General features: G+C 39.5%; 1 protein-coding gene across 7 annotated transcripts; it reads right to left on the bottom strand.

The window, feature by feature from the left end:
- Positions 1-135,442: 135,442 nt before the first annotated feature.
- ADGRG6 (adhesion G protein-coupled receptor G6) lies at positions 135,443-287,648 on the bottom strand. Of its 7 annotated transcripts, none has more exons than XM_088840791.1 (26): positions 286,641-286,881; positions 279,559-279,562; positions 277,882-277,982; positions 218,551-218,892; positions 215,528-216,151; positions 206,111-206,179; positions 203,569-203,652; positions 197,593-197,678; positions 194,834-194,886; positions 193,777-193,839; positions 189,573-189,715; positions 186,165-186,276; positions 184,948-185,012; positions 184,158-184,368; positions 182,639-182,810; positions 180,036-180,176; positions 174,535-174,654; positions 171,957-172,002; positions 170,329-170,438; positions 165,860-165,987; positions 164,720-164,988; positions 163,467-163,563; positions 160,947-161,230; positions 145,664-145,765; positions 144,448-144,600; positions 135,443-138,556 (listed from the first exon to the last, which is right to left on the bottom strand). In XM_088840791.1, exons 1-26 carry the CDS (start codon positions 286,756-286,758, stop codon positions 138,378-138,380), a joined length of 3,876 nt encoding a protein of 1,291 aa, XP_088696917.1. In that variant the 5' UTR covers positions 286,759-286,881; the 3' UTR covers positions 135,443-138,377. The 7 variants fall into 7 exon arrangements, with proteins under 7 accessions (XP_088696917.1, XP_055289536.2, XP_055289537.2 ...); XM_055433568.2 differs by lacking the exons at positions 279,559-279,562; positions 286,641-286,881 and adding exons at positions 141,311-141,356; positions 287,072-287,648 and having other exon boundaries at positions 138,423-138,556; positions 218,551-218,895; XM_055433561.2 differs by lacking the exons at positions 279,559-279,562; positions 286,641-286,881 and adding an exon at positions 287,072-287,648 and having other exon boundaries at positions 218,551-218,895.
- Between the last annotated feature and the right edge of the window lie 710 nt (positions 287,649-288,358).

Below are 288,358 nucleotides of genomic sequence, written 5' to 3'. Positions count from 1 at the left end.
CTGCAAACTTTGTCATTGCTTCAGAATGACACAAAGGGTCAGTGCAGCCACCCCAAATGGCTGTATGCACCTAAATGCACAGCCAGGCCTGGCTTTGGACAATAATTGCCATGCTGAACCATAAGAATCCAGTTTTGCCAACAGTTTTGATTTTTTAAGAGAAAGTATAAACCCAGATTTGAATGTGAACTTTTATGATTTCAAAGATTGACAATGAATTAAGTTGAAAAGAACAATGTTCAAGTGCTAAACAAAGTATGTCTGTGACCAAAGACTTTTAGTTTTTAATCTCTGGTTGGTACATCCCACAGGTTTGGCATTTTTTAAGTGAAATTAACAGAGTACTATCACTTTCTCTTAAGTGTTCATAGAGAAATACATCTTTCAGAGCAATATTAAGATAGAATGTTCTCTAAATATCTTTCCTGTTCCTTGAGAATCTAAAAGAGCAATAAAACCTGCATCAGTTGTCTGCTATGTGAATGACATTTAGAGTCAGACACAACTAAGCAACCAAACAACAGCAATGATAAATTTCTGCCAAATGTTTTTCAGATAAAAGTTTATTAAACTAATAGCTTATTTTTTATTTTGCTCTAAAGAAGAGTCAATTTTGAATTCCCCTTTTCCATTTTTATCTTACTAAAATTATTTCCAATGGGATCAATTGATTTTACTATGGATTTGATTTGATCAATTTTGAAATCCACATTGTTTTATTCAGACTAAGTTCCTCCACTTAGACTTTTCTCTTTTATGATTATCATTTCTCCTTTTCTAAGGTCAAAATTACTGCTATAACTTTTACTGGGATGTCTCATTTTTCTATAAATACTTAGACAATACCAAAATTTATAGACCAGCCTAGCTATTTATATTTTTATTTGTGTTTTTTCATTAAATCTATTTTTGGATTCAATAATATTTATTATGAGTTGGATAAGAGACTATTACTTTATTTCTTAGTAAGTCTATGAGATGATGATAAGTGGTTTTTTACAGACATTTCACAATTTAGTTTTTTTTTTTGAAAAATTAATTTCTGACAAAATTTTATTCATAGCATTAGGAAAATCATACTCAAAACACAGAAATAATCAGACTATATAACAACGCTGCATAGATAGTGGTATACAAGTTCCCTGACGCTAAGTGACTTCTTCCTAACTAGAACTGCTATTTTCAAGTCACAGGTAGAAAATGGTAGAGGCATTATTTCTTCTCTCTGAGGCTGGAAAAAAATGGCTTATGTGGTGAGAAATTACACCATTTAAACAGCAAAGATTAGAGTATCCTCCAGTTTAAATCTATTCCCTTCATGTTATTTCTCAGAGATGAAAACTTAGAATGTTAGGATTATTAGAAAGGAATAGGAGGTAAATTACCTTTTAGGAGATAGCCCGATCCATGCCTGCTTTAATTAGATAAAACACTGAAGTTTTAAAAATTACAAGCACACCATTATGCTTACCTAAAATTGCCAGTATGAATACTTTTTTATATAATACATTACAGGTATACAAGAAAAAAAAAATGACCCTGTTTCCAATCCTTTGACCTCAAGTAGAAAAAAGCGTTACCACTAATGGGGATCTGAAAAACTGTTTTCATGACAGAGCATTAACTCTACAGAGATCAAAATCATTTCTCAATACTGAAAATAGCCTAAATCAATGACAAATGGCTACATTTCTTTCATAAAATTACATTTTGAAAGGGAAGACAATTTATTTGGAAGGAATTTGTAGCTGAAAATATTTTTATTAAGAAAACATTGTTACCCTGAGAAAGACTTTTAAAACTGCCAGTGCTTTCAGAGGCTCCCAGCAAGGCATGAAGGAGCAAGTTGTAGGCTCTAGCTTCTTACAGTTACCTATATGAAGAATGTTTTTACCTAAACAGTGATTTGGGCTTCTCTGCGATACTGGTAACAGGTCATAGCCAAGTGTCTAAATGTGACGGACGATAAGCAAATTTTACATATTCATTTTAAGCAGACTTCTTTCTTTTCCCTTTTATGAGAGTGAGTCTGAAATTCTTCAAATGGTTTTGGACTCAAACCTATTTTCACAAAAATAATCTTCTGTAAGCAAGTTGGTAGTTTTCTTATAACAGTAAACAAATTGTCTGGTTTACATTCTCTAATCTATGCCTAGAAAATAAGGCATTGATAATTCTTCACTGGCCACTGCAGAGCAGAGACAAGTCTTCTTTCTAATCAGAGGCATATGCAAAGATTCCTCAAAGTGCATTGTTATTATTTTTTAATATCTCTTATGCATTGACAAAGTCAACATTTTGTCTGCCTATATACTTTTAGTATAAAATGCTTACTCACAACTCCTTACACATATCATAATTACTTGAGAAAAGACAAAATAAGATCAGCTACAGAAGTAGCAAGATATTCTTTACAAATAAAAATACAATATACAAAAAATGGCAAGTTAGTGATAAGTGGTAGAATAAACTCTCAATAATATTCCACTTTGGGTTCCAGATTAAGATTTGACGAGGTTGAAGCCTTGTCCTGTATCCAGCACAGCAGGAAGAAACCAACTCATTTTTAATCTTTTCAAGCACCTAAAACAAGTCTTGCAGATCCAAAAAAGGTTCAGACCACACAGCCAATTTGCCAAATGCACTAGTGGATATGTTATACGAGGAAAGTATAGCATCCAGTGCTTGGCCACATTGCTTCCTGTTGGCAGGTGTAGTGTGTAGTCACTCCACCGTTTTGACACACCATATACTGCTTTCACTGTGCGTCCCTTTTCAGTCCAGCAGATGTTATTGGTGGTGTTGCAGGTATACTCTCCCCAGACTTTTGTGAAGTCACCCAGCTGAGGTGGGTCAGCTTCTTCGATATCTACTGTCTTTGTCACCTCTGTTCCTTGCACTGCAATATACTGGTCATTGATTTTTCTTACTTCTTTCACCCAAGGAGTTGAATTCTCACTGTCTAATACAATAATAAGTCGGAAACAGAAGGAACCATTCTTTTCTCGCCACCATTCTAAAAGTGTGTCAAGGCGTAGTATGTCGCCACCTGCAAGAGCCCACTCTCCGTACCATGGGTGTGCCCGCTGTATATAAAACATACGTATCATGCCTAGGCCCATCCACAGTCTGAAGTTCAAGGAAAGCTTTCAGTTTGGAATGTAGAATATCAAAAGACAGTCCACTTGTAGAATGGTCACACCCATAGGTCGCAATCATGTGATACGCAAAAAATCTTTGGATAGCATTGAGCATGCCAGTAGACCTCAAATTTAACTCCTCTACATGTTCTGGTGGAAGAAGCGTTGGCTGACCATCGGGACTGCAAAAGTTAGTGGGAATCACAATAGCATATCCAACAGATGTTCCTCCTAAACAGCTACCCAATTCATGGAAGAGGACATGAGCCATAGATTCCAAAGGCAAAACAATTAGAAACATGCTCAAGAAGATTCCATTTGTTGGCTGCCTCTTTTGCCTTCCATTAGAGACTGCCTTCTTTAATGACAGAGGAATTTTTCATTCATCTTGAGATCTTCAGCCTCAGTGTGCGTTGGGATTTTCCAGACAAGAATACTGGAGTGGGTTGCCATTTCCTTCTCCCACAATTTAGTTTTTTTTAAAGGATTTTAAAACTCTGTTAATAATCAGTTTATTCCATGAGCTTCTGATCACACTGTATGCTATGTATTCACTGTTCTTGACATTGGTGGAACAAAAAACAAACAATGGGGTTAATATAATGGCATTGAAAGGTACCCCTTGATGTGCTGTCTTAGACTTCCTGATGACTTTCTAGTTTTATATGATTGTCTTTTATGTTTGGATTCATTTATTCTGCAAGAGCTTACTAAGAATTGACCATGTGTCAGACATACCATTATGTAGTATGTGACTCTACAAAGACTCTATAAAGGATATTGAAACGTGAACAGAAATGGGAAGACATTCAGGAGAAAGAAAGGCCAGGGAAACCAAAGAATGGTGAAAGTGTCAAATTCTGCTGGAAGCTCAAGGAAGCTGGAGGTCTGAAAATGTTCTCAGGAGTTAATAATATGTTGGCAATGGATTTAGGTGGGGCAGGAAACCAGATTAGGGGTAAATGGGAAATGAGGAGGTAAAAACAATGAATTCAACAAGTTTGTGTGCAAAGAAGAAAGAATCACAGTTGGAAAGAAAGCAGAGGAAAAGACATCTGTTATTAAGAGAGACATGAAGGTATTTAATTAATGATGTAAGGAAGTCTTTTCAGATAGAGAGGATGAAGTTAGTTAAGAGAAAAGAATAAAGAGTTGGGGAGATAGGAGTCTGTGAAGCAGAAGCATTGAGAATGAGGGCACAGTGGTGCAGTGACCCTTACATTTAAAAGAAACAGACGTAAATAAATAAATCCATATCACTTTTCATGGACCCCTGAAACACAGCTTGGCATTTTTCTTGACCTCTGTGCTCAGAAATCCCTACCCCTGTCTCTCTTCTATTTTGGAGACGCTGCATTCTAATGGAAACCTCTGCTCTTCCCTTGCATTCATCATTCTCTATCTTAAATTCTTCCTCTTTTCCCCTGATGAATCCATAAAGATGTCATATCTCTATGCTTTTTAATAAAAGAGAAGATAGATGGTGGAGTCAGATGGCAGTGGATTCAACACTGACTCCATCACTCATTTTTGTAGTTTCACTTTCGACAATAACCTAAACTCTCTGAGACCTACTTTCTTATCCATAAAAGCAGATATACCATTCTGAAAATTAAATGAGAGAACATTGTAGGCTCTTAAAGTGTATTCATTTTCCTTCTTTTCCCTTATAAGGAGTTGTCCCCCTCAGTTGGCCATCATATTTTTGATTTACAAAAGCATCACCAAGTTTCTCTTTCAGTCTCATCTCACTTTTATTTTGTCCAAATGCTGCTTTCCTCCTCATCTTCAGTTATCCTAAAAGTCCCAAGCACTTTAGGCCATCTGGTGTCATTCTTTAAATCAAACTTTTTGTGATAGGAGAAAAGAAAGACTGGGAGTTGGATGGGGAAAGAGAAGTTGGAGCAAAGTCACTTCTAAACTTCAACTGGTATCTTATAATATAGCAAAGAATCAGAAAATATCATGGGTTAGACAGAAGCACAAACTCTCAATCCTGGTTTCAATACCAGAGGGCATTACTGACTATCTTAAATGATACTGTTCCATTCTTCCATTAAAATTTTTTTAATAAAACAAACACTGCAGAACTTTTTCAAGGACTGGGGAGACTAGTGAAGTTTTTAAAAATCAAACTTATAAAATAATAACCTTAAACCCAAGGTAAATTCGCTTCTCTGCAAATATGTTGATTTCTGAGATAGAGAGTAAAACTTGGGAGCAGCCAAATCTATCCTCCAGTAGTAATGTATGGATGTGAGAGTTGGACTGTGAAGAAAGCTGATCGCCGAAGAATTGATGCTTTTGAACTGTCGTGCTGGAGAAGACTCTTGAGAGTCCCTTGGACTGCAAGGAGATCCAACCAGTCCACCCTGAAGGAGACCAGTCCTGGATGTTCATTGGAAAACTGACGCTGAGGCTGAAACTCCAATACTTTGGCCACCTCATGCGAAGAGTTGACTCACTGGAAAAGACTCTGATGCTGGGAGGGATTGGGGGCAGGAGGAGAAGAGGACAACAGAGGATGAGATGGCTGGATGGCATCACCGACATGATGCACATGAGTTTGGGTGCACTCCGAGAGTTGGTGATAGACAGGGAGGCCTGGCGTGCTGCAATTCATGGGATTGCAGAGAGTCAGACACAACTGAGTGACTGAACTGAACTGAACTGAACCTAAAGCTATCCTGGCATGAACAAAATGGCTCAGAGACAGCTATTGGTTTTTTAAGAGATCTAAATCAAATCTTTTTTTCAATGAGAGTTCTATCTTGTCATAGGAATTTTGTACATAATGGTGAGACATGAGATGTTAATCAGTTCAGTCGCTCAGTCGTGTCTGACTCTTTGCCACCCCATGAATCACAGCACTCCAGTCCATAACCAACTCCTGGAGTTCACTCAAACTTATGTCCATCGAGTCGGTGATGCCATCCAGCCATCAATCCATCTTTGAAAATTATTTGACAGGGGGATTTCCCTGGCAGTCCAGTGGTTGAGAATTTACCTTTGCATACAGGGAGTACGGGTTTGAACCCTGGTTGGAGAGCTAAGATCCCACATGCCTCACAGTCAAAAAACCAAAACATTAAACAGAAGCAATATTGTAACAAATTCAGTGAAGACTTAAAAAAAATGGTGCACGTCAAAAAAAAAAAAATCCTTAAAAATGTATTTGATGGGAACAAAATTAACCTCTTCATTAATAAAATTCAGGTTCATTTTTGGATGAATCAGATCATATGTCAATACTCATCTCACAGTATGATTCTTTTTGGTCCTTAAACCATATTTCTAAGCAATTTTAAAAAGTGATTTTCAACCGGTGCATATGTAATATTTCACCTCCTGGGCTGTGGGATGGGTACTTGACTGTTCATTAGGAAGTCTAGTAAAATCAAAGCAAAGTACAATGAAGCCTAAACTATTTCTCTGATCATTTTGCTCGTGCCCTTGAGGTGCTTGCACTATGAATACATTTAAGGGGAGTAACTGCTCTGACTCAAGATAAATACAGAGTTGAAGACGAGGGAGAAATTAAATACTGAGAAATCAGACAAGGAAATATAGGAAAAGGCGCTGTCGTACATGACACTAGAGAGTTTTTCAAACTGTTTTTATGTAAAATAAAATAGCACACAAAACGCAACTTATTTTTTTAAAATATGTAGGTGTTGGGAAGCATTTCCTTTTTGGGGTGGGGGCAGTTGGCTTGCGTTCACTCCCTCTAGAGCTGTGAACTCTCTCTAACTTGGAGGCTAGTCTCCTCTCACTACATCTCATTTCCAAACGTCATGAAAAATGAGGTGTCAGACACCAAAGCAATTTCAATTTGGCTAACAGTTCAAGAAACTAAACTACTGATTGCTTTGTAAAAGTCTCTGTCCTGAACAGAGTAATTGAACACCACAGCTATTTCAGAGTAGAAAATTCAACTGATGGCTTTAAAAGTAATTGGAAAATCCTTAAATTGGCCAAAGTCAATGCCTATTACCCTTCATGCTGTCCTGCACATAATGCCCTGCAAGATTATTTCAGAAGAGCCAAGCTCTATTTCCCATTTCAGTTCTGAATTAGTACTTGCGAACACGTGCTCTCTCTTCCTCCTTGATTTTCTCCACACCTATTTGCTCAAAGAGCTATTTCGGATTAAAATAAAGGAAAGGTAATCTTGGTAAGACAAAGAAACTTCAAACAGAAGGAGAGAATTTGAAATGCTACTGAAAACAGGTATCTTTAAAAAAAAATGTTTTTAGGAGAAGAGGGTAGACTTGTAGTCCATACATCAACCTGGTGTTTTCAGGATTTAAGACCTGGGAGGTTTGCCTCAAATGACCGCCCAAGATTCCTATGAATTTCTGAGAGGGTGTTTGTACCATCACATGATGACCTCTGATTTGGACTTTTGCCTCTACTGAATTATTGTTTTCAAATTTGCATCTATAATTCCCATAGATGGCTCCCACCAATGCATGAGGTCACTAGTCTTGATTTTTAGAACAAATCTATTCAGAAAGTCTTTCTCGTGCACTAAAGGCTTTGCTGAAAGTTAGAGGTTTATATTTCAGGAGCAGAAAAAATTTACTTAGACTGTAAAATTTTTATGCCAAACATCTTTATTATTAAAGATCCTACTGCTGATCTCCTGTGTTTCTTGACCATCTTTGGTCCCATCTTGCCATCCTAACATTTCCTTTGGACTCTACTGCTCTCTCTAATGAAAAAACTCAATCCTCCCACTATACAAGTTTCCAGGTTTCATTGCTTTTGCGTATCTAACTATCCAACTAAAATTTCGAAATTTCCAATCAGTTTTTCAATAAGGGATCATCCTTTTCCAGGTAGTTTTGTGAAAAACAGGATGATAAATAGGCTTCGGAGAGTGGGGATCTACACCTCTTCTTGTAGCCTAGTATTATAATATTGTGTTAATGGTGACATGGGGCTTCCCTGGTATCTCAGTTGGTAAAGAATCCACCTGCAGTGCAGGAGACCTCAGTTTGATTCCCGGGTTGGGAAGTTCCTCAGGAGAAGGGATAGGCTACCCATACCAGTATTCTTGGGCTCTCCTCGTGGCTAAGATGGTAAAGAATCCACGTGCAATGCCAGAGACCCTGGTTCGATCCCTGGGTTGGGAAGATCCTCTGGAGGAGGGCATGGCAACCAATCCAGTATTCTTGCTTGGAGAATCCCCATGGACAGAGGAGCTTGGCCGGCTACAGTCCATGGGGTTGCAAAGAATCGGACATGACTAAGCACAGCACAGAGGTGGCATACTCGCAGTGTTTGCCTCTTAATCATGGGCTTTTGTCAAACTTCTCTGTACTCTCTGAACACCAGCCACATTGGCTTTCTTGATGTTCCTTAAACCCACTGCAGTAGGCAGATGTGTACAGGCATGCCAGGTTGCTTCAGTCCCATCCAACTCTGCGTGACCCTATGGACTGTAACTCACCAGGCTCCTCTTTCCATGGAATTCTTCAGGCAAGAATACTGGAGTGGGTTGCCATGCCCTCCTCCAGGGGATCTTCCCGACCCAGGGATTGAATGGGCATTTCTTATGTTTCTTGCATTGGCAAAAAAATGGTCCCCAAATAATGCCTACCTCTTAATCCCTGGCATCTGTGACTATGTTAGGTTACAAGGCAAAAGGGAATGATGGTTGAAGATGGAATTAATCTTTCTAATCAGTTGATTTTAGGAAGATTATCTTGGATTATCCAGGTGGGCTCAGTGTAATCACAAGGATCTTTAAATGGGGCGAGGGAGACAGAACAGGTCACTGTGATGCAGTGTGATAATGTTTGATCTGCCATTTCTGACCTGCGAGATGGGGAAAGAAAACCTTGAGCCAAAAAAGGGGAGCAGCCTCTAGGAACTGGAAAACGCAAGGAAAGGAATTCTCCCCTAGAGCTCCTAGGAAGGAAAACAGTGGTGCTAATACCTCAGTTTTAGCCTGATGAGACCCAGTGTAGCTATCTGACCTCAAGGCTGCTGCTGCTACTAAGTCATCTCAGTCGTGTCTGACTCTGTGTGACCCCACAGACGGCAGCCCACCAGGCTCCCCTGTCCCTGGGATTCTCCAGGCAAGAACACTGGAGTGGGTTGCCATTTTCTTCTCCAATGCATGAAAGTGAAAAGTGAAAATGAAGCCGCTCAGTTGTGTCTGACTCTCAGAGACCCCATGGATTGTAGTCTACCAGGCTCCTCTGCCCATGGGGTTTTCCAGGCACGAGTACTGGAGTGGGGTCAAATTGCCTTCTCCGATTTGACCTCAAGGACCATAAGATAAAAATCTGTGTGGCATTTTTTCTTTTATTCTGCCTCTTCTCGTGCCTTTTATTTTTTTTGGGGTAGGGGGGAGAATAATTATATTTTGTGGAATTCTACTTTATTTTCTCTGTTGGCTTTTAGTGTACGTCTTTGCACTTACATATTTAGACAGGCTGTTGTAAGGATCGTAATGTACATTCCTAACAACATACACAGTTGATATTTCATATGAAATATAAGAACTCTATACTAATGTAGTTTATTTTACCCCCATTATTGGTGTGAGTTTTTCACATACATTTTGCTGTAAATGGTCATATACTTTTTAAAGAAAGTGAGAAAAGTTACAGTCTTTTATATTTACCCATGTATTTGCCAAGACTTTTCATTCTTTCACGTAGATGAAGTTTCCATCTGATGATATTTTCCCTTCCGCTGAAAAACTTCCTTTTGTATTTCTTGTAAGTAAGTTCTGGAAGCAATGAAATCTCTTATTTTTGTGTTACATACAATAGTCTTTATTCTGCATTCATTTTTGAAGACTATTTTCTTTGAATGTAGAATTCTGGGTTAACAATTTTTTTCCTTAGGCACTTTGAAGATGACAATTAATTGTCTTCTGGCCTCCATTATGGCTCATGAGATACAAAACAGGATTCATAATGTGCAATATGCCTTTTTTTTTCTTCTGACTTCCTTCAAAATTGTTTCATTTTTTGTTTTCAGCAGTTTGACTATGATGTGCCAAGGTGTGTGGGTGTGTATTCATGTGTGTGCGTTTGTGTTTATCTTGCTTCAAGTTTACTGAGCTTTTTTGATCTAATTCAATTTTTGACCAAATTTAGAAAAGCTTTTGGTAAATGTTTCTTTAAATTTTTCTCCAGTCTCTCCTTTTATTCTCTTTTTGTGGGGCTCTGCTGCTGCTGCTGCTAAGTCGCTTCAGTCGTGTCCGATTCTGTGCAACCCCATAGACGGCAGCCCACCAGGTTCCCCCATCCTTGGGATTCTCCAGGCAAGAATACTGGAGTGGGTTGCCATTTCCTTCTCCAATGTGTGAAAGTGAAAAGTAAAAGTGAAGTCGCTCAGTCGTGTCCGACCCTTAGCGACCCCACGGACTGCAGCCTACCAGGCTCCTCCGTCCATGGGATTTTCTAGGCAAGAGTACTGGAGTGGGGTGCCATTGCCTTCTCCGTTACTTGTAGACTTTTTATATTGCATTTTGTTGCTGTTGTTGATGATCCTTTATTCTCTTTTCTTGAGATTGAATAATTTTTATGGTTCTTCCCTCAAGTTCACCTTCAGTTTTTTCTACCATCTCAACTCTGCTTTTAAGTCAAATTTTCATTTGACATATTATATTTTCTAGTTCTAGAACTTCCATTGTGTTCTTTATATTTTCAATTTTATTGATGGGATCTGCTGTAAGTTCACTTACTATGGCCCAATTTGTCTTGAATAATTTGTAATACACTAAGGTCTTTGGACGGAGAAGGCAATGGCAACCCACTCCAGTACTCTTGCCTGGAAAATCCCATGGGCGCAGTCCATGGGGTCGCTAAGATTCGGGCGTGACTGAGCGGCTTCACTTCCACTTTTCACTTTCATGCATTGGAAAAGGAAACGGCAACCCACTCCAGTGTTCTTGCCAGGAGAATCCCAGGGACGGCAGAGCCTGGTGGGCTGCCGTCTGTGGGGTGGCACAGAGTTGGACACGACTGAAGCAACTTAGCAACAGCAACAACAAGGTCTTTGGATATTTGTAATTGTTCCCCTAAGGTTCTCATCAGTTATCTAAGAGTTGATTTTATTGACTTCCCTTTCCTCTCTCCTGAGGGTCATGTTTTATTTCTTTAAATGTCTCATAATTTTTATTGAATAATTTTTGCATTAGTTCGCTACGACTGTCATGACAAAACACCACAAACTTGGTAACTTAAACAAGAGAGGTTCATTTGCTTACAATTCTGGAGGCTAGAAGTCCAAGTTCAAGATTTCAGAAAGTTTGAGATCTTCTGACATCTGTCTTGCTAGCTTGCAGGTGGTCACCTTCTTTCTGGGTCCTCACATGGTCTTCCTTCGACCTAATCTCCTCTTCTTATAATAACACCAGTCTTACTGGATTAGGGCCCATCCTCATCAACCAATTTTAAGTTGATTGCCCTTTTAAAGGTCCTATCTCCAAATATAATTGCATTCTGAGGTACACCTGAATTTGGAGCATTCCATAACAATGGATACTTCTCCTTAAGACTTCCTCCCCAAGACAGGTCTCCGTCCCTAACTCTTTTGTCTCTCTTTTTGTCTTTTTTATTTTGTCCTACCTGCTTTCAAAAAGAATGGGCTGCCTTTCTGGGTGCCTGGTGTCCTCTGTCAATGTTCAGAAGTTGTTTTGTGGAAGTTGCTCAGCATTCAAATGATCTTTTGATGAATTTGTGGGGGAGAAAATGGTCTCCCTGTCTTATTCCTCCACCATCTTGAATCTTTCCAATGGAAACAGTGAGAGACTTTATTTTTGGGGGCTCCAAAATCACTGCAGATGGTCACTGCACCCATGAAATTAAAAGACACTTGCTCCTTGGGAGAAAAGCTATGACCAACCTAGACAGCATATTAAAAAGCAGAGACATTACTTTGATGACAAAGGTCCATCTAGTCAAAGCTATGGTTTTTCCAGCAGTCATGTATGGATGTGAGAGTTGGACTATGAAGAAAGCTGAGCACTGAAGAATTGATGCTTTTGAACTGTGTTGTTGGAGAAGACTCTTGAGAGTCCCTTGGACTGCAAGGAGATCCAACCAGTCAATCGTAAAGGAAATCAGTCCTGAATATTCATTGGAAGGACTGATGCTGAAGCTGAAACCCCAATGCTTTGGCCACCTGATGCAAAGAACCGACTCATTGGAAAAGACCCTGATGCTGGGAAAGATTGAAGGCAGGAGGAGAAGGCAAAGACAGAGGATGAGATGACTGGATAGCATCACTGATGCAATGGACACAAGTTGGAGTAAGCTCCAGGAGTTGGTGACAGACAGGGAAGCCTGGCGTGCTGCAGTCCATGGGGTTGCAAAGAGTCAGACACAACTGAGCAACTGAACTGAACTGATAACAACGGGTAACATGAAAAATGTATCTTAGAACTCTTGATTCTGTTATATCTAATTCTTAAAAACAATGTCAATTTTTATTTGTAACAGTCTTTGGGACTCTGTGGGAGAGGGTGAGGGTGGGATGACTTGGGAGAATGGAATTGAAACATGTATATTAGCATATGTGAAACGAATCACCAGTCCAGGTTCGACACATGATACAGGGCTGGGGCATGGGGATGACCTGGAGGGAGGATATAGGGAGGAGGGAGGGGGGAGGGGGGTTCAAGAAGGGGAACACATATACACCCGGGGTGGATTCATGTCAATGTATGGCAAAACCAACCAATATAATATTGTAAAGTAATTCAGTTCAGTTCAGTTCAGTCGCTCAGTCGTGTCCAACTCTCTGCGACCCCCTGAATCACAGCACGCCAGGCCTCCCTGTCCATCACCAACTCCCGGAGTTCACTCAAACTCATGTCCACAGAGTCGGTGATGCCATCCAGCCATCTCATTCTCTGTCATCCCCTTCTCCTCCCGCCCCCAACCTTTCCCAGCATCAGAGTCTTTTCCAGTGAGTCAACTCATCGCATGAGGTGGCCAAAGTATTGCAGTTTCAGCTTCAGCATCAGTCCTTCCAATGAACACCCAGGACTGATCTCCTTTAGAATGGACTGGTTGGATCTCCTTGTAGTCCAAGGGACTCTCAAGAGTCTTCTCCAGCACCACAGTTCAAAAGCATCAATTCTTCGGCAATCAGCTTTCTTCACAGTCCAACTCTCACATCCATACATGACCACGGGAAAAACCATAGCCTTGACTAGACGGACCTTTGTTGGCAAAGTAATGTCTCTGCTTTTTAATATATAATCTAGGTTGGTCATAACTTTCCTTCCAAGGAGTAAGCATCTTTTAATTTCATGGCTGCAATCAGCATCTGCATTGATTTTGGAGCAGAAAAAATAAAGTCTGACACTGTTTCCACTGTGTCTATTCCCATGAAATGATGGGACCAGATTCCATGATCTTTGTTTAGCCTCCAATAAAAAAAAAAAGTAATAATCTTGACTAGAAAAAAATCCATACTCTCTCTGTCTTAAAGGGAGCAGCAGCTGAGAGTTTCAGCTTGTTTTTGTTTTGTCTTCCAGTTGCCGCTTTGAGCCGAACCCCTTGAAGTCTCCCTTACACATGCTTAAGAGTAAGGGTTCAGGCACAGAACTGAAGGGTGTTTATGCTCAGAGCTTGGGGTTCTCTCTCCTGTCATTTTCTTCTTACTGGAATTATCCTCAAAATTTTCACCTGCTTTGGCATCCCTAAACCCTGCACTTGACCCTTTAAACCATCAAAATCAAGGCTTTCTGCTCTAATTTCTAATATCCCTGTACTGTGTAGACTGGAGCCTTTCCTCAAGGTGAAAAGCCACAAAAAGAGAAGTCTTATCCAGTTCAGTTTCCTTCTTTCATGGTTCAACTTTCTTCCAGTTTCAATCTGATTTTATTTCTTCCATAGTACCTTCAATCATTTGTTGCTTTAATGTTCTATCCAGAGCATATAATTTTTTCTTTGAGAAGGTTGATCTGATGCAAGTTGTTAGCTATTACCAGAATTTTTAAATACATTTTTAATTTCTTGAGTTGTTTGTATAGATTTTTGATACAGAGATGATACAAGGTAGGCACAATGGATTTAAAATCCCAAGTTAATCCATATGCCATGTTAGAAATATTGCACTGAAGTGATAGACAGTGTCTTCAGAAAGAAGCAAGAATACATGGTAACTATGATAGAAAAAGAAGGAACAATAAAGAAAAAATGAATTAAGGTTAAAAATGAGATCAAGGCAAGTGTGCAAATACAGGAGGTTCAGATAAGATAAGGAATGCAAGGAAAGCCCAAATGCAGTGGCAACACCCAAGTTCACCCATTTGGGAATACTGCAAAAGGAATCAGTAATTGCCATGGTCTGAATGTGTTCTCTCAAAGTTCATAGGTTGAATCCTACCCCCCAAATTCATGGTATTAGGAGTTGAGGCCTTGGGAGGTAGTTAGGTTATAATGGCAGAACCGTCATGAACGGGAATAGTACGTTTATTAAAGAGAGGTCCCTCACCCCTTCTGCCATGTGAGGATACAGCCAGAACTCTGCAACCCAGAAAAGGCCTTCACTCAACCCTGCTGGCCCCCTGATCTCAGACTTCTAGCCTCCAGAAACATGAGCGATAAATTTCTGTTGCCACTCAGCCTGTAGTATTTTGTTATAGCAGCTTGAGCAGACTAAGACATTAATGTAATTTAGAGGATCAGTTTGAAACATTTCCAGATGGTTGACGATGCTGAAAATAGTGAGAGGAGATAAGAATAATGGTCCATAGTTAGAATTCTATTTGTTCTAAAGGAAGAAAGGTAGATGACTGAAATAAAAGCAATAATCAAAACTACAAGGGAAAGTGCGTAGAATAAGAACTTGGGTTTACAGATTAGAGTTTTTCACTTACATGTAGCAACATTGCAGGCTCAGGGGACACAGTAGTGACCATACAGGGAGGGTCCCTGCAGTGACAGATATTCTGTTTTCACAGAGGTGGAAATACAGTAGTCAATAACTTAGTTAATAACGCATATAATTTTAGATATTGATAACGTCATAAAGAAACATATGTTTTCAAAAGTAGGCTTATGCTTCAGGGCAGTTTTTATAACACACTAGAAAGGGAACTATTGCTATGACACAATTGGGTAAATTTGAGGGAATGTAAGAGTAATCATATATGTTTATATATATGCATACACAAATAAGAGCTTCCCAGGTGGCTCAGTGGTAAAGTATCTGCCTGCCAAGCAGGAGACACGAGTTCAATCCCTGGGTCAGGAAGATTCCTTGGAGAAAGAAATGGCACCAGTATTCTTGCCTGGGAAATCCCATGGACAGGGAAGCCTGGTGGGCTACAGTCCATGGGGTCTAAACAACTACAACATAAACATATATATATATGTATACACACATATATGTGTTCTTATATATAGTTTTCATAAGCAAATATCTATAGAATTCCAAGATTATAAAACAAAATAAGTAATGACTTGGCAAAATACTTCTAAACTTAAAATATTCCCCAAACATTTTTAATGAATGTGACTTACTATTTTTAGTGACTTACTTCTATGAACATAATTTTTTATTCTCTGGTTAAATGTATCTACAACTCCTAGCCATGACTTTTTAAGGATAATTTCATTAGATTGTTTATCATTACCATTGACAATAAACATTGTTTATCCAAATAGATGATAACAAATTTAAATTTTTTAAATTAGCCACCTCAAATATTATAACAAAATGATATTTAAAGAAATGAAGTTATTTTTGTATCTCCCTGACAAAAGCATTCTTGAAATAATTTGTGATAAAGCAAGTGGGTTTATATGTAATTAAAGTTTTTATATCAATACTTAAAAATAACAAAGAAACTCTAATTTGCAGTTTGTGCATGCCTCATTAGACAGCCATTCTGCTGCTGGTTTGAAGGTCATGTTAAAGACAAAGGCATAGGAATATCCAAAATATGTGATAGCAGAGATTTAGGGTTGCTGCCTGGGCAAGTTCTTGCAAATCTCCCTTAACTTTCAGCCTCCATCTTTGCTAAACAACCTGCTCCTTGAACATCAACGTGAACTCCTAAGCAGCTATGAGGCCTTTTGTCTATGACAGGCAGCAGATCACTCTTCAGGTGGCTGATGAATCAAATGCCTAAGTTATAGAAAGTTTCTCTGACCAGGCTCCCTGTACTATGGTACAGAGAAAAGATGTTGCTATTGAATTCTCTGTTGCCAGGGTCATGTTGTCAGACTCTGCTCAGCCTATTCCCTGAACAGTCTCAGAAAAAGCTGCTCAAGATTAGAGGTGGTTAATCTGAAGTTTCTAGCAACCTCAAGCTCCATGAATGACTGAAGGCTTAGAAGATTGTAGGACGTAAGAGCGCTTATTAGTTGGGGAACTGTTTTAAAGTACAGAAGTCAACAGATGGTTATTTGATTGCAGCCATGAAATTAAAAGATGCTTACTCCTTGGAAGGAAAGTTATGACCAGCCTAGATAGTATATTAAAAAGCAGAGACATTACTTTGCCAACAAAGGTCTGTCTAGTCAAGGCTATGGTTTTTCCCGTGGTCACGTATGGATGTGAGAGTTGGACTGTGAAGAAAGCTGATCGCCGAAGAATTGATGCTTTTGAACTGTGGTGCTGGAGAAGACTCTTGAGAGTCCCTTGGACTGCAAGGAGATCCAACCAGTCCATTCTAAAGGAGATCAGTCCTGGGTGTTCATTGGAAGGAGTGATGCTAAAGCTGAAACTCCAATACTTTGGCCACCTTATGCGACGAGTTGACTCACTGGAAAAGACTGATGCTGGGAAAGATTGGGGCGGGAGGAGAAGGGGACAACAGAGAATGAGATGGCTGGATGGTATCACCGACTCGATGGAAATGAGTTTGAGTGAACTCTCGGAGTTGGTGATGGACAGGGAGGCCTGGCATGCTGTGATTCATGGGGTCGCAAAGAGTCGGACACGAATGAGCGACTGAACTGAACCAGTAGCTAAAACTTATGTTTGGTTTTGTTAATCATTCTTTGGTTGTCTAACATTTTTGCTTTCTGAATTTTGATGCTCTGTTTGCATGACTGCATGACTCAGTCACCTGTGATTCTTTGAGACCCCATGGACTGAAGCCCACTAGGCTCCTCTTCCATAGGATTTTTGCAGGCAAGAATATTGGAGTGGGTTGCCATTTCCTCCTCTAGGGGATCTTCCTGACCCAGGGATCAAACCTGTGTCTCCTGCATTGCAGGTGGATTCATTACCACTGAACCAGCTGGGAAGCCAGATGCTATGTCTGAAAGTGAAGTAAAAGTATTAGTCACTCAGTTGCCTTGGACTCTTTGTGACCCCCTGGACTGTAGCCCACCAGGCTCCTCTGTCCGTGGACTTCTCCAGGCAAGAGTACTGCAGTGGGTAGCCATGCCCTTTTCCAGGGTATCTTCCTGATCCAGCGTTTGAACCCAGGCCTTCTGCATTGCAGGCAGATTCTTTACCATCTGAGCTACCAGGGAGCCCTGTGTTATGTTTGGGGACATTTAAATGTCCTTGATTGCTTTCCTTTTGTTATTGATTGTAACTTTTACTAATTTATGAAAATATCCCCTTCCTCACTGCAATTATAACCTTACTTCTTCTGGATAGAAATATCTTAACCCTGATCTCTTTTATGTTTCATGTTTGCCTAATAATTTGTATTCTTTTATATTTAATATTCCTTTGTCATTTTGATGTATATATTAGGAGCCTTGGGCTTCCCTGGTGGCTCAGATGGTAAAGAACCTGAGTGCAATGCAGGAGACCTGGGTTCAATCCCTAGGTCTGGAAGATCCCCTGGAGAAGGAAATGGCTACCCATTCTAGTATTCTTGCCTGGAGAATTCCGTGGACAGAGGAGTCTGGTGGGCAACAGGCCATAGGGTCACAAAGAGTTGAACACAACTGAGCAACTAACACTCATTTTCACAGTTTGGGTAGTTTTATGTTTCTTCAGGGTGTTTGTCCCTTAGAAAGGGATTTTTTTCTTACTAATACCTTTTTATTTTATAAATTTACTTGCTTGCTTTTTCTTCTGTTATTTTGCCTTATGCTTCTTCTTTTTGATCTTTCTTGATATTTATTGAATTTTATTAAATCTTTTATTTCTGTTTTACTCCTGTTAGCCACATAGCTTTCTCTAGAACATCTGTAATTTTATTATTCTCTTTCCATGGATATTTATGTTGATCATAAATTGTCTCCACTCTAAATATTTTAAACTCACTTATTTTTTAGTTGAAACTCTGGGAGACACATAAGTTGATATTTCACAAGACTAATTTATTTTGTGCATTGTTAAGTGTATTCATTAATTAATCCCTCTAATTCAGATATTAATTTTGGTCTGTGTTAGAAGATTTTTTTATTTCAGAGTGCTTTCTTTTTATCTCTGTCTTCATCTTAATGAATTTTCTTGGTAATTTCCTATTCCTCTTTCATAGTTGCCATGTAGTCTGGCTTCTTTTAATGAAATTAAAAAAATACCATCCGTAATTTTTTTCTTTCTGACTTGAAGTTATTTTCCAATGACAAACTTTTTCACTGAAACTTTGAAAACTGTGTTTATATAGTCTTATAATCCAGTGTCATTTCTCTAAAGATTTGTTTACATATTCTTGAATGTGAAGAGTTTTAGTTAAATCTAGAATTTGCTCACAGTCATGACAGTGGATATGTTAAGTCCCATTCAGTGCTCAACTGAAGGTTGACTGTTTACCCATTTTATCTAACCTGAAAGGCAGGTCTTCTCTAAAAATATTTGAAAACACATAGAAAGGCATTAAAGACGCTTGCTCCTTGGAAGGAAAGTTATGACCAACCTAGACAGCATATTAAAAAGCAGAGACATTACTTTGCCAACAAAGGTCCGTCTAGTCAAGGCTATCGTTTTTCCAGTGGTCATGTATGGATGTGAGATTTGGACTATAAAGAAAGCTGAGCACTGAAGAATTGATGCTTTTGAACTGTGGTATTGGAGAAGACTCTTGAGAGTCCCTTGGACTGCAAAGAGATCCAACCAGTCCATCCTGAAGGAAATCAGTCCTGGGTGTTCAATGGAAGGACTGATGTTGAAGCTGAAACTCCAATACTTTGGCCACCTGATGCGGAGAGCTGACCCATTTGAAAAGACCCTGATGCTGGGAAAGATTGAGGGCAGGAGGAGAAGGAGACAACAGAGGATGAGATGGTTGAACAACATTACCGACACAATGGAAATGGGTTTGGGTGGACTCTGGGAGTTGGTGATGGACAGGGAGGCCTGGCATGCTGCGGTTCATGGGATCGCAAGGAGTCGGACATGACTGAGCGACTGAACAGAACTGAACTGAGAAAGGCATTGATCAGGGATGGTTTATCAAGAGAACTGTTTGAAAATAAGGGGATGAATTAGATAATCACTAAAGACAAATTCTTTAACATTCCCACATTGCTATTATTTAATAATGACCTTGTTCACCTCTCATAACACCAACCTGGTAAATTCCAAGAACATAGAACAGTATGTGCTTTTGACAAGCAGCTCTGCGGAAGCCAGTGTTTACTTGAACTGGATGACATCATTTCCTGGAGAATTCAAGGAGTCAACATCTTAAAAAAATGTCTCTAACACTCTCAAAATGAGCATAAATTTTTTTGTATCATTCTTTGCTTGGGGATTAGCAATACTAAGACAGCTGCAATAGCAAGAGAAATTTAAATCCTGGCCAACCGCAAAGTTAAATACCAGGTTTCTACTCTTCAAAACTAGGCAATGAACTGTGAACAAGTCAAAACTTGTCAAGTGCTTTAGTAATTGGAATGTGTGAGATGAATTTTTGGGAAGGAGTGAAACAGGGTTAAATTGTCAGCTTCCATCAGGTGGCTCAGTGTTAAAGAATCTGCCTGCAATGCAGGAGATGTGGGTTTGATCTGTGGGTCAGGAAGATCCCCTGAAATAGGAAGTGGCAACCTGCCCCAGTATTCTTGCCAGGAGAATTCCATGAACAGAGGAGCCTGGTGGGCTATAGTCCATAGGGTTGCAAAGAGTCAGACCTGACAGAGCACAGGGCACAAACACATCAGCATACTTAAAAAGTTGAAAGAAAAACTCAAGGAGACTGGCAACATTTACCACAATATAATTTACTTTGGTTGGCCTTCATGCTGGAAAAGAGCAGACTTGCAAAATAGGCTGCCTTTCAAAAGGTCTTACAATTTCCTTGGGAAAAAAAAAAGAATTTTTCTCCCCAGTTCATTGGTTTTCTATCTGTTGTGTAAAGCTCTAAACTTGCATATTCAAACCCTGCTAGGGAGTAGGTGTTTCTGGGGAGGATGAGATGAAAGAAGTATGGATGGATGTGGTTTGGGAAAAGAATAGGATGTAAATTTCAGAACAGCAAAATGACTGTCTCAAACCACTTCAGAGAGAAGGAAGTGGCTCCGTGACAACATCTCAGGTGTGGGAAGTGAGTTGAGATGCTTTTGATTCCATGGTGCAAAGAGAAGAACAAAGGGTTCTTTGCTTATCACTCAGCTGCTCAGACTCTTCCACCCTTTCCTTCCTGCCTCCCTCTCATGTTCTATGAGTTCAGTTCTTTGGAAAATAAATCTTGCTGTTCCAGCAATTAATATCATGCCATTTGCTCAGTAATGATGAGGATCAGAGAAATATCTCACCAGCAATTTTGATATTAATCATAAGCTTTTGAACTTTAAGTCGATGCTTGAACTCGGTGGCAAACCTTGACTTAAACAAATAAAAATGCACAAGAGAGGTTTCCATTGTAACTCAAATGCTCACAGTGTATTTGGTTTCTGTGCCATCTGCAAGGAGGAAGGAGTTCTTTGGGGCCGCTCTGCATTCGGGTACCACTGGGTAAACACAGACTGTGAAGAATGGAAGGTGATACCTCATTATGCATCTTCTGTGAATTTCAGGAAAGTGTGATGCTTGCTGTTTGAGCTGAGCCTGTTATCTCTTTTTCTCCACAGCTCTGTTTCACACCCATTGATGAGTCAGAAGGAGACTCTCAGGAAAAAAAAAAAAAAAATTAAAAAGTGGCAGCCCAGAAGTTTTTATTTCATGTTACATGTTGTTTTTCAGTTGCTAAGTCGTGTCCAAGTCTTTGCAACCCATGGACTGCAGAAAGCTAGGCTTCCCTGTCCTTCACCATCTCCTGGAGTTTGCTCAAACTCACGTCCATTGAGTCAGTGATGCCATCCAACCATCTCATCTTCTGTCATCCCCTTCTCCTCCTGTCTTCAGTCTTTCCCAACCTCGGGGTCTTTTCCAAGGAGTTGGCTCTTCACATTAGGTGGCCAAAGTATTGGAGCTTCAACATCAGGTCTTCCAATGAATATTTAGAGTTGATTTCCTTTAGGATTAACTAGAAAAGAAGCCATGGAAGGTTTTCTGAATCAAAGAGATACTGAAATACCCCTGGTTAAAAATGGAGTAAAAGGTTTCTCCAGCATACAGAAGGCAGACTCACAGCATTTTCTCACTGATGCTCAGTTATGTAAGAAGAAAGATCATAATCAGAATGTTTCCTTGGTGAATATAGAGATCAATTTAAAGAGGAATTCAGATAATCTCATGAACAGCCTTTCAACTGAGAGAGGACAACCTTGTTCCTGGGATAAGGTCCTTAGAGTCCTGTGACTAACAGTACCCTCACTTGGGTAATTTGGCCCACTCTTGATAAAATTCCAAGGCAGCCCCTTTTTTCTGTGATCCAGGTTATCTGCTAGTGATAACTTTTCTTTTGAATTTATTTTGTATTGAAGTAACATTGGCTTATAACTTTATATATGAATGTTTCATGTGTGCAACATTATATACCATATAGCTTGTACTGTGTGCTCAGTTGCTCAGTCCTGTCCAGCTCTTTCTGGCCCCATGGACTGTCCAGGCTCCTTTGTGGCCCTCCAGGCTACTGTATCCATGGAATTTTTCCGGCAAGAATACTGGAGTGGGTTGCCGTTTCCTACTCCAGGGGATTTGGCTATTCTCTGACCCAGGGATGCATCTCTTGCTTTGGCAGGCAGATTCGTTACCACTTGTGCCACCTGGGATTTAATTTATTCTTACAATCTAGATCTTTTTATGCATGACATAATCCCTCCATTGGCTCTAAAGCTCATTTTCCCTTTATTTTCAACTTCCATCACCCTCCTCTACCTGATGTCAACCCTCTTCAAGTCTCCCGGATGTACAGTGGCAATTGTTTGAATACCCCCTTGTCTATCTATATTTAACCTTCTCTATCAATTGCTGCACTCTACTCTGAAACAGGCATCATCTAGAAATTTTAAAACCTTCCTTCCCCTTCTTGACACTATTCATTATTTGAAGAAAAATCTGGTTTCTTCCTGAAGGAAAACCAAAGTTCTTTCTTTGCTTCAAAGTCTCTTTTTCCAAAACCCTATAACCACTTGACACATTGTCCTACTAGTCATCAGTCTCTCTTTCTCACAGACAAAGAGCCATTTGATAACTTTACTGTCTATTTCCTTCTTCATCTGCAGGTGCCTAGCACAGAGACAGACTGGACGTTGGTGTTGTTCAATGAGTTAAGTGGATAGGGTCGAAATTGAAGAGTTAAGGTAGATGGTATGGTAGTACTAGAAGCTGCCCCACAGGGTGACTGCTTATGTCACTAGATATCCAATCACACTTTTTTTAAAATGCTGTCTTTCTTAAAAAAGATACTTTTATTTACTTAATTTGGCTTCTCTAGGTCTTCGTTGGAGCATGTGGTCATATAGTTCCCTGACCAGGGATCAAACCTAGGCCTCCTGCCCTGGGAGCACAGAGTCTTAACCACTGGACTGCTAGGGACATCTCTGCAATCACACTTTTCTTCTCCTGCCTCACCGGTAAGCCCTTTTTGCCTTCTTTTCCTACCTCACATGTTCTGTACAAATAGAACTTTTGAGTTTTGACTGGGAACTAGAAAAGGTGATTCTGGGCTGAAGTGGGAGGGGAATTTAGAGAAAAGAATTGATTAGGCAGAGGTATTTCACTCTCAATTTTAGAATAAGAAATGATGTACATTGAAATATGGAGCCCTTCTACCAAAGGAGATCAAATCAATCAACTTTTCAGGAAAGAAAGAGGCCTTTTAATATGTGAATAAAATTTACTTTTAGAACACACAGAGCCTAACATTTACAAATAGCAAAGTTTCTAAGTTAATACAGTTAAGTCCCCTACATAAGAACCTTCAAGTTGTGAACTTTCAAAGATGAGAATGTGCCTTCCATCAATGTCAGGCATGAGTGAAATTGCAACTTGCCCTCTGCTTATGTTAGCTGGGTACCAAGGCTAACTTTGTTGACTCATGAACATATTGGAACTCATTCATAAGTAGGGGATTTACTGTACTGGAATATTAGGAGGAGAGATGGGGAAGGGGCAGGATTACAAATTCTCCCCCCTTGTCTCAAATTTGACCTTTTAAAAGACTTCCTCAAGGACAGCTCACTCCAAAATTCTTGCCTGGAGAATTCCATGGACAAATGAGCCTGACAGACTACAGCCCGTGGGGTCAGAAAGAGTCAGACATGACTGAGCAACTATCACTCAGTCAAGGGTGCAGGTCATAAAAGACAGCTTAAGCGATAGTTGAATAAGAAACTAAACCCACATGTTCCTGAAGAGACTCAGCCTCTAAAAATAAAATTTGTAACTGAAGAGTGAAGACATATAGAATCATATTATTCTATTAATAGAACCAAGAAGGACTCAGTCTCCTCATTTGTGACATGAGAAGTTAGAATGAATGATTGCTGTAAATTTTTTCTCAAGGTCCTATGACATTTTGAGTCAATTGAGGACGATTTGATTTGAAAAACAAAACTGAAATCAAAACCAAAAAGCACCTTTTCATAAAATTCTTCAGGAGCACTACAATGATAGATAACTGGATTCATATCAGGTGTTTGAGGAAACAATATGATGTGAGAAGAGGCTGAGAGCAGTGCCAAGTAGCACAGGGAAATTTACACAGAGTGACCACTTGGTGAAAACGTATGGATGTGTATACACTGCTGTGTTTAAAATGGATAACCAACAAGGTCCTACTGTATAGCACATGGAATTCTGTTCAATATTATGTGGGAGCCTGTATGGGAGGGGATTTTGGGAGAGAATGGATACATGCATGTGTGTGGTTGAGTCCTTTTGCTGTCCACCTGAAACTATCACAACATTGTTAATCAGATATTTAGGAGGGATGGTGTGCTCAGTCATGTCCGACTCTTTGTGACCCCATGGAATGTAGCCCGCCAGACTCCTCTGTCCTTGGGATTTCCAGGCAAGAAGACTGCAGTGGGTTGCTATTTCCTTATCCAGAGGATCTTCCCAACCTAGGGACTGAATCTGTGTCTCTTTCATCTCCTACATCAGCAGGAGAGTTTTTTTTACCACTAGCACCACATCTGGTATACCCCAACACAAAACAAAAAGTTAAAAAAAATATATATATATACACATAATATAAAAAGTTGAGAGTGCTTCATTGTTCACAGCAGCACTACACACACACAGTGGAATACTACTCAGCCATAGAAAAGAATGAAATTTTGCCTCTTGCAGCAACACAGATGAACTTGGAGGGCATTATGCTAAATGAAATAAGTCAGACAGAGAAAGATAAATACCATATGATATCATTTGTATTTGGAAATCTAAAAAATACAAGAAACTAGCAAATAGAACATAAAAGAAGCAGACTCACAGATATAGGGAATAAGCTAGTGGTTACAGGTAGGGAAGGAGGGGATGGCAATCTAGGGGTGGGGAGAGTGGGAGGCACGGATTACTGGGTAAAAGATAGGCTCAAGGATGCATTGTACAGCACAGGGAATCTAACCAATATTTTGTAATAATTGTAAATGAAAAGTAATGTTTAAAATTGTATACAAATAAAAATCTTATAAAAAAATAAACAGAAACAATACCAAAAAAAAAAAAAAAAAAGGATTGAGAGCAGTGCTCCATGGCCTCCCCTGTACACACAGTGCTGCACAGATCTGCTTGGCCACCTACTTGGTGCTCTTACTTGTTACAAGCGTCTGTGATCAGGAGAGGATGTTCTCAGCAGTAGAGATGGATTTAATCTCATGCATCAAAACACTCTTACTTTTTCTATCATCCAGTGGATGCTGGCAATTTGATCTCTGCTTCTTCTGCCTTTTCTAAATCTAGCTTGAACAGTTAGAACCAGACATGGAACAACGGACTGGTTCCAAATAGGGAAAGGAGTATGTCAAGGCTGTATATTCTCACCCTGCTTATTTAACTTATATGCAGAGTACATCATGAGGAACGCTGGGCTGGAAGAAGCACAAGCTGGAATCAAGATTGCCGGGAGAAATATCAATAACCTCAGATATGCAGATAACACCACCGTTACGGCAGAAAGTGAAGAGGAACTAAAGAGCCTCTTGATGAAAGTGAAAGAGGAGAGTGAAAAAGTTGGCTTAAAACTCAACATTCAGAAAACTAAGATCATGGCATCTGGTCCCATCACTTCATGGCAAATAAATGGAGAAACAATGGAAACAGTGACAGGCTTTATTTTCTTGCGCTCCAAAATCACTGAGGACAGTGACTGCAGCTCGAACTCCTTGGAAGAAAAGCTATGACAAACCTATACAGCATATTAAAAAGCAGAGACATTACTTTGCTGACAACGGTCCATTTAATCAAAGCGATGGTTTTTCCAGTAGTCGTGTATGGATGTGACAGTTGGACCATAAAGAAAGCTGAGCACCAAAGAATTGATGCTTTGAAGTGTTAGAGAAGACTCTTGAGAGTGGTGTTAGAGAAGCACCTCTCAGCTTGAAACACCTTGCAGCTCAAGGGGTTCAAACCAGTGAAACCTGAAGGAAATCAGTCCTGAATGTTCATTGGAAGGACTGATGCTGTTCGGACATGACTGAGCAACTGAACTGAACTGATCATAATACTCTTTTGCTTGGTCTTCTTTGTGGCCTTTGAAATAGGATTTCTGAATAGTTCAGGCATAGTCTGAGATCATGGAAGAGACTAGCAAGCACCAAAGTCTTGTTTTTGTCCTCCAAGATGAAGAGATCTCTCCAGGTGAGAGAAAGGCCACATCAGGAATGTTCAGTGGGCATGCATCCAGCTTTTAGGGCAGAGGTTCTCAGTGTCAGCTGCATCACTGCCCCTGGGGAGGGTGTTCAAAACGCAGATGTCTAGGCCCTACTCCCAGAGATTTTGATTTTAAAAGTTATACATGGGGCCTGGAACTTTGCATTTCTAACCAGTAGTCCAAGTGATTCTAAAGCAGGTGGTCCTCTTTGAGAAATGCAGTTCTAGAAGTTCAGTTGATCTCTGCCTTTCCTCCTCGGTTCAGGTCCTTTGAATTAGGCCCATTAAAAGCTTTTTTTTTGTTCCTATTTTGATGAAGGCAGTTTTAGAATCATAATTTACTTCTAGAATGCTCTTACCATTATTCAAAATAGTATCACTTGGCAAAATGGAAATGATTTTGAGAAGAGGGAACATAAAGAGCTTTTGAAAAGAAAACCAGATCATAAGATAGCCTATTAAGCAGCGAGAATAGATTAAACTTTGAAGCTATGGAGAATTTTAGCAAATGGTCTCGATGAGGAAATGACTAATGGAGATTTGGGGAGCCAGGGGAAAGAGAGAGAGAGCGTATGATACTTCTGTCAGTAGTTAGACCAAGAATGTCTGCTCTGCTAGAAGACCTTGTGACACAAAGAGAGCCAGGTGACTGGGAGATTAGTGTGCCTGTCACAGACTTTTATTCACTTATCTGGAAGCCATTCCAGCTGAATTCGCGTTTCCAAGACTATGAAGAACATCCAGGGAAAATTTGCCTGGATTTATAGGAAGTCTAAAAACCTTGGCTTCAGTGTGACTATTTGGATCTTAGGCTAGAACAGCTGAGAGATCAATTTTGTGGTCCTCATTATTAGAAGAGGTCAGAGTCCTTAATTATCTAGGAAGGGTCATGGTGGCAAACAGGCTTAGGCAAATACATGAAAAATTTGGCAAAAACATTGGAAAGAGAAACAAACAGGTACAGAGGTTCTTACCCTTCTGTCAGAAGGATCATTTTAGCAAAACAGAAAACAAACAAACACAAAAATGCACGAAAATTGACAGTTGGCCAATGCATGCCAAGAAGCATAATGACTAACAGCAAAAGCAATGGAAAATGCTGATATCTGTTCTCACTGTAGCTGAATTCAGACAATCACCATGGGGAGGAGGACTAATAAATAATAATAATATTGAGAAAAAAAAAATATGAAGCAGGCAATTTGAGCCAGCCCTTTACTCCATGCCCTCCAGCCTACCTTTTTGGTAACTGGGGCCCAGGCCGCCTGTGTCTCTAGACTGCCCTCTGGCTGTCACTGCTGGTACTGCTCTGTCTCTTCTAGGCAGAAAGTTTGCAGATTGTCCCTTGGAAAACAGACTGCCTGCTCCACTCTCTTCAGTGAAATCTGAAAAGTCAATAATGCTTAAATACTTTTAACAATGAAATCCTTTCTTCAAATACAATTTCATGCATAAGCCCAGGACACAAAACAAATAGAATTGCTTATCTTGAAGAGGACAAGACTTGCCGCCATAGGCAAGTAGCCTCCAACTGGAGATAACCTCATTCATACAGCCGTTAGGCAACTTCTGTGACAAACTTGGTGGCAATGGACTTCTGTTAGTTATCTTAAGGGATATATTTGCAGTTAAGAAGAGACATTTTGAAAATAATACACAAACATCAGAACTTTTTCGGTTGGAATGGACAGAAACCCAATCACATTAATTAAAGCAAAAGTGAGAACTTTTGTTTGTGAATCTTGCAATATTGGGTGTGGTCTAAAATAAGACTATATACAGATGTTCAGATGATATCAATGGGAATTGTCCCTTTCCATTTGCCTCCTCTCCCCCTGAATTCTTTACCCACAATGTGAGTGTATCTGGAGACAGGGCTTTAAGGAGGTAATTAAGGTGAACTGAACAGTTTCCCAGGTGGCGCGAGTGGTAAAGAACCCACCTGTCAATGTAGGAGATGCAAGAGATGTGGGTTTGATCCCTGGGTTAGGAAGAACCCCTGGAGGAGGTCATGGCAACCCACTCCAATATTCTTGCCTGGAGAATCCCTTCGACAGAGGAGCCTGTCAGGCTACAGTCCATAAGGTCACAAAGAGTCAGACACGACTTAACGACTTAGCACACAAGGGGAAATGAGGTCATGATTTTGGACTTCTACCCTCCAGAACTATGAAAAAATAAATTTCAGTTGTTTCAAGCACCCAGTCTGTTGTGTGGAAGAGAGATGGGATGATTAGGAGATTGGAACTGAACTACATATATACGACTATGTGCGAGATAGGTAACTAATGAAAACCCGCTATATAACTTAGTAAACTCTACTCAGTGCTCTGTGGTGACTCAAATTGGAAGGAAAACCAAAAAGAAGCCATATATGTTTGTATATAGCTGATTCACTTTGCTGTACAGCAGGAGCTAGCACAACATTATAAAGAAATAATAATAGATTATTACTCCAATAAGTAATAATAAAAAAACACAGTCAATCTGTGATATTTTGTTATGGAAACCTGAGCAGACTAATACAGATTTTGGTACCCGGCAGTGGGACAAATGCCTGAAAATGTGGAAGTGGCACTTGCACCTGAGCAAGGGGTAGAGGCTGTCAGAGATTTTTTGAGGTATGTGCTGGACAACCTCAAGATTGCCTTGAAGGGACTGTTGGTAGAACTATGAACATTAAACACAATTCTGGGTGAGATCTCAGAAGGAAATGAAGCATATGCTGTTGGAAACTGGAGAAAAGGTGATCCTGTGGAGTAGAGAAAGCAAGGACAAACGAGAGTGTGTGAAAATGCTTGGGAGGCCCCAAAGATGCTCTGGAACTTACTGGTCTCTCACTACCTCCAGAACATCAATCTTGATGATGAGGTGACCTGAAAGAGCAGCTGGCACCCTTTGTCAGGGAGTTAACCATGCCCTTGTCCCAGGAATCAGAGAAGCTGGACAAGGTGATATGGCAAAGCAAAGAGACTGTGGGTCTGGCTGCTGCCTGATGCTAAGCAGGTGACCCAACAGATGGTGACAACACGTCTGAAATTAACAGTGCTTCGTGGTCTGCATCAACCATCTAAGAAAAAAAAGAATCATTGATGTTGCTTCATTTCTGTCCAGAGTTCATGCAAAATGTCTCACATGGCTGATACTAATCCAGAATTACAGTGATGGAAATTCTAGAAAACATAGTGCTAGATGAGCTAAACTGACAGTATAAATCCACCACAGGAATTAATGCAAGGTAGAAAGATAGGTAACAGATACCATCTTAACCATTGGTCAAACAGGGTTGTAATCCACAATAGTCTTCCATGGGCACTGGAGAGATGTCTAGGTGTCCATCCTAGAACACCTAGGATCCGTCTCCTAGCAGGGCATGTTTTCCAGGAAGATTCAGGCAAAAGCTAGTTCTGAATGCTTAAATTCTGTTGAGATTATTAAAAACAGCAGTCATCTTACCTTGGAGTCATTCTCTTTTTTTTGCCTAATTTAAGAATTGATTGCTTTCTGGAGTGTTCTAGGGAAATATTTTGTTTCCAAAGCTTTCTCATTTCCTAATGCTTAAATTTATTCACATAGCAATGAGAATGATAAACAGCAGAAGAGAGAAAAAAAATAGATTAAGAGCTAGAAATAGAGAGAAATTGAGAGAGAGAGAGAACCAATCTGGGATTTCCATCACTATCAGGAAAGATGTCATACAAGTGGGTAGGACTTTTTAAAATTGATCTTTGCTGGAGTGGTGAAGCTAAGCGTTGCCCTTTTTAAAGTCAGCAGGGAGAACTGACTATCAGTTATACCTGAGAAAGTGAATTGTTTGTATATATCGGGCTTCCCAGTTATCTCAGTGGTAAAGAATATGCCTGCCAATGCAGAAGATGTAGGAGATGCAGATTCGATCCCTGGGTTGGGAAGATCCCTGGAAAAGGAAATGGCTATTCTTGCTTGAAGAATTCCATGGACAGGGGAGCCTGGTGTGCTACAGTCCGTGGAGTTGAAAAGAGTTGGACACAGCTAAGCGACTAACACTTTCACACTTTTCAGTCAGCATGTTAAGAAACACCAAAGATACTATTTTTAAAAGGTGATCATCTGTTGAGTACCCATTACCTTGTAGCAAGTGCTATGCAAAGTGCTTACCAGTTATTATTTAATTCATATGACAATTCAAGAGGATCGATCTCCTTATTCCCATTTTGTGAATAAGGAAACCAAAGCTCGGAGTTGTGCCTTACCCAAGGTAGTCTAACTTTAAGAAAAGAACAAGGATTTTAACTCAGTTCTATTTGGCTGCAAACTCGTGAGAACTCCATTACGGTTTGGCAAAGCCACACCCTGTAATTCAGCAACAAGGCTGCCCCTAAGGCATACCATTTTATGCACATTTTAAATCAAGCCCCATCTTTCTCTCAATGCCTTGGCAAGATTTAAGACTTCTCTGTTTGGGAGACAATTTTAGACCTTTTTTTTTTTTTTTTTTTTGCATTTGTTGCCCTGACTTTTGAGAGAGTGGATAAATCTAGAAAGCCTTGGGATCCTTAGCTAGTTTGGGGACGAGAGGTTGGAGATAAAGCTATGAACTTTGGGAGCAGATTTTCACCCAGGTTTTGTCCCCAAATCAGAGCAAGCGGTTAGTTATCAAAGGAAAGAAGATGGAGAGGATTGATGGAAAATCTTAGCAAGACCCCGGAGTATCTGAGAGCCTTATTTGGATTAGGTGGGCTTCCCTGGTGGCTCAGAGGTTAAAGCGTCTGCCTCCAATGCGGGAGACCCAGGTTCGATCCCTGGGGCGGGAAGATCCCCTGGAGAAGGAAACGGTAACCCACTCCAGTATTCTTGCCTGGAGAATCCCATGGACAGAGAAGCCTGGTAGGCTACAGTCCACGGGGTCGCAAAGAGTCGGACACGACTGAGCGATGGAAGGGAAGGGAAGATAGCCAGAGGGACCCGCAGTTGAGCAACAGCCTCTAGGTCTGGCAAAGAGCGATGAAAGCGCCCAAGAAGCTAGTTTCCCATTCCCTTCGTGCTGCCTCCGGCTGCTCTGCTTATTCCTCCAAGCTGGACTTGACCTTCAGTTGTTCTCCAGTCTCCTGCGTTTATGGCTGCATGATTACTTGTGACTCAAATTGTAGATTAGAGACCAAGCAGTTCCTTTTTTTTCCTTTCTCATTCATTATCTAATGTATAAATAGTATCAATAGTGATATATGTGTCAATCCCAACTTCCCAACTCTTCGAAAAAGACATTTCTCCAAAGAAGACATACAAGAGACCACAAACACAGGAAAAGATGCTCAACATCACTAATTATTAGAGAAATTCAAATGAAAACCACAGTGAAGTATCAGCTCACATCAGTCAGAATGGCCATCATCAAAAAATCTACAAACAATAAATGCTGGGAGAGGGTGTGAAGAAAAGGGAACCCTTATGCACTGTTGGTGGGAGTATAAATTGATGCAACTGTTACAGAGACCAATACTTTGGCCACTAGATTTGAAGAGTCAACTCATTGGAAAAGATCCTCCTGCTGGGAAAGACTGAGGCCAGGAAGAGAAGGGGCGACAGAGGATGAGATGGTTGAATGGCATCACTGACTCAATGGACATGAGTTTGAGCAAACCTCGGGAGATAGTGAAGGACAGGGAAGCATGGCGTGCTGCAGTCCATGGAGTCACAGAGTTGGACATGACTTAATGATTGAACAACATCGAAGTACAGAGACCAAGCAGTTCTTTCTTTGTCGACATGTTCTGTGTGCTGTCACCAAATACAACAGCATTAAAAAAAAAATAAATAAAACATCTGCAATGGTAGCACCTACTAGAAATTTCAGGGCCGCTACAGTCACGTTGTAAGAAAGATACAGGTTTGTATATAGGAAAGTGTTGCTCTGTTGGTTTGTTTGTCCCCGAAGATCCTTTTTAGTAGGTGTTCTGGGTGTGAAGCTGTTCAGAAGAGCCTGGAGCTTTCCTGACTAAGTGTCTGGTGATGCGCGGAAGTGTGTGTTTGTGCATGTGGGTGCAAGGAGCCACTGCTTTGTGTATCTCACCGCACACCTCCTTCCTTCCTTCATCAGTTCCAGATGACTAAACCCAGAATCAGCACAATGCACATTCCTGACATCGGAGACTTTTCCAAACGGTCCTCGGGTATTTGAGAGGACTCCCTTTGTCATCTGTATCAGCAACTTCATAGTCTCAGGGTAAACATCACTTCTGAGTCCATAAAGAGTCACAGAAAAAATACCTGGATAAAATTAAATAGAAAAAGAGGCTGTGGTTCATTTTTTAAAAATATATATCTTTTTCTCTCCCAAAAGTAGTGTCGATCAAGGTAAGTTGATTCACGGACAGGAAAAGACCTCTCTGTCTAGACAACATCTTATGTGTTCCACCTGGAGACAAAAAGTAATGATTGGTCATAAATGGTTAGCTGATGCTTCTGTATTGACGTGTGGTTTGCTACAGCCTTACTTCCTTCGCTTTGTGACATCATTTTCCTGTTCATTTCCCACAGTTGCATATGTGGGTTTATGTGATACACAGTAATCCAACAAAAGGAAGAAATTATGTACCATGTCAGAGAGCTTTCAGGAATAGAATTTGGAACAAAGTGGTCAATACTTGAAGTGTTCATGAAGTAAAAATGAGTATGTGATAACTGGTAAGGAATGCTTCTCAGCCTACAGTTAAAGAACTCTGCTCACTGAATGTTTTGAGTCAACTATGATGGTTTTCCTGATCACTGATGATCTTCATGCTGGCAGCACTCAGTTCTGGGCTGGAGAGCATGTTGGGCAACTGGACACATATTCATCCCACAAAGCCCAGTGGGGTTGATCAAGATTGAAAAGCCACCTGGGGAAGTCATTTCCATCAGCGGGACAGAAGAGGGCTTCTTTGAAGGAGTGTGGTTTGTGGGAACCATAAGAAATCCAGGAGCCTTAGGTAACTGGTACAACTTTCACAGAGAAAAGAGGTATTGGAGGCTGTTTCACTTAGCCAAAATGCCTTCAAGCTGGAAAATGCTTCCCAAGCGATCTTGGGGTCACTGTAAATTCTCTAATCACTTTAACCCTGACAACCTCATTGCTCCATGACACTCGGAGCATCTTGGACTTTCAGGGAGTGTCAGAGTGCCCCTTTACTGATGATAACTCTCAGTCTGAAGAATGATACCTTGCATGATACTTTTGTTGATGTTTTCTGCTATGAGGAACAACTCTATTAGTTGCTGACTGAGATTCTGTTACCTTGTTGGGGTTTTAGCTTGATAGTCAAGGTGTTCTGCAAGGCTGCACTGCTGTTTGATATCTGTTCATCTTCTATGTTCTCCATGCACCCACTGCTACACCTGTAAGAAGGAGAGACTCTTCCATGTTGAGGTGACCACTTTCATGAAGCCCATTACCCAGACAGCTTTCTCTCAGAACTTATGTGACTGTAGAAGAGGGTAATCTCTTTCAGGAGTCTGACTTGTAGTGTCAAAATGCATCTGAAATAAGCCAGGGCTATTAAAGTATATACAAAGCATCTGTAGAGGCTCCAGGGAATATTGTGGTGGTTTAGAGTTCATGTCAAACTCTTGCGATCCCATAGATTGTAGCCTGCCAGGCTCCTCTGTCCATGGGATTCTCCAGGGAAGAATACTGGAGTAGATTCCCATTTCCTTTTCCAGGGAATCTTCCCGACCCAAGGATTGAACCCTGGTCTCCTGCATTGCAGGCGGATTCTTTACTGACTGAGCTATGAGGGAGATTATCAGCAAAGTCTGGGAGGACAGCAGTAGATATGAGAAAATTAAAAATTTAAGCCTCAAGCTACTGGGTTATCTAAGTATCTTCAGTAGAAGTTTCAGTGTTTAAGATAGAGGAAGTGCTTAATAAATTTCTTTGGATGGATGCCAAAGGAACACTTACTCTGAGCAGAGCCTAGGGAGGGCTCTTTATACCCATGGCTAAAATCATGGCATCTGGTCCCATCACTTCATGCAAATAGAAGGGAGAAAAGTGAAAGCAGTGACAGACTTTATTTTCTAGTGCTCCGAAATAACTGTGGACAGTGACTACAGCCATGAAATTAAAAGACGCTTGTTCCTTAGAAGGAAAGCTGTGACAAACCTAGACCGTGTATTAAAAAGCAGAGATATCATTTTGCTGACAAAGGTTTGTCTAGTCAAAGCTATGGTTTATCCAGTAGTTATGTAGGGATATGAGAGTTGGATCATAAAGAAGGCTGAGTGCCTAAGAATTGATGCTTTCAAACTGTGATGCTGGAGAAGACTCTTGAGGGTCCCTTGGACTGCAAGAAGATCAAACCAGTCAATCCAAAAGGAAATCAGTCCTGAATATTCATCGGAAGGACAGATGCTGAAGCTGAAGCTCCAACACTTTGGCTACCTGATGTGAAGTGTTGACTTATTGGAAAAGATCCTGATGCTAGGAAAGATTGAAGGCAATAGGAGAAGCAGGCAGCAGAGGATGAGATGGTTAGATAGCATCACTGACTCAGTGAACATGAATTTGAGCAAACTCCAAGAGACAGTGGACAGAGGAGCCTGTTATGCTACAGTCCATGGAGTAGCAAAGGGTCGGACATGGCTTAGCAACTAACAACGAAGATACTCCAGCCTGACTGCAGATGCCTTCTGCAACTGTTGGAACAAATGCTGCCATAAGACTGGACTTTCTCTACAACCGAGAGTCAGTGGAGCTTGATATGTGGAAGAAGAAAAAAAAAACATTGTGATTATAGTGACTTAACCTTTAAACTGTGGTGCTGGAGAAGACTCTTGAGAGTCCCTTATACCGCAAGGAGATCCAACCAGTCCATTCTAAAGGAGATCAATCCTGGATGTTCAGTGGAGGGACTGATGCTAAAGCTGAAACTGCAATACTTTGGCCACCTCATGCGACGAGTTGACTCACTGGAAAAGACTCTGATGCTGGGAAAGGTTGAGGGCGGGAGGAGAAGGGGACGACGGAGAATGAGATGGCTGGATGGCATCACCGACTCTGTGGACATGAGTTTGAGTGAACTCCGGGAATTGGTGATGGACAGGGAGGCCTGGCGTGCTGTGATTCATGGGGTCGCAGAGAGTCGGACACGACTGAGCGACTGAACTGAACTGAACTGAACCTTTAAATATGAACTTTCAGAGCTTCAGCTATTCATCTATAAAATGACATAAGGTGACGTATAGGACTGAAGCAAGTACTAAAACTGCATTATATGTTATTGTAATTGAAAATGCATCTAATATATATGTGTGTGTGTGTACACATATATACACTTATATACACACAAGGAAATGTCATGTGTTATCTGCTCCTCACAATAACTCTGTGAGATAATAGTCTGTGGCTTATTTAGATCAGTTGAACCTTAAGTGCTTAACATATCCAGCTAGTAAATGATGAAAATATAATTTCTGTCTATTCTATCTGATTCCCAAACTATCCTCTGTTCTATACCTGACTCTACTTCCCTATGGGTAGTATAAATTGGGTGAGAAAAATTTAGAACTGTCAAGATTTTTTACTTTTGGCTTTAGTTGACGTAACTTAATTTTCTGCTTGTTTTCAAGAGCATCACACGTATGAGATCTGGGCAAATTGTGTACCTAATTGTCTAGTAGTCTGTGCAAATTAATTTGAGATTAATTCTTATCTTTGAGAAGTCAGGTAACAACTAACATTTGTAATTGACTAATGTGATTTTCCTCCAGTTTTAGTAAATTTCTATTTTATCATTTCTTTGAAGTATTGATGCAACTGAATTTCATATTTTTCTTTTTGCATTTTTTTTCCATGTAAGTTTATAGACATCTTTTTCCAGAAGGAAAAGAAATCCCTTTTCATATTTTAGGGGTGCATGAACCACCAACATGGATAAAGATACTATAATACAAACACCCATATACATACCTCCACACAGCTATGTATATATGCATGTAGGATATGTGTGTATGTAGATTATATATAATATATATTTAATGTATAGGCATATATAATGTCAACAGTATAATATTTAGTATATTATAGAATATAAATACTATTTACATTATATATGTATATACTTTAAATATATATATTATATGTATATTCTACATATGTGTATACACTCTATTTATGCATCCCCAACAGGATAAGTGTGAAGCAAATCATTACTCTTAAACCTTTGATTTGTCTCCTGTGCCTACTACTTCTCTCATCCAACATAGTAATTTTCTTTCCACCCTGTTGCAAAATGTACACCAGTGTACACTCAGAAAAAATATTCATGAGCCCTTCCTGAGAAATTGTTTTTAAGAGTCAACTGTCATCACCCAACTTGGACCTTCTAAGCTTTGACACCAGGAAAATCCCTATATGCTGTTGCCTTTCGAGAATCTATGAATATATCCTCCCCATCATTCTAGGGCTATGTAGTGCATGCTTCTCTATCTTTTCCAAAGCATGGGCTCATCCACTTGTTATTACAGCATCTGTCTCCAGGCAATATGCCACCAAGCTGCTGAGCCAGCCTTCCAGGTTGTAGGCTTACTGTGGTGACTGACCCCTTTGTCCTGAGTCAATGACTTCTTGTTTCAGAGGCACAGGCTGAGGAAGAGAACACCCAGCTATTCGTCTGGGTGCACATCCACAGTCTGAAATGAAGGATGCATGTGGGTAAGGTTGACTTAAAAAGGCTGAACTGGGTGGCTTCTGTGTGCCCGCCCTCCAGTTCTCCACACACTAGACTCACTAGCACATAAACGCCTGTTGGCCAGAGTTCCAGTGCAGAGGAGGCGCAACAGAGGTAACATGCCAGCTGCGTGGTCTTTCAGGTTCCATTGCTCAGGGGGTCTTCTATTTTCTGCCACAGTGTCCCAAAGGCTGCCACAGAGCCATCATCACCAACCAGTAACACAAGTCTACATTTCTTTCCCTTATTTATTATCATCTCTGGGAGGATTTTGACGATGGGCTTTCCCATTGGATGATTAAGCCTAAGCTTTGATAATCCATTGGCCTCAGGTTTATATGGACACTCGCCTTTGATATGTCATTGTGTATTTTTCTAAGTCTTTAATTACTCATGAGTCAGAGCAAATCAAAGTTGTCTACCGATGGCGGGGATTTTTTTTTTTTTTCCAATTGCTTCTGTGAGAAAAGGAGCAAATTGAAGTGGGGGTAGTGTTGAGGCAAATGGAAGAGAATGGAGTGAACTGCCTCTGATTCTCTGATCCTTGGCCTCAGATGAGTGAGTGAGTGTGGTGGGTGGAGTTCAGACTTTTCCACCATCACCAAGACAATCACCTGTTTGTTTTTACTGTCATCATCACTAAACACAGTTTGTAAGCACTGTTTGCACCTAGTTGGTATGAATGACCACAATGTTCACATGATTGTTCCTCAGAGTTATTGTGGGACATGGGCCCAGCATCAGCTGGCATCGTGCCCCAGATCCAGCACAATGGGGGGTCAGGTTTATTAGTTAGCAAGCTTAGAGTACAAATTGAGGCTTCCCAGCCTTCCTCCAATCATGCAAAATTAGACAATGATAATGTTTTATGGCATTTAGATAAGTGGATAAAGATGCTCTTGGCCCCAGGCCACTGGTCCAGGAACTTTGGCAATTCTAGGTCCCATGAGGCTGCCAAAAGGTCAAAGAAAGTGGTATGTTAGCAGCAGCCCATCCATGGCAAGAATACTGGAGTGGATTGCCATTTTCTCCTCCAGGAGATCTTCCTGACCTAGGGATCAAACCCACATCTCCTGTGTCTCCTGCCTTACAGGTGGATTCTTTACCTGCTGAGTCATCAAGAAAGCCCATCCGTGAGTCAGCATTGCACTACTACCTGCCAGTAGAAAGGTGCTAATCTACATTACTCATGTTAATAAACCACATGGTACCGACTGGCAAAATTCTGTTTATATAATATTTGAGATATCTGATAAATTAATGAATGCATTTCAATATCCAATGAATGCTAAATTCCAGTGATTGTTCCTCTGTGAATTCTAGCAGCTCAGTTGACCCTAAAGGCTCATAAAGACTGGAGAGAGAGGAGGAGTCTATTATAAAAAATGTCAAGGTTTCATTACTACCAAATATTTCTGAAGCATGGACCCACTGTTTCCGGAATATTCAGGAATTTGGTAGGAATAATTCTATTTGGTTACCTTTGATCCAATCCTGGGTGTTCATTGGAAGGACTGATGCTAAAACTGAAACTCCAATACTTTGGCCACCTCATGCGATGAGTTGACTCACTGGAAAAGACTCTGATGCTGGGAGGGATTGGGGGCGGGAGGAGACGGGGACGACAGAGAATGAGATGGATGGATGGCATCACCAACTCAATGGATATGAGTTTGAGTGAACTCTGGGAGTTGGTGATGGACAGGGAGGCCTGGCGTGCTGTGATTCATGGGGTCGCAAAGAGTCGGACACGACTGAGCGACTGAACTGAACTGAACTGAACTGAATGAGATAAATCGCAGGCAAGTCCAAAAAGTAAATCAAATGCCCCACTGGACATGGTAGCATGGGAGGGAGACCAGATGGTGTTGCCAGGGAACATGGGAGGTATCTAGCTGGTGTTGTCCAAGGGGTTTTCAGATTATAGCAGCACTTGATAGTTGCTCTGTGTGCTAAGTTGCTTCAGTCATGACCAACTTTTCGTGACCCTATGAACTATAGCCCACCAAGCTCCTCTGTCCAGGCGATCTCCAGGCAAGAACACTGGACTGGGTTGCCATGTCCTCTTCCAGAGGATTTTACTGACTCAGGGATCGAACCCGTGTCTCTTATGTCACCTGTATTGACAGGCAGGTTCTTTACCACTAGTTGCCAGTTGGGAAACCTGATAGTCACAAAATAATAGATTCAGGTCACACCTTCTAAAAGAGTATATGATGTGAGGATGATCCTCAGAGGAAATTGAATGTACTTGTCATTCAAGATACAAGCCTGGAGTCACTTCCTCCTAAAGCTTCCTGGCTGTGTGTGAGATCCTTTTTCAGGAAAGCATCTTGTTTCCTCTTCTGTAACATCCCAGCATATACCAAATGGTAACTGCTTCTTAAGAGTAGAAAATCGTAAAGAGCTGGGGCCCTGTGTCCTGCATCTCTGAATCCACAGCCTCTTGTAAGTACTCAAGTTGTCAAATGATAGAGGATGTGAAATAGGAAATTTGGGGAATATTTATCCCCTAGTCAATGAATTTTATTCACTACAGATGATAAGTGAGTGAGTGAGTGAAAGTCGCTCAGTAGTGTCCAGCTCTTTGTGACTATACAGTCCATGGAATTCTCCAAGCCAGAATGCTGGATGGCCTTTCCCTTCTCCAGGGGATCTTCCCAACCCAGGGACTGAACCCAGGTCTCCTGCATTGCAGGCGGATTCTTTACCAGCTGACCCACCAGATGATACTCTGGGATGTTACAGACAGGTTGCCCTCAATTTATGAACATTGGGGCTTTCCCAAAGTTCATTTTATTAAGTCAATTGTGAGAAATTTGGAAAGGGTTTCTTGGAGAAGTGTTTTGATGTGTGGTGGGCTATAAAAATTCAGTGTAATGGAGAAAGTCACCAAAACATCAGACTCATGTAATAAGATGGAAATCTGACTTGGAGGACAGTGGTCTCATAGTACAGAAAGGAAAGGAAAGAATTTCTCTTCTGTTCCGGGTTGGCCCTTGGCAGTGTTTTGGAACAAAGAACATTTAAGAGCCTTTCATTTATTGTAGAACATTATTTTGCCTCCTCCTAGATCTGTCCTATTTCTTAAAATGCTGTACTTTTAAAAATAACCCCTTTAACTCCAATTACAACACCGATTTTCTCACTGGGTAAGCTCTCAAGCTTACGAGCGGATCCAAATGAATCCCACCAGAGTGAATGACTTATCTGGGAGATGCTTGCTCTGTTGAGTGGCAATTGAAGTTAACCCTCTAAACAGTTCTTGATTTTCCCCGATTTTACCTGGCTTGGAGGATCCACGGTTCTCTTAGCGGTCTGTTACTTCATTCCAAATTTCTTGGAGTCAGAAATGCCAGGGCTGCCTTTAGCCTGGGCAGGAATGACCCTCTGTGTCACTCCTGGATCATTTATTTATAAACTGGGAATGTGCAAGGCTGGTACTGTCTGTGCTCGGGATGGCTGACTAATACTCCCCACCCCAAGGCACTGGAATGCCCACTTCTCTAAACCTTCGGAAGGCAGCTCCTGCCACACCCGTGAACAGCCTGGGGAACCTGAGAGCCACCCTGGGGTTTGGAGGCTTGAGTTAATGACACACAACCACCTGGCTGTGGTGACTGGCTATGCTGCCAATGTTGTGCAGCTGGTTGCCTGTGTGTTGGAAGACTCTGATGCCCCTGCTGTATCCTGGCTTGCCAGGGAGAGCAGTTCCAGTGGGTTTAAGGAGAGCACAATTTATCTTTTCTCAGAGGCATCCTTGTTCCTTGGCTCCTGGCAGGTTGAACTCAGCTCAGGCTGTGGTTACGTAAGTATTACACACTGAGCCATCTGCCTTCCCCAGGGGCCAGGCTGATTTACAAGCGAGGCTATAGAGAGTGTTTGATGCTGTCATAGCTTGGATTTTACTTCAGACATGGACCTCCAGAATATTCTATACTGTGTTCCCTTCCTCACATGGATGGAGCAGGCATTCCATGTATTTTTGTTGTTCCTTTCTTTTTTGCCTGGAGTGTTTGTTTACCACAGCATTGTATAATACCACAGGCTTTGCTTCAACTCTAAATCTCCTCAAATGAAGATTGTTTTTTGCCTTCTATTCTGTGGTGCTCTCTACAGCTGCTAGAAGTGTTTCAAATTTATGCTTTTATTAAATATTTAAACATGTGTTTTCAGGGATGGAACATATTCTCTGCTCAGAGCTGCACCAGCAGATTCATTTTGTCTGCTGGTGGGGAGATGAATTCATGAAAGGCTATGAAGTGTCCCCAAGTAGCTAGCCACAGATGGAGATACCAGAAGTTTTATGTTATTTGAAGCTTCAGACTGGCCCTTATTCCTAGAAGACCCTTGGTTTGCAACAGTATTACAGGGCTGTGAAATCCCAGGGTCAGCAGCACAGAATTTAAACTGAAACGAAATGCATGCTAATATGAAGTAAAATGTGTACCCTCTGAAAGAAAATAGTAACATGTAAATTCTTGCAACTGAGGCAAAAATCTTTTATTCAGTGAACAGGGCTCCTGCAAGTAAGCTTTACAAATGAGACATCTTTTCACATTTGTGTGGAGCCAGCCAACCCCTCCGAGTGTTTGCTGAGCACCCATCATGGGCTCAGCCTGGTAGTGGAGAGGGGCTGCTTTCAGAAACAGCTTTTTTTGCCTTAAAGTAAGACAAGGTTTGTTCAAAATTATCATTTGATAGTTGATTTTTAAGGATAAAACTGACAATACCCTAAAATCTTGATGTATCTTTATAATATCCATGAGAAAAGTCATAAACATTACTTGACATGCTGAATAAAAAGACATCTTCTGAGCTACCCAAGAAAAATATTTGAAAATCATTTTAGAAAGTCTCGTAATTAATGCACACCCCAAGTGGTTCAGTGGGTAAAGAATCTGCAACACAGGAGACACAGGAAAACACAGTTCGATCCCTGGGTTGGGACGATCCCCTGGAGGAGGGCATGGCAACCCACTCCAGTATTCTTGCCTGGAGAATCCTATGGACAGAGGAGCCTGGGGCTACAGTACATAGGGTCGCAAAGAGTCGGACACAGCTGAAGTGACTGAACACACAAACACACACACATTTACTAAATGATTAGCCTTCATTTTGTAAATCATAGAAATCACAATTGTCATTATGTCATTTAAACAAAAAATATTTCTGAAAGCCTGTAATCCATATTTTAATCAAGGAACACACAATGAATTGTAAAAGGTTTTATTTTGACTTTGTGTGAAATGAATCAATATTAATAAAACAGAATGGTTTTTAACTGAATGGTTTTAATTTTAAAAAATCTATTTAAAAAATTAAGTTCATCTTTTTATTAAAAAACAACATTTTTTAAAAGCCCCTATAAGTGTGCCAGAACATGAAGACCTGAACCCAATCCTGTCAGGGTATCAAAAGTTTTCTTCTGCACGTTGCCCTTTCCCCATCTACCACCTCCAGGGTAAATGATGCTATCTTCTAAAAGGGAGAATAGACCACAAAAGGGAAGACAAGTGCTTTGGCATCAAATAAGTAAGAACCCCCAGGAAATATCAAGCGAAGGTGACATATAGTGAGAAAAAAATAGTCTTAAAATGTACATAAAATAATTTATTTAGTTTACCTTAAATGCAACAAGCATTATGATCATCATTATCATCAGTTCAGTCACTCTATCATATCCAACTCTGTGTGACCCCATGGACTGCAGCACGCCAGGCCTCCCTGTCCATCACCAACTCCCGGAGTTCACTCAAACTCATGTCCATCAAGTTGGTGATGCCATCCAACCATCTCATCCTCTGTCATCCCCTTCTCCTCCCGCCTTCAATCTTTCCCAGCATTGGGGTGTTTTCCAATGAGTCAGTTCTTCAGATCAGGTGGCCAAAGGATTGGAGTTTCAACTTCAACATCAGTCCTTCCAATGAATATTTAGGACTGATTCCCTTTAGGATAAACTGGTTGGATCTCCTTGCAGTGCAAGGGACTCTCAAGAGTCTTTTCCAACACCACAGTCCAAAAGCATCTATTCTATGGTGTTCAGCTTTCTTTATAGTCCAACTCTCACATCCATACGTGTCTACTGGAAAAACCTTAACTTAGACTAGATGGATCTTTGTTGGCAAAGTAATGTCTCTGCTTTTCAATATGCTGTCTAGGTTGGTCATAGCTTTTCTTCCAAGGAGCAAACATCTTTTAATTTCATGTATTATGATCAGTTCAGTTCAGTTCAGTCGCTCAGTCGTGTCTGACTCTCCGCGACCCCATGAATCACAGCACGCCAGGCCTCCCTGTCCATCACCAACTCCCGGAGTTCACTCAAACTCATGTCCACAGAGTCGGTGATGCCATCCAGCCATCTCATTCTCCGTCGTCCCCTTCTCCTCCCGCCCCCAACCTTTCCCAGAATCAGAGTCTTTTCCAGTGAGTCAACTCGTCGCATGAGGTGGCCAAAGTATTGCAGTTTCAGCTTTAGCATCAGTCCCTCCAATGAACATCCAGGATTGATCTCCTTTATAATGGACTGGTTGGATCTCCTTGCAGTATAAGGAACTCTCAAGAGTCTTCTATAACACCACAGTTCAAAAGCATCGATTCTTCGGCGATCAGCTTTCTTCACAGTCCAACTCTCACATCCATACATGACCACGGGAAAAACCATTGCCTTGACTAGACGGACCTTTGTTGGCAAAGTAATGTCTCTGCTTTTTAATATACTATCAAGGTTGGTCATAACTTTCCTTCCAAGGAGCAAGTGTCTTTTAATTTCATGGCTGCAATCAGCGTCTGCAGTGATTTTGGAGCCCAAAAAAATAAAGTCTGACACTGTTTCCACTGTTTTTCCATCTATTTCCCATGACGTGATGGGACCAGATGCCATGATCTTTGTTTTCTGAATGTTGAGCTTCAAGCCAACCTTTTCACTCTCCTCTTTCACTTTCATCAAGAGGCTTTTGAGTTCCTCTTCACTTTCTGCCATAAGGGTAGTGTCATCTGCATATCTGAGGTTATTGATATTTCTCCCAGCAATCTTGATTCCAGCTTGTGCTTCTTCCAGCCCAGCGTTCCTCATGATGTACTCTGCATAGAAGTTAAATAAGCAAGGTGACAATATACAACCTTGATGTACATCTTTTCCTATTTGGAACCAGTCTGTTGTTCCATGTCCAGTTCTAACTGTTGCTTCCTGACCTGCATACAGGTTTCTCAAGAGGCAGGTCAGGTGGTCTGGGATTCCCATCTCTTTCAGAATGTTCCACAGTTTATTGTGATCCACACAGTCAAAGGCTTTGGCATAGTCAATGAAGCAGAAATAGATGTTTTTCTGGAACTCTCTTGCTTTCTCCATGATCCAGCGGATGTTGGCAATTTGATCTCTGGTGCCTCTGCCTTTTCTAAAACCTGCTTGAACATCTGGGAGTTCACGGTTTACATACTGCTGAAGCCTGCTTGGAGAATTTTGAGCATGACTTTACTAGCGTGTGAGATGAGTGCAATTGTGCGGTAGTTTGAGCATTCTTTGGCATTGCCTTTCTTTGGGATTGGAATGAAGACTGACCTCTTCCAGTCCTATGGCCACTGCTGAGTTTTCCAAATCTGCTGGCATATTGAGTGCAGCACTTTCACAGCATCATCTTTCAAGACTTGAAATAGCTCAACTGGAATTCCATCACCTCCACTAGCTTTGTTAGTAGTGATGCTTTCTAAGGCCCACTTGACTTCACATTCCAAGCTGTCTGGCTCTAGGTCAGTGATCACGTTATTGTGACTATCTTGGTCGTGAAGATCTTTTTTGTACAGTTCTTCTGTGTATTCCTGCCACCTCTTCTTAATATCTTCTGCTTCTGTTAGGTCCATACCATTTCTGTCCTTTATCGAGCCCATCTTTGCATGAAATGTTCCCTTGGAATCTCTAATTTTCTTGAAGAGGTCTCTTGTTTTTCCTATTCTGTTGTTTTCCTCTATTTCTTTGCATTGATCACTGAGGAAGTCTTTCTTATCTCTCCTTGCTATTCTTTGGAACTCTGCATTCAGATGCTTATATCTTTCCTTTTCTCCTTTGCTTTTCGCCTCTCTTCTTTTCACAGCTATTTGTAAGGCCTCCTCAGACAGCCATTTTGCTCTTTTGCATTTCTTTTCCATGGGGATGGTCTTGGTCCCTGTCTCCTGTACAATGTCACGAACCTCTGTCCAGAGTTCATCAGGCACTCTATCAATCAGATCTAGTCCCTTAAATCTATTTCTCACTTCCACTGTATAATCATAAGGGATTTGACTGAGGTCATATCTGAATGGTCTAGTGGTTTTCCCTACTTTCTTCAATTTAAGTCTGAATTTCGCAATAAGGAGTTCATGATCTGAGCCACAGTCAGCTCCTGGTCTTGTTTTCGCTAACTGTATACAGCTTCTCCATCTTTGGTTGCAAAGAATATAATCAATCTGATTTCGGTGTTGACCATCTGGTGATGTCCATGTGTAGAGTCTTCTCTTGTGTTGTTGGAAGAGGGTGTTTACTATGACCACTGCATTCTCTTGACAAAACTCAATTAGCCTTTGCCCTGCTTCATTCCGTGCTCCAAGGCCAAATTTGCCAGTTACTCCAGGTGTTTCTTGACTTCCTACTTTTGCATTCCAGTCCCCTATAATGAAAAGGACATCTTTTTTGGGTGTTAGTTCTAAAAGGTCTTGTAGGTCTTCATAGAACCGATTAACTTCGGCTTCTTCAGCATTACTGGTTGGGGCATAGGCCTGGATTACTGTAATATTGAATGGTTTGCCTTGGAAACGAACAGAAATCATTCTGTCATTTTTAAGATTGCATCCAAGTACTGCATTTCGGACTCTTTTGTTGACCAGAGAGAGACGCAGCCCCGGCGGCGCAGACGCGACGCGAGAGACGCCGGCCCCGGCGCAACGAACCACGCAAAAAGGTGCGGCCGTGAGGAGCTACCCCACGCCTGAGGCCAGGGCCGGCAGCCGAGAGCAGCTACCCCACTTCCAACAGGCGGTGGCTGCCCAGGCGCAGGAGGGCCGAGAGGAGCTACTCCGCGTTCAAGGTCAGGAGGGGCAGCCTTGAGGAGATACCCCTCGTCCAAGGTAAGGTACAGCGGCTGCACTTTGCTGGAGCGGCTGTGAAGAGATTTTCCACGACCAAGGTAAGAGAAACCCAAATAAGACGGTAGGTATTGCTAGGGGGCACCAGAGGGCAGACACACTGAAATCATAATCACAGGAAACTAGCCGATCTGATCACATGGACCACAGCCGAATGTGGTCCCCTGGAGAAGGGAATGGCAAACCACTTCAGTATTGTCGCCTTGAGAACCCCATGAACAGTAACAAAGGGCAAAATGATAGGATACTGAATGAGGAATTCCCCAGGTCGGTAGGTGCCCAGTATGCTACTGGAGCTCAGTGGAGAAATAACTCTAGAAGGAATAAAGGGATGGAGCAAAAGCAAAACCAATACCCAGCTGTGGATGTGACCAGTGATAGAAGCAAGGTCCGGTGCTGTAAAGAGCAATATTGCATAGGAACCTGGAATGTTAGGTCCATGAATCAAGGCAAATTGGAAGTGGTCAAACAGGAGATGGCAAGAGTGAACGTCGACATTCTAGGAATCAGTGAATTAAAATGGACTGGAATGGGTGAGTTTAACTCGGATGACCATTATATCTACTACTGTGGGCAGGAATCCCTTAGAAGAAATGGAGTAGCCATCATGTATTATGATACCTAAAGGCAAATCAGAATAAGTGGTCAGACTAATTGTCTCTGCATCCTTTCAGCTCTGAACACCATAAGCACTCTTATCCCGTGATTGGCCATCATTTCTCTAGTTACTGCACTAAACCTCACTTCATGTTTCAGAAAAGAGTAAGCAGACACTTGCCTCGATTGTTATAACCAAACTTCCCTGGAACTTGCCACCTGCTTCCTCCTTCCAAATTCTTGAGATACTCTGTCTTGCTTCTTCACGCCACTCCTTTCAGTAGGTACCTGGTTGTTGTTATTGTTCAGTTGTTAAGTTGCAGCCCCATGAACTGCAGCATACCAGGCTTCTCTGTCCTTCACTATTTCCTGGAGCTTGCTCAAACTCATGTCCATTGAGTGGGTGATGCTATCCAACCATCTCATCCTCTGTCCTCCTCTTCTCCTCCTGCCTTCAATCTTTCCCAGCATCGGGTAACTGGTGTGTGCTGTCAAACCTTCCTCAAGCTGTTTCCCAGCCTATCTGTCTGCCTCTCACCTGTCATTATACTCTCTGGGACCCTGTCTGCCTCCCTGCCTTCATCTCCTCTCTTTTTCCAGTGCTGGCTTTTCATCCCCAGATCCCTCATTCCAACACACACATACAATTCAAACTGGACCTGTTACATTCTGTTTGTAAAGTATGTTCTAACTTTGACCTAAGTTATCTCTGCCTCTCAATATCTTTAAAAAATATATACTCTCTGTGAAAATCCCAGTGAGAATTAAAAATTAATACGCTTAGAGTTCAAATACCTTCCATCCTTTTGTTTTGGTTATTTCTTGAGGTTGAAACAGTCAATTGTCTCTTTCTGAAAGAACCTGAAAAAAAACTTCCTAGATCAAACTGCCATCTAAAGTTAAGATTTCTCTTCCTAGAGCAGCCTCTCTTGCTCTGAGTTTCTTGCTCTTAAATGTGATCACCCTCCCTGCTCCAAAATTCTGAGATCATGTCAAAGTACCTTTTGTCTGTGCTGACCAGAGTCTGGATAACTTCAGTCTTAATGGATCTTCAGGTTTGACAGTAGGTGAATGATTTAATCACTTAGGATCTTTTGAAAAGGCCAGAGTTATTTCCATGCAAAACATATGTTAAAACAAATTTAGTCTCACACATATATATATAAATAAATAACCTTCCTCACAGCCCCTGATTATAGTCTATTTGAGGAGACAAGGCTAGCACATGTACATTAACTCCGGAACAATATAACGTTGCTAAGCTAAGTGTTAAATCACACGCGGCTGTCAATAAGAAACCAAGGAGTACAAGCAAGTATGGGAAGAATGAATGCTGCAGGTGTGAATTGGCAATGAAACCTGGTCTTTGAGGACCAAAGGATTGAATTAGAAGAAGGAAGAAAGGGAAGCCATGCAGGGATGAAGAACAATCAAATGCAGGCCAAGACACAGGGATATGGTTTTAGAGGGGTGAGGAGAGGGTGTTTAAACATTGGCTGACAAATGAATGGCTGGAAGTGATGGAAAATAAGTTTGAATAAGCAGTTGTTTAGTCAGTAAGTCGCGTCAGACTCTTTTGCGACACTGGGGTGAGTCCTGATCACTGAGGGCTTCAACAACCAGACACCGGGAACTGGATTCTGATGTTCAAGCACCGTTGAAAATGTTTGTGAAAACTGAGTCTAAAGAATCTGAATTCAGGAATTTGGGAACAGTTGGGAGGTAATTTTATTTACAGATTTACAAGACAATGAGGTTCTTGTCCAGAGGTTGCTTTTTTTTTTTCTTTAGTAAAAGATTAAAGAATATTTTTCTTTTTCTGTAGCCCTCTTTATTGATATTAAACAGAGTATAGATATGATTGGAATCAGTTGGGAAAAAACAAGGGTAATAAGTCATCAGTGTCTATCAGTACAAGTGAATATTGCTTCACTTCCACCTCTGCCATTTTTTTAAGTACCCCAGAGGCAAAGGAATTACAGTAAAAGCAGATGGAAGTTACCATTTAGCTTATTGTGGATAATGGATTTGGTCTCATTTGCTTTAAAATTAGCAGCAATATCAGAAAACCCAAGCCAAAGTCACAAGTGCTCAGGAGGTAAGCTTGTGCCCATAGAATGACCGTTTTTGATTTGTGACATGCTTTTCCTGCAAGTGGAAGCATTTCTCTGTCCATGCTACGTTTTCTTATGTAGTAAGTGGTAAACAGTCTATTTACTTAATAAATAAATGTCAAGAGATATTTTTGAACTGGTCACGAACACATCTATTTACATTTATTCATTTATTTTTTATGATGAAATGTACCTGAATTAAACCAACTGGCTAAACGCAGTAGATCTACTTTGCTTATTTGTCAATAATAAGTACAAGTAAAATCAGCTTTTCCAGTGCTGTCTCTGTGAGTCAGCACTAGTTTTCTGATATGTAATCTACAAATCTTGATTCAGTGGGTACTGATTCAGAATCAAAGAAGGGACTTCATGTCCTGAAAACTTTTGTGAGGTATGAAAGTTATACCTAGGAGAGGGCCAGTAGGCAGTGACAGTTCACTGGAATCCCCCAAGGGTCCCCAGATTTTACTGTCATTAATGGTAGAAACAAAAGACCTGAGATAGGTTATTACAAAGAATATTGGAACATTCAGAATTTTGCCAGAGTGGGATGTGGAAGTGCTGAAGAAATCAAAGGTAAAAAGTTTGGGGATCTGTATTTTCAAAACAGTGAGGGAAAGAAGTAGCAAGAAGGATTTAATGTATTTGTGTAAGTCCCTGTCAAGGCGCTTGTGTAAGAAGCAAAAATACCAGAAATCTGAAGACTAGAAAACATTTGATCTGGTGAAGAGGAAATGTCAGATTAAATATCAAATGGGGAGATTGAGGTTTCTATATGTTTGTTTTGAATTTATTTACTGTTTTTATTATTGAAGTATAATTACTTTACAACGTTGTGGTAGTTTCTGCTATACACAAATATGTTTAAAATAAGAAACGCTGAATTTATGAATTTATGTTTGGCATTATGGTCAAGTGGGTTTGGGACTTGTAATTTAGAGGTGACCTTTGTCCATTTAAGAAATAGTTTAGGGACTTAGAATTTAGCTGATTTAGAAAATGTAATCTATTGCCGGGAGAAATAATAACCTCAGATATGCTGATGACACCACTCTTATGGCAAAAAGTGAAGAGGAACTGAAGAGCCTTTTGATGAAAGTGAAAGAGGAGAGTGAAAAAATTGGCTTAAAACTCAACATTCAAAAAAATTAAGATCATGGCATTCAGTCCCATCACTTCATGGCAAATAAAGAAACAATAGAAACAGTGACAGACTTTATTTTCTTGGGCTCCAAAATCACTGCAGATGGTGACTGCAGCCATGAAAGGAAAAGACACTTGCTCCTTGGAAGAAAAACTATGATCAACTTAGACAGCATATTAAAAAGCAGAGACCTTACTTTGCCAACAAATGTCCATCTAGTCAAAGCTATGGTTTTTCCGATAGTCGTGTATGGATGTGAGAGTTGGACTATAAAGAAAGCTGAGCGCTGAAGAATTGTTGCCTCTGAACTGTGGTGTTGGAGAAGACTCTTGAGAGTCCCTTGGACTGTAAGGAGTTCCATCTAGTCCATCCTAAAGGAAATCAGTCCTGAATATTCATTGGAAGGACTGATGTTGAAGCTGAAACTCCAATCCTTTGGCCACCTGATGTGAAGAACTGACTCATTGGAAAAGACCCTAATGTTGGGAAAGATTGAAGTCAGGAGGAGAAGGGGATGACAGAAGATGAGATGGTTGGATGGCATCACCGACTTGATGGACATGAGTTTGAGTCAGCTCCGGGAGTTGGTGATGGACAGGGAAGCCTGGCGTGTTGCAGTCCATGGGGTTGCAGAGTTGGACATGACTGAGCAACTGAACTGAACTGAATCTAGAAAAATAAATAAAATTTTGTTTTGTTAATATTTTAGTTAAATGATTAAATGTTTTCAATTATAAGAATCAAAACCTATGTCTTAGTATCTACGATTAGGGAACCTATTGATTAAGCTCTTATTTGTTTGAATGAAGGGAAGCCAGTTTCTGGCAGAATACTGGACAGCAGCACTGTATTATAGAAACCTCTCAATCTCTTCTCTCTAAAATGAATTTGCTCAAAATAGCACAGCTATTAAGGGTGGGAGCTAAACCCAGATGATCTGATTCTGAAATATCAATGTCAATTTCGAGTCTCTTGCTTCCACTTTGCTTCCATCTCTAGATCACATTGAAGCAACCTGCATCTAAACTGGTCTGTCTTGGCTCAATCCTCTTTCATAGCAGAAACTTAAGGGGTTTAGTCTTCCCTCCATATATCTGTTTATATCAATTCAATGTATGCACCTCTTAAAAATTAACAAGTGATCTTTTCATTTCCTTAGACGAATGCTTATGCAGACAGACAAACTATTTCCGGTGGGCAAGGCTGAAAGAAAATTTGACAATAGTGTTAAAAGGAAGTGTAGCAGCTAGCCTGGGGGTCCTTGCGTAGATTACGTGAAATACCACAGAGTCAGCCTCACTGTTTTTTTTTACCTTTACACATGCCTGGGTTCCTATGAGGTTCTGTAAGGGACTCATGAACATAGTTTTCAGTGAGCAGTGTAGTCTTCATTTCTATATTCTGGGAAGGGAGAGGTGAAGGAATGTACTTTTGGTAATGGTAACGTATCAGTTTTTGTTCTAGTCAAAAATCAGAGCTCATTCAAAGAAGCTATTAAAGTGAGTTTTATAAAGGCATTGGTGGAACCAAGGAAAAACAAAACGTTGACAAGCCCTTTGGCATGATAATTCTACCTCTAGTTCTCAGGGATAGAGAGGGACAGGTTAACAAAACCTAAAGATAGTGGTGGGAAGTCCGCTACCGGCGGCTTCTCTGGTGGCTCAGAAGATAAAGAATCTCCCTACAATTCAGGAGACCCAGTCCCTGGGTCAGGAAGATCCCCCAGAGAAGAGAATGGCTACTCACTCCAGTATTCTTGCCTGGAGAATTAAGGACAGAGGAACCTGGCAGGCTACAGTTCATGGGGTCACAAAGAGTTGGACACAACTGAGCAACTGACACTTTCACTTTTTTTCAAAGATAGTGTGGTGCTTAGTTAGTAGCCGTAGTTGTAAATGAGATTTGGCAGACAGAAGCTGCAGCCTTCAATAAACAAAAAACAGGAAAGAAACGAAAAAACTCAAACAACGCTAGTGATGACCCAGCCATGATGCGGCCAGGAAAACGCACTCGCCCTGACGGTCCTCTCCTTCCTTGTTCTGATCTCCTGCCAGGGCCTCCCACGGCAGAAGCCAAGCAGAAGCCAGGTGACTAGAGAATCTGTCATGCATGCGAGGGGCTCAGTCTCCCAGGGCTCCAAGGGCAGGTTTGGGAAGTGGATCTGAGAGGCAAATAGAAAGTACCCAGTGCAGACAAGGACTGTGGATAAGATTAAGGCAAAGTAATCTTCTTGTGGATCAATGCTGGTTATTTTTGGCCAATATTTGACACATTCTCTAAACTAAAGGCTCTTGGGAACAGAGATTGGCTGTGAGTAATACCCTCAGAACCTACAAGTGAACATCACTGTCTGAATCTGGAGTTCTGACTGGACCACTTGAATCCTGGCCCATCCTGACAGGGGTCTCAGAAGGAAAGCCCACAGGGGAAACAATGGCTTTCACTTTCCTAGAGAAACTACCAGGAGGGGGAAATAGGTGAAACCAGTGAAGAAAGAGAGGTTATTTTATGGTCAGGCTTCTTCTAGGATATTGCAAACAAGAACCAGCTCAAAAGTTTTTTGCAAATGAGTTGGCAAAGTCTCTTTAAAGCCAATTACACTTACTTCAGATTGAAAATGATTGTGAACCATGTTGTTCTTCTTTTAAATCAGGGGTTTGAGGTTCATTTGTGAGAAATCAATGCAACCACATTTATCCTTGGCCTAGTATTGAAAAAAAAAAAGTAGTTACAGTAAAAATGATTCTAGTCTTTTGAAGCTGTGGGTAATGTGAGTGATACTGACTGAATGGAAATTTCAGGTTAAGTGTATGAAATGGGAATTCAATAATGATGTGGAATTTGGGTAGGGAGGGTGGTGGTGGATTTAATCTAAAGACTCATAGGTAATTTATGTGCAAAAAGATATCACTGTGTTCCAGTAAGTGATGTGACCCTGAAATGTTCATGGGGTGGGCACCATCGCACTGTCACAGCCCAGCACATTTTCAGTACTGGTTAAATATATCCTGGGGACGAAATAGAATAAGGCCGGCATTGATGACAGCAAGCCTTGCAAAAACCAGCCCCGGCAGAGCAGTCCCCTTCTGTTTTCTTACTTTCAAGAAAGGGCTTCAAGCGTTCATTTGAAATTTGTCTCTTAATCTGTTTTCCATTGATGGCAGCAACCGAGAAAAGTTTTCAGCCAGAAAAAGTCAAGTTAAGTCAAACCATTCTTGTGCACAGCAAGCATACAAATTGGCTATTTTTTAAAAATCAGAAGTTAACCATATGCTTTGAATTCAGAAGTGGGATTACATACCCAAAGGTTGCATTAGCCTTAAATCATCCCGTCTGTGTGTATGGGTGTGCCTGTGCAGGGGTGGGTGTGTGTGTGTGTTCTCTCACCACTCTGCCTTGCGGTGACCCTTGAACAGGGACAGTGCAATGGGGGACAGTGATCACAGAGTCTTCTACAGTCCCCTGAAGGCAGAGACCGTCTCTTAAGGACACTGGAGAGAGAGGTTTACTCTACAGACTCTCTGAAAGAAGATATACGGAGTCCCAGGAAGCACAGAGAAGAGTTCTACAAAGAACCTTCACTAAATAACACTTGAATAAATAAGTTCTTTTAAGATAAAAATAGGGGTAAATATTATTCCTTGAAGTTTAAATTATTTCTCACCAGCTACAGTATATGAAAAGGATTCTCTACAGACTAGATCTGAGAACAGCAAAAGAAATAAAGGGAGGCTCCCCCTCCATATTCACACACACACACACACAGAGAAACACGATTGCAGCAGCTATGGAGTTGGCTGAATTTAAGAGTAGCTCTAGAAGAGAAAACAAGACTGCTCTTCCCAGGTAGCTCAGCTGGTAAAGAATCTGCCTGCAATGCAGAGACCCTGGTTTGATTCATGGCTCGGGAAGGTGCCCTGGAGAAGGGATAGGCTACCCACTCCAGTATTCTTGGGCTTCCCTGGTAGCTCAGCTGGTAAAGAATTTGCCTGCAATGTGGGAGACCCGGGTTTGATCCCTGGGTTGGGAAGATTCCCTGGAGAAGGGAGTGGCTGCCCACTCCAGTATTCTTGCCTAGAGAATTCCATGGACTGTATAGTTCGTGGGCTCGCAAAGAGTTGCACACGACTGAGCGACTTTCACTTCCCTAGAGGAGAGACTGCTTCAATGTCTCAGGTACATCAGGACTCCAAAGTTGCACCTGGGGATTTGTTTGCTTATTTTCTGAGCGATATGTGTACCCACGTGGCACTAGGCCTCTTCTTCTCACAGGGGGTGGAGCCCAGAAGTGGAGATATCCCATGAGGACATTAAAGGGACCAACCAGGGACACTTTCTCCTGTAACCAAGATTGGGTGAGAACAAGTGGCATTTTGAGCCTGTTTTAGGGCAGCTACTTACCTCAGTGCTTACAGTCCCTGGGAACTCTAGTGTATTACCCTTAAGATTCAGGTGTGTTCTTTGCTCACTTTCTTACACGTGTTATAGGTAAGTGAATTACCGTATAACCTTTCCCAGACCTGTTATGGAACCTTGAGGCAGAAACATGTGTTCCAAGGTCTTTGTGGCTCAGTAATGTTTCCAATTATCCAATTACATTTCACAGATGTTGCATCAATGTTAGGAGACTGCTGGGGGCAGTGCCTTATTTGGTTAGATCTCTGAGACCCCCCCATTCTCACCCATAACAAGTAGTCAGAGAGGCCTGGTACAGGGTGAGTATGATACAACCAGTGACCACCTGGGTTACCCTTGCTTCTCATGGAGTCGGAAAGATTGCCGACCGGAACTCTAGTTCAGGCTTGAGGTGGGAAAGAAAGAAACTTAAGTATGCTTCTCCTTCCTCTCTCTCTCACTTGCTCCAACATGTGTGGGCATTTACGTTCTCTGGACCTTTGCAGAATGATGTGACCAGACGGACTGGAGAAGAGAGTGGAAACATAGCAACAAGCAGAAGGATCTCAGCCTTTACCTAACTGCTGGACAGCATACAGTATTCAGCAGACCACCTTGGGCAGAAAAAGCTGCTGACAATGCTATAGGCATCTAAGAAAATTTCTGTACGGTAGCCTGCCCCCTGAGTCTTGGGAAACTTCCTCTCCAGCCACAGATAAATCCAATTAAATATCTGCAATACTAAATCCCTGTTATATTCAATCATCATTTTTTTTTAATTAAAAAAGTAGGCAAAGGTTTTGAAAAAAATTCCCAAAGCATTATGGCTATGAGACAACGCCAAAGAAGCAACTTATGGTTGCACTATGGCCGAGAGGATGAGATGGCTGGATGGCAGCACTGATGCAGTGACATGGACTTGGGCAAACCTCGGGAGATGGGGAGGCCTGGAGTGCTGCAGTCCGTGGGGTCACCAAGAGTCAGACATGACTAGGTGACTGAACAACAACAACAAAGGCTGGATTCAGACAGAAATTTTGCTTTCTTTATTTTTAAAGTGATCAGAAATCACAGATGGGCTGACCTTTCTGCGGCTTCCATAGCAGTTTAGATGCCTCTATCACTTGTCACATTTTGTGGAATGATTTCTGAATTTTTCAGCCCACAGCATACATTAAAAATTAAAATATTGACACCCATCATTAGGCTAACTGGATAAAGTTGTCCACAGCTAGAAGCAAAATTGGTCTAGGGCTCCAGTCATCCAGGGAACCACTGGTCTCTCCAGGACTAGGTTTATTGAGTTGAATTCTTTGAGAATTGTTTCAAGAATGTCTCCACTAGGGGCTTCCCTGATCCAGGAAGATCCCACATGCTGCAGAGCAATTAACCTATGTGTCACAACTACTGAATCTGCCCTCTAGAGCCCAGGACTGCAACTCCTGAAGCCCACACACCCTAGAGCCTATGCTCTGCAACAATAAAAGCCACCGCAATGAGAAGCTGTCAAACTGCAACAAGAACCTCCTTTCACCACAAGGTGAAAGAGAAAAACCTGTGTAGTAACAAAGACCCAATGCAGACAAAAGTACAATGAATAAGTTAAATTTAAAAAGAAAAGAAAAGAATGTCTCCACTGCCTGCAGAGCAATGGAGATGCTGGCCATTTTTGTTTTTGAAACAGACTCTCCTGTGTAGGAATGTTGTGAAACTCTGACAGCTGAAAATACCATGCAAACAGGTTAATTTGTGAAGCCACCTTAACTGACTTGATGACACACTGATCCCAATCTAGGCGAGGTTCGTTTACACTGTTACCCATCTGTTTCACCTGGTCTCTGGCTGTGTACAACTGCCTGAGAAGGTGAACGTCCACTGTGCTCTTCTAGCACCATGGAGTCTCCCTTCGCCATGACAAGCCAAGAAACAGTGAAAGCACACAACACTTTATTTACCTACATTCCAGTTACCTTTGATTCTAAAAGCCTTATGTGACTCCCAGGGATTCTGTCTCAATTGTGAGAGCACAATATACAGAAGTGTTAGTAAAGTTAAATGCATTCCTGTTGTTGTTCAGTTTCTAAGTCATGTCTGACTCTTTGTGACCCCATGGACAGCAGCACGCCGGGCTCCTTGGTCCTCCACTTGCTCCCAGAGTTTGCTCAAATTCACCTCCATTGAGTCGGTGTTGCTATCTAACCATATCATCCTCTATCACCCCCTTCTTCTTTTACTTTCAATCGTCCCCAGCATCAGGGTCTTTTCCAGTGAGTCAGATCTTCTCATCAGGTAGTCAAAGGACTGGAGCTTCAGCTTCAGCACCAGTCCTTCCAATGAATATTCAGGGTTGATTTCCTTTAGGATGGACTGACTTGATCTCCTTGATGTCCAAGGGACTCTCAAGAGTCTTCTCCAACACCACAGCTCAAAAGCATTAATTCTTCGGCACTCAGCCTTCTTTATGATCTAACTCTCACATTCATACAAGACTACTAGAAAAACCATAGCTTTGATTATGCGGATCTTTGTCAACAAAGTGATATCTCTGCTTTTTAATATGCTGTCTAGGTTTGTCTAGGTTTCACTTTCACTTTTTTCACTTTCTTTTCCTTTCAAGAAACGCGTGTCTTTTAATTTCATGGCTGCAGTCGCTGTCCTTAGTGATTTTGGAGCCCAAGAAAATAAAATCTTCACTGCTTCCACTTTCGCCTGCTTCAATTTGCTGTGAAGTTATGGGACTAGATGCCATGATCTCAGTTTTTTTAATGTTGAACTTCAATAATATTGAACCTGAGTATAAAGATCCCAGGCTTTGATTCTGTCCATCAGGGTAGGCTATAATATCAAAGTTCATTTGTCATTAATCTACATCCCATCATGATCTGGCAAGAGAGTTATCCTCACCACAGACACACCAGGAGCTCAGGATGATGGGGGCCTATCTCACAGACTTCCATAACACAGAGGCAAGAAAGAGAGAGGAGGTCAAACCACATGCTGGTACTTCAAGTTTCTGACCAAATAGAACACATTTCTTCTGCTCAAATTTCATTGGGTAAAAAAATGCTATGACTAAGTCCTCTTGCAGGGAGGGACACAGGATATTTGTGAACTGTGATATAGTATACCACTGACAGAATGGCCTCATTATCTGAAAGAAAGCATTCTTTAATTCAAAAAACACTTTTGAGCACCTGTGTCAGGACCATTTGAAATTCTTGTAATACATTAAAGAACACACCTACCAAGATCCCTGCCCTAATGAAGTTTATATTTTAGTGGGAGGAGAAAGGTAATACAACACAATAAGCATCACGTGTAAGTAAATTATATGGTTTGTTAGAAGATGATAGATGCTGTGGTAGGGGATATTGTACAATTGGAAATGCTAGGTCAAGAACGACAACTTTATCTATTTTTAACTAAAATATAGTTGATTTACAACATTGTATTAGTTTCAGGTGAACAGCGAAGTGTTGTGGTTTGTAGTTAGTCGTGTCTGACTCTTTGCTACTCCATGGAATTCTCCAGGCGAGAATACTGGAGTGGGTAGCCTTTCCCTTCTCCAGGGGATCTTCCCAATCCAGGGATCGAACCCAGGTCTCTCGCATTGCAGGCAGATATACATACATACACACATATATATGTATACATTCTGTTTTTTATTCTTTTCTATTATTGTTTATTATAAGATATTGAATAGAGTTCCCTATTCGATACAGTAGATCCTTGTTGCTTCTCTATTTTATATATGGTAACATGCATATGTTAATCCTATACTTCCAATTTATGTCTCCTCCCCTTTCCCCTTTCCCCTTTGCTTTCTATGTCTGTAAATCTATTTCTGTTTTGCAAATAAGTTTTTACTTTGAATCAGTTAGGAAGTCAGTGATGGGGTGTCTTTTTAATTGTATTTATTTATTTATTGCCTGTTCTGGGGCTTTATTGCTGCTTGGGGCTTTCTCTAGTTGTTGTGAGCAGGGGATATTCTTTGTTATGATGCACAGGCTTCTCACTGCAGTGGCTTCTCTCGGTGTAGAACATGGACTCTAGAGCCCGCAAGCTGCAGCAGTGGTGGCACGTGGGCTTAGTAGCTGTGGTTCCTAGGCTCTAGAGCACAGGCACACCCGCTTCATTGCCCCATGGCATATGGGATCTTCCCAGACCAGGGATCGAGCCCGTGTCTCCCACGTGGGCAGGCAGATTCTTTACCACTCATCCACCAGGGAAGCCCCAGTGATGGGTTTTGACCACAGGAGTAACATGACTAACGTGATTTCTGTTTTAAAAGGAACTGGTCTGTGGAGCACAGACTGGAGGATGTAAGCTTAAGATAAGGAGACACATTAGAGAGCTATTTCAGGAATCCAGGTGAGGTGTTATGGCAGCTCTGATCAGGGAAACAGCAGTGGAAATGGCAGGAAGTAGTCAGAGGAAAGAAGGAAGGGAGAGGAGGGGAAAGAGGGAGGGAAGAAAGAAAGATGCATGAAATCCATCAGTGGCTTCCTACTGGCCTTGAAGAAGACTCAAGGCTTTCACTGCCTGCTTGCTGCCTTTTCAACTCTCTCCTCCCTCTCCTTTCCCTTCCCTGCTGTGGCTAACTCTTTTATCTGCTCTTAGCCCCAAGTACCCTCTTTAGGTCTCAGTTTAAATGTCAAGTCTCTGACCCCATCTCTCTACTCCCACCAGATTGGGATGAATGCCCTGACATTTGCTTCCGCAATCCCCTTCCTTCTCTTATCATTACAAGCATGGTACGCTGTTACATCTGAATTCAGACAGGCTGTGTCGCTCATCCACATATGCTCAGAGCCCAGCATTTCGTGAAGCATCCAACCAAAAGTTATTAAGCATGTGAGTAATAAATGACAAAACAGACACTACAGCTTTATCCCATCTATAGAGCTTTTTAACAGGGATGAAAGCTCTAAGGGCTGAAGCTGTCATTGGTGCTGGAGAAGAAGATTGCAAATGATATCGGGAAGAAAACTCTGAACAACTCAAAATGTTTGGGACAGGGAAGGAAGTGGAAATTCCCTGTGTTCTGCTTCCTTTAAAACGTGAGCTGAAGACAGAGGGTGGGTTGTGTCTGGCAGAGGCCTAGATCCCTCACATTCCTTGGCCACTCCCCCTCATCCTTCTCCTTCCTATCTTAGCATTTGACAAGGAAGCTTTTTTGCTTATTTGAATTCATGTAAATCTATTTGAAACTACCTCATTCTGAAAGCTGTTTCTAGCTGTCTGTTTTTAATTTGCTGGAAACTTCAGAGAGAAAGAAGATTTATGGTTGTGTCAAATAATTCATGTCTGAGGTAACTTAAATATCAGCATTATTTGTCCTGCTGAATATTTCCAACATGAAACAAAATATTTGTCTTTAGTCTTTGGAGGCTTTAGTGGAAATTATATGGGAATACACCACATCTTCAATACCATTTTGATTGCTCTGTGTCCTCATGAAATGGTGACTCAATATTTCAACCTCCTCTTTCCTTCCTCTCTTCTTCTCTTTCTCTATTTCCAGATATCCTTCTCTATATGGAAGGACTGATGCTAAAGCTGAAACTGCAATACTTTGGCCACCTTATGCGACGAGTTGACTCACTGGAAAAGACTCTGATGCTGGGAAAGGTTGGGGGCGGGAGGAGAAGGGGACAACCGAGAATGAGATGGATGGATGGCATCACCGACTCGATGGACATGAGTTTGAGTGAACTCCGGGAGTTGGTGATGGACAGGGAGGCCTGGCGTGCTGTGATTCATGGGGTCGCAAAGAGTCAGACACGATTGAGCGACTGAACTGAACTGAACTGAACTGAATCCAGATTCACGGACAAGAAAATGGCCTAGCCAGTTAATCAAGAAAGATTAGAGAATCAGGATTAAAGAAGTCCAGGTAGAGAACTGTGTATGCAATCATGGGATTGGAAAGGTAGATCCTTGCATTCCATGTTTATGGTCACCAGAGAGCACCACTACAAAAGGATATCTACCACTAAACCACTAAGTACATAGGATGGAATAACACGGCCAGTTGCAGTTGACATTGGCCAACCTCTGCCACCAGAAGTCAGTGCTCAAACAATAGTGCATGAATGGAGTAGCCCTTGTGGCAGGGATGAAGGCTATGCAAGGGTCCAGCATAACATACCTTATAATTTGAGACCAGCCAGCCACTTACGGAAAGTCTTGCTCTGCCACCACCACTGAGTTTGGAATCCCATTGCTAAGGGAAGTTTGAACCACAATTGTGTATTAGTCACTCAGTTGTGTCCAACTCTTTGGTCCCCATGGACTATAGTCTGCCAGGTTCCTCCATCCATGGAATTCTCCAGGCAAGAATACTGGAGTGGGTAGCCATTCCCTTCTCCAGGGGATCTTCCTGACCCAGGCAACAAGCCAGGGTCTCCTACATTGCAGGCAGATTCTTTACCATCTGGAAATAGGTCTTCCCCAAAAGATCCTTTGCTATTGGCTGAATACCGCTTGTTCCTGATCCCCTCTAGAGGATGCTTCTCTGCTGTTTTTCAACTCGTTTGCCCTCTTTCCTTACTCTGGGTTTTCATGGATAGAACAGTTAGGATATGGAAAGTAGAGAAAAGGGATTATATAGAAAGGAAATGCCTCAAGAAATGGTGGTTGTATTATTATAATTTTGTATATTATTTTATAATTTGTAGGTTAGTTTATAATATATATATATAGATAGATATACCCTTCAATTTAACAAATATGTATTAAGCACCTACTATGCCTCAGATATGCAGATGACACTACCCTTATGGCAGAAAGTGAAGAGGAACTCAAAAGCCTCTTGATGAAAGTGAAAGAAGAGAGTGAAAAGGTTGGCTTGAAGCTCAACATTCAGAAAACAAAGATCATGGCATCTGGTCCCATCACTTCATGGGAAATAGATGAGGAAACAGTGGAAACAGTGTCAGACTTTATTTTTTTGGGCTCCAAAATCACTGCAGATGCTGATTGCAGCCATGAAATTAAAAGACGCTTACTCCTTGGAAGGAAAGTTATGACCAACCTTGATAGTATATTAAAGCAGAGACATTACTTTGCCAACAAAAGTCCGTCTAGTCAAGGCTATGGTTTTTCCCATGGTCATGTATGGATGTGAGAGTTGGACTGTGAAGAAAGCTGATTGCCGAAGAATTGATGCTTTTGAACTGTGGTGTTGGAGAAGACTCTTGAGAGTCCCTTGGACTGCAAGGAGATCCAACCAATCCATTCTAAAGGAGATCAATCCTGGGTGTTCATTGGAAGGACTGCTGCTAAAGCTGAAACTCCAATACTTTGGCCACCTCATGCGACGAGTTGACTCACTGGAAAAGAGTCTGATGCTGGGAAAGGTTGGGGGCGGGAGGAGAAGGGGACGACAGAGAATGAGATGGCTGGATGGCATCACCAACTCTGCGGACATGAGTTTGAGTGTACTCCGGGAGTTGGTGATGGACAGGGAGGCGGCCTAGCGTGCTGTGATTCATGGGGTCGCGGAGAGTCGGACACGACTGAGCGACTGAACTGAACTGAACTGAACTGATGCTTAGCCTACTCTTTATTAAACATGTGCTAGAATTGGACAATGGATATATAGAGATAAATATGATAATGTCTTTGTTCTGACAAGGACTTACCTTCTTAAAGTATGTGACCCATAAGCAGGAAAGATAAGGGTTATAGGTGCTAAGAACAACTCTGTTTAGGTAGAATAATGAAATAATTTATCCTCTAAATGAAGCACCTTTGAGAATGAAAGGGGAGTGCTAACTTGGGATAAACTGACTTACACAGACTGTCAGAACAGCAATACAAAGCAGAACAGTCTAAGGGAAACCAGGACCTAGTTTCACATCACGAATAAAATAAGGATCAGAAAGCACACAAATGAAGGAGCAGCCAGTTTCACAGGCTGATGTCAGAAATGAATTCGTTAAGGATATTTTTGAGCTGACTCATAAAAGATGAAGTGGATATTGCAGGTGGACAGTAAGGAAGTGCATTCCAAACCATGAAAAGCATCAAGGTGTGGAAGAGGAACGAACAAACAGAAAGTGACTCAGTGTGGCCTGAGAGGAGCTTCTGAAGAAAGCACAAGACTAGAGAGTTAGGTGAGTGCAGACGATGGAGGCAGGTCCTTGTATGTGATACTGCGGAGTTTGGAGTTCCTCCAGTGGGGGTAGGGAGCTACTGAAGAGCTTTGAGCAGGAGAAGAACATGATTGCCTTCAAATTTTAAAAATCACTCTGGCAGTAATGTGTGAGATGTTTTGAAGGGATTAGAACATAAGGCTATAAATATATTTCACATTTAAAGATCAATTTTGGGAGCCATCTGGGATTAATGATCATATAAATGTGGAGAGTCGGACACGACTGAGCGACTGAACTGAACCATGTTCTAGATAGCTAAAGAACTGACGCTTTCAAATTATGGTTCTGGAGCAGACTCTTGAGAGTCCCTTGGACTGCAAGGAGATCAAACCAGTCAATCCTAAAGTATATCATAGGAAAGACTGATGCTGAAGCTCCAAAACTTTGGCAACCAGATGCAAAAAGCTGACTCACTGGAAAGGACCCTGATGCTGGAAAAGATTGAGGGAAGAAGGAGAAGGGGGCAACAGAGGATGAGATGTTTGGATGGCATCATTGACTCAATGGACATGAGTTTGAGCAAACTCTGAGAAATAGAGAAGGACAGGGAAGCCTGGAATGCTGCAGTCCATGGGGTTGAACAAAATCAGACACTACTGAGTGACTGAACAACAATAGCTGTGCTCTGGACTTTATTGCGTATTGGACCATTTAATTCTATAGCCACTGCTTGAGTTTTCCTATGATGAGCTGATTGTGTTCCCTCAAAATTCATATGTTGAAGCCTAATTCCCAGTGCCTCAAAATATGGCCTTTTTGGAAGTATGGTCATTACAAGTATAATTAGTGAAGATGAGGCCATACAGGAGTAGGCCATGATCCAGTATGACTGATGTCTTTAGAAAAGGAGGAAATTTGGGCACATAAAGAAAGAGGGACCACCACGTGATGATGATGGCAGAGTTCAGAATGATGCAGCCAGGGTGAAGGACCACCAGTGACTGGCAGAAGTTAGGAAGTAAGCATGGAATAGACAGCCCTCAAAAGGAACCGACTCTGCCCACACCTCGATCTTGTACCTCCAGCTTCCAGAACTATGAGACTATAAATTTCTGTGGTCTAAGCACACAGACTGTGGTAGTTCGTTATGGTAACCCTAGCAAACTAATTTAATTACTTTTCCATCTTAAAGATGAGGAAATTGAAATTCAAACAAAGAAACATGCTCACCAGATGGTAAGCAGAGTCAGGATTTGAACTGTCATCATTCCTATCCATAGCCAGTGTTCCTTCTACCAACTGTACATCATTAATTCTTCAATGTTGCACCAACAGTTAACATACGTAACACAGGGAAGTCATCGCTTCATGCAGTGTTGCCTGTAGAGCTCAAATGCAGACTCTGGGCTCTGAATTCTGTTTCCCTATGGAGCAGCTGCACTGTTACTACAATATCATCATTTTTCTTTAGCATAGAAAATAATTATTGATTTCTTGGTGAGGGGTGGGGAGACTTTTGTAACATGAGATATTATTCTAGCCAGAGAAGTAAAGAAAATCTCTTATTTTGGTTGATGTGTCAGCATCAGAATGTACATGAACTGTAAAGACAAGCAGATGTGGCTACAAAAGCCAGGTTGGCATCAGAGTATTTCATCTCATTTTCCAAGACAATAGCCTTTCTGTTGAGAAATCTGAAAATGGTCAGAAATTCTGCACCTCTTTTTATCCACAAAAGCTTGCACAATGAAAGCCAAAAATTTTGCAGATGAGTCTTCCTCATCGTTTGCATTTCAATAGAGTGTAAATATACTGCATTACGTTGTTGATTGAACTTGATCTCGCTTTCTAAAATATTTCTTACTTTTTTGACCACTTTTAAAAATCATGCCCTGGGACTTCTCAGGTGGTCCAGTGGTTAAGACTTCACTTCCAATGCAGGGGGTGTGGGTTTGATCCCTGGTCAGGAAGCTAAGATTGCACATACCTCAATGGCAAAGAAGCAAAACAGAAATCAGAAGCACAATTGTAGTAAATTCAATAAAGACTTTAAAAATGGTCCACATTTAAAAAAAAAAAAGTCTAAAAAATATCTTGCCCTTAAGACAGGAGTTGAGTTCTACACTTTGCCATAGTCCTCAGCATTCCATAATATTTACACTGGCCCTGCATTTCACATTTTAGATCTGTAAACATTTCAGTTTATGACCCCTGGACTAGGTCTTTAATTTCTTATGATCTGAGTTTCACGATTTGAAAACTCTAATGTTTCATATCCAAATGATCGAATTGCAAAGGAGTTTTCATTTTCTTTCCCCTTTTTTAAAAACAAAAGAATGAAGACAGTCTAATGTTCAGTTTACATTATATTTTTACTCAAATGAGCTAATGATATTTTAGCCTAAGGAGGTATCTGGGGAAAAAATTAGTTTTGTGATTTAAGTAGAGTGCAAGTTTTACCTAGTAAAAGGTTTTTTCTATTTATCCTCAGAGAACACCCACTTCTCTGCGTGAGTGGTGCTATATGCCATTCAAACTGAAGGATGTAGATGTGAGGATAGTATTTAATTCATTCTTCTCATTTCCATGTCTTTGGGGCTTTTGTGCTAGCACTTAGCTTTAATGCCAACAAACACTAACTTTGAAGTGTCCAAAGGTTTTCTTTTTTTCCTCCTCTCTTCAGAAACATCCCTTTTCCTTCTGCACATTTACAAAATAAATCTGAAGCTAGAACCTCAAACTTCTTTAGCCAGAGCCCTGTTTAATAACAGGGTTTGCTTCAACTAAGCCTCAGAGCTTGCCAACTCTCCACCCTCGCTGGATTCCAGGGAGGAGAGAGGGGGATGAAGCAAACTGGTGATTGATGAGATCTTGTGGGCATGGCAGAAAATATTTCCAATTTTAATTTATTAGGCTTATATGGACAAAGAAACCATAAGCTCTTAAAAGCTTACTTCATTCACATATTTTTTGGCCAGCGAAAATTTCACCATTGCCAAGTAAAAATGCTTCCTTTATTTCTCTCACTTCTGCTGACATATAAATTTTTTGGAAAGACTTAATTAGAATCAGAGAGCAGCTGATCCAGCCAGAACTGGTGATGGAGACAAGGTGTTTGGTAGCTGGATCTTGCTTGCTTTTTTTTGTTATTTCTCTGGTTTTGCTATAGACAGGAGTTGAGAAGGTCCAGCCTTTTGGCACAGGAGAGTGTCTCTCATACTGGAGTCCATTCACTACCGGCAAAAGGAAAATGAGCACTGTATGTTCTATTCCTACCAATATGGATGCTGCTGACCTTCAAGGTTTCAAAAAGAATCAATGCTATTTTATGATGCTTGGAATAGCTGCCACTGTGCAAAAAAAGACTTGAATTCTTGATGAATTCTTTAGAAAAATGATTTTTGCAATCTGTTCAGCACTGTACTTGAAACTGGAAACAAAAGAGTTAAAGATGCTGAGAAAATAAAGACCTTCTCTAATCATAAGTTTGGGAAAAGAAGTGGGTAGATCCACCTGAAGCTTGCCAAGTCTTGCTTTTCTGTTTACTTCTCTCTTGTGTAATCGTCCTTCACGATGCTCTTGTTGATGTTAACATTTAATGAGGGCCAAAAATATGCTAAGCCCGCGGTAGTACATAGAATGACTAAAGCCTTTTCTCTGAGGTCTCACATCAAGACCCAAAGGGAATACAGAAAGAAAAGATCAAGACAGGAGACAGAACTATAGAATTATAAAAGGTATTCCACCCATTGTTCTCAAAACAACATAAAATACCACTTGACACCAAATCAAAAACAAAATGCAACCCACAATGAGACACACTGATTGACAGACTATATATATCACAATATGTGACAAGTATATTTTTAATGAATGTATGCTCATGAATTTATTCTTTTGCTCCCTTCATTCAAAAAATATTTATTGTATTATTATTATTACAAAGTCCTGGTCTTGCATAGGATAAAAATGTGTTTCCATGACATTCCTGACCTAAAGGAATTTCTGATCTGGTAAGAGAGATAAGGACAAAATGCTGTTCAGTTGTTAAGTTGTGTCCGAATCTTTGTGACCCCTTGGACTGCAGCATTCCAGGCTTCCCCTTCCTTCACTATCTCCCGGAGTTTGTTCACACTCATAATTATCAGGATAAAATATGCACACAGTATCTGTTAATTAGATTACACCATGCTCTTACTAATAGGATGTAGGTGACTCTTCCCACCCCAGTACTGTCTATTTCTCTCCATCCCCAAACCTTAGTCTGGATCTCATGATGTCCTTTCTGGTCTCCTGATTTCAGTCTTGCTCGTCTCTCATCCATTCTTGATTCAGTTGTTGGAGGATGACTTTTCTTGTCTAGAGAAGGCCTGGAGGAAATGTAGGATTTGGATTCCAGAAGGGAACTGAGAATGTTCTCAAAGGAAGAAATTCACATGTGAGGGAGTGAAAGACATAATGAAATGAAACAAATGAAACCTGTTCCTGTGGCTGAGTGTTGGGTTATGAGAAGGAAGAGGTGGTGAGAGTTGAGGAAGGTGATTCAGGCAGGATCTTTCAGGTTACATGAAGAAACTTATGCCTACTTTAATAGGAGAGTAACTGAAGGCATGGAAGGCTTTGCAGAAATGCATGGCATCCATTCACTCTTCGGTACCTTTTCTCATCTCTCCATCCTTTTGTGTCCACTGGACGTTTTGCTCTTCCTTAATATCTACTTCTGCTTTATTGAATGCACCAAAGCCTTTGACTGTGTGGATCACAACAAACTGCAAATTCTTCAAAAGAAGGGAATACCAGACCACCTGACCTGCCTCCTGAGAAAACTATATGCAGGTCAAGAAGCAAGAATTAGAACTGGACATGGAAAAACAGACTGGTTCCAAATTGGGAAAGGAGTACATCAAGGCTGTATATTGTCACCCTCTTTATTTAACTTATACGCAGAGTACTTCATGAGAAATGCTGGGCTGGATGAAGCACAAGAAATATCAATAACCTCAGATACGCAGATGACACCACCTTTATGGCAGAAAGCGAAGAAGAACTAAAGAGCCTTTTGATGAAATTGAAAGTGGAGAGTGAAAAAGTTGGCTTAAAACTCAACATTCAGAAAACTGAGATCATGGCATCTGGTCCCATCACTTCACAGCGAATAGATGGAGAAACAATGGAAACAGTGAGAGACTTTATTTTGGGGGCACCAAAATCACTCAAGATGGTGACTGCAACCATGAAATTAAAAGACACTTGCTCCTTGGAAGAAAAGCTATGACCAACCTAGACAGCATATTAAAAAGCAGAGGCATTACTTTGCTGACAAAGGTCCATCTAGTCAAAGCTATGGTTTTTCCAATAGTCATGTGTGGATGTGACAGTTGGACCATAAAGAAAGATAGCACTAAAGAACTGATGCTTTTGAACAGTGGTGTTGGAGAAGACTCTTGAGAGTCCCTTGGACTGCAAGGAGATCCAACCAGTTCATCCTAAAGGAAATCAGTCCTGAATGTTCACTGGAAGGACTGATGCTGAAGCTGAAATTCCAATCTTTTGGCCACCTGATGCGAAGAACTGACTCCTTGGAAAAGCCCCTGATGCTGGGAAAGATTGAAGGCAGGAGGAGAAGGGACGACAGAGGATGAGATGGTTGGATGGCTTCACTGATGTGATGGACACGACTTTGAGTAAGCTCTGGGAGTTGGTGATGGACAGGGAAGCCTGGTGTGCTGTGGTCCACTGTTTCGCAAAGAGTTGGACACGACTGAGTGACTAAACTGAACTGAAAATGGTGTTCAAGCAGTGAGTGTCTAACCCAAATCAAAGCTTTAAAGGCTGAACACTGGAATGCTGAAGTCCTCACAGAGAATCTCAAGCTAGGACTGTGTTAGTTTTCTATTCTGTCATAACAAAGCACCATAACTGGACAGCTTAAAGCAATAGAAATTTCTTCTTAAATAGTACTGGAGGCCAGAAGTTCCAGATCAATGTGTGGACAGTGTGGGTTCCTTCTAGAGGCTCTGTGGAAGAATCCGTTCCAGGTGTCTCACCTGGCTTCGAGTGGTAGCTGGCACTCCTGGTATTCCCTGGTTTATAGCTGCATCACTCCAATCCTTGTTTCCATGGTCCTCTTTCCTATGTTTCTTTCTGTGTCTCTGTAACAAAATTTCCCTTTCTCTTATAATGATACTAGTCATTAGACTTAGGGTCCACCTTAATCCAATACAACCTCATCTTAATTGGGTTCAGTTCAGTTGCTCAGTCATGTCCAACTCTTTGTGACCCCATGAATCACAGCATGTCAGGCCTCCCTGTCCATCACCAACTCCCGGAGTTCTCTCAAACTCATGTCCATCGAGTCGGTGATGCCATCCAGCCATCTCATTCTCTGTCGTCCCCTTCTCCTCCTGCCCCCAATCCCTCCTAGCATCAGACTCTTTTCCAGTGAGTCAACTCGTTGCATGAGGTGGCCAAAGGATTGGAGTTTCAGCTTTAGCATCAGACCTTCCAATGTACATCCAGGACTGATTTCCTTTAGAATGGACTGGTTGGATCTCCTTGCAGTCCAAGGGACTCTGAAGAGTCTTCTCCAGCACCACAGTTCAAAAGCATCAATTCTTTGGTGGTCAGTTTTCTTCACTTAATTGGATTACATCTACAAAATTTCTATTTTCAATTGAGGTCATATTCCCTGGTGGCTCAGACAGTAAAGAATCTGCCTGCAATGCAGGAAACCCAGGCTTGATTCCTGAGTTGGGAAGATACCCTGGAGAAGGAAATAGCTACCCACTCCAGTATTCTTGCCTGGACAATTCCATGGACAGAGAAGCTTGGTAGGCTATGTCCATGGGTTCACGAGTCAGACATGACTGAGCGACTAATACTTCCACTTTTACTTTTGCAGGTATTAGGAGCTATGACTTGAATATATTGTTTTGGTGGATACAATTCAACCCACCACAAGGACATTAATATAAAATTTGTTCCTACAATAGTAAAATACCTATAGTGCCACATCAAAGCAAACATCTCCTCCAATCAATGCACATGGGACACCAACAAAAATACATACACACACACACACACACACAAACACACACACATATCTGAAGATTAGCTCACAGTAAAAAATTACAGAGCACACAAGGACCTGATCTATCAATGATCTACCATGAAGAAGAAACATCACATAAAACACTGGCTGGCTGGCTAGTCACTTCAGTCGTGTCCGACTCTGTGCGACCCCATAGACGGCAGCCCACCAGGCTCCGCCATCCCTGGGATTCTCCAGGCAAGAACACTGGAGTGGGTTGCCATTTCCTTCTCCAATGTGTGAAAGTGAAAGTGAAGTCGCTCAGTCGTGTCCAACTAGTAGCGACCCCATGGACTGTAGCCCACCAGGCTACTCTGTACATGAGATTTTCTAGGCAAGAGTACTGGAGTGGCTTGCCATTGCCTTCTCCGCATAAAACACTAAGGAACAAAATTTCAAAATAATAAAAATATCCAAAGGATTTACAATTATGAAAAGAATCCACTGTAAAAGTAGTTATTGAAGTGTTTAAAACATAAAAGGAGAAACAGAAAATAAAATGCAAGATGAGAAGAAGAACAATGTGAACTTGTAAAAGAGAACATAGATCCTCTAGAAATGAAAAATAAAGCTATTAAAGTAAGTGGGAAATAAAATATTTTCTGCCCTATGCTCATCAGTAAACAAACCTTATCCAAATGCAAATTTATGAGCCCAGGTGAAATAAAACCAGCTTTTTGGAAGCCATCAGCTACTTCCTCCCCAGTGTGCTGAGTAGCTGGGGGCATATCAGAGGCATCAGGTGCATTCGCCATCTCTTAGAGCAAACCAAGAGTATGTGAGCAATAAAGAAAGGAGGACTGGCTCCAGATAGCTAGTGCATATGAAAGAAATGCTTTCAATAAGCCTGGAAGCTTGCATCTTCCAATACATAGAAGATCGCTGAATCTCTTCATGTGAGAGATTTAGTTTTCTCTTAGTTAACAGTAATCTTTTAATATTCAGATTGCCTGCCCTTCGCTTCAAATTTGTGTGGAGCCTCAATCTTCCCTGCCTCCTTAGAGTCAGCTCTCTCAGACCTGAGATATTGTCTTCTGGGCTCAAGTCCTTTACCACCAAATAAAACCTAACTCAACTTTTAGGTTGTGTCTATTTTTTTAGTCGACATTAGCAAAACTGATAAATCAGTTAAGCAATAGATTAGGGCTAACCAAAGGAAGACCATCCCCAAGAAAAAGAAATCCAAAAGGCAAAATGGTTGTCTGAGGAGACCTTACAAATACCTGGGAAAAGAAGAGAAGTCAAAGGCAAAGGAGAAAAGGAAAGATATACCCATTTGAATGCAGAGTTCCAAAGAATAGCAAGGAGGAATAAGAAAGCCTTCCTCGGTGATCAGTGCAAAGAAATAGAGGAAAACAATAGAATGGGAAAGTCTAGAGATCTCTTCAAGAAAATTAGAGATACTGAGGGAACATTTCATGCAAAGATGGGCACAATAAAGGACAGAAATGGTATGGACCTAACAGAAGCAGAATATTAAGAAGAGATAGCAAGAATACACAGCAGAACTTTACAAAAAAGATCTTCATGACCCAGATAACGACAATGGTGTGATCACTCACCTGGAGCCAGACATCTAAGAATATGAAGTCAAGCGGGCCTTAGGAAGTGTCACTATGAACAAAGCTAGTGGAGGTGATGGAATTCCAGCTGAACTACTTAAAATCCTAAAAGATGATGTTGTGAAAGTGCTGCACTCAATATGCCAGATATGGTAAACTCAGCAGTGGCCACAGGACTGAAAAAGGTCAGTTTTCATTCCAATTCCAAAGAAAGGCAATGCCAAACAATGTTCAGACTTCCACAGAATTGCATTCATCTCACACGCTAGCAAAGTAATGCTCAAAATCCTCCAAGCCAGGCTTCAACAGTATGTGAATCGTGAACTTCCAGATGTTCAAACTGGATTTACTAAAAGCAGAGGAGCCAGAGATCAAATTGCCAGCATCCACTGGATCACTGAAAATGCAGGAGAGTTCCAGAAAAATATCTACTTCCACTTTATTGACTATGCCAAAACCTTTGACTGCATGGATCACAACAAACTATGGAAAATTCTTAAAGAAGTGGGAATACCAGACCACCTAACCTGCCTCCTGAGAAATCTGTATGCAGGTCAAGAAGCAACAGTTAGAACCGGACATGGAACAACAGACTGGTTCCAAATAGGAAAACGAGTACGTCAAGGCTGTATATTGTCACCCTGCTTATTTAACTTACATGAATAGTACATCATACGAAATGCTAAGCTGGATGAAGCACAAGTTGGAATCAAGATTAATGGGAGAAATATCAATAACCTCAGATATGCAGATGACACCACCCTTATGGCAGAAAGCAAAGAAGAACTAAAGAGAGTTTTGATGAAAGTGAAAGAGGAGAGTGAAAAAGTTGGTTTAAAACTCAGAAACATTCAGAAAACTAAGATCATGGCATCTGGTCCCATCACTTTATGGCAAATAGATGGGGAAATAATGGAAACAGTGACTTTATTTGAGGGGGCTCCAAAATCACTGAAGATGGTGACTGCAGCCATGAAATTAAAAGACTTGCTCCCTGGAAGAAAAGCTATGACAAATCTAGACAGCGTATTAAAAAGCAGAGACATTACCTTGCAGACAAAAGTCTGTCTAGTCCAAGCTGAGGTTTTTCCAGTAGTCGTGTATGAATATGAGAGTTGGACTATAAAGAAAGCTGAGCGCTGAAGGATTGATGCTTTTGAACTGTGGTGTTGGAGAAGACTCTTGAGAGCTCCTTGGACTGCAAGGAGATCCAACCAGTCCATCCTAAAGGAAATCAGTCCTGAATATTCATTGGAAGGATGGATGCTGAAGCTGAAACTCCAATCCTTTGGCCACCTGATGCGAAGAACTGACTCCTTGGAGAAGCCCCTGATGCTGGGAAAGATTGAAGGCAGGAGGAAGGGGACAACAGAGGGTGAGATGGTTGGATGGCATCACCGACTCGATGGACATGAGTTTAAGTGAGCTCCGGGAGTTGGTTATGGACAGGGAAGTCTGGCGTGCTGCAGTTCATGGGGTTGCAAAGAGTGGGACATGAATGAGTGACTGAACTGACTGAACTGAATGCAGGTGTGGGGGAAATAGACACTTTCCTCTCAATTTTACTGTAAATCTAAAACTGCTCTAAAAATTAAATCCAAGGAAAAACATGTGACAAAGAAGAATTTATCTCAGAAATATGAGTGGATTAAAAAAGAAAAAAAGTAGCAAAATCAGAAATGCGTAGAAAACACATTTTAGAAAGGAAAGTGTGGAAAACAGCATGCATGAATATCTCAATTGATCCAGAAAAAGTTTTAGACAAAATCCAATATCCAGATATTACTCAATAGATAGGCTTTCCTGGTGGCTCAGATGGTCAAGAATCTGCCTGCAATGAACAGATCTGGGTTCAATCCCTGGGTGGGGAAGATCCCCTCAATATATACACAAATACATACACACACACTTGGCTAACGATGAATAAGAGGGAAATCCCTTAAACAGGTAAAGAATGTCTACTTAACACTTACAGCATATGATATATCCTATTTATTACATGTCAAAGGCTTTTCTGAAAAGTTCCAAATCATACAAGGATGGCAATTTACAAACTTTTTTTTTATATACTTTTTATTTTGAGTTAATTCTAAACTTACAGAAAAGCTGGGAAAAAAACAGAGAAAGGGTTTTTTTGTTTGCTTGCTTCTCACCCAGCATCCCCTAATACTATTATTTTACATGCTGCTGCTGCTGCTGCTAAGTCACTTCAGTCGTGTCCGACTCTGTGCGACCCCATAGACGGAAGCCCACCAGGCTCCCCTGTCCCTGGGATTCTCCAGGCAAGAACACTGGTGTGGGTTGCCATTTCCTTCTCCAATGTGTGAAAGTGAAAAGTGAAAGTAAAGTCGCTCAGTCGTGTCCGACCCTTGGCGACCCCACGGACTGCAGCCTACCAGGCTCCTCCATCCATGGGATTTTCTAGGCAATAGTACTGGAGTGGCTTGCCATTGCCTTCATGACTGTAGCACAATTATCAAACCAGGAAATTAACACTGGCACAATATCATAGGCTGAAGACTTTATCCAAATTTTACCCTTTTGCCACTGATCTCCTTTTTCTGGTCTAATTTCCTATAGAAGATTCTGTGTTAGGTTTGCTGCTTTAGAACTGTCTCCAGTATTTGTAACAGTTCCTCAGCGAGTCCTTGTCTTTCGAGACCTTGACACATTTGCAAGTGTTGATTGATTGTTTTGTCAAAGGTCTCTCAGCTTGTGTTTGTTATTTTCTTATGACTGGGCTGGGGTTATGCAATTTGGTAAGACTGATACAGAAATAAAGTTGTGTTCTTCTGAGTGCATAATATCAGTGGGTTCTGTACCTCCATATGCACAAGCTGGCCCAAGTTGTCAGAACAGCAAGACACCCAGTTTAAGAACTGGACTGAGTAGTTCTTACTTGGGGCTCCCCACCTCAACACTGTGGATTTAAGAGGCCGTTCCTTCCAGAAGTGTATAAATTAGCCTGGGATAGAACCTGCACGCTGAATTTACTAATTAAGAAATGAGAAACCAGAACTATAAAGGTGGCATAGAAATACAAGAAACTATTCTTAAGTAATCTTTTAAAACTTTGAACAGAGTTACAGATTTTGCCATTTGTTATAAACTGCTATATGTAATCTAACCAGAACCATGAGAAAGTTGGTATTGTGTGAATTCTGAGGCACTTTTGACATGTTGTTGGAGTGATGTGGAGTTTCTTGAGTTTTACACATTCAGAAATGAATGGTCTGTATCTCGTGCCTTTGTTGGTTTTCTGTGAGCTGTAGTTTCTGGGAAGTGAGCAGCTCGCATTCCTGTAACTACTGTAACCCAGTCATTCGTGTGCCCCCTTCATGAGGATTCAGTGCGGCTGTGGTGCTGTTATCCCTCTGATAGGAAATCTAACTCAGTGTAAAACCCCTAAGATTTGTTACTGATTTTTATTTTATATTGTACTATATTTTATTTACAGTGTTGTGTTTGTTTCAGGGGTATGGCAAAGTGATCAGTTCAGTTCAGTTCAGTTCAATTCAGTCGCTTAGTCGTGTCCGACTCTTTGCGACCCCATGAACCACAGCACGCCAGGCCTCCCTGTCCATCACCAACTCCCAGAGTTCACTCAGACTCATGTCCATCGAGTCGGTGATGCCATCCAGCCATCTCACTCTCTCTCGTCCCCGTCTCCTCCTACCCCCAATCCCTCCTAGCATCAGACTCTTTTCCAGTGAGTCAACTCGTTGCATGAGGTGGCCAAAGGATTGGAGTTTCAGCTTTAGCATCAGACCTTCCAATGTACATCCAGGACTGATTTCCTTTAGAATGGACTGGTTGGATCTCCTTGCAGTCCAAGGGACTCTGAAGAGTCTTCTCCAGCACCACAGTTCAAAAGCATCAGTGCTTTGACGATCAGCTTTCTTCACAGTCCAACTCTCACATCCATACATGACCACGGGAAAAACCATAGCCTTGACTAGACGGACCTTGGTTGCTATCTAGGTTGGTCATAACTTTCCTTCCAAGGAGTAAGTGTCTTTTAATTTCATGGCTGCAATCAGCATCCGCAGTGATTTTGGAGCCCAAAAAAATAAAGTCTGACACTGTTTCCACTGTTTCCCTATCTATTTCCCATGAAGTGATGGGACCAGATGCCATGATCTTTGTTTTCTGAATGTTGAGCTTCAAGCCAACCTTTTCACTCTCTTCTTTCACTTTCATCAAGAGGCCTTTGAGTTCCTCTTCACTTTCTGCCATAAGGGTGGTGTCATCTGCATATCTGAGGTTATTGATATTTCTCCCGGCAATCTTGATTCCAGCTTGTGCTTCTTCCAGCCCAGCGTTCCTCATGATGTACTCTGCATATAAGTTAAATAAGCAGGGTGACAAGATACAACCTTGACATACTCCTTTTCCTATTTGGAACCAGTCTGTTGTTTCATGTCCAGTTCTAACTGTTGCTTCCTGACCTGCATACAGGTTTCTCAAGAGGCAGGTCAGGTGGTCTGGGATTCCCATCTCTTTCAGAATGTTCCACAGTTTATTGTGATCCACACAGTCAAAGTCTTTGGCATAGCCAATGAAGCAGAAATAGATGTTTTTCTGGAACTCTCTTGCTTTCTCCATGATCCAGCGGATGTTGGCAATTTGATCTCTGGTGCCTCTGCCTTTTCTAAAAACTGCCTGAACATCTGGAATTTCATGGTTCATGTATTGCTGAAGCCTGGCTTGGAGAATTTTGAGCATGACTTTGCTAGCGTGTGAGATGAGTGCAATTGTGCGGTAGTTTGAGCATTCTTTGGCATTTCCTTTCTTTGGGATTGGAATGAAGACTGACCTTTTCCAGTCCTGTGGCCACTGCTGAGTTTTCCAAATTTGCTGGCATATTGAGTGCAGCACTTTCACAGCATCATCTTTCAGGATTTGAAATAGCTCAACTGGAATTCCATCACCTCCACTAGCTTTGTTCATAGTGATGCTCTCTAAGGCCCACTTGACTTCACATTCCAAGATGTCTGGTTCCAGGTGAGTGATCATGCCATCGTGATTATCTTGGTCATGAAGATCTTTTTTGTACAGTTCTTCTGTGTATTCTTGCCACCTCTTCTTAATATCTTCTGCTTCTGTTAGGTCTATACCATTTCTGTCCTTTATCGAGCCCATCTTTGCATGAAATGTTCCCTTGATATCTCTAATTTTCTTGAAAAGATCTTTTTTTCCTATTCTGTTGTTTTCCTCTATTTCTTTGCATTGATCACTGAGGAATCTTTCTTATCTCTCCTTGCTATTCTTTGGAACTCTGCATCCAGATGCTTATGTCTTTCCTTTTCTCCTTTGCTTTTCGCCTCTCTTCTTTTCACAGCTATTTGTAAGGCCTCCCCATACAGCCATTTTGCTTTTTGCATTTCTTTTCCATGGGGATGATCTTGGTCCCTGTCTCCTGTACAATGTCACAAACCTCCGTCCAGAGTTCATCAGGCACTCTATCTATCAGATCTAGACCCTTAAATCTATTTCTTACTTCCACTGTATAATCATAAGGGATTTGAATTAGGTCATGTCTGAATGGTCTAGTAGTTTTCCCTACTTTCTTCAATTTAAGTCTGAATTTGGCAATAAAGAGTTCATGATCTGAGCCACAGTCAGCTCCTGGTCTTGTTTTTGCTAATGTATACAGCTTCTCCATCTTTGGCTGCAAAGAATATAATCAATCTGATTTCGGTGTTGACCATCTGGTGATGTCCATGTGTAGAGTCTTCTCTTGTGTTGTTGGAAGAAGGTGTTTGCTATGAGCAGTGCATTCTCTTGGCAAAACTCTATTAGCCTTTGCCCTGCTTCATTTCATGCTCCAAGGCCATATTTGCCTGTTACTCCAGGTGTTTCTTGACTTCCTGCTTTTTCTTTCCAGTCCCCTATAATGAAAAGGACATCTTTTTTGGGTGTTAGTTCTAAAAGGTCTTGTAGGTCTTCATAGAACTGTTCAACTTCGGCTTCTTCAGCATTACTGGTTGGGGCATAGACTTGGATTACTGTAATATTGAATGGTTTACCTTGGAAACGAACAGAAATCATTCTGTCGTTTTTAAGATTGCATCCAAGTACTGCATTTCGGACTCTTTTGTTGACCATGATGGCTGCTCCATTTCTTCGAAGGGATTCCTGCCCACAGTAGTAGATATAATGGTCATCTGAGTTAAATTCACCCATTCCAGTCCATTTTAGTTTCTGATTCCTATAATGTTGACGTTCACTCTTGCCATCTCCTGTTTGACCACTTCCAATTTGCCTTGATTCATGGACCTAACATTCCAGGTTCCTATGCAATATTGCTCTTTACAGCATTGAACCTTGCTTCTATCACCAGTCACATCCACTACTGGGTATTGGTTTTGCTTTGGCTCCATCCCTTCATTCTTTCTGGAGTTACTTCTCCACTGATCTCCAGTAGCATACTGGGCACCTACCAACCTAGGGAATTCCTCATTCACTATCCTATCATTTTGCCTTTTGATACTGTTCATGGGGTTCTCAAGGCAAGCATACTGAAGTGGTTTGCCATTCCCTTCTCCAGTGGACCACACTCTGTCAGACCTCTCCACCATGACCCTCCGTCTTGGGTGGTCCCACAGGCATGGCTTAGTTTCATTGAGTTAGACAGGGCTGTGGTCCATATGATCAGATCAACTAGTTTTTTGTGATTATGATTTCAGTGTGTCTGCCCTCTAATGCCCCCTCCCAATACCTACCGTCTTATTTGGGTTTCACTTACCTTGGTCGTGGCGTATCTCTTCACAGCTGCTCCAGCAAAGTGCAGCCGCTGTACCTTACCTTGGACGAGGGGTTCCACCCCTCCTGACCTTGAATGTGGAGTAGCTCCTTTCGGCTCTCCTGTGCCTGCGCAGCCACCGCCTCTTGGACGTGGGACAGCTCCTCTCGGCCACCGCCCTGACCTTGGGCGTGGGGTAGCTCCTCTCGGCCTCGTTTCTGTGCGTGGTCGGTTGTGCCGAGCCCGGCGTCTCTCGCGTCTGCTAACAAAAGCAGTTCCCGTCTTTTGATGGGGAGCTCGTGGTTTATAATATAAATGGCATTATTTTGAGAGAGGGATAACTTAGGTATGGCATTCTGTTTTCTTTCTTTTTGCAGCTTGAAGCAGTTGTAAAATAACTTAATGTAGCTTTTTGCAACAGTGTATTCTATAGTATTTTTTTCATTTGGTGAAATTTTAACTGTTAATGTTTATGGCATTGTGCTTTGTACCATTTATTAAATAAAAATTAAAAAAAATAAAAAGAACTGGACTGAGTAAAGCAAGACAAAGTAACATGTGTCATGTGTGTTCCAGATTCTCAGCAGCCAGAACATATTTGGGATACAATGTACTTAATCCACTGGTTAGTCAACCAATGGACTTTTGGATATGCTCCTGCATGCTCAGTTGTGTCAGTCATGTCCCACCCTTTGTGACGCTATGGACTCTAGCTTGCCAGGCTCCTCTGTCCATGGGATTCTCCAGGAAAGAATACTGGAGTGGGTTGCCATGCCCTCCTCCAGGGGATCTTCCCAAACCAAGGATCTAACCCATGTGTCTTGTGTCTCCTGGATTGCAGATGGATTCTTTTACCACTGAACCTATGGGAAGTCCCAGATTTTAGGACACTTGATGCCATTAGAGAATATTCTAGTACCAGATCTCACGCATGAAATAAACTGGTAGAGTCCTCAGGCTTATAGGGAGAGGGTGGGGAGAGTTGGTGGGTGACAACCTTGTGGCCAGTGGTTTCATTCTTTCCAAAGAAATCCACAGGGAAGCAGTAGGAGACTTCAGACATCCCAGACAATGTACTTGTGATGGAGATGACAGTTTGGAGAAAAACATCACTATCCTTCCTTCTTTAAGAACTCGAGGTCAGAACCAGGAAGGGATGTTCAGTCGCTGGATGCCTTTCATTGATGTCAAGAATTCCCAGGAGATATCTTTATTCCTAGTGACTGGGGGAAGGAGGAAAACATTAGGGCAGCAGGAGACCACCCAGTTTGCCTTAGACTACAGTGGAGCTAGAGATCCAGAGAAAGGGTCTGGAGGCAGGGAGAGGCTAAGAGGGTCTCTGGCTCAGAGGAATGGCTGAATTCCTGCTCTGACCATGTGTGGCTCCATAAATTCCACGGCAGCTCTCCTGGTGAGGAACAGAGGCAGCTGTTTGTACTCAGGACACTTCCCCTACCAGACTGCAGCTGTAATGGATCCTGTTGCTCTCAGGACCGGACAGAAATAGGCTCACAAAGGCATACAATTCCCTGATTCAGAGACAGAGAGAGTAGACAGAGCAAAGATTTTTTTCACGCTCATTCTTCTATCTCTGAGATGCTGCTTTGGAGATGATGCAATTCCAAACCCTTTGAGGTTGATGAGACGTGAAAATCCCCTTAGTAGCGGATCACAATGACAAGGAATCAGTTTGCTCCAAATGAATCTTTAGTGCTTGTTACAGATAGGCCACTGTCGCTGACTGGCGGAAATGGGAAGTAGAAGGTAGTTTCTCAGGTGTGAGGTTATCATGTCCCTGAGTCGTCATCTCTGAAGAGAGAGATCTGATCGATGTTGACAAAGAAGAGGAATTTTCTGTTCTTTCCCTAGCAGTGGATTTGTGGGGTGCGGGGTGGAAAGAGACGGGTCTGTTCCCATTTGGAGAATGAATGCACTGGCAGACCAGAACAAAATGCAGGCTGGACAGAGCAAGTCCAAGACTGAAAAAGGCCTCACCAGGGGAGAAATGAGTTAAGGAAAAGTAGTAGAGAACTAGAGAGCGAAATACAACCTAAAAGTTACTTAGAGTTTGCTATAGATTAATCACTGTTTGGAGCATCTTAAATACATCAGTTCATTTAAACGTGTAACAACCTTCAGATATAAGTACAGTAGAATTATTACAATGAATAAAGTACAGAAAGTTAAGTAACTTACTTTTGAGAGTCCTGAAGTCAGTTCACCATTGTAGCTGTTCCTCAATATCCCTGGGGGATTGGTTCCAGAACTTGCATGGATACCAGCATCCTATAACCTATGCACATCCTCTTGTACACTTTAAATTATTTCTAGGTTCTTTATCATACCTTATACAATGTAGTGAAAGTGAAAGTCATTCAGCCGCATGCAACTCTTTGAGACCCCATGGATTATACAGTCCATGGAATTCTCCAGGCCAGAATACTAAAATGAGTAGTCTTTCCTTTCTCCAGGGGATCATCCCCAACCCAGGGATTGAACTCAGGTCTTCTACATTGTAGGTGGATTCTTTACCATCTGAGCCACCAGGGAAGCCCAAGAATAAATACTGAAGGGGTAACTTACTCCTTCTCCAGTGGATCTTTCTGACCCAGGAATCAAACCGGGGTCTCCTGCATTGCAGGCACATTCTTTATCAGCTAAGCTAACAGGGAACTGCGATGTAAACAGTTGCCTGTGCATAGCAAATTCAACTTTTGCCATTTGGAACTCTAAAAATAATTTTCAAATACTTTCAATCCTCATTTGGTTATATCCATGGATGCAAAACCTGTGGGTACGAAAGGCCTGTACAGCAAGTTCCCCAACTTCTGGGAACCTAATAAGATCACATGCTCTTGCTTCCTGAAGGTAGATGTTGAACATGCCTGCTAAGTCGCTTCAGTTGTGTCTGACTCTTTGTGACCCTCTGGATTATAGCCTCTGTCTGTGGGATTCTCCAGGCAAGAATACTGGAGTGGATGGCCATGCCCTCCTCCAGGGGATCTTCCTGACCCATAGATCGAACTGATGTCTCATATCGCTTGCATTTGGCAGACGTGTTCTTTACCACTAGCACCACTTGGGAAGCCCAAAGGTAGATGTTACTTTATTCCATAAAATATGACTGGAGGTGGAGGTGACATGTACCACTTCTGGACAGAGTTTCAGGAAACAGCCTTCTTCTGTCCTTGTTTCCTTCCCCTTGCCATGACTAATCAGAGACACTTGAGAGGGAGGCGTTGCCATCAGCCTGAACCTAGAGTGAAGAGACACGACTGAGTTGTGCGTTAATCAGAAAGCCCAGCCTAGAAGCTTCAGCTCTTTTAGCAACTATGTAAGCAGCTATTTGGATGAATCCGATTCTTTCTTACTTAAAGTACCTGCAGGGGTTTCTGTTTCCTTCCCTGACTGATGCTCTCAAGTAAGGACTCCTGCAGAGTCTGACAGAGTGAATCATTCCCTTCTTGACCCTCTCTCTTGGCTTCCATGTCACTGTTCTTATTTGAGTTTTCTTACTTTTCCCCTGTGCCCTTTGCAGGTTCAGAGCCTTCTTTCCATCCTTAAAATGTTGGTGTATTTCAGATTTGATTCTCAGGGGCTTCCCTGGTGGCTCAGTCGGTAAAGAATCCACCTGCAATGCAAGAGTCGCAGGAGATGCAGGTTTGATTTCTGGGTTGGGAAGGTCTCCTGGAGAAGAGCATGGCAACTCACCCCAGTATTCTTACCTGGCGAATCTCATGGACTGAGGAGCCTGGCAAGCTATAGTACATAGGATTGCAAAGAGTCGGACATGACTAAAGCGACTGAGCATTCACGCAATCTTTCCTTATTGTACATTTTGCCTGTAAATGTATAGCCACACTGTAAATTTATATCCAGCTGATTCTTAGAAATCTTTGACTAGGCATTAGAACTCAAAACAAAATCCATCCTCCAACACCAAACATGCTCTTCCTCTGGGGTTTCACATTGCAACGAATTATTTCACAACTTCTAAGAAACCAGTCTTCTTCAACCAACCTCATACATCACCTCCCATCCATCAATGATGCTTCTCTTTTGGTCACCTTTTCATTTGTTCAGAAAATATTTTTGAAACACCTAAATATGATGGGAATACCATGGGAGCCGGCAGTGAGTAAGATATGCTCCTGGCCCTCAAAGAGCTTAGCTTAGTTCAGGTTGTCACCACGTCTCCCTAGCCTACACAATAGTTACCTAACTGGTGCAACTCTCTGATCCATTTCATTGTGGCCCAAATGAACGTTCATTTTTGAAAACTGAGTTTAAAATATGTCTTCTCACTTAGAGAGATCTGGATTTGAATGCCCATCCTTGAACTTGCTAGTTGTGTACCCTGAACAAATTGACTAAAAAATATTTTCTGTAACTATTTTTTTACGTGACCAAAGCATCAGTTCAGTTCAGTTCAGTTCAGTGGTTCAGTCGTGTCCAACTCTTTGTGACCCCATGAATCACAGCATGCCAGGCCTCCCTGTCCATCACCAACTCCGGGAGTTCACCCTAACTCATGTCCACAGAGTCGGTGATGCCATCCAGCCATCTCATTCTCGGTCATCCCCTTCTCCTCCCAACCCCAATTCCTCCCAGCATCAGAGTCTTTTCCAGTGAGTCAACTCGTCGCATGAGGTGGCCAAAGTACTGGAGTTTCAGCTTTAGCATCAGTCCTTCCAATGAACACCCAGGATCGATCTCCCTTAGAATGGACTGGTTGGATCTCCTTGCAGTCCAAGGGACTCTCAGGAGTCTTCTCCAGCAACACAGTTCAAAAGCATCAGTGCTTTGACGATCAGCTTTCTTCACAGTCCAACTCTCACATCCATACATGACCACGGGAAAAACCATAGCCTTGACTAGATGCACCTTGGTTGGCATTATTACAATAAAAATTGTACCAGGTGACTTATCTTCCCTGTGTGAATCTTTACTGTGGATAATATAAAGTCCAATCTCTTTGGCATGGGGCACTAGAATCTTAATGACCCAAAGGAGGATAAATCTGCCTTGTCTTGCTCCGCCCTCACTCCCTCCACGTGTTCCTGCAGCACCAGATGACTTGTACTGAACGTACCTGTTACAGCCTTTCTGGTCTCCATGCCCTTGTACAGTCTGTTCTTTCTGCCTAGAATGCTCTTTTCTTGGTCATCTTTCAATTCATCCAACAACATTTTTTGGCCATTTATAACTTCCCAGACATTGCATTAGGCATTCAGGACTCAATATTTTATAAGTCAGTGTAACTCCTTGGGAGATCTTTACAGTTTAATGAGAGAAGCAGCCAGTAAGCAGGTCATTACAGTACCAGGTGGTGGGAGCCATGATGGGCAGATGAAGACAGAGGAATGCTATTTACATCATATTCAAAAAGTCCTAGAAGATTTCTTGGCTGAGGAGACATCTGAGCTGAGTTTTAAAAGAGGAGGTGGGGGAGATGAAGAGAGAGTATAGTGAGTGCTTTTGAGAAATTCTGCTGTACGGGGAAACAAAGAAATAGGGTGCCAACTCTTGGAGGGGAATGGGTTAAGAGTGGTTGCTTTTTTAAAACATAAGAAATATAAAAACATGTTTGTGTAATGATATATACAACCCAATCGACCCAGTATAGAGGCAGTAACTGATGGCAAAATAAGAGGGGAATAATTAAAGTACTCTGCTATACAGCTGAAGTGAAGAAGTGATGTGAAGTGAAAGTCACTCAGTCATGTCCGACTCTTTGCAACCCCATGGACTATACAGTCCATGGAATTCTCCAGGCCAGAATACTGGAGTGGGTATCCTTTCCCTTCTCCAGGGGATCTTTCCAACCCAGGGATCGAACCCAGGTCTCCTGAATTGCAGGCAGATTCTTTACTAGCTGAGCCACAAGGGAAGTCCATACACCTGAAACTAACACCATATTGTAAATCAACTATACTTCAGTTTTCAAAAAGATGAGAAGGGAGAGTTGATAGAGTGATAGCTTTGAGAGAGCCAGAGAACAGGATCCAGTGTGCAAGGGAAGGGCTTGGCCAGAGTTCAGAGCTTGGAGCGGGAGAGCTGGGGGAGGTGGGCTCATCTGCAGTAACCTCATGTCTGCCTTCTCCTCTGGTGTACTCCCTTTCATCTTTCTAGAAGCCCTTATTACCATTTTCCCAGCAGGGATGGGATTTTAACCATACCTCTGTATGCAGAAAGCTCTCAGAAATTTATCTGTGAAATGAATAATGAATGACAAATGACCTAGAGACTGCACCAGCATGTGCAAATCTAAAACATAAAACTTGTTGTCTAAAGAAAAGAATAATTGAATTACAGATTATCCTTTGGAACAGACTTATTCCTAAATTGAAAACTGTCTTTAAATTTCTTTATTGGCAACAATTTACTTAAATACATTGGATTTAAATAAGTTTGCAACTTTTGGGGGGCAAGTTGCAAATTCTATTATAGAGCTGTCCACTTCCAAAAATAAGTTCATGTTCTACAGAGAAGTCCTCAAATTTTCATATTGTGAATATTTGCTATGAACCAAAAAGACAATGTCTTAAAGTAGAAAGATTGTATAAATTGTTCATCACAGCAATGTTAATAAGAACAAAAGAACTGGCAACAAAGTAATCTATAAGAGGAAATTAAATTAAAATATATATTAAATTCTATAAATCCGTGAAATTAATGAATAAAGCAATAGACATAATTAATGACATAAAATCTACTTATGACATATATTTAGGGCTTCCCTGGTGGCTCAGATGGTAAAGAATCTGCCTGCAATGCAGGAGATCTGGGTTTAATCCTTAGGTTGGGAAGATCCCTTGGAGAAGAAAACATCTATCCACTCCAGTATTCTGGCCTGGAGAATTCCATGGACAGAAAAGCCTGGCAGGCTGCAGTTCACAGGGTTGCAAAGAGTTGGACACAGCTGAGCGGGTTACACACATGGCATATATTTAAGTGAAATGAAGTTTACAAAGCCTATATAATTTTTGTTTTAGAAAAAATATAAATTTTTTGAATTTGAAAAAATTTCTGGATAGATATATACCAAAGTATCACATAATTTTCCCTTCATATTTGAATTACGGGTGGTTTTATACGTTTTTTTTTCTTCTTGCTTTTCTAAATTTTCTAGTTTTTGGGTGGTGAAAATATAGTATTTCTGATTTTTAAATGCTATTTTTTAATCAAGAAAAATGTATATTCCATCTGCATATTCCATCAACTCCCTCAGTCAACATTATCCCTATATGGCCCATATTTCTCCACGGCTAACTTCTTTAATAGACCACATTTTCCTATACTTTTCCCTTTCACAGGCAAAAAGCAGTTAACTCCTGTGTTAAATCTCTTCTGAAGCAGAAGGTTGTTCACACAGTGCTAGCATTCATTTAGAGGGAGTGTAATGGTGTGGCAAACATTTTCTATTTTCCATTCCAGACCAGGAAATTTACAGGTGGTCTGCGTATGTCAGGAGTAAATATTCATGATCAATGGGTATCTTGACTCTCCTGAAAAATGCTCCGTGGAAGTGTGGCTGTTTCTTCAGGTGGTAAATTATTATTCATTTATCAACTCAGAAGATTTCATTTTCTACAATGCAAGCATGAAATTTAAAAAGTAGCCTTTGGTTTTTCAGTTGTGGGAAGGGAAGTGTCATTGAAACTGGTGAATGAACTGTGTCTTTAACACAGAACCTATAGCATCTTCAAAAAGTTGCTGAAGAAATATTACATAACAGGTGTTAGTGTCTCCCAGCATGGTTGGTTATAGGTAAAAGTAACATTTTCAATTTTATGTACTTAATGGCCTCCATCTTAGCTATCCTTAATTTCCACTGTAATTTTCTCCAAAATTAACTTCCAATAGAACACAAGCTTCCTCTCCAAATATAGCCTCCTCTACCACTAAAATAGCAAGCTTTTTTTTTTGCTTTCTATTTCTTCTTGGTCACAATCAGAGAGGAGAGAATTCAGTAAAATTCTTCCCTTTGAGGAGCGTCTTAAGCATAATTTAATCCTTTTGGGAAAATAAGAACCCACTCTAGATATGTAGCTGGCAGGGGTTTGAACTGTTAATATTTTATGGGTCAGTGTGTTCCTTCAGCGCTAGAATGGATTTGGATGATGCAACTGTGTGGACTTCTCCATCAGTCAGGTGATGGGAAGCAGGCAGGCTGTCTGTTTATCTCATACTCTACATTTTTCAATGGTACTGGGGCCGAGAAGAATGCAGATATGTGTGGAATAAAGAAATGCAATACGAGAAAACTCAGAGGAGTGATTTTTCAAAATAGATCCTGAGAACGGAAAAGATCTTCACATTCACGGGGGGAATGCTGAATTATAAATATATGGGGACTAAGTGTCAGAGACGAGATTGCTAGATTAATTAGATGTCGGCTGTCCAGTTAATTGAGAAAATATCAGTCCCAGTCAAAGGGAAATAGGTTTAGATTAGATTTACAGAGATTTTTCAGCATAAAAAATTGAGAACAGAGCACAGGAGAGTTATGAGACTGGATGCATAATAAACACTCAGTATACCTTTTTCCGGGCTTCCCTGGTGGCTCAGAGGTTAAAGCGTCTGCCTCCAATGCGGGAGACCCGGGTTCGATCCCTGGGTCGGGAAGATCCCCTGGAGAAGGAAACGGTAACCCACTCCAGTATTCTTGCCTGGAGAATCCCATGGACGGAGAAGCCTGGTAGGCTACAGTCCACGGGGTCGCAAAGAGTCGGACACGACTGAGCGACGGAACGGATACCTTTTTCCAACTTTCAAAGGGAGGATTTGGGGTTGAAGGGAGCAGGGCACATATGCAAAGGGAAATGTAGCTTATTGAAGAGAACAAGTCTTTGGAAAAGGGAAGATCTGACAGTTGCTTTCCAACTGTGTCTCATGGGCAAGAAACTTTATCCCTCTACCCTGTCTTTGCTTTCTCTTGTTTAAAATGAGAAAATTAGCCATTATCTCCTTAGGGTTTCATTATCTCTGAAAATAGTATAATACCTAGTATATGATTGATGCTAAACAAATTGTACCTATAATTATTTCTGAGAATGTTCAAACCTTTCCAAGAAATGCTTGGTTACTCTGGCATTAGGATGTGAATAGCACAGTGATCCTCCAACATGTTTGCCTACTATAGCCAATGTTCTTCACTCTTTAATGAATAAACCAATGTCATATGCCAGTTAATTGCTAAATAACATGTTCTTAAGCCAAGCATCATGATTCAATGTTAAAAATTATAAATGTAAAATAAGCCATGGCTTTAAAATATTTTTTGAGGAGGACATGGCAACCCACTCCAGTATTCTTGCCTAAAGAATCCCATGGACAGAGGAGCCTGGCAGGTCCATGGGGTCGCAAAGAGTCTGACACAACTGAGTGACTGAACACACTCATTGTTATATTAATTTAGGAACTAGGCAGAGATCAGGATGGCAAAATGGATAAGAGAGCAACGGAGGGCAAGTAGACGATTATCACGGTCTTGGGCTCTGATATAAAACAGACCTGGGCTTGAAAGACTGGCTCAGCCCAGTTAATGCTCTGTGTCCCTGAGCAACTTGCTTAAGCTATGTAATTATCAGTTTCTTCAACTCTATAAATAAGTATGGTAGATACTAATTATTGTTATCAGTAATTAAGGCATAAATGGGTGACCAAGAGTGGAAAAGTAGCAGACTCAAGTCCTTGCCTTGACTGATCAGAGTTGCAGTCTTATGGTAAGAACTTCAGTTCAGTTCAGTCACTCAGCCGTGTCTGACTCTCCGCGACCCCATGAATCACAGCAAGCCAGGCCTCCCTGTCCATCACCAACTCCTGGAGTTCACTCAAACTCATGTCCATCAAGTCGGTGATGCCATCCAGCCATCTCATTCTCTGTCATCCCCTTCTCCTCCCGCCCCCAATCCTTCCCAGCATCAGAATCTTTTCCAGTGAGTCAACTCATTGCATGAGGTGGCCAAAGTATTGGAGTTTCAACCTCAGCATCAGTCCTTCCAATGAACACCCAGGATTGATCTCTTTTAGAATGAACTGGTTGGATCTCCTTGCAGTCCAAGGGACTCTCAAGAGTCTTCTCCAGCACCACAGTTCAAAAGCACCAATTCTTCGGCGATCAGCTTTCTTCACAGTCCAACTCTCACATCCATACATGACCACTGGAAGAACCATAGCCTTGACTAGACAGACCTTGGTTGGCAAAGTAATGTCTCTGCTTTTTAATATACTGTCTAGGTTGGCCATAAGAACTTGGAGTGCCCCAAATGAAATCTCTAAGCAGGCATTATGTTTATAGGTATAAATTTGATCTTCTCCAGTGTCAGAGAAAATTTTATTTTAAATAAATAATTTTGAGACATTTTTACAGTTACTTTTTGGTATTAAGGGATCAACCCAAACACTGCCTTTGAAAAGCATAAATCATCATAAACATATATGTGTATTATTGGTATAAGTAAAAAGCTAGCATGTGTCATAATAGAAGTGTAGACAAAATGTTTTGGGAGTTTAAAAGATTATTACTTCCAGTTGGAGGGAATAGAAAGGTGTTTTTTTAAAAAAACTTTCCACACTTTATCCAAACCCAAAAAAGCTATACCTAAATATAGATTGAGACACACACTAGTTCTGTGCTCCAGGTCAATCAGGGGACATTTTAATACAAATTGGAATTGTGTCAAAAAAAGCACCTTAAACCAATATTTGGTTCCTTTTTGACTTAAGGTAAAAGATCCGTTTGTATTCTTGAGTGGCAGTTCTAGTACATAGTAAAATATATTGCCAGAATGGGCTAATCAGAAATTTTGGTTCTGATACAGCTATTTCATATATGATTAGCTTTAGAAAAGAATGAGTTAATTATACCAGGACTTCCAAAATATGACAAGGGCAGTAAACCAAAGACTTTTGGAAAAGACCCTGATGCTGGGAAAGATTGAAGGCAGGAGGAGAAGGGGACGACAGAGGATGAGATGGGTGGATGGCATCACTGAGTTGATGGACATGAGTTTGAGCAACCTCCAGAAGTTTGTGAAGGACTGGAAAGCTTGGTATGCTGAAGTCCATGGGGTCTCAGAGTCAGACACAAATGAGTGACTGAACTGAACTGAAGCCTTACTAATGATCATTACAGAGAACTGTTCACCAGGTATCACTTTTTGTCTATACTCATCTGCACGAAAAGAAATTTGCCCCAAAGACTCAAAACCACTGCATAATATGACACATAGTCTGTTGAGAAAAAGTACAGTTAGTTGACTCTGGAACTACATGGGGGTTAAATGTCACCAACTACTGCACAATTACAAATTCATATACTGTTATCTCTGCCTCAAAAATGAATGAATAACTCATTCAAGGGCAGGAAGTTGAAACAGCTGGATAGAATCAGGACTTCAACTACAGTTCTTTTTAAAATTCTTTTAATTTTAATGAACATTTCAAATATATTCAGAGGTGGAAAGAATACTATAATAAACACCAGGGTACTCAGTACCCAGTTTTAAAATTATCAATACTCAGTCATTGTTATTTCATCCATCACAAGCACATAAATTTTTGCCTGAAACATTATAAAACCAATCCAAAACATTATATTTCACCTATGAATATTTCATTTTGCTGCACAGTAGAAACCCTAGTTCCTTTGATTCTGAACGTTGTGCTCTCTAACAGAACACAAACTGTTCCCCATCCTTACTTAATTTAAAGATCTGTAAAATGAAAATACAGATACCATATTTACATTTTAAAATCTGTGTTGTTCAAGGGTCAACTGTATAACCTTAATTGTAAATGGGCTCAGTACTCTCAAATAAAATATTTCTTATTTGGAATCAGTTCAGTTCAGTCACTCAGTCGTGTCCGACTCTCTGCGACCCCATGAATCACAGCACGCCAGGCCTCCCTGTCCATCACCAACTCCCGGAGTTCACTCAAACTCATGTCCATCGAGTCGGTGATGCCATCCAGCCATCTCATTCTCTGTTGTCCCTTTCTCTTCCCGCCCCCAATCCCTCCCAGCATGAGTCTTTTCCAGTGAGTCAACTCATCGCATGAGGTGGCCAAAGTACTGGAGTTTCAGCTTTACCATCAGTCCTTCCAATGAACACCCAGGATTGAGCTCCTTTAGAATGGACTGGTTGGATCTCCTCGCAGTCCAAGGGACTCTCAAGAGTCTTCTCCAGCAGCACAGTTCAAAAGCATCAATTCTTCGGCGATCAGCTTTCTTCACAGTCCAGCTCTCACATCCACACATGACCACTGGAAAAACCATCAGAATAGCAGATTTTCCTCCATGTACCAAATCTGAGGAATGAAAAGAATTCTTTTGCACAGATTCTATATTGTTTGTGACCTATGAATTCTTGACCATACCGTTGTGGCACACCTATAATCTCTGTGACTCTAAGGCTGTATAACTAAAATATAGTTTAGACATCTTGAAGTCTCCCTTGATAGACTTCTCGTTTCTAAATTTTATTTATTTATTTTATTATATTGATTGGTTTTGCCATACATTGACATGAATCCGCCCCGGGTGTACATGAGTTCCCCTTTCTGAACCCCCCTTCCACCTCCCTCCTCCCCTTATCCTCCCTCTGGGTCATCCCCATGCACCAGCCCCGAGCATCCTGTATCATGCGTTGAACCTGGACTGGTGATTTGTTTCACATATGATAATATACATGTTTCAATGCCATCCTCCCAAATTATCCCACCCTCACCCTCTCCCACAGAGTCCCAAAGACTGTTTAGATATGACAAGAATCAGTTTATTACAGATTCCCAATGCCCATTTCCAGGCTTCCCAGGTGGCTCAGTGATAAGAATCCACCGGCCAGTGCAGGAGATACAGGAGAAGTGGCTTCAATCCCTGGGTTGGGAAGATACCCTGGAGGAGGAAATGGCAACCCACTCCAATACTCTTGCCTGGAGAATTCCATGGACAGCGAAGCCTGGAGGGTTTACAGTCCATGGTGTCTCAAAGAGTCAGAGACCACTGAGCACTCATGCCCATTTCCAGATATTCTAACTCAGTGAGTCTTGTGTGAGTTAGAATACATCACAAGCAGTACCAAGCCATCCCAATATTAAGTCCATAGTCTGAGAAACTTGCTGTAGATTTACTAAGCTTGATACAATGGCCTCCTTTAATAAAAGATCTAATGAGTATTTTCTTCCTTCAGTTTCTAGAACATATTCTGTTCCCATTTTTACTCTTCCTTAAAAATGGCAATCATTTCTGGGCTAAATCTAGGCCAGGCTGTGGAAGAAAAAAATATTCCCTGTGCACAACTCTTTCTATATGAAAAGAGCTAGTGATTTTCTAATGTGTGCGTACCCCTTAAGAGCTGCACAAAGTGACTTACTGGGACACAGGGAAAAATTAGAATTCTACTTTTATTCACTTTTATCTCAAAAGAAAAAGTAAACTTCACCAATTTAGATGAATTGGAACAATACTGTATATGCCTTGTTTCTAAGCAAGTGAACGTGCACACAGAGGAACGCACACTCAAACACTTTTCACTGACAGAAATGAGTAATGAAGAGGTTGACAACCAATAGCACTAATCAATAAAATTCCCATTTCCCTAAATCTTTCAGCATTTATCATTACCTTGTATCATTGGTTACATTTAGTGTATATATGTCTTCTGTTCCCAATCAGAATGTAAACTGGAGGATAGGAACTGTTTATTCAACTCTCCCCATACTCAGCACTCAGCCCCAAATTTCCAGTTAGCAGACATTTAATAGCTGCTTGGAGATGAATGAACTTGTCCTATTCCTTTTGGTCTATTAGTTCTTTAATTTCAAGGTAACTAGCAGTACCTCAGACTGTCCTTTCTCATCTCTTTGTTTTCTCATGTTCTGTATCCAGAACGACTCTTCACTCACCTTCCCTTCTGAAGAATACATATGTCTTCTCTGTGGTTTAGCTCCAATGTTAACTCTTCTCTGCTTGTTTTCTTACTTCCCCAGCTTCACTTAGCCTCACTTCTTTCCTGGCTTTGCAGAGTAACTGATACACGACTCTGTCATAGTAAGTGCCAAGCTGTGTGCAAGCCTGAACTCTCTCTGGATTCCAAGTTTACAAAAGGCATGTCAATAACATAGGAGGTACTCAATGCATGTTCTTGAATAATTGCTTGAATAATAAATGAAGGCCTCGAAAAACTCCCTTTATCCTTTCCCTGTGGATTTTTTTCAGTGCTCATTAGAGCTTTTATTTCAGTTCACAGTATCTTTTCTCCCTAATTCTAAAATATACCAAATTACGTTAAGTAATAAGACAGTGATAAATCCCTTTAAATAAAGTGGCTATCAGTAGAAATTTTTGTCGTCACTGTTATTTTGTTTTGACTTTTTTCTGCTTTAATTTTTAAATTTTTAATTAGAGGATATGACTGTGAATTTTTTAAAATCTTAGAAATATAAGTCTACAAGAGTAGATAGCATCATCTAATCACCTTAAAGTGATATTTCACATTTTTATTTCAATGTGTGATACAGAATTGCTGTACTAGAGCTAAAACCTTTTAAGCAATGCTTTGATTCAGTTTCCCTTCAAAGGTAGCAATTTATAAACAATTGCTGAGAAATGGTCTGAAGAATGCACAGGCACCAGAGTCCTGATGAGTTTACCTGGTGATTTTAGGAAGTAAACAGGTGAAGGCAACTGCAAATAAAAGAACAAGAAATAATCTTAATTAAAGTACACCTCATTAGAATAGACATTTCAAATGAATCTCTTTCCAGGTTTTCTTTATCTAAACCAGTGTTGGGAAATTTTCTATAAATTGTTCCAATTATTTTTAAACCTCATATTTCGTAGCAGCTGAGAATGACTCCATCATGCTAAGTGCACATTTCCAGAATGATTTTAACTGAAATGTTTGCTAATGTTCTCTGGTTGCTATTCTGTATTCTATACATAAAGCTCTTAGAGATTACCAGAAATTTGGGCCCCCCAAAGTAACCAGAAGACCTTTTAACCTGAAAAAGACAGACAAAATGTTCTGATCTCCAAAGTCAGTGAATATTTACACCTATCAGTGTAAAAATATTTTATTCTTTCATTTATTTATATATTTATCTACTTATTTATGGCAAATCCAGTGATTTTAAGTAATTAATCTGTAAAAAGTAACTTCTATTCAACATTGTCTATACTGGAACTGGCATTTCGTAAGAAAATTGCTGTCTCATTTCCATAGCCAAATATCCATTCGCTATTGCATAGTATAATGAAAAGTAGGTCTAGGCCACTTATCTGACTCAGGAACATTCAGAAGGGCAAAAATTGCATGGAAATACAAATTTGGTAACATCAACAGTTTTGATGTCTTGCCTGATGCTTTAAACATTAGGCATCTAACTTTAAATCTCACTTCAGTAATATCCTGCCCTTCCTCTTTCCCTATTTGAAATTAAAATGACAACAAAGTGTACAGGAGAAGAAATAGGAGTCACAACTGTTTTTTCTCCAACTGAGATGCTGGAAATTCAGAAGTTAACAAAACAGAAGTATCCCTTTGGCCAAAGAACTTCTTATCTGGGGAGACAGGAAATGAAGAAGTAAACATATAAATTAACAAAATCATTTCAAACATGAGAAATGCCTTGATGAAAAATGGATGATAAGAGAGAGGGTAACTGCTCCACGTGGAATGGAGGAAGGTGGTTCCTACTTTGATGCTGTGGTCAGTTCATATTGATTTGAGAGGACATTCATGCAGAGACTTGAAGGAGCAAGCCATTTGAGAAACCAAGCAGGGAGAATTCAATTATCAAAGCTCTGTGGTAGGAAGGAGCTAGTGTAGCTAAAGAAAATAAGCAAAGGATTGGGTAGAGTAGGGAAACTAAGCCAGCTAATTGTGGGGTCATTATACATTATGTACATATGTACATCTATATGTATACATCATGTGACTATACATAATGCCATATTTCTGCCAATAATACACAACCTGAATTTAATCATGAGGAAAAAAATAAAACCAAATTCTGCAAAACAACTGATATATAATCTTTAAAAATGTCAGTCCTGGAAAACAGTGAAAGACTGAGAAACTGTTCCAAATTAAAAGAGACTTAAAAAAAAAGAGACAGGCAGGGAGGTCAGCCAGAGTCGAGGGGGCAACCGCGGCCCCAGAAAGGCATCTGATGCAAACTACAGGCAGGCTTGTTGCTAATCAAGACTTCTTGGGTTCGGGCCGGTCGATATCCCCCTGAGAAGGTACGCCGGTTGTACACCCAGAAAACCGAGTGGCAGGGACTGGGGAGGCGATAAGTCGCAGTGACCGCGCTCACCAAACAGCTGCTCACCTGAGCTGCTTGGACTGGGGAAGGCACAAAACGCAGCCCCAGCCAAGTGTGCACCTTTGTGGAGTACCCAAGAACCTGAACTTGAGCCGCTCAGACCTGGGAAGTACATACAACCCAGCGCCGGCCTCCGACAGTTCCCGGCAGAGCAACCTAGAGCCTGTGCAGTGTAGACTGGGACAACACACGCGCTGTGAGCGGGGGCAAACCCAGTGTGGCCGAGACCCTGCGAGCACTCCCCACAGACACCAGAGATATTTGGCTGCAGCATTCCTCCCTTCCCAGAACAGGACTGAACAACTGAGCCTTAAAAAGTGTCCACCCGCCCCTTAGTGTCAGGCCGGAAATTAGACACTGAAGAGACCAGCAAACAGAAGCTAAAACAGAGGGAACCACCTTGGAAATGACAGATAGAGACGTCTAGAGGCTACTGTAAGAATAAGACCAAAAACCAGAGGCAAGAGGCTTAAGCCCGAATCCTGAGAACACCAGAGAACTCCTGACTCCAGGGAACATTAATCGATAGGAGCTCATCAAACGCCTCCATACCTACACTAAAACCAAGCACCACCCAAGGGTCAACAAGTTCCAGAGCAAGACATACCACGCAAATTCTCCAGCAACACAGGAAAATAGCCCTGAGTTTCAATACATAGGCTGCCCAAAGTCACTCCAAACCCACTGACATCTCATAACTCATTACTGGACACTTCATTGCACTCCAGAGAGAACAAATCCAGCTCCACCCACCAGAACACCGACACAAGCTTCCCTAACCAGGGAACCTTGACAAGTCACCTGTCCAACCCCACACACAGTGAGGAAACTACATAATAAAGAGAACTCCACAAACGGCCAGAAGAGGGAAAGGCCACCCCAAGCAAAGCATTATAAGCAAGATGAAGAGGCAGAGAAATACCCAGCAAGTAAAGGAACAAGATAATTGCCCACCAACACAAACAAAAGAGGAAGATATAGGGAATCTACCTAATAAAGAATTTTGAATTTTGATGGTGAAAATGATTCAAAATCTTTAAAGCAAAATGGAGTTACAGATAAATAACCTGGAGAAAAGGATTGAGAAGATGGAAGAAAAGTTTAATAAGGACTTAGAGGCAATAAAAAATAGTCAATATACAATGAATAATGCAATAGATGAGATCAGAAACACTCTGGAGGGAACAAACAGTAGAATAACAGAGGCATAAGACAGGATAAGCGAGCTAGAAGATAGAATTGTAGAAATAAATGAAACAGAGAGGAAAAAAGAAAAACAAACTAAAAGAAATGAGGACAATATTAGAGACCTCTGGGACAATGTTAAACGCTCCAACATTCGAATCATAGGAGTCCCAGAAGAATAAGACAAACAGAAAGACCATGAGAGAATACTTGAGGAGATAATAGTTGAAAACTTCCCTAAAATAGGGAAAGAAATAATCACCCAAGTTCAAGAAACCCAGAGAGTCCCCAACAGGATAAACCCAAGGCGAAATACTCCAAGATCAAATTAACAAAGATCAAACACAAAGAACAAATATTAAAAGCAGCAAGGGAAAAGCAGCAAATAACACACAAGGGGATTCCCATAAGGATAACAGCTGATCTTTCCGCAGAAACCCTTCAGGCCAGGAGGGAATGGCAAGACATACTTAAAGTGATGAAAGAAAATAACCTACAGCCCAGATTACTGTACCCAGCAAGGATCTCATTCAAATATGAAGGAGAAATCAAAGCTTTACAGACAAGCAAAAGCTGAGAGAATTCAGCATCACCAAACCAGCTCTCCAACAGATGCTAAAGGATCTTTTCTAGACAGGAAACACAGAAAGGGTGTATAAACTCGAACCCAAAGCAATAAAGAAAATGGCAGCAGGAACATACTTATCAATAATTACCTTAAACTTAAATGGGTTGAATGCCACAACCAAAAGACAAAGGCTGGCTGAATGGATACAAAAACAAGAACCCCATATATGTTGTCTACAAGAGACGCACCTCAAAACAAGGGACACATATAGACTGAAAGTGAAGGGCTGGAAAAAGATATTCCATGCAAATAGAGACCAAAAGGAAGCAGGGGTAGCAATACTCATATCAGATAAAATAGACTTTAAAACAAAGGCTGTGAAAAGAGACAAAGAAGGAAACTACATAATGATCAAAAGATCAATCCAAGAAGAAGACATAACAATTATAAATATTTATGCACCCAACATAGGAGCACCGCAATATGTAAGACAATTACTAACAAGTATGAAAGGGGAAATTAACAACAATGCAATAATAGTGGGAGATTTTAATACCCCACTCACACCTATGGATAGATCAACTAAACAGAAAATTAACAAGGAAACACAAACTTTAAATGTTACAATAGACCAGTTAGACCTAATAGATATCTATAGGACATTTCACCCCAAAACAATGAATTTCACCTTTTTCTCAAGTGCACACGGAACCTTTTCCAGGATAGATCACATCCTGGGCCATAAATCTAGCCTTGGTAAATTCAAAAAAATTGAAATCATTCCAAGCATCTTTTCTGACCACAATGCAGTAAGATTAGATCTCAATTACGGGAGAAAAACCATAAAAATGCCAACATATGGAGGCTGAACAACACGCTGCTAAATAATGAACAAATCATAGAAGAAATAAAAAAAGAAATCAAAATATGCATAGAAATGAATGAAAATGAAAACACAAGAACCCAAAACCTCTGGGACACTGTAAAAGCAGTGCTAAGGGGGAAGTTCATAGCAATACAGGCACACCTCAAGACACAAGAAAAAAGTCAACTAAATAACCTAACCCTACATCTAAAGAAACTAGAAAAGGAAGAAATGAAGAACCCCAGGGTTAGTAGAAGGAAAGAAATCGTAAAAATTAGGGCAGAGATAAATGCAAAAGAAACAAAAGAGACCATAGCAAAAATCAACAAAGCCAAAAGCTGGTTCTTTGAGAAGGTAAATAAAATTGACAAACCACTAGCCAGACTCATCAAGAAACAAAGGGAGAAAAACCAAATCAATAAAATTAGAAATGAAAAGGGATAGATCACAACCGACAACACAGAAATACAAACAATCATTAGAGAATACTATCAGCAATTATATGGCAATAAAATGAATAACCTGGAAGAAATGGACAAATTCCTAGAAAAGTACAACTTTCCAAAACTGAACCAGGAAGAAATAGAGAATCTGAACAGACCCATCACAAGCACAGAACTAGAGGCTGTAATCAGGAATCTTCCAGCAAACAAAAGCCCAGGTCCAGACGGCTTCACAGCTGAATTCTACCAAAAATTTAGAGAAGAGCTAACACCTATTCTACTCAAACTCTTCCAGAAAATCGCTGAGGAAGGGAAACTTCCAAACTCATTCTATGAGGCCACCATCACCCTAATCCCAAAACCTGGTAAATATCCCACAAAAAGGAAAACTACAGGCCAATATCACTGATGAACATAGACGAAAAAATCCTTAACAAAATTCTAGCAATCAGAATCCAACAACACATTAAGAAGATCATACATCATGACCAAGTGGGCTTTATCCCAGGAATGCAAGGATTCTTCAATATCTGCAAATCAATCAACATAATACAACACATTAACAAACTGAAAAATAAAAATCATATGATTATCTCAATAGATGCAGAGAAAGCCTTCGACAAAATTCAACATCCATTTATGATAAAAACCCTCCAGAATGTGGGAATAGAAGGGACATATCTCAACATAATAAAAGCTATATATTACAAACCCACAGCAAACATTATCCTCAACGGTGAAAAACTGAAAGCATTTCCCCTAAAGTCAGGAACAAGACAAGGGTGCCCACTCTCACCACTACTATTCAACATAGTTCTGGAAGTTTTGGCTATAGCAATCAGAGCAGAAAAAGACATAAAAGGAATACATATTGGAAAAGAAGAAGTAAAACTTTTACTATTCGCTGATGACATGATCCTCTACACAGAAAACCCTAAAGACTCTACCAGAAAACTACTAGAGCTAATCAATGAATACAGTAAATTTGCAGGATATAAAATCAACACACAGAAATCCCTTGCATTCCTATACACTAATAATGAGAAAATAGAAAGAGAAATTAAGGAAACTATTCCATTCACTGTTGCAACAAAAAGAATTAAATACTTAGGAATATATCTACCTAAGGAAACAAAAGACTTGTACATAGAAAACTATAAAACACCAGCGAAAGTAATCAAATAGGACACTAATAGATGGAGAAATATACCGTGTTCGTGGATTGGAAGAATAAATATTGTAAAAATGAGTATACTACCCAAAGTAATTTATACATTCAATGCAATCCCTATCAAGCTACCAACGATCTTTTTCACAGAACTAGAACAAATAATCTCACAATTTGTATGGAAATACAAAAAACCTCGAATAGCCAAAGCAATCTTGAGGAAGAAGAATGGAACTGGGGGAATTAACCTGCCAGACTTCAGGCTCTACTACAAAGCCACAGTCATCAAGACAGTATGGTACTGGCATAAAGACAGAAATATAGATCAATGGAACAAAATAGAAAGCCCAGAGATAAATCCACGCACCTATGGACACCTTCGGAGAAGGCAATGGCAAGCCACTCCAGTACTATTGCCTGGAGAATCCCATGGATGGAGGAGCCTGGTAGGCTGCAGTCTGTGGGGTCACTAACGGTCGGACACGACTGAGCGACTTCACTTTTCACTTTCACACATTGGAGAAGAAAGTGGCAACCCACTCTGGTGTTCTTGCCTGGAGAATCCCAGGGACGGGGAGCCTGGTGGGCTGCCGTCTATGGGGTAACACAGAGTCGGATACGACTGAAGTGACTTATCTTTGACAAAAGAGGTAAGAATATAAAATGGAGTAAAGACAGTCTCTTTAACAAGTGGTGCTGGGAAAACTGGTCAGCCACTTGTAAAAGAATGAAATTAGATCACTTCCTAACACCATACACCAAAATAAACGCAAAATGGATTAGAGCTAAATGTAAGACCAGAAATTATAAAACTCCAGAGGAGAACGTAGGCAAAACACTCTCTGACATAAATCACAGCAGGATCCTCCAAGACCCACCTCCCAGAATATTGGAAACAAAAGCAAAAATAAGCAAATGGGACCTAATTAAAATCAAAAGCTTCTGCACAGCAAAGGAAACTATAAGTAAGGTGAAAAGACAGCCTTCAGAATGGGAGAAAATAATAGCAAATGAAGCAACTGATAAAGGATTAATCTCCAAAATATACAAGCAGCTCCTGCAGCTCAATTCCAGAAAAATAAATGACCCAATCAAAAAATGGGCCAAAGAACTAAACAGACATTTCTCCAAAGAAGACATAAAGATGGCTAACAAACACATGAAAAAATGCTCAACATCCCTCATAATCAGAGAAATGCAAACCAAAACCACAATGAGATACCATTTCACACCAGTCAGAATGGCTGCTATCCAAAAGTCTACATGCAATAAATGCTGGAGAGGGTGTGGAGAAAAGGGAACCCTCTTACACTGTTGGTGGGAATGCAAACTAGTACAGCCACTATGGAGAACAGTGTGGAGATTCCTCAAAAAACTGGAAATAGAACTGCCATATGATCCAGCAATCGCACTCCTGGGCATACACACCGAGGAAACCAGAATTGAAAGAGACACATGTACTCCAATGTTCATTGAAGCACTGTTTATAATAGGCAGGACATGGAAGCAACCTAGATGTCCATCTGCAGACGAATGGATAAGAATGCTTTGGTACATATATACAATAGGAGTATTACTCAGCCATTAAAAAGAATGCATTTGAACCAGTTCTAATGAGGTGGATGAAACTAGTGCCTATTATACAGAGTGAAGTAAGCCAGAAAGAAAAACACCAATACAATATACTAACGCATATATGGAATTTAGAAAGATGCAAATGATAACCCTGTATACGAGACAGCAAAAGAGACACAGATGTATAGAACAGTCTTTGGGACTCTGGGAGAGGGTGAGGGTGGGATGGTTTGGGAGAATGGCATTGAAACATATATATTATTATATGTGAAATGAATCGCCAGTTCAGGGTCGATGCATGCTACAGGATGCTCGGGGCTGTTATGTGGGGATGACCCAGAGGGAGGATAAGGGGAGAAGGGAGGTGGGAGGGGGGTTCGGGAGGGGGAACTCATGTACACCGGTGCGGATTCATGTCAATGTGTGGCAAACCCAACCAATATAATATTGTAAAATAATTAGCCTCCAATAAAAATTTAAAAAAGATTAATAAAAAAAAAGAAAATCACAATCAAATGCAGTGAGAAATCCTGAGATTGGATACTGGATTGAAGGGTACACACCCTGCTGTAAAGAACATGACTGGGAAACTGGCAAATTTTAAATAGGAAATATTGAATAATATTATGGTATCAATATGGATATCTGATCACTCACTGCACATGACCTTAGAGAATATCCTTGTTCTTAGGAAACTAATGCTAAAATACTTAGAGATATACAAGCATGAGAAAAAATAAATGTGGTAAAATATTAATGATTTATATGTCTGGGCAAAGTTAAGTGGGAGTTTATTGAAATATTACAGTTCTTCTCTATGTCTGGAATTAGTTGAAAATTAAAAGTTAAAAAATGTCACTCTGGCCACTGCTATATGAATTCTTTTTAAGGAGACAACAGAATCAGTAAGGCCAGTTAGGAGGTCTTTGAGGCCCTCCATGCAAAAGATAGTAGTGGCTTCAGCAAGGAAATGATGGCACAGTTATCTTTGTCTGATATCCACCCATCACAAGAACAAGAAGTGAGTTTTGCAAGATAATAGAACCTGAAGCTCAATGTATAAAATCAATTGTATTTTTATGTACAAGCAATAAACAATCAGAAATTGAAATTTAAAAACACTATTTGCAATAGCATAAAATTATGAGCTACTTAGTGGTGAATCTAACAAAAGATGTGCACACTCCACACTGAAAACCACAAAATATTCATGAGATAAATTAAAGGTATCTATCCCAGGGACAGGGGAGCCTGGTGGGCTGCCGTCTCTGGGGTCACACAGAGTCGAACACGACTGAAGTGACTTAGCAGCAGCAGCGGAGAAGGCAATGGCAACCCACTCCAGTGTTCTTACCTGGAGAATCCCAGGGATGGGGGAGCCTGGTGGGCTGCCGTCTATGGGGTCACACAGAGTTGGACAGGACTGAAGCGACTGAGCAGCAGCAGATAAATGTAGAGATATACTTTGTTCATGTCTTAGAAGACTCAATATTGTTAACATGCTTATTCTCTCATAATTGATCTACAGATTCCAAATATCCCAATCAAAATTCCAGAATGCTAGTCCATAAATATTGACAATTCAACTCTAAAATTCATTTGCAAACCAAAGGTCAAGAATAAATAAAACAAATCTGAAAATGAAATTAAAACTATGATTAGATACCTATTAAATGGGCTAAAATTTAAAAGACTGACCGTACCAAGCATTGGCAAACATATGGAGAATGAGCACTCTCATTAGCTCCTGGTGGGAATATAATATGGTGTGGTTTTTTGGGGGAAGTTCATCAGTTTCCAAAAAAGACACATGTACACCTTTTATGTGATCCAGCCATTTCCTTGTATTGCTGCTGCTGCTGCTGCTGCTAAGTCACTTCAGTCGTGTCCGACTCTGTGTGACCCCATAGACGGCAGCCCACCAGGCTCCCCCATCCCTGGGATTCTCCAGGCAAGAACACTGGAGTGGGTTGCCATTTCCTTCTCCACTCCTTGTATTATTTATGAGAAAAGAGAATGTTTGATCATAGAAATAGTTATACACAAATATCCAGAGCATTTGTGATCATCCTAGACTAGAAATAATTCAAATTTCCATCTCTAATGAATGGGTGAGCAAATTATGGTCTATCCACAAAAAAGAAAAAACTACTTGGTAACAAAAAGTAATGAATTATGAAGACATGCAGTAACATTGATGAATCACAAAATAATTATGCTGAGTGAGAGAAGAATATATACTGTCATTTATATAAAATTCTAGAAAATGCAAACTAATCTCTAGTGACAGAAAGTAAGTCAATGGATGCTTGGGCTTGGGGTCATTCAAAGGCGGGAACAGACCATAAAGGATGACTGGACACTTTGGGGGTTCTACATGTGTTAAAACTTTAAAATTGTATTTATTTTTGTACAAAATTGTACAAAAGTTTTAAATTGTGCATTTTAAATGTATGCAGTTGATTCCACATCATATATATCTTAAATTATGAGGCATGTGTGCTTGTTAAAGTAAATTAAAGACTATAATAAAGCATTTTAGAATTTAAAAACCAGAAGTGACTATTGAAAAACTTTCTTACGATTATATTTATTTCATTATTTTCTTAAAAACTAATAAGTGAAATAAAAAGAACTGTTTTTACAGAAGAAAATTCTAAGAAGATTTGGTTATCCCTCTAGTTCCTGGGTAGGTGTTTTTACCTTTTAAGGTAGTTGGAACTAAGCATTTACCGCCACAGTTTATTCACAGTAAATTTTATTTAGGCTAATTTCTCATATACTCCCACAAATTGCTAAAAGCTTTATTGCTTCTTCACCTCTGATTCTTGCTGAAATCTTATTGTTTGAAACAACTGTGATCAGAGTCACATACAACCAAGTGAAATGAAGTCATGCACTGTTTCAATAAACATCCTTATTTCACTGCTAATTGTTCGAAGACACTCTTTCAAATTTAACTATAACTTCTTTGTGGTTGGATCATCTTTAATCATTTATAATATAGAAACAAGAAAAAAAGCCCAATCTCTTTAGCCTCAGTTTTCTATCAAAATGAAAAATGGCATATAAAATGCACTTTCGCAAATTGCCAAACATCACTCAACCAATGGTTTTTAATCACTGTTATTTCTTTATTATTGCATCTTAATGAATGTCCATCCATCTGTCTAAAAGCATCACTCTCCCAAGTGTCTGTTTCTAGGAAAAGAGAACTAATAACCTTCCCAAGGTAAAAAAATCAAACAAACAAAACAAAAAACAACTAGTAAGTGCAGAAACTGGGCTTCAAACCCTCTCTATCAGATACCAAAGCCTGTGTGTGTCACCATTTCAGTGTTCTGCTCCCTACAAATGTCAGTCATGGTCCCTGAAATATAGTAGATTCTTACAGTAGGTACTCAATAGGTATTTCTGGAGTTGAATAGAATGGAAGCTTGTATTAGGAAGAGAAGATGGTTGCATTCCAATACATTTTTGGATGATGACATGATCTTTGTACATCTTCCTTAACAAAGAGCAACACAACTTAATTTCTCTGCAGTTTCCTGAATAATTTCCCACTGCATTTGCTATGTATCCTCCCACTGCCAAAAAGCCAGATGTTCTTTCTTTGATCTATATTTGTTCAGTAGTTGTATTGCGCATGCTATTAATTGGTCAGGAGGGGTTCATAATATTTATTCCTTCATAATCCAAACCATGCTGGGAATTCCCTGGTGGTCCAGTGGTTAAGACTGTGTGTTTCCACTGCAAACAATACTAATTCTTCGGGGGCAGAGAGCAATGATGTATTTGGGCCTGAAGATCTTATTCTGTAAAACATCATCTTCTACTTACATTTGTCTTTCAAAAACATTCAGTTCAGTTCAGTTCAGTCGCTCAGTCATGTCCGACTCTTTACGACCCCATGAACCGCAGCACTCCAGGCCTCCCTGTCCATCACCAACTCCCAGAGTCAACCCAAACCCTCGTCCATTGAGTCGGGGATGCCATCCAACCATCTCATCCTCTGTCGTCCCCTTCTCCTCCTGCCCTCAATCTTTCCCAGCATCAGGGTCTTTTCAAATGAGTCCATTCTTCACACCAGGTGGCCAAAGGACTGGAGTTTCAGCTTCAACATCAGTTCTTCCAATGAACACCCAGGACGGATCTCCTTTAGGATGGACTGGTTGGATCTCCTTGCAGTCCAAGGACTCTCAAGAGTCTTCTCCAACATCACAGTTCAAAAGCATCAGTTCTTCAGTGCTCAGCTTTCTTTACAGTTCAACTCTACATTTGCATCTATTTTGTTGTAAACCTTAAAATCACTCTAAAAATAATTTCTTTTAAAAAAAATACACCTTGTTTCTTTTTCTCATCTAAATTGTGTTCCACATCTCACTCCCTATCCAGAGAAACCAAGAAAAAAATTAATGTATGTAAACTTTCTTATATTTTACATAGTAAATATATGTGCTTCTGTATGTGTGTGAGAGATTTGTGCTTATTATAAAAGTATTTTCAGCTGATATAGGTATATGAGAGCTTCCCAGGTGGCGCTAGTGGTACAGAACCTGCCTATCAATGCAGGAGATGTAATAGATGCTTGTTGATCCCTGGGTTGGTATGGCAACCCACTCCAGTATTTTTTCCTGAGAATCCCATGGACAGAGGAGCCTATAGCCTATGGGCTATAGTCCATAGGGTCACAAAGAGTCAGACATGACTGAAATGACTTAGCATGCATGTAGCACATAGGTATATGAATAATTAAAAGATCTAATTCTCCAAAAATATTTTTGGGGAAAGACCCAACAAGTCATGAGTACCTACTGCTTATGTTAAGATTTTGCATAGCTTTGTTACCAAAAGAGTGTGTGGGTTCTGGCTACTCATTGCTCAAAAGTCAACAAACAGGCCAGATTGGTGGAAAGGAAAGTTTGCTTTAATTCAGATGCTGGCAACTGACCAGGGGAAGGATGGCAGAAACCTGTCCAAAGGTCAACTCCTCCCCCACTGACAATCAGTGGGATAAGAGATTTTATAGACGGATGGAGGGGGCTACATGCAGAAACAGCACAGTCAGCTCTGACAGTCATCTTCAAATTGGTCATTGGTGGTCTGACCAGCGTCACCTTGATTGTTTTAGGTACAGTTAATCTTCAGTCTCACCTGGCGTGCTGTGATTCATGGGGTCGCGGAGAGTCGGACACGACTGAGCGACTGAACTGAACTGAACTGAACTGAATCTTCAGTCTCAGGGTCCGTTTGTTTCCATCTGTCTGAGGCCAGTTCTCGGAACTGTGGTAGCTCATGTCCTGGGTACAGTCTTGGTCACCATGTAGTTAACTTTTCCACCTGGTGTTTTGGTGCCTAGAAGACAGCTCAGAGGATATGGCTCAAAATATTATCTATAGCCCTTGAGGAAGAACTAAAGATCCTAGACTATGTTGAACGACTACATTATTATTATTTAGTCTCCTCTGACTGTTTTCCTTTGCTTCCGCATTTCTCACTTCTCTGATTAAACTTATTTGACTAAAGTTTTCCACGGACAGAAGGCAGGCAGAGGACATGATGGGGGAGGGGTTAAGGACCATAGTGTCCTGCTCCATTTCAGTATGAGAAACGCTATGAAAAATGACCAGAAAATGCAGGGTCTGAGAAATTAAGAAAATTGTCACATAGTAGTGATAGTAAGTGGCACCATCTGGATCTTTCAATTCCAATTGTCCTTATTTTAAAGTCCCACATTAGAGTTACTGGGTTTAAAAGAGGCTTCCTGTCTTGGGAAAGCTGCTACTTTCTAATGGTCCTAACACCCTCCTGAGTCCTTTCAATCAGTTCAGTTCAGTCACTCAGTCTTGTCCGACTCTTTACGACCCAATGGACTGCAGCACACCAGGCTTCCCTGTTCATCACCAACTCCCAGAACTTACTCAAACTCATGTCCATCGAGTCGGTGATGCCATCCAACCATCTCATCCTCTGTCCTCCCCTTTTCCTCCCGCCTTCAATCTTTCCCAGCATCAGGGTCTTTTCAAATGAGTCAGCTCTTTGCATCAGGTGGCCAAAGGATTGGAGTTTCAGCTTCAACATCAGTCCTTCCAATGAACACCCAGGACTGATTTCCTTTAGGATGCACTGGTTGGATCAAGTGGGACAAATTGAAAGATTGGTGGTTTAGCCACTCAGTCGTGTCTAATTCTTGTGACTCCATAGACTATAGTCTGCTAAATTCCTCTGTCCATGGGATTTCCCAGGCAAGATTACTGAGGCAGGTAGTCATTCTCTTCTCTAGGGGATCTTCCCAACCCAGGGATCAAACTCGGGTCTCCTGCATTGCAGGCAGATTCTTTACTGGCTGAGTCACCAGGGAAGCATTGGGAGATTTTACATACACCGCTGCTGCTGCTTAGTTGCTTCAGTAGTGTCCGACTCTGTGCGACCCTGTGTAATGTAGTGCACAGGCTCCTCTGTCTGTGGGATTCTCCAGGCAAGAATATGGGAGTGGGTTGCCACGCCCTCCTCCGAGGGATCTTTCCAACCCAGGGATCGAATCTGGGTCTCCTGCCTTGCAGGCAGATTCTTTACCACTGAGCCACCAGGGAAGCCCCATATGTACACTATCTTATGTAAAATAGATACCTAGTGGGAAGCTGCTATATAGCACAGGGAGCTAGGCTCAGTGCTATGTAATGACCTGGAGGGATGGGATGGAGGGGTTGGAGGGAGGTCCATAGGGAGGGGATGTATGTATGTATGTATATAGCTGATTCACTTTGTTGTACAGCAGAAACTAACATAATATTGTAAAGCAATTACACTCCAATAAAATAAAATACAGAATCAAAGTTTAGTTTAGCTTAATGTTGACCCTAGCAAGAGACAGAGTCCCCTCATCTCTTTGCTTCCTGTTACCCGTGGTGAAGTTCTGGTAAACTGGTAATCATTGGAGCAGACCAGTATGTGGAAACTTGTCAGGGCTCCCTGGGGGCCCCATCCATGTCACGGTGGCCACTGTGAAGACTCTGTGATTCTATTCTGGAAAGGCAGAGTAGAAAACATGGGGAGGCAGTCAGTGGAGAAGAGATTCATTAAAAACAGAACTGGGCATGGTGACTAAAAAAACAGAAAAAAAGAAGAAGCAGCAAGCAGAGAGCATAAGGGTCTGAGGTCAATGATATGTTTCATTAGCTCCTCTGGGCCTCTAATGGAATATGGATTAGTTTGTTCTGTGAAGGATGGTTAGAGCAAACAGTTGGTGGTAATGTTCTCCTTGCAGAATACATTACAAAACTTCTTCTCCTGCCATAGCTGACACATCACCATTTTATAGTAAGACAAGCATAAGTGACATAGTGAATTTTTTCAAAGAAGAAGCTTACAGAATAAAATTGATAGAACAACATGAGGAAAGGTATTAGACAAGTTTATAAATCCTTTCTTTTATATAGACTGTAGTCTCAGGACATCATGTGTCAGTTGCTTAGTCATGTCTGACTCTTAACGACCCCATGGACTAGGGGCAACCCACTAGGCTCCTCTGTTCATGGAATTCTCCAGGTAAGAATACTGGAGTGGATAGCCATTCCCTTCTCCAGGGGATATTCCCAACCCAAGGATCAAACCTGGGTCTCCTGCATTGCAGGCATATTCTTTACTGTCTGAGACACAAAGGAACCCCAAACACATCATGCTGCTGCTAAGTCACTTCAGTTGTGTCTGACTCTGTGTGACCCCCTAGACGGAAGCCCACCAGGCTCCCCCATCCCTGGGATTCTCCAGGCAAGAACACTGGAGTGGGTTGCCATTTCCTTTTCCAATGTGTGAAAGTGAAAAGTGAAAGTGAAGTCGCTCAGTCGTGTCCGACCCTTAGCGACCCCACGGACTGCAGCCTACCAGGCTGCTCCATCCATGGGATTTTCTAGGCAAGACTACTGGAGTGGCTTGCCATTGCCTTCTCCGAAACACATCATATAACACATCATATATGCACCTAATTTCAATACTTTTGAGCTGTAGGACACACAAGTACAATTCCCAGTTTTTGGTTGGGAAAGTTTAGTCAATATAGACAGTTCTCAACTTACAATGGTTTGACTTACAATTTTTCAAATTTACAGTGGTACAAAAGTGATATGCATTCAGTGGAAACTATACTTCAAATTTTGGATTTTGATCTTTTCCCAGGCTTCCCAGGTGGCGCTAGTGGTAAAGAACCTGCCTGCCAATGCAGGAGACAGAAGAGACTCGGGTTTGAGCCCTGGGTAGGGAAGATCCCCTGGAGAAGGGAATGGTAACCCACTCCATTATTCTTGCTAGGCTAATTCCCTGGACAGAGGAGTCTTGTGGGCTACAGTCCATAGGGTTACAAAGAGTCAGAAACAACTAAAGCAACTTAGCACACACACACAGGGTAGTGGTGTGTAGTATGATACCCTCTTGTGGGCCTGGGCAGCTCGACAGAGCCCACAGCTCTTGGGGTTCTGTGCTATCACCAGGGTAAACAGGACACTTAAAGTTACTCTGGACCCATACAATTACTCTGTTTTTCATTTTCAGTGCCGTAGTCAATACATTACCTGACATACTCAACATTTCATTATGGAACAGGCTTTACGTTAGATGACTTTGCCCAACTGGGCTAGTTTAAGTGTTCTGAGCATGTTTAAGGTAGGCTGGGCTAAGCTAAGATGTTTGGTAGGGTAGGTATATTAAATGCATTTTCCGCTTAGGATATTTTCTGTTTACAATGGGTTTATTGGGTTATAACCCCATCATAAGTCAAGGAAGACCTGTATAACCAAATTATTTAGCCAAAGCCTCATATGGTTTATGGCAGAAACACATATCTCCCCACAGACGTAGAGAAAAGAATATATGGATACCAAGGGAGAAGGGGGGAGATGGGAGGACCTGGGAGATTGAGATTTACACATTCACACTCTTGATACTATGTATAAAATAGATTACGCAGTGAGAACATACTGTATAGCACAGGGAGCTCCACTCCATGCTTTGTGGTGAACTGAATAGCAAGGAAATCCAAAACGGAGGAGGCAGATGTATATGTATGATTGATTCTATTTGCTATACAGTGGAAGCTAACACAAAACTTGAAAGCAACTGTACTCCAATAAAAATTAATTTTTTAAAAAAGAAAGAAGCACAGGTCTCCCAACCCTCTTTGCTGTCAGTTACTAGTTAAACTTAGTATGTTTCCCTCCTGCCAGGAAAGACTACTGTGCTTCCTAGAGGGCTTCCCACGTGGTGCAGTGGCAAAGAATCCATCTGCCAATGCAGGAGATGCAGGAGGCCCGGTTTTGATCCCCGGGTTGGGAAGATCCCCTGGAGGAGGAAATGGCAATATGCTCCAGTATCCTTACCTGGAAAATTCCAGGGACAGAGGCACCTGGCCACACACAGGTGTGCTTTCTAGAGCTTAGCTGATCTGAAGTAAAATGTCATCATTACTTTGAATATTGCCATCATGGAAAAATAGGCAGATCTTAAGAGTGATGGTACATACTAAAAAGAAAAGAAAATCTGAAAATTGTCCTTAAGGAGATAAGTATCCATGAATTAGATTCAAGCTGGACCACTTCTGATATTGCATTGATTTTTCTTGTCAACTACAAGGTTCTCTGAATACTTTTAAATTAAATGACTACAAAGGAGGAACTAGGAGCCACCAGTGGTTTCCTTACTAGGGAACAGCTTTTACACTGCAAGTTCCATGTCTATTGCATCAGGGTCTCTTTGGAAAGAGACCCTTTTTTTTCCCCTATTCAGTTATTTAGATCAGAGGCAGTCTTTTGGATTAACCTGCTTGACCACAAGACCTGATGAAAGTGAAAGTAAAAGTTACGCAGTCTTGTCTGACCCTTTGTGACTCCATGGACTGTACAGTCCATAGGATTCTCCAGGCCAGAATACTGGAGTAGGTAGCCTTTCCCTTCTCCAGGAGATCTTCCCAACCCAAGGATTGAACCCAGGTCTTCCCAACCCAGGGATTGAACCCAGGTCTCCCGCTTTGCAGGTGGATTCTTTACCAGCTGAGCCACAAGGGAAGCCCAAGGATACTGAAGTGGGTAGCCTATCCCTTCTCTGGGGGCTCTTCCCGACCCAGGAATCGAACCGGGGTCTCCTGCATTGCAGGCAGATTCTTTACCAACTGAGCTATCAGGGAAGCTGATAGAGGTCCTCAAAGAAAAGAAAATTCTGATTGGAATTGCTTCGGATCTTGAATCAATAGAAATCGGTGCAGACTTCCCTGTGTCCTGGCCAGTGTCTCATTGCCCAGTGGAAATACTGCAAGAGGACTGAACGAGAGGATTTATTTTTCTAAATTTTTCATTTCTTGGATTTTGAAATTACAGAGGCATGTCAATTATTCCCGTTGTTCCCCCTCTCTCTAAGAAAAGAGAACATATTTTAATCGTTACATAATATGATTCAACACATCTCTCAGCTTCAGTTAACTTTCACTTATTTGCCTTTTGAAATTTAAGTGAAATGTTCCTGTAGTGATTGATTTGCAGTCTGACCCAGTTTCCTGGGCTGAAGTGGAACACAGTGTGTTGAGTTCCCCAGAGTCATGGGATTTGAAATGGTCTGAATTCAGGCGATGGAGTTTGACAGACTTGGATTCAGTTCTCACCTCCGCCACGTGCTGGCTGGTGCACCCCGGACCCTTATGTAACCGTAACTGTCTGAGGACATCTCCTAATCAGTAAAATCAGTATTACAATATGAAGCAGCCTGCATTTGTTTTTCCTAAGTATTATCTGATGCAGCACCTGAAAGTACCTAGCTAAATTAAAAGCCCACTCACTATCAATATTAGCTATTATTATTAGCGTTTCTCAGGCTAGAATAATTTATAAGAGGTCTTAACTTCTAATGACAGAAGGAGTGATCCAACTATAAAAGGACCATAACATGTCTTCACTTATGTAATTGGAACTGGGATGGAAGAGGTGCAAGTGAGGTCAAAATAACCACTGGAAATAATTTTGGAGTAAACTGGTCAAACCAGGAGTTGGAAATAGGAATTAGTCATGGCTTTAGGAGCAAGAGTCAGAAAATGACTCTGGTTAGTGAAGCTCAAGGAGCTGATGGAGACATGGGCTCGGGAGCAATCAGGGACACAGACATCCTAAGGTTTGGGAGCAAGAAGGGAAGTGGAAGTTTCCAAAATCACTGCCCAGAACCCACCTGGAGATGACCCCAGACACAGCCCGGGCACCCCTGCCTTTGCCAATTTTTCCAAGTGCCTGGTGTTGCCACTGCACCAAGAAAGCATAAACTGTCACTCTGTCTCCATCTTTTCATCAGAGTTTCCAAAGTCAGAGTTCTGGAGGAGTGGGTCTGATCAGTAAAAGGGCTGCATAAAGCAAGCATAACTTTCCACTTTCTAAATGGGAGTCTCTTCCATCCACCACTATTCAGAGCACAGACGATGCCCAGAAAAGGACAAGGAGATGCTGACCAGTCAAAAAGCTTTGCTCCCTGTAAAGAACAAGGTCAATGTCAGGTGTATTATCAGAACCAAGGGTACCTGTGTGAGACCACGTGCAGTGAGATTCATGCGCAGGATGTGGTGGGAAGGTCAGTAGTTAGGGTCGTTGAGTTATCTGGCACCTGGGACCCCTCACTGGTCTTATTTGTTCAGGCAGGCATCTGGCCGGCCCCCAGAGCAGCCCCTTAGCTATCCCCATGTGCTCTCAGAATGCTTATGAAAAAGTTCTAGGTTGACCTGTTTGGGAATTAAAGTGGTTTCCCTCATCTTGGTGGTTCCACCAATTCTTCCCAGGCCTGGATGGGAGAAGGCAGTAAAGGGCTTTGATCTGGAAAAGGGGGACACTCACAATACAGGGTGGGTATCATTGCTCCATCCTCCCACGTCCAACCTCAGCCAGGACTTCTGAGTTCTCACGTTTGGGGTCAGGGAAGGGGGCAGTCTTTGAATCTCTAGTCTGAATAGGAACATAAAAATAATTCTACCAATTACTGATGCTTTAAAAAAATAAACACATGGTTTTTATATAAGAGCAATATAATTTTGTCAAATATAAAATAATATAGTATATAATATAATTTTATCAAGGGGAATTTTTAAAAACTAAAGAAAACAGAAGAGTTTATTAGAACATCATTCTAACAAAGCCCACTTTGGGCCTTTGGGCCTATTCTCTGTCACAGATCCTCCGCTGTTAAAAGCCGTCTGGTTGATCCCCAAAACCGCACATAACAGAGAAGTTGAGGATTAGCTCAAGGTGTGTGTATGCATCTTTGGAGGTTGTGGCAGAGAGAAGAGGGAACCAGCATTGGCTGTTGGCAACAGGAATGTGAGTATGACTCTGTCACTCAAAACTAGAGAGAAGGCCAACCACACGATTGATATGAGAATTAATGGAGAGGAATAAAGCAGCAGTGAAACAGTGGATAAAATACAAACATAAACACAGAAAAAAGTAAAATCACCAAGGTTGCCACATAGTTCCCTTTCCCTCCATGGTTTAGGCAACTCATCAGGAACATCCAAACTCTAATTAATTATGTTTATTAGCAATAATAAGCCCCAGCTGTTATCTAACCAGTATTGAAATAAAGTACTTCTCTGCATCAGGCCCTGTTACAAGAGTTTTATAAATTAACTCATTTATCCTCTTCACAACCAATGTTGTTGTCATTCATTCACTAAGTCATGTCCAACTCTTTATGACCCCATGGATTGCAGCATGTCAGGCTTCCCTGTCCTTCACCGTCTCCCAGAGTTTGCTCAAACACATTTCCGTTGAGTTCGTGATGCCATACAACCATCTCATCCTCTGTTGCTCCCTTCTCCAGGACCACCGGGAAAGTCTCACAATGTACAGGATGATATTGTTTCACAGATGAGACCACTTGGTACAAACAGTGTCATCACTTACAGACCTCAGGTGGTAGAGCTGGTACAAGGCAAGCCTAGGGTTCAAGTACAGCAGCCTGGACCCAACTCCATACCCTTCACCCTTGCAATATTCCACTGTTGGCTGAACTTAAGAATATTGAAAACAAAAAACAATTGTTCTGTTTCAGCCCAGTGCTCTCTTTGGAGTGGCCAGTCTTTCTCCTTAGGAGCTAGTGTTGGCTATTGTTCTCCTGAATTCATCTGAAAAACAATTCTGAAAGAGCTGAGATTGGGGTGAAGTACACATGAGGCAAAGTCCATGTTCCTTCTTCAGGCAGCCTGTCCTGGAAACTCAAAAGATGGTGGTGCTTAGGGTAGTTTGGTGTTTAAAATAGTATGCTTGTAGATAGGACTATTTAACTTGAGATCAAATCATTGCTTCCCAGAAGCATTTGGCTTAACTGAATCGAACAATCTATCCCACACTGCTTTTTTGTCAATCTGTGAGCCATGACTGGACAAATAATTTTTATGACACGTGCGCTTCTGAAGTCATGGCTCCAAATGGTTAATGAATGAATGAGTGAAGTGTGGCTTGAAGGAAAGTGGAAAGAGGAAGCAGTGTGGCCTCTCAGAAATGATGTCATGTTCCTCCCCGTCCCTCGCCCCCCGCAGTCTATAAAACATCTTCAGAACAGGTGTCCTATAGAATGGCGAGACTTGGAGTACTCAGTTTCAGGCATTTGTCAACTGTATATCACAAAGCTCCCTTCAGACTACAGTAGTCTTGAGTTATTCCCCCAGCAAGTAATTAAGCTGTGTGACATTCCTTCTCCCACACTCACTCCCCTCTTCACACGTGGCTTTGTTAGGAGAACACGCAGTCCTGTGATGTGTTCAGCACTGCAGGTGTCGGGTGTAAATCTCTCTACAGGACTCGGGGACAGGCGTGGAGGGAGAAACCTCTGCATGTGCCTTTGAATAACTCTTTCTGCAAGAGAGGAGTCAAACAGTTAGTGCATAAAAGGCTTTACTTCAGCATGTCATTGGTGCTATTTAATAAAGAAATTGTCCCCAGAAAAGGAAATTGTGAATTCTGTGGTCCTTGGTATTCTTCCAGAGTTTTCACACTGAACAAACATCCACTCAGTAAGTATCTGAATCATTCTGGAAATCTGCATGAATTCGTCTGTCCAGCTCCATGACAGTATCAGCTTTTCACATGCACTTCATTGTCTTAATGCTCCAACTGGCAGTGCCATCAGGTGAGATCACGTGTTGATCTTACTCAGCTAATACCTTTGAAGCTGAGGTTCTCGCCTTAGGGTGTTGCGAGGATGAGATGAATGGAATCTGAATTGAGCCACCAGACTAGATCTTAAATGACCCCTGAATTGTCAAGCCTGGAGAGTTGAACAGCTGTGTTCCCTTCCAGCAGCCAGATCGTGCTAGGGCTGCACGTAACAGCTTATGAGCTTTAAATGTCTTCCTTGGTGGCTTAGATGTTAAAAAACTCACCTGCAATGCAGGAGACCCAGGTTCAATCCCTGGGTCGGGAAGATCCCTGGAGAACGGAATGGCTACCCACTCCAGTAATTTTGCCTGGAGACTTCCATGGAAAGAGGAGCCTGGAGGGCTACAGTTCGTGGAGTCACAGTGTCGGACATGACTGAGCAACTAACAGTTTCACACAACCTTGGGAATTTCCCCATCCAGGTATGTTGAATGGCTCCTAGACAGCCAGGAAGATCTCAGGGCCCTCTCTCTCTTTCTCTCTCTCCCCTCTTTCTTTTCTGGGACTGTGGAAAATATGAAGAAATTCAAAGATTCAATAATACAAATAGGAAAGGCTCATTACAAAAATTTAGAAAAATGGAAGCGGTCAAAGAAAAAGTAAATGTCATGAGGAAATACACAGTTTTTATAGACATATAGTTAATATATTTTTATGTAGCCTTCCAGCTCATTTCTACTGTGTATGGGAGAAGGAAGGAAGGTATGAAAGTGCTAAGCCCTTCTGAGAATTTATTGTGCTTCATCTTGCAAAATGAAATAAAATTTATCATAAAATACTGTTGAAGTGTGAAGACCAAATTATAATATTTCCCATTGGCCACCCTAAAATCTAAATTCTTCATATTTAGCATAGATATCAACATCTTTTTATCAATAAATGGGTACAATGTCGATGACTTACAACTTATTTTCAAATGGCTTAGAAAAAATTTATCATCTATCATTTATAGAAGAGAAAGTAAGACAGATTGAATCATAGAACAAAGATGGTAAGATGTTGACATTTGGGAATCTGGGTTAAGAAATGTACAGAAATACTTAATACTATTCTTTCAACTTGCTTATAAAACTAAAATTCTTATAAAATATTATGCTAAATATGAAAAAGTCCATGGGGGTCGCAAAGAGTCGGAGACAACTTAGCGACTGAACAGCAATCAGTTCAAATACCTTGCTTAAAAAAATTACTGGCATTATTGTTGTTTTATCATCTCTGCCTATCTGAGGGTGAGGTAAACATGCATTTTAGAATGCGGATTCTTGAGTTCTGCTTTTGCTTAGGACGTAGAAAGTTGTAACAGATCATCTCTTACCCTAATAATAAGAAAAGTCAAATAATCTATAAACCATAACTTTTCTTGAACCTGCCAGAGAGCTGAGGTTCTGCTCCAGCCAAATGGATTGGTTTCCAAAGGATGACAAGACTCTTTGAGGAGGAATGGGGCACATGGACCGTTTCATCAGCAGCAGAACCTGGGAGGAAGGTGGCTGCCATGAGAAGGGCTGAGAGAAAAGTCACCTAAACTAAAAAGTCACCTATTAAAGGGTAAGTGTGAACTAGCATATCCACTTAGAATATCCACAAGCTCCGTACAAGCCAAGTTTACACTCACATGCAAGCTCATTCCCACAAACCTCCTGTAGATGCTTATAAGACAGAAGACAACATTGTGGAAGATTTCGGAGATGTGTTACACTGAAGGCGAGAAGAGCAATGTAACATACGCAACAGCCCAACCACTGATGACAGTAATCCAACGCACCAGGCTATTGTCCAGACACAAGCGGAGATGTACCCATGGCCAAGTGTAAACACTATTTACTTCAGTTCTATGACTCTCCTACACACAATATTAGGCATTTGATTAAAAATTATGAGATATGTAAAATTAAAAACAAGGGAAGGTGGGGGCTTCCACACTTCCATTGCAGGAGATATGGGTTCCATCCTTGGTCAGGAACTAAGATCCCACATACCACACAATATGGGGAAAAAAAGACTGGAGAAGGTGACCCACTGTGAAGACATCAATCAACTATAGAACAAGCCTTAGTGTGGAAGTGCAGGAAAAACAGGTCTCCAACTCAACAGCTCAACTCAGCAAGACTCAGAGATGAAGCAGATGCTGTAACCATCAGGCAGAATCTTTAAAATAACTAGACTCATAGGTTGCTGGAGCACGAGCAGCAACAGACAGACTCGGGTGGAGTGGACAGTGGGGAGACATGCTTGCTTGAAGAAGGGGATATGAAGATTTCTGCAAATGAATTCCTATCTCATCACTAAGAAGTCACACTTTCTCACTTTCTACTTTCCTTCAAGTTGACTGTCATTCACTGATTCCTTGGCCATTGGGAGCCATGACTTTAATCACATGTATACTTTAAATTCTGCTTTTCCCCTCATGCCACACAAACAAAAAAGCCAGAATGCAACTCCCCGCTTTGTTTCCTCTTGAGAATGTATTCCCTTTTTTCGGTCCCTATAGATTGCATTTTGGACATGGTAAGTGATGGAGATTCTGGCTTCTATTATTTTTCTCCAATAAGTATTGTTTTATTCAAACAATGTAATTCACAATATCACATGTATATATCATAATATACCTATATATATATATATACATATACACACACACATATATAATTTTTTAGGTACTGTACTAGAAATAGAATCTAATATGGAAAAGGTCTTCAGCCTCATGGAGAGAAACAATGGACAAGTAAAGAAATAGGTAATGTTACCAATGTGATTGGTGCAATGAAAGGAATAAATCCAATACACTAGACCAGGGTTCTATAAATATTTTATGTAAAAGAAAGATAGTAAATTTTAAACTTTGAAACTATTCAACTCAGCCATTGTAGCACCAAAGTAGCCAGAAGTGATACACAGCCTAGCTGTGTTCCAATAAAATTTTATATATAAAAAAAAAACAAAACGGATAATGGGGCTAGTTTGGTTCCTGGGTCAAAATTTTCCAGTCTCTGTGCAATGGAATAAAGCACACTTTATTCTTGATAATTTTGATAGAGTGGTCAGAGAAGACTTCTCTGAGGAAAAATGTTTTAGCTGAGACTTTAGGAAGAGCCAATGTGTTCTGGGAAAAGAAGCGGTTAGGATGAGAGTTCTAAGGCATGGCAAAGGCTTGGGCTGTTCTGGGAACTGACAGGACGCGAGTGTGGCTGGAGTGTGGTCAGCAAGTGGCAAATTAAGGTTGGAGGGTGGACACGGGAGGCCATGGACGGTTTGGGGGTTAGCGTGAGAAATCCGGTTGTTCTCTCAACTGCAAAGGGTAGTCACTGAAGGGTTTTAAAAATGGAGTGATGTAACCTGAAGGACAATTAAAGGTCATACAGTCTGTGGAGAAGGGTTAGAAGGTGACAAGCGTGAGGAACCCAGCCTGGAGGTGTTTGCAAGAATCCGGTAGATATATACACTGCCTACCGTGTGGTGTCAAGTGGATAGCTAATGGGAAGCTGCTGGATAGCACAGGGAGCTCAGCTCGGTGCTCTCTGATGCCCTAGAGGGGTGGGTGAGAGGTTCAAGTGGCAGGGGATGTACATATACATGTGGCTGATTCACTTCCTTGAACAGCGGAAATGAACACTACACTGTAAAGCAATTATACTCTCCCCTTCTCTCCCCTTCAAAACACAGAAGCTGGTAAAGACCACTGAAACTTTTACTTGGTGTTTACTTAGCGCTATTATTTGTCCTATTAGATCTTCTCATGCTAGGAAGTAGTTAATGTTATTAACCAAAATTACTTACACAATTTAGGAACCAGAGAAACTTGTCCAAAGTGATGAAGCAGGGATGAAGCCCAGGGAGATGATTTCTCAGGTCTGAGGTAGCCAGCCTCCCCTAGTCCTTTGACCTTAAGTCGCCCTTCCCATCACTGCCTGTGGCTGTGTGTCTGAGTGGTTTCCAGAATCCTTTGGCTCCATCCACCGTGACTCAGCAGTAAGCCATACCACCTTTGGCTTTGGGCACTTACCAGCCCAAAGCCTGCGTTTGATCCTTTAATGCAGGGGAGCCAGTGTTCTCTGTGGGCACACCTCTGAGATCGTGTGCCAAAGGATATTAGCAGCTAAGACCCGGCTGACTGTGTGTCAAGCACAAAGATAATGTCTTTATTCAGAAGAAATTGTGTTCCAAAGGCTGAAAATGCTTTAAATATCATTTTCTCTTTGTTCTTCATGACTGATTGCACCAATTTGTCAGTTTCAGAATCTAGTATTTTTTTTAACCAAGCAGCAAGCACTTTTTGAGACTATTACTCTCTCATATTTGATTCAATACATTTGGGGAATAATGGAGATTTAGAGCTGGAGGGTCTTTACAAGCTTTCAGGGCAGTAGTTTTCAAACTGTGTTCTGAGGAGGCTGAAGATTCTAGAGGAGAAAGACAGAAGCTCAAAAGGAACAAACTCTTTCAACTCAAGCTTGTTCCTTTATTTTACTTACTGAACTCTAGCGTAGATGCTCAGTGTCCAACTCTTTGCGACCCCATGGACTCTAGCACACCAGGTTCCTCTGTCCATAGGATTCTCCAGGCAAGAATACTGGCATGGGTAGCCACTCCCTTCTCCAGCAGATCTTCCCGACTCAGGGATCGAACCCAGGTCTCTTATGTCTCCTGCATTGGCAGGTGGAATATTTACCACTAGTGCCACCTGGGAAGCCCACTGAACTCTCCAGTAAGATTTTTAAAAATATTCCATTGGGTAAAAATATTTGAACCTACTTACCACATCTAATGCCTTAGATTTTACAGAAAAATAGATTAAGCCCAAGAGGGATTGAATGAATTTGATTAACCACACACAAAGAGTCAGTAACAAGAAAAGGACTAGAAATTTTCAGCCCTGAATTTGTCACTCAGAGAATCACTGTGGTGAAACATTTGAGAAAGTATTTCATCAACTGACTTACATCTAACTGTTACTAGTTCTGTGTGTACGTGTTCAGTCATGTCCAACTCTGTGACCCTATGAACTTTGGCCCACCAGGCTCCCCTGTCCATGGGATTTCCCAAGCAAGAATATTGGAATGGGTTGCCATTTTCTTCTCCAGAGGATCTTCCTGTTTATAAAAGGATTCTAGCTGTCTTTTGTTTTCCTTCTTTTCACAACAAAACTTTCTTTCAGAAAAGTGGCTTTTAAGGAGTTAAGAGAGTGAGATGAAGTTTTAGAAAGATAAGCTTGGGACAATTCTCTCTTCTTCCACACTTATGCATGCCACTCCACTAGAATATTATCCATTAAAGCAGAGTTTATGTCTGTTTATTTACCAGTATAACCCAGAGTCTGAAGAAGAACCTTGGACATGGAAAGAGATCCGTAAACACATGTTTAGTCTATGGATCTCTGAAGAATGGAATAAACCTCTTGGTCTAATGGGAACTCAACCATTTTTAATGATGCAGTGCCATCTGCTGGCAAAGTGCATAATTACAGTTGCATCTATGAGAATACAATCTTGAGGAACATTTTCCTTCTTTGTTTTATATTGCATTAACACTGTTTACAGAAAATATGGTGCCAACAATTTCTGTCTTTTATAATAAAATAAAAAACTATGACTTTTTAGACCAGAAAAACCCCTTCATTTTCCCTGCAAAATGACAAAACGTACCCTCATCTATACTGAGAAAACTAAACAAGACTGGGAAAAGAAAGGCTGGAAATGAACAGATGCAGCTGAGGGAGAAGGAATTGAACAATGGTGAGTGTCACCCTACTGTGGACATTCAGAGTCTTACCCAGAATGAGGAGATGAAGGTTCTATGGTAAGACTCTCTTTCAGTTCAGTTCAGTTCAGTTGTTCAGTCATGTCTGACTCTTTGAGACCCCATGGACTAGAGCATGCCAGGCCTCCCTGTCCATCACCAACTCCTGGAGCTTACTCAAACTCATGTCCATCAAGTCGGTATTGCCTTCCAAACATCTTGTCCTCTGTTGTCCCCTTCTCCTTCTGCCCTCAACCTTTTCCAGCATCATGGTATTTTCCAATGAGTCAGTTCTTCGCATCAGGTGGCCAAAGGATTGGAGTTTCAGCTTCAGCATCAGTCCTTCCAATGAATATTCAGGACTGATTTCCTTTAGGATGGACTGGTTGAATCTCCTTGCAGTCCAAGGGACTCTCAAGAGTCTTCTCTAACACCACAGTTCAGAAGCACTAATTCTTCAGCACTCAGCTTGCTTTAAGTTCCAACTCTCACCTCCATACATGACTACTGGAAAAATCATAGCTTTTGAGTAGATGGACCTTTGCTGACAAAGTAATGCTTGAGTGCTTCATAATATGCTATCTAGGTTGGTCATAGCTTTGCTTCCGGAACATCTTTTAAATTCATGGCTGCAGTCACCATCTGCAATGATTTTGGAGCCTCCAAAAATAAAGTCTGTCACTGTTTCCACTGTTTCCCCATTTATTTGCCATGAAGTGATGGGACCAAATGCCATGATCTTAGTTTTCTGAATGTTGAGTTTTAAGCCAATTTTTTTACTCTCCTCTTTTACTTTCATCAAGAGGCTCCTCAGTTCTTCGCTTTCTGCCATAAGGGTGGTGTCATCTGCATATCTGAGGTTATTGATAATTCTCCCGGCAATCTTGATTCCAGCTTCTGCTTCATCCAGGCTGGCATTTGTCATGATGTACTCCGCATATAAGTTAAATAAGCAGGGTGACAATATACAGCCTTGACGTACTCCTTTCCCAATTTGGAACCAGTCTGTTGTTCAATGTCCAGTTCTAATTGCTGCTTTTTGACCTGCACACTGATTTCTCAGGAGGCTGGTAAGGTGGTCTGGTATTCCCATGTCTTTAAGAATTTTCCACAGTTTGTTGTGATCCACACAGTCAAAGGCTTTGGCATAGTCAATGAAGCAGAAGGAGATGTTTTCTGGAACTCTCTCACTTTTTTGATGATCCAAAGGGGGTTGGCAATTTGATCTCTGGCTCCTCTGCCTTTTCTAAATCCTGCTTGAACATCTGGAAGTTCACAGCTCATGTACTGTTGAAGCCTGGCTTGGAGAATTTTGAGCATTACTTTGCTAGCGTGTGAGATGAGTATGATGGTGCGGTCGTATGAGCATTCTTTGGCATTGCCTTTCGTTGGGATGGGAATGATAGCTGACGTTTTCCAGTTCTGTGGCCACTGCTGAGTCTTCCAAGTTTGCTGGCAAATTGAGTGCAGCAGTTTCACAGCATCATCTTTCAGGATTTGAAATAGCTTAACTGGAATTCCATCACCTCCACTAGCTTTGTTCATAGTGATGCTTCCTAAGACCCACTTGATGTCACATTCCAGGATGTCCAGCTCTAGGTGAGTGATCACACCATCGTGAATCTCTGGGTCATGAGGATCTCTTTTGTATAGTTCTTCTGTGCATTCTTGCCACCTCTTTGTAATATCTTCTGCTTCTGTTAGGCCCATAGCATTTCTGTCCTTTATTGTACCCATCTTTGCATAAAATGTTCCCTTGGTATCTCTAATTTTCTTGAAGAGATCTCTACTTTCCCATTCTTTTGTTTTCCTCTATTTCTTTGCACTGTTCACTGAGGAAGGCTTTCTTATTTCTCCCTGCTCCTCTTTGGAGCTCTGCATTCAGATGGGTGTATCTTCCCTTTGCCTTTCACTTCTCTTTTCTCAGCTATTTGTAAGGGCTCCTCAGACAACCATTTTGCCTCTTTGCTTTTCTTTTTCTTGGGGATGGTCTTGATCTCTGCCTCTTGTACAATGTCACGAACCTCCATGCATAGTTCTTCATGCACTCTATCAGATCTAATCCCTTGAATCTATTTGTCACTGCCACTGTATAATCATAAGGGATTTGATTTAGGTCATACCTGAATGGTCCGGTGATCTTCCCTACTTTCTTCAATTTAAGACTCTCTTTAGAGAACTTAAAATTAATGATGAGATTCCTGAATCCCTAAGAAAATCCCAAGTTTCATTGATCATTTTGCCTGATTTTTTACAAATAAAATCTCCCCAAAGTATATCTAAGTTCTTCCCACTGTTGTTGTTCATCCCCTAAGTCATATCCGTTGTCGGGACCCCCATGGACTACAGCACCCCAAGCTCCTCTGTCCTTCGCTATCTCCTGGGTTTGCTCTAATTCATGTCCATTGAGTTGGTGATGCTATCTAACCATCTCAGTTTTCATTCCAATCCCAAAGAAGGGCAATGCCAAGAAATGTTCAAACTACCATACAGTTTTGCTCATTTCACATCCTTCCCACCACACTTTATCACATATCCTTGGGAGCACAATTTGTTTATTAAAAGCCAGGATGAGTTGCGGCCATGTGGGATTTCTCTGAGCCTCAAGCTTGTCCTATGAAATATGGATTGCTCTAGAGAAATGTAAAGGTTTCTGAAAACCATTAAACCACCACAACCTCTTAAAATCATTAAATCTGATAAGCATTTCAATTTTCCTATTCTGCCCATCCCTTCCCTCTCTAGGACTATGAGACTTTACATGGAAAACAGGACTTTGCAGATGTAATTAAATTAAAAATCTTCAGACAGGGGGATTATCCTGAATTATCCAAGGTCAGCCCAATGTAATCATAAGAGTTCCCGTGAGAAGGTAAAGAAGAGCCAAAGTTGAAGAAGGCAATGTGACAACAGAAACACAGAGACTGGAGTAATAACAGCTGCCAATCAAACACAGGCATCCTCCAGAAAGAATGGATTCTCTCTGGAGCCTCCTGAAGGGTCCAGCCAGGCCAACATCTTGACTTTAGCCCCAGAAGACTTGATTCAGATTTCTGGCTTCCGAAACTTTAAGTAAAGAAATAAATCTGTTTTTCTGTTTGTTTTTTGGCCACCCCACGTAGCATGTGGGGGCTTCCCTGGTGTCTCAGACAGGAAAGAATCCTCCTGCAATGCAGGAGACCTGGGTTCGAACCCTGGGTTGGGAAGATCCCCTGGAAAAGTGAACAGCTACCCACTCAAGGATAATGGTTTGGAGAATTCCATGGACAGAGGAGCCTGACAGGCTACAGTCTATGGGGTCACAAAGAGTTGGACATGACTGAGTGACTTTCACTTCATGTGGCATGTGGAAATTCCCTGACCAGGGATTGAACCCTTGCAGTGGAGGCTTAACCACTGGACCACCAAGGAAGTCCCAACAAATTTTTTAAGAGAACAAATATGTTGTTTCAAGCCACCAAATTTGTGGTAATTTGTTACTGCAGCAATAGGGAACTGATGCTGTACTTACCTTTAATAAATAAGAAGCTTTAATCTAATCATCATGCTGTCACATTTCACAAAATTAATCCTTCCTTTATATCAAATACCATACTCAAATTACCTTGATTTTGTAGCTCTAATCACCACATATCGTCATCACCTGTTTGACATACCTGCTTCCCCCGCCAGATCAGGAGCTTATGAAGATGGGTTGATTCCATTTGGTAATGTTATCTCCTACAAGGCCCAGGTCCTTGCATATCATAGATGATTAATAACAGAAGGCTGAATTGAAATAAATCACATCAATAACAACTTTGATGTGAAATGGCTGAAAATGGAACTTCACTGTTATAACTATATACCCCAAGTCAGAAAGCTATCACACTATAATGACAAAGTCTCCATTTATTGATTGGCCACTCTGTGACCGTTCCTTTGACATACAGTTTTTTTATTTAATTGCTCTAACAACTCTGAGAAATAGGCAGTATTATCTCATCACACAGTTAGTCACACTGAAATTTAGAGATCAGTAACATGATAAATATTATTCAACAGGCAATTAGCAGAGACAAAGTTTAAATCTTGAAAACATCTGGTGTTGGAACCACTTTACATTCTTCATGAGTAGCTGCTGCTTGGAGAGTTGAAGTGTCCACCAAAAGTAGGATGGGGCAGGGGGCAAAGCAAGAGTGCTGAGGCAAGAACACCGCTTGCTCTAGTCCAAGTGGCAGGACTGAAGATGGAGAGACTAACAGACTGGCAGAGAGAGGATCTGGAACCAGGCAAACTGAAATGTGATGATGAATATTTAACATTCAGGCAAACTAAATGTTATTTAGTTCCTGAGTTGAGATTGAGTAAGAATGAATGTCATCAACCAGTAACGCTGAAGAAGCTGAAGTTGAACGGTTCTATGAAGACCTACAAGACCTTTTAGAACTAACACCCAAAAAAGATGTCCTTTTCATTATAGGGGACTGGAAAGCAAAAGTAGGAAGTCAAGAGATACCTGCAGTAACAGGCAAATTTGGGCCTGGAGTACAAAATGAAGCAGGTTAAAGGCAAACAGAGTTTTGTCAAGAGAACACATTGGTCATAGCAAAAACCATCTTCCAACAACAAAAGAGAACACTACACATGGACATCACCAGTTGGTCAATACTGAAATCAGATTGATTATATTCTTTGCAGCCAAAGATGGAGAAGCTCTACACAGTAAGCAAAAACAAGACCAGGAGCTGACTGTGGCTCAGATCATGAATTCCTTATTTCAAAATTCAGACTTAAATTGAAGAAAGTAGGGAAAACCACTAGACCATTCAGATATGACCTAAATCAAATCTCTTACACTTTTACAGTGGAAGTGACAGATTCAAGGGATTAGATCTGGTAGACAGAGTGCCTGATGAACTATGGACAGAGGTTCCTGACATTGTACAGGAGGCAGTGATCAAGACCATCACCAAGAAAAAGAAAAGCAAAAAGCCAAAATGTTTGTCTGAGGAGGACTTAAAAATAGCTGAGAAAAGAAAAGAAGTGAAAGTTAAAGGAGAAAAGGAAAGATATACCCATTTGAATGCAGAGTTTCAAGAATAACAAGGAGAAGAAAGCCTTCCTCAGTGAGCAATGCAAAGAAATAGAGGAAAACAATAGAATGGGAAAGACTAGAGATCCCTTCAAGAAAATTAGAGATACCAAGGGAACATTTCATGCTAAGATGGGCACAATAAGGGAAAGAAATGGAATAGACCTAACAGAAGCAGAAGATATTAAGAAGAGGTGGCAAGAATACACAGAAAAACTACACAAAAGAGATCTTCATGACCCAGATAATCATGATGGTGTGATCACTCACCTAGAGCCAGACATCCTGGAATGGGAAGTCAAGTGGGCTGTAGGAAGAATCACTATAAACAAAGCTAGTGGAGGTGACGGAATTCCAGTTGAGCTATCCTAAAAGATGATGCTGTGAAAGTGTTGCACTCAATTTGCCAACAAACTTGGAAAACGATAGAGGACGAGATGGTTGGATGGCATCACTGACTCAATGTCCATGAGTGTGAGTAAGCTCTGGGAGTTGGTGATGGACAAGGAAGTCTGGCGTGCTGCAGTTCATGGGCTCAGTAAGGGTTGGACTCGACTGAGTGACTGAATTGAACTGAATGTCATCCCCCACCTCACAGCACACACACAAACACAACAGACACACAAATATCAGCTCCAGTAAAAGCTAACTGAAACCTTTAAAGGTGATAGTCAGATGCATTACAAATTATCTTTGTTAATTTTTTGAAAAATACAAATGCCCAGGTACTGCTATTCTTCTCCAAGGCTTCCGGTTTGTTCTAATGAGCAGCCATGTTTAAAAACAAGTGGATTATATGATATCTTTTACTTTTATCTAGTTCATTTCACTTTTTCTGTTTCATATTCAGTGTTCCCATTTCACTTAGTTTATGTTTTCCCATTTCTCCATCTCTTTCTTTGTTGTCATTCTTTCTCAAGACTTTATCAACTGTAGTAGAAAAGCTTTTGTATATATATATATATACACACAGTATGTATAATATATATTTTTGAAAATTTATAAATTTTTGCCTAGCTAATATATTTACAACATTTTGATTCCACTTATTTAACTTAGTATGAATAGAATGCTGGATTTCTAATTTATATTCACTCAAAATTTTGATATAATTTCATGTATTTTAGCATTTAGTATAGGGAGTTGGTGATGGATAGGGAGGCCTGGCGTGCTGTGATTCATGGGGTCGCAAAGAGTCGGACACGACTGAGCAACTGAACTGAACTGAACTGATACTGTTAAAAGTCTAGAAGATCTATTTAAATGCTATGGTGTGATATGTTTCCTGAATATTGACTGGAATTTTCTCTCCCCAACTTGCTCAGTGTGGAGGCTGAATTCTGCCTCCTAGATGTACTCAGGTCCACATCTCTGGAAACTGTGACTGTTACCTTGTTTGGCCATAAGAACTTCACAGGTATGATTCAGTGAAGGATCTTGAGATGGGAAGATTATTCATGGACTTCATAGGCCTTAAGTGGAATCACACATGTTCTTAACAGAGGGAAGCATAAGGAATTACACAGAGAGAAAAGAAGGTGATGTGAACTGAAGAAAAGAGATTTAACTTTAGTGATAAAGGAAGAGAATTGCCTGGCTGACATTTTGACATTGCTGTTGTTCAGTCACTCAGTCGTGTCCGACTCTTTGTGACCTCATAGACTGCAGCACACCAGGCTTCCCTGTCCTTCACCATCTACCGGAGCTTGTTCAAACTCATGTCCGTTGAGTCAGTGATACCATCTTGTTCTCTATCGTCCCTTTCTCCTATGCTCTCAATCCTTCCCAGCATCAGGGTCTTTTCTAGTGAGTCGGCTATTCACATCAGGTGGCCAAGGTATTGGAGCTTCAGCTTCGGCATCAGTCCTTCTAATGAATATTCAGGACTGATCTCCTTTAGGATTGATTGGTTTGATCTCCTTGCTGTCCAAGTGACTCTCAAGAGTCTTCTCCAATACCACAGTTCAAAAGCATCAATTCTCTGGCGTTCAGCCTTCTTTATGGTCAAACTCTCATATTCATACACGACTACTGGAAAAACCATAGCTTTGACTATACAGACCTTTGTTGGCAAAGTAATGTCTTTGCTTTTTAACATGCTGTCTAGGTTTGTCATAGCTTTTCTTTCAAGGAGCAACTTGAAATCAGTGTAACTGATTTGGGACTTCTGGCTTCCAGAATCATAAGAGAACAAACTGGTATTGTTGTAAGCAACTGAGACTGTGGTAATTTGTTCCAGCAGCCATAGGAAACTAATACACTCACATAAAGAGATTACTGCTAAGTTCAACTATGATTTAGTTTATGGAATCGGCATGTATTGACTGCTAAAAAGTATATATGGGGAGAAGGGATAGTTAGGGAGTTTGGAATGGACATATACACACTGTTATATTTAAAAAGGATAACCAACAAGGACCTACTGTATAGCACAGGGAACTCTGCTCAATGTTAGGTGTCAGTCTGAATAGGAGGGGAGTTTAGTGGAGAATAGATACATGTATATGTATGGCCAAGACCCTTCACTCTTCACCTGAAAAAATTATGACAACAATGGTAAATCAGCTATGCTCCAATATAAAATAAAAAGTTTAAACAAAGAAACAAAAAGGTATATAGGTGTCTCAAATCAATTTTTTCACTATTTTTCATTAGGAAATTGCAAGCATTATTTTATAGAACCCCAAAGACACCTGTCATACATGACCACTGGAAAAACCATAGCCTTGACTAGACGGACCTTTGTTGGCAAAGTCTTTGCTTTTTAATATGCTATCTAGGTTGGTCATAACTTTCCTTCCAAGGAGTAAGCATCTTTTAATTTCATGGCTGCAATCAGCATCCGCAGTGATTTTGGAGCCCAAAAAAATAAAGTCTGACACTGTTTCCACTGTTTCTCCATCTATTTCCCATGAAGTGATGGGACCAGATGCCATAATCTTAGTTTTTTGAATGTGAGAGTTGGACTATGAAGAAAGCTGATCACAGAGGAATTGATGCTTTTGAACTGTGGCGTTGGAGAAGACTCTTGAGAGTCCCTTGGACTGCAAGGAGATCCAACCAGTCCATTCTAAAGGAGATCAGTCTTGAGTGTTCATCGGAAGGACTGATGTTAAAGCTGAAACTCCAATACTTTGGCCACCTCATGCAATGAGTTGACTCACTGGAAAAGACTCTGATGCTGGGAGGGATTGGGGGCAGGAGGAGAAGGGGACGACAGAGAATGAGATGGCTGGATAGCATCACTGACTCGATGGACATGAGTTTGGGTGAACTGCGGGAGTTGGTCGGAGAAGGCAATGGCAAGCCACTCCAGTACTCTTGCCTAGAAAATCCCATGGATGGAGGAGCCTGGTGGGCTGAAGTCCATGGGGTCGCTAAGGGTCGGATGCGACTGAGCGACTTCACTTTCACTTTTCACTTTCACACATTGGAGAAGGAAATGGCAACCCACTCCAGTGTTCTTGCCTGGAGAATCCCAGGGACGGGGGAGCCTGGTGGGCTTCCGTCTATGGGGTCACACAGAGTCGGACACGACTGAAGTGACTTAGCAGCAGCAGCAGCAGCAGCGGGAGTTGGTGATGGACAGGGAGGCCTGGCGTGCTGTGATTCATGGTGTTGCAAAGAGTCGGACACGACTGAGCGACTGAACTGAAAGACAGTTGTCAAAGTTGCTTCTCTAACAACTATCAGATTGCTTTATTTTTAAACATACATACATAAAGAGAAGCTCACAAGTCATAAGTGCAAATTGGCGAATTTTGAAACCGTGAATGTTTTCATGTTATCACCATCCATCAAAAATCAGAACATTCCAGCTCCACAGGAATTCCCATCGTTCCTCTTCATAGTCGCTTCACATCACCACAGATTTTCTCCCAAACCTTACTGCTATCTGACTTTTTCCTGTTTTGAACCTTATATGAATGAAATCATGTAATCTTTATCTAGCTTCTTTCACTCAACATTGTGTTGCTGTGTTTTGTAGCTAGAGTGTCTTCATTTTCTAGACTGGGTAATCTTTTGCAATGTGATTATAAAGAGGTCTGTCTATGGTGCTGTTTATAGACAATAACATTGGAGCTATTACACAGAATACCATTATGGATATCATCGTACATATTTTTCAGTACACACAACTTGTCTATCAGTCACATATCAAACAAAGAACTAATTGGGCCATAGGTATGTGACTGCTCAACCTTAGGATTTACTCCAAACAGGTTTCCAAATTGTTCTATCAATTTATATTCCCAACAAGAATGCATGAGTTCTAGGTTCTTTTCATGTTGTTTGTAAATGTTAGTCATTATGAGGTGTATATAATATCTTTGTGTAATGTTAATTTTACTTTTTTTGAAGTTCAACTCTTTTGGTCACTTCTCTATTAGGTTATCTTTTTTTCAAATGTAGGATTTAAAAAATATTTTGGATACGAATCTTTTGTAGGATCTTTGTATTTCAATATTTAATAATGTGCATTGTCAGTCTCTTAAATAGTGAGAACAGAAGTTCTCAGTTTAAAATTGAAGGACAAAAATTTAACAATATTTTTGAATTATCTCTTTAAGAAATACGTACCTACTCCAAGGTCACAAAGATTGTCTCCTATGCTACTCCTATGTACAGAAGCTGTATTATTTTACTTCTCACATTCAGATTTACTAATCACCTAGACTTGATTTTTCAGTGAGTGCAGTTCAGTTCAGTTCAGTCAGTGAGTGCAGTAGCAGTCAAATCCTAGTTTTTCCATATGGGTATTCAATTGACTCCACATTACATATTGAAAAAACTTTCTATATTCCATAAGCCATTGGTTTTGTTATAAGGCAAGACACCATAACGAATGTATGGGTTTATCTGTGGACTTTCTATTCTATTTGTATATTTGTCAAATCTCCATGACAGTATCACACTGTCTGAATCACTGTAGCTTTATAATAAGTCTTGATACATGGCAATGGAATTTTCCAATATGAATCTTTAAGACTGCCTTATTAATGATCCTTCATTTCTCTATATAAATTTAGTTTTAGCTTATCAATGTCTACACAGAAAAAGAAAGGACACGGATTTTAAACAGGATCAAGTTGATCATATAGATCATTTTGAAAAGTGATATTTTTGTATTATTGACTTTTTACATCTATGAACATGGTATATAATAGACAATTTGATTCAGGTCATTTTCAATTTTTGTCAAAAATGTTTTACCTTTGTTATTGTAGAGATCTTGCACTTGGAATATTTCATCTGGAGGCTTAATCTTCATGTTGCCTAGTTTTATATTTTCATTTATCTTTTCTTATAGGAAAAAAAGAATATTGGTAACTTTTATGACCATTTCCTGTGTAAGACCAGCCAATGGTCAGTAGATATCTTTTCTGTTACTTTCTTGCCTAATGAAGGATGAAAAACAAATTACAAGTTCTTCTACTTAAAGTTTCTTTGTTGTTGTTGATGATGATGAGGGACTCTGCTGGCTTACTGTGCAGATCCCCAGTCTATTTAGAAAACATTGTTCCTCTGTTTAAGGACTAGACAAATGCCTGGATGAGAGTTTTTGCCCAACAAAGAATTATGGGAGTAAGACCAGGAAACCTGGGCACATTTCATCTGTGAACCTTATAGACGTTTGTGCTAAAAATAATTTGGAAACAAGGAGGGATTAGAGTCCAGTGGATTTTCCCTGTTGTTTAGCTGTGACTGAAGAAAGCAAGATTTGCACATTATAATTCTGAGAGCCCCTCACACCAGTGAGAATAACGGACGAAAAACACAGACTGTGAAATATGGCTTCCTCCCCACAACTCTGGGCTCATCACAGCCTCCTTTATCCTGCCTACAAGCGAAGTGTGAAAATCAACTGGAGGATCATGGAGAGAATGGCTAAACTTCAAATGTTCCTCTTGAGTAAACACGGATCATTCAAAATAGCAGAACCAAAGTTAGGAAAAAGATCTTTTGAATGAAAAAAAATTTCCAAGTGAACTGGGAATTATTTGGAAAAATGAAAGCCACAACTATGTGAGCAATCCTTTACAGCTTTTGTGGATAAGGAAAAAAAAAATCCAACCAACACTTTGTAACTACAGACTGATTTTTCTATAACTATGGCAAAGACCTAGTAAAACATTTTGTAACTCTTGTTTGGAATCCTTGCTTGGAACTGTTCCTGAGGAGAAAATGTCCTTTTGACAATTTAGACAGTCTGTGCATAGAATTATCTACCAAAGTTTCTGAGGAAGCAAGTTTCTGCGAAATTAAAATGCTAAACTGGAAGTGGGCTAATCAAATAGTGATAACTTCTACTTGCAGAAACACATGTGTTACTTTAAAAAAATATATAATAAGATACTACTATTCTGGTAGCTGTATTGACCTCTAAGCTATCCAAGCATTTGCCTTACTCCACTTCACATCTTTGCATTGCCATAATGATTTCCCAGCATCATGCCTCTGTAAACTGGTGTTTAACACAACTTAGACTCTCAGGGCCCTTGAAAAGGAATCACAAGAGATAATACATTTTTAAAATGCTTCTCAGGTCTTTGGCAATGAGTTTCATGCCAGAACTGCCCTCCATAACTGATGTGCACACAACTTTCTCTAATTTGAATGCAAACCGGGCCTAGACATCCAGGATGACAGTAAATAAGCTCCTCAGAGCTGTGGGGCATGTCCAATGTGTTTATTACATGGCACCTATTGGTTTTGTCTTTCTCACCCACCCAGCAAGAGACCCTGAATTGGCATCTGAGGCACATTCTTGGCAACTGTCGAAACTGTTTTGCTTGCTGTCTTTGTATTTCCTGCTGATCTGTTTTCTTCTTCTCCCCCGTGGACTGTGCACAGCATTGCAGCACAGCTGGGGAGGAGAAATGGGTCTCTTGTACCTATGTTAGAAGGGTCATTAATTCCACAGATTTGCTAAAAGAAAACTGGAATTTTAATTCTGATTTTCACAATGAGTAGGTACTGCCTCACTGTTGGGGCATCTTCTCTTTGGTACTTGAGTGAATTTTCCTACTACTTTTATCTGCAAAAGATTTAATTAGTGCTCTGAAAATACTTAAGTGTTTGCATAGAAAGGGTATTTATTTTGGAAATAAAAGAGACACAGAATGCATGTATGCCCTTGAAAAACTGAGACCGAACAAGATCAAACATCTTGCTTGACATTTAGTTCTGGGGTCTTTGGATTCTGTGTTTAAATAAAAGTGACTGACATTTTTCTATTTAAAGATGTTAAAGAGAACTATAAAATTCCAGTGCTGAAAACATTTTGGCTCTTTAGTGGCCTCTTTTATCTACCAGATAGATAAACTGCTATAGAGGCCCATAGCAGGTGGGTGACATGCTAAAGTCACATAGGACAGACCATGACTTGTGACCTTTCTTCTACACTCTGTGAGTCCTTCAGAGAAGGAACTGTTGGCTTGAGCAAAATGGGATCACTCCACCTTCGTAAACCTTCAACAGTATGGATTCTATATGATTGCTTTCTCCAGTTCTTCTCATCCTTACTAGTTAACGGTATCACTGCTCACCATTCTTCCTGCAGGATGTACCATGGCTTTCTCACTGATAGAAACTCCTAGACAGACAGTAATGGAACCCAGGCTGGTAAGCTGGTTGGGATCTCAGACTTTTCTTTACATGCAAGGAATTAGTCAGAGCAAACACGTACTTGTCACAAGTTCATACAAAGCAAATCTAACAATATTTGTGAATATCAGTGAAAGCAGAGGAAAATATCCCTTGATCCCAGATTCCTCAAAGTCTAGCCACAGGGTTCCATGAGGACCTTTTGTGTTCATACATTAAATTCTTGGATTTTGAAGTCAGGTTGAGCCAGGAAACAGTTTCTAAGACAGTTGCTCAAATGCAGGTTTGTGTGCTTAGTCACCTCAGACTTCAGTTGAACTTAGTTCCCTTTCCAAAACCATTAAAAAGTATTTAGAGTTAACCTTAAATTGAAATCTTCTTGTTCTTATCCTACTTGACTGTAGCATATAAGGTGACATTAAGCAATGTGGGTAAAGTGTCTTGAATAGTGTGACACTATTATATTTTCCCTTTTACTTTGTATTTCTAGTCCATATTCTTATAAATTCACCCAAATTCAAGTTACTCTGAGATCTACTTTTCCAAAACATGATATCCAAATGGACCAGGTCAATGCCATATAAATTCAATAAACATGAACCAAACACCTGTTATATAGCCAGCAGTATGTTGTTGTCTGTGAAAATGATGAGAATAAACATAACCCAGTGCATCAGACCTTAATATTAACGTCATTCAGTAGAAGAGTTATACACCTAGGAAAATTTTTAAACCCACAATACAATATACTGTGTCATGTTTAAGTTCTCGAGACATTGCAGGCACTTACTGCTGCTGTTACAGTGTGACGGGAGACAATGTATTCACTCTAATTTGCCAGTAGTGATTACACAGCAGATCTTCATCGATAAACTGATTCTTAAGTTACAATAGTTTCAAATGTGTCAGGTCTGTCAGCTCAGGCCAGTGAATAGGGTCGCAGAGCCGGACATGACTGAAATGACTGAGCACAGCGTACCAATCACTGAAAATCCTCCACTGACTGGCTGAACTGTAGTATGATGAAGCAGGAAAATATGGTAATGCTCTAGAGATCTTTCTTTTGCCCCTAGGGTATTTAAAAATCTTTATTTTGCTGTTACTTTGTTATTTTCTCACACCGTTTGATCTATGTATCTCTATCAAATTATATTTAATGTGAATATCAAATATCTTACTCTCATTGACAACCTGAATTTATAAACATCATTTAAAGCAATTCATGATGAAAATAAGCCAACAGAAGATATAACTTAAAAGATGAAAAAAGATATTGGGGTATGTCTCCAATTATTTGTCATCCAATTATTCAAAAATGTTTGAGATAAATCAATAAAGATTTGAAACTTTAGAATATTAAATGTCTGATCGTGAGCTTGAAATAAACTAGTTTTTCAAAACACACCAAATAAACATATTTTGATACAATGATTTAGGGGATGTACTTGTGAAAGCTACTCTGAGGGCAAACACCATGTATTAGTTAATTTAATTTAATTTAGCCAGGGACTTGCATTCCTGTAAAGCTGTTTCACATTTTAATTTTACTCAGATCCCCATCCTAATATTATTGTCCTTAGAACAGCCAGCAGATGAAAGAGTTTCTAATCATTTTAATTAATAAAAATCAGGAAATCCAACACTGACTCACTATCGGTCCCTTTATACCTCCTTGTCTCATCTAATAACCTGTAGTTCAACCTCAGAAGAAAGCTATGCCTCTTATTATTATTATTCTTTCTTTTTTTTTGGTCACACAGGTATGTGGTGTCTTAGCACAGCGTACACAATCTTAGTTCCCCAACAGGGGATTGAACCTGCACCCGCGGTGTTGGAAGCACAGAGTCTTAAACACTGGATCACCAGAGAAGTCCCCATATGCCTCTTCTCTTTGCCAGGGCTAACCTTCTCCCTGTAATTCTCATCCCCACCCTTGCATCCTCATGTTTACTCTTATTTTTCACTAGGGAAGCAGAAAAAGAGAATGGTTAAGTATTATTCCTTGATATGAAGAGGGAGGGAAGGAAGAGAGAAAGAGGGGGAAAAAGGGAGAAAAGCAGGAAAACTGGGGGAAGCAGAAAAGGGGGGGAGAGGGCCAGAAAGAGGGAGAGAGAGACAGTACTTTGATATGAGAAAAATAGAATGTTACTCAACTGGAAGCAGGCATTCCTCCAAAACACTGTGTTTGCAAAGCCCAGTTCCTTCAGATTTCAAAACACTACAAACACAGATTGGCCTGAAAATCAGTAAGCGTTCCCCACCTACTTCCCACTGCTGGTCCCCTAGCTTCAACCTGCTGTATGTGACTGGAGATGAAGCTTCACCAACTGCTTGCCTGTTTTCTTAACATGGCTTGGCCAGGAGTTGTGAAGTTGGCTCAGAAGACCTGAGTTAGCAGTGACCAGCCAACACGCCTCACAACTTAGCACTAAGTAGGGCCGTGAGCCAAATTGGGCCTTGGCTCTCTGCAGAAGAGAGTTATCCTAAATAATCACAGCAAAAGGAAGTGAGGAGGTCCTGCTCTCATCATGCAAGTCAAGTTGGCTAAATTCTGTCATTTTCTAAGCCTCCCACAAAGAAAACAGTGACTATAAATGTGAAAAAAAAAATCCTAAGATCTAACTTCTATGTCATATTATTGATTTGGTTCCCTTTTCAGAAGGCTGAAGACTTCCCAAAAAGGAAACCTACATTACTTTTAATTTGCCACAGAGCTTGGCTTTGCATCAGTCATCTCAAGAAAATCTAAGAACTTCAAAATGCATTAATCCCCAGTGAACTGGATCTTTCTAAAATATTCATTCTCAGTGTTTTGGCAAAGTCACCCCATGTCACTAGCTTAATTGGTGGCAGGTTATTTTCCAGTTGTCACATAATCTTTTCCTATTTAAGAGGCAGAAATAAAAACACTCATAAAGGAATTGAATAATTTGGTTCACAAACAACATAGGCATTTATTTGAAAAACATTTTCCATTTAAGTAAAACGGCAAATCAGCTATAGTAGCTTCCTTACTGCTTATTCTAATCTGCACTCACAGTCATTTTTTATTCATCAAATTCAGAGATACTGCTACAGAAAACTATTTCACAAAGTATTTAGAAAAAAAATATATACAGACTCTCTGATAGAAAGTTAATTAAACTAACAAAGCCAGGCAATATAAAGGTAAGATATAAAACAAGCTCACATTTATAAACACAAATAAATAAATATGTACAAAAGAGTCTATGCCAACATTAAACAAACAAAGCTTTACAATGCAAGTCATGGTGACAACAATGGAAAACATATCAGGATCCTAGACTGACTCTAACATAATGTAGTTCAAAAAAAGGAAAACGAAGAAAATAAAAAAATAACAAAAACTGAAACTCTTTTCCAACTCTCTTCCAACCCCAGAGAGTCTAAGTTGATATTATTCTCAAAGTTAGGCTAAACTAAATTTTGGCTCCAGAGCTAAATTCCTGAAGTTCTGTTCTGAGGGGGCTAAATGAAGGTGAGAGCTACATGTGTAGAACTCAAGTCCACTTGCAAATGTTTTTATTCAGCTGTTTCTCCATTTTTTTTTTTTTTAATCCTTACCCGATTACTGGAAATTTCTAAAGTGGAGCTGATACTGTTGTCAAATATGAAAAAAACATTTTTCCAAGATCTGCATGAATATGAGTAGAAATCAAAGATATTTTTAAAGTTCTCACCTTAATTACTTTTAACTACATAAGCACTTCAGGTAGAAATCTCACAGTTGAAAGCTAATTAAATTCTATCATCTCTAAGGCTTGGAGGAGAGTATATGAAGATTCAGAGACTAGTTAAGGTTAACTTTCATCTAGATGCAACCTCTGCCAAAATAAGCAGCCTGTTAACATACGTGCCTATGGAAAACGATGTGACTCTGCTGTACGGGATCTTAGTGACTTCAGATTTACTATCTTTTCCTTCTGCCTACAACCCTCTCCTGGGAAGGCCAGGTTGAGCCACGCTTTTATCTCCTAGAACAGTGTTCTAGGATGCTACAAAATGGAATGGTATGAAAACTCACTACCACATCATCACCTGTTTGGGTCTGGCAAAAATCTTCATGACTGAGGATGAGCGGAAGGTGAGACGTCTCTTGGTTGCTGCAGTCTGAGAGCTTTCCTATGTCTCAAACTAAGGGCTACCTGCTTCCTGCACAGAGTGAAAGGTCCCCAGGTGCTCAGTCTGGCTTCTGCCTTTAAGCAGTTTTGTTCTGTCAGAATGTCTCATCTTCTCATCACTGAGGCTGCTTCCAGAACCTGAATCATCTCAGATAACCCAGAGCAAATGTAAAGGTACAGCACATATTGAGACCAATTTCTAAGAAACTGGACACTCATTCATCATTTAATAACAATTAAAATGTGGTCTCCTACACATTCACTAGCAAGCACATTACTCAGGATAGTCTGAAAGTTAGGCTAAAAGCTGCTTAATATTATGCATGGCTTATATGCAGAAACCTAATCCATAAATAACACCCCATCTATCTTACCAGATCTCCTCTGGCTCTTACAATCAGATGACCTATATACAAATAGTTTTCAGACTGGCAAGTGTAGACCCACATGTTTATATATTATTTTGATTATGATAAGTCCCCCACCTAAGTCTCAGTTTATATTCTTTGGAACAAAACTCTTGAAAGAGGAAGTAAGAGGCTTTTCATTTGTGCAAATGGAAATATCTTAAAAATCTCTGGAGCTATGACAAGACCATAGAGTCTCAATAGTTGTTTTTCCCAAAAGGGCAAAACTGTTGTACACAGCATGCCTAATGGAAATTCCATTCCTTCCATGAATCCATGGCTCAATATACAGTAGAGGATCAAAAATAGAGGTGTAAGAGGTTCATTCTTTAACTACTGTGAGGTCCACTGTAATGAAACCCCAACACTAAATTTGATTCAAAAGTATAGGATTAAATTATCATAATGTTGTTTAAGTCGTGTCTTGAATAGGATAAATGAAACAGTATGACTTCATATTAACTAGGTCAAAATTTGGGAAATTCTTTCTTAGGCACATTGTGGTCTTCATGGTTAAACATTTGAGATAATGGAAGATACACCTTTCTAAACTTTGTCAGACATCATTCTTTTGTCTCTGTAGTTAAAAGAGGAAATGCTACTGCATTCATGGAAACTAGCAGAGATGGGACTTGTGGGCATCCGAAATAGTTTTAAATATTAGTATGCTTTTTTAAAGATTTTTTGGATGTGGACTATTTTAAAAGTCTTTATTGAATTTGTTTCTATATTGTTTCTGTTTTATGTTTTGGTGTTTTGACTGTAAGGCATGTGGAATCTGAGCTCCCTGACTAGGGATCACATCCACACCCCTCCCTCACCCCCCATGTTGGAAGGCAAAGTCCTCACCAGTGGATCACCAAGGAAGTCCCTATTAGTATGCTTTGGCTTGTTGAGAAAGATGATGGAGCAAATGGCCATATCCAAACCTAATTATTAGGTGGAGTGTGAATAAACTCTAAACTAAACTTTTCCATAGCCTGGCCTGTCCCTTATCCTATAACCTTAATATTCCACCTCCCAGCCCAAGTTCTGATTGGTCAATTCAATTATATATTTAAACAACCCTATCGCCTGTGGGTACTGAATCATGCTGCTCTCAGCAGAGTGAAGTTTTAGTGATGGTGGAAACTCCCCCATGGAAGAAACACACTGAAAAGACAGTGAATTTCACAAACGCCTTCTTCACAAAACACATTGGTCATAATACACAGTTACCTAGGTAAGACCACGTTCACATCTGCTAGTCAGAGTTTGACTGCTTGCACACCTTTGTGTTTGTGTAGACTGATTCTTCTTTCTTATATTAAAGATATCAAAACTTTGTGCTGTGGCTGAAAGTGTCTGACATGATAATATTTTTATAGAAATTATCTGAATGAGCATTGCAATAACCCTTGACCTTATCAATGACCTGATGGACTGGAATGATCGATGTTTGTTCTCCATCAGCATGCGTCAGTTTTGATGAGGACTTGTCCATGGAAGCATTGTCTGAAAGAAATGATACAAGGAATTAGGCTGCAAGATGAGCTGGTGACATGCCTGAGGGCCACCATTTTGGACGCTCTATTTTGCACATTAAAGAAGATCACAAAGGAAATGAAACTCTGATTCTTTCTTAATTTCGATAGCAGGCAGCACTAAAATTTCATGCTTTTCACCTTCAAAGTGCATTCCTGCATATGAATGAATGTTAATGTGCCTTCTAGTAAATTTGTGGGGGTTTGTTTCAAGAAATGTTCTTCTAAGTGGTATTTTTCAAAGAGCCAGTGAATAGAGTCATCAGAAAATTGAGGAAAAAATATATATGGCAAATGGCTCACACAAAGTAGCCACAGATAATATAACAATGAATTAAAAAGTGCCGAAATATCTGTGGAAGAAACAATATGATGTCTATGATATGTTTTCACAGTAACACAGAAAGGGGAAAATGTGTAGGTGGCTATGAGTTGATAGATTCAAAGGGATTCATTATATTATCCTCTCTACTTTTTATATGTGTTTGACATTTCATAATACAATTTTTAATGAAATATAAAGAATTTTGGTTTTTTTTTTACTTTTTTTTGTGTGTGTTTTACCGGACATGTGTCTTAATTTATTTATTTATTTTATTTATAAAATTTAATAAATGGTACAAAGCACAATGTCATAAACATTAACAGTTAAAATATCACCAAATGAAAAAAATACTATAGAATACACAGTTGCAAAAAGCTACATTAAGTTATTTTACAACTGCCTCAAGTTGCAAAAAGAAAAAAAAAAACCCAATGCCTTACCTAAGTTATCCCTTTTGGAAAAGAAAACCAAATAAAAAACATAAAAGCTATTTTGAACTCATTTTCTCATGGGAAAAACTTGTGAAATGATTGCCATATAGAAAAAAGGGCATCTTTTATGAATTATTTTTAAATTACAGAATCCAAAATTATCTTTATCAGAAATATTTTAAGTATATGTTTTCATCAACTGTGCTACAGTCTCAGAATAAAGTTATTGCTGGCAGCAATAAAATCATAACAACTAACAGTAACAAAGGATTGCTAAATACATTTCTGTCCTAAATTTCTCAGTATCACATATTAAACATTATTTTCCTAGACTCACAGCTTTCTAAAATTGGCTCAGCCAATGCCTTGAAACTCTGTCATGTGTGTGTATATGTTAGTCGCTCAGTCGTTTCTGACTCTTTGCGACCCCAAGGACAGTAGCCGGCCACCCTCCTCTGTCCATGGAATTCTCCAGGCAAGGAAACTGGAAACTCTGTTAAATACTATTATCTATAAATACACATGACTATCTTCATGTACCCTATGAGTATCTTGTAAGTATCTGTCTTCCTCCCTCTCCCAGCACATTTTGGAAAAAAATTCTATCTTAAAATCAACTACAGAGATTTCACATCAGTGAATGAGCAAATATAACCTTCTACAAAGTACTCAGTCTCCAGCAGTTGTATCATCTCTATTCACTGTGGAAGAGGCAAAAATTCTATCATGAAAAACTGTGTTTAGAAATCATGGCTCAGAATGGAATGTTCACTCCACGTGTTTTATGTTTTGAGTATGCTGGACCCAGTATGTGACTTAACATTAAAAATCCATCCATAATTGGTAAAAGCCATTGCTATTGTATCTGATGTCTTTGGAAATAACTCAAATTGTTCAATTGTGGTCTTGGTGTTGGAGCAGACACTAAATACAATGAAAACTAAAATAAAAAGTGGTGTGTCCATCTCACTAGAGGAAGCAAGAGAGAACAGATGGTCTATGGGAAAAGTGGCAGACTGAAGCATGGTGGGATGACCCAGGATTGGTGAGAAAAAGGCTTAGGGGTCATTATAGAAGGGTCCCTCCCCATTCAGCTCTCAGCAAGCTGATTGATTCTATGCTTTCCTTCCCTTCACACATTCACTAGCCATTGGTTTTCTGTTGGGAATTTTTCTATTGGTTTAAATCTCAATAATGAACAATTTGTACTTGATGTTTTTAGAAAACTACACATCCTCAAAAAACCTTCAAAGATACATTCATTCTATTTCATTGACAACTTCCAGGGGCACAGTTTTTAAAGACTTTGACCAGCTCCATTCCAAATATATGGTCCAATTTTCTGGATCTTCAGTCTAATAAAGTAAAATTCTGAGCTAGGTCTGTGTTTCTACATATATGCTATTCCCAGTTTCTGCAATTCCCAGTTATACTTATTATCTTGTGGATAATACAGATTTTTGATTATTGGTATAAGTTGGAAAACCAGGGGCTAGGGAAATGAACTATTATTTGATTGATGCTGAAATTTCAAGCAGACAAAAGTCCTCAAAAAGCAGGCTTGGGATTGACAATTTCTCTTTTATGACTTCTGTGAATGTACCATGACATATTCAGTAATTCACAAGAGCAGTGAAAAGGTAAAGAATTGTACTCCATTCTACAATGAACCTCTCAAATATTGCTTTTTTTTTTCTCTGTTACATAACCCACTAACTCCAGAGCATGGTACATTTCCTAGAAGGAGCAGCTTGCAGATACCCCCATGCAGAGAACAGCCAGCCCAGCACACGACCATTTGACAGTTCAGAAATTCCAGCTCAATGCAGGAATGTCCTTGTGCTAGCTGAGAAGTATTGTAAAGAAGAAGCCATTTTGCTGGTGCAGCAAGAGTCTTAGTTTAATCCATGCAAATATTCTATTACCTTGCAAAAAAATTCATGCATTCAAAAAAGTAATAAAAGTTTACCTGAATGATCCACTTTTGTTGAAGGAATGATCTTAGAAGACATTATCTACAATTCCAAGAAATAAACCATCTAGATATCCATGATGATATGTGGTGACTTTCTACATACCCCAAGTGACCTAGGTACACCAGCAGTCCCACTGAGAACTGGCTAGGTTGCAGAAGACTTTTCATATGTCAACTGACTGGAATGATTACACCATGAAAGTCATGTCATACCGTTGACTATATCCTTATACTAGTTAACAAGAACCTGTTTAACCCCAAATGTTTGAATAGAAATGATTAACATTAGTGAAGTCTTCAAAAATAAATATCCAAGATTTTGAAACAGTAAAGCTTTTCTTTGGTATCCCCATTTCTACAGTCCCTTTTATCTTCTAGTCAGTTTTCCCCATGATGCTATTTCCAAATATTTTATACTTTCAAAATGCCCTCTGTTCCAAAATATCTACCTGTTATCTTCTTTACCGTTTTAATAGTGGTTTTTCAAGCTAGCTATTCTCAGTTATATTGAGGAAAATAATTCAATTGAGCTAATTCCTATGCATTCACAACTAACTTATAACGCATTAAGCATTTGGATTTTAAAGGGGAGACAAAATGAGTATCTAATTTTAAGGCTGATTAAATAAAGTATAAAATCCACTCATTATTAGGACAGTAGAGCCTTGCATAATAGTTGGGATTGGGGGCACTGACTTCCTGAACAACTGAAAATCTGGGTACAATTTACAGTTGACTCTCTGTCTGAGCTTCCTCAGTGTCCAAAGTTCTGTATCCATGTATTCAGTCAACCGTGGATCATGTAATACTGTTTGTTGTATTTAGTACTAAAAAATAACCTGCGTATAAGTGGACCTGCACAGTTCAAAACGTTTTGTTCAAAGATTAACTGTAAACAATATTTTGTGCCAGGGAACTACCAATTAGGTAGACTAATCTACCTCAGATTATATACCTGTCATCACGTTTCTTACACAGGTGTTTTAAGTAAGAACGCAAAGACCTCTTAATTTTAAGGCAAACTGCTTGTGTGCAGGACTCAAAGACTGCACCCCATTCTGGAAGAGTTCATAGCTTCTATTCAATTCCCCAAAGTATCCCTGACTTGAAGAAACTTTAAGAACTGCTGTCCTAAGCTGCTCCACGTTTTCAGATATTTTTAAATAATACTTTTATTTATTTATTGGCTGTACTGCATCTTCGTTGCTGGGTGGGCTTTTCTCCAGCTGTGGCGAGCAGGGGCTACTCTCTAGTTGCGCTGTACGGGCTTCTCATTGCAGTGGCTTCTCTTGTTGCCAAGCGCTCTAGGGTGCCCGGGCTTCAGTAGTTGAGGCACAAGGGCTCAGTAGCTGCAGTTCCTGGGCTCTACAGCACAGGCTTAATAGTTGTGGCACACAGGCTTAGCTGCTCCTGGGCATGTGGGATCTTGCCAGACCAGGGATCGAACCCATGTCTCCTGCATTGGCAGGCAGATTCTTTACTGCTGAGCCACCAGGGAAGCCCTTCAGATCTTTCTTTGACTAATTATGGAATTAAAAAACTCTCTAAACATTCAAACTTTCTTCCACAGTGCTATCTTGAATCCCAGGCAGTGGGCACCAGAGTGGTGCAAGCAGGGACATGTGGAAAGATTCAAATGTACATAAGGGTCATTTGAAATGCAAGTGTTATAATGTGAACATTTATATACACATCACACAAATCACTCCATTCTTGCCAAATATGAATCTTTTTGGTGCCATTTGCTTCTGTCTACGTTTATTAGCTAAACAAATACAAAACTTAAAAGTCATTTCCATTACCTTTTATAAGCATCTTTCATTTAGAAAGTGTTGGATACTGAGTGTTGAGAGCTGTTTGACTAAGGTTTAACTAGTATTTAAAAGTAGCATTTTTGCTATTTTCAACTGAAATTATTAAAGGAGTATACCTTTTCACATTGTTCACTGGCTATCAAGGACTGCAAAATGGTCTTTGCAGGCTTATGTCATTTTATTGCACTTCACTTTGAAGCCCTTCACAGACATTGCAGTTGTTATAAATCGAAGATTTGTGTTGTCTGATGACAGTCAAGCACATTTTTTAGCAATAAAGTATCTTTTAAAATTAAGGTATGTACATTTTTTTGACATGATGGTCTGTTCAGTTCAGTCGCTTAGTCGTGTCCGACTCTCTGCAACCCCATAAATCACAGCACGCCAGGCCTCCCTGTCCATCACCAACCCCCGGAGTTAGACTGTGGTATAGGGTAAACATATAAGCATATATTTATATACGGTGCATATATGCACTGAGAAACCAAAAAATTTGTGTGACTCTCTTTATGGCAATATTCAATATATTATGGTGGTCTGAAGCCAAATTCTCTGTATGTCTGAAGTCAGCCTGTGTTTTCAAGTCTTCAGAATTTTTCATACACAGGCTTAGAGTCAGAAAGTGTGATCACTGTAAATATCATGAAGATTAGGTAGATGAACAAAGATACAATGTTTCTCATCATCTGTATCACTTTCCAAACATAATGTTCCCTCTTTCATATTTAATCAATAATGTATAGAGCAATCACCAGTAACATTTCCAATGGTCAGGGACTTAAGTATCTTTTTGGATTGAGGTATGACTGTCATATATCATTATTAATTTTAGGTGTACACTATTATGATTTTATATTTGTGTATATTTCAAAGGACTTAAGTCTTTCACATACAAGCTGGATGGTGTCTCTTCCTGTTTTCATTCCAACTTGCCAGGTAACTGTCATACTATGCTGAAATAATCTGGAACTCAATTTCTGTATTTTTTAAGTAAAGATATAACTTGTAAAACAAGATACCATACTTTTTTAGGAAAATTAAATTTTAAAGCAAATGAAATTACAAAAATATTGAGTTAATGATACCCTTGACAATGTAGGTTCAATTTTGGTTGCAAAATTTTTAAAAAAGGACAAAATATTCACAAAGGTACTGAAGGTGCAAATAAATTTTGATTTTCCTAAATCTAAAATAAGCACCCTAACGGGCACTGTGATCTATGAATTTTTATGACATGTCAGTTCTCACCATGAAAACATGATGGGAAGTGTTCCAGAGAGCATCTTTACTAGCATCTTTCTGGCCAGAATGACTCACCGGTATGGCTGTTCCTTTTGAAGTAGGTGGTAGAGCTGGATTTAGACTTGGATGTAAGGTAGGTTGAGTTAGAACCAATAGAGCTGGAGGACAAAGATTTTCCTAGATTATCAGAACTTTTCTTGATGATATTGGTAGCTGTCTTACTCCAATCTGAAAGAAATGACATCTCTCCATGAATCTGCTTTAGAGGGGATACAGTCTGCCTTGAGGGCTTCCCTGGTGGCTCAGCAGTAAAGAATCTGCCTGCAATGCAGGAGATGCAGGTTTGAACCCTGAGTTGGGAAGATTCCCTGGAGGAAGGCATGGCAAACCACTCCGGTATTCTTGCCTGGAAAATCCCATGGACAGAGGAGCCTGGCAGGCTACAGCCCATGGGGTTGCAGAGTTGGACACGACTGACTTACAATACATGCACACACTTTGCCTTGAAAAAGCATCACCACATTTTTAAAGTAACTGATTCACAGCATTAGATGTTCTGACACACTGGCAGTGAATCATACAAGAGACTGACATCAACAGTAACTCGAAGAAACAGAAAAGTTTCTTACTTTGACCTTATGTTTAAAATTCTACTTAATATCTAAGGTTGAGAAGTAACCACTGGAGATTTCTTTTTTTAAAGAGTACTATTTTTCTTCAGGGATTTTTTTATATTGAGAAAATTCTCTTTTGTCTAATAATGTAAATGAAGACTTCAAAAATATGGAAAGGTACATAGGGTACAGTGGATATCCAAGTTGTTAAATTAGACATAAAACCTTGAACAACTCACTTAACCTATCTGGAACTCGTGCTTCTCCTTTGCAAAATAGAACAGTCAGGTCCAAACTCCTCAGGTCCTGTGCAGTCCTAAGACTCTAAGACTCCAACCAAGCATCTTTACGCACTCCATCTTTACACCTTGCTACCAGAGGGACTGGGATGCTCTGACAATGCAAATATGTGTGTGCTCAGTCGCTTAGGTGTATCTGATTCTTTGCGACCCCACGGACTGTAGCCCACCAGGCTCCTCTGTCCATGGAGTTTTCCAGGCAAGAATACTGGAGTGGGTTGCCATTTCAGGGGATCTTCCTGATCCAGGTATCAAACCTGAGTCTCCTGCATTGGCAAGTGGATTCTTTACTACTGAGCCACCTGGGAAGCCCAAATGACAAATGCTTCTGACCACACTCTGAATGTAAAAAGCTCGATCACCAACATGCCCCTTTACCTGAGTTGTCTGCCAACCGAAATCTACCACAGCAGAGATGCCGCCTCCACTGCTTCTGAACATTCTCCTTCATAGCACAGTGGAAGATAAATATAAATAAACCTGGGACAAAAGAAAATATAAACAATTAGGCAAAATGACACATTGCTAAAGACAAATCTTACAAAACACATGGATTCAATTTAATTTTTTTTTACACCCAAATCACTAAGAAACAAAGATCCTAAGGAATCTTTACGTATGCAACTGATGTTTTAATCCTTTAGAATAGAACACAGAGGCTCAAATAAAACTAGAACAATTACATTAATCTAATTCTATCCTTGTTTATTCAGTATTTGTTACGATGTAAGCTAAAGACTAATCTGAAATGGGCAATATTCAATTTAAGAGACACTTAATGTTTCCCTTATATTTGTTTTAAAATTATGTGAAAACATAGAGAAAACATCCATGAGCACATCATCTATTTCAATTTGTGTATTCTAAGCTATTTTATGTAAGCATATTATTATAAGTCTGGGCCACAGAAAAGTGGTATTTTTACAAGTCCCAAGTTGCTGATTTGGCCCCAAATCAGCAATTTCATGTAGCTCCACCTGGCCTGCCTTAGTTTCTCAACATTTTAATGCAGAAGTATTTCTGTATTGTCAAGTGGTCTTCATATATTTATAGTTTGCCTGCATTTATCAAAAAATGTATCACTTGTGCTTTGGATGCCAGCCCCTTTTAACTCTTCAAGGAATTTGCTTTTGCATTTTTACCTTCTTTTGGCTGCCTCAATTTCTACCTCTCTTCCTCCAAACTTGGTTATTCCCATTACTCACAAGTGTATCCTAGTAACTCTCTTTTAAATAATCAAAGAATTTCTCCATTAGCCCCCAATCTTCTTCCAGCTTCTACTTCTTCATTCCCTTTCTCAATAAAACATCCAATGACTAACTTGTGCTGTCTCTACTTTTTCTCATTTCTTTTCTTCTCAACCTGCTCTAAAGAGGTGACTATCCACATCTCTGAGGCCACTGTCCACATCTCTCAGGCGTCTGTCCACATCTCTGAGGCCACTAAAACTGCTCCTGTAGATCACAGGAGCTCCCCTACTGTTAACTCAGCTTTCTTTCCCATTTTACTAGCCCTCTCAACAGTATTCAAAACAATTGCTCACTCTCTCACTCTTGAAATACATCCTCTCTTTTTTAAAGAATTTTTTCCCACATAAACCACTTTTTCTCGGAGAAGGCAATGGCAAGCCACTCCAGTACTCTTGCCTAGAAAATCCCATGGATGGAGGAGCCTGGTAGGCTGCAGTCTGTGGGGTCACTAAGGGTCGGACACGACTAAGCGACTTCACTTTCACTTTTCACTTTCACACATTGGAGAAGGAAATGGCAACCCACTCCAGTGTTCTTGCCTGGAGAATCCCAGGGACGGGGGAGCCTGGCGGGCTTCCATCTGTGGGATCACACAGAGTCGGACATGGCTGAAGTGACTTAGCAGTAAACCACTTTTTCTAGTCTTCATTGAATTTTGTTAGAACATCGCTTCTGTTCTGTGATTTGGTTTTATGGCTGAGAGGAATGTGGGGTTTTAGCTCCCTGACCAAGGATCGAACACATACTCCCTACATTGGAAGGTGGTCTTATCCACTGGACTGCTAGGGAAGCCCCTTGAAACACATTCTTGATACCATTTTCTCTCTGGTGGGGCTGGGTTAGTCACTAAGTCATGTCCGACTCTGAGACCCCATGGACTGGAGTCCTCCAAACTCCTCTGTCCATGGGATTTCCCAGGCAGGAATACCAGAGTGGGTTGCCATATCCTTCTCCAGGAAATCTTCCTGACCCAGGGATCGAACCCACATCTCCTGCATTGCAAGCGGATTCTTTACTGCTGAGCCACCATCCCTGATGTTCAAAATAGAAGTGCTCTTCATCATTACCCTCAAACAAACATATTAAACTCATTTCAGCGCAATAATTTGATGGCTCTTCCTTCAAACCTTTCCGTAACAGGATCTTAATCTGCCATTCAGGTCTCAGATCAAACTCCTCAAAGAGGCCATCATCGACTGTTTCCTTTTATTTTTTATGTCTTAGCCTCTGCTCACACCCTTGCACACACCTATTTTTGTTCTGGCACTGATCAGTACCTGATATTATTGTATTCCTTATGTATTCATTTATCTCTTTGCTTGATTATCCCTTGCTAGTAAATAATAAGCTCCAAGAAAACAGGGATGCTTGTCTACCTAATGCTGTACTAGCCATTCCCCAAATAATGCCAGGAACTAAGCAGGACCTCCATAAATGCTTTGTTGAATGAATAAATATAACCATGATTAATCACTCACCTATTTTACATGAGATAATTTAATATATACACATACATGTGAATGTCTTAAACGTGTTTGGGTGTAGGGGCTTAAAAACAGGAGTTAAAAGAACAAAGTTAAGGAGTGACAGGAATACAGTGAAAATATATTTAAGGCAAAAGTTTCTGAAAGGTATGCAAATTAGTTGCCAAGTAATGCCTTAATAATATACCATATTAAGTAGATTATCTACATAAGTGAGGGTATTTTAGAGAGTGCAAGGGCTTAAACTGAACCTGGAGAAAACTTTGGGTAGGAAGTTAAGGGAAGTTTCCAAAAGAACTAAGCACTGCTAAGCAGGAGGCACTCTGTTTTAGGAGCAGGAAATTCCAAGGGGATGATCATTGCTTTCATGGAGCACAGGGTCTAGCATGGAACACCATAAAAGTGAAAATGACAAAAGTACCTTTAATGGACATTAAGACCCATTCATTCTTTTCGAGTATGGAGTATTCATCAAGAAAACTGTACATTACACTGTAGCCTGTGTAACTGGAAAACTGGGCGAGTATTTAAAGTACTCTTATTTTACACGTACAGATAAATTTTCAAATGAGATCTAGGGCTGTGTTTTTACGTTTTATCTTCCAATATCTTAACTGAAAGTGGTAACAGTTTTACTCCAGAATAAATGACATTATTAAGAACAGAAGGGAATGTGCTGGATGTCTGCAGGTTAGACCCTAAATGCAGTGAGATGACTGTGGCTGATTCTTCTCCTCTGGGCTTGGCTCGTTTGGTCATCACTGAGTGGCAGACACTTACTTAGGAGGTGTTCCACCAATTCCTATTGAACCCAGGTCTCCTGCATTGCAGGCAGATTCTTTACTAGCTGAGCCACAAGGGAAGCCCGAGAATATTGGAATGGGTAGCTTCTCCAGTGTAGCTTCCTGACCCAGGAATCAAACCAGGGTCTTCTGCATTGCAGGTGAATTCTTTACCAGCTGAGCTACTAGGGAAGCCCTTATTATTGTTACCATATCTTTTTATACATATTTATAGAAATAAAACATTATTGTGTTATTTATTAATGATACTTTATTAGTAATAAAATAATTAATGATGAAAATATAAGCTAGTGACACAATTACTTGTCTAAGATGATACCAGACAGGATAGGGAAGTTCTAATTTTAAAAGAAAGCTCTACTAAATATGAATCAAATTTCAGTCTTTCAGAAAATAAACACACACATGCACACACACACACCCTTCCTGAAGGTCCCCGTGCTATTGACAAGGAGGGAAGCTGGGTTGGGGAGGAAGAACTAGAGACAAGAAACCCGCTTACAGCCTGGCCTGACCTGGAGCTCAGACAAGACAAGTCTCAGAGTAGGGGAAAGATTTTCCTCCACATTCAAAACTGCACAGAATCAGGACCTGGCAGGTAGAGCTATCTTCCCAGGAAGCACAGAACAGGCACTGGGTTTGGACCTCATCTTTACATTCTGATTAAATCTGATTGGGCTTCCCTGGTACCTCAGTCAGTAAAGAAACTGCACGTAATGCAGGAAACCCAGGTTCGATCCCTGGGACAGAAAGATCCCCTTAAGAAGGAAATAGCAACCACTCCAGTATTCTTGCCCGGGAAATCCCATGGACAGAGGAGCTTGGCAGTCCATGGGCTCACAAAGAGTCAGGCATGACTGAGTGACTAACAGTTTGGACCTCATCTTCACACTCTGACTAAATCTGATTGCCTTTTAAAGCCTTCCTACACCAACAACCCCCAAGTCCCTAACCTGCTTGCTAACACAGAAAATCCCTTTAATTAGCACGCATGCTTTGTAATACGGGTATACACAATATAGATTGGTTTCCCTTTGAGAATCTTTCATGTGTTGAAGAGGTGGCGGCAGTTTCCTAGTACAGGGAGCAGAATGCATGGAAGCTTGAGGTTAGGTCAGCACAGGTTACAGGTGAAGGAGTCAGAGGTGGAGAGGGAGCTCTATGACTTGGGTTGAATCTATTTTTGTGCACTGGGGCAGGATTTGCAGAATTTGTTGTTGGAGGTATTTTTGTCTGAGAGCTGAAAATATAGCTAACCATGTGTTTCTTAAACAACTGTTTAACAAAATCACTTATCAGAGCTGGAAAACTCTAATTGAGGACTTTGGTTCTTAGGCATTAATCCTGGCCTTACTCATGCTTGGGATTCACACTGAGCAAATGACTTTTAGTAGACAGCAGAAAGTGAAATTTGCTAGATGATGTTTCCCTTAACACTCAGTTTTTATAAATGTCATATATATTGGAGAAAAAACTTCAGGGCATACATCTGGTGTTTTGAGGATACTGGGAAAGACCCAGTTCTGGATTTGCTTCCCAGATAGTAAGGGCTTCCCTGGTAGCTCAGATGGTAAAGAGTCTGTCTGTAATGCTGGAGACCTGGGTTCTATTCCTGGGTCAGGAAGATCCCCTGGAGAAGGAAATGGCAACCCACTCCAGTATTCTTGTCTGGAAAACTCCATGAATGGAGGAGTCTGGCGGGCTACAGCCCTTGGGGTCACAAAGAATCGGACACCACTGAATGACTACCATATTAAGATGTGAATTATTTTGAGGTTCTGAGGCTGACCACAGTCATACAGAAGGAGGTTAAGGCTAAGAAAACTGACTTAATAAAACAATTTTTAAAATGATGCAGTGCTACTCTATATCATAATTATATAGCATTACATGACACTGCTTATTTTTAAGCAAACCTGAAAATACACGTCTCCTGCATTGGCAGGTGGGTTCTTTACTACTAGCACCACCTGGGAAGCCAAGTTTAAGAGACATGTATACAAATTAAATTCAAAATCTGATACTTCTCTAAAACTTTGTAATAGAAGTCATTTACATGCTCCGCTTCCCACTATGAATTGTGATGCTATGGGACAAAAGCAGATAATAGACATGAGAAATTAGAATTCTTTGGGATAAATATATTTTAAAATTTCCAAGGTATCATGCAGATTCTTCAGCCATGAGATAGATTTCCATGTTAAAATCAGAATGGGACTCTCATAGCAGGTTATTTGACTATTTGTAGCAACTAGCCCTTTTCACATGTATTTAAATCAGTCTGGCAATAAATATTATCCCAAGATTATTTTAGGACAAAATATCCTGCTTAAGAGTTCAGCCGTGGGAAATGTGGAAGGTAGCCACATCTGGAAGCATGCACATGCGGTATGGAAAGAAATTCTGAACACTGCAGGCGGGAGGAGTAGAAATGAAGCAGGAGCGCCAAGGGCACTTGGAGGCCAAAGTGAGAAAACAGAGGGCTAGTCCCTCTTCAGTCTTCAGGGGTTTTTTTTTTTTTCCATCTACTTGCGGATCTTGGTGCCAGGAGCAGAACTCAAAATCACAAAATTTTATAGAGTTTTCCTTTGGCATCCAAAAGAATCTGTTTGACTTCTCATCTCCATCTCTGTTCTTTCTATCATGTTTTCCCTTTGAGAATCTTTATATCAACCCACATGCCTCAAAGAGGCTCTTCATACCACCTGGAAAAATACGCTTTTCTAATTTTCTGGAAAGGGCTTTAAGCTGCAACTGGGGACCGGAATAATTGACTCTTACTCCTCCCAGTGCCTTTCAGCTTTATTTAACTGATCAGGGAGTAGGAAACACTGCCCATAAACGTTGGATACTAACACGAGTGAAAAGATAGAATTCAGAGTTATAAAGTCTCTGCTTCATCTTGACAGGCTGTGCGAGTTTTATGACAACCCTTTTGGGGTGAATTTGAGTCTGGAAAACCACCACTCTGATTAATCCAAGCCAGTTCCTTTGCAATAGTTTCTTCAGCTTGATAACTGCCTTGATTCTTTATCATACCCATAACAACCCAGATATTATGTTCAGTTCAGTTCAGTTCAGTCGCTCAGTTGTGTCCGACTCTTTGCGACCCCATGAATCACAGCACGCCAGGCCTCCCTGTCCATCATACTGCTACTGCTACTGCTGCTGCTAAGTCGCTTCAGTCGTGTCCGACTCTGTGCGACCCCATAGACGGCAGCCCACCAGGCTCCGCCATCCCTGGGATTCTCCATGCAAGAACACTGGAGTGGGTTGCCATTTCCTTCTCCAATGTGTGAAAGTGAAAAGTGAAAGTGAAGTCGCTCAGCCTTGTCCAACTAGTAGCGACCCCATGGACTGTGGCCCACCAGGCTCCTCTGTCCATGGGATTTTCTAGGCAAGAGTACTGGAGTGGCTTGCCATTGCCTTGTCCATCATAGGGCAAGATAAAAAGTAAAACTTTCTTTAAATGAACAGATTCTTAACCAGTTCTATACCTGTTCATCCCTGTCTTCCTTGCACCTCCATTTTTCACTAACCAGAGGTATCCGCTCACTTTAAAAAATAATTTTGATCAACACATGAATAGATGATGTAATTTCTCAATCAGTTTCTCTGCAATCACCCTCTGTGGTTTTTTTTTGTCTTTTAACTTTACTGAGGCTTTCAATGGCTAAGTCAAAGATCTCTTGGTAAATGTCACATTGCACTTGAAACTATGTGGGCTATTTTCAAACATGTTTTGATACTGATTTCTAACATAATCCCACAGTGATAAGAGAACAGACTCTGTATGAAATTTTTGCACCTTGTTTTATGTCCCTGGATATGTTCCAGTGTTTCCTGGTGTATAGTCTATGGGAAGTTAAATAGAATTTGTATCCTGCTGTTGTGTGAAAATTCTATAAATTATCTTAACTATGTTGAATTGGCCTACAGTGCTTTCAAGGTCTACTATATCCTTCTACTTTTATGCATATTCATTCTATAAATTTTTGAGTTTGATACTGAAACTCCAACTAAAAATCTTAATTCATCTACTTTAAAAAACAATTGTAATACATAGTGAAACTATATGTAACTTTGTTCTGCATTTTCCAGAAAGTGAAAGTGAAACTTGCTCAGTCGTGTCCAACTCTTTGCCACCCCATGGACTATACAGTCCATGGTATTCTCCAGGCCAGAATACTGGAGTGGGTAGCCTTTCTCTTCTCCAGGGGATCTTCCCAACCCAGGGATCGAACCCAGGTCTCCCACATTGCAGGCGTATTCTTTACCAATTGAGCCACCCCAAGTCTCTTGTAAATGTGTTATCATACTTTCATAATTTAAAAAATAAAAAAGAAAGAAAAAATTGCTTTTTCGAGTAAGGGTGTTATAAGTATGTGGGTCCTGGTAGGAAGGAATATGCAATGAATTCCACCTCGTCAAGACCTCCTGAAGAACCACACCATGGGCCAAAGCTGGCTCAAAAAACACAGTAAAGGGACATCCAAGGGGGTGCTCTCAATGTCTAAACATGGAGTTAGAAACATTTGGAGAGATCTCATCAGGTAGCAGGCTTGGGTTTTGATATCTAGTTCTTTCACCTGCCTTAGAACACATTCAATTAGAAAGTCTGAAGAAAAAAAAATCCCTTTTCTAAAGTGTTGACTTTATAACCATTATATATAGATTATATGGGCTTGTGTTTAATCTCGGTCTCTATAAGCACTACTTAACTACTTATTTGGGGGAAAAAGATATCCTTAGCCTCAATATTTTGGCTAGAAATTAGGTGTCCACATAGAATTCATCCTCTTCTGTTGATTTTAGCAAAAACAGGTGACTTTCTGGGGCAAATATAAAATAAGTAGCTAAAGGGATCTTTTCAGATCTTTAGCCTGATTATCAAAAGTGTTTAAAAAAAAAAAACAAAAAACTGCCCAGGAACAGTTTCCCTTGGCCTTGAAAACAAATGCCATACAGTAAAATTTAGGAAAGCACGTTTTGAATTCTTTTACTGGCCTAAAAACTCACTTTCAATAAGTCTAGTGAAGGAAAACAAACACCTTAAGTGCTCATTTCCTAAGCATTTCTTTACCAACTAAGGTCCATTAGCAATTCCAGCAGGCTCGTCATCAATATATTCTGATAAACTACCTAGATAGAAAATATCCAGAAACACAGTGGAAAAAAGATTATGGATATAGGTGACTTCAGGCATATGGGACAGAATCAATCAATAATTAATCAAACCACATGTCTGGGTCAAAAAGGACACACATTCCAGATAACTGATCTTCGACAAAAATGGTCTAGATAACATCTCAGCTTCCCACCAAGCCTGATCCAACAACAGCTCCTGTGTTCCGCTGTCACACAGATGCAGCCAGCTGGCTGCAGGACTGGGGAACCTCTAGAGTTTATGACTCCCTTTGGGAACCTCTTGAATCCTCCTTTCATTCGACAAGGTGCCCTTTAAAAAATTACTTCTCTACACACAATATGCTCTGCCAAAAGATGAGTAATTTATTTCCCTGCAGTGTGTAATGTCTTGGCCAACGTGATGCCGTTTCAGATGTGAATGGGTTTAAAGGTGGTACATCTCTTTGGCACCAATCTGCCATGTGTGTTGTCCATGCAATTATGACCCAGCTTAACTTTCAGGAGGTTTCTACTCAATAATTTTACTTAATTTTCTGAGTTTGCCAACAGGATTAAAATATATTTTAATTTTATTTTAAAATGATAACTACGTTTCTATAAATGATTTTTGCTAGAAAAGGGTAAATTTCCACTTCTTCATTAGATGCACATTTACTAAGTTTCTTTAAATAGACATATTCACTTCCTAGAAACTTTGAAATAAAAAATTTAAAAGGCAGTAATTTGTTTTATTTTTTTACTCATGCTTTCTCACCTAATGTGCTTTTCTATGCTCACATATGCTATGTTATAAATATTACACTGTAGGAGTCAAACTGATCTTGGGAAAGTCATGAACTCTTATAAGCCTGTTTCTTTATCTATAAAATGGGGAGAATATCCTCTTTCTTGGGTACCTATTTTTCATGTCTGCTGCAAGAATTACACATCAGATCACAGATGTTATGTGAAAGTGCTTTGTAAAACATAGCTCACTATGCAAATATAAGTTATTTCTGTTGCTCTGGGTATTTTAATGTTACCCAACTAATTAATGGCAAACGTGATCTCTGAATAGATTGATGATACCCTTCTGTGTTTGACATGGTAGCTTCTATTTACAGAACCATATGCTGCACGGTACACAAACAGAAGATAGACCGATTATGCCTGAGACTATTAATCAATATTGTTTCATATGCATGGAAAAGGAAAATTGATGATTAAGTTCTCAGTATGGGGGTACGTTTTAAATCCTGTTAAACGTGTCAGGAGAGTTAAACTTCCCTACGTACTGGAGAAGCCTAATCTAATGTTGATGTTCAGTCACTGTCATGTTTGACTCTTTGTGACCTCATGGACTACAGCATGCCATGCACCCCTGTCTCCCATAGTTTGCTCAAACTCATGTCCATTGAGTTGGTGATGCTATCTGACCATCGCATACTCTGCCACCCTCTTCTCCTTTTGCCTTCAATCTTTCCCAGCATCAGGGTCTTTTCCAATGAGTTGACTCTTTGCATCAGGTGGCCAAAGACTGGAACTTCAGCTTCAGCATCAGCCCTTCCAATGAATATTCAGGACTGATTTCCTTTAGGATTGTTTGGTTTGATGCCTGTGCAGCCCAAAGGACTCTTAAGAGTCTTCCACACACAATTAGAAAGCATCAATTCTTTGGCGCTCAGCCTTCTTTACGGTCCAACTCTTACATCCATTCATGACTACCAGAAAAACCATAGCTTTGACTATATAGACCTTTGTCAGCAAAATGATGTCTTTGCTTTTTAATATGCTATTTAGGCTTATCATAGCTTTCCTTCCAAGGAGCAAGCATCTTTTAATCTCATGCGTGCAGTCACTGTCTACAGTGATTTTGGAGCCCAAGAAAAGAAAATCTGTCACTGTTTCCACTCTTTCCCCTTCTATTTGCCATGAAGTGATGGGACAGGATGGAACTGGATCTGTTTTTCCAATGTTGAGTTTTAAGCCAGCTTTTTCACTTAGTGTCAAATATTTTGTCCGGTAATGAAAAAATATACAGTCTGAGATACTATTTATCATTTGTATAAAAAGCAGCAATGTGCACAGGCTGTATCTCAAAGCAATAACTCAATCTTGCAAGTACATCAATATCACCAAAGGATATATTATAGATGCCCAAGAGGACTCTGGCCAAGATCCTCTCAGAAACCAGAGAATTGCCTTTTACTTCTTTAGGATGAATTGCCTTATACTTCTTGACATATAGGCTAATGTTCTCAGGCATATGAATTATGATATATTTTTGTCAAACATCTGTTCTCTTTTGAATAGCAATTTGTATACTATATGATTTTCCCAAGTTGTATTCTTTAGAATAAATTAAAATGTCTAATAAAATGCTTTGCCACTGTCACCCTAAGAAAGCAGCAAAGATAGAAAAAAGAGTTAGAAACATAATTGTGCCATGTTAAGAGAAGGTATATTTATCTATTCATCTTAGAATAAAAAATGCAATGAAATAATTAGTATATAACTTAAATGAAGTAGGTAAGATAAACAGAACAAAGCAATATACGGTGGAAAAGCAGGAAATAGTAAACCTGGTTTCAACCTGGATTCAAGCAACTTCATTTGCTTATTCAAGTAGGTAGAGCTGCACAGATTATAGTAAGTTTATGATATCTGGCTAACATGATTTTTTGCAACTAAATTGTGCAATTATAAATATATCTTAAAAGTTCATAAAAAATAAAGATATGTATTGAAAATAAAAATAAAACATCTAAAATAAAAATATACATATAAAGCTTTAATACATAAGTTACACAAATATGAGTACTGGCATAATTATACATGTATATGTCTTTGTATACACACATATACACACATGTATTTCTAAGAATCCTGAAAGAGAAAATGGATTTTTAACATCTTTGAACCAAATTTTTAAAGACATACACAAAAATGAAATGAAATCCGCTAGCAAAGGCCACTCCTCTGATAACACGTGACCTGACATCACTGCTCAAACACATCTTGGGTCCTCCCTGGCAGACCTCACCTCTGTAACACTCAAGAGTGACTTGTGATCTTGCTGATTTTAAGATGTTCAACTATAAGCTGAATCTGAGAAAATTAAAATTTACGTTGGCATAATTTTAAGCTTCAGAATGTTACATTACATTGTTAATCTTTGGCCATTTGCTAATTCTTGCAATTCCAGGCTTCAAACAACTACAATATTGTATTAACAGGAAGCTTTCTTATCCTAATCAGTGCAGAAAAGTAATAATTTAATGACCAAACCAATGCTAAGTGTTTTTTAATCCATTCTCCACATTATGTCCTGCTTCACCTTTACAAAATGTGTATCTGATCATATCAGTTCACAGGCCTCAAACCTTCCAAGAACTTCTAAATGCTCTTACACAGATCAAAATACAGAGCCTTTACCTTCCTTCTGTTATCACACCCACTGCTTTGTCACTCTCCTGCTCTTTCTTGCTTCTCAGGTTATATGATCTTTCTTTTAATGCCTTGAGTGTATGCTATAATCAGCAATTACAGCAAGTTTTTGCACAAGAAATGCCCTCTATCTGAAATAGTTTTTACCCGACTCCTACCCCTACCTCTCATCTAGTTAATTCCTATTGATCCTTCAGCTTTCAGTTTAGGCATCATGTCTTCTGTCACGTCCTTTCAACACCACCATGTATATTGTACATGGTGACATATTTGATTAACATTAGTCTCTCCTAGGGCTTCCCTTGTGGCTCAGCTGGTAAAGAATCCACCTGCAATGCAGGAGATCTGGGTTCAATTTCTGGGTTGGGAAGATCCCCTGGAGAAGAGAAAGGCTACACACTCAGTATTTAGTCTCTCTTACTACAATATATGCTCCATGAGACATGGGGGCAAGTTTTATTTTTGGGGGGGTTTGAATAAAGAATTTCAGAAAGAAGTCGACACAACATAGTTTGCCTAAGTTCAACCTGAGTTCATTATGTATTCATGGAATTTTTTCTTTAAACTGTCTGAAGTCCACATGGTTCTTTTAATAAATCATATACTTTTAATAACCATCAAGCCTCTCACAGAAGGTTCCAAAAATGACGCAAATAAAAACCATTAAATGACTTTCCATAGTGTCTGAAGAAGCTGCTGTACAAGTCTGGCCAGTAAGGAATTGTTAGATTCATGTGCTCTGTATCATTGCCTTTTAATTTAAATTTTCTTTTTAGAAGGTGTTTTTAATATCATTGAATGTGCAGAAATCTGTTCTGAATTTATATAATTTAAAATCAGCCTTAAAAGTCAGTGATTTATGAAGAACACTGACTCGATGATGGTTTACAACATTTTTCCCTCCTGAGAGGAGACCTATGCTGGGAAAAATAAAACATCCCAAGTCTCATTAATGGAAACAGAGCTGAACAGACAACTGTAACTGTTGCAGATTACTGAAACTGCCAGGAAATTCTAAAAGCAAAAACAAGGTTGGGCTGGCAGATTAATGTGCCTTTCATGTACAATCCTGAAATATAAAACCATGGAATTTTCTAATGTTAATGGATATTTCTGTCAATATTTGTCTAGGCACTTTTATGTTGTATATTATAGAAGAGATTAAACAGAGGAAAACTCACTTTACAAAGTTGGATCCCAGTGCAGATGTACTCATATGCTACCTATTCAGTTTCCAACTTTTGGAGGTGCACTTGAGGCTTATTATTTTATTTCCTAAAGATAATGAGCTCACAAAGTTCCTCTGTCAAAGGAGAATGAATCTGAATAAAATTTGCTCAACTAATTAATTCATATTTATGCCGGAGGAGTGTCAGATTGAATTTAGGCCATCCCCCAAGCTCCTGCCTTCTTCATCGAACAATGCAGTGATTGATTTATCAAGTAATTATTGTGCACCTTTTAAGTGACAGGTTTTTAAAACAAGAGCTCATGAACTAGTTGGAAACTGAGGAAGATAAGCAAAACAGATACAAAGGATACAAAGCAGTAAAAACTCTTCTGTAGGTAAATACAGACTTTTCTTAGAACACAACTGCTGGGAGCATTTGCTCAGGCATCTCACCTGCGAGAAGCACAGACCTGATTTCCACACTTTCCATCCCAGCTCAGATTCATTCAGCTTTAGTCAGCTATTCCTTCCCCACAAAACCTTCAAGTGCATGACCAGTAGCTTTAGGTAAGCCAGTAGTAATGCCCTGCTCTAAAAGATGCCAAACTTTGTCACCTCATTCCTACCGGTCTGTGGACTTCATAGTGCTTCCAACATTAGGGAGTTTTAACAACAATACAGGATATATCAATGTCTTACAGAATGTTGCTGAATTTTGAAAAAAACACTTCATATTCACTTAGGTTCAAAACTAAATTCATCCTAAAAGGGAATCTTCCTAATAGTGTTGGTGGGAATGTAAGTTTCTACAGACATTATGGAGAACAGTATGGATGTTCCTCAGAAAACTAACAAACAGAATTACCATATGACCTAGCAACCCCACTCCTGGGCATATACTTAGACAAAACTATAATTTAAAAAGATACATGCACCCTATGTTCATAGCAATACTATACACAGTAGCCAAAACAATCTGAATGTCTATACACAGAAGATGTGGTACATATGTACAATGGACTACTACTCAGCCACAAGAAAGAATGAAATAACGCTATTTGCTGCAAGATGGATGCAACTAGAGATTATCATACTAAGTGAAGTCAGAAAGAGAAAGACAAACACCACACGATATCACTTACATGTGAATTTAAAATATGGCACAAACGACACTGTCTATAAAACAGCAGACTCACAGACACAGAGATGAGACTTCTGGTTGCCAGTGGGGAGAGGGGAGGCGGGGGGAGAGGGGAGGGGGAGGGAGAGGGATGGACTGGAAGTTTGGGGTTAATAGATTCAAACTATTACATTTATAATGGATAAGCAACAAGGTCATACTGCATAGCACAGGGAACTACATCCAATCTCTTGGGACAAACTATAATGGAAAAGAATATATTTTTAAAAAGATTGTACATATGTGTATAACGAGTCACTTTGCTGTATAGCAGAGATCGGCACAACATTGTAAATCAACTATACTTTAATAAAAATGGTTGAAAAAGTTAAATTCACTCTAGAGTACACTAGGTTGTGTGTTATGGACTTAGAAGGATTACAGGAAACTCCTTGAAAGAAACCTTGTATTTCTAAACAGAACAAGCCATTTATTAGATTGTTGAGTTGACTGCCATAACTTAGGGGAAAAAAAAATTAGCATTTCTGAACTAGATTGTTGGTATTTATATTTAGAGCCAAGGAATCAAAGTGAATTTCTCTGACCCTGACAGAGTCTAAAGATTTTTCTGGCCAAGAATGCTACACCCACATGGTTCCATGAAGAGCAGCAACACTCAGCAAAACTGTGAAGAAGGCACAAAGCATCTGTGCCTCCCTTTCCCTTCCCGTCGGACACCTCTCATATTGACTCATGAACAAGATATATTTACCAAAGCACCTACTATCTTCCAGGCATAGTTTTAGGTGCTTGGTATATAAAACGCTGAAAACAAATAAACTAACATTCAACCTCTTTACTTCATTCAAGGCCATTTTCATGAGCACCCACTCTGTGCCTGGAACTGTGGTCAGCACTAAGAATAGTGACTTAGAAATGGAGCATGGTGTCTGTTCAAAAGTGAAGCTGTCTGCACATACGTTCAAATATGAAAGAGAAAATGGCGCAGGTACCATTTATCTTGGGCTTCTCAGGTGGCATTAGAGGTAAAGAACCCACCTGCTAATGCAGGAGATATAAGAAACATGGGTTCCATGCCTGGATGGGGAAGATCCCCAGATGAGGGCATGGCAACCCACTTCAGTATTCTTCCTTGGAGAATCTCATGGACAGGGCAGCCCGCTGGGCTATAGTCCATAGGGTTTCAAAGAGTCAGACACAACTGAAGCGACTTAGTAGGCACGCAGCAATTATCTTACCTTGTAACGAGTTGAAGATGGAGAAGAGGTACAAGAAGGGAACATTCAAAGGTCCCCAGGCAAAGAAAGCAAACCCCCACGTCATGCCCAGGAGAAACGTCAGGCTAACCACGCTACGCAGGTTCCGGAGAACCTCCTCACGCAGCGTCCGGCTGCTCCTCTTGCCGTTCCTCCCACAGATCTGCACCATCACCACAATGAACATGGCCACGTTCAAGAAGAACATGAGTCCGAAATACCCGGCGCAGGTCACGTAAAACACGACAGGATCCTGTATCCAACAGCTTAAAGGAGACGAGACAGAAAGAATGAGATTAATTATCACGCCCTGCTTACCTAAGAGGCTTACTTTGGGATTCTGCATACTTTACAGGTGGGCCTTCCTCAAATACCCCTCAAATGCCTTTAGGAAGTCACTTCATTTGGGGGACCTCAGTTTCTTCCTCGATGTTTACATAAGTTTTTGTTTTTGCTTTCTTTTGAATAGTCATTATCTTAATACCTAGTTATTTAAGTCAACAATTAAGAAAACAAGGTAGCCTCTTAAACTCTGACTTGGTGTGAAGAAATTATTGTTTGGCTCACCCTAAACCACATCTATCCCCTTTCTCTTATGGGCCTCCACTCCAGAGGATGGGAAACTTTCTCTATTTCCTCTGTTATTTAAATGGTGGCCATGTGGACATTCTGGAGAAAGAAATGGCAACCCACTCCAGTATGCTTGCCTGGAGAAACCCATGGATAGAGGAGCCTGGGGGCTACTACAGTCTATGAGATCACAAACAGCCAGACACCACTGAGTGACTGAGCATATGTGGACATTGTTCTGCAAAACGATATGGTAGCAGAGTCCACTAAGGGATTTTGAGAGAGGTATTCCTGACAGACTCACTGGCAAAGCCCTTATTTCTTACTTCTGCTTTGAACATGAATGCAAGCTATGTGGCTGTAGTCATCATCTTCTATCCAGGAAAGGAAGACCAAGAGAGCAATAGGATTGCTGGTCCTAACATTTTCAGCCACAAAATTAATGTTAATTGTTGCCGTCTTCCAAGTTTCTTATTATGTGAAAAGAGTACTACTTACTTATTTAAGACATACATAATTGTGGATTCCATTATTAGGAACAAAATAATTTCTATTAATATAATTGGTCTAATTGAGGCACAACCTTATTGTATAACTCTGTTATTCTTATGCTGAAACTTCTAATGCACAAATAAAAAGCTTACATCATAACATCCTTGTAAGATGAGGAAAGATACACTTGCTATTCAGAATGATATATATCTGAAAATAGATGAAAGCAATTTTAAAGGGTACTAAAAGTAAAATTAAAATACTGCAATTTGCAGATGCCCCAGTATCTAATTAATACTATGCAAATTCTTAGGTATCAAAAATATCTAGATGAAATATTTAAGACAATTAATCTTCAAATTCTAAAGCATATGGTCATCATTTTGGTAGGTTATATCTACCATGGTATAACACGACCGTCCCAAAGGCAAAAGCTGTCTTGAACATTTTTGAGGCCTATAACCTAACAAGATTCCTGGCATATAGTAAATTCTCAAATAATGAGAGCTGTCGATGGCACAATAGCTTACTGAATCATACTTTAAAGGCCTATAAAAGCTGACTCACATACTTTTTAAATTCCCTTATTTAGAACTTATGCACTGACTTGTACCTTTAATATAGCTTATTTTAAAGGTCCCCCAAATGATACGGCTTGCCTCTGGAGCTAATATTTCTTTCTATATGAAAGTCCCCCTAGAATCTGAAATTCCTGGCATGGATCATCTATTTCCCACGAGCTCTCTTCGGGGGCTTTTGAATGTTACTTTGGAAACATAAAAGGGAAGACCAGGAGGAAAGGAACAGAACTGGATACTGACTGGATATAAAAGTAATATCCATCCATGAAATGAGCACAGAAACGTGGCATCACAGGCAGGAATAAGCTCTTCATTCACCAATTCAGTCAACCCACAAATAATACTGAGTACTTACTATGTGCTACATAAATACAAGAAAACTAACTGTCAAAACTGAACAGTTTAAAAATCTTAGCCTCAATAATCTCACAGTCTGAAGGGAATTTTTCAAATTATTCAGGATCCATTCTCTCCACTTTCACACATAATCATATTGTTACTGAATCCCTCACTGTCTGATGCTGCTTCTTAACTCTCTGGAAGATGCATGTGGTTTAATGAGGTGGAAGTATTAGGAAACCTCCTCGAAAAGACAGGATCTTCTACATCTAGAAGAGAGAATCTTAGGCTTCTTTTGAACTCCAGATGAGAAGAGCACGACATTCATACAAGTAGCTCACACAGTTCAGGGCTTTCAACTGAATTCATGTATGGTATAGCAGAGCAAGGACATGCAAATACAACTTAACCTTCCAAAATAAGAAGCTCACTATTGGCATGAAAACTCATACTAAACTTCAGGAAACAAAGCATATAATACTCATCACAAATAAATTCCCAACAAACTTTTGTTACTTACAATTCATCACCTTGTTCTTTTCCATAACTCTCTTTTCCATAGACTTCATTTTGCTTTCTGCTTGCTAGAACAATGGACACAACTAAGGCAGGCACACCTGTTATAACAAAACCATGACAGAAACAACTTTTCTGAAGCATCTGAAATTGCTTTATAAGACTGAAAATGGCAAGGGGAAAAAAAGAAAGTAAACAGTCCATATTATAAAATCATATTTCTTAAAACTGGCAGCTTGGTTGAAAACAACAATAAAATCCCTTTTCTAGTATGAAACATCCAACTGTAATTGGAAACAATCTAAATCTTAAGTATTCTGTTTGCTTGCTGATACCCACTAGAGTATAAGGACCTGCCCTATACTGAACATAGCACCAGAAAATGTAGTTTCATGAATGACACCTGTTAGACTGACCGACTTCAGGTTGGAAAGTTAACTGCAGCTTCATTCTACACCTTTCCATAGAAAGAAACATCTTCAGAATAAGTTGAGGGGAAACAATGGGGGCAGAAAGTCTTTACAGTCATCTCTTTTCTCTCATGAGAATCTATATAGATTTGCATGTATATTTCAGTAGGGAAATGCTACCCCACCCGAATTCCTTGAACGGTGCCTTCACTACCTCCTAAGGAGGTATTGAACACCTTGCAAATGTCTCATTTCCCCCCTGCCATCTGAAAAAGAGATTTGTGATAAAGCTTGAAAATGCCTGCCCCAATAGAGAACCCAGATAAAAGAAGGAGCCTGACTGTAAGACTGTAAACAGGCTAATATAGCCATCCGTGTCTGGCTGAGGAATTATGGTAAGAAGTTCAAAGTAAGAATTCTGTCAGTATTCTGGTTGCACTCACAAAAATAACCTCTTCTCTCAGGTTTCCAAGACATGGGCATGTGTCTAGGGGCAAGAATAGTTAAGAGTCTGAGCTGGCCTTTCTATTTTGAAATATAATGGAAATCCACCACTGTCTGCCAGCTGCTTCTTCAGACTTGGGTGGGCTGGCTCTGGACACAGGAAATAAGTTGGTGGTGACTCAAGAGCTAAGGTTTTTTTTTTTCCCCCTTTAATCGTGACTTTTGTGAGGACTGTGGAACAGTTTTAAAAACACCCCTGCCTTCAGTTATATATATCAAACGCATATCATTCACAATCTTGAAGTTTCTTTTAGCAGTCCTATTCTTTCAAAATAGGATTTTCCTATGAGAACCTAGTGATTTCCAGGACAGGAAAAAAAAAAAAAAAATGCAGGAGGCTTACCCCAGCCAACGATGCAGAATTTCAGGATGTACCGGCGAATGTAAGTGTTAAATACTTTCACCAGAGCAATGTACATGTGAATTGCTTCTAGTCCCATCCAGGTAAAGGTAGCTAGAAGGAAGAAGTGCAGGAGGGCTGCGATGGCCGTGCAAAGTCCATCCACGTGAAATGAGGTGATCCATCCGTCCAGGAGGAAGATGAGATTCAGGAACAGCAGGGCTGTGCTGAGGTTCATCAAGATTTTGGAGGGATAATCCCTTCGTAATTTTCTTTAAAAGAAAAAGGAGGAGCAATAGAAAGATATATGAGAATGATATTGTAAATAAATCTTTTAAGCACAGGCAATTAATTCACATATTATACAACTCTGCAATAACCTAGATAGCACCATCTTTATGACGCGGTTCCACTGGGAGGAGGGCCAAAGATACAGGAGTACCAAGCAAATTATAAAGATTTTTTAAAAAATACTAATCTTATTTCAAAACTGTTTCCAAATATTCTAATTGGTTACAACAGGTTGATTTTTTTTTAATCCAGGAAAAATTCTAGATTTATTAGAAAAAATATTTTTGTTAAAAACCAATTTCTCTAAAATTTGTTGAAATTTCTTAATTTCTAATGAGGTCAGGGTCCTTTTTTTAAAAAGACTTCCTGTTTCAAACCAATTATATAAGATTTATTTTGCTTTCATCTTTTTTCAAATTTTCATCTTGTATTTTCACAAAAATGTTTTCATCTTTTACCATAAAAAGCAATTCGTACAATTGTTATTTACTTAAATACTAATCATCTGTAACAGGCTTAAATACATTTTATCAATAAATGTATTAACTATAGAAATATAGAAACTATAAATGTATTATAGTATTATAAATGTATTTATAAATGTATATAGTACCATAAATGTATTTATAGTACTATAAATGTATTAACTATAGAAATATAGTAACTATAAATTAAGATTCTAAAGCTGGGAAACTCATGTTGCACGATACATCTCAAGAGAAATATGAATGTTAAAACTGAATCCTATATGATTCACAAGGTGTATGTATGCTTTTAAAAGCTGAGACAATTCTTGTATTCGTGTTTTGCAACAGTCTGCTCTGGATTTGTCAGATAGAAAAAAAAACTTACTCAAAAGCAACATATGTCAGGAGGGTAGCTGCTGAAAAGATGGCAGATATTCCACACCCAATATAGCTAATGAAGGTGAGGATTTTAGTGTTTTTTGCATCCAATTGTGAGGCAGTTCCTTGAAGGTCCTACCAAAAACATGAGAAACAGCTGTAACAATCTCTTTTCATGAGAATGCTGTTTTGTTTTAGTAGAAGCTTCATGACAACACTTAGAATTGAAACTCAATCTTAGGGGCTAACAACAACAGTGTAAACCAATACAGGCAAATCTCATTTTAAGTGTCTGCCTTTATTGCACTTCACAGACACTGCATTCTTTTTACAAACTGAACATTTGTGGCAACTCTGAATTAAGACATTTTTCCAACATTTGCTCACTTTGGGTCTCTGTGTTGCACTTTGGTAATTCTCATCATATTTAAAACTTGTTCAGTTCATTGTTATTATATTTGTTATGGTGACCTGTGATCAGTGATCTTCGATGTCACTGCTTGATAAACTGAAGCTTAGACAATGGTGACCAATTTCTAGCAATAAAATATTTTAAAGTAAGGTAATTATATTGTCTTATTTTTCCTTTTAGAGATAATGACATTGCACATTCACAGGCTACAGTATTGTACAAACATAACTTTTACATGTACTGGGAAACCCAAAAATTTGTATGACTCATTTTATCTTGATATTTGCTTTATTGCAGTGGTCTGGAACCGAACCCACAAAAATATCTCCGAGGTATGCCTGTACTGAAATTTCCACTTATTGCACTCTTGTGGATCACTCCATGAAACAAAAACATAGCATTATTGAGAGAGTTGCACATGGTTTTTTATCATTACCCATTGCCCAAGCTCTTTGCACATCAGTATAACTTGAAGAGCAAAACCACTGGTTCCCCTAACAAAAACTGGAAAGGAGGTCATTGTCTTGCATTATAAATTACCAGACGCCAGGGCTGGGGTCCCAAGCACAAAAGGAGGCCACTGTGGCCTGTATGTCCAAGCCCTCAGGTGGGCCTTGGTTTTTTTGCTTGGTAGGGTGGGACTCATCCGAGACAGCCAGAGGCTGGCTGGCACGTGGCTGCCCAGTTCTAAGAATAGTGCTGAGGCTCTTACTGTGGTCATTTCAAAGTTTGGTACATATAAGGTCTTTTCTTTTCTGTTTTCATAAATGAGAAGCCACCAAGAGGTTTTTTTTGGGGGGGGGGGGGCGTTGATTTTTATACACTTGAAAAGTTGTTACTTAAAAGTGTTAGGGGTTGGACTTCCCTAGTGGTGCAGAGGACACAGGTTCAATCCATGGTCTGGGAAAATTCCACATGCAGAGGGGAACTAAAGCCTGTGTACCACAACCACTGAGCCTGTGTTCTAGAGCCGATGCTGTGCAACGAGAGAAGCCACCAAAGTGAGGAGTCTGCCAATGTCAATGAAGACCCAGCACAGCAGAAAAAAACAAAAACAAAAACATTTGTTTAAGTATTTAAAGGTTGTTGTGATTAAAAAGAAGTAAACATTTTTGCATGTGAATACACAGCCTTAATTTCACTGTGCAGGAGGAGGCAGACTTGAAAAATTCAGGCGTGAAGATTTTCTGAAAAATTCAGAAAAGGAAAATCTTTTCTTCCTTAAATGGAGAATTGGACAAGGGCTAAATCTTGAGTTAAGACCAACTACTCAAGCCTTGGTTGGAGGAGAAAGGCATCTCCATTATACAGATGTTTGAAAACAGAGCCTTTTTGGAGAAGGAACATGGAATATCTGGTTTAAACTTTTAGGTCTTAAATTATGAAAAAAAAAGTTTATAGGTTTTTCATTCTGTAATGTTAATTTTCTTTAATTGTCACCAAAATGTCAATAAAATCTGCTGTTCATACAAAAACCTCCAGGAAGCCATTTTGTATGAGTGGATATCTATGTAAAACCACGAGTGGGACTTAATTCCAGGTTCGGTTGACACAGTGAGGAGCAGGTAACAGTACCTGTGTGATAGAAAGAAATGCGCAAAGTGATGGAATTCAGCAGACACAGGGACTCGGGGTCAGAGAGGACCATCCCTACCCTCCTCTCCCAGGAATCCCTCAAACCACTGGGAGGACCTGAGATTCCCCTGGCACATGGGGTGTGTTTGAGTCAGGCCACTCGATTCACTGGTAGGTTACCCCGATCAAAATTCTGGTTACTCCAGGATTTGATGGAGGAGTGAAATATCTTGAGAACCTCCAAAGGACTCATGATTACCTCTTGAAAAACGTACGGCTCTCCACTAGATGTTGTGGTTGACTTGCAAGTCATGATTAGAGCCACAGTTTAAAATGTAAATTGAATAAAATAATGCTCTTCACAGTTAAACATTTAAACATAATTCTCATGCTGTTTTGTACTTTTAAAGAATGAAGAATATGAAAATATTTGTTCCTCTGAACTAGCCAACATGAAAACACACTAGTGTCAAAAAATATGAAAATCGGTTTTACTACAAATACATGTAACAGAGGACGTGAAAATTTTCATATGTTTGTAGATTAGGAGATATGAATCTGAGATATGGTTTTTAATTCCTCATATGGTGAATGCATCATGGGGCAAAGTAGACTCAAGGAATATCTTACACAGTGAATAAAGAGTTTGTACACCAAGAAAGACTCTTAACATGTCTTGGTGGTCTGGAAACGCTGAAAGGATATGGGCACATGACCAGAAAAGATAAATTCTGGAAAGTTTTTCTTCTAGAACTTTATAATCCTATAAAAGCAGCCACAATGGAAACAGAGCAGTAAAAAATGCACATACCCTTATACCTGTAAAATTAATTATTTCATCAAATGACAACAGAAAAAGTAATATATAATTATAAATTCATAACAAAATATAAACAATAATTGTAAAAAAGTAATGGGAAGCCAAACTTCGGTTACTCATAAATCATCTCTGAACAGTGACTAGTATTATTGCTATCTATTTATCCAATATTGATTTACAACACACACAATCCTGCTCAAACACACACACAGTTAAATACTTCAATGAATTAAAAGCTAAAGCTTGTATACCTAAATGATTAATGATGCAAAATCAGCATTTCATGAAAGAAAGATGCTGTCACTTTTCAAAAAAATGAATACGGAAGAAAACAGGATTTTAAAAAATTATTTAGGGAAGACATGCTGTAGTTTAATTGCTTATTTTCATGGTCTGTCAGTAAATGAAGACATTAATATTTGAGGAAAGTTAAAGAGTTATTTTTTATGATTGTCAGTCTTTTTAAATGGCATGGCTTTATTCTTCAGAGCTTTAAGTACTGGATTGTCAGGAAAATCACAACGGGCAGGGTTGCCTCATGACAATGGCCATTTATCAGTCCATAGGCCAAGTAGATCCATGAGCCAGTCACTGCACCTCACAGGCCCTCCCTGCTTCCTCTCAGTCCCATTGGAAGTGGGTGTAAGATTCAAGGGACAGATTGGATACACATAACCCGACGTCTGTGATTCAAATTTGAAAAGCTTTACTGCCTTAGCACTCATTACTCCCATCTTCAATTAAAAAACAAATGTGGTTTGATCCCTTTATGGAAACTATACAGAAACAATGGCTCTGTTTGAACATGGAGGGTGTATTTCATACCAGAAAGATGTTTACACAAACACTAGCATATCAGATTATAAAATCAAGGCGTAAGTCTGTGGATGAAGTCATACAAGTCCCTGCTTGTATGACTCTCGAAAATTGACTCTTGAAAATTTGGTGGGCTGAAAAAACATACTGATGCGATCTAATTTCTGCTTAGAACTGTTGGACAGGCTGGCTAATGAGATAAAACCAGGGCCAGGGAAAAGAAGGCAGGAAGAAAGGGAGGAAAGAAAGATAGGAAGGTCTAGTTGTGGGAGAAATGTCACACCCATCATTTCTCTGGCAGGCCTCCACACTACCCTAGTTACTCGTCTGTGCTAACAGGCGTGATCTCTAGATAGGGCTGCAGTCATTTGGGGTCACAACTGGATCACCAGTGCCTGGTACAAAGTTCCATTCAAACATACGAGTGATAATATACTATAAGACAATTTTTGATGAAACTTTTCACAGCTCACTTCCATGCTAGTAAAACCCAACATTTTCTCCTCTTTAACTTTTCTCTCTCCCTCTCTTTCCCCATCTCCCTAACTTTCTCTGTTAATTCAAGGGTTTCATGGTGATTTTCTCGTTTCTGAGGTTATTTGTGATTACTGTTAATGCACGGGGTGGGGGTGGATAGGGGGAACAGTATTCTTTTCTATACTTACCTTGCACATTTTAAATATATGATCTCTGCCAATTAGATTTTTATTTAAGAATCAAGATTTCAGGCATAGATGAAAATTTTTAGGAAAAAATTTCCCAAACACATAATCCATAAAGGCTGACTCACAAAAAGAAATACGCCTTGCACAATTATATCATTTCAAAATGAGTTTAGACGGTCCTCCCCTACCATCAGAACCCCAAAGTGGGTGAGGTGGTTACACAGGCAGACTGTCTCGTTGGCATCTGAATCTTTGAAATGTGAGACACATCCTGAAGTGTTCCAAAATCCAGAACCTTCTGTGGGAAGAAGTCAACAGTGTGAAAATGACAGCAAGTGAGTTCCTTTCCCAGAATGGATGAGCTTTCCCTTGGGGAACTATGCCTCAGTCTCTTTTGCCTTGCAGTTTATCTGCAAAACGGATACTGTTTTGAAAACTGCCAATACTTAGAACAGTTTTCGATTCCTGGAATCATAGGATGTGATTGCGAGGTGGGCAGTTAAGAGATTAGGTGGTGGTTTTCAACTGTGTCCTATGGAAGTGCCTCCTCAGGGAGACTGCAAAAACATCAATTTTTAAAATTAAAAATATCTGAATATATATTTTACTTATTTAATGTATGTATATTGAGTATATCTATAAGACATATTTATTTAGTAGATTATAGTTTATACAAATATATATTTAACATAAATATATTGATGCATGAATTGATGTGTAATTTATTTAATATATTCCAAAGTCAATTTCCACAAAAAGAATATTCCTTTCCAAATATGTTACATACTAACAAAATCTCTAGAGATCAAAACAATTTTTTACCCCCTTGGGTCAATCTATGTCTCTGGGAAGACATGAGAACAAAGGTCAGTGTCCTTGGAACATGCTACTAAGCACACAGCAGTCATGCACAGAGACAACTTATTGTAATGCCTTTGCCACATCTTATGTGACTTTCATGGTATGATACGGAATAGGAACAACACATATAGATGAAAAGTGTTTTAAGACTACAAGGTGATATCATTTTTAACTATGTAGCAAGTAAATCGGGATCTTCTCAAACTGCAAGCAGAAACCAAACAACAACAAAAACTTTCCAGCTAAGATAAGGAGTATCAGGAGGTTTGGGACACCTTCAGATTACATTTCTGAGAAGCAGCCTACACTAGCACTGGTTTGACTGGGCCACCATAGTCCCACTGGGGGACCACAGGAGAACAGCAGGGGAATCCCAGGGGAAGATGACCAGGTGCGAGGTTTTCCCTTCCCTTCACAGACGTCACCACCCTTTACACCTAGTGATTTACCCTTAATTTTGCCTTTCTCTCTCAACTGTAAAATGTCATTTTGGAGGCACTTCATTTCTTTCAAGTAACATATATTCATTATAATCATTCCTGTAGTTACACTCCTCTAATATGATATCCCCCCATAATCCATGGTCTGGAAACCAGATTTTAAATTGCATGCCTCATGCACATCAAATAATCTCAGAAGGGTCCTAGAAAAAATGTAAGCAAATGTATACTGACATTCATCTAAAAGGGGCAATAAAAATGTATGCTATAGCTTATAAATTACTGAAATTAGAGGTAGTTTTATTAAGTAAAGTATGCCTATTTCTTCTTGCAATGAATAGTTACTGAAATAAGAATTCTCTTCCCAAGCTACCTAAACTAAATTTTGCAGCTCAGCTGCCATCACACTTACACTGTGACTCACTCTGATCTGAGATGGAATTAAAGGAAATGGAGGTGTCTAACAAGGTTTAAAATTCAGTTGTTATTAAGACAGCCAATATTTTAAAACTTACCGTTTTTGTTCAGATCCCAGAAGGCACAGATGGGATGAGACACTGCCTATATTAACATAAGAATAAACATATGAAACTGTGTTTAAAACAAATGAAAAAAAAAATCATACAATTTGAATATGGGAAAAGAGTAAAAATGCTAAGTTTTTCACAAAGGAATAGATCACCATTAGTCACAGCAATACAATCCAAGAACAGCAGGCAGTTTAAGGGGTTTGCTGTCACAGACTTCAAATGGAAATCAACTATAGCGCCAGAGGAATCATCACCTTATCCATTTATCTGCAGGTTACTAATTATATCTCATCGAAAAGTGCAATTCTAAGCATTTAGCAAAGCTCTTTACACTAAAATTTCACTTCATCTTCAAAATTCTCTTTTATTTCTAGGTATATGCCCAAATTAATTGCAGGCAGGGACTCAAACAGATATTTACACAACCATGCTCAGAGCAGCATTATTCACAATCGCCAAAAGATGGAAGCAGCAAAAGTACCCATTATGAATGAATGGATAAGCAAAATGTGTGTGTGTCTGTGTATGTATGTATGCAATGGAATATCATCCAAACTTAAAAATGAAGGAAATTATGACACATGCCATCATATGGATAGAACTCGAAAATACCAAGTGAAATAAGCCAATCACAAAAGGACAAATACTGTATGATTCCACTTAGATGAGATATCAAAGTAGTCAGTTTCATGGAGACAGAATAGAAAGGCGGTTTCCAAGGACTGAGAGACGAGGGATGGGACGTGTTTCATGGGGACATAGTTTCAGTTGGGGAAAATGAAGAAGTTCTGGAGATGGATGCTTGCAGAGCAGTGTGAATGTACCCACAGAACTTGCACACTTAGTAATGCTTAGAATAGTAACTTTTATGTTATGTATATTTTACCAATACTCTGGCCACCTGATGCCAAGAGCCGACTCATTGGAAAGGACCCTGATATTGGGAAAAATTGAGGGCAGGAGGAGAAGGGGGTGACAGAGGATGAGATGGTTGGATGGCATCATCGACTCAATGGACAGAGTTTGAGCAAGCTCTGGGAGATAGTGATGGACAGGAAAGCGTGGCGTGCTGCAGCCCATGGTGTTGCAAAGAGTAAGACACGACTTAGCTATGGAACAACAACATATTCTACCACAATAAAAAAAAAAAAATTCTTCACGGATGAAGGAGCTGAAACAAAGGAGGCCAAAGGGTAGAATAGGGAAGTCTCGGAGGGTTCCGTGACAAAGCAAGGCGAATTCTTAGCAGACTTTAATTCCAAGCCTTACTCCTTATCAGCCGGGTCACTTCCCGCCTGCCTTCCTGCCTGCCTAATAGTCGAACTGTGACTGCGAGCCTCTATAAAACAGGGGAACACTGTGGTTAGGCCACTGAGGTCAATAAGAACCCCCACATAATTTTATCAAATAAACAGACGAAGTAGAGAAAAAAAAAAGCAACATTTGCCAAGATTTTAGACAAGCACTAACCTCTCAAAAAAATAAGTCAACTCTCTCCTGTTTCTCCCATTTCCCTTCTGTTTTCCCAGCTTCAGTCATCTTTGACTTTAAAAGGGCTTCCCTGGTAGCTCAGCTGGTAAAGAATCCGCCTGCAATGCAGGAGACCCTGGTTCGATTTCTGGGTCAGGAGGATCCCCTGGAGAAGGGATAGGCACTCCAGTATTCTTGCCTGGAGAATTCTATGGACAAAGGAACCTGGTAGGCTACACTCACAAAGAGTCAGATACAACTAAGCAACTTTAACCTTCACTTGACTTTAAAAAGGCAACAAAAATCTTTAATGACACAATTGTGCACTCTGTCTAAATCTAATTTAGCTGAAGTACTGGGTTGGCCAAAAAGTTTGTTCATGTTTTTTGTAAGTACAATGCACAAAAATACGAATGAACTTTATGGCCAATCCAATAATTATTTGTTGTTGTTGTTCAGTGGCTAAGTCATGTCTGACTCTTTGAGACTCCACGAACTGCAGCATGCCAGGCTTCCCTGTCCTTCAGTATCTCCCAGAGCTTGCTCAAACTCATAGCCATTGAGTCAATGCTGCCATTCAACCATCTCATCCTCTGTCAGCCCCTTCTCTTCCTGCCCTCAATCTTTCCCAGCATTAGGATCTTTTCCAACGAGTTGACTCTCCACATCAGGGGGCCAAAATATTGGAGCTTCAGCTTCAGCATCAGCCCTTTCAATGAATATTCAGGGTTGATTTCCTTTAGGATTGACTGGTTTGATCTCCTTGCTGTCCAAGGGTCTCTCAAGAGTCTTCTCCAGTATCACAGTTTGAAATCATCAAATCATATGTCGTTTCTTAAAAGGAGTGGCTCTTTCCTTCACTCTTATTCCTCTTCAGATGACTGAATCCTAGATAAGACTAAATTTCCCTCCCTCATCCTACTGCCACCGTCTACTGTGACATTACAGGACTACCGGAATAGCTGGCTTCCCCTTTGTAGAAAACTGCCCCCCACAAGGTACAAGTTACTTCTAACCATGTTTTAAAAAAATGCTTCAGAGTTCTATGATACAGTCAGACTCTGTCCCATGGCTGTTTGCAGCTTTTCTTTACCTGAGTTCTTGTGTGTTTGATCCTTATCTGAACAGGATCCTTCAGATTCTGGATAGTAATGTTTCCAATACTGCACGCCATCACATAGCTCACTAAGGTGCCTTTCTTGGTTCCTGCATCCTTTTAAAGAAAAAAATAATTGTGTATTAGTCAGAAGTACACCCTTTTATTTTATTTTGGTGCTCCAAAGTAAGCAATCTGTCAGCACTTCTTACACTTAAGATCCTCAGTTATAGAACATCCTGTTTATAGGATCAAACTGCTAGCTTTCCTGAAAGAGCTCTGCTATTTCCCTTATTATAATAAATACATTGAAGGAATCTTAGAGCCAATGCTGTAAGATAATGTTCTTAAAACTTCGCTCTTGGTTGCTATGACTGATGTCAGCCAGTTAACATCTGAAACAATGCAAACTCACAAATAATATACACTCATAAAAAGCTGCGAGACAGTTAGATCATTTCCCTACCATAAAAAATAGATGAAGTTGTTTTCCTCTAAAGAAATAACAAGGAAATATGGTGTGAAAAATAAAAATCAATTCATCTTTCAGGTTCGTGACAACAGTCTGAGTGTTTACCAGAAGTGAAGTGAGTGAAGCTAAAGTTGCTCAGTCGTGTCTGACTCTGCGATCCCATGGACTGTAGCCCACCAAATTCCTCTGTCCATGGAATTCTCCAGGCAAGAATATTAGAGTGGGTTGCCATTCCCTTCTCTAGGGGATTTCCTCCACCCAGGGATGGAACCCGGGTCTTCTGAATTGCAGGCAGATTCTTTACTGTCTGAGCTTCTAGGGAAGCCCGAATGTTTACTAAAGTGAAGTGAAGTGAAAGTCGCTCAGTTGTGTTTGATTCTTTGTGACCCCACGGACTACAGTGTCCATGGAATACTCCAGGCCAGAATACTGGAGTGGGTAGCCTTTCCCTTCTCCAGGGGAACTTCCCAATACAGGGATAGAACCCAGGTGACCTGCATTGCAGGCAGATTCTTTACCAGCTGAGCCACCAGGGAAGCCTGAGTGTTTACTAATGTAAACCTAAATGTAATTCTGCTGGATTAAAACTCCACCAGAACTTCTATCATCTCCAATTGCACACTTGATGGCGTCTGTAGCTACCACTTCAAAGTTAAGGTTGTCAGGAAATCAAATTAATGAATCTGTGCTGCAAAATGCCTGGGAACAATAAATTATCATTACTTTCTCTTTTCCTTTGTATTTCTTGTTGAACCTCCTCAATTTCTATATTAGAGCTTGTAAATCAGCTCTTTTGGAATAACTACAGGATTCCTTCAATGATACCTAGTTCTCAGCACCCAGAATATAGCTTTTTATTAGGTTTGTGTGCTCTCTCAATAAAGGACCTATGGTTTGGAGATACCCAGCCTTTCCAGTAAAGAGGAGGGGTGGGAGAAATTAAAGAGATTGAGACTGACACATACACACTACTGATACTATGTATAAAATAGACATCTGATGGGAACATACTGTATAACTCAGAGAACTCGACTTAATACACTGTCCTGTCCTAAATGAGAGGGAAATCCAAAAGAGAGGGGATATGCATACATATATAGCTGATTCATTTTGCTGAGCAGTAGGGCTTTCCTGGAAGAAGCACAAGCTGGAATCAAGATTGCCGGGAGAAATATCAATAACCTCAGATATGCAGATGCACCACCCTTATGGCAGAAAGTGAAGAGGAACTAAAAAGCCTCTTGATGAAAGTGAAAGAAGAGATTGAAAAGGTTGGCTTGAAGCTCAGCATTCAGAAAACAAAGATCATGGCATCTGGTCCCATCACTTCATGGGAAATAGATGGAAAAACAGTGGAAACAGTGTCAGACTTTATTTTTGGGGGCTCCAAAATCACTGCAGATGCTGATTGCAGCCAGGAAATTAAAAGACGCTTACTCCTTGGAAGGAAAGTTATGACCAACCTTGATAGTATATTAAAAAGCAGAGACATTACTTTGCCAACAAAGGTCCGTCTAGTCAAGGCTATGGTTTTTCCCGTGGTCATGTGTGGATGTGAGAGTTGGACTGTGAAGAAAGCTAATCACCGAAGAATCGATGCTTTTGAACTGTGGTGCTGGAGAAGACTCTTGAGAGTCCCTTGTACTGCAAGGAGATCCAACCAGTCCATTCTAAAGGAGATCAATCCTGGGTGTTCATTGGAAGGACTGATGCTGAAGCTGAGACTGCAATACTTTGGCCACCTCATGCGATGAGTTGACTCACTGGAAAAGACTCTGATGCTGGGAAAGGTTGGGGGCGGGAGGAGAAGGGGACGACAGAGAATGAGATGGCTGGATGGCATCACCGACTGTGTGGACATGAGTTTGAGTGAACTCCGGGAGTTGGTGATGGACAGGGAGGCCTGGCGTGCTGTGATTCATGGTGTCGCAGAGAGTCAGACATGACTGAGCGACTGAACTGAACTGAACTGAACTGAAGGTTTCCCTGGAGAAGGCAATGGCACCCACTCCAGTACTCTTGCCTGGAAAATTCCATGGATGGAGGAGCCTGGAAGGCTGCAGTCCATGGGGTTGCTGAGGGTTGGACACGACTGAGCGACTTCACTTTCACTTTTTTTCACTTGTATGCATTGGAGAAAGAAATGGCAACCCACTCCAGTGTTCTTGCCTGAAGAATCCCAGGGACGGGGGAGCCTGGTGGGCTGCCGTCTTTGGGGTCACACAGAGTGGAACACAACTGAAGCAACTTAGCAGCAGTGGCAGAAGGCTTCCCTCGTGGCTCAGACAGTAAAGAATCTGCCTGCAATGCAGGAGACCTGGGTTCAATCCCTGGGTGGGGAAGATCCCTTGGCTAAGGGAATGGCTACCCACTCCAGTATTCTTGCCTGGAGAATTCCATGTACAGAAAGGAGCCTGGTGGGCTACAGTCCATGGGGTCCCAAAGAGTTGTACCCAACTGAGTGACTAACACACAGAGAGGCCAACATGGCCCCAGGCTTCCCTGATGGCTCAGACGGTACAGAATCTGCTGGCAGTGTGGCGGAGCTGGGTTCAATCCCTGGATTGGGAAGATCCCCTGGAGAAGGGCATGGCAACCCACTCCAGTAATTTTGCCTGGAGAATTCCATGGACCCAGGAGCCTGGCAGGGCTACAGTCCATGGGGTCACAAAGAGTTAGACAAGACGAAGTGACTAACATTTTCACTTTTCAGAGGTTAATACAACATTGTAAAGCAACTATACTGTGATAAAAATTAATTAATAAAAAAATACTCTTATTCTGTTCCCTTTTTGAGGGGAGTACCATTAGAACCGTCCATGTTTTTCAGTCTTCTATAAATTTACTTTAAAAACCAAACATATGTTTCCTAACAATGTCGAGGATTGGGAGATGCCAAAGGAGAAGGAAGTGATCACGTGGGAAGATGAGACTCAAAGTGAAACAGTGACTGATCTTATATCACCGGGACTTCCTCCAGTGCCCACCTCGCCTCTCGGTGACCTCTTCTCCCACTATTCACATCATCCAAAACCTACTGCATTTTTCTCTATTATTATTATTTGCTGGGGTTTGGCAGGTACACCTGGAAGTATGTGGGATCTTAGTTCCCTGATCAGGGATTGAACCCAGGCTCCCTGCATTGGAAGCGTGGCATCTTAACCACTGAAATACCAGGGAAGTCCTCTCCTATTATTTTAAAAGGTGCCATTGTTACACATCTCCAATAACTTAAACAAATGCATTTTTAAGTGTTTGTAGCTATTAAATCCTTTAGAGCAATTGCATGTAAGTACATCATGAGGAACGCTAAGCTGGAAGAAGCACAAGCTGGAATCAAGATTGCCAGGAGAAATATCAATAACCTCATATATGCTGATGACACCACCCTTATGGCAGAAAGTGAAGAGGAACTCAAAAGCCTCTTGATGAAAGTGAAAGAGGAGAGTGAAAAGGTTGGCTTGAAACTCAGCATTCAGAAAACAAAGATCATGGCATCTGGTCCCATCACTTCATGGGAAATAGACGGAAAAACAGTGGAAACAGTGTCAGACTTTATTTTTGGGGGGTCCAAAAATCACTGCAGATGCTGATTGCAGCCATGAAACTAAAAGACGCTTACTCCTTGGAAGGAAAGTTATGACCAACCTTGATAGTATATTAAAAAGCAGAGACATTAACTTTGCCAACAAAGGTCCGTCTAGTCAAGGCTATGGTTTTTCCCGTGGTCACGTGTGGATGTGAGAGTTGGACTGTGAAGAAAGCTGATTGCTGAAGAATTGATGCTTTTGAACTGTGGTGTTGGCGAAGACTTTTATGAGTCCCTTGTACTGCAAGGAGATCCAACCAGTCCATTCTAAAGGAGATCAATCCTGGGTGTTCACTGGAAGGACTGACGCTAAAGCTGAAACTGCAATACTTTGGCCACTTCATGCGACGAGTTGACTCACTGGAAAAGACTCTGATGCTAGGAAAGGTTGGGGGTGGGAGGAGAAGGGGACGACGGAGAATGAGATGGCTGGATGGCATCACCAACTCTGTGGACATGAGTTTGGGTGAACTCCGGCAGTTGGTGATGGACAGGGAGGCCTGGCGTGCTGTGATTCATGGGGTCGCGGAGAGTCCGACACTACTGAGCGACTGAACTGACTGACATTCTTAATTTACTCAAAAATTGTATATAGCTTGTTCTTAAAGCATTTGCTGGTAACATTTTAAAGTGTTTTGAGTTAATGACTATAAACAGTTCCATGTTCCTCCTTTTACTTCCCCGTAGCCTCCTTTTCCATTCTTCTAAATGTGATGCCTAGCGCAGTGAAAAACATTTCTACTGACTTTGAAACTTGCAGTTCTCTCTTACGTCGGTCACACTGTTTGATATACACAAGTATCCTCAATGTAACAGATAAAACTTTTATGGACAGGGCTCAGTGAAACTGCTCAAAATGAGCTGTACTTTCAAAGGCAACCAGAGGTTATCAGTGTTTGCTGGCAGGGGACCTTCTAGTATTTGGAAACGATGCCAATAAAAATGATAATATGTGCTCAGCACAATGCCACGCTACTCGGGGGATGTGGGAAGGCCAAAGGGCATTTGAAATACTAATGGGAAAACTGATTAAAGCCAAGAATGCTGCTCATTATGTAAACAGTGCTTCCCGCTGAATCAAGAAAAAAACCTTTCCTTTGGCACACAATTTCTTTAACTCTGAAGATCTAAATTGCTGGAGAGCATAAAATACTTAACAAAAGAAATAAGAAATAACTTCTCCACAAATTCCATTTCTAATTGCATCACGCAAGTCTTAATCTGATTTATTCAAAAAACTTAAATGAACACATCTTATTAATAAGCATATGATTATCAGAAATAAAGTATTTAGTCATGTTAAATAACTTTTAAAAATATAGTAGATTAATTTTTTTATACCTCTTGACATATTTTCAAGAAACCTGAACTTTTATCTTTCGTTTTAAGCAAGCAAACTATTTCTGATTGAAAAACAGTAAGTTAATGAACACTTACCTGGAAAAGTCCAGTTTTATTGAAGAAAGTAAATTGTGCTCTTTTAACTAACACAGAATCTTCTCTACTTAGGTTCTCAAGTAAGTTCGGAGGCAAAATGACAGAAGCCAACGGATCCATTTGTCCACTCTTAAAATCCATCTGTCACACACACACCGGTTGAGTAATTATATTTAAATTGCAATGATAACTTTACTCCCTAGGACAGTAACTGCCATCATCACTTGGTCTCCTCTTTACTTCCACCAGTCTCTGCCCTCAGTATGAGCCCCTTACAAAGGCCTGGGTCTTATTCGAGTTTTGCAAATGTGGCAAAACAAGAAATGTACTGAGTTTAACTCAAACCAAGAAATCTACAAGTCAGTTGACATTTTCAAGTATAAAGATTAGATTTGCACTTAATAGATTTTGAGTTTTTCTCAAAACACACTGTGAAAAAATAACTACCAGGAAAAAAAAAAGGCTGGAGTTCATTTGTTTTATTGCTGAGAATGAGTATCTTTTCACTGAGGAAGCAGCTGAAGTTTTATGAGCGTTCTTGGGTATCATTTTTCCTGAACCCACAGATCACGCCAAAGAGTGTTTTCCTGCAAATGGACCTGAAATGAGACTGACGCTGACTGCTTTTTAACTCTTAAAATGTGAAACAGAATTACTCCAAAAGAGCTGCTGGTCCAAAGCAGAAAAAAAGTTCTTCCTTATATCCAGATTTTTAAATATTCTATCTTGAATTATCTCCACAGTTAAGAAGCATGACATGCCAACCACTTAGGTGTTCTCCTGTGTCAAGGGTGATGTTTCAATCATTTCATTTGCCCATATGGCTAACACTGTCTAGTACATAGGAACTTGACAATTATTTGCTGAAGTGTCACTTGAACAGGTCAGAGAGGATCTCCATTAATCTGGCCCCGAATTTCTTGTTCAGCCTCATTTTCATTTGCCATTCTTAGCCTTCTATACCCGGAGAAGGGAATGGCAACCCACTCCAGTGTTCTTGCCTGGAGAATCCCAAGGACGGGGGAGCCTGGTGAGCTGCAGTCCATGAGGTCGCTAAGAGTCAGACACAACTGAGCGACTTCACTTTCACTTTTCACTTTCCTGCATTGGAGAAGGAAATGGCAACCCACTCCAGTGTTCTTGCCTGGAGAATCCCAGGGATGGGGGAGCCTGGTGGGCTGCTGTCTATGGGGTCACAGAGAGTCGGACAGGACTGAAGCGACTTAGCAGAAGCAGCAGCCTTCTATACCACGGTTTCTCAAAATACAATCCTCACACCAGCAGTACTAGCAAATACCTGGGAACTTGTTAAAAGTGCAAACTTGGGAGATCCACTCAGGACCCTAAATTAGAATCTCTGGAGATTGAACCCAGAAATTTTATTTATTTATTTATTTTTGGCTCTGCTGGGTCTTCATTGCTGCACAGGCTTTCCTCTAGTTGGGGCAAGCAGCAGCCACTCTCTAGTGCTGGTGTGTGGGCTTTTTGCGGTGGCTTCTCTTGGGTTCTTTGGTAGCTCGGACAGTAAAGAATCTGCCTGCATGAAGGAGACGCAGGTTTGATCCGTGGGTCGGGAAGATACCCTGGAGAAGAGAAAGGCAACCCACTCCAGTATTCTTGTCTGGAGAATTCCACAGACAGAGCAGCCTGGCGGGGCAAAGAGTCAGACTAAGCAACTTTCAGATTTCACTTTCTCTTACTGCAGGTTTCAGAAGTTGCAGCACATGGGCTCAGGAGTTGTGGCTCCCAGGTTCTAGAGGACAGACTCAATAGTTGTGGCGCACAGACTTAGCTGCGCTGCACCATGTGGGATTTTCTCAAACCAGAGATCAAACATGTGTCTCCTACATTGGCAGGTAGATGCTTTATCACTGAGCCACCAGGGAAGCCCAGCAATCTGTTTTGGTAAGTTCTCTAGGAGGTTATAATGTAATAGTTTGAGAAATACTTGCAAAGAGAACACACCATGCATCTTCCCATCTTTGCGTCCTTAAGAAGGTCTTTCTTCTGACTAAAGGAAAGTGAAAATTGCTCAGTCGTGTCTGACTCTTTGCAACCCCATGAACTATACAGTCCATGGAATCCTCCAGGCCAGAATACTGGAGTGGGTAGCCTTTCCCTTCTCCAGGGGATCTTCCCAACCCAGGGATCAAACCCAGGCCTCCGCATTACAGGCAGATTCTTTACCAGTTGAGCCACAAGGGAAGCCCAAGAACACTGGAGTGGGTAGCCTATCCCTTCTCCAGGGGATCTTCCCGATCCAGGAATCAAATCGAGGTCTCCTGCATTGCAGGTGAATTCTTTACCAACTGAGCTATCACAGAAGCCCTTTCTTCCGACTAAACTAATCCCATACCCCACTCCCAGTAGGGTGGTACTCACTCATAGTTTAACATTTAATTCCACTATCAGCTCCTGGAGAAGGTAAGCTGAAAGTATACCTCCTCTCTGAGTCCACAGGCCTTATGGCTACCGCTGCTATTAATCTTAGTCAGGCTTCAGACTTACCTTCCACCCCTAGAACCAAGATCTCCTTGTCATAGCAATTAGCAGAAGATCAGAGATTTTTGTCTAATTGATTACAGAAACCACTAACTTATTACCTGGAAGTATGATTCATTATTGCTTGGAAGACCAATGCTAAAATTTGAAATTTCATTGGTCTCTGGGGACACAGATGATACTCCAAGAGCCAGATTCCGAGTTGTGATATTCACATGTGTGGTGCTCTGCAGGTCTATCTTGAAGGCCAATTCATCAATTGTTTTTAAAGCTCTAAAGAAATAACAATAGCACTGTTAAGGAATACCTTTTAGGTACCTGCACAAGTGTGATTTCCTGCAGGACAAAATACAAAACAAATAAAATCGTCCTTAAATCTTTTGATCTTAAAAAAAATTTTTTTTTACCTTAATACGAATACCCATTAATTACCTCATGCCACAATAATATCAGTTAAAACACTGAATTCTAGAGATAAACTTCAAGAGAAATATATGGTTTAAGGAAAAGCAACAATAAAGTTATCCTAAACAAATACTCTGTTTTTCATCTATTATAGCCTTTCTTTCCTCATACGAAAATTCTCTTCCTACTTTATACTGAGTGAGAATCAAAGGAAATAATATGATAAAAGTATTTTTTGAATTGCAAGTCCTTGTAAAAAAAGTTTGTAATTATTATTTGCATAAGGTAAATTAGAGAATACATTCTAACAAAGATAAAATTTTCATCAAAGAAATTTGGTTGAAAGAAAATAGAAAGAAAAATTATCTTAGTATGAGTGCATGCTCAGCTACTCAATCATGTCCTGCTGTTTGTGACCCCACATACTGCAGCTGACCAGGCTCCTCTGTCCATGCAATTTTCCAGGCAAGAATACTGAAGTGGGTTGCCATTCCCTCCTTCAGGGAATCTTCCCGACCCAGGGATTGAACCTGTATCCCCTACATCTCTTTCACTGGCGGGCAGATTCTTTACCATGGAGCCATCTGGGAAGCCCAAATATCTTAATACTAACACATTAAATGAAATAATTGGATATAAATTGAGTTATGTAAAAATAGGTATATTTCACCCTTCCCTAGGCATTTTCATTTCAGAAGTATAACAGAAGTGGTTGTTTTGTGTCACAGCCCATAGAATAGTAGACAACAATGACCACATTATACCTAAAAGATGTGAGCTGAATGTTTGCTAAGTATCTCCTTGCAAGCAAAAAGCAGTGTCATCAATTTATATATATATAATATATTCTAAATATTAAAATATATATTTATGCTAAATATATAAGTATACACAATTTATGTTTTGAATTTATACCAGTTAACATTTTTCAGATGAAAAAATGAAATACCAATAATGTCTTTCTGGGACTATTTACATTACCTAGCCAGGTGGGCAATCCTCATCAATTTGTAAGCTATTTTCTCAAAAAAAAAAACAAAACAAAACAGAATTTTGAAGTATATTTTGTGAATGATCTTGGAAAATATCAGTGGATCTTCTAGAGATTTTAAATTATGAAAGCTGGGCACTGAGCATTCAGATCTGTGAGAAACTACATAACAACACATGTATCCAATAAACATTACTCTCTGGAAGAAAAACAAACAAACTTACTCAGAAGACGACTCAAGCAAATCACTGTCTGGACTGGTTAAAATATTAGAAAATATATTCATTAAGGTTGAGCCAAGCGTTATATCAATGTTTTCTTCTTTATTTACAATCCTTTTAACCTGTTCTACGATGCTGGTGATATTGGCTGAGCTTAATGTCTGCCCGTCACCAGTTAAATTTAAAATCTGATTGGCAACTTCATTTGCTTCCCCTAAAAATATGACAGAAGAACAACATACAGGTTTATGTGTTTATCCTGAGCGGTTCTAGGAATCCAAAACATAGTATAACATTTCACTTCACAGTAAAGCAGCAAATCAGGTTTCCTATGTGTATCCCTTAGCACGATTTTCAGAGGACAACAGTATTTCTTTACACACACAAACTAATTTCTCGCTTCAGTGAGACACAAACTGTTCTTAAAGCAGCTTAGGTAAGTAACTTGGAGGGACCAACATTCACACATAGTTCTAAGTGAGATGCCGCAGAATCACTAAATAAGTAGGTATTTGCTGCTTTAAAAATGTACACATACAGTCTTAATTTACATAGTCTCCTCTCCAAAATTTTCTTACTGTTGTTAATCTACTACAGAATAAGTATAACAGAAAGTCAGAATGAGCAAAAACAGTATTTTCTACTTTAAGTGAGTCAAACAATCATTTGCTTAGCTTTTAATATTACAATGGTATCAGGACATGATACCACAGAACAGAACATGTCCAAAGAAGATGAAAACCATGAAACTGAGGTCATCTTATTTTGCCTTGGAGAGACATCTCTCACTTACTTGAGCAATTGGAGATATCGGGAGGCCCCCAGTAGGCTACAGAATTGTTCATAGGGTCAGAATAACTATAAAACAAAAAATGTAAAACGTTTGGCAGACATGACATTACAGCTGACAAAAGTAGTTAATAAGAAGCTTTAGAATTTCCCTTGATATCTAGGTAAGTTTCATTTGAAGACTATAACAATGGATATAAAATTCACATTAAAAGCTCTATTGGGGAAAAAAAATCAGGCACATGCATCAGGGGAAAAAAAATACTAGCAATAGCCTATATCCTAGTGTAGGCTCCATCAGGTTACTAAAGTTAAAAGCATAGTTGTTAATGTGGAGCAAGCACCATTTTAAGAACTTTCTAGATAAAATCTCATTTTGATTTCACATAACTCTGTAAAGCAGATTATAATTCATGTTTTATAGATGAGGAAACAGACTTCGATAAATCAAGGAATTTTCCAAGGTGTCACAGGCAGGAAGAGGCAGAACCACAATTCAAAGCCAAATCCCTTTCTTTCCTCTCCACCACTTGTCAAACCCCGCAGTGGGGGCAAAGTATTTCTACATGGGCAGTTTCAGTGTCTGAATTTCCCTGCAAGAAAATTCTCATTGAAGGTGGGGTGGAGGGTGAGGAACTGGATTTGACTTGTTATTCAGTGAATCCTCTGTTAACCTGTCTGAGATTTCCATTCAACAATTAGAGAAAAATCCACACCCTGACAGTCTCCACTAGCAGACTGCCCGAACCTGGATCTTGTCTTTCTTGTTTTTGAAGTCTCTTTTCCCCTCCAGTGATTTAAAAAGATTTAAAAAGACTCGGCATGTCATGTCACGTATATGCAAGTCACGTCACGTACGTGCATGTCATGTCACGTACGTGCAAGTCACGTCAAGTATATTCATGTCATGTCATGTATATGCAAGTCATGTCACGTATATGCTAGCTCTGTTCACCAACTTTGCTCTAGAACTTCCCTCTGGTTTTCAAATTGCTCCATCTTTCTTTGAAGAAGGCTAAATTAGCATATTTCTTGAAGAGAAAAAAATGCTTTTCTTGGTAACCTACCTTCCTCATCTTTACCTCACATGGATTTGACGTACAAAGAGATTCCTGTCCTTCTCTCCTATTAATATACACGGCATGGGAACTATGGTACAGCGTCTGCAACTCTGAAAAGTAGGTACATGGAATTTGCTGGCAAGAGTTAAGAAAGTATTACCATGTTCGTGAAGCAAAGAAGCCCTGTTTCCCTGGACAGGGAACTCTGTATTCAGAAGGTTGGATGCTTGGCCATTTATAGCCTTTGGGTTCCTCATCAGCATGACATATACCTATGTGAAAATAAGACCCAACATGAGAAATATTAATCTATTTCTTGAAATTAGAGATGCAAGATGAGAGCAAAACAACAATGTTGGTAATTAGGTATTTATTCCATGCAATACTAAAATAACAGGTTTTTATGTTCAGAATTTATAAAAGTTTAGAAGCTATGAAAAATAAACATTAGCTGCATTTGATATTCAAGACTGTATCTTTAAAAATCATCAAATAAAAACGTATACTTTTGCGAGTATAAAAATGAATCAGACAATATTATTCCAACATAAGTCATGTGTAGATAAAATTATTAAATAGTTGTTGTTTAGTTGCTAAGTCATGTCCAACTCTTTTGCGACCCCATGGACTATAGCCTGCCAGGCTCCTCTATCTATGGAATTCTCCAGACAAGAATACTTGAGTTGCCATTTCCTCCTTCAGGAGATCTTCCAACCCAGAGATTGAATCCACATCTCCTGCAATATCCTGCAACGGCTGGTGGATTCTTTACCACTGAGCCACCAGGGAAGCCCCTAGTAAAACGGATTTATTGGAAAAAAAAAAAAAAGGACATAAAATGAAAACTCTACTGAAAATTCAAAATGTAATTTAATCTTTTTCAAAGAAAAAGCCTATAAAATACTGCCTCAACAGTGTTTCTGTTAAGTTGCCAGCATGTTTTATAGAAACAATTTCTGGTTGCTCTGAAAGCACGTTTCACCTGGCAATTTGCTGGGAGAATGGCAAGAAGACAGCTGTAGGCCACACATCTTACACACACACCTTCCTCTCAAATCATCCCACTTATTGTCTAAAAACTGTCTGGGTGAGAGCTATGACATAAATAACTCAGACTTTATACTTTAAAAATATAAAAATAAAATCACTATATCAATAACAACAAAGTCTCATATTTCAGTACTGAAAAATAGCAAGTTACACGAAGACTACCAGAAACCAGTAGTGTAGTTACCAGTTGAACATTTAAATAACTTTCCTATCTATATTCTGAGCTTTTCTTTTCCCAGTTGGTAAAAATTTTTCTACAGAAGCAAGGTCTCCTGCATTGCAGGCAGATTCTCTACCAACTGAGCTATCAGGGAAGCCCTAAGAACTTCTCTGGTGGCTCAGACAGTAAAGCATCTGCCTATAATGCGGGAGACCTGGGTTCGATCCCTGGGTCAGGAAGATCCTCTGGAGAAGGAAATGGCAACCCACTCCAGTATTCTTGCCTGGAAAATCCCATGGACAGAGGAGCATGGTAGACTATAGTTCATGGGATTGCAAAGAGTCGACTGAGTGACTTCACTTTACTTTCTACAGAATAACAATACAATATGGAATTTAAGTGGTATAAGTAGCATTGTGCTCAGTCCTGACTCTTTGTAGCCCAACGGACTGTAGCCTGCCAGGTTCCTCTGTCCATGGAATTTTCCAGGCAAGAATACTGGAATGGGTGCTCATTTCTGCCTCCAGGGAATCTTCCCGACCCAGGGATCGAACTTGTGCCTCCTACACTGGCAAGCAGATTCTTTACCACTAGCACCACCTGGGAAGCTCTAAGTGGTATAAATTACATATCCAAGTTGTGCAGAGAGAGCTGTTCAGGGATTCTTCGACCTCTGAGGACCAGAGATAAGGCTGGTCCTCATGGGCTCCTTTGTCACATACAAACTACATTCATCAAGCTCCTTCTTTGTGGAGACCCCTATGTGTGAAAGGGGAGCCTTTGTATTCTGCTCATCCCCCTGTATCCTCGAGGCACTGGTTCCAGAAAACACATTCCTCCCCCCGCCAGTGTACTGATGTCTGAGAAAGCTCATTTCCCTTGTGTAAAATGTAGTAACATTTGCAACAACCTATGTACATCCTCCTGTATACTTTATATCATCACTAGATTACTTACAATAATAAATACAGTGCAAATGCTATGTACATAGTTTTAAATACAATGTATATGCTAGGTAAACAGTTGGCCAGGCACAGCAAATTCAGGTTTTGCTTTCTGGAACTTTCTGAATTTTTCCCCCCAAATATTTTCAATCCGAGGTTGGTTGAACTACAGATGCAGACCCCACGGAGACTGTGTATGCTGACACATTAGAGATGAGGGTTTCCTCAGAGAAGCAAAGATGCCTGCTTCCTTGCTGTACTGCGATTCTGGCTGCAGTCATAATCATGCTTTTAGAGGCTGAGGAATATCTGCTTCACTCACTTCAACTTCCTGCGTGTGTATCTAAGGAAATGTGTCAAAGTTTCCCTTTCTTTTGAGCTCTACTAATTCACCTAATTAGCTGTCATCATAACATTAGAACGATTACTTTACTTTTTGTTATCCAAGTTTTGGATCATTTACTTTTCTCAAAGATGCCCATCAAGGTGCATTCATTTATTTATTTGTGTATTTAAATGCTCAGGAATGTGCTGGTTGCTGGGAAGGAGGTAGGAAGTGAGAGTGTTAAGAGAAAAATAAGATGTGTTCTCAAGCCAGAGGAAATTTCCGGTTAAAGAAAATATATATGAGAACACAAACAAGTCCAGTCAAATTCAAGAGTCCTCTATGTGGATAGCACTCTAGGTCTATGGACAGCACGAGGTGGAGGTTCCCAGGCAATGACAGCTATTTGTACATGATGATGTCAGAAAAGGCTTCACAGAAGAGGTGACTTTGGGCTGTCCTTCATACCAGGCAGGTGATCATCAGGTGGGCAGTGAGAGGGGAGGAAAGAAATGTGGGCAAAGAAAGAAAAGAGCACAGCACGTCTGGGGAAGTTCTGGCAGCACCACACCTATGGCTGGAGGTTAGGATGTGAACGGCATCCAGGTAAGAAATCAATCTAGGTTTGGGATAACTCCCAGATTTTTGGTCTATTCCTGCATAGATGGTGGTATCATTAATAGAGACAGAGAATATAAGAGAAGAGGGTGTTTTAAAACAGAAATTGTCTTTTATAAGATTTACTTTATTGGTGATCCCTTCCTAAAGTTGAAGCCAACTCTGGTCAAGGTTATCTTGGCATTTTGCTCATATTCTTAGTATTTTCACAATAGGTTCCTAAAATAGGGTATCAACTTCCATCTGCCTCTTTCATTCCCTTGGATTCACAGGTATCAAGGTGATATCTTTTATGCTAACCTTGTCACCCATTTGTTAACAATGTCACCAACAAGATGAACTTTATCATCAGAAAAAATAGCTTTAAATAAGCAAACACACAAAGGAAGAATATTTTTGTTGATTTTGTTTCAACTTAACCTGTTATATAGTCACATAAATACATATAATAAAACAATTAAAGGCACTTACCCAGTTGTCTCACGTTCACTGTATGTAGCCTCAAGCCCTCATCCAGGGACTCATTATTTCTTAAGAGCTTCTGCTGAATGGTTCTTCCTTCTAAAGTGGGATTGTCGGTAGCATTATAAACCAAAAGGGCCCAAATCACCAACCTAGGAAAACAATTCAGATAGAATTGCTGTCGGTGTTGCTGACCAGTCAGATCATTTTTTGGTGGAAAAATAGAACATTTGCATATGGCAGTAAGAGGGTAACCGTAAAGTGTTGAGACTAAAGAAATGCATCAAAGCATTTAAAGACTTCTGTCCCTGCACAGATTATAATGCTAAAAAAATGTTTAAAAATTATAACCTTAAAAAATCTCAATATGAACATTTTATAGCATACTGCATGTATTATCATATTACTCTACTTCTTTTAAGAAATACTTTAATATTTTATAGCATATATGCAAGAAAGTGTCATATTTGTGGTTAATTCTACACTGTTTCTTTAAAGTCAAAAATAAAGTTTTTTAAGAAAAATTAGAATTTCAGCTAATCTGATTAAACAATTAACTTTTAAATTACTATTATTATTTACAAATATGTTGCAGTTTCTCCAGAATTGTGATAAAATGCTTTTCTATCTCCATGAATAAAATGCTTTTCTATCTCCATGAAGCATTTACTAGTACTCTGAACACTGAAAAGTTACAAAATAAGTACTTGAAATTCACTCAGTAATTGGCTGGCATGTTACTGAAGAAATTTATATACTGCTTGAACTGACTTGTCTTTAAAAAGAAAGTATCTCTATGGGAAGCAGAGATATATATCTTCAGTTCAGTTCAGTTCAGTCACTCAGTTGTGTCCAACTCTCCGCGACCCCGTGAATCACAGCACGCCAGGCCTCCCTGTCCATCACCAACTCCCAGAGTTCACTCAAACTCATGTCTACAGAGTCGGTGATGCCATCAGCCATCTCATTCTCTGCCGTCCCCTTCTCCTCCCGCCCCCAACTAAACCCTCACCAAAACTCTGGTTCTACAATTTGAAGTAATATAATTTCCTGTTCACTTGCAATCACAAACACAGTCAAAAGGGAAAGCAAAAGATGCCAAAGTGAAGCCAGCAGCGTTGTTTCTGAATGAAGTCCTCAGAGGAGAGGCAGTGGCATATTTGATTTATGAAATACTACGGTTATCAACATAAATGAAATAGAGTAGTAATATATTTGTGATGCTAAAAGAAGAAAAATAAGTGAAATCTTTAATATTCAACATTCAGTTCAGTCACTCAGTCGTGACCCCATGAATCACAGCACACCAGGCCTCCCTGTCCATCACCAAATCCTGGAGTTCACTCAAACTCATGTCCATCGAGTCGGTGATGCCATCCAGCCATCTCATTCTCTGTCGTCCCCGTCTCCTCCTGCCCCCAACCCCTCCCAGCATCAGACTCTTTTCCAGTGAGTCAACTTGTCGCATGAGGTGGCCAAAGTATTGGAGCTTCAGCTTTAGCATCAGTCCTTCCAATGAACACCCAGGATTGATCTCCTTTAGAATGGACTGGTTGGATCTCCTTGCAGTCCAAGGGACTCTCAAGAGTCTTCGCCAGCACCACAGTTCAAAAGCATTAATTCTTTGGTGATCAGCTTTCTTCACAGTCCAACTCTCACATCCATACATGACCACGGGAAAAACCCTATTTTTCCCCTAAATATCTGTACTTCACAATTCTCATAGTTCACTCTGAAGAGCTATTTATCTCTAAAATCACTAATGCTTACTGTTCATATATGAGTCATATTTTAGGATGAGAAAAATACAGATGTGAATATAATGTTGAACTGTGATATCATAATTTTTAAATGACCTATTAAAAAAAAAAAAGCATCCCTTGATTAAATTATTGTTGGATGCTAATCTTCACCACTCCAGTAACTAAGAACTTAAGAGTTGGCAATGTGAATTTTTACTTTCCTTGAATATTGAGAACACAGTAAGTTTTGGATGGTACTGACCCAAATTCAGCAATTCAAGAATGACCATGCGTTTTCACACGTCTTATCTGTGTTGTTTTCCTCTCTCATCCTGGAAACTGAAACTATTTTATGGTTCTGCAAAATCCAGTTCTATCTGTTGTTACTATCAGTCATTCTTTAATTGAATAAACCAGTCTCTGTGGCTCTGGTTTCCTGTCTGTCTAGGCAATAGAGTATGATAGCATTATCTAAAGCTAGGGTTTGTGTTAGGTGTTACAGTCCAATTGAAAGGAAAGGTTGGGGAAAAAAAGAGTGTGTGTAAGACTAGTAGATTGTAACTTTGAGAAAAACTATGAGAGACCACAAAGATTCATCCATGAGCATAAAAGCAACAGAGAGCAGAAAGAAAAGATGGAGAAAAGATGGTAAGAACAAATTTTAAAGCAATGCCAGAAGCTCATACCAAAGAAAAACAAAATGTATGGATTTTCCCATATACACTCTAAATTCATTCTCCCTATAATTTTTTATAAAATTACCTATTGGCGTTACAGACAGGAAACCGAAATTCCACGAATTTAAATGTCTTTTCAACAAGAGGTGTGGACATATACTCATGATGACTGATTTCAGTATCATCAGGGAATAGAAGAAACACAGTAAATGGGACCAGAGCATGGGAGTATGAAGTCAGAAATCTTGGCTTCTCACATTGGCTGGTTGATGTTGGGCAATTCATGGGGTCTTAGTTTTGTCACTGGTTGAAAGGGCAGGACGTTACCTGCCTTATTTATGTCGGGGGTAACTGGTAGAGAGAAGCAAATGAGCCAGTAAATAAAACAGTGCTTGGAATCATAAAGTGCAAATGTAAGGAGATGCTGTGATGAAGGTTATAAAGATGGTCAGGATGAGGGTGATGATGATGCTTCCAAAGGGCATGAGTTCAATATATTTTACACTTCTGGAAAATATTTTATTTGGTTGTTCTCATAAAATTGTATTATTAGAATCTGAGTTTGAACCCTATGAAGAGGGTATAGCACTGGAGACACTTTGAACTAGGGCTGCCCCAACTGCCAGACAAAGTGTCCAGCAAAGTTATCCAGGTAATTGTGGATCCATTATTCCAGGTTCAATATGATCTAGCAGTAAGGTTTGGAGAAGAATTTATTTGGCTAAATCAAGGAGAAAAATCCTGTTACCATCAAGAAGATAGTGTTAAGATACATTAAATACATTACTCTGGTCTTCAGATCATCCAGAAAAAGGAACAATTCTAGAAAATAAACAATAACTTTCCCTAATCAGATGGTCCAATCCAGTCTGTTGAATATATACAGAAATGGTAAGTTTGAAATATAATCTTAAAGACGTGTGTTTTTCTAATGAATAGAGAAACGTGTGTTTTTCTAATGTGTTTTTCTGAATAGAAAAAGAAAAAAATAAGAAAACTCTCTGGTCAACTCTCATATGAAATTTTATTACTAGCTTCTCTTATAAGAATATATGACCTGAAAAGAAATATATTCCATTTCTATAGTTGTAAAGACACATATCAATTCAGTCAATTGAAACTGAGTAAGAGATGTAAACTTTTGCTTTTCAACTGACTTTTTTTATTCCGTGGAGATGCAGGATACAACCTGACACAACTTCATTTATTTCACTTGGGAGTTTACATTGTTTTTTTACTACATAGCACTCTTGAACAGTTGGTCTTTAAATGCCAACTATTTATATATGGTGAACATATCTATTAAATTACCTGCTTGCTTAAGTCATGACCTTGATATAAATTTAAAAATGAAGACTTCAGAAAATTAGTTGATGGCTTTGAATGCTGAAAATATTTCAGCACCTATTACCCATGTTATTAGATGCTACTGTACATAAGTACTTTACTTAAAATAACACTATAATTATTTTTTTTCTTTGAAGGTCTATGAAATTTCAAATAACAGGCAATAGGCTATCATAAACTGGAATTATCAACACTAAAAATAATCAATGTTCCAATTCTGAATTTTTTTTTTATCAGATGTATATTTCTACTGAGTCTGCTTATATTACAGTTTTAACTACAGGAAAAAGGAAGACTTGTTTATTAGGGCTAAAGAAATAATTTAAATGTGCTACTCAAAAGAAACATTTCTCTCCTACCTCATTGATTTTATTTCTCTACAAGACATTCAAAACAGAGAACACGAGAAAAGATGTCACATTTTCTGCGAGACCTTGTCAGCATTACCTTTGGTCAGTCACAATGCTTCTCCTCACTTTAATCTTGTCCTCTCCAGTGCTCAGGTGAAAACTGTAAATACAAACAGGTATATTTGTTATCAGGGCTTCCCAGGTGGCACCAGTGATAAAGAACCCACTTGTCAATGCAGGAGATGTAAGAGACAAGGGTTCGATCCCTGGGTCACAAAGATCCCCTGGAGGAGGGCATGGCAACCCACTGCAGTATTCTTGCCTGGAGAATCCCATGGACAGAGGAGCCTGGTGGGCTATAGACCATGGGGTTGCAAAGAGTCGGATACGACTGAGTGACTAAGCAAAGCACAGCACAAATACACTTTAGAAACTATAAAACTATAAAATCAAGGTGCAGAGGAAGGCAGGTAGATGACACAGGTAGAAAAATCTCTTCTGCTAGAGATTCATGGAGTATTTAAATAGAAGGTTAGTGAAAGTTAATTTTGAAAGGCTAGGTTGCAATCATACTGTAGATGTCTTATTTTATAGAAAAAATGGTCTTCAAATGGGTGCATGCAAACCAGGGAGTGCTCTTGATGATCTACTGGTGTGTGAGAAGCAACTAATTTCTATTACATGATAACATATTTTGGTTAAGTAATAATACACATACACACATGCATACATAAAATTTATTTAAAATTACAAATATATTTTGGGAGTACAAGCTAAATTTTTAAAAAATGATTGGGATCTACAATCAAAATTTTTTAAACCATTACTGTACTATTGAAGCTTTTTGTGCAAAGCAATGATATATAGAGTTATTTAGAAAGACTATGAGTACAGTGTGTATTTCTGTATTTTCACGTGTATGCATGTGTAGGTATAATCAGAGAGAGAGTAGTATTAAATCAGACACTCCTGTTTTTTTGCACGTGTCAGGGGGAGCAGAGGGCACTACACCTTGCCACGTGTGGGATCTTAGTTCCCCTAACAGGAATCGAACCTGTGCCCCTTGCAGTGGAAGCACAGACGCTTAACCACTGGCTGCCAGGCGAGTCCCCTAGACTTTTGCTTTCTATTTCTCAATTTATTCTGTCACTTACCTGATATTAACCACATAAACGGTGTAGTTCCAATTCTGGAAGGTTGAATTGAGCTGAAAATACAATAGAAATGGTGAGTCTGAATTCACACTTTAAAAAAAAGAAACTTAAATCCAACTTCTTCTCTCCCATTAATTGTTATTGGAATAAGACCCTGGGAAAATTCCAAAGCGCTAAAGGAATGAAAGAAAGGTACAGATAACAGTTACTGAGGCCACTGTATGCCAAGAAATTTACCAATGTTTTTTCTTTCATTCTCATAACAGCTAATGAGATAGGTATTATCTGCACTATCCTCCCACCCATTACACGAAGAAACTAAGCTTCACGGAGATGAAATAGCTCAGCCAGCTGCAACTAAGAAGTAACAGGTGCCAGATTGGAACCCAAGTCTATCTGAATGGAAACATTATACTTTCCTATTTAGCCTATATTATTAGGGCTTTCTCTATAATGGGCTTTCAAGTTAGCTGTAACACTGAAAACTTATCCACAAAAAAGTACACAGGAAAGACCAAACTAGCACAATACACACATTCCACATTCTTCATTCAACAAACACTGAGGTGTGTTAACACATGTTTTTCTAGCAATTATCATCTTATAAGAATATTAGTAGTAAGAAAAATGATAAATTAATAATACAGACCTTTAGAAACAAAGATAAGTTCAACATTATGCAGAATTGTGTTATTAATAATTATGTGGTCATTTAACACTTTTTATGGGTCTCAGCACTAAACTTTTTAATGAAGCAATGGATTCCTCTCCATGAAAAAAAAAACAAAACCTTCCATATGTCCAATAAAATCACAAAATATTTTGATTTCTTTACTGACATGAAATTTTCTCATTTATATATCACCGCCAAAGAGTTTTCTTAGGTCGTGTTTCATACACACATTTAGCCTTCCTTGTGAGCGTTTGTAAATTGAATATAAATTCTAGGAAATTCTGGAAAGGTGCATGATTTTTACATTGTAAATAGTAATAATATGAAATAGGGACACCACTTATATTCTCTGTTACCAAACACCTGCTTTCATATCTTACATCTTAAGGAGAAATGTCCATTGAAGTTTAGTTTCAGATGAAAAATGATGCTATGTTGAAAACCATGCATGAAATAAATACAAATGTAAAATTATACCTTGCCTAAAGTATAAATTTCACAATGAATGCTGATTTACAGAATTAATAACATTAGAAGTGGTTCATTTGAGAATGAGAATAGAGAATTCTATCTTTTGACTAACACAACATTGAAAATCAACTATACTTCAATAAAATAAATTTTAAAAACTTTATCTTTTGAAAACATTCTGACTTTAAAAAAGCAGAAAGAAGAATGTGAAAGAAAACGGGATGCAAGATTAAACCCATTCAGTAAAGCCCTCTCTCCATTTAGAAATTCAATACATCTAGTGTTTGAATCCCAGGGATGGGGGAGCCTGCTGGGCTTCCGTCTATGGGGTCACACAGAGTCGGACACGACTGAAGTGACTTAGCAGCAGCAGCAGTGTTTGAATTAGCTACGAAGGTTCATATGTCATTCCAGAAAGTTGACAGTAGTACTTTTCTTTGATTTCTACCAGACTTTACTCCCCCGCCTCAATTTTTGTAACAGAGTTCTTAATTACATACTTTTGTTTTCTGTGGCTAACTTGTTGCAAAGGGTGCAGCCTTTAAAAATAAAACTATGTTTTCCTACCATTCTTCAAATATATATACATATACATATATCTGAAGAAAGTATATATACTTTTATATATATAAAGTATTATCATCACTATCTCTCAGTGTATGGTTTAACTTTCTTCTGCTACTGAGGCCACATTTATTAGAAATGTGACCTTGGTATATGCTCTTCACATAAGAAATCCATTTTTCTTACTTCAGAATGTATACCCAAATGACAAATTACTTTTTCCACAAAAATTGTCTGAACTGTAGTAGTAAATAAAAGCAGTACAAGGTCCCAAAGTATGTTGTAGTTAGGAAATAAAATAATAAAGAATATAAACCTATGGGAAATTAAATTTTTGATATTATATCAGAGAAGGAAAAAGTCATTAACATGTACTTATAACATGTATTTATATATTTATAAAATGTATATATATAACATGCATTTATAAAATAATAAAATAAAATGTTTAGTTTTTTAAATTATCAAAATTTTCACCAATAGAATACTGGTTAAATAAATTATAACCCAAATATCTAGTACAGTGTAGAATGGTGTGTACAATATTCTATTTTTAATGTAAAAAGAAAAACATAAGAATGTACAGTCATTTTCTTTTACATTCACAAACAAATTCTTGGAAAAAAAACAAGAAAAATTCACAGTGATTTCCAAGCAGATAAGTTGGTTGCCAGGTAGATGAGTGTCAAGGATGGGTGGAAGATATTCATGATATACTTTTTATATACTTGGTTTTTGAATCAAAGACTCAAACAGTGCTAAAAATGTACGACTATTACAGTAAATAAAGATACCTCTCAAAATACTTTTCCGTTTCCGCTGTTCTTTTCTTATTTGACTTAATAGCCCATTAGGCTCACTTTCTTGTTCTTTATTCAACTATACCTCACTTTCTATTCAAAGTGCAATACTTCGCTTACACTTCCATACATTTATAATGAACTGTATCTTTATTTCAGTATGATCTGTGGATTCTTAGACGGTAGAGTCTTTCCCAGATTTCCAGAGATTAGTTTAAAGACCCCAAACAGAAATTTTACAATCCACTTACCCATTCTGCCACCTTGCTCTGTACTTTCACCTCGGGGTGAGGAAGGATGTTTTGAATCACTATGGAAATTCTATAAATAATCCCATCTGTCCATTGGAAATAGGATTCAGTCCATTAGTTATATTTTACAGTCATAAACTTATCAGCTTACATTTATAATGACATAAATTCATACAAGGGCTTCCCTTGTGACTCAGCTGGTAAAGAATCCACCAGCAATGCAGGAGACGTGGGTTCGATCCCTGGGTTAGGAAGATCCCCTGGAGAAGGGAAAGGCTACCCACTCCAGTATTCTGGCCTGGAAAATTTCATGGACTATATAGCCCATGGGGTAGCAAAGAGTCAGACACGACTGAGCAACTAAAAAATGTCTTCTACACAGGTACAGAAATTTTCTGTATAGGTCATTTTCAGTGACCTTGCAACTTTTTAGAAATAGTGATCATTTAGTTTACTTATAAATAAGTCATTGCTTCTAAATTATCACCTATATATGTTCCTTCAAAATTCTTAATTCTATACTTCTCCCTACTGTCTGTTAAATGATTTTTCATGTACAATTTTATTTCCTGTAACCAAAAATTATCCTTTTCTAACATTATGAAGAATGATAGTTTGAGATGCGAAAACTTGAGTAAGATGATGGGCAGAACTTAATTTGGAAAAGAATAGGTATCACATATTTTTCACCCACAGACCCTCCCTTATTCTATCGTCTTTCCCCTGCCCCACTAAAGCATTTTCTTTTACTTAAGTTGTTGGGTTCATTTTCACCATATTTTTTCATCAAAATTCCATAAGTGCAGTCATTTGTATCAAGTAAAGGGGGAAAAAAACAAAGAATATTTGCAGATGGACTTTTAACTGGACTTGTTTGTAAAAGAAAATCCTATGTCAGAAGGAAGTTGTGCTTTTTTGCAGGATATTAGTGCAATTTTTAAAGAAGTCTGCCATATATATATTTTTTTCTTTTTTTAAATGAAAATCAAACTGACCAGCCAGGGTTTGCTAAATTTCTCTAGATATGTGCTAAAGGATATCTTATTACAAATAGTAATGAGAAAAAGATTCTTTTTAAATATGGTAACTCATACAGAGAAAAAATATTGATTCTTCATTATTGTCAATCAACCATCTATCTCCATGTTTGTAAGAATGAGTAAAATACACATGTTGTTTGTTGTTTAGTCGCGCAGTCATGTCCAGCTCTTTTGTAATCCCATGGACTGTAACCTGCCAGGTTCCTCTGTCCATGGAATTTCCCAGGCAAAAATACTAGAGTGGGTTGTCATTTCCTTCTCCAGGGGATCTTCCCAACCCAGGGATCAAACCTGTATCTCCTGCATTGTAGATGGAGACTTTACTGCTGAGCCACTGGGGAACCCAAACCTGCGTAGCAAATGTAAAAATATACTATTAAAACAATGGGGAAAAGATTTAATGAAGATTTTGGGGAAGTAGTACATAAAAGTACAAATGTGTCTCCTATAAACTCTCAAATCTACCAAAATGCAAATTCCAGTCACACTCCTAAAGGAATGCTTTCCAGTATAGGGGTCAGAAACTCATGCTTTAAAAAAAAAAAAAAATCACCATTCCCAGATGTAATAATATGTCTATGAGATCAGTGTAAGTCCAAGGATATTTAGTTTAATTTATGCATACTAAGTTATTAGAAGTCCAGCTTCTAAAACTCTTCAGATATTTTAATAACCTTGACTTTATCTTCCTTTAAAAAATATTCTGAATGAAAAATTACAGGAGTGTATGTAAAAAAAATGATAAGTCAGGCAAACAAAAAAAAAAACAAATTTACACTGTAGACCTTATCATATCAAACTGTGAACATTCTGAATGACTAAGAGGGAATTTAAGTTCCAGAAGTCCAAGATTCTACAATGTTAGGAATCAAGGGGTATTCTGTGCATGTTCCCTGATGCCAGTTAAGTATTAAAACTGACAAGCTACCACTAGATGGAGACCTAAAGCGTGTGTCTGTGTTAGGAACTGCAGTCTTGCCCTCTCAGGAGAATCCTGAAAAATATTAAAAATGAGTATTTTTAATCACTCACATTTCTGAAATTTTACAGAAGCATACAAACGTTTGTTTTTTTTTAATTTAAAATATTTCTCACTTTTTTTTTCTAATTTACTGTTTTTATAAATAAGAAAGACATTCCATATCAGAATCAGTCTAAATCCCTACAGGACTCTCTCCAGTGTTATGTTGTTTATGGCAAATAAAATATATGACTATACCAAACAACCTACCCCTAAGTGTTGGAGATTCGCCCATGCTATGGATCTTTTTTCATATAGTCTTGCTTCAGAAGCCTCAGAATGAGATATTTATATATTCAGCAAAAATTATTCAATGCTGTCTACTTATACTTATTTAAAATTTTGGGATAATGCAGTCAACAAGTAATCCAAAGAAATGCCCAAGAATGGACTGTCAAAGCAAGATAAAATATCCACTGAAGGTCTGGTGAGAAAGGTTTTGAACTACAGCAAAATAACTGGCTTAAGCATTGCCACTGCAGAAAATGCACAATTGAGACACACCAATGCAGACTTTTCCAGGTCATCCTGGTAATCAAGTCACCTTCTCCTACAAATCCTATGGTTTCTCAATAAGAAAGCTATTCACAAATCTTCATCTGTTCCACAGACTTCAAAAGCTGTATGTATTGTCCTAATAATGACATCCCAGTCTAAAGAATGCGTGACACTTTTTTCGAACTAGATGACTCTTCCAGCCCAATAAAACTTCAAAGCAGAAACCACTACTTGCCATAACAGATCTGATATCAAAACATATGCCTGCCTGTAGATCTTTTCCTTTTTTAATTTTCTTAACACTTCTCAGAATTTCTTGGAACATTTAGAAATGAGACTATTCTCCATTCAAGGGAATGAAGTAGGTTTGAAAAGGTGGGTTTTAAAATATACATTTGAAAAGACAGATTTTAAAGTAGAAATTAAATGCTATTTTACATTCAAGATCACTGCTTTGACTGGTGCAGAGGCAATTATAGTAGACAGTGGCATTTATCATATGACTAGAGTACTGCTCATCACACATACAACTTCTTTAAGTTATTTGGCATATAAATCTAGATTGATTGTTGGGTCCACATGAATACCCAGAGAGTGAATTTTTTTGAGTAGTGAAATGTATGTAAGAAACTAGAAGCAGTGATACAATTTGCACTTATAGGTTTTTAGAAGAATAATAAGGACTAACAAAGTCAGTTCCTTACTTTGATTGCTTGTGCTAACCTCACAAAAGTTTAATATTCAGCAGCAGTACAGTGATGCTTCAAGCATAGAACATATGATTTGGAATGGATCAAGTCCAAGAGCTTTTCTTGGGAATGCAGTGGAAAAGGCACAAAGGTTATTTGTGGGAATACCTAAATTGTTCCTCATATAGAAATATGTTTGTGAAAAGTAGCTCTAAAGGTTAAGATTTTTTTAGTATATAATCTGAACTATCAGATTAAAATCCTATTGAAAAATAACAAAAATAACTTTATGCAAAAGGGACATTTCACAAAAGCCATGAAAACAAACTCTTGATATACTAAAAAAATACATCTGATTGCTAAACAATTTAAATCCCTCTTCCCTCACCACATCAGCATATCATGACTAATGAATTAGATTTCTTTAATAGTAGATTTCTTTAATAGTGCAGAGTTTATAAGACTGGATAAGGTAGATAACAGATCTGATAGCTGTGTATCTTTCTTACAGTGAACAAAACAGCGTTCTCTAATATATCAGATCTGAGGCCTGAGAATGTTTACTACATCAGTTTCCCAAGAAAAGTGTATTTGAAATTGTTGATAGCATGTGAATGATCTCAGATAGTCTAGAATAGGACATTAAATCCCATTTATTCCCAAGGTAAACAAGTAATTCTCTTTTCAATTATTTCAAATTTAACTACATCAAAGACAAAAAACTTAATTACAGTGGGTCTTGTAACCCTCCTTTTTAAAAAAAATAATGAAGGCTTCAAGTGCTGAGATGTGAGAAGGCAATTGGATATAGAGAGAATTCAGTAGCATTGTTTTCATTATATTTCTTTTCACTTTACACTTCTATTTTAAGACAAGCAGTACTAGTTTCAGTTTACAACTGTGATATTTTCCCATATAAATATAAATGTTTAAGTAAAAAAGTGAGTCAATTTTGGGGGGGCAAAAACCTATTATAAATAGTAGAGATGGTTCAAGGATGTGGTAAAATTGAGATGCACAAATTTGAGTACATGATTTGAGACTATTTCTACAACATGAGGACTTTCAAATATTTTAAAGTGCTCAGATTACATTTTTATCAAGAATGATCTGAATTCGAGTTTTCTTTCTTTAAAGTGGCCAAATCAAACCATTTGAACTGATTCTAACATTTGCTTTTTTTGTTGAAACGCCCATGAAGGTTATGACGCAGAGAGAGATGGACTGAACAAGGCTCTCTTCAAGAATGTCAGAAATGACATGATTGAGTGAATACAGCTCCACTCCACCAAGTCGAGGACTCTGAAGCATCATATAAACGTTCTTGGGCAGTAGAGGATGTGCCAGTCCTGGAGGGAGAATGCCACAGAGGCTCTTTGTATGTTCATACAAAGAGTGAAATACTTAGTTAGAATTATAATATTCCCATCTACTGGCTACAGTCCATGTGAAATATGCACTGGAAATTTCAGCTGCTTTTGCTTTCTTGGGGGTTGCTGGAATTTTTGCTCCATCATAAATCTCCTTGGTGTAACTACCAGAATAACCATAAACACTTCCCTGAATCGATGTCTTTATAACCCTAATGAAATTTATATCTACGTTTCACATAAAATATTCCATACTTTCAATTTAAATGTCCTTACAGAGGAAGTTGATGTAACCCCCAAAGCCAAAAGAAAAAATGAACTATGCCGGTTTCTCTTCTCTGGATTTTGGTCCCTGGTGATACATCACAGATGTCTTGGCCTTGCAAGTTAAATGATTGAGGTTGAGAAAATTCCTTTGTTTCTAATACCTCATATTTGAGAATATTACTGTGTTTGAGGCAATGATGTGGTCACCTGATTGGAATTTCTCTTTTCCAGAAGAAACTGAAACCACTTACTCTGAATTACCAAAAACTTATGTATGTAGTCAATATAGGTAGCAGATTAAATAATCAACCTGACATTTCCCCAGTTCATTTCTTATCTTATGTAACTTTGTAAATTATAAATAATATAAACAGAAATGTATTTGTACAAGGAAAAAACAGGAGATATTGGCAGTTACTTGAAGTTTTGTCAGTCAAAAATTGATTTATGGTTTAGTTAACATCCAATCACATTCTAACTATGGTGTGTGTGTATTAGTTGCTCAGCTGTGTCTGACTGTGAATCCATGGACTGCAGCCCACTGAGCGCCTCTGTCCATGGAATCTTCCAGGCAAGAATACTGGAGGCAGCCATTATTCCTCAACAAATAAAAACAAAGAGCAAAGTATTACTGTATAAAAATGATCTAAATGTCACAAATGTTTGAACATAAAGTTGGCCTCAGTGAGAAATTAAATCACTAAAATTATGTAGTTTTTTGAGATTACAAAATTCTTTAAAACAGGTTTCTTTAGAGAAAAATCTGACAGAACGCCATAAATATTTTTCTTCTCGGATCTCTAGTATAATGCAAACTCATCCCTTTTAACTAATGTCTTTCTCTGAAAGCTTCCTTTGAAAGAAATTTTAGCTAAAATTCAGAGATGTGATACTAGATGTGTACTCATTCCATCGGTTATTTGGGGAACTCAAGGCAATCAAATGATATTTACTAGTCTTGCAAATGTACAAATGTACCAATTGATTCTAACAATAGACACTTTGTTGGAACATTAGATATTTCCACCTTTTGAATACAGGTGTTCATCAAGTCAAACATACTACAAATATAAAAGGTAACGATTTCTTACCATTCCTTTGTTTATCGGTTCTGTTAGTAACAGGCATGTTAGTGGTGACAGTGGGTGATGTAGTACTAGGAGAGTTTACAGTAGCTGGTAATAAAGATGAGAAAGATGTAATTTTGCAAAAAGCACATGAAAGTTAATATGGATAAGCAATCTATAATTGATGCATGAAAATATATAGAGGAGAAACAGAAACCATTTCTTGCCACTAAACAAGTTTCAAGGTTACAATGTATAAAATGAAGCAATGCCTTCTATAGCACATTAAGAATCTGTTCCCATGATCTTTGGTGCCATCATGTACAACAGTCTGGAACTGGCACAAAGAGAATGGAGAAAGAACATTCGGATTCTAGACCTAAGTTTGCCATCAAGAGGCTGATGATCACACAGCAAATGAATAAACCTTCCTAGAACTCAGTCTCCTACGTCTATAAAAAGAAAGGCTAGAGAAGGAAGTCTGAATACCACCTGTCAGCTTGAAAATTATCTAAACTAATTTAGTCTTTCTGATACACTGACAGTAGCAAAATAAAATTTCAGAAGAAAATATACTTCTCCTAGAGAAGATAAATGTGAAGAAAAAAAAGAGAATGAAATGTGTGGATGACATCATCATCTAAAGATCCCAATAACCTTACTAAACAATGATGGACAAAATGGATTTCATAAAGACAAGCCTTACAGGAGGGATTTATCAAAGCAGTATGTCAAAGCTATGTTTCTGATTCTACTAAAACTCAAAGATTAAACCCTATGTAATACTTTGGCCACCTCATGCGACGAGTTGACTCACTGGAAAAGACTGATGCTGGGAAAGGTTGGGGGCGGGAGGAGAAGGGGACGATGGAGAATGAGATGGCTGGATGGCATCACCGACTCTGTGGACATGAGTTTGAGTGTACTCCGGGAGTTGGTGATGGACAGGGAGGCCTGGCGTGCTGTGATTCATGGGGTCGCGGAGAGTCGGACACGACTGAGCGACTGAACTGAACTGAACTGAATGCTTTGATGATATCTTTCTAAAGGATGCTGGAGGAACAATGTAAATAGTAAAATAACTATACACATAATTTTCCTTTAGTTTATCTTAGGAGTATATTTGTATAAGATGTACATTTCTATGTACAATAACTATTTGTTACATATTTCTTTTAAATGGGCTTCCCTGGTGACTCAGACGGTAAAGAATCAGTCCGCCTGCAACAAGGGAGACCTGAGTTTGATCCCTGGGTTGGGATCTTTTAATTAGAAAAAAATTACCTAAATTTAAAACATTTCAGTAATTATAAAAAGAATTACCTTAAAAGGATCTTTAGAAAATGTTGAATTTCTTATTCAAAATGTCTATTCTTAACTAAAATAACTTTTTCATTCCAAAATCATATACAACACTTAAGAATGAGGATTCTCTTTGAAATCTTTTATATTTTTAAATTGTGAACAATCAGTTATATTTTGTAATGCAAAATACATCTAAGTCTCAGATTAATAGGAAAAAAATAAAATAAAAATTAAAAAAAACTTCACGGCTTGAACTAAGCAAAATTAAGTCTTTTTAAAATTTCATTTAACTATTTTAAACCACACTGAGTTCATCAAAAGAAATTACTTAATGACTTTATTATCTTAAGGTAGTCATCGACAATAATATCAAGAAATAATGTCTCAGAAAAGAAAAATAATAATAAGTTTCACCCCTTCTCCCTGCCTACCCTACTTCCACACTGGAACTATAAAAGAGAGCTTAGGTTTCTATTCATTTAGTCTCACTTCTAACCCGTCACTTTAATCCTATGACCTTCTTAATAAAAGATCCAACTTTACAAAAGGCATGGTCATGATTCTTAATGTGGCATATAGAAATGCTACTTCAAAAAGAAGTATATAATAGAATAAATGGATGGAAATGGGTCATGGATAATCAGAAGAAGCAATGATAAAATTAAAGCAAAATATTTTAAAATTTATGCAACTATGGATTATTCAGCATGCAACTATTCAATACATAATATATAATTATAATACCGATCATAGTATAGTCATTATGCACGGTAATAATTAATAAAATCACATTCATATTAGTAATAAGGTAACAATTTTTATCTTAACATTTAAGTTACATTGCACATCATAAATTGCCCCATGGCCTTGTCTTAAACTTAACTGACTATTCAACTTAATTTTTCCTCTTGTTTTTTAGACATGAATACTTTTTCAAAATATTGTATGGCTATATTTATACTGGACAATATTTTTGAGAGGAAATAGAGGGAAAAAATGAAGTCAACCCTTCCTAATAGCATATAATTATTCACATTTTAAAAACTCAGTGCTTTATGGAAATGTGGTCATCCAGTGTGTGAATGCATTCTTTCTCTACACTGTGCACCCACACAACTAAAACACATCCAGAAATTCTTTGGTTTGCTGGTTTCTGGCTTCTCAAGTGAAAATGAAGATAAAATTCAAAACAATGACAACGACATTTTCCAAAACAGCAAGTAGGAAACAGACACTCCAGAGGACGATGTTGACTCCCTACCTTGGCAGAGGGTCCCCAAATCTGCACAGCTGGCTAGTTCTGCTGCTGGGAGTGGAATCAGGTAGGAACCTTGACCAACAAAGAAAGATTGTACAAATATGATTTATGATTTAGTGATATTATCCCGACAAAAAAAATCATGAATCATTTGGTTGGTATAAAAGGAGCAGCCCTGGAAGAGTCCACCAGTAATATTTTAACATCAAGAAAGACTCTTTGTCTTAATTTCCACAAATGTAAAATCAAGCTACTGAAATTTCTCTCAAAATCTTCAACTCAATCTACTGACCCTATCCACACACGAAAGGAAAAGAAGTGCTGCTACCCCTTAAACTGTGCATAAAGAGTTTAGCACCTTTTCACAAAACAAATTATAAAGCTTTGGTGGAAATTCATCCAAATGAAATAATAACATGAAAGATAAGTTTCAAAAGTGAACATGGATATTATTAATGCTCATAAAATACATATTTTTGGTTCACAGGTCCTAGCACATACTAGCTGCAATTCCAGAAATAAGTTTCCATGACTTCAAGTTGATCTCTGTGCCTTTTTATTTCAAGTTTTGCCTGACTCATCCTCAGCAGGAAACAAATATTGAGCTGATTTTCTAGTAGGAATAGTGGATTTTCTCTGTTGCATTAAATCTCTCTCTGGCTATTAACAGGATTTTATCAATAAGTTGAGGCTGAAGAAGATGGGCTAAACTTATCACAAAGCATATTTTACTATGATTAAGGACAGAAGAGTAAATACAAACATATACATACACATATATCTTTGGCCACCTAATGCAAAGAACTGACTCATTGGAAAAGACCCTGATTCTGGGAAAGACTGAGGGCAGGAAGAAAAAGGGGTGAAAGAGGATGAGACGGTTGGATGGCATCACGGATTCAAAGGGCATGAGTTTGAGCAAACTCTGGGAGATGGTAAAGAACAAGGAAGCCTGGCATGCTGCAGTCCATAGGGTTGCAAAGAGTCAGACACAACTAAACTATTGAACAACAAGAAAATGCATGCATACATACATACACACATATATTGAATTTTTAAAGAACATTTCTGTAATAGTAACTGTATTCTAATATTTAAACATTTTCCAAACTTCCTGTGGCAATGGCACATGAAGACAGAACAGGTACATGAGCCAACAAAAGATGTCTAATTAGATTAACTGTGTGCATAAGCAGAAAGCATCCCAACAATTTAGTAGCATCTCAGGAGCATAGTTTCTTCATTCTTAATTGCCTCAAGGAACTGGCCCAAGAAAGAAATCCTTTGATTTTAGAAAGAGCCAACCGTTGGGTCTCTGGTCTGTGATGTTAGCTGGCAAGAAGATTTTATTACAGACCTTTACATGTTCATTCAAAAAACATTCATTTGCTGTTAACAGTATGAGAGACAGGGAGGCTAGAAGAATGCTTTAAAACTATGTCTCCGCTCTCAGAGAGACATGAATGGGAGGTGGCTTCACAGTTTTCACAGAGAAATATAGATGCATAGTGGTCCAAAGGAGCATGTGACCAGCAGTTTGGTGAGAAGGGTAAATAAAAAATCCTTTACAAAGATTAACTGGAAATATGAGGGGTCACTATACTAATCAGAGGATAAGAGACTAGAGATGGTTATTACTGGCAGACTGAATTACAGAGACAAATTCCAAGAAAAAGGCTTTCCAGGTGGCACTAGTGGTAGAGAACCCACCTGCCAGTGCAGGAAATGTAAGAGATGTGGGTTCGATCCCTGGGTTGGGAAGATGCCCTGAGGGAGTGCATGGCAACCCACTCCAGTATTCTTGCCTGGAGAATCTCATGGACAGAGGAGCCTGGCAGGCTACCGTCCATGGGGTCACAAAGAGTCGGACACGACTGAAGCAATTTAAGCAGACACACGTGCACACCAAGAATGTAGTCAAACCACCTGTGAACCCAAACGGCATGGCATTTCTGGAGTAGGACATTTGTAGAAAATTGTAGGAATGATCAGATATAGAGGCAACAGACAGCTGTACAGGGCCTTGTAGAATGAAGGCACTATGAATCCTGGGACTTTGTGTCTTTCTTCCAATGGTGTATCCCTCACACATAGTAGCTGGGTCCTCAAAGTTTACTGAATAAATTACTGAATGCATTATGAATGACTGTGAACATTTTGAACTCTTTCTTAAAGGAAACGGAAAAAAACAAAAAGGAACTTGGTGAGAAAATTGGATTTAAATTTAAAAATAACCACTTTTGAAGCTCCATAACTAACTAAAAGAGAGGAGATACAAGAAGCCTGAATAAGACTAATAATTCAGGCTTCATATCATGAGTCCACTGAGGATGGACAGAAAAGGATGGATACAAGACTTGAAGATGGAATAGATAGGATTTATTTAGTGACTAATTGAAGAATGGAGAAAGAATAGGAAGAACAGAAGAAAATTTTTCTAATTTTCAACTTGAGAAATTGGTACATAATGGTCTCAGACAGTAAATACTGGAAGAAAAGCAAACTCAGCTGGGGTGGGATAAAAGTAAGTCCAGTAATAGGAACTGAGGTACCACGTGTCATCTGTTACATGAGCAGGTGTACATGTTTTTGTAAGAGATCTAGCAAGGAAGTGCTCCACAGAAGCTATAGATGTGTTTGAGATCACGTGAGCTAGGGTGTAGATTTGATGGAACCACAGATTTCCTATATTTAAGTATCAGATTAAAAAAAAAGAGAGAGAGAGCAAGCTATAGATTTGAGACGGCAAAAATAGCTCTTGTCAGTGATTTTACAGAACTCAAGAAAGTTTCATGGAGGGTGTAGCCACATCGAGTATACAGTAACGTCCACAATGATAAAGACTGAGAAGACCCTTCACTTTGGAATTTTGCTAACAGCTCTACAGAAATCCCCTTCAGTAGCATGGGAACAATGAATTCCAGATTTCCAATGTTTTAGAAGTGAATGCAAAAAAGAGGAAGCCTGGCTACCAGAGGAAGCAGAGATGGGGTGGGTGGGGGGCAGTGTTAAAGATTAAAAACTTAACAGCAAGTGTACTGTGGAGAAAGAGTATGTGAGAGGTAGAAGCTGAAGCCAGCTTAGAATTTGATCTTTGTTTTCTGCCCATTATTTCTGCCCATCAGACTGAACTGATGCCCCCTTCTCGAGGGCCTTACTTCTCCTTTAGGTATTTACATTTTAGTAAGGAACTTTTGAACACTAAAAAGCTCTTAAAACTTAAAATGACTGAGGAAATCTCAGCCAACATAACATCCAAGACAGGAGACCCTTGGATGGAGTTCCTGTGCTGCTCAAATTACACACAATGTTGGCAGACACAGGCTCCGAAGGCCACTTCTGGCACTGATAGAGTATCTCTGGAAGACCAAGGGAGATAAGGGAACAACATTGTGGGAAAGAAGCTTGCAGGCTAACTACACATCCACCGCAGGGTATCAAAGAGCTGAGAGGTGGGACCAAGGAAAGAAAATTAGAAGACAGGATTTAGAGTAAGACACTTAACAATTTTCTTTACTATTTCATCAGTTTGATTGTATGGCAGCAAGTCTAAATTTCATTCTGTGACATACTTGTCATGGAAAATTGTAACATTTGCTTCTCAGTATTATCAGTTGCTCCTTCCTGGGTACTTTTAGTTAAGCAAATTGACAATGCTTTATAAATACTTTATAAACACTATTTATGATGATTCAGTATAGCAACAGAAATTACATTTGAAGTTTGTTTCAGTGAAAATGGTTTGAATACAAGTGATAGATTTAATTAGAAAGGTCCGGAGTATTGATAAATGAAATCTTATACTACAAATACACCAAATTACATGAACAAATACATAAAATATTAAAAATGTGCACAAACTTTTCATTTGCCGTCAGTTCAGTTTCTGGCATATCTATGTAGAAAAGTCATTCTTCCAATCAATTTTTCTAGGTGGATAGATTTACAAACCAGAAGACTGTTAAGGAAGTAGAGATAACTCTTTCTCCTGGATATATTTATCATTAAGAAATTGCTTTCAGAATATGACTTGTGTACAGCCTCTGGTATTTGTGGACACTACAAAGGGATTTTAACTTACTTAACATTAGCTGCAAAAATTAAAGCCAAATTTCCTTTAAAAATGTAGTCTCTGAAAAAGGGCAGTTGATGAAAAGCTATAAAGCTGTTAATCTTTCTTCTCTATATTTTGTTCTTCCAAAGTCTTGCTACAGAAAGGAGTCAATATTTGTACAAGTTGTAGTAAAAAAGACTGACGTAGCTAACCGCTCATCTCACACCCTACTTAACGACAATCCAAACAATAGTTGACAAAGCTAAACACATGTGAGTTGCACTAGTAAGACAAATATTAATTCCTTTCAATTTGCTCTTCGTAATTTTACTAAACTGAATTCAAATTCTTCATAAATGTATTTAAAATTATTTTTGGATGCCGTATATGCTTATAAAGAGTTTGGGCATCTTCAAAGGATAAAGTCCTTTGTAAAAATAAGTGATTTCATCTTTGTTATTTAAAAAAAAATTCAGTCATCTAAAAAAGATACACTCAATAATTTGTTAGGAATGAAGGGAAGGAGCCAATAGTGAAATCAGAGTTTTATGGCTCTGAGGGACAGAACTGTAACAATCGAAAATGAAAGGATAGGAATCCAAGAGCTGATAAAGTCTTGGTAATTAAGTGTAAAATTTCAGAGAGGAAAACAAAAGTCGGTCCAAATCCAAAAATGTCTAGAAAAGAAAAACATCAAAGTTGGATACTTATGAATTATATCTTATCTCTACATTCACAGTGGTTAATAAATGGAAGTGATTAATAAATGCTTGTTAAATAAATGTAATTTGTTTGAACTTAAACTATTCATTGAGTTATACAGTACCACTCCTCAGGAAAGTCCAGTCATCAGTAAAATAAATAAAACTGGTATAGAAGGCACTGTCTGTTCTTTGTGAAAATTGATGGACATTAGCCACCTAAAACTGAGTCACGGTCTTCCCTGACAGCTCAGTTAGTAAAGAATCCTGCCTGCAATGCAGGAGACCCTGGTTTGATTCATAGGTCAGGAAGATCCACTGGAGAAGGGATAGGCTACCCATACCAGTATTCTTGGGCTTCCATTGTGGCTCAGCTGGTAAAGAATCCACCCATAATTCTAGAGACCTGGGTTTGATCCCTGGGTTGGGAAGATCCCCTGGAGGAGGGAAAGGCTACCCACTCCAGTATTCTGGCCTGGAGAATTCCATGGACTGTATAGTCCATAGGGTTGCAAAGAGCTGGACACGACTTTCACTTTCACTTTTCACTTTCAAACCTGAATCATAACACAGGCAAATGGTTCAGCCTATAATTAAAGAGTCCATTAGGACTATCTATCCATCTATCCACCGAGGTTATAAACCCAGTACTGTTTAATAAAATCGTCTTAACAAAAAGAATGATGATTTAAAAGGAATTGTTGCTAAATAAAGCATTTCTTTCTGAAAAGGACTGACAAGATTAACCATGTTTAAAAAAAAAAAAACAAAAACCTGCTGAAAATCAATTATATTCCAATTAAAAAAAAAAACCTGCTGAAAATTTCTTAATTAGATATATTCCCTAACTGTGCTTAGAACAGCATGGGAAAATAAAAGTATAACTATGAACTTATTTAAAAGTTTATTAATAACATGTTGATTTTATTGCTAGGATAGTCAATACTTGAAACAAAAGGCAGGATGCTTTAAAAGGAGTCAGTTCAGTTCCATCATCTTATTTCCATATTAAAATTTACTTAGCAAGAGACCTTTGGAAAAATCAATTTATTTTCTGTCACAAGTTGATTCTGGAATGAAAGTTCATATTTAACAGATATTGTCAAGCCAATGGAATGTTAGGCATGAAATTCTATTTTCCCATTGGCTACTGTACTGATCATTAGTTTTGGGAAATTACCATTACCATAAACAGAAAGCCATGGTGTTCCGGAAAAAAGGAAAGGTTAAAATGTTAATAGAGCACACGTTTTTTCACTTATTCAAGTTTTGCTTAAGTAACAACCTTAGATATAATCTCTATTACAGGTACTTCCTGTCAGTTAATAAGTGACTTGGGTTCTTCAACTCCCAAAGCTTATGATTAAGCAGCAGGAAACTCCCTCCCCCGTTAGTACTCCTGAAACACAGTCCAGGATATCTGAATGTACGGAACGGGGGTGCTGAGAGTCACTGTGGAATGTCAAGAAGAGGAACTCCGACACTGACTCTGTAAGCTTGTGCAACTCTCTTGAAGTCATTTTGAAAGCTCACCGATGGCTAAACTCCACAAGCATATATCTGATGGAAGGGAGTCTTAAAGACCGTGTTAAAGAAAATATGAGAATTCCCAAATATAAACCTGGGGCAAAGGGACAGGAGATGTGCATTTTAGCCTACCAACTGCCTCAGCCACTTATTTTTTCTAAGCTTCGATTTCTTACCCTGTTTAAAGTGAAGGGAGTGGCCTAAATTGGGATTCCCAAACATAAGTGCCTCCCTGGGCCAGAAGCTAATCTAAACAGGGCTCGTGTGAGGAGAAGACAGTGCGTAGTAAGGGCCAAAGGGATCTGGAGAGCCCCTTCAAAGGGGGCCGTCACCATTTAGCTCCAGCTGTGTTGGTCAGGCAGTCAGACATACTAAGTTACATATTTTTTTTAAAACCAGGGAATCCAAAAATTCATTTTTATGTGGAATCTAATTTTTTAAAGTTGAAAATCAATCATTATTTAAAAGCACTGCTTGGAAATGTAAATAAATGAAAACAAATCAATGTTGCCACCACTCATGCCTATGGGCTAAACAAGCCCTAAGAGATTGGCCTCTTATCTCTGGCTCAAGAGATCTAGTGGGTCTTTCCCAGTATTGTACAAAGTGTGTGCTTTAGAAAACGAGACCCTTTGATTTTTTGGTCTAGTTTCAGGGGTTGGCAGATTTTCTTTAGGATGGTGGGCCAGGTCATCTCTCAGAATCAGCCTACTCTGCGCTGGAGCACAGAGCAGCCACAGCTGATACAAAACCTGTGTTCCAATAAAACTTTATTTGCAAAACAAGTGCCCTACCATAGGCCCTTCTCATTTGCCAATGCCTGGTCTAGAGGATTTCTTAGGAGAAGTTTAGGAATGTTGTGTACTAGATTTCTCATATTTTATTATAATAAGGTATTAAGCACTGGAGGGGGGGAACTCTTATTAATTTTGTTTAAAATAAATACCATGTTAATACCTGAGAAAGCTAGTGTTCTGGCCAGCAGTGCTTTCTGTAGCCAGAGATGGCTCCTGGGCCTCTGTCCTCCTCATCTGGACAAGAATTGGCTTGCCTACTCTAGCAGTACATCGGAGAGGGCAGTGGCAAGCCACTCCAGTACTCTTGCCTAGAGGATCCCATGGATGGAGGAGCCTGGTAGGCTGCAGTCCGTGGGGTCGCTGGGGGTCGGGCGCGACTGAGCGACTTCACTTTCGCTTTTCACTTTCACACATTGGAGAAGGAAATGGCAACCCACTCCAGTGTTCTTGCCTGGAGAATCCCAGGGACGGGGGAGCCTGGTGGGCTTCTGTCTGTGGGGTCACACAGAGTCGGACACGACTGAAGTGACTTAGCAACTCTAGCAGTACATCTCATCTTATAGTTCTGCTTATTCTCAAAGACAGTTTAGGGAAACAGTTCTAAAACTAAACATTTTGGCTTCAATTTCTGACTTGGCTACTTATTAATTAAATGACCTTGGCGAAGTTCCTTAACCTCTTTGTACCTCAATTACTCATCTGCAAAATGGGGTTAATCATAAAACTCACATCATGGGATCTGTGTTGCAGGAATAAGTTACAAAGTATAAAGTGCTTAAAACCGTACCTAGAGCACAATACATATTAAAGCATCATCAAGTATTTAGCAATTATTAATATACATAGCCAAATTCTCTTTCTAATTTTCTTCTGATGGTCATAGTTCTCAAATACTGACCCATAGAAATGCAAATGTTAAATAGTCTATGATTTCTAAATAATGGCCAACGATATGATGAAAACAGGGCCCTAAAGATAGTCACCTTGACTGTAGGAAGTGTACCACTGCCTTCTCCTCACTGTTCACCACCCCACACACTTGAGTTTTCTCAATTTCCTTGCTGAGTGAAAGACTTCTCAGGAGTCCCTGAAGGCTGTCCTTGGTAGCCAGTCTCAGACTGAGAGGATGTTGGTTTACACCGTTAACGCTTACAATGTTCCAGAGTCTCCTTCTGGAACAGGGCTGTGGTTTACCCTCTTTTCAACAACCCACAAGGAAATACCTCTCAAGTGACATCACATAACAGCCTCCCACCATCTGCAGGAGCACCGTGGACCACACCGAGGGATGGGCTGCCCACACAGGGAGGTGGGTGACAGGAGTTCCCCAGGCTGGAAGTGCAAACATAGGTCAAGGATACAGGTACAGGGGGCCTCAGGTCTTCAGAGCAGGTCCTATTTTGTTGAAAGTACTGGGAATCAAGTTGCGATAGAATTCTCTGCAAAGTCACTTACAGATGACTTTTGAATATCAGGCCCCTTCTTTCCCTCCTGTATTGAGAGTTAACTCTGCGACTAAAGAACATGCTATCAACACTTTAGTCATGTGACATTGAAAATTGATAATGGACTACTTTTTATATGTGACTCAGTCCTAGGGTAAAATAAGGACTTCAATTTACTTATGTACATAGGGAGTACTTTATAGAAGTCTTTCTTAATATAACTTTTATAACATGGAATTATATCTCTAAGTATTTTGCAGTTGGCTACTTACAATAATAATGCATTTAAAGTCTCTCAAAGAGCAACCAAAAAGAGAAGAGTATTTGAAACAAACAACAAATGCTCATTTTCAAATAAGTGGGGGAAAAAAATTAAAAGAAAATAGATAATTCCTAATTATCAAGATTTTCCATAAAATGGACCGTTATGATATTGGCTAAATACACACCATTCTTTAAGGTGATGGTTGTTTAAGTAACATAATGGAAACTATATTCCAGGATGAGGAAGATCAGTTTTTCATTATACCATCTTTGTGACTAAAAACTTTAACATTAATTTCTTTTGTTTTGGTCCTTTTGTTTTGTTTAACATTTCTATCTAAGACACAATAATTGTAACTGTTGTTTATGCTTGGGGAAAACTATGTGATATTTTATGGCACAGGAAAAACTTAAAAATGGTAGGACTGAAAGGCCTGGCGTGCTGTGATTCATGGGGTCGCGGAGAGTCGGACACGACTGAGCGACTGAACTGAACTGAACTGAAAGCTTTAGTTGAATATGTATGGTTTGCAATCATATACAAAGATGTCTGTCTATATAATTTCTTGTTGACAAACATATTCACAGAACAATGGGAAAAAAAAAAAAGAGCGACTATGCCACAAACTTACCACAGCTGAGGTTACTTTCAGCTTTCAGAGCTAGGGTTGGGATATTCCAGAAGTCATTTTGCCAGTCCACCACATTCCCTTTCACACTGCAGCTGAGGTTGGAGAGGATTTTGGAACTCATGGTAAAATTCCAAAGTCGAAAGTTATAAATGTCCCCTTTGAGAGAGCCAATGTCATGTTGATTGGAGCCCAGCAACAATTTCCCATTCCCGGGAATAACTTTACTAATGGTAGAATTGCATGAAACTGTTCCATAGTTTCTTTTGAAATTCACACCAACGGAACCCAAAGAACTACTCCAAACAATGCAGAGCTGCTCGAAGCTTTCTGTGAAAATATCTTCCTTATCTTTCACAGGTAAAGCACTGTTTAGTAAGCATTTTGAGCCAAAAAATGATAGAAAGTAGCCATTCTTGGTCTTTCCGAAACTGAGCAATTGTGGGAAGGATGCACCTGAGTAGGAGAAAGCTGTCCATTCGCTGTCTTCCTTGCCGATTTTGGTTGCTTCAAAGCAGAGAGTGAAAGCTCTGAGCTCTGGAATAGAGACACTTTTTGCAATAGATACCTGGTAAGAGTCAAGCGACTGGGGTAAAATGACCTTTTGATTCCTTAAGGACACGGCAACTAGAACAAAACACAGTAACAGATAAAGCATGTTAACTTCGGACATGGATTAAAGAGATGCAAAATGTCTGAGACCTCCAACCTCCACCCTCTCTGCTAATTGGCTTTTACCCACTGTTTGCCCCACCCTCTCCCCTTTCTCTGTCCACCACTCTCTATTGCCAACCTAGTACCATATTGCCAATACCAATACCAATAAGAAACCCCACCCATCTTAACTCTAGTCACAGTTGGCTCTCACACCTAAATCTTCCAGTTATAGCTTCCAAAGTAATATGTTTTTTTTTACTTTTTTTAAATCCCTGAACTGAAGGAGATTAAAAAAATTAAGGAAACTACTGGTTTCAGGAAAGTTCATACACTATGATTTTTAAAACTATGTTTCTTTTCAAATAATTTTTAAACATAATAGCTAATAGTTATATTTTTCAGTAACCATCATCTTTAACTCTACCCAATCACCCTATGCTACCCTTTCCCTTTGGACACCCCATATCTTAGTAGTCTTCCCCATATCAGGCTATTTTAGAATCAAAGGCAAAGACAATTCCATTGAGTAGAGGGAGTCTAGTAAAAAAACCAAACAAACACAAATGGCATTTGAAGATACATTTCCTTGACTTCTGGGCATGTGAGCTAATTTCTGAGACAATACGGAGCAATGGTTCAAGGGCAGACACTGGATCTCCCTTGGCCAAGTCATTCTGCCTTAGCCCCCATGTCTATAAAATGAAGGGAAAGGCACCAATTATATATGTGGTTAATGAGAATTGAATAAGGAAATACCTTCAAAGCACTAGAGCAGTACCTGTGCCAAGTTGTACATAGCTATTACTGATTACTAATGTAGATGACTATTATTATGTGCATAATAAAATTAAAATAAAAATGCATTAGCCTAGTCCTTCTGTGACATACATAAAATTATTAAGTAATACAATGGATTTCACTCTGGGCTCATACAATAGACATTGGTAAACATTATGTACTGACTTGAGAGAGAAGTAGCTATTTACACTGGCTTCATATGAATGCTAGTTTGAATATATTTTAATTCACACCAAGAACAGCTCTATAGTAAAAAACATCCTTTTAAATGTAAATATTCTGGTCAAAAATCCACGATGGAGTTTAATGAATCATGATTGTTTAGTCCACTTCTTAAATATAAAGCAGTATACAGGTCTACTTGGGCTTCCCTAGTGGGTGGTAAAGAATGCCAATGCAGGGGAAGCATGTTCAATCTCTGGGTTAGAAGATCCCCTGGAAAAGGAAATGTCAACCCACTCCAGTATTCTCGCCTGGGAAACCCCATGAACAGAGGAGCCTGGTGGGTTACAGTCCATAGGGCCACAAAAGAGTCGGACACAACTTAGCGACTACCTACCCAAAAAGATACAGTATAAACCCAGTATTCTATATGCATTGTGAAAATAAAAAGGCTAGAAGGAAATATGTCCATCAACATTTTATTAGTAGTTATGGCTGAGTGGTAGATGTATAGGTAATTCTAATTTTTTTTAAATTTTCAAATTTCCCATAATATTTTATAACCTTAAAACATCATTTGAAAAATTGAAGCATGTATGTTTCAGTTAACCACATATACATCTAATGTCAATCACAAACAGTAAATAATGATGTCTACCAAAAACACAAGTAGAAGGGTCAAGCATTTCCATAGTGCTGCCTTTCTTCTTTGTTTCTTTTTTTGCTATATAAAGCCTACTTAAGTAGCTCAGGATGGGAAAAAAAAACATTACTAAATTTCATAGCCTTGAAACTTGAGTTTTCCTTAAGCATAGAAAGGTTCTGGAGAGACTGGTTCAATTTCAATGTTCTGCTGTGCCAGAACCTAGGAAATATGTCTGATAAAAATATATTTCTTTCTTTCAATTAGACATTTTCACGGGGCTTTCCTCAGGCTATGCTATTTATTAGCTTCAGTTACACAAAGCTCATTTTACAAGTTAATGTATATGTTTATTTCTTATATTTGTTCTCCAGCACAATTCCTTAAAAGAGCAACATTTTAAAAGCCTAAAATAAAATGATTTATAAGTAAGAATATTTTGAATGTTTGCTGGAGAAATATTGGAATTAGACTCAATTAGTATCTGTGGGATATTCACAGAATCTTTCAAACAGCCTTTAAATGTTCTGCATGTAAACACTAGAAAAGAATTCAGCTCTACTGTAACCAGCTTTTGGATCTGGTAACTATATATTGCCAATGAGAATGCTCAGAAAATACTAAAAGATTCCTGCCTGCCCTTAATTTCTAATCCTAATCATTCATATTCACCTAAAAGAGCATAACTCTGTCCTCTGGGCCTTGTGTTTATTGTTGAACATGCTAAATGAAAGCAGAAGTTTGGCACTGCCATTGGTTTACATACCTCTGATGTAGCTGGCGTTGAAACCTTTCTTCTGGATGCTAAAGTCACTTGAAAAAGACACATGCATCTCATTCGCACTTGAGTTAAATGATAGGCCTTTGGCAGTTGCTCCACAAAACTTCGTCTGGCTCTCTCCATTATCAAGGGATAATGAGTCATAAATGCAATTGGGAGCTTCTTCAATGTCGAAGTCATTAAATGTTATCTGAATGATATAGCCCGTGGGGGCTCGGAGGGTCCACATGCAAGCCTGGCTGTTGGGGTAGTCGTTAGGGTAGCACGGAGAAGTAAAGGTCCCGGAAGGGTTGGAGAGGACCACCCTGCAGTTGGCACATGCCCATACTGCTGGCCAGACAAAAGAGAGACAGAGAGAGGGCTGGATCAAAGGTGTGCAATAAACCAAGAATACCACACTCCGTGGACAATCAAGCAGCAGACACTTTTAAATAGCAAAATACAATCATCAACATTAAAAGGAAAATGAAACCATCTCAAGGAAAAAAAGAAAAACCAAGAGAGCAACAAAAAGTAAAAAAAAAATACAAAATTTTAGAGCAATGATTTTTTTAAACTTGGGGGAGGGTCATAAATACTTAGAATCTGATAAAAGTCAGGGGAACGCTCTCCAGTAAAATGTACAGGGGCCCCTGCACCTGGCATACAATTTCAGGGAGTACATGAAGCCTTAGGAGGTAACACTGGATTTCATGAAGGTTCAATGATTTTAATCTTAAAGGATTAAGAATCTCCACTCTAGAGACTGAGCTAGGGTGGAGGGAATTTTATAGAACCATAAATGCAGAGCTATATTACAAAACTTGGACAAGAAAGACTTAGGAAATAAATGTTTAAAGAGAAACCTAGCTAGCAGTACGAAAAAAATTGACAAGTTATCATCTGGCAAATCGCATTTTTTTCCTAAAATTCAAATACACAGCATCACTTTGCATGTGTGAAATACTTACAGTTTTGAAAAATACTTTCACTTCTTCCACTTGTTTATTTTAGTTGGCAATTATATACCTCTATGATTATCTCATTTATTCATCCACTCGGTGAATATTGAATGTCTTCTACATGCCAGGTGCTATTCTAAATAGTATATACCATGAGCAGGAAAGACAGTCTCTCTCTGAATGATTCTTACACTTCAGTTTTGGACCCAAAGATACAAACAAAAGTATAATGACAGATAATAATTAAGAGGTAGAAAGAAAAGTAAAGCAATCAATTATTATTTACCTAGGGCCTGGTCACCAGCTAGAACCAGAAACCAAGATCTACTGTCTATTTAGTGATGCTTTTGAAATTAATATTCATATTGCTTTTAAACATTTATGTAAATGTAGGCAGCAATCTCATTTATTCAACATTCTGGATAAATAAACTGTCAAATAACTGACCACATACACTTTCAAACAATAAAAGACTTCTACTATGTTAATGGAACTAACTCTCAACTTACTGTGTTCTTCCCTCTTTTACTGGGTTGAGCAGAATGAATATACAATAACTTTTCTTAAAAATGGTAGTTAGTGTCTTACTTATTCTTCTATGATGTGGTGATATAGTCAAAGATTTAGATGTGTTGTGTTACATTGCTCAAGTTAGATTTTTCTTTTTCCCTGTCCCTGGGGCCACTTTGTGTTATGCAGGGGTTTGCCAACTCTGCACCACAACCATTCTTTCTAACTTGCCCTCCATCCAGTTCCTCCTCCATAAATCTCCAACATCTTTTACAGAGCTGAGGATAGACAGGGAAAAAGATCTATGATCATCAAATGCTAGCCAAATGCCTTCTCTTACCCAGCCCTGGAGCGCTGTGCTTCTCAACTTGTAGCATGATTAAGAGCAGCTGGGTGAATTCCCAGCGTGAGATGATTTTGCTTATTGTCTGCATCTCCCACTATTCTCTAGGCTCAGTAAGCAGAGGGTTTGTACTGTCATAGTCACCATCTGACCCCTCAGGACCTCACAGCACCCCTGCCACCTGGGAGGCCTTTGATAAAATGTGTTAAATTTATGAACGAATAAATGAGTTACCCAAAGAGTTGGACACGACTGAGCAACTGAGGGCACACACACACAGATGAGTCACATGACTAAATTAAAGAATGACTACAGTGTATGAAACTGTCAACCACAATCTAAGCCCCAAAGAAGAGTGCATCATATCTGGGATATCTCTTTGGATGGGGTTTTGAGGCTCTTTCTTCCAGTGATTTCACTCATGGCACGAGACTGAGATGATGAGGGCCTACCTCGCTGACATGTTTAGCTTTCTGTGACTGTACCCTGGGCTCAGAAGCAAGAACTAATCCTAGCAGATTAACAGTAAAGTATCCAGCAAAAGGCACTGCAGATTATAAAAGAAAAAAAAGAAAGGAAAATAAGATACAATCTCTGAGTCATCCCAACATGCATGCAGGCAGCATTATTTTTCCATTATGAGATGCTATCCCCTACATCCCCTACCCAATTAATGTTCATGATTTCCTTTACATTATTTTTGCCAAATTCTTCCCGAAAGCTAATAAAAGGTATAAAAAAAAGTCAGTCTGACTCACCACACTGACCATGTAACCTTGAACAAGTTAATCTCTCTGTACCTCAGTTTCACCACTTTTAGTTCAGTCACTCAGTCATGTCCGACTCTCTGTGACCCCATGGACTGAGGCATGCCAGGCTCCCCTGACCATCACCAACTCCTGCAGTTTGCTCAAACTCATGTCCATTGAGTCAGTGATGCCATCCAACTGTCTCATCCTCTGTTGTCCCCTTCTCCTCCTGCTTTCAATCTTTCCCAGCATCAGAGTCTTTTCCAATGAGTCAGTTCTTCGCATCAGGTGGCCAAAGTATTGCAGCTTCAGCTTCGGCATCAGTCCTTCTAATGAATATTCAGGACTGATTTCCTTTACAATTGACTGGCTTGACTTCCTTGCAGTCCAAGGGACTCTCAAGAGTCTTCTCCAACACCACAGTTTAAAAGCATCAATTCTTTGCCTCTCAGCTTTCTTTATGGTCCAACTCTCACATCCATACATTACTGGAAAAACCATAGTTTTGACTAGATGGACCTTTGTTAGCAAAATAATGTCTCTGCTTTTTAATATGCTGTCTAGGTTGGTCATAGCTTTTCTTCCAAGGAGAAAGTGTCTTTTAATTTCATGGCTGCAGTCACCATCTGCAGTGATTTTGGAACCCAAGAAAATAAAGTCTCTCATTGTTTCCCCATCTATTTGCCATGAGATGATGGAACCAGATGTCATGATCTTAGTCTTTTCAACGTTGAGTTTTAAGCCAGCTTTCTCACTCTCCTCTTCTACTTTCATCAAGGTCTTTAGTTCCTCTTCACTTTCTGCCATGGTGGTGACATCTGCATATCTGAGGTTAATGATATTTCTCCCATTAATCTTGATTCCAACTTGTGCTTCATCCAGCCCAGCATTTTGCATGATGTACTCTGCATATATGTTAAATAAGGAGGGTGAGAATATACAGCCTTGATGTACTCCTTTCCCAATTTGGAACCAGTCTGTTGTTCCATGTCCGGTCCTAACTGCTGCTTCTGGACCTGAATACAGATTTCTCAGGAAGCAGGTATGGTGGTCTAGTATTCCCATCTCTTGAAGAATTGTCCACAGTTTGCTGTGATCCACACAGTCAAAGACTTTCGCATAGTCAATAAAGCAGAAGTAGATTTACACTGGCAGAAATAAAAGCACTCACTACCCATGGTTATAGGGAGGACTGGATGATTAGTATTAGAATGTCCTAGAAACTGTACTGGCCACACAGATAGCACTATTTAACTGTTGGCTATTATTGTCATTACTATAACAAAATCTGTGCATCAATAATTTAAGAAAAAAAAAGTAGCACCCCATCTTAACAGAAACTCTTTTTCATTTAGGCACCCATTGTGATAGAAAAGACAGAGAAGACTCCCATAATCATCATTTAAAAAAGCATGTAAAACATTCTTCTAGATGATTCTCATCTAAAAATTTAGATGGTTCTCATCTAAAATTTAGTAGCTAAATTGCACTTAGAGATAATGCTACCAAATAGTGATGATCTTAATTGGATGAAATGTCAATTAAACTAGGCACAATATCATCATGTTCATTATACTGATGTTTATAGATCCCAGCAAAGGGCTTTCATATAGGTTATCTCACTTGGCATCATAACAATCCTGGGAATTAGTATCTCCTCCATCTACAGAAGAAACAAATAAGGCTATTATAGATTGCCTTTTTTTGTAAATTGCCAAAAGTTACATGTCTAATTGATAGGACCAAAGTTCAAACTCCCTCTTCTGAATGTAAGTCCAGTGTTTTCCCAGAGAAGGAAAGAAGTTGCCAAGATTAAACAAAACACACAGTAAAGTGATGAGTCCAAGTCTTGTTTTAAGAGATTATGCTTTTAATGGGCAATTTCTCAAACATAGTGTAATCACCCTATTTTTGTTGTTGTTTAGTCATTAAGTTGTATCCGACTCTTTTGTGACCCATGGACTTGTAGACCTCCCGGATCCTCTGTCCAAGGGATTTCCCAGGCAAGAATACTCAAGTGGGTTGCCATTTCCTTCACCAGTAATCACCCTAAAGTTAATATATTTTAAGAAACTAATTTTGAAATACTTGCGTAAAGAATGTTCAGTTCAGTTCAGTCGCTCGTTCGTGTCCGACACTCCGCGACCCCATGAATCACAGCACGCCAGGCCTCCCTGTTCATCACCAACTCCCGGAGTACACTCAAACTCATGTCCACAGAGTCGGTGATGCCATCCAGCCATCTCATTCTCTGTCGTCCCCTTCTCCTCCCGCCCCCAACCTTTCCCAGCATCAAAGTCTTTTCCAGTGAGTCAACTCGTCGCATGAGGTGGCCAAAGTATTGCAGTTTCAGCTTTAGCATCAGTCCTTCCAATGAACACCCAGGATTGATCTCCTTTAGAATGGACTGGTTGGATCTCCTTGCGAGTCTAAAATGTAGTGCTTTGGATTTGTCCACTTGGAGCAAAAAAATATCACTGCTAATTGATTCCTATTCAAAGAGCCAGTACCCGAAGAAATTATTCTCTCTTGAAGGCGGGGCTACATAAAAAGACAGCGACAGTAGCCGCTGAATAAGGTCTTGGGAAAACCATAGTTAACATCTTTTAAAAGCTACCCAACTCAAAACATCTGGCTCAAGTTGTTCTCAAAGACAGATATAATAATATATTCACACTCATACTTTATAAAAGCAAAGTTTTCAGATAATCTAAACAAACAAACCAAATTCCACCCTTGGTTCTTGCCTATGCTTGCAATGTTGAGTAATAATTCACTTCTGCTTATTTTAATAAAACTTTATTCCTCAAAGAAACTCAAATCTGAATTGGAAAACCTCCCAGTTATGACAAAGGCTATCTCAGTTTATGTGGAAAATTTAGATAGAGATTTAGAGATTTAATAACCATTATCTCATTTTTTTTCACCTGAGGTTTGGCTTCTTACTCCACCTTTGCTGCAAGTACTTCTCTATAAATCAAATACTATATTCTTTAAAATCCAAGACAGGAGTATCAGATCCCAAGAGGTAAATCAAAAGAGATCAATTTTAGCTCCTTGCAACACAGATCTGCAGATGAAATAACTGATATTCCTATACTGTGTTAAACAGTGAACAAAATGAATGCACCTAAATTAAATCTCGGGTTTTGTTTTGTTTCATCTGAATGTGTATAAAACTGGCACTAGTGAATTTGTTGGACAACTTGGCTGGTGAAGAAGTATCTCTAGAAAATTTCCCTTCAGTTGCCTGCTCAGTTTGCATCTCTTCGAAGTCACTGTTTGAATTATCTGTACTAATCTCTTGAATGAATTGCTTAAACAAGTTTAAAATATTTAGCAGCCTTGGTGGTTTCTGCAGATGAAACCTAAGAGTAGCAGCTGAGAGCTCTAGAGCCAGCCTGATGCCTCAATCACTACCAAACCAGGGTAGCATGCAACATTTCCCCTGATCAAGTGGAATGCACCAGATATAACATCACTGAAATGCAAAATATAAATAATACTTTGGATGCTGGCAGGTGTTAAATAACTGATAATATACAGAAATGAATGACATCATCAAAGTATTTAAATTCAAGTGATTTTAGCCCTCTATGTGTATTTTTTTCAGGATGGCAAGGAATCTGAAGGCAGTCTGGCTGTGACATCTGCGTTTCTGTTAATGTGACAGACTTGGCAAGCATGCCTGGGCTCCTCAGCACTCCTCTTCAAGCTCGGCGCTCAAAGATAGCATTTCCGTGCAGGGGAAAGTCACTCTTTCACCAAGGTTACACTGGTCGTTCCACCCTCCTGCTAGAACAAGCTAGGACATCCGTTTGCCCCCAAACTCGTCCTAAAACACTGATTTCCCCAGAGTTAACCTGAAAATTGTCTGATTTTCCTCTGTGATGTTTCAAACTGAAAATATTCTTCAGAAGCACCACAAATATGAAAGTATTGCAATAACTTGGGCTAACTTGGGCTTTCCCAATGGCTCAGCAGTAAAGAATCCACCTGCCAATGCAGGAGACTCAGGAGACTCGGGTTCAATCCCTGGGTTGGTAAGATCCCCTGAAGGAAATGGCAACCCACCCCAGTATTCTTGCCTGGGGAATCCCACGGACGGAGGAGCCTGGCGGGCTACAGTCCATGGGGTCACAAAGAACCAGACACAACTGAGCACATATTCTGCTATTCCGCTGCAATAACTTAAACATGGTTCAAAAGGTCTCGCTCTACTTCAATCAGTTCAATTAAGTCTGACCTCACTAGAATATGAACAAGAAGTTGAAGGTTCCTTGGTGAGGCAGCACCATTAAACTTAAATAATTTTTTGAATCTCCAAAGAGATCCATATGCACAACACCCTCAGACACATTTCTGTCTTCTGTGATACTGTTAATGTTTAAACTTTGAATCCTCTTTCCATAATCACCTTGGCATGAGAACATTCCCTATGTAACTGCAATAAGTTAATACTTTTGAAGATCCAAACAAGAGAACTACTGTAAATCATTCTAGAGTCGGCTGAGCATGTAGATATATATCCTGTGTAAGAGGATTAAGAACCTAAGCACATGTGCAGGCATTTGCACACACACCCACACACATTTTCATGGGAAACTATGCTCTCTTAAGCAATCATTGCGTCTTTCTCCAGCTGTTAAAAACACAATCTAAAGGCAATGCACCATTTGAAACAGTCTAAAGCTGCAGGCTTGTAACTTACTCTACCTTCCAGTTAATGCATTCAAGACTCTTATCCCCTTCCTTCCTGCACTGCAAGCCCCTAACTCTGTATTAATCTAGCCATGGACCTTCTCGCTCTCTATGCACTCATAGACTTCTGTACACTGCTGAAAGAATATTCAAAATCAGGCAGATTATTTATACTAAAGAGGATTCCAATGTGATCTCACTCACCTTCTTTAACAGTTGATGCCTCTGAACACTCCCTGATTCTGTGTCCTCCACTCAGTTCCTACTGTCTCCTCGATCTCCTCCTGCCTTTCTCTCTGCCCCCTCCGAGCACACCTCTGCTCTTACTGGCCCTGACCTCATCCAGTGGCACAGCATCAGCTGGGAGCCTGTTAGACCCACTAAACAAACCCTGTATTTTAACAAGATTTTCTGGTGATTCCCAAGTACACTAAAATCTGAAAAGTGCTCCTTTAAGTAATGCTGCTGCTGTGCCTAAGTGGCTTCAGTCGTGTCCGACTCTGTGCGACCCCATAGATGGCAGCCCACCAGGCTCCCCCGTCCCTGGGATTCTCCAGGCAAGAACACTGGAGTAGGTTGCCATTTCCTTCTCCAATGCAGGAAAGTGAAAAGTGAAAGTGAATTCGCTCAGTCATGTCCGACTCGTAGCAACCCCATGGACTGCAGCCTACCAGGCTCCTCTGTCCATGTGATTTTCCAGGCAAGAGTACTGAAGTGGGTTGCCATTGTCTTCTCCGCCTTTAAGTAATAACATACTACAAAATCAATTCACAATCTCCACCCATGTACCTGCCTCCAAGAAGATCTATCTGCCCCTCCTGCATCTTTCTTAAAATTTTATTTTATTATTTTATTTTTGGCTGCGCTGGGTCTTCATTGCTTTGTGCAGGTTTTCTCTAGTTGTGGCGGGTGGGGGGCTATTCTTGTTGAGGTGAGTAGGCTTCTCACTGCCATGCCCTCTCTTGTTGCAAAGCACGAGCCCTAGGCACTCAGGCTTCAGTAGTTGCACAGCGTGAGCTTGGTAGTTGTGGCTCGTGGGCTGCAGCGTGGGGGCTTAGTTACTCCATGGCACGTGAAATCTTTCCAGACCAGGGATCAAACCTGCGTCCCCGGCACTGGCAGGTGGATTCTTATCCACTGTAAACCTGGGAGGTCCCCTCCTGCATCTCTTAGTCATATCTGCACCATAACCCCAGAGGAGGACCTCTCACCTGAAGAGAATCAAATCAGGGGCTTGGTTGCTCAGTCAGATTACCTCCCTATGAAGTTAGAGACACAAATTTTTCAGAGAATGATGAACAACAGAATGACAAAGGTATATAAACACAAAGGTATCAGCTTCCTTTGCCACTTGCAAACAAAGACACTGATGAGCAAATAGAGAAAAGAGAAAGAAAACGTAAGAACAGAGAGATAAGGGAAAACCAGTCCGCGGAAAAACAGACTCGTTCTAGATACTCCATATCCAGTCACCAACGGAGGAGCTGTTCTTTGCGGCTTGTCCTTGGATCCTCTGACCAGAACTCTCCTACCACGCGGCTTCCTCTCTAGATCCGTTGTTTGTAGATTTCTGATCCATACAACCAAGTCTGACCCAAGCCAACTCTTACAGGGCTCTCTGCCTTCAGCTCTTCCTCTCCACACTCACTCTTGCTGGGTGATCTCATCCAAACATAGGCCTTCCTTATGTCCAAATGCGGATGGCATACATGTTCTACTGTACATCAAACCACACTCGTGCACGTCTGCTCAGCATCTCCACTTGGACACTTCACAGGTTCCTCGATCCAAACACTGTTCCTCCAACCACTTATTCAAGTTCCAAGTGCTAGTTGGAAGAAAATCATCCAAACTAGGACTCTGAATATCCCTTCTCTCTTCTTTCCTCTACGCACTTTAAAGTGGTTTGTCGAGGGCTATGACATCATTTTCTTCATGGTTCTTTCATTTCTCCCCTTCTCTCGTTCCTGTGGCCACTTAGTTCTTATCTTTCCTCCTTTAGAAAAAAGTTCAATAACTAGTCTTTTTGCAATAGTCTTGTCATCTCTGACTCATTCTCCCCATTACTACAAGAAATATCTATGAAAATGAAAATGCATGTATAAAAATATTTCCTCTAATTCAAAATCTTCTCTGAAATCCAATGAAGCAAGCATCTTTGAATGACCATATAGTGCTCCATATCTGTCTTGTTTGCATTTTCTAATTCGTCACTCAACAATCCCCAACATCCATTTACCCAATAAATAGTTATTAAGCAGCTATGTGCCTGGCTCTGTGGTCTGGTACTGAGAATAAGTTGTGGGCAAGATATAACCCCAGATTTTATGGAAGGTATGCTGCTGCTGCTAAGTCACTTCAGTCGTGTCCGACTCTGCAACCCCATAGATGGCAGCCCACCAGGCTCCCCCATCCCTAGGATTCTCCAGGCAAGAACACTGGAGTGGGTTGCCATTTCCTTCTCCAATGCATGCAAGTGAAAAGTGAAAGTGAAGTCGCTCAGTCGTGTTTGACTCCTAGTGACCCTATGGACTGCAGCCTTCCAGGCTCCTGCGTCCATGGGATTTTCCAGGCAAGAGTACTGGAGTGGGTTGCCATTGCCTTCTCCATTGTGGAAGGTATCAGTCAGTCAGTTCAGTCGCTCAGTCGTGTCCGACTCTTTGCGACCCCATGAATCACAGCACGCCAGGCCTCCCTGTCCATCACCAACTCCCGGAGTTCACTCAAACTCATGTCCACAGAGTTGGTGATGCCATCCAGCCATCTCATTCTCTGTCGTCCCTGTCTCCTCCCACCCCCAATCCCTCCTAGCATCAGACTCTTTTCCAGTGAGTCAACTCGTCGCATGAGGTGGCCAAAGTATAGATTACTGCAAATGCAGATAAATAAGGAGATAGTGATAATACAATGTGAAAATTGCTCTGATAATGCATGCATATGTGCTTGTTCAGTTGCTGAGCCGTGTCCAACTTTTTGCGACCCCATGGAGCCCACCAAGCTCCTCTGTCCATGGGATTTCCCAAACAAGAATACTTCAATGGATAGCCATTTCTTCCTCCAGGAGATCTTCCTGATCCAGGAAGCAAACCCACATCTTCTACATCTCCTGCATTGGGACACAAATTCTTTACCACTGAGCCACATGGGAAGCGACTGCAACTGCCTAGGTTTAGGTTTTGTAGAAATAGAACCATTTCTAACAGATGAGAAAGAAACTGAGAACTAAACATGCAACAGATAAGTTGGCCAATGGAAGAGGGGAGGCAGAGGAGAAAAAGAAGGGTCACCACGTTTCCTCAGCTTGTGGCGGAGAGACAGCATGAATTGTTCCAGTAACTTAAGAGTTTTGTTTAGCTGAAGCAGAGTGTACAAAATGGCGAGAAACATTAGATAAAGATGGCAAGGTAGGCCAAGATTAGATTCTGCAGGGTTTTGCAAGCAATGCTAAAGAAAATTTTTTTTAATGTAATATGAGCAGTAGGGAAAATTAAAAGGTTTTAATTATGGGAAAGTAAAATAATCAGATTTGTACTTAGCACATTTTTAAAACCTCACCCTTGGGCACATAAACACACAATTACCAGTGAACAGAAACTGTTGTAAGAAGAACTGCAGCCTTATGCAAAGGGTTTGAGAGATGACAAGAAGAGAGACAAAAGACAGAAAACTACCCTGGCAGTTCGTTTGTGGAAAGAAAAAAATCAGTCACAGTGGTAAAGGAAGATTAATTCTACTAAGATTCAGTAAAGCAAAGCCTAATTGTTGATGGGTAAGATTAAAACGTAGCAAAATGACCAATCTAGTGTTTATCAAAGATGTCTTATTTTGATGCGTTATCTCTTAAAAAAACAAAACAGGAAACTATAAAAAAACAAGCACTCACCTAATGTTCATTTCACTTAAGAATGCCACAGAAAACCTGGGATTATCTAGGCAGCATTGCAGGGTAAAACTGGTTTATGTTAGTATTACCCAGAAAAGTACTGCTAAATCTCACCAACATAAGTGGAGAATGTCTTAGCCTCATAAAAGCTAATTATAGTTCTAATACCCATCAAGACAATGATGTCATTACTGGCTAAACAGCACATGACTAATTCCTTGAGCCCTGAATGCAGCTAATGAGATATCCATGTAAAGTACTAGGACTATACTTGCTCACAGAGAGATGCTCAAATGATATTCATTTATAGTGTTGTGACTGTGGTTATTATTTAATAGCAGAGCATGTTAGTCATATTTTGGTTCGTTCATTCATTTATTCATTCAATTTTCTGGCCCCCTACTTCCATTCGTTTTCAGTTTTCCTTTAAATATCTTTACATTTATGTTCATCAGAGGGTGGTCAGAGGGAAAGTAGGATTAAAAGGTCCCTTTTATTATGGGTGCAGGTGCGGAACCTAAAATTAATAGCTAGAACTAGTTTTGATTTTAGAAACTTGCCCTCCAAATAAGTTGGGACAGTATATTAGGAAGAAGATGGCAGTAGGTGAATGTACATCTTAGCTCAAATTTTCCAAATGAGACTTTAATTTGAGGATTAAAAAAAAACCACTCAGGTTTGTGCACTTAAATGGGAGCAGTTTAAATAGTCAAGGTTTGGAGCAAAGCAAATTATCAATGCAACTGGATAATTCTGTCCCTTTATGCAGTACTTTTTAATGTAAACAACTTAGTAATAAGGAAGAATTGATGTAAAAATTATATAATATAGATTTTAAAAAATAAAAATGTTTTTTCAGTAACACTTTCCATTTTATACATAAATAGGTTGTTTAAATATGCTGTCTAACTGCCTTAAGTTAATCCATCACTGGAATTAATTACTTTTCAAAATATTTATACAGTGTTAACTTTGCACATAAATCTCAAGTATAATATATTAGAGAAGTGTGTGTGTGAGAGAGAGAAGCAAATAGATTATCTCAAGTTTTAGTAAATTCTAAAGTGGGACTTTGAAAAACTGTCTCTTAGTCTAACTCCTTTCTAGTTAACTTACAAGGTCGAGCTGATTAAAAAGAAAAGTTATTATGGAAAAAAATCATTGTAGCAAGAACAATATGATTATGAAGCTAAACTAGAAGCTTTCTCAAGATCCTTTCCAGATCTAAAATTATTACCATTCAAGGTATTTTCTTAGTGTGAATACATGCCATATAAACCCATATAAAGTCATAAACCCATCTTCTCTGGAGGTGAAGAGAAATAAAAATAACTGTAATAACAACCAGCATTTAGTGAATGACTACTTTGTGCCAGGTGAGAGGGGATTAAATTGTCTTCTCCTTGAAATAATCTGTGGTTATGTGAACATTTGGGACACATGACAAGTGGGTCACAGTGGGTTCTGCTCTTGGCTAGTGACTGGCCTTGGTTTCCATATTTGAAGGAAATGTCTTTCCTGGTTGTAAAACTAGTGGAGTGATGGATCAGACCTTCAGCTACCCCTCCACTGGAAGAAACTTCTGGGAGAGTCATGAAGACATCAGACGCTTCCCCAAGGAAAGCTTAAGAGATTATAAGGAAGAGGGTCTTTTTGAGTATTCATGAGTCTCAACTTGTTTGTGTTATTTGTCCCCATTGGAGCCATAAATCAGCCAGTGCAGGTTGAATGCAAGTGGAGCTTAGTGCTCGGCAAACATCCTGGCTTCTGGAATATATTCCGACTGCTCAAGAAATTTCCACATCTTGCTAACAGTACTTATTGTGCTATTTTGATATTGCTGGCTTAGAGTTACAGAGCAAGTTGTGACAGATTGTGAAGATTTAGAGTGTGGTTACATCAAGGGAAAAAAATCACCTCCCTTCTACTTAATATAGCTGCTTTTGTATGTTCTTGATGCCTACCAGCTTACTTTACAAAAGAAAAAAAAATCATCTATTACTTTCATAAAGTTAATACACTTACTGAGTAATGAGGCTGAACTTTGGTCTGCTACTCTATTGCCAAAATGTTTATCTAATTTCAAACTGCACTGGGCTGGGGACAAGGCGACATAGGTGTAACATTGTACAGCCTCTGGCAGGTTATTTACATCCAGGCAGCTTCATCAACTTCTCCACAGTTAAATGGCTTCACCCCTGCCCTGGGGAGCCTTCACACCAATCACCAGTTTGTAGCGAAAACACACTGGAAGTTCATGAAGTTCACCACGCTGGATAATTATAAGTTTCCAGGATTTTTATACTACTATAAAAATCTACTTGCTTACTGTTCTCGTTCAGTCAACTTTATTTTTAAACTGCAGAAAAATGAGAGAGTGACTTGTTTATAGGTGAGTGAATAAAGTCACACCTGCAGGCAAGCCAGAGAGGAGGCCAAACCACCAAAAGCGGTGGGTTGGGTGGTCTACATGGCAAACAGGGTAGCGTATTTCCCGTTGGAGGTGCTGACCTAAGAACAGAAGTTGGTCATTATGCAAGAGGGCTGAGCCGGGCAGGCACACCTCTGTCGCTGGAGAGTACTGGAGGACTCAGGCTGCTCAGGACTCTCTCACTGGCTTCTGGGGAAGCTGAGCCATCATTGGCTCTTCTGTAAATTGCTTCTATGCTCACAATCACCGTTTAGCTTTGCAGAGCTGTCTGAGGGAAGTGCTGAGTTAGTCTCTCAGCCGTTTCTGACTCTTTGCGACCCCGTGGACTGTAGCCCGCCAGGCTCCCCTGTCCATGGAATTCTCCAGGCCAGAATAGTGGAGTGGTTTGCCATTCCCTTCTCCAGGGGATCTTTCTGACTCAGGGATTGAACCTGGGTATGCTGCATCACAGGTGGATTTTTTAGTCTGAGCCACCAGGGAAGCCCATTAGAGGGAAAGGGAAATATTATTTTAATATACAGATTCCTTTCATGATCCCATTTAGAACAGCAAGTAGGGAAATTTTGTAGGGTGTTATCTAAGGAAGTTATTTTGAAATAACAATAGGTATAATATTATTCTTGCTCAGTAGCAAGTATAATACAAAGCTCAGTCACCCCCCACTCATCAGACTGAGCCCCAGGAATTAATAAAATGACATTAAGAAGGTCCACCTTACAGAAAAACTGAAATGGAAATTCCAAACAATGGCAATGTGGGATTCCAGTATTAATACAAAGCTCTAGATACACACATATCATTTCCCAGGGAAGTGTATATGATGGGAAGGCCATGTGCCATTTTGGCATCAAATCTCCATCCAAAAAAGATGAGAAACTTTAGGTTTCTCGATTTCTTCATAATAAATTAAACTAAATAGGAGATAATTTAGATAACAGATCTTTTCTGAAAATCATTTGCTAAGATAATTTGAGTAAAATCTCTAGTCAAGGCAATCAAAATGATTTTCTTCTCCAATAACTTCTGTTTGGGGGACAAGCAAGACATTAGGCATTTTTCTGAAGGACCACTCAGCCAATGTGGTTCTGTCCCAAGTAGAAGGACTGCTAGACTCACTGGTGCAAAATGAGCCAAAACAAAAAAGTCAATTGAGATTTTAATTAAAGTTATTATTTGCTTGTAAAGTGATATTAATAGTTTGCACATATGTGATTTTCTTGAAAGGAATACTTTTTAAAATTATCAAAAATGTTTTTTGTCCAACATACATCTTTTTCACAGATAATATTTTATGATGGTTTACAATTATTTTTCTACAAAACTGAAAGTCATGATTCAAAAGTGAGCAAGTCTGAAAAAGTTCCTTGGTCACTATATGTCTCATAACAAACAACAGTCAATAAGAAATACATGAACCATGCTGAACTTAAAATGCAGGCCAAAGCTCTTAGAAATGTTCTAAGTGACTGTATGAAAACCTTAATGTATAGCAACAAATGCAGGATCGGATCTAGTTATTAGCAATTCAAACACAGCAAAGAACCTTTTCACAGAAGAACACGAACAAAGCAAACCTTAAAGGACAGCCTATCTTGTCATTTCTGTTTACTATATTTAAACATTTGCTCACTGGAGAGCTGAAAATTAAGCACCTATAGTTCACATAAGGTCTTTTGGAAGCAAATCTAAGTTTCCATTTGAACTGGCTTCAGAGTTGCTCCTATGCCAACATCTGTACAGCTGTTCTCAGTATGTACACCCTCCAAAAACTGGACTAGAAATAGCACACTGCCTGGCTGGAACTCTTTGCACAGTGTTTCAGTGAAAGACAGCACTGTCCTCTAAAGCACATTATTCAACAATTAGATTTGGGCTGCTGAAGCGAAAAGACAAAGGCTCCACTATATCCTGTGTAGTTCTATCAATCTGCTTCATGATGTCATTTTTAGGTACAGCCTTTCCATTCAGTCTGATTTACAGGGTTTCTAGTGATATAGAAACTATGCAAAAAGATGTGCATTTACCTCTTAGGGTACAGTCTTTCCAGAAGTATAAAAATATAAAGACTTCAGTAAGAAAACTTCATGTCAAAGTAACTTTTCTATCAAAACCATTAATAAAGGTAAATTTTAATGTTAATGAAACTTCAATGAAAAAAAGTATACCCACTTGTACCCTACTTGGTACAACATCCAAAAAAAGTAAATGTGCTGATTCTTTCTGCTGCCTTCAGTAGACTGGAAAAAAATTTAAGAAATAAAAATAAAAAAAGAAAAGATAATGGCAATGCTCCACTGATTTGATCCTGGAGTTTGGGGGAAGGCTGGAGGGAACACTCTGCATTAAGAATGTTTGATATAAAGCTGTGATTAAACCATTTTATGATGAGTGGCATCTTGTTAGGTTTAATTGGAATAGCATTATGGCAGATTAAGCTATCACATTTTCCTCTCAACCTCCTTTGGTAACTGGGGTAAGGGAATATACAGAAGTAATACAGGGAAGTAAAATAAAATAGATTTGAGACATAGCTTGGGTGGGAGCTCTTTGCTGTCTGCTTCCTCTTTGATTCTTTGAGTTATATACAATAAAAATGGAAGTAGAGGGGAAAAAATGGCTATCTCTAAGATGACCAACTTATCTTGTAATACTGCTTAATGCCAGTACACAAACTTACAAATTCCCTTTATCCCACAGACAAAGGCTTGGGGTTTTTTGTTTGCTTGTTTTCATTTTAGGGGGGAAGACGAGAAAATATGAAAATCTTGTGTTACACACTCTGAAATTCGAGACTATTTTTCTTGGCAGTCTTCATCTAATTTTATTTGCTTGCATTCTTTGTCAGGTTTTTCTATGGATTAAACAACACGAATTCATAACGTGAGCTAGGCTAAAAAAAATAAAGAATCACAAAGGACAGTGTTCTACATGCACACACATAATATGTTTCCCTTCTGGACACATATATGATATAGATACAGACAAGTTCCATGAAGTCAGGAAGTGTGGTTACTTGATTCACTGCTAAATACCCAATATTAGGCATGGCAAAGATTCACCACTCAAATACCCAGAAATTGAGAAACACACACACACATATACTTCAAAACACATACACAACATTAACATATATGCTTTTACATATATTTTAGATATATGTATTATAATTTTAAAAAAAAATAATCAGAATCCTTATAGAAAAAAATCAAGTTGTTCTTTCCTGGTCATGACAGAAAAACTAGAAATCCATTTTAGGTTGAGATTATATTTGGTTTCACAAAATATGTTTGCTTCACTCTAGTATCACTGACTCAATGGACATTAGTGTAAGTAAACTCTGGGAGTTGGCGATGGACAGGGAGGCCTGGTATGCTGCAGTCCATGGGGTCACAGAGAGTCGGACACGAATGAATGACTGAACTGAACTGAACTGAATCAATCTATACTTCAGTTCAGTTCAGTGGCTCAGTCATGTCCAACTCTCCGTGACCCCATGAATCATAGCACGCCAGGCCTCCCTATCCATCACCAACTCCCGGAGTTCACTCAAACTCATGTCCACAGAGTCGTCTAAAGCATATGTTATAAGCATTAAAGAGGAAAATGATTTACTTTGGGAAAAATAAGAAGCCACAGTAGTTGCTGTTCAGTCACTCAGTTGTGTCTGACTCTTTGTGACCCCATGGACTGCAGCACGCCAGGCTTCCTTGTCCATCATCATCTCCCAGAGATTGCCCAAACTCATGTCCGTAGAGTTGGTGATGCCATCCAGCTATCTCATCCTCTGTTGTCCCCTTCTCCTCCTGCCTTCAATTTCTCCCAGCATAAGGGTCTTTTCTAACGAGTCGGCTCTTCGCATCAGGTGGCCAAAGTATTGGAGTTTCAGCTTCAGCATCAGTCCTTCCAATGAATATTCAGGATTGATTTCCTTTAGTATTGACTGGTTTGATCTCCTTGCAATCCAAGAGACTCTCAAGAGTCTTCTCCAATACCACATTTCAAAAGCATCAATTCTTTGGCGTTCAGCCTTCTTTATGGTCCAACTCTCACATCCATACATGACTACTGGAAAAATCATAGCTTTGACTAGTCAGACCTTAGCAGAGTGGTCAGAAATTTTCCAAAGTAGGAGAGTCACTTGTACGTAAGGCCAGTTGTTGACATTATACATTTTATCATCTTAAACCACCCAGATCTCTAGTCTCAATAACATTTAGCAGAATATCACTTTGTGTGGAAAGCTAGGTCACCTACCTCATGCCTCTCATGCCTCTCAGATGTGGAAGCTAAGGCCCAGAGTTACCAACTGACTTGCCAAAAAGAACACTATGCATTAAAATCAAAATGAGAATCATTTCTCTTTCCCAACTATGCTAAGTGCAAATATTCTCTAATATGTATATGCCTGTGATATATTTAAATGCAGAAAATAAATTTTAGCATGCCTAAGGGGCTTCCCTGGTGGCTCAAATGGTAAAGAATCCACCTGCCAATGCAGGAGATTCAGGTTCAATTTCTGGGCAGAGATGATCCCCTAGAGAAGGGAATGACAACCCACTCCAGTATTCTTGCCTGGACAATCCCATGGACAGAGGAGCCCAGCTGGCTATAGTCCGTGGGGTCACAAAGGAGTCGGACATGAAATAGTAACTAAACAACAACAGCAACAATCAAAATACACTGTTGATCAATGAAACTTCCTATATTACCACTGGGCTTCCCTTGTAGGTCAGTAGCTGAAGAATCTGCCTGCAGTGCAGAAGACCCAGGTTCGATCCCTGGGTTGGGAAGATTCCCTGGAGAAGGAAATGGCAACCCACTCCAGTATCTTTGCCTGGAAAAATCTCATGGACGGAGGAGCCTGGTGGGCTGCAGTCCATGAGGTCACAAAGAGTCGGGCATGACTGAGTGGCTAACACACTTACATATTACCATTAATACTTATTAAAGTAATTTTTAGGAAACTTTTTCTTCTTTTTCAATGAAGTCTAAATATCTCAAAAGAAAATCTTATGTTCAAATATTGCTTTGCTCATGATCCATAAATATTTTTTCAAGCAAAGAGAGCAAGTTATTTAGTCACCAAAGTATACTTTGTATTCACACTGAGGTAGCAGATGCTTTCAAATGATGTTAGGAATGAAGAGAGAAGTAAATTAGAAAAGGATATTTTTCATTACCCTATTTTTACCAATTCAAAGATACACACTGTTCCCACTGAAAAAATGACCTATCATACACCTAAATCTAAATTTGCCTCTTCCTTTTGATCTTTTAACATTTGATGCAGGGTCCAATTATAAGATGGCTCAGTTGATCAAAGACGGATTGTCATATTCCCTTTGATGCATCCTCTAGAGGGCTTAACAAACACCATTTTAAAAATATACTGTACCAGAACATAAACCTATCACTCATGTTTGTTTTTTATTGAATTTCTGGTAACCGAGTGGTGTGATGATTCTCAAAACCCGAATTCCACCACTCCATTACCATGTAGCTAATGGGTTCAGAAAAATCCAACCACAAAAACATAATCACAGTAGTTCTCTGTAAAGTGGTACCTGAAACCTCATTGATTACGACACTTAAAATATTCCCTGTGAAGGTCAAATTCAAAACATATTTATGAAAAATAAACCTCTATGTTTAGATTTTAAATCTGTCGGCCAGAATAAACATGGTAGTTTGGTCCAAAATATAAAAAACGAACACAGAAATCCAGGAGAATATTTAGCTACCTTATTCAAATAAAAACTTTTGTCTGTATTTGAAAGTTATGATGAAGAGCTCCCCAGGAATTTAGAAATCAGATTGTTCTTTAAAGCATTAAATTTTAACTCTTTTGCATTGATACCAACAGACAGAGTCATCTTAGAAAAAGAGAATCTTTCTGAGACCAGTAAGATATGACTGTTATCAAAATGAATGTGGAGACAATAGATATGGTAAAAGGAAAATCTAAGAACTCAGTGGTAATACCTATCTATGTATTATACGAGGCCAGCAAGAAAATCCTAGAAAATCGCCCAGAGTCCTTGTGCTATTAAGATCAAGACCCTCATGAAATGGATAAACAAAGTTCATTTGTAATGACAGGGTTAAACACTGGATTCATCACAATCTTTTAATTCATACTCAGACCACTTCTAGTTTCTTCTTTAGGTGTGCCATCTACTCTTCTGGCTCCTCTGATAGATATTACTCACTATATATCAAGAAACTGACTCATTAAGATTTGGTTTCTCAAGTACAGCCATGCAAGTAGGGGTAATTTCAAAAATATTTAACAACCATAACAACTTGGGTGCCAACCAATTAGAGGAGATCTTGGTCAGGAAGGTGGCCATAAAAAACAGCTGAGTATCATCAGGTTTGACTCAGATTTCTGTACTCATTTTTCTTATCGCTTGACTTGTACATAAACTTTCTGTTACTTGTTTTTTTCCCCTCTTTTACTGTGAGATCCATGAGCACAGGGACTTATTTACCACTGTATCCACAAAACATAGTCTACTTCCTGGTCCTGGTCCTCAAAATAAATAGAAGAATGAATGCATGAAAAAATGAAGGAACAAGTAAGTATTAGCTTGGGTGGATCTACCATTAAGAGATGGATCCACTTTCACAGTGGGCTCAAAATGAAATTTCTGAGCCTCCAAGACTGACTGATAGACTAATTCACCAAGGACACCTTCAGGGAGGTCACCTGAGGAAACAGTTTTAGCATCCTTCCTGCAAGCAGACCACTATCTTGATCCAGTCTTTCAGACATCCTGGGGATTCCCGCCCCTCCCCCACCCCGACAGAACCTACAGTGAGATTATCAACATAAGAAAACTTTACATTCTTTGTCTTCTCAACACATATCTAAAACATAACATCAGCCAACACATTAAGATCCTAAGTCAGTTTTGCCACAAATTAAAGTCTGGATAGAAGTTAAAAGTTCGATTACTGAAACAGTCACTTTGACCATGTAATAACGAAGCTTCCTTTTTCAATTTGCTATGCTTTAGTCCAAGATTATTAGCCATGTTGCCATTGGGGAAAATGCAATTTTAGTTGATGACATTATCTGATCACAAATTTATGTTTCAACAAAAATAAGTCATCTTAAAGAGTACATTCAGAACATGCTGGGGGTGGGGTGCCAGGATTTATGATATTCTATTTCCTCCCTTTTTGTGGGTCACTAAAAATTCAAGTATTTAACTGACATGTAAATTAGAAAGACTATTTTGAATTCAAACACAATTGATCATTATATAAATAAGATTTCTTAACCAAAAAAGCAACAGGTTTAATATAGTGCTTTATATTTACAAACCAAACTTTTGTTCAGTATTTTCATTATTTGTAGCATCTTTATAGCTAGCAGCCAACAAGTATAAGTAGAACAGTCTTCATCACGGCTATCAAGGATAACAAGATATTTTTTCAAGTTATGTACATTTTCCCCTAATCTAGTTCCTAGTAATAACTAAAGAAAAATTAAAGACAACTGCACTTTTATATCAAAAACTCTCAATGCATCAACAAATCTGCAACATCTACTTCTTTCTCCTTTGCCACTCTTTAGGAAATTTCTCAGTCATGCAAAGCTTTTACTGAAAAATGAGTATTTCTCAAGTCCCCTTGGACTTTTATAATTTGCAGAATTTTACAATCTGATTGTTATGAATGAGTCATACTTCTGATCTTTATTGGGGCTGATCTGACTCTCAGTTCTCCTAAGTCTGATTCCACCTTTCTGCCTTGCTCTAGCCGCTTTATCTGGAGCTATTTGAAGTTGAAGTAGAATCAAGTCATTTCCTAATAGCTTCATCATTTAAAGAGATCTTCAAATATCATAATAGTCATCAATATGTTTTATTGCAAGAACAACTTGATAACTACAATTCTAGACTCTTACAGAATGTTAATCATATTTAGATATGTCCAAAAGCATATGTGTGAGTGTGTGTCCTCTCTAGCACCTTTCAATTTTAAATCTTATCTACAAACTATTGCCTAAAATAGAATGGAAACAGAGCTTTTTATCTGTAGTTTTAAGGCACCCAGTTACTTCAACAAAAGTTTCTGGAGGAGGCAGTACCTAGTAGTAGCAATCATCTAAATAAAATACCATTTAACTAGTTAATGGTAAAATTTTCTAGACTGTCTAGCTTTGGAAATTTCCTTCCTGTAAGAGTCCTTTAAATAATATTTCACACTATTTTCTTTAAAATATGTCCATAACTAAATACCAATTTACATGCATCCGAAGGATAAATCATGTTATATCTTTTCTTTTGAGATTGGATATTTTGTATGTACTGTAGACATGATCTAAGATAGTTCCATGTGATGTACTAAAATGCACGTACAACATTCAGACTGTAATCATAAAGCATTTCAAATGCTCTTTTACTACTAAGTTATAGTACAAAGAAAAACTGATTATCACATTGTTAGATGTTTTTTTCTCAAGTATGTATTTCTTTCACTTGATCTCATGTAATATTTTTCTTATCACTAATACTTTGGAAACAAAACAATCGATGACTCCATCTAGAAAAGACTTTTTCTCCTCTTTACACAGAGTAATAAATTCAAAATAATAAATCATGTATCAGCATGTAAGCTAGATCTTTCTGATTTCATTTCCCTATGAATGCCCTTTCAAGTCTTCCAACCAGAAACAAAAATAAATCCAGTAGGAACTGTAGCTATTTGTTCAATGAAGATATCTTTCATACATTTCATTTAGTATTTAGATAAATTGTAGAAACAGGAATTCAGTGCTGTAAATATAAATCTTAATGTTTCATTCCAGGAGAATGGAAATTAAGAACTTCCCCATTTTGTTTTCTTTTGCCAGATAATTCACACAAAAAGTCTTGATTTTTGTACCTTATTAAAATAAATAGTGAATTGCAAATTTTCACGTCTCTGGATCTGGCTAATTTAAAAGTTTGTTGTTTAGTCGCTAAGTCACGTCTGACTCTTTTGCAACCCCATGAACTGTAGCCTGCCAGGCTTCTCTGTCATGGGATTTCCCAGGAAAGAATATTGGAGTGGGTTGCATTTTCTTCTCCAGGGGATCTTCCCGACCCAGGGATCGAACCCATGACTCCGGTTTGGCAGCAAGAGGACTCTTTACCACTGAGCCACCAGGGAAGCCCAGTCTAAAAGTTATGGATAATTAAATATTATGATGCTTGGAAACTAAACATATTTTTCCAAACCAGATAACTTTCCTTCTCTTCTTCAATGGTAATTAAAATATTAAGGCTAATTTCATATTCAAGTTTTAAAATCCATAATTTAATACTTCTACTTTACAGATTTTTTAATAAACTCTAATCTATAAAATGTTTATCTAAAAACTTTATCTTTTTATCTTTCACAGAACAATTTCACTAAACTAGATCATTAGGGAGAAATCATAATTTAAAATAAACAGCAAATAAAATCTTATTCAAAGACACTGGCTACACCTCCTTATTTTTATTAAGTGATAAATATAATTTGTTTTCTGAATGTTATTTAAAGTAGGATTTAATATTTATTTGCTTAAAGATGGTTCACTAATTCTAGATACTGAATTTTTGAAAAATACTATGTTATTTTACTTCCAAGTACTGTCTTTACTCGAACAACCACATAAGTTCTGAAAAATCCCATGTACAGAGGAGCCTGGTAGGTTGGAGTCCACGGGGTCACAAAGAGTCGGACATGTCTTAGAAACTAAACAACAATAAGTTCTTCATGACTATGAATAATACACAGATGCTTATCAAGGTATTATTAAAATTATTAAATAAAAATACAGAAAAAGCAGGATATTAACTTTATATACAGTAAGGTCAAAAACGGGCTTCCCTGGTGGCTCAGAGGTTAAAGCGTCTGCCCCCAATGCGGGAGACCCGGGTTCGATCCCTGGGTCGGGAAGATCCCCTGGAGAAGGAAACGGTAACCCACTCCAGTATTCTTGCCTGGAGAATCCCATGGACGGAGAAGCCTGGTAGGCTACAGTCCACGGGGTCGCAAAGAGTCGGACACGACTGAGCGACGGAACGGAACGGAACGGAAGGTCAAAAACGTATCTCATTTTCACAGAAAATACAGAGAATACATTTATAGACAAGTATTTTTTTTTAATCCACTAATATTAATATCAACAACCCATTCGTGTATATCTGGGAACCATTTTGGGGTACATGTACAAGTTATATAGCATATGAGTAAATCAGAGTCAGAATTTCATCTGTATTTGTAGAGAAGTTTCACTTATCTAAATATGTTTATAAATAAATAAAACTGATTTTTTCCATTATCTTTCTTCTAAATAACTAAATATATATTTACTCTGGGGAAAATGACAATTTATGACAGATGACTATGAATGAAACTGATTTTATTCATTTATCTACCATGTGATTAGTTTTGTTAAGGAATTTTGGTAATTTTTTTAAATTGCTTATAAGGTTGCTGCTGCTAAGTCACTTCAGTCATGTCCGACCCTGTGTGACCCCATAGACAGAAGCCCACCAGGCTCCCCCATCCCTGGGATTCTCCAGGCAAGAACACTGGAGTGGGTTGCCATTTCCTTCTCCAACCTTTGCTTATAAGGTTAGCAAACTTAAAAAAAAAAAAATCTGAGAACAATGGAAATAATTTTACTACCAAGTCTGTGGTTTACTAATTTTGACCTTGGTAAAAAAAAAACAAAAAACTGAAATAGTTAATTATGAAAATTTCTTTACGCTTTATTTAGTTGGTAAAGCTTTAATAAGAATGTTCAAAAAAATAGGAGTTTTATAATAAATATTTTCAAGTTAATGGTAGAGATCATTTCTCCTGAAATTCTTTTTAAAAGACTATACTGTGTACCACGGGCAATAAAAATTGTTCAATTTCCCTTGTTTATTCAGAACATTATAATTTCTCCTTTTAAATAATGATCACTGTTCAGTTCAGTTCAGTTCAGTCGCTCAGTCGTGTCCGACTCTCCGCGACCCCATGAATCACAGCACGCCAGGCCTGCCTGTCCATCACCAACTCCCGGAGCTCACTCAAACTCATGTCCACAGAGTCGGTGATGCCATCCTGCCATCTCATTCTCGGTCGTCCCCTTCTTCTCCCGCCCTCAACCTTTCCCAGCGTCAGAGTCTTTTCCAGTGAGTCAACTCGTCGCATGAGGTGGCCAAAGTATTGCAGTTTCAGCTTCAGCATCATTCCCTCCAATGATCACTGTACTATAGCATAAATAAGGATTGGGAAAGCATTACAGAATTGGGTCTCCTCTGGAATTTGACTCCTGGAATAAATCCGTGAAATAAACTTAGTTTCCTAGTGTTCTTCCTTTCAACAATTTTCTCTTTGCCTCTGGAGAATTTTTTTCCACTCAGTTATACTCTGTCTCTCTACATTTCTTACATCTCTCCAAAACTCCTACTACCGACTTGCCTTCCACTCTAATTTATTCCCTCTTTGCACAAAGGTCTTTATGGCAGCATGCCCTGATGACAAGCTAAATTGCCAAATGCTGAAACTATGGGCCTCTTAAGAGATGAACTGCACCAAAAAAGTGTTTTCTACATTAACCCTAAATGGCAAGCTTTCCAGGCATGGGATCTGGATTCAGATTATACTTTTGACATTCAATTAGTGAAGTTCTGGTGATAAAGTTGTTTTTTTAAATTGGTTTTCATTGGTTAAATGGTCATAGAATTATAGAACTCTAATTAGAACGGAATTACAGAGTGTAAAGTCCACTGTTTCATTTTCTAACCTGGAAGCAGGTTCAGAGAGGAGAAGAGGAAGAAGAAGCAGGCACAAAGTGTCCAAGACTCCAGAGTTTTACTCAACAGCTTAACTGCGATTAGAATTTTGCTCTCCATTCACATTTCCAAGCAAAGGATAAACCAAGATCTTGATTTTTTCATTAAAAAGAGTGGTCATTAAGTTCTTACTCTATGTTAGGCAGCCCAATTAAAGCAGATGCTATTAATAACCCTGTTGACACAGGGAACTATATTTTCTATCCAGTGATAAACCACAATGGAAAAGAATGTGAAAAAGAATATATACATACATAATTGAATCAGTGTGCTGCACAGCAAAAATTAACACTATAAATCAACTATACCTCAACAAAATTAATTTTATTCGATTCTTAATAACGAGTAAGGATACATTCTTTTGACTGTTTTGTTCATATATCCAAGGTTTTGTGAACAGTTCTGACTATACACTCTAATCTTATTTAACTATAAATGCATTCATGCTCAGTCCTATCGACTCTCTTTGACCGTATGGACTGCAACCCACCCAGTTCCTCTGTCCATGGGACTTTCCAGGCAAGAATACTGGAATAGGTTGCCATTTCCTCCCCCGGGGGATCTTCCCAACCCAGAGATCAAACTGTCTCCTGCAGTGGAGACAGATTCTTTATCGTTTGAGTCATCCTAGAAGCCCACTATATCTATGAGTACTTCTAAATTCTTACAAGTGCCCTTACTATCATTAAAACCTCCTATAGTTAACAGAAGAGCCTGGAGGGCTACAGTCCATAGAGTCACAAAGAGTCAGACACAACCGAGCACACACAAAGTGAGTTGAACGCACACATTGGGAATTGAATAAATGCAGGGTTATTCACAAACAGGGAGACTTGTACACAGTAGATAATCAATAAATATTTGGCAATATACAAATTGCCACAGATGAACAGTTATTCTCAGGAATACATCTGCATTTCATATGGTCTTCCTTGCAAAATAACTTGCAGCAAATGTTGGCACGTAAGCATAACTACACTTAACTCCCACTTCTAATGTTTCTCTTTTCACAGATGTGTAGTTCCTTACAGGAAAGACTACCTGGTCCCACTGCACATATAAGCTATTGTTAATATACAATATTTATGATTAGCAAGATTTTAACTTTATTAAACAAGACTGCCTTAGCACTGCTTAACTCTGCATCTAATAATTGTCTGTAGGTCCGGAGCCAGAATTTCCAATGCGAACCACACCTGCAAAACACATGCATGCATAAATAAAAATGTAACACAAAAGGGAATGCTTACCCTATTACACTAAAAAGTAATACATGAGAATAAAAGTATAAAAAATAAAAAACCACCTGGTTTCTAAAGTTTCAGTGGTGTAAGGCAATCCAGAAACAATTATTTGGCATTAAATCCAGAGGGTTGTAATGAAAAGATTAAGCGGGTAATTTCATAGTGGTTTTTATTTTGTACGTCTAGTAAAGTACACAATAATCCTAAAGTCAAAACATCCCAGGAGCATGGACAGAGTTGAAGAAGGCCTGTTTGTGATTGCCAAGTGTGACAGAGCACTGCACGAACTTAGCTCTTGATATCACAAAAGGTTTCTGTTTTTCAACAAAAGACAAAGTCAGTAAGGACATGGAATGACAAGGCTGGGTACTCAAGCAAAGGAGAAGAAAAGCCAGAGTTGGTCTTGGTACTCATTCTCGGCACTGCACAGGGAAAGAAGAGATTCTAATTTTAGTGTGGTTCTAGAAAGCTCTGAGATTAGCCCTTACATAGCCGTGCTTGACTGACAGTTCCTAAATCAAATTCTTCGTTTCAGTGCCTCATGCCAATTTTTACTCTCTGTAGGTATCCAGCTTCTTTGAAAGCATTCACATTGTTATAACACCAATGCCAAAGGGCAGTTTACAGTCTAGAAGGGATTCTCTACCTGGCTGGTCCTTGCATAAGCTTCACGTGGTCTATTAACCTCCAGTAAGTGATGTGAAAGTGTGTACACGGCAAGTGGTCAGACTCTCAACAGGGCCCTTGACTCAAAAACGTGAAGAACGCTATTCACAAATACAAATGTTTAATATCCAAGGTTTATACAATAGTTAAGACACATTACAAATTAACAATTGTTCTGAATGTGAACATTTCAGGATATAGAGGTAAAATTCTTAATTAATGTAGAGAGTCAATACAACATCAATTAAATCCAATGGGATGTGGATTGTGTTTGTGTCTATAGGGGTGTGGGGTGAGGGGATTTGAAAAATTTCTAGACCTCTTAGCTATTGAGAGAAAAATCTATTCATATTTGGGGTGCTTCCAAGTCTGTGTGTGTGTAGGGCTGGGTGGATGGGTGGATGAATGAATAGATAGATGACAGTTGTTATGATCGAAATGACAAAAAACAGATGGTTCAATTACACACCAGATGGAATTAAGAATTATGTTTAACTTCTTTAAGATTATTTTAAGAATTATAGCGTATAAATCTAATGATGCTAATTATAACTGCTTATGAAATGGTAATTGCCTTGAGAACTCTTTGTATTAAAATGATATCAAAGAAAATTAATTTAGATATTTTAAAGTTTTAAAGCTAAGATGAATCTGATGACATATCAATGCAAAGCTTTTAACCATTATTTAAAGTATTTGCTTTAAATTTTTAAATTTATGGAATATGATGAATAGTCTCATTTACAGTCTTCATTAAGAATTAAATTATTGAACTACAACCAAAGAAAATTAGATTTTTTTCTACATAGTTTAAGACACAGCCTTAATATTATTAAATTATTATTTTGACAATGAATTTATTATGCCCTGTGTTTCTCTCATTTCAATATAATGTCAAAGATACAGGGCATAAGAAATTCATTGTCAGAATATTTGTTAATTTTCAACATAAAAATTATATTTAAATTCAGTGTCAGACAAGTATATAAAATTATGAGACATTAACTATTCACTAACAATATTCGTTTCACATAAGTCCATAGGGATCCCTCCTGAGATGCTCTGGAAAGCAGTAGAGAGCCACATCCATCAGGTAGGCAGGTACCTACTAATGCATGGGAGGGAGGAGTCAAGTTGAGCATACTTAGTTATGCCTTCTACAGATTACCAATCATTTAAATCCAGGAATAAAGTCAGTTAGGAGCTCCCTTCACAGGAAGGAACCATCAAAAGAGAGATGTTTCTCCCCAACATACACCGTTGCCATTTTTCTGGATTGTTGTGGTTTCATTGATTGAGTCATATTGCAACAACCAGAAGAGTTTATATAAGATTAAAACAGAACCACAATCTATTTTGTTTTAACTATAACTTCCAAAAGACCAAGTGCAAAATTCTTAAACTCGGATGCCATTTCAATATTTCCAATAGATGGACATTTTATTCACCTTAAGAGCTGCAGGCTCTTTTTGTACTGTGTAAGTAGTGAACTCACAAAGAATATAATGGTCTCTGAAATTGATTCAAAAGGTGAAAAAAAAAAAAGTCCCTACAGAGGCACCCCCTGGCGGAAGGGACATGGCACTTTTGGAAGCAGCCTGCCCAGCTGGTCCTGAACCCCTCTGCACTTCAGCTGTCTTACTCGCTCACGCTGACACTGGTCTCCAATGTCTCTCTATTCTAAGAAGCACAGCATGACTCAGGGGTGGAGGGTATCGGATATGAAGCCACACCGTCTTAGGGCGCTTTCTCGGCTAGCTCTTCTATCCATCTGAGCTCAGAGAGTTGTAAGATGTCTCACATATTCAGTTTTGCTCATCCACAGAACAACAATAATACCACACCTCTGAAGAGATTGTCATAAAAGATGATAATGTAAATAGTTATACATCATGTCCAACACAGTAACTTAGAACATGCCTCAATATGTATGTCATGACTGTTACATTGTTATTAGTAGAATAGTGTATTTGATTACCAGTAGCATATACCCCATTCCAGTACTCTTGCCTGGAGAATCCCACGGGTGGAGGAGCCTGGTAGGCTGCAGTCCATGGGGTCTCTATGAGTCGGACATGACTGAGCGACTTCACTTTCACTTTTCACTCGCATGCATTGGAGAAGGAAATGGCAACCCACTCCAGTGTTCTTGCCTGGAGAATCCCAGGGATGGGGGAGCCTGGTTGGCTTCTGTCTATGGGGTCGCACAGAGTCGGACACGACTGAGGAGACTTAGCAGCAGCAGCAGCAGCATATACTATAACTGTTATGATGTAACAGGTGAACTATTTGAACCCAAAACTGAAGTTGCAGTTAAGGTAGTCGTTTTTCCTATCATATAAGACAGCAAAATATAAAATAGCGAACCTTTAAGTGGTCCCCTGTAGTAGACTACAGTTTTATCTGTAAGTATAATAAAACTAGTTATGAGGAGGAATTTGCACTTTCTGAACTACTCTTTAGAGCAAAGTCAGTCTTACAACAAAGCTATAACACGCAAATTATTTCAGAGATAACTAACCAGGTGTTTTGTGCTAGTATGTCCCAATCATCTACTACTCCCTCCCCAAAAGGGAAAATAGAAGCAACGCTGTCCTCCAATGGAGCTTGATTCAAATCTATAAATTTAGTCTGCTGTGAAGTCTTTCTCCCGAGAGAAGTCTGAGTAGCAGTGCAGGGAAGGGCAGAGAGAGGCCTTTCTATCACCCAGAAAGGAGGGGAAAGACATCATGAAAGTTGCTCTCAGTAACAAACACAACTGTGACTAATGTATTAGTTAGCTGCTTTTTGTTCCTTCACATTTACAAAATTATATGGTCACTCCAGTTCCTGAGCTCTTGAAGGGTGGTTAGAATCCTCCAAGGAAACTTCCAACTTGGGTCTGTCTTGACTTCCCACCTTTGTGGTCTCTGAGAGTATCACATGTTCTTGAGGTTGTGTTCTTCCTCAGCCTCCAAGAAATACTTGGGTTTTCTCCTTATTCATTAAGTTTGCTTTTATTACTGCCTTCTCAGATTATTTTCCCTTCTGTTTCCATACATTTTGCTCAGCTCAAAGGTTTCTTTTCTTTTCCCCTGATAGTCTAAGTCATGTCCAACTCTTTGAGACCCCATGAACTATATATTCCATAGAATTTTCCAGGCCAGAATACTGGAGTGGGTAGCCTTTCTCTTTTCCAGAGGATCTTCCCAACCCAGGGATTGAACCCAGGTGACTCCTGCATTGCAGGTGGATACTTTACCAATTGAGCTCCAAGGGAAGCCAAGAATACTGGAGAGGGTAGCCCATCCCTTCTCCAGAGGATCTTAATGACCCAGGAATAGAACCGGGGTCTCCTGCATTGCAGGAGGGTTCTTTACCAACTGAACTACAGACTGGTTCCAAATTGGGAAAGAAATATGTCAAGGCTGCTTATTTAACTTATATGCAGAGTACATCATGCCAAGCTGGTATAAAAGCACAAGCTGGAATCAAGATTCCTGGGAGAAATAACAATAACCTCAGATACACAGATGCCACCACCCTTATGGCAGAAAGTGAAGAACTAAAGAGCCTCTTGTTGAAAGTAAAAGAGGAGAGTGAAAAAGTTGGCTTAAAACTCAACATTCAGAAAACTAAGATCATGGCATCTGGTCCCATCACTTCATGGCAAATAGATGGGGAAAGAGTGGAAACAGTGACAGACTTTATTTTTTAGGAGTTCCAAAATCACTGCAGATGGTGACTGCAGCCATGAAGTTAAAAGATGCTTGCTCCTTGGAAGAAAAGCTATGACCACATTCAGTTCAGTTCAGTTCAGTTCAGTTGCTCAGTCGTGTCCAACTCTTTGCGACCCCATGAATCACAGCACGCACGGCCTCCCTGTCCATCACCAACTCCCGGAGTTCACTCAAACTCATGTCCATCGAGTCGGTGATGCCATCCAGCCATCTCATTCTCTGTCATCCCCGTCTCCTCCTGCCCCCAACCCCTCCCAGCATCAGAGTCTTTTCCAGTGAGTCAACTCGTCGCATGAGGTGGCCAAAGTATTGGAGTTTCATTAAAAGGTATTAAAAAGCATATTGAAAGGTAGAGACATTACTTTGCCAACAAAGGTCCGTCTAGTCAAAGCTATGGTTTTTCCTATAGTCATGTATGGATATGAGAGTTGGACTATAAAGAAAGCTGAGCACCAAACAATTGATGCTTTTGAACTGTGGTGTTGGAGAAGACTCTTGAGAGTCCTTTGGACAGCAAGGAGATCAAACCAGTCAATCCTAAAGGAAATCAGTCCTGAATATTCCTTGGAAGGGCTGCTGCTGAAGCTGTAACTCCAATACTTTGGCCACCTAATGTGAAAAACTGACTCATTAGAAAAGACCCTGATGCTGAGCAAGACTGAAGGCAGGAGGAGAAGGGGACGACAGAGGATGAGATGGTTGGATGGCATCACCAATACAACGGACATGAGTTTGAGCAAGCTCTGGGAGTTGATGATAGACAAGGAAGCCTGGCGTGTTGCAGTCCATGGGGTCGCAAAATGTCAGACATGATTGAGTGGCTGAACTGAACTGAACTGATAGTCTCATCTTTGGAATTTTATTGTATTTTAGGTTGTGTCCTCCATGTGAATAATTCCCAAATCTGCATCTCCATTTTTCACCTCTGTGCCATTCGCTGATTCTGCATTTGTGGCTCCAGATGGGACATAAAGACCTGCTCCCACAATGATACCCTCAAAACCCTTTTCTCCCCCATAAGCTTCCCATTTCAATTAAAGGCAACTCTGTCCTCTCAGGAGCTGATTTCTCACTACTTCTGCTCTAGACTGCAACTTTTCTCACCTAGACTTTTTATCCCTCCCTTCTCTTTTCTAATCCTTCCTTCCCACCATAATCAAACTAACAGTTATGAAACAAAGCTCATTATCATGTCCATCTCTATTTAAAAAATTTTAAAAATTTGCCAAATAAATCAGGTGTCCACCAAAGCCCAAACATATGAACCTGAAATTCAAGTTCCTCCATTCCCTAACATGAATTTCTGATTGTTTTCCCTCAATACTGTCCTCCAATCAGCTATAGGAAAGGACAGTATTTGCCCTGTAGCAACTGACACATGTCTTTTGCTTACTCTGGAGAAGTTCTTTCCTCCAACAGAATTATACAATACAGGCACACCTTGGAGATATTGTGGGTTTGGTTCCAGACCACTGCAGTAAAGTGAAATATTGCAATAGAGTAAATTACATGAATTTTTTTGTTTCCCAGTGCATATAAAAGTTATGTTCACACTGTACTGTAGTCTAATATGCATACAACAGTATTATGTCTAAAAAAACCCAATGTACATGCCTTAATTTAAAAATACTTTATTTATTTAAAAATGCTAACCATCAACTGAGCTTTCAGCGAGTTATCTTTTTACAATAGTAACATCAAAGATCACTGATCACAGATCACCATTATAAATATAATAATGATGAAAGAACTTGAAATTTCGTGAGAACCACCAAAATGTGACACAGAGACACTAAGTGAGCAAATGTTTTTAGGACAATGAAGCCACGGGCCAATAAGACTTGCTCAATGCAAAGTTGCCAGAAACCCTCAATTTGTGAAAAAAAAACACAGTATCTGTGGAGCACAATAAAGTTAAATGCAATAAAATGAGGTGTGCCTATATAAATGTAACAGATAAATGCTTTTCCAGATGTATTTATGTCCATCACACATCACCTTCATTCTGTTGAGATTTATAGTCACTACAATGGGCTTTATTCAATATGACTTTCGAAAGAATCTCCTATTCTGCTTGTTTTCCACTAACATATATTATTTTGAATTTCATTTGATTACTTTCGTAAGGGGCTTCCCTGGTGGCTCAAACAGTAAAGAATCTGCCTAGCAATGTAGGAGACCTGGCTTCGAAACCTGGGTCAGGAATATCCCCTGGAGAAGGAAATGGTTACCCACTCCAGTATTCTGGCCTGGAGAATTCCATGGACAAAGGACTGTCAAACTAATCTTATTTCATAAGCCCAAGTCCCTCCCTGTGTATATTAAAGCATATTTATGAAAAACAGTAAACCTTTGAGTATGAAAGAGAAATAAGGTGTAACCAAAACAGTCACAGAATCAGAGTCTTGGCAAGGAACTGTAAGGTTCATCACAGTTCATCATGATGTGAACTCTGACCCTCTGCTGGAACCCCCGATGGCATCCCTGCCAGACAATGTTCTGGTTGCTGCCTGATTCTCCAGCAGGAGGAAGCTCATTTCTTTAGAGGATAGGACATTCCATTGTTGGCAGCTCTTATTGTTAGAAAGTTCTTCCTTACTCTGGGCCAAGACATACTTCCTGGTAACTTTCCCTCATTACTCCCAGCTCTAGTGCTACAAACATTTGGCCTTCTGTTATTCTGGAAAGTTAGGTAATAGGATTCCTACAGTCTGTTAGCAAAGCCAGTGTATTGTTTTATGGGGCCCGGGATGGCATAGTCTGGATATATGCCATATGCTAACCAATGTCATATATGTCTATGCTGTCTGGCAATGTGGATTAGTTATACCTTTCTCTTTTTTTTTTAACCACTTTCTTCCTTTAGCCAAACTTGCTGTTTTGATTCTATTGCCTACATGAAATGGCATTTTTTTTTTTTCTAGCTTCTCCACTGGATTATTTCTTCTACCTTCTGTCTTTCTGCTACTGACCATATATCTAGCATTTCAAGTTGAGAAGTCATACTTTGAGTCTCACTGTGGAAACATCTTAAAACTACCAGAGAACAGGCAGCTGTACGCATTCATTGGGAGTTACTGGAAAATCCATTCTCCTCCCCCAGTCAACAATCTTGCATCATTAATTGGCAATAATTTATACCAGCTTTCTTTCAGCAAACACCACTAGTTTATAGATATATTGCCCCTTGAAAAAGATTAGCAAAAATCCATTTGAATTAAGGGGAATGATAGTGTGGACAGGACACAGGATTGGAGACAGAAGGCCTGAATCAAGCCCGCCCTGCCTCAAAGACCCTAAGGTGATGATGGGCAAATTAATTAACTTCTCTGCAATTCAATTTCCTCATCCCTAAATAACAATAATAAACCACATGTACCAGAGACATCTATCCTTGTTTCAGCCACACCAGAGCGAGACATGGGCATTTTTACTTTCATCCTCAAAAGATTTAAACATTAAATACTGTTTCCAAGTTCCCAGGACCCGAAACCTAAAGATGATGAAGGTGAGTTAACAATCCAGTTGACCTGATTCCAACACCCACACTTGCATATAACACACACTAAAATGAGGAAGAAGAATTTGCTGATAATCAAGGCCTATCATATTTTAGGATTCTAATGACATATGCAAACACTTAGTGAATAGTAAAATAGTTTAGAAGGGATAAAACCCTATCAAACCAACCATGAATATGCTTGGTGATAAATTAAAATGAGTTATCACACAGTCCTCTTTTTCTAGCCATTCAGGACTCTCATTCTGTCTGAAGTTGTTTCCTGGGTGGGTTTAATCACTGAGACATTGATCACTTGACAAATTCAAAAAAGAAAATAACTTCACGTTGTCTCATTAATCAAGTCTTATATACTCTCTTTGTTGTGACATGGGAGGCAAAGGACAGGATCATACTTTTCCAGTGTTATCACCATTCGGCTGATGTAAGACTGTTCAAACACCTCTGAGTCAGTGAGGTGAGTGCCAGGCTATTTTTATGCTCAGCCGACTTCCTAGTGTAGGTAGCTAGGATGGAAACTAGACGGCACACTGACACTCCCACTTGCTTCACCTTCCAAGCATCTGGACAGAAGTCCTTCCCTAAAAGGTTTAAGAGCTCCTCTCGGCCTCTTCCTTGTGCCATAACCCTTCAGATCACACTACAGTTTTTCCCTTGTTTCTCTGGAGTGGGAGAGAAAGGGCCTCAAGGAAATTTCTACTAATTCACAGATACAGAGAAAGAAGGTCTGGATAAAACCCCAAAGATTAGAAAAACAGATGCATTGATATATAAAATAAACATTATCTTTATCTCTCTTGCAAAAAGCTATCATTTCTTGGCTTGGTCAATAATTGTGTTTTATGGCCACACAACACCCAAGCTTCACAGCAAGATTTATGAGGAAAGGAAGTCATTTCCTCGAGAAACTGCCTTGGAATGAGGTAGCTCATTATCTAAGCCAGCAGAATGTCAACTCTGCTTAACCCAGACTTCCTTCACAAATGAGGCAAAAAACATCCTGGTTAAAAACATTCTAGCTTAGTGGAGAATAGAGAAAGGTCATCAAGCCAATATTCACATAATCTACTTTTATTAAAAATAAGAACTTTCCATCTTTATGGAATGTCATCTAGTGCTTACATATGTTTACATTTCTTCATGAACTGAATTTGAAATTAGTGAATTGGAATTATCACTAATATGCCAGAACATGCTACTACTCATCACTATGCTAGCAAGTTCAGGATCTACATTATTTTTCAAGGAAGGAAGGGAAGCTATTATATATTAGAGATACAGTCATGCTATAAAGTAATCAACAAGGGGTAATCTACCCAAGTGTTGATATTAAATTCTGTTACATTTACTCTTAAAGAATTGAGTGCCAGACCTTTTTATGGAACTCCAATAATCTATATTTTAGATTTGACAGTATTTAGTTCTAAAGATCTGTATTTAATTTCCCCTTTGTAAAGCTCTCATTGACACAAAGTATCAATGCACACCTGAATTGTAAAAATGCAGCTAACTTTTTTGAAACAACAATATTTCTTTGCATCTCATTAAAAGATGGCCTAACACACGACAAAAAAAATTAACATGAAAACATGCCAAATTCCACAAGCTGTGAATTAAGTTGATTAGTTAATGGAGAGGGGGTGGGAAAACTAGTGACACATATTTTCCTACTTAGTCATAAGTACACTAAAAAAAAAGAGAGAGAGGGAGAGCAATTTTTTAAAAAACAGAGCAGAGGGCAATAGTTTTCATGAACTCTTCTGTTCCATTAACCCTGCTAAGAGTGATCAATACTGTTGCTTTAAAACTGTCTTAAATATATACCAATCTAGATCTATAGTCTGTGAACACAGTGCATTTCAGAACAATTTTCATCTATGAAAATAAACCGAGGTTAAGCTAAAGACATTTCTAAAAAGTTTTCTTTTAGCATCCTTTTCAGAGGGTCATGTCATTGTTGGATTCCCGCTGCATTTTCGTCATTGAGAGTGATGATTATACCAGCAAACACAGAAGAATCTTTTTTCATTTCTGACCCTGCAAGATGAGATCACAGAAAGCCTCTCACAAAGCTCATGGGCTGCAGGACATGTTTCACTGGCCCTAAAAAGACACAGCCCTCTTCACTGTGGCTTTCTTTGAACTTCAGGCTTTAAAGGAGCCGTAAGAGTTGAGGTGGGTGGGGGTGCAGGGAGGCAGGGACAGAGGCAAGAAGAAGAGGCAGTGTATCTTCTCAGAACTAGAGGCATCTGGATGGCAAACGTTACAAGTGAACGGGGAAACACTAAAAAATCCAGGAGAATTGAAAAACATTAGCCTTTAGTAAAAAAAAAATTATTTTCCTTTCCTTTTATATCCACATCACTCACAGAATTTCTGACCTCAACTCCAAAGGAGACTGGGCTTCATCAGTGACTTTCAGGCAAAGGCAAGTTTTGCTTCTGTCCTGCCATGGGAAAAACTGTTGATCAACCCCTGTTACATAAATGAAGCTCAAAACACTCTTTTTGAAAACAATTCTCAAATGTCTTTACACGGGCAAGAACTCCATGCTTTAAAAAATATTGTGCTACAATTCCTCTGACATATAATAAATTGAAAATTGACTTTTCAACATACGAAGAACATGTTTTTATACTCCAGAAATAAAAATGGAAAGAGTAAGTTGTAAATTCCTCCTCCTCAAAACCCCAAATGAAAGACCATTAGGGAAAAAGGCATATAAACTGTTTTCAACTTTCAGCCCACTGAATGCATTCAATACTACATGGTTGTAAGAGATCAAATCTGTCTTCTCAAGCATATTTTGTTTCTTTTCCTGAGGGGAAAAGGCCAAGTATCAAATATCATCTGTTTCTTGATGCTGAACAGAATATAGAAAACCCTGACTCCAAAAATGGATCTGGTGACCTGGTTATATGACACTAAGGGTTAGGGGAAGACCTTTTCTTAATATGGTTTTCATGATTAATGAATAATATTACCATATTTACTCCCACATCTTTCCGGCTTGCAGAGGCCCCGCTGTCTTGAGAATACCATCAAGAAAAAAATGTTTTCACCACCTAATTTCTAACTTCCTCTTACCCTGTTTTTCTGCTTATAAAAAAATTGCATTGGCAAATTAAAAAAAAATTTTTTTTCAGGAGAACATTTTCTTTTCCTTGCCAGGACCTGTTAAAGACTAAAATAAAGGAACCAACAACTGCTGGCAATGGTCTGCAGTGAAGAGTGAAGCTCAACAGAAACACTCGCATACCTAGCCTTTGCACGGCTGCCCTTCCCCTACCATCTCTTTTCCTACCCTCTTCCCGTTATAGGTGGCAGATTGGTGGCAGATGTATGACTATCGCAAACTTACAGGAGGAATAAGAAAGCTTAAAGAGTAAACTGGAAATGCCTCAACTACCTAAGCAGTAAAAAAAACCCATGTTTAAATGAAAAAGAAACTTTCAGCATAAGAACACCTTTCCACCACTTCCAGGGTCCTATTATTTACCCTTTGTGTGGATCACAACAGCAATGACTAGGGGATGGCAGCTTTCTACAAATAATAGTTATTCACTGAAATAAAGAGGAAACACCCGAAATTGTAGATTAAGGTCACTGTTAGAATTTTTCTTTTATTAACTATCATGAGAAGTATCATGGATTTATAAAAATAGATGTTAAACGTTGCAGCAGACGGCTGATGCCCAAAAGTTGGATCCTTATGTCATCACTTACTTCCCTTTCAAAAGTGAAAACATTAGAGAAGAGAAAGGAATATTACATTGAAATGAATTTTTAGCACAAACATTCTCTTTATGCCACTTTAAGCTATTAATAGGTTATTAAGATAAACAAGCAAACAACATTTAGAAAGGAAAAACAACTGCTAATGAGACATGCACATGACTGCACTATCCCTGGAAAAGTCTTCTCAAATGGGTGGTTTTCCCTAAAGTTCATTTTTAAGATCCTTGGTTGAAATAAAATATTATTTCTCAAAATAATATTTACTTGGTGAATAACTATTCACCCTGCTAACAATTATAGCAAACCCTTCATTGGTACTGTCCAAGAGATCAGTTCAGTTCAGTTCAGTTCAGTCGCTCAGTCATGTCCGACTCTCCGCGACCCCATGAATCACAGCACGCCAGGCCTCCCTGTCCATCACCAACTCCCGGAGTTCACTCAAACTCATCTCCACAGAGTCGGTGATGCCATCCAGCCATCTCATTCTCCGTCGTCCCCTTCTCCTCCCGCCCCCAACCTTTCCCAGCATCAGAGTCTTTTCCAGTGAGTCAACTCGTCGCATGAGGTGGCCAAAGTATTGGAGTTTCAGCTTTAGCCTCAGTCCTTCCAATGAACACCCAGGATTGATCTCCTTTAGAATGGACTGGTTGGATCTCCTAGCGGTACAAGGGACTCTCAAGAGTCTTCTCCAGCACCACAGTTCAAAAGCATCAATTCTTTGGCGATCAGCTTTCTTCACAGTCCAACTCTCACATCCGGGTCTGCTAAATATATTACATGGATTTTCACTGAATTGCCACAATGACCCTAGGAAGTAGGAACTATGGTGACTTCATTCCACAGAGAAGTAACTTTTCCCAAGGCCTTATCCCTGGCACACAAGCAAGAGTACCAGTGTTTCCAACTCACAGTTTGTCTTCAGAGCCCATGTACTGAACCGCTGCACTCTCCCATCTCAGGCAGTCAACATGAGGGACGCGGACATCAACAAGAACAGTATTATAAATGCTAGATAGACTCCTTGGAAACATCAAGAAAAAAATAAAACTTAACCAGAATTTCAACTGCAATGAATGAGTTAAAACAGTGGACCTCAAACTTTAGCCTGAGTGGGAATAGCTTTTGAGGGCTTGTTTACAGGCAAACTGCTGGACCCCAAACCCAGAGTTTCTGAGTCAGTAGGCAAGGATGGGGCCCGAGAATGTACATTTCTCCCAAATTCCCAGATGATACTGATAGTGTTTGGCCCAGGACCAGATCACACCTTAATTACCACTGGTATAAAACATCACCCTGGTGATACTTTGATTGAAACCTAAGGGGAGAATTTTTTGAGGACTATTACTGAAAGAAAATCAGGCATATAATACATACCCTGACTCCTGCTTAAGGAGATGAGGTAAATTTAATCAGAAAAGGATGGGCATGTGAGGGTGTGTGACTCTTCATAGGCTCTGCCTGTTTGGTATCTGTGGGCCGTTTAGGGATCTGTGGTGGTGGTGGGTTAGTCGCTAAGTCGTGTCCGACTCTTGCGATCCCATGGACTGTAGCCTGCTAGGCTCCTCCGTCCATAAGCAAACATACTGGAAGTGATTGCCATTTCCTTCTCCAGGGGATCTTCCTGACCCAGGGATCAAACCAGGCTCTCCTGTATTGCAGGCAGATTCTTTATCAACTGAGCCACCAGGGAAGCCCTTGGGGATCTGCTGCCAAGTCACCTCAGTCGTGTCCGACTCTGTGTGACCCCATAGACGGAAGCCCATCAGGCTCCCCGGTCCCTGGGATTCTCCAGGCAAGAACACTGGAGTGGGTTGCCATTTCCTTCTCCAATGTGTGAAAGTGAAAAGGGAAAGTGAAGTCGCTCAGTCATGTCTGACTCATAGCGACCCCATGGACTGCAGCCTACCAGGCTCCTCCGTCCATGGGATTTTCCAGGCAAGAGTACTGGAGTGGCTTGCCATTGCCTTCTCCGTTGGGGATCTACTTCTCACATTAATTAAAGAACCTGCACTAGGAGCCAGAAGAACTATGTTCTTGTTCTTATACTACACAACTATGATTAAATATTCAATTCAGTCTCCTCTGGAACACAGGAACAATAATTCCCTTCCTTCTTTTTTTTCCTTAAATGCACCAAAGAGCAATATACAAAATAAAGCAGCAATACTGAGACACTGATTTAATTTGATTTAATCTCAAAATGTAGGACTTCTGTTTCTTTAGAGAAGATTACTTTTTATACCAGTTTATGATTATTGATCCTAATGATGAGTCAGGATTAGAACATATTTTAATTCAAAAATTTCCTAAAGAGAGACAATGAAAGTGGAAAAATTGAAAAGGAGTTTACCCTCTATAAAAATAACTGACTTTTAAACAATAAAATGAAGAGAGACTGGTTACACAATCCTCTTGAGGAGAATGAATAGGAACAGGAGAAAAGGTGGGATAACAATTTAAGCACAGATACAAGAGTTTTCTTATTACACAGTTATCAAGAAAATGGAAATAAAAGCAAAAATAAACAAATGGGACCTAATTAAACTTAAAAGCTTTTGCACAATGAAGGAAACTATAAGCAAGGTGAAAAGACAGCCTTCAGAATGGGAGAAAATAATAGCAAATGAAGCAACTGACAAAGAATTAATCTCAAAAATATACAAGCAGTTCATGCAGCTCAATTCCAGAAAAATAAATGACCCAATCAAAAAATGGGCCAAAGAACTAAGCAGACATTTCTCCAAAGAAGACATACAGATGGTTAACAAACACATGAAAAGATGCTCAACATCACTCATTATCAGAGAAATGCAAATCAAAATCACAGTGAGGTACCATCTCATGCCGGTCAGAATGGCTGTTATCAAAAAGTCTACATTCAATAAATTCTGGAGAGGGTGTGGAGCAAAGGGAACCCTCTTACACTGTTGGTGGGAATGCAAACTAGTACAGCCACGATGGAGAACAGTGTGGAGATTCCTTAAAAAACTGGAAATAGAACTGCCATATGACCCAGCAATCCCACTTCTGGGCATACACACCGAGGAAACCAGAATTGAAAGAGACCCGGGTACCCCAATGTTCATCACAGCACTGTTTACAATAGCTAAAGACATGGAAGCGAATGGATAAGAAAGCTGTGGTACATATACACAATGGAATATTACTCAGCTTTTAAAAAGAACACATTTGAATCAGTTGGTGGTAAAACTGGAGTCTATTATACAGAGTGAAGTAAGTCAGAAAGAAAAACACCAATACAGTATATTAACGCATATATATGGAATTTAGAAAGATGGTAATGATGACCCTATACACGAGACAGCAAAAGAGACACGGATGTAAAGAACAGATTTTTGGACTCTGTGGGAGAAGGTGAGGATGGGATGATTTGATGGAATAACATTGAAACATGTATATTACCATATGTGAACTAGATCACCAGTCCAGGTCCGATGCATGAGACAGGGCGCTCAGGGCTGATGCACTGGGATGACCCTGAGGGATGGGATGGAGAGGGAGGTGGGAAGGGGGCTCAGGATGGGGAACACATGTATACCTGACTGATTCATGTCAATTTATGGCAAAAACCACTAAAATAGTGTAAGGTAATTAGCCTCCAATTAAAATAAATAAATTAATTTTTTAAAAAAATAATACATATTTCCTAGACATATCTTAACAGCTTCAGAACTTTATTCTATGTCTGCACTAATAAAATCTGTTTCTTACTAGCACTGATTTCCCATATTGTGTTCAGAAACAACATTTCCTAATATAAAACGTGGACCTCACTTGCTAAATTTGAATTAGGGGATTTTTACAGTTTAAACAGAAAGTTGTTGTTACAATATTCCCAGTTCCTCCTAGTCCTCAAAGACTTATTAAAAACAGAAAACTAAATTCCTCTTTTTCTTGTCCTGTCGTTATTTCAGTTGAAGTTGTGGCTCATTTGTTTCATCCTTTATTTTACAAGGTTTTGAAAATTAAAACAATTAAAAAAAAATAATCTCCACTGGCAATTACACTACAACTGAAAAGAACTTATTAAGTGTGAATACCCAAACAAAGTATTAGAGCAAGATGGAATACTAGTCTTTCATAACCAGACTGAGATGAGAAATTATAACTTTTACAATATTTGTGATTTGTTACTGAATCATTAAATAATATACAAAGACTTTTCTGCATGCCATCAGTTTCTGACAGAATGATCTATGTCAATTAATCTGAAAAGGATTCTTAAAGTGAGAAGATTTCTAAATTAAAAACAAATGTATGCAAATATAAACCCCACAAGTAGACAAAAAGGGTTCACCAGCCCCCCAATACACACACACACATACCCTCCTTAACCTTCACACAAACTGACTGATGGCTTTTTCTACAGATGTTTCTGTGATCACTTCAGTCATGAAGCCTCTGTTTCCACCTAATAAATGAGTTTTGATAACAGATGATCTCAGTCTCACAGGATGAGTCTGTCTCTGCCCCATTAATTTGAAAGAACAGGGAACAGTCAAGGGGTACATAAGAACAAAACAACTCTGTTCTGGACAAGGAGTCAGCATTCAGTGTGACACTCATCTTGAAACACATTCAAGATTAAAAAAAAAAAAAGACAAAGACGATGCTAAGGGCCTGAAAATGGTGATAATATTGCATATTATAAATAATCAGGCTCAATGAGATATGACAATTATTTTTGCAGTGGTATGTACAATAACCACATGATCAGTCACGTCCGACTCTTTGTGACCCTTTGGACTATAGCTAGTTAGGCTCCTCTAAGAGTCTTGTTAATTTTTAACTCCTGTTTCTTTTTGTATAGGAGCTTTGAAAATTCAGAAATCTTACAGCAATACAGGGAAAAGAACCACCACAACTGGGAAGTGCTTATTAAGAATAACTTGTTAGGAGGGAATATAGAGGAACAAAAATGATAGTTCTGAATTTGTCTTAATGCACACTGCTTTAATCAGCCTGCCTATTATTCCAGAAGCAACATGCTTAAAATCAAATAAAATTATTTTGAAGACTCACTTTGAAAACCTGAAGCCATTAGTCTGAACTTTCTTACTCACATACTTTGGCACTTGCATGCCAGCTCTCCAGTCATTTATACTCACGTACTTTGCAAACATGACATATCTAACATTTAGTATTGATATTGTTTATTATTCTAAATACAGTGTGCATTTCTACATTTAATTATAGTCATTTTCCCAAAATTCATAAAGTTATTTAGCGTTAATATTAGGTGGTTCTTTGTTTTTCTCTACTCTGTGTGCTAAGTCACTTCAGTTGTCTCTGACTCCTTGAGACCCTATGAATATAGGTCACTAGTCTCCTCTGTCCATGGGGATTCTCCAGGCAAGAGTACTGGAGTAGGTTGCCATGCCCTTCTCCAGGGTATCTTCCCAATCCAGGATTGAACCTGTATCTCATGTCTCCTGCATTGGCAGGAGGGTTCCTGGAAGCCCCATCTTCATGTATGAAGCCTTTACTTCTATTTAATTATTCTCTTTGGTAAATTTCCCAGAAATTAATCAGAGATACAGCATCATCACCCTGGATGAATCAGCACAGACTAGTTTTAAAAATCAAACATCTATTTATAATTTTAGTAAAATCTATAAGTACTCAATTGAATGAGAAGCATATCATATAAACTGATGAATGTTTAAAGCACTGGCTACATCATGTTTCTAAATAATGCATACTGAGACTATTTTAACTTGATTTAAAAGAATAAGGCACAGGCACAATGAATTTTGAAATATTTGGTCATAAAAATGTCAACAGTACCAAGTCCAGAATGTACTAATTCCTATATTACGAAAAAAATAAGCTCCAAGATGGTTGTTTGGATTTTAGAACGTTTTTTTCCCATGGAAATAACATTATAAAATTCAGTTAAAATCCCAGGACAACTCATAACATAGCTAAGGCAAAATTAACAGCAGCCCAGAATCCCAAATCTACTTAACACCCTGGAGCCTCTGCCCAAGATTCTGCTAAGGCAGGAGCCTTCTGGAAAATGTACAGGATATAAAGATCATGGAAGGTCCAGTGCTTCTCCCACACCCCCACTCCCACAGGGCTATGGAAAGGGGAGGAAGGCGGGTTACTTTAGGGGCTGTGCTGGAAGCTGAAACCTACCGCAGGGACAGCTCAGTCAAGAAAAGACAGGAAGAGGAAAACTTCACCATACTGGACTCTTAGGCATGTTGTTTCATTAAGGCCAGGGTTCTCATGTTCTTAACGTCATAGGAAGTTCGTCTTGAGTACTATATAAATTGGGGTACACCAATGGAGCCAAAATGAATGAAATGCAGGCTAAGTCACCAGGGTCTGCAGCACTCTGAACAATTCAATAAGTCTACTCCAGTACAGTAACTAAAAAGGATGGCTGTGTCTTGGTCTACTTTTTCATGACACAGCTTTCGTGCTTTTCACATCAAACCCATAGAGTGGATGGGTTACCTTAATCTTAAATGTCTCCCTTTAAATAATGTACTTTAATTCATTCACATTGCAGTACCCATACTCTCTTGGTTTTGTGAAGAAGAAAAAAAAAGAAGAAGAAGACATAGCCCCTACATTCTAGGCACTCATTAGCAATAAAAAAGCAAATATAAACATGAATAAAAATAAAACACAATCCAGCAATAAAACATAGAATAAGTACAAACTATTATAGAATTCCAAAGGAGCAATGGGAAAAGAACTGGAAGAAAATGTTTCCTGCTTCATTTCTACCTTTAAAATTTGATCTAACAGGTGGTTACCTGGGTGTATATATATACATGAAAATTAAGGGGAAAAAACCTACTCATCTTACCAGCCTCATTTTAAATGTTCCCCACATGAGGAGGCATTTAACACTGGTCTTAAGATCGGGAAGCACCTTACATGTAGCAAAAAAGGAGAAAGGAGTTTTAGAATGAGGAAATACTTAGAGGCAGGGGGATACATGAAATATCAGAGAAAAATATATTCTCCAATTTATCTGTTTCTTAGATTATGAATAAGGAACCTTGGAAATAGCTTAAAAAAACACTAGTTAAGAATACATGGTGAAGGATCTCAAATGTTAATCGATAAAGGCAGTAATTAACTCAGCAACCAAAAGCTCTTCAAGGTTCCTGAGCAAATAACCTTCCTTCCTGCTGGTTCCTGCCAGCCACAATAAAAGATCCTGTGTGTCGTAACTAAGAACTCCATGTTCTTAGTTAACATGAAATGTTTACACGAAAGTGGTTTATTACTAGTTTACAGATGAAAACAGGCATCAACAGCACCAGTCTTTCTATTATTACAAAAGTTGAGGTAAGAAACCATCAGGCTCTACATAAGAAGAAAGAGCATGGACTTCCCTGGTGGTCCAGAGGTTAAGAATCTGCCTGGCAATGCAGGGGTTGCAGGTTCGATCCCTGATTGGGGAACTAAGATCCCACATGGCATGGGGCTACTGAGCCCATGTGCCACAACTAGAGAGCAGCCTACCAGCCACAGTGAGAGATCCTGCATGCCGCAACTAAGACCAACACAGTCAGTAATTAATTAATTAAAAAAAAACCTTAGGAGGAAAAATAATGAAGAGCATTCTAAAAACCAAAGAGATACCAGAGATGCTCCCAGATTTAGCAACAGATTAGGCTTTACAGGGGGGTTCCCTGATAGCTCAGTTGGTAAAGAATCCGCCTGCAATGCAGGAGGCCCCGCTTAAATTCCTGAGTCAGGAAGATCCCCTGGAAAAGGGATAGGCTATCCACTCCAGGATTCTTGGGCTTTTCTTGTGGCTCAGCTGGTATAGAATCCACCTGCAATGTGAGAGACCTGGGTTCAATCCCTGGGTTGGGAAGATCCTCTGGAGAAGGGAAAAGCTACCCACTCCAGTATTCTGGCCTGGAGAATTCCATGGACTCTATAGTCTGTGGGGGTCACAAAAAGTTGGACACAACTGAGCGACTTTCACTTCACTTCACTTAGGTTTACAGAAGTGTTTCTAAGGAAGAGTCAAGATAACACTGACATTTTGACTCTGGAGGGAAGAAACGTTACAGTAGTGACACGGAAACAAGGAAAAAGCAGCTCAGCATGAAGAATAACTTCGGCTGCAGCACAGAGATCCGCAAGAGGCTCTCCCAGCCAACCTGCACTTAACCCACGCCTCAGGTGAACCTACTTCGATGACTCTCTCTGTAAAACACTGAATGATACAGCAAGTTGAATATTCCAAGCTAACGACCCTCTGAAGAGCTCTTCCCATTAGTTGAGTTGTGCTTATTAGATGATATCTGTTACTAGTTTTTGCCAGTTATACTTCATATTCTAGTTAGGAAATTTACTATATTTTACATGACTCAATAAATATACAAACGTAAAAGGATATATAAGCCTATGAAAACGTGGTCGAATCATTAGAAAGATTTTGAATAAAGGTAAATAAAAATAGCTATTTAATAATGACTAAATGATAAAACTCAAAAATAAGGATTCTGTGCTCAGATCACTTCATAAGCAATCTCTCTTCACTCTAAAGGAGTCAAAATTAAAAATCACTGTGTTGTATGTAAACTATATCTCAATAAAACTGGAAGAAAAAAAAAACAATGATGACACTTCATGGGCATGATTTACTCAAGAGAGACAGTACTCTCCAATTAACAAAGTTAAGTCGCTCGCTCAGTCGTGTCCTACTCTTTGCGACCCCGTGGACTATAGCCCACCAGGCTCCTCCGTCTATGGGATTCTCCAGGCAAGAATCAGTCCTCAAAGAAAAGAACTTTGCTGTGTATCAAATGACTGGCAAATAAACACAAGCTTACATTAAGTTCAGATAAAGTGGTAGGAACTCCTGCTTCAGCCATAACGAAGTAACAAGTATTGGACTTCCCCTCCCAGCATACAAACATGTAAGTGGACAAAATACATGAAAAAAATGTTTCCAGACATTGTACAACTGACAGAACTAACCTCTGATGCTTAACAGAAAGAAACACAGGAAGGATAAGCCCCATATTTCTGTCTGACAGCACTTTCCGAGCAATTGCACAGGTAACTAATTAGAGAGAGGTGGCTTCACAAGATACAAGAGCCATAAAATTTCCCCTACTCTATCATCATGTAGGCTTGATTTCAAAGTACCACCAGTGTCTTAACAATATATGAAGTGTGTTTTTTTTTTTAAGAAAAATAAAACGCTACCCTATCCGATGGGCACAATTGAATTACAATTCTAGCACAGGTATCACTTACTAAAACATCAACTAAATCAGCTTAATTATAAACTTCTCTGAAACTCAGAAATGAGATCAGACTTTAAGATGTAAAAGTTGATCTTCATCTTTTTTTTAACACTTACTGAGGTTTAAAATGATGCCATTTTCCCCCTTTGGATTTCCTCAAATTATCCACCCAGTAAGATGTCTTTGTATAATCTGTGCATCATCTGGGATCTTAATATTAACAGCTGATGATTATTCGTTCCATTATTTTGCTTCCATCAATGGCTACATTCTCATTACACCCTTTCTAGGCAAACAGTGACCTTCATCCAGGGACACAGTCATAGCAGGTGCATCTTCTGAAATGAGACTGCCTTGACTGATGCTTTCAACCCACTATTTACCCATGAAAACCTCTCAAGTCAGGAACCAGAGCAGAACAAATAACCCCTCAGAAAGCACTCACCAGGTGCTCAGTCTACTCCAGGCTGGAATTCTTAAGTGTTTGTAATTTACTTTCTAGTTCATGCTTTATATTTGCTGAGCAATCAATTTTACAAAAAGATTTGTGGAGTTTTTCACAAATACTATGTCTTTGTGAAACTAGTACAAATCCCTTTATAGTAAATGATAAATAGTTCTGTTAAGATAAAACAAAATGAACAGAAAGAAAAATATGAAAAAAGAAAAATAACACTACAACTAATGGAGTGAATGTTCTTGAGGCATTCTTTTTTCTTTCATTTTTATTAAGGGTAACAAGCCAATAATATCAATAAATCTCCATTAAGGGATTGGTTAAGAAGAAAAATCTTATATATAATTATATACTGATCATTGTATATATTTTTATTAAATGAAGGAAAGACTCATAGAAAAGATCTGCCAGGTAAAGATATAGTAAGTTAAACTTTTGAATACAGAGGCTAAAGGAGGGTGAAATGAAAGCTTCCACTGGAACTAGGTAACGTTTCATCCTTTGCAGAAATGTCTACAGAGATAAAAGAGTATTTGTAAGTACTGAAAATATCTGAATAAACATATCTAATTCATAAATAATAAAACTAAATAATCCTTTCCTACTAGCCAAACAAAACAGAACAAAAGCCAGCAAATCAACAAAGAGGTTGTATTTTAGAAAGCTAATATTTAATTCTTTATATAGCTAATAAAATCCTGACAGTTTTGGAGCTATCAGAGGTCTACTTATTGTGTCCTAGAACTATCCTGGCTTTCCAGGTAACTCAGTGGTGAAGAATTGCCTGCCAATGCAGGAGACTCGAGTTTGATCCCTGTGTTGGCTAGATCCCCTGGAAAAGGAAACGGCAACCCACTCCAGGATGCTTGCCTGGGAAATCCAATGGACAGAGGAGCTTGGCAGGTTACAGTCCATATGGTCACAAAGGGTAGGACACGACTTAGCGACTAAACAGCGGCAGCAGAACTATTACTAACATTTTTTTTCAATTAGCTGAGACTTCTTTTTGAGGTATAACTGACACACGCTAAAATGCATAGATTTTAAGTATGCCGTTCAATAAGGTTTGAGGATGTATACCCCTATGTAACTATGTTCCAACCAAAATTTGGAACATTTCCATCAACCCAATGTATCTTGAAGTGTCTCCTTCCAGTTGGTTGCTCCCTGGAACTCAATCATCCAGTGTAACCAGTTTCAACTACCTTCTGCCTGATTTTACCAGAAACAGAATCTAAAAAATCAGGCACACATGTTTCACTACATGTAATAACTGTCTCCTCCTACCTAGAGTCCACAGGAATAAAGCTCCAGTACACACACTGAGAAGGTATTTCTGAGTATAAAAGAACGTCTTTGCAAAATTTTAGTTCAGGGTGAGCATTTAACTCGTGTTACTGATGAATCAAAGTACTCAAAGTCAACTTAGCAGTGTCAGTGATATCGAAGCAAACTTTTCATTCTCATCATTCGCTTAGATACATCAAAAAAATCAGTCATACCACGGTATGTGCAGCTCAAGTTTTAATAAAATCCAAAGTAGGTTTAAATTTTTTTAAATGTACTTTTCAAAGGCAGTTTTCCCTTCAGCAACACAGGATTCACTTGTGTTTATAACCTGAAATAGCCCGATAGATTGTATTGATGACTAGGATTATTAAGATATAAAATATGCAAATGGTACTATGGTCTTGCTTTGGAAAAAATTAAAAGTTACCCTTTAATTACAGGGGAAAAAAGTTCAATTTGATGATTAGACTTCAAATGTGATTTTAGTTTCCAGATGAACAACAGAACTGGTTTAATTTCTATATTCTGCCCTAAGAGCTAAAAGACTCCTTGGTAGTTTAGCTGGTAAAGAATCCACCTGCAATACAGGAGATCCTGGTTCAGTTTCTGGGTCAGTTCGATTCCTGGGTTGGGAAGATCCCCTGAAGAAGGGATAGGCTACCCACTCCAGTATTCTTGGCTTCCCTGTAGCTCAGCTGGTAAAGAATCCACCTGCAATGCGGACCTGGGTTTGATCCCTGGGTTGGGAAGATCCCCTGGAGAAGGGAACGGCTACCCACTCCAGTATTCTGGCCTGGAGAATTTCACGGACTATACATGTATAGTCCATGGGCTTGCAAAGAGTTGGAAATGACTGAGTGACTTTCACTTTCAAAGAACTGTTTTTCTAACCAAACAAATGATATATCTACATATTTCTGCTTCACACATAGTGAAGTGAAGTGAAGTCGCTCAGTCGTGTCCAACTCTTTGTGACCCCATAGACTGTAGCCTACCATGCTCTTCTGTCCATGGGATTCTCCATGCAAGAATACTGGAGTAGGTTGCCATTTCCTTCTCCAGGAGATCTTCCCAACCCAGGGATCGAACCCGGGTCTCCCGCATTGCAGGCATACGCTTTATCATCTGAGCCATCAGGGAAGCTTGATATTTCTGCTTCACACATAAGGGAGGTTTAAATGTAAATTAGCAAAAAACTCCCAGCTCAATGTGTTTTTAAATGTAACTACAACAAAAATAAATGTTATTGTAAAGCCAGGCATGCATAGCAAACAGAGAAAAAAGATAAGTCTTTCAGCTTCACTTGACCCAACCATTTTGAAATAATTATCCACATAACTGTCTCAAAGAAAACTTTGACATGATGGGTATATTGAAAAGTACTCAATATGAAAGAAATAGGAATGGAAAACAACTAACTAGGTAAATCAGGATGTAAATCTGATTTAAATGAACAACAATAACAAACAAATAAACAAGAAAAACCAGTAACATAAGCTTCTAGGAAGTCAGAGGCACCTAAAGGAACAATTTAAAGAATATGAGAAACATGCAAAACAGTAAATTCTAAAAGCTGAACATAAGCCATTTCACTTTGTGACATAATTTCAACCTAAAAGAGACTTTCTTTGAAGAAAGTGGTTTTTTGTCCATTTAATAACAAACATTATTGCAGTGACTATGGTCCACCTCCTTGAAAATAAAAATTTTTAATAAAAAACCCTCTGGGGAAGTTCAGACTAACTCAGGAAATCTTCGGAGAAGATAACATAATTGTTTACATACATATACAGCTAGATACCTGTCCATGTGTCTCTCAAGCAGAATGATCTGTTTTTAAGTGTGAGGAAGTAATAAATCCAAATGTAGTCTTTTCAGATTTTCAGAAATAAAAGGAATGATGAATGAGAATGAAAACTGAAAAGAACAAAAATGTTGAGGGGGCGTGTGGGAAATTTTTGTTTGCTTTGTAAAGAAAAGACTAGAACTGATACAGGACAAGGAAGGAACAGCTGAAAAAATTTTAAGCAAATAATAACTTTTACTATTTTCACAAAAATAGATATTTTTAGAGTGTACATTTTAATAGCGATGAGTTTGCCACTAAAGAAATTTCCATAAGAAGTCTAGCCCTTGGCACAAGTGAAAATAAATTCTCTGGTTATTTTTACTCGTTTGGAGGCTCAAGTAATTATTATACAATTTTATGAAATATCCCCCCTTAAATAGCTGGTCTTCCATAAAGGTAGAAGGGTTGAACCCCTGAACGTTTCAAAGGATTCTTTAGAGTCCCTTTGACTGCAAGGAGACCAAAAAAGTCAATCCTAGAGGAAATAAACACTAAATACTCTTTAGAAGGACTGATGCTGAAGCTGAAACTCCAACACTTTGGCCACCTGATGTGAAGAGCCAACTCACTGGAAAAGCCTCTGATGCTGGGAGAGATTGAGGGCAGGAGAAGAAGTGGGTGACAGGGATGAGATGGTTGGATGGCATCACTGACTCAATGGACATGAGTTTAAGCAAACACTGGGAGACAGTGAAGGACAGGGAAGCCTGGTGTCCTGCGGTCCATGGGGTCGCAAAGAGTCAGACGCAACTGAGCATGCACTCACACACACACACACACACAGTAGGGCAAACACTTGATCACTTGATGGCATTATAAAGCTAGGAAGCTGTGAAATTACAAAAAGTAAGGACTGTGGACTCTATCCTGTGGGCGACGAGAATTTTAGGGGAACTTCATCAGGGCGGTGGCATGATTCCAACTGTGGTTTAACAGAAACCCTGGCTGCAAGGGGATGATCAGGAGCTCACACAGTACTCCTGGTGGAGATGAAAAACCCCAGATTGAGTCGTTATAAAGTTAACGAAGGCATTTCCAACCTAGATTCAGCAACTGTTGATTACAACAAAATATAGTTTGAGCAAGAAAGAGAAGGCATCAAGTGTGTCTAAAATTTTATTAATATCTCCAGCTTTGTGACATATCTATGAATGCAATTCACTAAGCAGGAAAGGAAGGCTGCCATTTCTGAAGCACAATGGCATGATAGAAAAAAAGCATAAACTACAGATTCAATAAACCAAAGACAATTCTACTACTGAGTTACCTAACTGTCAGCTATGGAAGTTTTTACCCTCCGCTCCTCAAGCATACCTTTCTGATTGCACGTATCTTACTGAACTACAACTGAACAGCGACCTGGCTATCCCCTGACTGAGTCAGAACCCCTCATTCAGCTCTGATTGCACTTTTCCTCCAGCTACATCCTCCACCATCTGGTATCCCTATTACATGTCTAGGTTCAGTCTTTATTCTCTTCTGCAGAGATCCTTATCCTAGAAACAGGAACTACTGATCCTTTCATAAAATCACTTTCAGTGTACTCGTGGGTTTGTCCTTGACCTTTTCTCTGCCTACACCACCCTTCTCCATTTCCATATTCACTTTCTATCTTCTTGCTTTCAGTTAAGGTCAGAGATGATACTCAATAGGGATGAACCACTCCCACAACTGCATCAGATTTTACAGCCAGCCCACCAACCTGATCACAGGGCAAGTTCTTCAAATGGTGAATGACAAAGCCATACCATTTTGTAAATATTTTTTCATCACCCTTGATACAAGATGCAGTTTTAACACTACCTCCCTTGTGCAAACGTTTCTGAGATCTCTTCTGTTATCCCTTGATATCAGAGTCACAATTTTATTAGACCACATATCATAGTGCTTCCTGTTTGTCTCATGTCAGTCTACCCAACAACACTAAAACTCCATGATTTAGTTCTGCATAGCCAGGACTTTGATAAGAGTCTGATACATATCTGATACACACACAGTACTCAAAAATTATGGAATTACGATAACATAGCTCTTAGAGTTTAAATGCATTTAAAAGGAGCAATACAATTATATGTTCTCTGTGACTCCTTTAAGTACTATAATGCTCTCACAAATGTCTAATGTACTTTAATAATATTGGGGGAGGGAAAAGTTCTGATTAAGCATACCAAACTTTTAGATTTGCTAGACTCACTCTTTCCTCCCCTGCTACTCCACCCTGTAAAACATACTTACTCATTAAGTCTAGAATAAGTTTTTTTTTCTTTTTCCCCTCTCTTTTTGGTTATTTTCCATTTTGTTCTTTTCCACATTCTTTACTTACTAAATACTATTATATTGCAATCTTAGAAAGAAGAGTACCAAAAAGCACATATGCTACTTGTTGAAAATAAAAGGAAAACTCCATAAAAAATTATTCATTTGAAAGTAGCAGAAAATTTTGTACCTGCCAAAGCCTACAGTTCCAAAATTTATCTTATCTAAGAAAGTTACCTTCCTAATCTCTCACTGTGTATAAAACTTCCCTACTAAAATGGAAAGAAAATACACACAGACAAACCTTTTGAGGTAACTATTAAAACGATGTGTATATATAAAGAAAAAAAAAACCCTCTCTGTAGCAAAATGGATCGATCTAGAGATTATCTTACTAAGTGAAGTAAATCAGATAGAGAAAGACAAATACCATATGATATTACTTATACACGGGACCTAAGAGGATGAGCTGGTTGGATGGCATCACCAACTCAATGGACATGAGTTTAAACAAATTCTGGGAGATGATGGACAGGGAAGCCTGGCACGCTGCAATGCATGGGATGGCAAAAGAGTCAGGTATGATTTAGCAACTGAACAACAATAACAACAAAAAGCAGTTCTGATGATCTTACTTACAAAACAGAAACAGATTCACAAACATGGAAAACAAATTTATGATTACCAAAGTGGGGTGTGAAAGATTAAAAAAAAAAAGACTACACACACACACTCACTCTATGATTAAACTGGAGACTGAGGAGGACTTCATGGTTTTTAGTACAAAATCCTCTTCAATATTAAGATTCCTTCTTCATCGCCAGTGATGGCAATTTCAAAGGACAGCTGGTTTTATCTTTTGGCAACCGATTACTAAAAGCCATTTGGTACTTGAAACATCAACCCAAAAATATTTAGACTAAGTCTGTTATCACTTCCAAATGACCACTCTATCCAAAGACCACCATTTCATTCCTACTGACTTCATATTCCAAAGTAAGTGTACCATTTAAGTCATTTTTTTAAACTTAGTAAGACTTTTTCTCTTTCAAAAAGACGAAGTTGTTACACCAAAGCAACACTGTGTGGCTGACTTGAAGGACATGATGAGTCCACAGCTGCAGCCCAGCCCCACAGAAGCCTCACATAACACAGTGGAGACAGAGATGCTCTAAAACATTCCTCAGATTGCTAGAGACTCATCACCAGCCTGATCTGTCTGGTCTACAAACTGTTTACCAACTCTCTAAAGGATGACAGCCAAGCCTGGAGGCAAACGTGATCTGACCGGTGAAGGGAAGGACTCTGTACAATACCCTCCCCTTCCTAATGCTTAATTCCTAAGTGGTGTCAGTGCTACTGAAGGCCCGTCACACCGCTTAGTCACTTGATATTGTCACCGTGGTGACAAGATGCGTCACCCCATTCCACATTTATGTAACTGACTTTATGACCCCAATGTAAGATTTCATATTGACCTACATCAGATTCAGACCAGTTCACAGGAATATGAGGGAAATTATCTACAGGGAAGATCCATCAAAGAGACTTCCGTATATAACTTTCTGAGGTTTGCTTATTCAGTCACACTGGCTCTTCTAAACCGAAGTGTAGAATGGGAACACAGCCTTTTAGCTGAAAGCCTCAGACGGTAATTTGGAGCATTTTGACCCTGACTGAAGGAAAAAACCCACAAACATTTATCATCATATACTTTTCTGTTAGTCACTTAAGCATTACTCTGGCTCTTTCTTCACTTGATAAGAATAGTTTACACAAGTAGATCCTTATTTCTGACCTTCCAGATATACTTATTGAGTAATTAGAGTGAGTTGCCATTTCCTTCTTCAGTGAATTAATGACATATTCATACTAAAATGGCCAGAAAAAGAAAAAAGACTAGGAGATTTATAAAAAGATTATTTTTCTATGCATCAGAAAGCCTGCTGAACAAATACAAAACAGGTATAAAAGATGTCTAACACTCCATCACAGATTGCAATGTAAACTGATAGAATAATGGCCCATTCTATGATCATGAGAAAAATGAACATACAAACAAATCCAAAAAAAGCACAAGATTTCTTTAGCTCAATCATCTGCCTTCCAGAACTGTGCAGTGCTCTGGACTAGAAAGTACAAATTCAGGTCAGATTGTACTTTCAGAAACATTTCCCCTTTTAGCTATTGCCCTATCGTAGATATCAGCATAACACTGAGTTTTGAAATAATCTGCTGATGTCATCAATTTTCAGGAGTGAAGGGAGGCTCCTCCCTCAGCGCTCGTGACTAAGGCTATCTGTGTGGAAACAGCCTCCTGGTTGCTAAGGAATTCATTGGCTCTTGGCTGTTTGTTTCCCACTCTGTTTGAAGCCACAACCTTCTGTCTGCTTGAGATCTCATCATTCATCTTCAGAGTTGTAGCGTGTCAAGCTACATAGAAAGAGGTTCTTATTTGAAACACCATTTGGAGATTCTTATCAAGTGAAGAAACAGCTAGAGTAACGGTCGTGATTAACAGAAAAGTGTAACATTCATACATGTCAACAGTCTCTCTGGCCAATATTTTAATGCGGTTTTTTAACACCAAAGAATTTAATCAAGATTTTTTGTTTCCCCAAATTACTAAAATAATACATGCTCACTGTAACAAGGCAAACAATTTGTAGTTGTATGAAGTTCCATCACTTTCCTTCTTCTCACTCCCACCCTAAAATAATCCATTTTATGCCCCTGTAATAATCCATTTTAAAACATGGAATGTGTATCATTCTATGTTTTATCCCAAAAGACAGAGCCACCATGTTAGTGCATGCCTTTTACCCAGACTTTGATAATACTGGATGTTATCAGCCCTTCTAAATATTGTCAAGCTAGTGGGTAAAAAACAATCACATTTTGTAATTTGTACTTCTGTGGGGCCAGTTTAAATATTAAAAGGTCATACTGCTGTAGTTTTTCTTAAAAATTATATTCATCAGCTGTCAAAAGGCAAGGCATTCTTTTTCTTTATTACTTTTCAAAATCCTGAAGGGTATAAACCTTGTATATTATTTGCTTTGTAAATTTCCATGAAACTACAAATGTTAACTTGCCTAGAAGACTCAACGTTGTAGTTCTGTTATGAGGTAAAGTGTGGATATTATCAGAATCAAGCTATAGGATCCTAATTTTTAATCATCTGAACTAAGTGTCAATCTTAATAATCAAGAGGTTTTGCCAACCCTCCAATCCAGTTATAGCAGTCAAATTAACAAAACATTAACAAGAAGAAGATTAACCAAAATCAACAGATTATCACTAAAGGTAAAATGAGAGTGACCACAAGGCTCCTTTGAACTGGGGGATAAGCAGGCTTATCTGAGATGGTAATAATTAAGACCTGAGTGTCAAGAAAGAAACAAGATTAGGGAGAAACGGGAACTGAGAAAGCATAGTCAAGGAATAAAAAGAACATGTGTCTAAAAGACAGTGACTTTAGGAGAGAATAGCAGGAAGTAGGAGGCACTGGGAAAGACTGAAGGCAGGAGGAGAAAGGGATGACAGAGGATGAGATGGTTGGATGGCATCACCAACTCGATGGACATGAGTTTGAGCAAGCTCCGGGAGTTGGTGATGGACAGGGAGGCATGGTGTGCTGCAGTCCATGGGGTCGCAAAGAGTTGGACACGACTGAGCAACTGAACTGAATTGAGGATGTACTGGAATGCATGAGAGTGAAGCAGATTTGGGGTAGGAATCAAGAATCTTGTTCACACATGTGAAGTTTGAGGCCTATTATACATCCAAGTGTCTGAGGACAGGCAACCCAAGAGGTAACTCCAGGGTCCAGAAAGGGGCTCTGGCCAAAGATAAGTACTGAGGAGACACTGGCATCAAGATGCCACTTAAAACCACTGGATTCAATGAGATCATCCAGGGATCATCCACAGAAGTGAAAAAAGTCAGAGTTCCTACACAGAGACAAAAATCACAGTTAAGCACCAGATGGTCTTTAAAAATATAGTGATCTTACACCATGATTTAAAGATAGGACTCTGAAAATTAGATATATTGATGGTAAAGTTTTAATATGCATTATTTTCATGAACCCTCTACTGAGTTACTTATAAGGCAAAAATTTTATATAAAAATGTTAGTAATAGCCCCTAAAGTACTTCTGTGAGTTCAGCTATTCATGTGGAAGGCAGGGGCATTTTAAATGGGTCACGTGTAAGAAATATAGATACAAAATATTCTGGCTTCATGAGTAAACACAGGTAACTATCTGTCACAGAGCCTTAGGTGATACACACACCATGTGGAGTAATAAGAGAAATTTCTTCAAAAGATTTCTTGTTTCAGACAGTAACTTAAAAACACATTTAAGTACTCTGATTCTCATGCCCTTGAGAATGACAGCCTCCTGAAATTTTACATCCCAGGTGCTTCCCCTGCCCCACCCTGGTCTCAGCTCAGTTGACATTATTTGTTTAGTCTAAAAACATGGGTTTCATGCAATTTATTCACATGATAAAAATAATGAATGTGCACATATCAATTAACATACAGACATCTAAAATAAAAAGTCCCAATTTCATTTTTGAAGAAACCTTGAAAATTTACAAATGCCATGACCTAACAAAATGAAAGTAAATAGACCTCAACTAATTTTAATCTCATAATTCATCTTACATCATGTAATTGACTCTTGGAGAAGCACTTTAGAAAGTCAAGAAATAGTTCAACCGTACATGATAAAACCCAACATATATACAATTTTCAGATCTCTTTACAAATATGCTCCCTCTTTCTGACAATGAAAGTAACAGGAAAATAGACCTTCTAGTGAAACTGAAACAAATATACCAAAAAAAACCACTCAAAGTTCAGTTCTGTTTTGAAGCCATTAAACATTAAGTACCAGGGATTTTCCATCTAAGTAGCTGAAACTCTTAAAATACTTGATGGCTTGGGAAAAAAGTATTTATATATTAAATACCTTAATCTATGAATAAGCAATTTTAGCACTCTATTTCCATGATTTGTTATATGTATTAGTTATAAATACCTTCATCTATGAATAAGCAATTTTAGCAATCTATTTCCATGATTTGTTATATGTATTAGTTATAATAACATACAGCCATATTATAAATATGGAACGTATAAAATCTTGAGTAAATTCCAAGTAATCAGTTTATAAGACTTCATGAGTAACGATTTCATTCTAAAGGAAAATATAATAAACTGAATAAATATAGCTGTAAAAAAAAACACGTAAAACAAAATGGGCACAAGAGAAATTCAGCTTGCTCAGGCAACAAAATCAGGTAACTTTTAAAGATCATTAACATTCCTCAGGTTCCTATTGGCTCATTCACATAATTAGCTGTTTATAGAATATTTGGCTTTTAGTAACAGTTAAAAAGGCCTTGTTTTAAAGTTGAGAAAAAAATTGCACTCATTTTAAAAATTAAATATCTTCATTCCAAAAGTACTGTAATTAAAATAAACTTTGTCACATCATTTTAAGGCAACTACTTCATGGTCTAAAAACTTAATTCCAAATTCCTATCTCATACATGACAATAAAATCAGAATAATAGCAAAGTCTCTACTTTTGGTAAAGAACTGAATGAAAACTTGAAAATAGAGAGTTAAGTGTTGTATATCTATTTAGTCATAGGAAACAGCTAGCACACTTTTAATGTCAGGCATGTAGCTATCTTATCATTCAATATGGGCTAGATAAATAAATAAAACTAAAAGAAATGTAGCGAAGATCAAAGAAAATACAACAATAATCAAAGTAATAGAATTCACACATAATTCAAGAGGAATGAGAGGCCCCTAAAGCCTCTAAGGACAGAAAAAGTCAACAAATAAAAGGCACACTTATACTGAAGGCACTGTCATCATTATTAAATAGAGTTTGAAAGAAAAAGTCTTACTTACCTGAGAGAGGAGCATTCACAAGACACAAAGCAAATAAGAACAAAAGAGAACTTGGCTTCCATTTCCAATGACAGCTCCACATTCGGTCTGAGTGAAACATCCTGCCATGAAAGAAAGCAACAATCAGGACACTTAGACTTAGTAAAGCATTCAGTCAAAAAATGCTGTACGTTTCTAGCAGGGACTGAAAAAGAACCTTTTCCGGCCTTGCTTCCAAATAAGAAAAGAAACCTTGAAGATGATAAACTAAGGATCCCCCTTTAAGCTAATTAGGTAAAAGAAAAAAACCCATGCATTTTATTTGCTACTTGGTGACAACTTCCTTATCAGAGGTATATAATAGATGATTCCTGCAAAAAGATGGGTAAGTATTCTGATAATTCAAGGGAAAAAAAAATCACTTATTTAAAAAAAAAACAATTCTAGCATCAATCATCAGCATCTTCAGTCACATGCCCATCTGAGTACCAAGAGGATGCTTTTATCAACCTCTTCCATAATCTCCCAGAAATTTAAACTCTAAGGAAATGTTTTCATTTTATAATATCTGCTGCTTTACAAGTGGAAATACTAAAATCAAAGCATCCAAACTTTCTTCTTTCCTCTAAAATTAAGTACTAAAGCTTAATTAGTACTAATGTTAGTTCTAAAATTATATATATTAATAGTCATCAATGTTTTTAAATGGTTAGTAAATACCGTAATAAATGACATTAAATGGAGGGGTGGTGCTTTGAAGACTCTCAATTCTCTGTACAACAGTCTTATCTCTAAAATTATGCTTAATGATTTAGATGGGAACATCCATATTGAAGACAGTGGCATGCTACCTTTCATTGACTTAGCCCTATCAAAAGAGGCAGACCACTGACGGGGGCAGTGGGTGTGAGAGGCAGTCACAAAAAGGAACCATGAATGAACTGGTGAGCAAGAGTCATGAGGCAGGAAGAAAGGTGAGTGGTCAAAGGAAACCTCCAGATCTTAAAACCCTCAGAGTTACTTTCATTATAAGTGATAATTGAGAATCATTTTATTTCTAAAAGAGGAGCAACTGATACAATGCTTTGGAGTCACAGTAAAATACTTCTTTACCTGAAGGTTGCTTATCTGGAAAAAATGTATAATAAATAGAAAACCAGAAAGTGGTAACAGAAGTAATTGAATAATAAAAATTAGACATTAAACTGATTCTTGTACTTGCCTCAGTTCAGTTCAGTCGCTCAGTCGTGTCCGACTCTTTGCAACCCCATGAACCACAGCACGCCTCCCTATCCATCACCAACTCCCGGAGTTCACTCAAACTCATGTCCACATAGTCGGTGATGCCATCCAGCCATCTCATTCTCTGTCATCCCCGTCTCCTCCCACCCCCAATCCCTCCTAGCATCAGACTCTTTTCCAGTGAGTCAACTCGTCGCGTGAGGTGGCCAAAGTATTGGAGTTTCAGCTTTAGCATCAGTCCTTCCAATGCATACCCAGGACTGATCTCCTTTAGGATGGACTGGTTGGATCTCCTTGCAGTCCAAGGGAGCCTGCCCTAATTTTCCAGGCAAGAGTACTGGAGTGGGTTGCCATCTCCTTCTCCAGGGGATCTTCCCAACCCAGGGATCGAACCAGGGTCTCCCGCATTGCAGGCAGACGCTTTACCGTCTGAGCCACCAGGGAAGCCCCTCTAACTTATCTGAGAGACTGTTAAGTAGAGACTACTTAAGTAGCAAAGAGAATAAGCTCTGAAGTCAGACAGACCTGAGTTTGCTACTGATGAACTAGGTAATCCTTGGAAAATTGACTTGACTTGTACTTCCTAGTTTTCACCTGTAAAATAGGAACATCAATACAATCTAGTCCATGGAGCTGGTGGATGATTAAGTCAAATCATGTCTTTTAAGAAATGCGTCTAACATTCAGCAAGTGCTCAGTGTTGTTGTTTAGTCACTAAGATGTGTCTGACTCTTTTGTGACCCCCTGGACTGTAGCCCAGCAGGATCCTCAGTCCATGGGATTTAGCCATTCCCTTCTCCAGGGGATCTTCCCAACCCAGGGATCAAACCTGTGTCTCCTGCACTGGCAGGGAGATTCTTTACGGCTGAGCCACCAGGGAAGCCCAAGTGTTCAATAATATTAGCTATTTTTATTGTTACTATCATCCTGAACATTCTAATATAAATGTGGTTATTCTGTCAACAGTGAAGTAAGGGAAAAAAGGACTTTACCAAAAACAGACAATAGGATCAATATGATAAACCACCACCAATCTATTGACTTTGTAGCTATTTCTGGGATCTCCTTGGAACAGAGATGAAATAGACTACTCAAGTATGCCACGAAAGAAGAAATTTAAAATAGTATCTGATTCTCTTCAAGTTATTTTATATTCACCAAACTAGAAGCCCCAACATCACACAGCTCTTAGCAGAAACCAACTCTACACAAGAAAAAGTTTACACAGTACTTTTGCACAACATTGTAAATCAACTGTACCAATAAAAAAATTTAAATATTAATTTTAAAAGTATTTTTGAATGGGAGGTATATTTTCAAATACATCCATCCAAAATATTTGAAATTTAAAGCAGTGTTACTGCTTACATGAGAAGCAAGATGTTCTAGTGAGTCATTCGCCATGCTCAGTCGCTCAGTTGTGTCCAACTCCTTGTGACCCCCTAGACTACAGTCCGTCAGCTTCCTCTCTCCATGGGGATTTCTAGGCAAGAATGCTGGAGTGGGCTGCCAATTCCTTTTCCAGGGGATCTTTCCAACCCAGGGATCAAACCCATGTCTCCTGCATCTCCTGAACTGGCAGGTGGATTCTTTATCAGTGTGCCACTTGGGAAATCCCAGTGAGTCATTAATAATAACAAAATGATAATGGATGTGAACTCTGGAATAGCACAGAGTTACATCCTGGCACCTCTATCTACTGTGTGTTTTGAGGGGGCAAGTACTTTAAATTCTGAACCTATTTTCTCTTCTGTAAATAGAATATTACAGAAAGAACTAGATTAACGTTGCATAGAACTTAACGAGGGTTTTGAAAAGGGTGGCCATAAACTTTTGTCGTATGGAAAGTTCAATTATTTGGAAGAAGGGCCCATTTCCCATTGATGCTGGATTTATGAGGTGGTTCCCATTCATGCTGAGCGTGGAAAAGTGTATTTCTGAGACTAAAGAACAATCATATATTCAAAGAAATTAGGAGCTGGAAGGGCCAAAGTCTAACCTCCTCATTTTATGGAGGAGGAAACTGAGGCCGAGAGAAACAAACAGGCAAACCAATGAAGCCTGGATGGTAGCCTCACAGACATTAACAGAAGGAATATTAGCCCAGGAGAACAGAAGTTTCTCAATCTTTGTGGCACATGACAATCTTCCTTTATCACCATCAGGACACTATTAGTGAATAGTGCCCTTCTCTTATGTTCCCATGTCTCTAAACAATACTCAGGGAATGACGTTCATTAGTTTGGTGACACTCAATTTCATGGTGTCTATTTCACATGCTCACGCAACTTTCTTTTGCTATAAAAGGTGCTGACACTTGGGAGTTCCATATTCTCTCCTGAAGCTATTTTACAAAAGCTGCCTACAATCCTATTAGACAAGAGCTGCAAATGGCAACCAAGAGCTTAACACATTCCAGTTCTCAGGACTCCATCACGTTATACAGAAAAGGAACCCAGGTCAGGGCAAGCACTTGTAACCAACATAAACCATATGACACGCCAACTTTCATCCACTGAACTGTTTACTGAAGAACAGAAACAAATAAATTAAGAATAGAACAGAGGGAGGAAAGCACTGTCTGTCTTCTCAAGGGATCACTTAGCAAAGACACATCCCTGGGATTTAAACAACTTTCTCACAAGAATGGAAAATCCTGAACAGGGTTACTAAGGTTCTAAATGGGAACTACAAAAAACACAGTATAATTTTGTGTCAATCCAGTTGTGACCTCAGCATTCTATTGAAAAGAACAAGAATACTTTTTAAGTAAAAGAGAGTCATAGACTTCTATAACCTGAAAAGAATCTAAAAGTTACGGAACAAAATCCATCATTTCACAAATGAAAAAACTATGATGTTTAAACTACTTGCCCAAGATCACATAATCATTGATAGCAAAATCAAAAAGACCTCCTGGCTCACCTGGCTTCCAACTCAATGGTCCTTTTTGAGAACCAAGCTAACACTATTGGAAACTCACTCTTCAAAGTATATAGACTGCAAGATGCAACATACTTAAATCTTGCATCAGAAAGTTTTAGAACTCAGCCCTTTTATAGGAATTGTTTTAAATGTGGATATATCAACCCTTATAGATACCATTTAATCCAAATACATCACTGAAATCATCTAAAAAACCTGCTCAGTGTTCTGTGATGACCTAGAGGGGTGGAATGGGGTGGAGGGGTGAGGGAGGGTCAGGAGGAGGGGATACATCTATACTAATGGTTGATGTATGGATGTGAGAGTTGGACTGTGAAGAAAGCTGATCGCCAAAGAATTGATGCTTTTGAACTGTGGTGTTGGAGAAGACTCTTGAGAGTCCCTTGTACTGCAAGGAGATCCAACCGGTCCATTCTAAAGGAGATCAATCCTGGGTGTTCATTGGAAGGACTGATGCTAAAGCTGAAACTCCAATACTTTGGCCACCTCATGCGACGAGTTGACTCACTGGAAAAGACTCTGATGCTGGGAGGGATTGTGGGTGGGAGGAGACGGGGACGACAGAGAATGAGATGGCTGGATGGCATCACCGACTATGTGGACATGAGTTTGAGTGAACTCCGGGAGTTGGTGATGGACAGGGAGGCCTGGCGTGCTGTGATTCATGGGGTCGCAAAGAGTCGGACACAACTGAGCGACTGAACTGAACTGAACTGAACTGAATGGTTGATTCACATTGTTGTAAGGCAGAAACCAACACCACATTGTAAAGCAATTATCCTAAAATTAAAAATAAATAAAAAAAAAAAACTACTGTCTTACATCTCCTTACTCCTATTGACTCCTCTAAAAAGTCACAATTAAAGAGAAACTAGTGAAGAGATTCTGAAATTGGTGGAGACATTAACATGGTACTAATTTTCTTAATATTAGAAATAGTCAGAATTAACTTCTTTCTCTATATCCCAATTGTATTTCTATGGCAAACCTTTTCAGGAAGGGACATGAGGAGTAGCACAGAGAATGACTTAATTCTTCCAGAGTAAAAAGCATGGTAATTTGGTTTATTTAAGCTTGCTTATAATTTTGTTTCATCTTCTGTTCAAGATCATGTTCTTGAGCCTAAACAATGAAGTGCTATTATATACTTAAAGTAAGTTATTTTATTAAGTTGGGTTCACTCCTCACTTTAAAAAAGCATAAAGGTTTATAATTCTTGAAATCTGTACAATCTTGCCCCTTCAGTCAGTCAGTCAGTTCAGTTGCTCAGTCGTGTCCGACTCTTTGCGACCCCATGAATCACAGCACGCCAGGCCTCCCTGTTCATCACCAACTCCCGGAGTTCACTCAAACTCATGTCCATCGAGTTGGTGATGCCATCCAGCCGTCTCATTCTCTGTCGTCCCCGTCTCCTCCCACCCACAATCCCTCCCAGCATCAGACTCTTTTCCAGTGAGTCAACTCGTCGCATGAGGTGGCCAAAGTATTGGAGTTTCAGCTTTAGCATCAGTCCTTCCAGTGAACACCCAGGATTGATCTCCTTTAGAATGGACTGGTTGGATCTCCTTGCAGTCCAAGGGACTCTACTTGAGCTATAATATACATAACTGGCTTTACACAGATGAAATTAAGCAATCGTGAGAAATACACACACCTTCACACAAACACATGTGAAACTGGGAAAATCTGAAAAAGAGAGGTGTATTGCATCAGTATCCTGGTTGTGATATCGTATTCTAGTTTTGCAAAATGCCAGCATTGGGAGTAACTGGTTAGAGAGTACCTGGGCTGTCTTTGTATTATTTTTTAAAACTGCATGTGAATCAACAAATACCTCAACAAAAATTTCAATTAAATAAGTAAACCCTGAAGCCCCAATAAATGTAAGTTACTTTCAGATGACTCAGGGAAAAAAAGAGTGTGTGTGTGTGTGTGTGTGTGTGTCTACAGACAGTAGAAAGGAGAGGATAAGAAAAATGATAAAACAAATGGGGTAAATATTTACAATAAGTGATTCTGTGTCAAGAGTAGTACACAGCTGTTCTACATGTCACTTTTGCAACTTCTCTGGATGTTTAAAATTATTTCTAAATAGAGGTAAATACATACGTATACTTTTACAATGAAGAGTATCAGTGTTTATCTAATGATCCTCTCATCACTACTGGGTAATATTGCTTTAATCATTGCCAGTTTGATAGAAAACATAATGTCTCATTTGGATTTCCTTTATTTGGATTGGCATATTGAATGATTTGTATAATTTTCCATTATAACATTTTCTTTTCTAGTGATTTTTTTTTAACCAATTCTATACTAAATATGTTAAGCCTTGGTCATATTTGTTGTAAATGTTTTCAATACAGCAATACTGAAGTTTTCCTTAAGGCATTCCAAGTAATTCCATCCTGAGTAATGTTAATAAGGGAGAGTAAGATGACACTCAGGTAGTGCACTCAAGTTTTACTGGCATTTTTAGTTACGATTGAAATGGCCTTTAAATGTTTATAGCCCCCATCACTAGCTGTGCTTCTTCATGTCGTCCAATGCAGATAATGTTTTAATGTCATCCAATTAGAAACAAAGTGGAAAGATGCAATTTTGCCCAAGCATGCCACACACACTGAACAAAGTCTTTTTCTATTTAGTCTACAGTCTAAATGGTCTCTAGAAACTTTTGATCATCCCATTAGAAATGTAAACCCTTGTAAGACATGGGCAGTCAGAAAAACGGTCAGGTTTAAGGAAGTAGCTGTCAGTTTATTTTTAATATGTAAACTGATTCTCTTTCAGATCATTATTTCCAGAAATCAGAGTGACGTGTCGACTTGGGCAGTAAAACTACAAGCTTCTAATATTTCCCATAAGCCAAGAGACAATAGCCTCATTCACCATTCACACTGGAAAAGCACAATGTCATGTAATTTATATAAGCCATAAATGGAACAGTAGCTTCATGAAGCTTGAGACCAATTAATGCAAGTCTTGCTAAATCTACTAAAATTTAAAATTATGCAGTCAATACAACTTCAAAGTATATTTGTAAAGTCTCTAATTTCAGAACTTGAGTGTACTAATATATAGACACTCTTTATCCACAGGACTAGGCAGAAAACATATTCAAACAATTTGTGTATTTGAATCTATCAAAACAAAATTTAAATGATAATTGCATTTTCAATGAGATAGTAGGAATATTTACCTTGGAAAGGTTAGTATTACTTCCATATATCCTAACATACTGATATCTAAAAAGAATCAGATAATCTTAAACCATTCCATATGGATTATAAACAGAAAAAAAGAAAAAGTTGCAATCTGACAAGAAATGGAAAAACATTCTGTCAAAGTAGCTCAATAAAGAAACTTGAATCAGTGTAATAATTTTGTGATTAAATATCCATGCTTTTACTGTATAATGATATTAAGATTTTTTTAATCATATAGAATTCAAATGGACTATATAATTTCATAACCAGGAAATTTTAACATTACTTGATCAGTTTCACATCTTTTAAAACCTGGTATTTATATTTTTTTCATGTATAATGTAATTTTTTCCCCATAACGTCCAAATCACCTAGGAAAGCTAGACAAACATCTGCTATGAAAATATTTACTATGTATTTTCAGGAAAAACTAAAGCTTAAAACAAACTCACATTCATTCAAAATGTGTTGCCTGTATATAAGAATAAGTCTTATATGAAGCTGTTGGCCACATCCCAAAATAAATTCTTTCAGGTTATACCTTGCTGATCCCACTGGGTAAATGAAGCTTTCAAACTCACAGGTGTGGAATGACTTCACATGCAGTTTAATAAAAATAAGTGGTTCCTTTCTAATTATACCGCTCACTACCAGGAACAGACCGGCCAAGGGCTAGGCTTCTGGACACTAACCCTTTTTCCTATTTTGAAAATGTGTGCTGGAGGGAGCAAGGCAGAAGGTCCAAGGAATGGAAAAAGAAAGGCCTGAGGGGCAGGTTTTTTTCCCAGGTATTAAATTGAAAGAGGAAATTTAAGTGGAAATAAGTAAGGCTCCAAAAGTTGGGGGGAGGAGGGTGTATATCAGTTTCTAGAAACTCTTGTATATTAGTCAGTGGAAGGGAGTTAAATGTCTGTCCAGATGTCTGCCCAAGATTAAACAAAACACCAGAGGGAAAATTATATGTTACAAGAAAAAGTAACTTCTGAGCTGGCCACAAAAATAAGCTGGGTCCTTTCGAGAACAACCTTCCTTTTTCCATTTTGGAAGGCTAAGCCGAGCGGTGCTGGGGGCCCTTCAGCGGGGTCGCCCTGAGGCACCTCACCGCTTGGAGGACAAGTCCATAGAAACAAAACCCATCAGGTTTCTCTAAGCGTTTCATCGCCGCACACCCCCCACTCCTGCTTCTACACAGGCCCCTTCAGAGATTCTATCACGTAAAACGACATCTTCTTTAAGGACTTTTTAATCTGTAAAGTACACGGAGAACCTTTTCTGCGCGCTTAAAAAGAAAAAAATCATTCAAACAACCCAAAGATCCAAGAATAACTTCTACAGTCAAGGGTGACAATGTGTAAAGTCAACATTCTCTCCTCATACTAGTACCTTCCAAACCCCCAGGTGCTGATCCAGGAGAGCGCCTTCTTGGCAGGGCCCGGCCCCTGGATGGAGCGACCGCGCCTGTGACTTCTTGTTGCATTTGAATCGAAAACGTTTTCCCCATTCTTGAAGCCCTGCCCTTTTTATTATGCTTTACGCCGCCCAAACGTAAGGTTTACCTCTGGCTGGGGAAAAGAAAAAAAGCCAGCCGCACACACATGTCACAGCTCCGCCTGGCAAAACAGCAGCTCACTCCTCACTGCCTCGAGGGGCGAAGTGAAGACAAACCGGTTTATTCTGTCGGTGCTCAGTGCGGCTGAAGTCTTTACAAAGCCGTGGGGTCGGGGACCGGGAGTTAGGGGGCGGGCAGGGGAAGGGGGCACAGGTAAAGGTGTGAAGGAATTCTGAGCTGAAAGGGGGCGGGGGGTGGTACTTACATGTTGGCATCACTGCGCTGGGGTCCCCAGGGGCCGCGCGGTCATGCTCCACCACCTTCACCAGGCTCTGCGGCTCCGAGTTCCCCCGATGAAGCCCCTACCCGGGCCGAGCGCGGTGGCCGGACCCTCCTTCACGCTCTTTCTGGAGAGTGCATCGGGGTTTCCCGGGCAGCTCCGGGGTGGCGCAAGGTGGAAGGTCGGCGCCGCGGAGTTCAAGTGCGGATCGCCGCGGCCAGGGGGCGGGCGGGGCGGCAGGTTCCTCCTTGCGGAGAAGTTGGAGGAAAGTTAGGGCGAGAACGTGGAAGCGGCTGGGTCCGCCTCGGAGCGGGTGCTGGGTGCCCGGGGGGCCCCCAGGGTGGCTGGGCGGGCGGGTAGGTGGAGGGGTCGGCTGGCGCGCGGCAGCACGTGGTCACCCGCTTTGTGGCTCCCGTCTCCCCCCGTCCCCGCCCCGCTGGCTCGGGTGGCTCCCGGGACCCGTCCACCCCGCCCGCGCTTCCGGCGCCGAGTGTGCAGGACCAGGGGCTCAGGTGCGGCTGCCCCCGCGGCGTCTGGCCGGGCCCCGCGCGGCCCTGGGGCGGCCCCAGCCTCGCTGATCTGCCGCGGGGGCCGTCCCGGAGGCGCGGCCGCCCCACCCAGGATCCCGGCCCCGGGGCTGGAGGGAAGAGGCTGGCTGCTGGGGTGGGAGAGGCACTCCTCAGGCGGGCAGCGAGGGGCAAGCTGCGGGGGCCGGAGTGGGTGGGAGACTGGCTCCCGGCCCGGCGCGGCTGCCCGGCGCAGGAGGGGGCGGGGCAGGCCCAGAGGGCGCCCGAAGCCGGCGGCCTGAATCCAGCAGACCCTCCCCGCCAGATCTGAGCAGCTTGGAAGGCCCGCGGGGATGGGGGCATCTCCTCCCTGTCCCCCCGGGGTGCAGCCCACCCGAGTCTGCGCGGAACCCCGCCGCCAAGTTCCCGCGCCATTGCTTTGCTTTCTCCTTTTTTCTTTCTTGCTTTTCAGTCCCTTTCTTTGCCCTTCTCCTTGCTTTTCTTTCATCTCTTCCCCCGACCCCTCGCTTCTTTTGTTCTTTTTCTTCTGATTATCAGGGTGAAGGGTGAGCCGTCTGTCCTCAGCGCGCACCCAGCCACCCCATACCATCACCACATCTCTTGGTCTCTGCTGGGAGAGAGGGGCTGAGATTCTCTCAGCGCGCCCTTCTCCAACCAAGGATGAAGATCAGCCTTAAGAGGAACCTGCGGCAGTCGCCCTATTCCTATGCCCAGCACAGAAATACACCACTACCTTCTCCCACTG

This window comes from Moschus berezovskii, chromosome 10 (assembly GCF_049115385.1).
Source record: "Moschus berezovskii isolate FMDL1 chromosome 10, NW_MosBer_1.0, whole genome shotgun sequence".
Classification (NCBI taxonomy): Eukaryota; Metazoa; Chordata; class Mammalia; order Artiodactyla; family Moschidae; genus Moschus; species Moschus berezovskii.
This window is presented reverse-complemented; position numbering and strand designations above follow the sequence as displayed.

Coding starts and splice junctions, on each gene's coding strand:
- ADGRG6 (XM_088840791.1), bottom strand. CDS start 286,758: ATGGGGAAAACGTTTTCGATTCAAATGCAACAAGAAGTCACAGGCGCG. Junction 170,439..171,956: donor CTGGGATCTGAACAAAAACG/GTAAGTTTTAAA, acceptor TTCTTCCCACAG/AAGGTTCTGGATTTTGGAAC. Junction 145,766..160,946: donor CATCTTCAACTCGTTACAAG/GTAAGATAATTG, acceptor CTTTTGTCCCAG/GTTTATTTATATTTATCTTC.